The 288358-nt window shown below is 38.4% G+C and overlaps 6 protein-coding genes across 16 annotated transcripts; 3 read left to right on the forward strand and 3 right to left on the reverse strand.

Annotated features, from left to right (window-relative positions):
* The first annotated feature begins 11876 nt into the window (after positions 1 to 11876).
* On the forward strand, positions 11877 to 42312 carry STX17 (syntaxin 17). Of its 2 annotated transcripts, none has more exons than XM_050306097.1 (8): positions 11877 to 11969; positions 19369 to 19550; positions 26094 to 26159; positions 31034 to 31253; positions 36403 to 36521; positions 36604 to 36654; positions 38641 to 38727; positions 39446 to 42312. In XM_050306097.1, the coding sequence occupies exons 2-8, from the start codon at positions 19428 to 19430 to the stop codon at positions 39683 to 39685; spliced, it is 906 nt and encodes a 301-aa protein (XP_050162054.1). In that variant the 5' UTR covers positions 11877 to 11969; positions 19369 to 19427; the 3' UTR covers positions 39686 to 42312. The 2 variants fall into 2 exon arrangements, with proteins under 2 accessions (XP_050162054.1, XP_050162046.1); XM_050306089.1 differs by lacking the exon at positions 11877 to 11969 and adding an exon at positions 11997 to 12138.
* Positions 42313 to 44473: 2161 nt separating this feature from the next.
* Positions 44474 to 95276, reverse strand: ERP44 (endoplasmic reticulum protein 44). Its single transcript, XM_050306080.1, has 12 exons — positions 95049 to 95276; positions 75658 to 75730; positions 73851 to 73890; positions 71527 to 71642; positions 61065 to 61249; positions 60495 to 60610; positions 56181 to 56238; positions 54723 to 54839; positions 50873 to 50984; positions 50278 to 50419; positions 47228 to 47330; positions 44474 to 45067 (listed from the first exon to the last, which is right to left on the reverse strand). The coding sequence occupies exons 1-12, from the start codon at positions 95103 to 95105 to the stop codon at positions 44966 to 44968; spliced, it is 1221 nt and encodes a 406-aa protein (XP_050162037.1). The 5' UTR covers positions 95106 to 95276; the 3' UTR covers positions 44474 to 44965.
* A 120-nt stretch (positions 95277 to 95396) lies between these two features.
* INVS (inversin) lies at positions 95397 to 188133 on the forward strand. Of its 3 annotated transcripts, none has more exons than XM_050331056.1 (17): positions 95397 to 95447; positions 99740 to 99909; positions 106047 to 106213; positions 135853 to 136026; positions 138470 to 138637; positions 147055 to 147235; positions 150268 to 150377; positions 154876 to 155047; positions 159558 to 159713; positions 161118 to 161347; positions 162298 to 162404; positions 165668 to 165880; positions 172320 to 172621; positions 176070 to 176871; positions 183240 to 183472; positions 184171 to 184251; positions 187054 to 188133. In XM_050331056.1, exons 2-17 carry the CDS (start codon positions 99804 to 99806, stop codon positions 187167 to 187169), a joined length of 3318 nt encoding a protein of 1105 aa, XP_050187013.1. In that variant the 5' UTR covers positions 95397 to 95447; positions 99740 to 99803; the 3' UTR covers positions 187170 to 188133. The 3 variants fall into 3 exon arrangements, with proteins under 3 accessions (XP_050187013.1, XP_050187020.1, XP_050187028.1); XM_050331063.1 differs by having other exon boundaries at positions 147055 to 147172; XM_050331071.1 differs by lacking the exons at positions 95397 to 95447; positions 99740 to 99909; positions 106047 to 106213; positions 135853 to 136026 and adding an exon at positions 143435 to 143576 and having other exon boundaries at positions 138510 to 138637.
* Positions 188134 to 188190: 57 nt separating this feature from the next.
* On the reverse strand, positions 188191 to 241049 carry TEX10 (testis expressed 10). The gene is made up of 15 exons (XM_050331082.1): positions 240905 to 241049; positions 237679 to 237867; positions 236181 to 236887; positions 230694 to 230937; positions 228953 to 229065; positions 227910 to 228148; positions 224924 to 225059; positions 221950 to 222125; positions 220982 to 221159; positions 206639 to 206727; positions 205325 to 205458; positions 192943 to 193023; positions 190290 to 190471; positions 189096 to 189306; positions 188191 to 188426 (listed from the first exon to the last, which is right to left on the reverse strand). The coding sequence occupies exons 2-15, from the start codon at positions 237856 to 237858 to the stop codon at positions 188313 to 188315; spliced, it is 2784 nt and encodes a 927-aa protein (XP_050187039.1). The 5' UTR covers positions 237859 to 237867; positions 240905 to 241049; the 3' UTR covers positions 188191 to 188312.
* Positions 241050 to 243744: 2695 nt separating this feature from the next.
* Positions 243745 to 265441, reverse strand: LOC126648301 (uncharacterized). 6 transcript variants are annotated; one of them, XM_050331114.1, is made up of 17 exons: positions 263978 to 264673; positions 263031 to 263099; positions 262544 to 262574; positions 261393 to 261452; positions 260985 to 261065; positions 260581 to 260717; positions 258631 to 258753; positions 257065 to 257107; positions 255833 to 255952; positions 254891 to 255005; positions 252830 to 252875; positions 252450 to 252512; positions 250266 to 250373; positions 249124 to 249220; positions 247925 to 248125; positions 245276 to 245359; positions 243745 to 244207 (listed from the first exon to the last, which is right to left on the reverse strand). In XM_050331114.1, the coding sequence occupies exons 1-16, from the start codon at positions 264026 to 264028 to the stop codon at positions 245280 to 245282; spliced, it is 1425 nt and encodes a 474-aa protein (XP_050187071.1). In that variant the 5' UTR covers positions 264029 to 264673; the 3' UTR covers positions 243745 to 244207; positions 245276 to 245279. The 6 variants fall into 6 exon arrangements, with proteins under 6 accessions (XP_050187071.1, XP_050187056.1, XP_050187062.1 ...); XM_050331099.1 differs by having other exon boundaries at positions 245239 to 245359; positions 263978 to 264672; XM_050331105.1 differs by lacking the exon at positions 243745 to 244207 and adding an exon at positions 244221 to 244951 and having other exon boundaries at positions 245239 to 245359; positions 263978 to 264672.
* MSANTD3 (Myb/SANT DNA binding domain containing 3) lies at positions 264951 to 275144 on the forward strand. 3 transcript variants are annotated; one of them, XM_050331153.1, is made up of 3 exons: positions 264951 to 265000; positions 271494 to 271939; positions 273243 to 275144. In XM_050331153.1, exons 2-3 carry the CDS (start codon positions 271525 to 271527, stop codon positions 273650 to 273652), a joined length of 825 nt encoding a protein of 274 aa, XP_050187110.1. In that variant the 5' UTR covers positions 264951 to 265000; positions 271494 to 271524; the 3' UTR covers positions 273653 to 275144. The 3 variants fall into 3 exon arrangements, with proteins under 3 accessions (XP_050187110.1, XP_050187117.1, XP_050187103.1); XM_050331160.1 differs by lacking the exon at positions 264951 to 265000 and adding an exon at positions 265318 to 265457; XM_050331146.1 differs by lacking the exon at positions 264951 to 265000 and adding an exon at positions 265532 to 265829.
* The last annotated feature ends 13214 nt before the right edge of the window (positions 275145 to 288358 follow it).

A 288358-nucleotide genomic window follows, 5' to 3' on the forward strand; every position in this document is an offset into this window, starting at 1 on the left:
GTAATTATGTGAAAATATGCTTCTTTTTACCACCAGAGTACATCTTTTTTAATCCAAAAAACACCTTTTTCTCCTCAAATTGTTCTACCTCAGCCACCTGTGCCACTGACATCTATAATATAGATCTAGCCCTCTGGCCTAGTTTTTTAGGCAAACAAATCTTATGTTAAGCTATTACTTGTCCCGTAGACCCCATTGGGAAGTTCTGAACCCTCTGAGTGGTTTCAACCAAATACAATGGAAAAGAAGAGGTTTTAAAGAAGAAAATCTCATCGATGTTTCAGGACAATGAGGGAAAAAGGAAAGCCTTATCAATGCTCCCATCAAAACAGAGGGTGCTCTGCTGCCAGCATTCAGCTGCTCGGACCAAAGATTCTGCACTTCAGGAAATCTTCACCTGTCCTGCTGCACCAGGGCCAGTCACATACCCGGTGCAGGCCTCACTTGACCTTTCTTTTCTGAGCATATGCTTTGTTTTGAAAATCATTCTGACCCTAAAAATGCTCCGAGCGTGTTACCTTATAGCCTGGGATGATGGAGATTACACTCTAAGAGCTACATTCAGAAATCTAGTTTTGCTCTTTTCCTCATGGTACTCCCACTGCCCTCAGTCTCTTGCTATTGTCTGGCTGATCTTGTCTGAACTCTGTAGTTCTCCCACACCTTGCACACTCAATTTGTCATTCAAACTCCCCCTCTCGAGCTGAACGTTTGGGCTGTGCTATTTAGGCTTGCAGCCCGGAAATCTGTGGTAAAAATTCTACACACAAGGCATGTCAGGGCAATTTCAGTACTAGGTGATTAATTTCCCCTTCTTTCTGTGCACACAAGTCACCCCTCAGTCAATGTTTCCAACTGCCCAGTCTCTGATATCTTTCAGTGTAGCTAAGATGGAGCTGGGTCACAGATCAAAGCAATAATACCTATGTCAGGTAAAAAAAAACCACAAAAAAAAAGATATTAAAAAATCAGCACACTACCTGAAGGTTCATCAGCCATCTCTGCCAAACATGGATCTTGGACAACATATTTAATTTTGTTAAAGCTGTCGATACAGATTTTTGCACATTGGCAGGAAATTGATTAAATCCCAGTGTTCTTTTTATTCACTCTGCTTCCATTTTCTCTCATAAGACAGAAGTGTAACAGTACACGGTGGATAACCTCTGGTGTATTCATAGTTGCCATGCAATACATATATGCACATTATCACATTGATTTCCCTGTATGTGCCTTTACTGTCACTCCTCATTGCTGCAAATGATTAAATGAAGTAGCAGGCAACGAAAAACTATGAAACCTTCTAGTTTGGCTCTATTTGTAACACCCTGCAGATAACCTGCTTGTGTCCATGAATATCTAACCCACCTACTAAGAATTACAATGTCCCCATTTTGTAAAGGTTCCAGTGTTAATCGTCTCATACAGAGCAATCATCTTTATTCTCTCTCTCTCTCTTGCTTTTTCAAGTCCTTATTTGATGACTCATTTTGTATCCACATGCACTCGGTGACAGCACTCAGCCTTAGCAGAAAATGACTACTGAAGGACTGCTGCGAGACTGGACATCAATCTAGGGAATAAACTTTATAGAAACTGCAGTACCAACCTGACATGTACAGCAAAAAGACTCACCAACTTAAACTCTGAAGTACAACTCTCTGCCTCATAATCGTGCTAAGATATTTTGCTTGAGTTCCAGTACGCCAACATTGAAATAGGACATTTTTTTACCTTAAACGAGTCAAATACTGGTGACACTGATATCAGTGGCAAAATTCTTGCTTAGTCTGATAAAACATGAGCATTACCTAAGAAATTTTCATTAGAAAGTATGAGTTTTAAAACAGTTAAACCATTTAAATCATAACATCTGCATTCTTTATGCCTTATGCCGATGAAACAATATAATAAATTGTTAAAATGCAAACAGCTTTATGTAGTTTGCCATTCTATGACTTCAGATTTCTTTTATAACATCAAATAATAAATAAATAAACATTTTCTATAATTACATAAATCTAAGGAAAATCTTACACTTGACAAAATTTTAACTTTTCATACAATTTTTTTCTGAAATATTATTATTTGTTGCAGCACAGAGTCTATTGCCTGGTCTTTGGAAGTTGCTTCAACAGCAACCAGGTGGATAGAACAAAACTGCTGAAGACTGAACCCTGCTAAGAGTGGTTGTGAAAGTGTATCTTTGACATTTCTTGCTCTCCCTACAGCACTGGTACCACTGCTACGTATTGTTATGACCCAGGGCATTGGGACAGTGGAGAAGATAAAGAGCTTTAGGGATGAGTCATATGTAGGGGAACAGAACTGGGGAAGGAACGACAAGGACAGAGAGAAAAGACTAGTGGCAGAGTATTCTGAGGGTGGCAATGCAAAGAACAAGGCTATTAATAACAAGAAACACATGTAGGGTGTGGGCTGGAAGACGGCAGATCCCAGCATCCCAATCAGCAAGCTCATCCTACTGCTCCCTCAAAGCCTCCTTCCTTATCCAAAGGATGCAGAGCCAAACTGCCATCCCACTTATGTTCTTCCTTTGCAGAACTACCTGTAAAGACAGACTTTCACAGGAAACACAAGTCACTTTTATTGCTTCTCCCCTTGTATATGCATGGAGCCTTTTCTCTAGGACCCAGTATTGGTAGAGGGCTTCTGCAGCCCAAAATGGGTGTGGCAGGAAGAGCATCAGTTGGTGGGACAGCTCTTCGTGCTCAGTGCTTGCATTCATATCACCTGAAAGGGAAGTCATAGAGGACAGAGGGCTGCAGTGAGGAAGTTCAGGAAGGACTAACTTGTTCTCCTGAAATATAGTTTGAAGGTGCTCCTGAAATGACAGAAATGTATGTGTTAACAGAAGTTTTCCAGAGTAATTGGAGCCTGAAGTAGATGACAGGAATTTTGTTTATTGCATTTCAACATCAAGTTCTACTGTGAGTCCATTAACCTGAAGAGTTAGACTGAGGTTCAACTAGTCTCAGGAAATTTCTTCAGTCATCATCTCTGAAACAGTCCTGAGAAACATGGGGCACTTTTAAATTCCATGCAAACTTTCATCTGATTCACTGAAGTGCTAAGAATCATCATTAGGAGGGCCAAACTCTAATTTGACAAACCCCTGAGTCACGTCCCCAAAACCAGAAGTTTAACCCACACAGCATTAGATTAAAAACACACCAGTGTAAAATTTTAATGCTCACTCTGTCTTGGTTTTTGAAGTTCTTTCCTCCCACGTGTCTGCTAGACTTCCCAGACAAACAAACTGAATCTGGACTCACTCCTACCTTCACTGTGTCCTTTCTCCACACTGTCCAGGTGTATTCTGCTCTCATCCACACAGTGCATCACTTCTGCCCTGCTTCTTGTCAGCCACCACATCTAGACACCCTCTACATCAAGTTTGTCCTGGCCTTACCTCTAAATTTTCCAATACTTGAAGTGAAAGTATTGGCAGATTCCCCATTTGCTTACAAGGCCTGATGTTGAGGAGTGAAAAGGAGTAGTGAAACGATCCTGATTATTTTTCACAAAAGAAATTGAGAAGAATATCAGTGGTGATCTCTTGAGGTGTTGGATTCTCTCTGCCTCCAAATTTTTGGTGTATTCCTTGGGAAGATGATGACAACTATTCCTGTTGAGCCATAGCTCTGTTCCAGACACAGAAAGAGACTGGACAAGTCAGTAATAAGTACAGTGGTTGAGCAGTAAAACTCATAATGAAACCCTAAGATAATCACAGCCACATTAAAAATTACAATTGAGAAGAACAACTAAGAAATCTAGGAAGCTACTTGCAAAAGAAAGATAAGTAGCAGATTTGTGCTTGGCTCCACAGAAATGTTGTCTTGGTTTATTTTGAGTCCTGTGGCTCATAAAAGCTATTTTCTGTTCATCACCTCTGTCCTCTTTAGGACTACTGTCCAGCTCAGAGATGACCCTTAGCAAAAAGCAGTCAAACTGAAAATAAGACACAATCATGTTACTCAAACTAAGCAGTCAGTGTGTAATATTGGCAACACAGTCACACAACAATTAAATTATTTTTGTTTTCCCAGTGTTTTACCTGTCTGCAGCTGAGGTAGAAGAGAACCACTCATAAATGTTTGAAATCCATCCTGCAGACAGTATTTGCCACCACATATAAAACTGCTAAAATAACTCACTCTTTGTACCACCCAAGAATTAAGCTAATGCCCCTCTTAATCATCTCTGAAACTCAGAGCTCTTGCACACAAAGAAAATTATCTATATTCCCAGTGCCCACAGAACATTAATCCAATCTACTATTTCTGAGAAATTAAGCCCTTCTAGTCACAATTTGGGGTGTAATTCAAACTGTAATAATCCTATATTTTAAATAGCATTAAATACCTTTAACTAAGAGTGATCTTTATCACATGTTTATGCTTATCTTTTTTGCATTACAGATGGCTGTAACAGTGAGAATTCAGCAGTATTGAGGCTCATCTAAATACTAAACAAAGATGTAAATATTCAGTGTGATGTGCATGGAATTAGTAATAGCATTAGCAGTAATAGGACTTGCACAGCTATTTCTCCACATAGCCAGCTGAACATGTATTCCTAAGTACTTATCAAGAAAGCCAAACTTTCAACTACATTTTAAACTAAAATAGGTTTTAGAGGCTTTCTTTCTCTGAAACAAAATGCTAAAGTAGGTTTATTTCTACAAGACTAAACTTCAGGAGTTCATAGTGTTACTGCCATACTAAAAGTAAATAAAATAAGATTCAACCATTATTTATTTATAAAAACAATTCTTACTATGGAATAAAGTCTCTTTGGATCATGTATATCTGTTCATGCAGCATCTCCACTCAATGGTTACTGAACTTGAGCACTTCACAATTTTAGTGCATACATGACATTAATGATGCAATGAAAAAGTCTACTTGACTTGACAACTGAGTTGACAAACCCTTCAGCTTTGCATCTTTGGTGCTAGAGCTTCAAATTTCTTTTTCAGGAAGTGCAGATGAAAGTCTCTGTAGTAAAACTGTACAGCAGGGAAGAAAAAAATAAGTTTGAAATGTGAACTTAAGCCATTTGTCTTATACCAGAATCCTCCCTCATGGCTTACATATATTTATGACCTACAAGGAAGAAAGAGACAGCAAAGGAGTCAATTCCAAGTGACTATCTTCTCATTTCGCATCTCTCGGAGAAAAAGGTCTGACTTCTGCCAGGCACGACTTACACTTTTCAAGATAATGCCAGCAAGCATCACTGTAAAGATCCAGGTCATGAGGGGCTCCCTAGCTACAAAGAAATTGATGGATGCTGGAAAATGTGTAAGACAGAAAGAATCAAAGCAGCACAGCACAATAGAAGGTTCTGATTTGAGAAAGTACATTTTATGACTTTTTAAGATAATTTTTCAGTTCCATTTAAAATTGCATACCACTTGCCACATATTAGAAATGACAGATACTTTCTAGGAACAGATGTTGAACTGTATTTCAGCTGTTCCTCCTCTTCCTTTCTAAGCCACCCTGACTTTCTTGTGAGTTACAGTATTTCTCTGTACAACTGCCTTATTTATTATGTTGCCTTCAATCCTTTTCAATGCAACCGTATGGCCCATTCCTAAAGCTAAGGAGCCAACCATTTTGTTGGCCATACCACACAAAGAAAGATTTTGAGGTTAGAGGGAAAAAAACACCAAACCAAAAAACCAAAGTAAAAAAACCCCTAACCAACCAACCAACCGAAAAAAAAACCCAAAAAAATCAGAAATGGAAAAGGCAACAAGGCAAGGAAGAGGCAACAAGGATGATCAAAGTTATCAAGTAAATTGACCACAAGGAGTGGCTGAGACTTAGAAAAGGCAATGCAGAGAAGAAATGAGGTCAACAGAGCAATGAGTAGCAAGGGGAAGTTGGAAAGCAGTGAGCTGTCAGAAGAGCCAGGCTCTTTATGCAGACAGCAGCAGACCTGTGAAAATCATTGCCTAGGGACTTTCTGCTCGAAAGAGCCTTACTTTATATGGGAGACTGGGTGAGCATTTGAAAGAGTGATCCGCTGAGGTCACTGAGAAAACAAACCAAATCTGGTTCAGGAAACCCCCAGTATAAAACAAGGTAAAGGCTGGGAGAACATGAAGGAGGAACTAGCACATATGGTTGCCCAATTCTTACTCTGACTTTCCTGTCTCTTGTGGCCACTGCTGGAGACAATCCAAAGCTACATGGCATGCAAGGCCTTTGAACCAGCAGTGTGATTAACAGGTTGTTATACAGACAACTGAAGGTTCCCTGCCCATGGCAGTAGGGTCTGGAACTATGTGACCTACATGATCTTTAAGGTCCCTCCCAGCCCAAACCATTCTGTGATTCTATGATTCAATGATTATTCTATAATTCCATGTATGCCTTAGAGTATGACATGGATTTTAAATCAGAAAGAGTCTTATAAACTTTTCATATCCAAAAAACCAATATCAAATAAATATTCCATTATCCAAACTAGGCAGGCTACAGATGTTGTCTATTCACCTCTCAGTACCAGGAGGTGCTTCTTTGGCAGAGCTGAACAATGTCTTTCTGGTTATCCCATAATGGGGTAGACAGAAAGCAGAGACAGATCAGAAATCTTAAAGGCAGAGATGTAACATCAAGTCAGTGGAAAAGGACCCCAAATGAATGTGAGTATTCTAAATTTCAATTTGTTTCTAAAATTCCCTGAAGGTTTTATTGAACAGACAGTTGCTCATGATCTGCATGTGTTATAGAAACAGCAGAATCAGACTAACCTTCCTAACTAAACAAGAAAAATAAAAAATGGTTTTAAAAACATCTTAATATAAACTGATTATGAATACAAGCTGATGATATTACACCTCTGGTCTGCAGTTCAAAGACATTCTCAATCCTTATTTCAAGGCTGAATGATTTTACAAAAGGAATGTTTACTGGTAAGTATGGTGGCTGAACTGGATGAATGAATGTTTGTTCAGTTGATTTGCCATAGTCTATTTTTTTCCCCCCAGAAAAAAAGACCCCCCTGGTCTTTTCTTGTCTCAGGAAGCATTGGAACCAGGACAAAAACCTGAAAACCTCACCCTGCTAATTTTAATGGAAATTTTATCATTGATTTGAATGGCACTAAGATTTGATACAGAATTTCTAAGGCCTTGTTTATATTAAAAAAAAAAAAGAAAAAGTAAAAAAATGGACCAACTTCTTTGGATGGTAAAACTACCTGCATGGAAACTCTTTTTTAGTTGGAGCAACTTGTTGGGACTTAGCTTAAGGTGATGCCACTGAAGTCAGTCTTAAAACACAAGACAAATGTGCACAAAAGGCAGTACCCCTAAGAGGGTTTTTTTTAACTGAAGTAGCTCAACTTTCTTCTGAAGCAAAACTGCTCAGGTGACCTTACTCACAAAACTGAGAATATTGGATACACCGTTGCTACAGCACATACTGATCAGTAGTTCTGAGTGAGAGAAATCCTCTTCAACTCCTGTGGGAACAAAAATACGTTGGGGAAAAAAAACCTATGGATCTTGATGAAATTCTAGTCATGGGTAAGTTTCCAGGTAGGACACTTGTTTTTATGCTTTACCTCCTTCAGTTATGCCAGCAGTAGACAGCTAAGGCTCCCCTGGCAAAGTGCCACAGGTACACATTTCCTGAGTGCTGGTAACATGAGCTCCCATCAGCTAGTGATGCTTGTTTCGCCCTGCTCTAGTCATTAGGGAAATCCTACCATGCTCCAGGTGCTCTAGAGAGTTTCTGTACCTCCCATCCTCTCTGTACAGCCTTTCCTCCGTGACTGCCGCAGGTGGAGGTCAATGGCAGGTACTGTAAACAATTGCTGCATCAAGGTCACAGAGTGAGACTTGTAAATGTGCTGGAAAAGACCCAAATAACCAGTGCAACCAGTGAGGAAGTGTTTCTCTTAAAATAGAACCTGCTTTGCCCTAATTGCTTTCTCTTCTACTTTTACACCCTATTCAGTATTACTGCTACTGTGAATATGTTAATGTATAATAAGCCTCTTCTGTTTCATTCCCACTTGAGAGCCCTGCTTTCTGTAATACTATACGAATGATCCTCATCCAAATCTGAGCTGGTTTTGCCTCAAATTACACTAAAAGGACTTTGTATCACAATTCTAGAAACCATCAAAAACTACAGCACAACTTTTGCCAACATTTAGCAAACAGTTTCCCCCAAAATCAACACCCAGTATTTTCCTTACACCAAGAATACAGTTTCAGAAAATGCTGCCACATATTCCAGAGAACACCCCTCAGTCAAGAATTACTGAAAGAGTTTGATTTTTTTTTTTCAGGGATGTTAGAAGGGGATCTCATTTCAAACAACCTTGTGCTCCCAAAAGATTGTGAGAGAGAGAGCACTGCTCACTGCAACAGTAATGGCTGTTTTCCATGACACAGTGGAAACTTTATTACTTGTTCTTGCCAGCACAAGCCTTTTGACAGTGGAATCAGTGTATCTGTAATAATAATGCATTAAAAAAGGCAACAGAATTTTGAAATGCTCTACTGGAAAAAGATCTGGATCTCAGATCCCTTGGAACATAAAGTAAGCATCTTGGAAGTTCTGTGTCTGTTGAGCAACACTCACTGAAATATCCCCAGCATGAGTTATCTGAGAGTCTGTGTGTAAGGAAAGACTGATGAGAATAGAGCTGAGCATGTTAAATTAATTGCACATCTGGATTATGGTTCTGAATCCATGTATCTAAAAACTATGAATGATCTCTTGTAAAAAAAAAGAAACTTCTGCAAGCTCTTCCTTAGTCAGATATGTAACAGTTCTGTGCCTTTCTAGGACTCTCCATGATTTTCTCCTATACTATTTATTGGTAATACAGAACAGTTTCTATGATAACTATATAAGAATGCACATGGTCATCAGATCTGTAAGAGAACATTCAAAGCTGATTGCAGATTTGCAGTACAAGTCTGATTCTGTCTGTAATTCAGGAAGTCCAACTTCATCTACACTTTTTTTTTTTCCTGAGATATCTTTTGCCATCAGAGGTAGTATTTTCCCAGACCTGAAGGTGGAACTCTTGTTCCTTTGATGATCTTTACATGAGTGACATAGCATTTTGCATTGTCATTTTTTCCTTCAAGAGATTTGGACTTCTCTGCAGTCACTGCTGGGTTGTCTGGACGATCACATTAGCACTGGTGGCAGAACTGGACAGTCAGGCATGAGCATCGTGTTCACAAGGAAATGTGCCAGAAGCTCTTCAGATGTTGCCTGTTGGAACTCATTAAAAAAAAAATCTTTCCTTTTGGAAATATCATCGTGATCCTATTCCTTCTTTTGCTGCTACATAAGTAGACTTCTTGGTCTTTTTCCAAAGTCACCAAGTTTAAGGAAAGGAAAGAATAAGTATAATCTTGTGGTCACACAAACTCCATACTGGGACTGCACAGAATCTCTGCCAATGTATTCTGCTTGTATGCTTGAGCTACAGTGCATCTTTGAAAAAAACTCTATATTTTTACTGAAAACATTGTACTGTTTCAAAACAGATTCACAGGCAATATAATCCCATAGCCAATGAAGATGTGCCATATTTCTAGTCTCATTTTCATTTTAGTTCTGCTTTCAGAATTTTGTAATTTTCTGAAAATGAACACTTCTACTCTTCAAACATCTCTAACCCAGACAAGTACTACTACGCTTATGATAAAGGTATCTCTTTACCTGCATTGGATTAAGATTTTAGAGTATCTTTAATAACTTTCTTCTGGATTCTTTCCAATGTTAAAGATCCCTTTGAACTGTCAATGCTCAAACCAAATGCATATTTTGATAATGGTTTCATGAGGTCTATAAAAAAAGAGGATACTGATTCCAATTGTAATTGATGTTCCTCTGGTTTTGCTTCAGAGTATTAGTCACCAAAAGCTTTGCTCTGAGAACTCATGTTCAGTGGTTTATATCCAGGTCCTCTTTAGCGCTGTCTCATGACAGTCATTTTCCCTCAGATTCCAGGTGTGCCTTTGAGGCTTTATTTGAATGTACAACGTCCAATTTGGCTGGCTTCAGAGGAGTATTTCTGCAAGTGAGAAGAGTTTACAAAGTAATTCAAAGGAGTTTATCTAAGTGAACGGCCCTTACCTTTATTTACAACATCAAAGTAGTCATTTGGTATTTTTGTCTGGGTGATTTCTCACAGCACTAGGCCAAGAATAGCACCAAACCAACCTTATGACAAATCTTCACTTACAATCACTCCTCTTGAGAACTGTCACCTGAATCACTTATTGTGAACTACACAGAATTTGCATTCCACATTGTATTTGTGAGAATATCCTACTGCTCTACCTCATACGGAAGCTATTACATCAACATTACCTCCTTTATCAGCCAAACTTAAATGCCAGTGCGTTTAATCAAACCTTTTCCATAAAAATGTGTTAACTGGCATTTAGTTATTGGCACTTAACTGACCGTATCCCAGCACTTCCATGTTTCTGTTCCATATCTATGTCAAACTGTCAATGCTAGGCTAGCCTATGTCACCCTCTTTAGTCTTTTTAAATATATGTTCAGTGTAACATATTTTTATAGTACTCTGGCATTCCTTAGTACTCCATTGCCATTCCAGAAGCTGTACTGTAAATAACAGAACTAATGAAGGCATGGGATAGATACTGTGGACTTGGATCCTTTAGCCCCTTAATAACCTTAATTACAATAAATAAAATTTATTATCCATTAGCCCTATAAAAATTCCATCTAGTATTTTGGAACCATGTATACGTATAGTGGATGGCTAATATATACACCCTGACTATCTGGCTGTCTGCTGCTAACAGGCATGTGTAAAAGCTGAGCTCTTTGCTTGCTATTCTTAGGCTGAGGAAACAAATTTAGATTTGTTTCCTCAGTAACATATCAATTTCCACAAAATTTAAAGGACTGTAATGACTTTCTCCAAATTAGATTGGAACTGGCCAAAAGGGCATGGAATGACAGATGAACAGATTACTCAAGTCTTGTTCAGGACATCAGAATCAACGTACGTTGGAGATCTTCAGTTTGTTCTATTAATGCTGCTGAGTTTAGTCAAAAAATGGTGTAGTGACGTAACATAGTTGCTCTACAGATATTGCCAGGTAGCCAGACAGTTTTACACTTCTATTCAGAGGTGATAAAACGATCAGAAGTGATATCAGGCTGCCCTTGGAGGTTCTGTTCTACCTGTCGCAAAGGTGCAGGCATTCCCACTGGGAGCAGGTGCTCTGCCAGCCAGGAGCTGCGTGTTGGGGGAGGATCCAATGGTGTCAGACACAAACAGGGTACACTTATTTTCAAATTTATTTCCAAAACATGCCGAGGGAATGGCCTGAAGCTGTATCGGGGGAGGTTTAGGTTGGATATCAGGAAAAGGTTCTTCACCCGGAGGGTGGTTGGGCACTGGAACAGGCTCCCCAGGGAAGTGGTCACAGCACCAGGCCTGAGAGAGTTCAAAAAGCATTTGGACAACGCTCTCAGGCACATGGTGCGACTCTTGGGGATGTCCTGTGCAGGGCCAGGAGTTGGACTTCATGATCCTTGTGTGTCCCTTCGACCTCAGAATATTTTACGACTCTCTGAAAAGTTCTTAAAATTACGGCGGGAAACTTCGGCTCTCCTTTAGAAGAAAAAAAAATTAAAGTTTTCTGTGCCTGTAAGCCCTCACCCTAGTCTCCCGGTACTCCCTTCCTGGCCACGGCAGTTTCTCTGCCTCCTCCTCCTCCTCCTCCTCCTCCTCTCCGGCCCCTTTCCGCCCGCGTCCTGCCGTTCCCGAAGGGAAGCAAACATGAGGGCGGCGGCGGGGGTGTGTGTGGCGGGCGGGGCAGGGCCGTTCTCCGCCGGGGAGGGGGAGCCCTGCGCGCCGGCTCCCGCCCAGTGTCCCGGGGCCGCGGTCACCGCCTGGCACACGGCCGGCCCATGGTGAGGCACCGCGGGGGGAGCGGGGACCGGCGGGCAGCGGGGCCGGGGCGGCTCCGCTCTCGGCTTTCGCTTTCGCTGCCCGCGCCGCGGAGGCGAGGGGAAGGGAAGGGCCGGGCCGGGCCTGGTGGGAGCCAGGCGGGCCCTGGGCTGGGCTGTGAGGACGAGGCCGGTAGGAGCCGCGGAGCGGAGCGGAGCGTCGGGTCCCGGCCCCCACCCTGCTCCCGGTCCCGGCCCCTCGGCGAGGCCGCGGCCGCCGCTCACGCCGGCCTTGCCCGGGCCAGGGCTGGGACTGGGGCTGGGGAGGGCTGGCACAGCGGCGGGGGGCTCGTCCCGCTGCCTGGCCCTGCCCGGGGGAGGGCGGGTTGGCCCCGGGTTCCCCCTCGCCGGGGGTCCAGCCCGGCGGAAGGGCCGGGGGTGCCCAGCCGGGGGTGCCCCCGGCGGCGGCTGGGCCCGAGGTCGGGTCATGGGGAGCTGATCCAGGACAGAAATGGTCACACCAGCTCGGATTGTCTTTTATTTATTTATTTGGTTTTTTTTTTTTTAGGAGTGGAAGTGCAGTGTGGTGAATTGTTTAGCCCGGCATTCCCTAAGCTTTTAGAAGCTTAAGTCAGAGAAAAGAAACAACTTGGGGAATGCCCAAGTCCACTCTCGAAGTCTTGAGACAAGGCTTAAATCCTTTCTTTATTCTTGTGCTTCTGCTCTCCGCATGCACCCCTGGCCTTTCAGGGGCGTGATGCAGGCACAGGATAGGCCTCTGGAACCTGTTGGTCTTAAGCTGCACCAGAGGAGGTTCAGGTTGGACATCAGGGGCAATTTCTTCCCAGAAAGGGTGATTGGACATTGGAATGGGCTGCCCAGGGAGGTGGATCATCCCCGGAGGTGTTAAAGGAAAGACTGGACATGGCACTTAGTGTCATGGTCTACTTGGCATGGTGGTGTTCTGTCATAGGTTGGACTCGATGGTCTCAGAGGTCTTTTCCAATCAGTTTGTTTCTGTGATTCTGGGGTGGGACTAGAGGCACAGTTCAGTAATGCAGAAAATTATTAGGGCTCTGGTTGCAGGTTGAGCTGCATTGTGGCCTCTTGTGGCAGGTGACAGCCCACTACAGACTTGCCCCACTGGTTCAGCTGTGTGCAGAGAGTTGCTCACGTGTTAGTCATTAGGTGTTTTCTGCCCTTCTGCAGCTGGCTTACACATGTAAATCCAACACAAAATGCCTGTTGTCTCTTCTGATTTCTCAGAATGCAGTCATGTGCCCTTGCCTTGCCTTGATCAAGTTTGTGTTCCCAGGGGATCCCCGAGTGCACAGATCTGTTAAGAATCATAGCCTGATATGTACAGCTGCTGATTCTGGGTGTTCTCTGGGGGATTCCACATGTGTGGCTCTTTCTCCCACTAAGTAGTTTCATGTCACTCTGTGAACACACTGGGGCTGGTGTCTGTGCCTTATTTCGGCCTAACAAAACTATTTTCCTTTGGTTCCTTTTAAGACAGATGTAATTTAGCCCCAAAATACAGTTTGTCTGTAGTCTGCCACAGGAGCGTGTTCCTCACTAACTACAGGCCTCAGCCAAGTGAGCAATAGTCACTGCTGTCACTGCAATTTTGGGGCCAGTACCACTCTGAGAAGTATTTCAGGTCACCTTAGTGAGAAAGCTGTTGCAAGTCCTTATATTCTAGCATCTGTATTCTAATTAATTTTATTTACAGTGAGAAAAGGGAAAAGCTTTTTGGCCTTACAGCCCTTAACTGCAAGACTGGAAGTACTCTTTCTAGTGGCAGTGGTTGTCTAAACTGTCGTGCGTGAATTAAAATCAAATCAGCATGTTACCTTGTGTTTCCCTGGGCAGGCAGAACTCCTGAGGTTTAATTGTGTGTTGTTCTACTGTATGCGAATGAAGAACACTGGGCAGTTTAACAGAACTTCATGAGTCTTAGATTTGATGTGTATTAAGAGCATTTACTGAAATTTATAATAACAAACCATGAGTGTGTTACCATACATAGCAAATATTTTAACTCTGACTGCAACTATATGACTCTGTGCTTTTTGTGTACCACCCCACTGTAAGTGGAGATTTCTGTGTTAGTGTCAGAATTAAATTCACGGTTTCAAACAATTGGAATTAGATGCCTTAAGAGTATTTTGCCCCTTAGAAGTGTTTGATTCAAACAATGAACTAAGATAACAAGTGCTGGTTGGATCTTCAAAAGCTAAAAAAGGAAGTGATCTGTTTTCTAAAAATTTTGTTTGCTTCGCATACCCATTTATTTGGTAAAGCAAAGATCAAACCATTGCAACTCTTCAGGTTCTTTTGCTCTGTTTCTTAGTAACAAGAGCATGTGGAATAATCCATTATGGAAGATGCACTTAAATAATTTCCAGGATGTAGGGTGAACAAAATGAGTAAGGAATGTTCCCCTGTCTTGGGTAGTAAGATTCATGGATGATTTTCATATTAAGTGCAGATGTCAAGTTAATAGTTGTTCTTTTATGTTAATTTTACTTCACAACTAGTTTTAGTTTGAGGCTGGTCTCCAGAAAACATAAACATTAAGAATGGAGATAAATATAATTTTTGTAACCACCTAATACTTTGATAGTGCTGCTGCAGTATGCTTTTGATGTATCTTCTTTTATTGACACAGTTGACTGAAGTTTATTCTGCATTTGGGTCTTGATCACTTCTGAAATAAGTTTTATTTCTGTCACTGAATTATAATTGAATTTTAGTGCATGACATTTTGAATATTAAATAGGAAATATTTTACTTAGAAGATAACCTCTAGCAGGCCTGTAATATCAGCATTTGAAAAGACAAAATTCTGTAATTTCTTTGTTTATCAAAGTATCTTCCACAGTAAATAGAATAAAGGACAGTTAGTTACAAATGATTTTATCTAGCTCTTTTAATTACTGGTTTAATGATATGGTATCCTCTTGGGCTTCTTTGCTCAAACTAGAATTTATTTTAAAGAGGCAGAGCCATGTGTTCCTGCCTTGGAGAACTCGAGATTTTGTTGTGCTTGGAATTCGGTAAGTGCCTGTAGGAAGGACTGTCCAAGCCCCTGTTCAAGTGACAGTCCTGTACAAAGAGGTCAGAAAGGGAAGGTGATCTGTCACACGGTTGTGTGGGGTCTGAATGGCACCCTCTGAGGGTGGCTCAGAACTGCTGCATGTTCACGTACGTGCTGAATGCAGTTCAGATCCAAGGACAGCGGCAAAATTACCAGCTGAAGAAGCTGAAGTTGAGAGCAGTGTTTTTACTTGCCTAAGGAGAGTGGTTTGTAGGCTGGAGAGGGCTGCTGCTCAGAGGCATCTTGACAGGATGGAGAAATGGCCAGACAGAAACCTCAAGAGTTCCAGCAAAGGCAAGAAGAAAGCCCTACACCTAGAACAGGCTGCAGGGAGACTTGGAGAGCAGCCTTGCAGGAAAGGACCCATGTGTTGTGGTGGACCCCATGCTGAATACGTGTCTGAGTGTGCTGTTGCTGTGAAGGACAACTGCACTGGGGGATGTGCTAGTAAATGCTGCTGAGGGACAGCAGGTCCAGGGAGTGACTTCCCCTCTGTTCAGCACCTGTGAGTCTAGCAGGGTGCTTAGTGGTCTGGAGCACATGATATTCCAGGAGAAACGGAGGTGGATTTGCTCAGCCTTAAGAGAAGGTGAGGAAAGGGTAGATCTTACTGTTGTTAATGAAAGCTGTAGAGCCAGGTTGCTCTTGGAGGTGCATAACAGTGGGATAAGACGACAACAGACATAAGCTACAGGGAAGGTCTTTTTTGTCCTGATTTTGTTTGTTTATTGTTAACCTGAAGAATAGTCAGACACTGAAGGAGGGGTCTGAGTGAGTGTGTGGAGCATCCATCCGTGGAGATGTTAGAACTTGACTGGACAAGGGCCCGTGCTATCACATCTAATTCAGCTTGTACTGGATGGCTTGTGAAAGTCCCTCCCAGTCTAAACTGTCCAGCTGTGATTGCTCAAAGAACAGGCATTATTACTTTAGAAAAGCATTGTTAAAGTTATGCTTGGGAAATCACAAGCCAAATAAAGTACGCAAGGTTTCCTTGAAATTGCATCAGCAATAAAGAAAAGTTGTAATATTAATTTTATTTACCATATTATATGAACTAAATAAAAAGTAAGACATTGCATATTTTCTTACTGGTAATTTATAGCTTAGAATTTTTACTAGAAAGCTACTATACTGTTTGAGACAACATTAAGCAGGAGACCTGATGAGAATGTAAGGAGTTGTTATATTTCTTTCTTAGTTTCTCAAACCTGCTGTGCAGTAGATTTTAGACAGCAGTGCCTTTAAGAGATTTGTAGACACTGTCATGAAAGGTAGTTCACTGTCTGGGAATTTCTAAGGAGAAGAAAATGACTATCCTGCATGCAGCCAAATCTTTGAATTTACAACTGTTGCACATTCAGATCATCCACTCAAGGCTCATAGCCATTGGTTACATTAACTCTACTTTCATAGTGGTCCAGTTTGTAAGTCATCTAAACTGTCAGTTTTGACCCTGAACAATCTCTAGATGTCATTAAAGGTTAAGGACAAAATTATGATGGATTTAGCTTAGTCTCTGCTATATTTTTTTCTAAGGCAGGATGGGATGTGGGTTTCTCTGAGTTCACAGTGTGCCATGAGTTTGAAGAATCTGTGCCATTGCTTCTTCAAGATGATTCAATATTGAAGAAAAGCATTACATGGCTCCTAAATATCTTTGAGGAACCAAATTTTAATTAATTCTAGCTCATAAACTCATGGATTAGTATATAAGCTGTCAAGAAATTAAACGTGTGTTCAAAATGGAAGTACTGCAGTTTGGAGTATGATGCTTTTTATCTTTTGCTCATTAAAAAAAATCAGTTCTAGGCTCAAAATTGAGTTAAATTGTGATTTATGAGTGTGTGTGAGTATGTGTTTGAGTACACACATATTGTGTGTATGAATGGCTCTTTCACAGGTTAGGGACTGTAGTGACCCTAGGTAGGGCACTAGTAGAAGAACTAAATTATTTGTTAGGATCTTGCATTTAAACCACTGTTTTTAGAATGGTGAAAAGAGTTAATCAACACAAAAGGATTAAAGTTCTTTTTGTGACCTGAAAAAGTGTGAGATCACCCACCCACTGCATGTTTATTTGAAGGTTTGTACAAAGGACTATGTAATATTAAATGCCTTGGGTTAGGAGGGGATTTGTAAAACTGATAGGGGGTCTATAATTTGAAGTGGGGATGATTTAGCAGTGACTGCAAAGTCAGTTGATGAAATAATTTCCTTCTGACGTTCTGAAAAAGGAAAAGGTGTGTCAGTGAAACCTTAAAGATTGACTTCCCCTAACTTCTACTCTTAGTAAACACTGAGTTTTCCACAGTTTTCAGTTGCTTTGTTGGGTGGGATAGCTAAAGAAGGAGAGCCTTGTGTCAGCATTCTGTTCTTCTGAAAAAACACATTATTTCATTTGCAACTGTGTTTGAATGGTGGGAAAGGTGGGAACTATTTCCCTTTCCTACTGGCCTGAGGGAAGATGCTTATGCTTACCACTTGGCTCCTTTGATGTTGGGGGGGGTTTGTAGGTATCCTTCCTGCAGCCTACAGGTGATGGCTGGGACTGAACACTGAGAGGTTCAGTCAAAGATCCAGTGCCATCAGCTGGTGTTAGGCTTCAAGTTCTTCCTGCTTGCAGGAATCACAGGACTTAGAAAAACCTCAGCACCCTCCCTCTGCATTTTCACACCATAGGTAGATGTAAGAAAAATAATGTTTAATTTCACTGTTAATAATACAGTTGACTGTGTGAAAAATGGGAAGATTTTTTTACCTATTATACTCTGCTGTGCCTCATCTGTACCAGAAGGATTATGCTAGGTTGATTGTTTTAAATTAGTTTACTACTTAAAGAGGAAAATCAGGGAAAGCCCTCTCATGCAGTTGCTGACGTAGCAAAGGTGCTTTCATATAACCAAGGTAGCATGTTTCTTTTTACTTGTGACAAAACTTTTTCATATGTGTTTGCAAATCAATTACTTCTCCATTTGTGCGATTTTTTTCTTTAAACATACAAAAAGAAAATCTCACTTAAATAACTTCTGTTTGCACAGTATTGAAATAAAATAGTTATCTCGCAGTATTTTTTCTTTCCCCTTGTGTACATTCAGCATAATTGAGTTCCTTTATATTACTCATGTGCTCTATAGGTAAGTGCTGTCATATACAGTACTACATACCTTTCTCTCAGAGAAGTGAAACTCAAAAGTTATGTTTTATGCGTATGCAGGGAACAGAATTCAGACTGCTTATGTACCTACTGGTCCTGTGAATATTTCAGTAGCCTGTTTATACTCCTTGCTAGGTGATGCCTTAGTCGTTTTCAGTAGGGGACATTTACAATTTCACAGAATCACAGAATCAAGCAGATTGGAAAAGACCTCTGAGATCATCGAGTTCAACCCATGACCCAACAGCACCCTGTCAACTAGACCATGGCACTCAGTGCCACATCCAGTCTCTTCTTAAATACCTCCAGGGACTGTGAATCCACCACCTCCCTGGGCAGCCCATTCCAATGTCTGATCACTCTCTCTGTAAAGAATTTCTTTCTAAAGTCTAACGTAAACCTCCCCTGGCACAGCTTAAGACTTTGCCTTTTTGTCCTACTGCCGGTTGCCTGGGAGAAGAGACCAACCCCCAGCTCGCTCCAACCTCCTTTCAGGTAGTTGTAGAGAGTGATGAGGTCTCCCCTGAGACCTCCAGGCTAAACAACCCCAGCTCATAGAATCATAGAATTAACTGGGTTGGAAGAGACCTCTGAGATCATCAAGTCCAACCCTGATCCAACCCTACTGTGATTACTAGATCATGGCACTCAGACTCATCTCCCACAGCTGCTCCTCACAGGGCCTGTCTCTTCAGCAGCCTCGTCACCAGCAAATCTTCATTCAGATGCTCTTAATCTTTCCAGGAAAAGGAATTCCAAAATTATGTGGAATTCCAAAACGTGTCTTTTCAGGACATGTTTTACAATTTGTTAGATGACTCTGAATGTGAATTGGCAAAACTTGAACTCTGATCAATCAAAGCATCTAATTGGAAGTTTTTTCAAACCTTTCCATGCATTGTTATGCTGCTGCAAAAGCATGTTTGCCTCTGCCTTAGTTATTTAGCTGTTTTTTCTTTTTAGTGTTATCTTTGAAAAATGATCCCCAAAACCTGCAAATAAGTGGAAATAATACATTTAAATGCAAATACAGAATCCATATTTGAACTATTAATACTGCTCAAATGTGGTTTTGAAACATATGTGAAAGACTGATTTAGCTTTCTTTTAAAAAGTGATTCAATGATTGCAGTTTTGAAAGCTTGTAATTGTTTGTTTTTTAGGGGTTTCTACCTTGGTAAAGGTATATTGCACAAGTGTTCACTCGAGGGCTGCTTTTAGGATGTCTGAAGATGAAGAAAAAGTTAAACTCCGTCGAATTGAACCCGCAATTCAGAAATTCATTAAAGTGGCAATTCCAACAGATTTGGAAAGGTTAAGAAAACACCAAATAAATATTGAGAAGGTAAGTGTTTATTTTTTGGTAATGTAGCTCTCTTTACAGTATAGAATCAGTCACACTGGAAGATTATGCAGAGATTTTAATGAAAAGTTGATTATGAAATGCTTTAATACAAATTTGGGTAAAGATGAAACTTCTGTATTGTCTGATAATTCAGTGTGCACAAAGATCTTTACATTTGTAGTAAACATCAGGCTACAGAGTGAGAAAGTAAGAGTCTTGTGTGCAAGAGGAAATTCTTCATGGCTAGTGTAAATAAAGGATAAAGAATTATGTGAAGTACATCAGATGGGAGGTGAATGTGCAGAAATGGTGTCTGACCGTGGGATGAGAGAAAAACTGGGATAGAGAAAGACCTGGGCTGCTGGGACTAAGGATGGTAGATAATCATTTGACTCTTTCCTGTTAAGGGTGTAATAAGGATATAATAAGGATATGAATGCAATAATCACAAATGGAGAAGTGCATTAGTATAATATTTGCCTGAAGCAATAACTCCTGCGTGAGATGACCTATATTTCAGTCACAGTGTGTTGTTTACTCTTTGTTATTCTGTATTTGTATAGTTTGTTACCAGCTGAATTAGCTTTTTTCTTTTTTGCCTCGGAATCAGCCAGTTTGCAGCAGCTCCGTTTTGTAGTGTCCAGGAGTAGCTCCAGGGGGAGCAAGGAGCCTTGACTGTGTGCACGACCCGTACGTAGCACTGGCCGCAGAGCTAACTGAGGGAACTAGTGAAGAATAATGGGGAACTGGACAGGATTCGGAGGTGCACTAATAGCTTTTCCTTGCAAGCTGGTTCATTCAGATAGAGATACTCCTGATAGCTAGGTTGTTTCCTTCTTTCTCTAACCAGAAATTGCATGACTGCTCAGGAAAGAAACATATTTGCCACAGTGCACAAGAGGATTTCTTGGTTGTAGAGAGGTAGTTTTTGGTCTGCAGTTGGTTTATGTTAAAGTTACATTAAAAATTATATCTTCAGGGCAGCACTTCTGTTAACATCAACAGCATTAATGAGTGTGGAGTAGTGAAGCTTAGTATTCTTTAGAGTCTTGAGGAAGTTATCCAGAAATGAGGGGATGCAGTTCATAAACACCTGTAAAAGGGTGGCATGAAAGCCACCTGAGAGGAGCCTTTTCCTGAGGAGGAGCGAATGGGTGGTCCCTGGAAAAATGTAGTCTGTTGATGGGAGAGGAGACCTGACCTGCCATTACGAGAATGGGAAGTGACTAGCAGGGCACATTAAAGTACACAGATGTTTTTTCTGCACTTTGAAGGTAAAGATAAGCTTTTGATGTGTGTAAGGTCATAACAGGGGAGAGATGATGTAGGGGATAGGCATAACTGTTGCATTGCTTGATTTTCTTTTTTTGGAAGTTTATTACTTTGTAAAGCTGAGGAGATTCTTTGCTAAGTATTGTCATAATGTGTAAAACCTCCCTCATCCAGGATATATAAACACCTTATCAAGAATCTTCAAAAGACATTGGGTGCTGCAGTGAGAAACAGAGACATGATCAATTATTACCTTGTGTGGGAGATGATCTTGGGAATTGCCATGTTTTATAGAACCTGGTCAGTGAGGAGGGGTAGCCAGTTATTGCTTGATCCTGCTGAGAATCTTTTCATATTTAGACAAGGAGCAATTATACTTTACTAGCCAGATAGTGTTACCATGCTGTCAGGGAAGGGATGAAATAGGTTCCACTTAATTCAGCCATGAGTTGGTCATCTGAAGTCTTTATTGGCTTAGTAACTCATTTGCATCAAGCATTCCTGTTTTGCAGGCAGAAGGGGAAATTGTTGCAAGAATAGTTTTCTGTGTGTAGGAGAAAGTACAGAAAACATTTTAGCACTTGGGATAAAATGAGTCTTTAGGTTAGTTCTGATCTAACACTTTGCTCCAAGCATTGTCAGAGAAATTCCTGCTTAGCCAGGATGTTGTTATAGGCAATACTCTGCAGTGTTCCTGTAATGGCATTCAGGGACCCCACTGAGGTACCAAGACGCTTTTTCAGTAGCTGAATTTTCTACTTTGAACATAAAAATCTGGTGTAATCTAAGAGTATCTAGTTTAGACATTTCATGAGATTTTCAGGGTGTTGATGGTATCAGTGTGAATGATCTGTTCAGTCAACATAATAAAACTTGCATATCAGAAAAATCATTTAATTATAAACATAGTTCTTAAAATGTTAATGGCACTTCCTCTAGAACAACACTTCCATGAAGCAAGAAGCGGTAGCAATGTTTAGTACAGATTTGTGTTTCTGATTTCAAAATATTGTTAAAAATTTCTGCGTCCCTGTAAGTATAAACCCTGGCAGATTTTATTTTTGAATGAATAATTCATAGAATTATGAGAAACAAACAATGGATAAAACCTTTAAATAAGAAATTGGTAACTATTCCAGAAGTTAGTTAGCAATACTGAAGATTACAGAACCTGTGTATTAAAAAAAAAAATAAGACACAGGTATAGATGAGAAGTAACACATCTAAGTATAAAAAACAGTCCCTTAATGCTAGATTCTTTAAGAAGTTCAGACTCATTGTAATGTTCTTAAAATCTGGGAGTTTCTCTCTCTCTTTTTTTTTTTTTAATGTGTTTCTGACTGTAAGAATTATAAATATTACGAAGTTTACTCTATTGCTAGATTTATGAGAAAGTGAGAAGAAAAATATGGCAAAACATATCTTGAAAACTGTCACTAGATACTTGCAGGTTAGCAGAATATTAGCAATAGTTTGGTTGAAATATGTGGTGATAATTTGCATTTTGTATTTTTTACATGCATTTTAGCCATAACGAATGTGTTTCAGTACTTTTGTGAGTTGTCAGCATCAGAATCTTAAATAGTTTTCTTTAAAATACTTTTTGTAAAATTAACTTTCAGCCATGTAAACCCACATCCCTAGGGGGAAAAGGATAATTTTATAGAATCTGATCCTGTTTATCTTACAGGCTACTTTTAAGCAAAAATCACTAATTATGTCAAATTGCTTAGAGCAGCAACATTATTTACTTATGATGAAGCCAATATCTCTAACCTCATTTCATGAATATTGATTTAAACCTTAGGTTCCAGAGATAGTCCAAACAATTAATCTACTAAATCACTGTTTGAAGAAACTATAAAATCAATATATAATGAAATTTGACCTTGAGTACACCTTTTCAGAGGAAGTGGCCACCATAAATCCATCATCATTACTTGTCAACTATTTGAGAGTCCAACTTTCCATATGACAGTTTCTGAAGACTTAAAACCCACATCCTTAACAAATCAGTTCTCTGTACTTTTTCTTTTCCTTCCATGTTTTCCCCATGAAAATTCTTGTTTTTAAAGTACATTCCATAGATTGGATGGCCTTTCCCTCCAAGAGGGAATAAAATGCATTTGTATCCAAATGAGTTACAACTTTCTGTTAGATGAAAGCAATTGTCACAGTCGTAGAGGAAGGTGGAGATTTTGTTTGGCACACTACCCTGGATTTTATTGGTGATGTGCAACAATCCTTTAAAAAAAAAAAGAAGGTCCTATAAGACACTGGTTTTCTCTGTTGCTTTAGGTTTTAATTTCATTTCCTGTCACTGTGCCAAAGCTACAGGATATTGTGTGAAACACTTTCTACCTTTGGCTGGGATCGATTGCTGTGGTGGCAAGATACATAAAGGCAACACAAAATGAGAAATTAAGATATCTGAGTCTTTCTACAATCTTCATACGAGTGTATACATTTGTGTAAGACACTTATTGAAGAGCTTTTAGCAGGAAATGTTATGAGAAGCTTTTGAGTTCTCTCTGTGTCCACTGGATACTTGCAAGGAGAACTGGAAGGGATCTAAAGCATAAGCAGGAAGGTTTCTTTATCAAGAGAGCTCTCAAAAGGGAATGGGACAAAGAGGAAAAGATAGCGAGTGTTTAAGAGTAGCCTAATGTTTTATATTTCTGATGTCAAATACAAACTATTTGAGTATAGCACAATTATGATTAAATGTCACAGAACCACAGGGTGATTTGGGTTGGAAGGGAACTTGCCCACTGCTGTGGGCAAGCACACTTTCCCTTACATAGGCTTGCTCAAAGCCCCATCCAACCTGGTCTTGAGCACTTCCAGGGATGGGGCATCCAAAACTTTTCTGGACAGCCTGTTCTAGTGCCTCACCACCCTCATTACAGAGAAATTTTTTACGTCCAATCTAAACCTCTAAACATTTAAAAGGGTTGACCCTTATCCGGTCACTACAGGCCTTCGTAAAAAGTCTCTGTCTTTCTTCTAAGCCCTCTTTATTTATGGAAAGGCTGCAGTAGGATCTCTCTTCTCCAAGCTGAACAATCCCAACTCTCTCAGCCTGTCTTCGCAGGAGAGGTGTTCCAACCCTTGGACCATTTTTGTGGCCCTACTCTGGACCTACTGTAACAGGTTAAGATTCCATGGATGTTTTTACTTCATGGACCTCTCTCAGTTTTACATGTATTTGTTCATGATAGAATCATAGAATGGTAAGGAATTGGAATGAATCTTAAAGATCATCTCATCCCAGATCCCCCAACCATGGACAGAGACATCTCCCACTAGGCTCAAGGCCTTATCCAACCTGGCTTTGAACACTGCCAGGGTTGGGTCATCCACAACTTCCCTGGGAAACCTGTTCCAGTGTCCCTCACAGTAAAGAATGACTTCCTAATATCTAGCCTAGATTTCCCCTCTTTCAGTATGTAGCCATTACTCCTTGTCCTGTCACCACAGTTCCTGATGAAGAGTCCCTCTCTGGCTGCCTGGTAGGCACTGGAAGGCTGCTATGAGGTCTCCATGCAAACATCTCCAGGCTGAACAGTTGCAGCTTTCATGATGAATAACGCCAATACCATCTCTTCTCAAGCTTTACTGTCCATGAGGCCTCCAGAGTGAACATTGTCCAGGAGCATGGCCTGTTTTGGATTGGGTAACAAATGGAGGTCAGCAAGGAGGAATTCACTGACCGCATGAATGTTGTTGTTCTGGCTGTATTAAGTCATTGGATTCTTTGAGCTCATCACTAACCTACCAGGAATTTTGAAACAAAGTAGAAATACCTCTAAATATATAAAGCAGCTAAATGTGCTAAGCATTTCTAGTAGAAATTATAAAGAGCAGTAAAGGTTTCCTGGTAAATTCCTGTTCTTCTTAACTGGAAAGCAGGATTTTTGTTACTAGTTATTTGGGCAATGTATTACAGTCAGTTGAAATTGAATAGGTAATTTTTCTCTAAACCCCTTCTGTTACAGCCTCAGAATTTCCTGTTTCAGTACTCTTTCAGGGATGACTAAATTGTAAGATCTACTGTTGATACAGGGTTTTTTTGTCCATTTTATTTTAAATAACAATGGCAGTAATTTTAGTGGCATAGTAATTTATGCAGAAGTTACTAGTTTCCTAGAAAAATGACATAAATCTGACTTAGTTGAACACTAAACCTTTTGTCTTCCATAGCACCACAAAATCCTAACATGAGAGAGCTTCGTCTCTGAAAATAAGTAGTAACTTTAGATTTTTCATTGCATTTTAGCAAGCTGAGTGACTTGTGATCCGTATTGCCGTGGCCTGTAAAATTGTGAAAATAATTATGGAAACATGTAGACTGTAGATAAAAGGTTTTTTATTGGTAACAAAGCATATTAAGAAATTGAGGAATTAAACTTTACCTAAAAATATCTCTCAAATCATGGTAAATGTTTTGTCTTGTTATTTAAACAATTAAATAAATATTCTAATGTCTAGTATTGTAGTTGCATTCTTTGACAGTTTCAGCACATGTACCGGGAATCACAGCTTCTACTTCTGTTATTTTACTACTCTTTTTCAGGATAAAATCCTTATATTATTAATGTCAACTGCCTATAGCAGGGATTGATTTATTTTAATGATGAAAAGGTCTGTATGTGATAATATGCAGTTCTTTTGCCAAACTTGCTCTCTGCTAATGGAATAATTACTCTGGTCTCTGTCCCGTGGGAAGTGCTGTATGGATAGTTGCACACTGAAGTTAGTGGAGCATCCTGCAGGTGCCAGATGTGCCCTGATGGTTCTTGTAGCTGTGTTTGTAACTATATAGAAGTGGTAAGTGCAAGTGTAGACAGTAGCATTGTGTAATGAATGCCATTTTCCTTGTGAATAGTACCAGATACCTCATTGTCCTGTATGACCAGTACTGCTTATCCACTGTTCCATTCCTTTTTCCTTCTTCTGCCATTTGTTTTACTGCCCACCAACTGATTTATGCCCACAGCAATATCAGGATGCAGTATCTCTGTTGTTAAAAACTGTCACTAAACCCTGGTTATCTGCCATTCAGTAAAATGCATTGCACAAAATTTTTCACAGAGTTTGTGAAAAATTGCTATTTACCTCTCTGATTTTGCAGCAGAATTGTTTATGACTCAGCTTCTTTACTGTCAATTTTGGAAATTTAAAGTGATTATTTACCAAAAGCGCCCTTTTTTTCTGCATAGCCAGTTGGTAAAAATAGCAATTATATGGAGTATTTTTCCTCTGTTTTAGTATCAGAGATGCAGGCTCTGGGACAGGTTGCATGAAGAGCACATCAATGCAGGACGAACGGTTCAGGTAAGGTTATTAAAATGACTGTAGTGTTAATGGAATTAAATTACCTACACAGTTCCAGTTATCTCAGGGATGGATCTTGAGAGAGATGTGTATTTGAAAGGGGGATTTAACAAGTACTCAGTTTTGCTTTACTTCATTTAAAAGGTAGGAATTCCCTAATTGTGTCCTGTGAGGCAAATGCAATCAGAAGTGTTTCTGCATTCTTGAACAAACAAAAGTTTGGAGTCTCTGATCTTCTGCAAACTGTCCTCTTACATTATTAAAATAGAAGACAGGTGTTGCAATAAGGGATACTGATAATTTTAAAGCATGATTTTGGACAAACAGAACATCTGGACTACTGTTTTGATGTGCAAATCTATTATTAGATGCATAATGTCATCAGTGGAGGAAATACCAGACACATTTGTCATCATGGGCATCATCTCGGTGACTTCATGCATAGTCACCCGTAAGTCAGCACGGCTGTTTCTAAAAATATGCATGTCTTGATGAAAATGGTGCAGAAGCTCATGCCAAACATCAGCCTTCACACTGCTGAATAGAACACAGCCAGAGGAGATTATCAATACAGAAAAACACAAAGACCAGCTCTGCAGTGCAAAGTTTGCGGAGACAGATACAGCAGGTAGTGGTTATAACATGCTGTACTGCCAATATTTTGGGGACAGATGTGGGTTAGCCAGCAGGAGAGGCATCTTGTGTTGGTTTCATAGATGTTCAGAGAAGGAACCTGTCTTTGCTACTGGAACAAACTTTCTGTGACCTACACTGCAACTAGACAAGCAGGCTTTGCCAGCACAGGTAGCACAGTCCTAAATGACTCTGTTTCACAATTCTAATACTGTAAATTCCCATGTTTGTTTCAGTGCATTACTGACTCCTGTGGGAAATTAGACCAGACTGAAAATGGAAAAAAAAAAAAACAAAACCAAAACAACTCACCTCAGAAAGAACTTAATCCTGGTTAAACAATCAGATAGCAGGCAGAGCTGGAGTTATATGTGTTTTTTTGAGGAATGGAAGGTGTTAATGAGCTCTTTTTAAATGTACATGATAAGAAGTTACACATGAAATCCATTTGATTTTTCTGTAAATTGGAAGCTTGAATGTTTATTTTGATTTTTCACCAAAAAATGTTGAGATTTGAATATAAGTTGATTCTTAATATTCAAAGAGTCTTCCAAAGGTGGAAGTTCTGTTAAAACAGTGGCATTTTAACAGCTATGGTGTAGTAAGCATGTGTTTGCTTGTGTCTGTTCTCTGATCTGTTTTCACATCTGATATGTGGGAAAGGCTTCTCTTGGAACTTCTAGTTATCAGTATCATTTGTTTAGCAAGACAAAATCTATCAATATTTAGAGAAAAAATAATGGTGTTGAAGATGATATTTTTAGATATGTTAGTAAGAAAACTGCTTGTCTCTAGAAACATTTATATTTGTCTTGAATCCAAATTTTACCATTTTCACTTTCAGCCAAAATAAATTTTCTTATATTTTATTTAATGCTTGTTGCTTTTAGATTTAGATACAAGTTATGCATTAAAGTGGTTCACATTCTGATACCCAGAGAGCTGAATAAGAATCTGGGTCCATGCAAGAAGAGTAGACTGGCTCTTTGTTTTAATTAAATAGTTAGGAGTCTGGAGTACTTGATAATAAATTATATGACATGTAGAATGTGTTTGCTGTAAGCTGTTTAAATGTTTACCAATGGACTTGTGATCTGTTTGTTTGCAAAGAAATCAGATTAATTATTGTGATACCAAATGTTCTCTGCAGCACACACTTTGCTCTCAGAATTAGATGTTGTAAAAATACATTAGGAATCCCTAAGTCAATATTGACCCAAGGCATCCGCCACAGGTTTTAGACAAATATATGCACAGCCATTCTACATTTAATCCATGTGCACATAATTAGCCATTTTTCTGAATTTTCAGTTTACCCAGAATAATTACTTCTGTTGTACTTTTGATGATGGTCAAAATTATAATAGAAGTATAGATGAGCGTAAATCTATACCTCCTCTTTCTGGCGACTGGATGCCACATTAAAAACTTCCATGAAGGAAAGCGAAGAAAACAGAGAAATCTATGCATAGGGCACGATGACACCGTTTCAAAAATACACATTTCCTGTTTCCTCAGCATCATGTATTAGTTTTCACAAATATATATATTCATGTACATATTCATTTTCAGGGACAGTCCGTGGACTTTGTAAAATGTTAGGGCATGAATCAGTGCGTAGTTTTCCTAGGCTTTGCCCACATACATGCTGGCTGTACCATACAATTAGCTAATTACTGCAAGGTTTAGGCTAGTTTCAATGAAATGGCAGTATTTTATTGCAAAGCCTAAGGACTGCCTAGATCATAGTGAGAGGAAGGAAAATGCTGCAGTTACAAGAAAGGATGTAAGATATTGAACAAAACAAAAAGAAAAAATACTGTGGATGAACAGTCTGGTTTTAGTCTATATCCATCCCAGAAAAGGAGATTCTGTTCTGCAGAGCATACCCAAGCAGATATAGTCTTTCCACTGTGTTGCTCTGACCCAGGAAGCAGAATAATAAAAATTGGTTTGTTTCCTGAAACAAAACAGCAGGATCAACCTCAGGCCCCTGCATATAGTTCTCACAAAATACATAATAAACCCAAAAATTGTGGGATCTAGATAGTCCCATTTTGTTTCTTGAATGAAATTCCAAGGTTCAAGTATTTTGGCACATGGTGCACTATGGCAGTGATGATATTCTCTTGTTTTCATACTTAGGGGCAGGCCATGGGGGGAAGATAACAGGAAGAACAAGGTAGATTAAGATGAGGAATATAAGAGGAAGATTACTGGCTACCATGTTTCTAATTTAACTCACTATCTTGCAAAGTTATTTTTTTGTATCTCCCTTTTTTAATTGTCAATCAGTGTTTTTACCTGAGGTTAGTCCTAAATAATGCAGCCTAATTTGGCTAGTAGTACTTTTAATTTAAGCATGCAATATAATACAATATAATTTTAGTAATTTAACACAATTTTCATGAATCAATAGTTCTTTCTTTGGATGTCTAATATCACCTGTGCAATGTTACTTCAACATGCTGTTAGAATTAATTTCCTTATCGAATTTTGTTTTCTACTATTTTTTTCATACATGTTAAAACCAATTAATTCTACTGGTGTGTATAAATAAAATGAATTCCATCTAGTTCCACTTTTTCAGGTAAGCAGTACTGCCTTTCTAAGGCATTACCTGTACCTAGTTTGTATTACAGAAGAAAATCTTTCTGTTTCTAACCACTCACTGGTGTTACTCTATTCTCTTGTTCTGTTTTGAGAAGAATATTCAAAGCAATTGGTAAATAGTGCGATCAAGAATATAGTTTTTTATATCACTTTGTAATGCAATGCAATTAGTATTATTTTTAGTACAGTCTTAATTTTCATAATTAGATAAAAACTCTGTCCTAAAACATTAGGTGGTATAATTTAAACTATAAATTTCTTCTTTTCATTTGTAGAAAGAGAAAATTTGTGTGCATTTTTAGATTTTAAAAGACCAGGCAATAAAAACCCCCTCTACTTTTGCTGTAGACAGAAATTTATCTCATGGTAGATGCCTACACACACTCTCTTCTTCCTAGTTGTAAATAGTTTATATCTTCTCAAAACTCTGGTAACTAAAGAAATATTTATATGTTTTATTATCTTTGAAATTCCAATCAAACAAATATATTTGTCCTTATCTGACAAAAATATAAATATTTTAAAAAAAAGTAATCCTTATCCTTTGTCCCTGAAGTTGTCTTTACAAAACGAAAGTGATAGTTTTGAGGCAGTTGGGGATTGCGAATGACTGTATCCTGAAGTTCTGTGATCACCACAGTCAATTATTATTACTAAAAAAAGCAAATTTTGAGAAGCAATCACTTACTTTATTTGGATATTATTGCAACTTGTTGCAACTTGTATAAATATTTTGGTAAAGGCCTAAATTGATCACAGAAAGAGAAATAACTTCAGCAATTACACAGTGAGTTAATTAGTTAAATACTTTAATTGAAACCCAAAATAAAACAAACTGACTTGGGGAAGTGGATAAAGTACAAAGTCTGACAGCCAGAAAATTGAAATACTGATTCAAAAATATTTCTCCCTCGTTTTGTGGTTGGCTGATAGTATGGATAAATTAGTTCATTAGATAACAGGTACCATCTCTTCCTTGATCTTTGGTTCTTCTTTTCCTGTGGCAGATGGCTTGTTTTCCCTTATGGGAAGCAGGCTGCATCCAAAAAGACTCAGCAGTAGCTCCCAGCGATGCCTCACTGCACTGTTGAGGGATGGCTGTGTTGGGAACTGCAACTCCCTTTTTTTTTTTTTTTAATAGATGGAGAACTGAGTGAACTCACAAGCAGAAGCAAATACTAAAAATACAACAGACTTAGCAAGCTGGTTATGGTGCAGTGGCACCTCCAGATAAGAAGTGCTTGAAAGCACAGATGCCTTCCTTGAAGAGTCACGAATAACAGCCTGGGAGAGGCAGGATGGGTGCAAGGGGAGGATTCACTGTGTTATCTTAGGCAGGGGCTTTTGCAGCAACTGGAGGCATCTTTGACAGGCGAACCAGCTGCAGTCAGGAAACACAATGCAGTCTGGAAAGGAAGATGGGTGTAGAGGAGAGATGACCTGGAACACAGGGATTGCTTGAAATCTGGGAGTTTGGAGGGATTTTTGGTCTTAGTTTGTTAAAACGTAGAAATGGCACTTCTAAAGATTATTTAAATATCCTAACAATGACAGTTACTTCCCAAGCACTGAAGATGCCTGGTACACAAAGTAGTTGGCTACAGAATAACTCTTAATACTGTTTACAGCAACTCCGTGCCAGTATAAGAGAGATGGAGAAACTCTGTTTGCGAGTCCGACAGGAAGACATCCCAGGTCTGCAGAGAATGATAAATCCTGTTAAAGAGGAAGCTTCATTTGCCATTAGAGACTTCCTGCAGCTGCATTCCGAATCTGCAGAAGAACTCAAAAGGCAACTTGAAGGACAGGAGGATGCCTCTTTAACCAGATCTGCAACTGTAGGAGGAGGTAGTAGAATTAAATCTCTGTATTTTTTGTATCTCTATCACTGTATCCAATATGGAATTTTGCTGACCCGATATAAATGAAGTAAACAAATGAGATTTCAGTTGAATAACAGCTGTTAATCAAGAGGTAGATTTCTTTATCTATATCACACTTCTGTCATGACCTGTGACTAAATTTTGGTAAGTGGAAAATGCTTAAGTATCTTAAGAAATTAAATAGTGGTGGCCTTCTATGAGAAAGATACTGTAGCCTTGGATCTTGAAATAGAGGCCTGTTCATAGGAAACAGAATACTTACATTCATATTTCATGGTAGCTTGATTTCTTTTCCCCCCCTGTGCAATTCATTTGATCAGGTGCAAGTTATCATTTAGGCCATTTTCGTTGAATTAGTGCTTGAAGAAATGCCACGAAGAAAACAATTTTTAAATGACTGGCAGTATAATATACCACTGCTGAAATATATGGAAAAGAGGAGCAAGTCTCTAGGTAAGGCGAACATCTCTTCCTGTAGCGTTTTAACTTGGTAACTGACAAGAAAGAAGAAAAGAGTATAAATCCATTCAAATAAAAGATTTTGAAAACACACTATAACATGCTATGAGTCAGACATGTTTGCTGTTCTTCCCACCTTTCTATATGAAATGTCCTTCTTTCCTTGTTCTACCATTCTGTCTTCAGGAGAAGCCTTTATTTTGCCCTGGTACTGGCCAGCGTTCTCTCCTAATGATCTGTGAGAAAGTTGGTTACATCAGGATGAAATCCTTCCACATACCAGTAATTAATTTGATTGCTGCAGTAGCAGTACTGTTCAGCATTGTTTGCCTGAGAATGCTCTTTCGATTTTTAAGACACATGCAATGTTCAGTGGCATTGTAGACGAAACTGCCATCAGATTTGATTTTGTGACCCTTCTTGTTGCTGCAAACAGAACTACAAGAACTCTTTCAAGCGTGATTAACAAGTTAGCCATCTCGTGGTTGAGCAGGGAGAAAAGTAGATCTGAGGACTGGGCTTGATTTCAAGAATGTCATGTGCAGTAGTATCAAAAAAACCTCAAGATATATCAAATAGAGAATCATGGAATGGTTTGGGTTAGAAGGAAACTTTAAAGATCGTCTCATTCTGGGCTCCCTGCCATGGCAGAGACACCTTCCACCAGACCAAGTTGCTCAAATCTCCATTCAGTGTGGCCTTGAACATTTCCAGGGATGGGGCATCCACAACTTCTCTGGGCAGCCTGTGCCAGTGCCTCGCCACCCCCACTGTAAAAATTCTATCTTACAAGGCCTCCAGAAAAGACTGTTAGGCTTCTAACATAAGAATCTTGACCTCTTCAACACCTTCAGCATCTTCTAGTTGGTTGTTCAGTAGTTTGCTCTAATATCTTTGTGGATCTTGAAGTCTGGCTGTCTGCAGCATTCTACTGACTCAGATCACTGAATCGCTTCTCTTGCAGCCCTCTGGGACCATCTTATTCAAGTTCTCAAAAATGTGCTTGAACTTTCAGAGACAGTTTCTTAAATGTTGTGGAGTGAATTTCATCAGACTTTCAGGCCCTAAATAGGCCTAGCTCATCTAAATATTTTTAACCTGTTCTCATTATGTTTCAGCCTATCTCTTTTTTTCTTTCTTGTTTCAATTAATTGCATCAAATACCTGATTACATCTACCTGTTTCTATAAAGATTGACTGAATCTTTCTTTGGCTGTGTTGAGTCATCTGTAATTTTCCTTCTTTGCCTGGCAATGCACCTACCCTTCATTTTTCTTCCTCTAACTTCAAAAGCATTCATAGAAACTTTCTTGGTACCATTTATGTCCTAGTCTTTCTGATATTAACCTTCTGTGCTTGTATTATTCCTCGTACTCATACTGTGTGTCAAATTCTTGACATCCAGGGCATTGGAGAGCTCTTGCTGAAGCCATAAACAATTTCCTCTGCATCAGGACAATTTGGTGTCATCTTCTGTGTAGCCTATTTTGTTAGTGTCCCCCAGCAATTCTGAAGTCCTTTATCCTTAAGGAACTTCTTCCACATAGTTTCTCTTAATAATTTTGCTTAATTTGTTGACATCTCTTTTGGGGGGAGCACTTTGTCTTCAGTATTCAGTGATTCCTTTCATACATATTAGCCATTACTTTCAGTCTATTTGTGAGCTCTTCTCGGTTACGGTCAGAAGTAAATTTAAGATACCTCTTCTTTTGGGATCTTTCTGCAGTTGTTCTCAGTACATTCTGGTATTTAATTGGAAAGGCCTTGTCCTGGCTTACATTGCTTTTCTAACAGTTACACAGGTGGCAAATGGGAACCAGAGTTTTTAATTTCAAAGAACAGGGTGGCTTTTGAAATCTGAAATACCTTTGAAGTATGGAGGACATTGAGCATAACAGCACTTCAGAAAGACAAGACATTGATCAGAAAGATTGGGATGGGAACAGAAATGAATATGGAAATAATTCACCCCATTTAAAGTGAAAGAGACAGACAGGCAGACAACTAAATACAATTAAACAGATATTTTTTTTCAAGTTTGCCTGCCTGTGAAAGCAGCTCTGTTGAATTGCTAACGCAGACACAATATATTGCCTATTCTTTTGTGCTTAGAGCCTGCAGTCCTGAAAGCAAATCTTGGCTGTTGATCTTAATCAAAGGAGCTTCAGTACACCCATTCTTTGTAGCATGTTGCTTCCCATCTGGTAGAGAAGGAAGGAGTTTACAAATTCAAATCTCTCGTTTAGAAGACATGTCAGTGATACGATACAGTCCCTTCCCCCATTCACTACCCTGAGCTGAGGGCCAATGGAAATGGAATTTAATTGCATATTAAACAAATATTAACAAAAGGTGAGACTCCACTCTTAAAATTACTAAAATCTTCTAAGCAACATATTGAATCTTCCAGAGCATTAGATTTTTATCTCAAGTGTAATGAGGTGCAAAGCTGCTCTGTGAAATCTGCAAAGGTGTTTTGTATTATTGCATTTCTGTGGAGATGCTGTAAGTGAACTGGTGGAGCCACTTCCATTCTCAGTTCTATTAAAATTGGTTAGACTCGATAAAAAGTGAACTAGTGAATATAAATTTCTTACTCATACTTTCAGTCCAAATGTGACCACCTCTTACCCTTCTTGTTCTTTACCTTAGTTTTTTAAAGTGAGTAAAGAATTTTCTTGAGGAATTTTTCCCCACAAATTTTTAGTTATTAGAAAATGATAACATGTAAACCTGCTTACAATTTTAATGTCTCTTGAATGAGTGTAATGCAAAACTTTGGTATGATTTATACACTTTCAAGGATGTGCTTTTCTGCAATAGGTCAGCATAGGTTGTTAGGGACAGACCAGAGCAGAGTCTCGTGAGGAGGCAGTTTTGCTTAGTGAGCTTTTTATTTTACTTTTGAATTATGAATATTTTAATTTCAACCAACTTAGCATGCATGTGGCTGATTAGTGAAGAGTACAATTTTCTTGGGAGAAGAAACTTGATTTTGAAGTAGGATTGTATAGGATTGAAATAAAATACTCAAAACCAATGATAAATGTCGGAGTATGTAGCAGAACTGGTTTCTCAAAAAACGCACAAATTTGGATATATGATTAATTACACTGAAAAGGGAAACCAATATTTTAGAACTGAGTATAAACCATTAATTAATCTGAGGTTATAAATCAAAAATATGTTCTGGAAGGTCACGATTGTAGAATGTGAAGTGTCCATGTCTGGATTCTTGAAGGAAAAGGAGTAGACATAATTAAAAAGAAAATCAAGCCCAAATTAAAAACCCAAATTGCTTACTGCATGGTTGTTACTCTGCTTACTTAGCAATTAGCAACTGAATATCAACTTCACTGATGTTAGACTTTATTGATCTGGAAGATTGGGTCCTTAATGTGTTTTGAGATACTGGGATAAAAATGTTGAGAAATGGACAAATGTTATGAAAATGTATAATTTTTATTTTGTCTTAGAATAATTCCATGAATACGCATGCACTGTTACTGACTTTGTAATGAATATATTTTTTGTTTTCCATTGTTCGTATCTGTTGTTGTAACAGTTGTATAATATTATTATCGTACCTTGGCACATTCATTGATTCTAAAGATTTTAATACAGTATTTACATTTTAGTATTGTCAGACACATCTAACCAGCCTTCCCCATAATAAGCTTTCTCTTGAGACCACCTTCCCACTACTGAAGTAGTGATCTCCTTTCAGAAATTGAAGTTGTCTGAATTAACATGATCTTTGCACTGTATTTACATACATTCTCCAGTCTGACTTTTGGATTTTCAAGCTCTCTTCCTTAATCCTTGTTACAAAAAGCCAAACTTGTTTGTTATTATTCTTTATTACCACTTAATTACTTGTCCACAGTTATACACACGTCCATTACATCCTTAATGGCTCTTTGACTGGAGGAGGTACGTGTGTGTCTGTTCATTGCATCTGCTCTCCCCTGTGCCACCCCACTGTCTGTCATTCCCCCTGTTTTCCACTGTCCTAATGTCTTCTGCATTCAGTCAGGTGATTTAGAAAGGAAGATACTTGAGAACATCTCCTGTACAGCTCTGAGCTGCAAATGTTTGTCATCCCCACAGTTCTGTTACCCAACCAGATCCAACACTGAATGCTGGGCACCGTATTACTTGGTTTTCACTGCTTTTACTTTGGAAGTATTTTCCTCCAGATTCTTTTAGTCCCAAATGGCTGAAAATCAAACCAGTGGCATGATAATCTATCGTAAAGTGAAAAACTGTCTGTTCAGTTTTGGAAGCGCAGTGTTTTTTATGTGCCATATGTAAATGAAAAGTTTTTGTCCCAGGCTCGGTTTTCTTAGCCTGGTAGATAACAAAATTATTTAAATGATCTTGAATTCACGAGTATAATTTATTATCATTCTCAGGACTGGTTGTGAAAGTGTGCTAATAGAAATGAATCTATTTCTTTGTCAGTAACATCCTTTTAAGAAACTGTCCAGTGCTGTAAGACTTCTCCCTATATGATCATTTTCAGGGCTGTTCCTTGGCTTGAATTAGGTCAAGTATCAGCTTACTCTTGAGAAACTTTAAGAGTGAGAAGGTTTGCACATCACCTGCATTCTGATTCAGTGCATTTATTTATAAACATCCTGTTTCTGATTCAGAAACCTTATATAACGTGGAAGTGAACGACGGCTCCCAAAGCTTAATCCAGGTCTACTCCCGCCTTCCGGAAATACCTCAAGAAGAAAATGCAGCTGAATCCTGGGAAAGTTTAGAAGGGGTATGTTGGAACTCCCTTACTGCGCATTGGTGCTCTTGTTTTTAGCAGCGATTACAAAATAACATTTGCTTTTCATTTGTAGGACTTGATTGAGCTCAGCCAGTTGGTGACTGATTTTTCTGTCTTAGTCAGTGTAAGTATTAATTCTGTGTTCTATCCTGTGCAGAGCCTTGTGCAAAAAGAGGGTGAATGGTTAACTCCTAGGTGGGGACAAGAAAAGATGAGCAATACTTCTGCCCATAGTCTGCTCAGGCTGAGCTAGTATCCCTTTATCAGTGTGACAGAACAGCAAAATAACATTAACAAAATAACAATAACATTTATTCAGTCCAGTATTCAAGACTACAAAATCCTAGTCACTGTTAGGAACTTCAAGAAGATGCCAGTAGAGGCAGAGCAGTTTCCCCACAGTGAGCTGAGATGCCTGCACAAAGGTGCTGTCTTTGCTGCTTGGGACTGATGGTAAATACAGCTACAGTTTCCAAGATGGGACATTAGACACTTTCCAAAGTCGTTAGTGATGCATATTATATTTACAAGAAAAATGTCCAAAAGCATTAGTTTAACTGCTGCTCTGTCTGGTTAGAAAACTAACACCTCTTCCTTCCCTACATCAGTGACTCATTGCTACAGGTGTCTTTGTGGCTCTCCTGTGGATTCAGGCTCTGCCAAGGTAACTCTCTGAGGAGGCAGCAGTCTGCTGCTTCAGCACTAGCGCTGGTAGTTGCTCCTAAGTTTTGTGACCAGAACAACTACAGTGTTCTAGCCAGTGCACGTGGCCACAAGCTGAACCTCAGTAGAAGCTCTAGCGTTGTCTGCAGACTTCTGCCCGTTCGTTTGTACAATTTCTAACTGTAATGGTGGCAACAGCCTTCGCTGCACAGGGTGGGTGTTTCTCAGGTACCTTTTCTCACTTAATCAGGAGTACTAGAAAAATCCCTCACTTTTATCGTGCTCTTTCTCTGCTCTCACAATGCTGCCAAAATGTCTTCAGCATCCACACTCAGTTCCCAATGTTTAGTTCTTCCTGTGCTACAGGGAATTTAAATGCACAGTTCCCATCTCCTAGGAGAGTTCTTTAATCTCCTTGCTGTTGGGTTACTAGGGATAAATAAGCTAGCTTTTAGCCTTTCTGCTGAGTATGTGCTGCTTCACCTATACAAAAAAAACAACTAAGAACCATTAGACTGGAGAGGGACTGCAAAAATTATCATTCAGTGTTCTAAAGGTTAAAGCAACAGGTCCTGTTCCCAGGAGTTTCTGGATTTTACACATAAATATCATTAGGTATAATACCAAGTATCTAAAGCATGTGGCCTGCATAATAGGTAAAGATACCAGAGCTGGTGGACTAAGCAGTTTCTGAATTAGAAAGAGGCAAAACAGGATGCCTTTTCTTTTAAGCTGAAAATCAGCCGTCTCATTATTTTGTGACATAAAACAGGCTGGGTACTGCTGAGATTAAAATAAGAACAAAGAAACCCACAGACCCCTTTATCTTCTGCTCCGGTGTTCCCTGAGAGACACTGCAGGGGAATCTGACTGCATTTGGAGAAGGGATGGAGTGTTTATGTAAAATCAAACAGTAAAATACAGAACAAGTATATTTTCAGTGCTTTCACTATTTGTAAAGTTAAGTAAGTCACTGTTTTTTAATGTCATAATTAAACACTTCTGCTTAGATTTCTTGATGCAGCTTTATATGTTGGAGTTGGTACTGTTCTTATAAATGCTCTTTATAGAATTTTTTTTAACATGAAACTCAGCAGGAAATGAAAAGGCTAGTTTAGATTATGCTTCCCTTCGGAATGCAAATTTATCTATTTACAGAAAAGATTTAGAAATCATATGTTTTGAGTTGTTTTCTCGAAGTGCAGCAAGACATTGTCTAATACCCCCACCATATTATTACTTAATAGTTTACATTTTTGTAAAGTAAGTGTGTAGTTTCAGCAGAGGTTATCAAATGTTAATCATGAAGCACCATTAAGGCTGCTGGGTGCAGTGTGTAGCAGATGAAAGTGGCTGTGGGGCCCTGATTACAGGCATTAAAATGGTGTGTATTGGCTCACTGCTGCTTCCCAGCAGGTTACCTCACTCATAATTCCTTTGCATCTAGTCTCAGCAGGAGAAGATTGACAGGATTGAAGACCATGTCAACAGTGCTGCTGCGAATGTTGAAGAGGGAACCAAAAACTTGGGGAAGGTAGGGATCTGCTCCTGCTGGTGAATCAATGGTACTCTGCCTCCCAGCAATCCTCTGTATTAACCCGATTGATCTGCCGTCTTTAATGCTGAGGGAACCAGCAATTAAGGAAATAAGGAAGAAATGACCCACAGGTAGCAGGGGGAAAAAAAAAAATCGATCTCTCTTGTAATTTTCTATCACATCCAGGCTACTAGGAAATACAATTATTTAATTTTTGGGGGGCTTTTTTTAGTGTTGTTCTGAGGCTACTTTGGTTTACTTGCAAAGACGAGTGCATTTGGTGACTGGCTCGCTAGAATCACATGAACATAGAAGAAGAGGTTGATGACAACGTGTAATTTCCATACCATTCCCTGCAGATGTCTGTTGCTAACTAAGTCCCAGGCCTTGAGTCAGACACCTTACGAAAAGTCTGAGCATTTTCTCAGTTTCTTGTTTGATTTAATGATGGTGACCAGGTAATACCCAGTGTACAAAATCAGCCAGAACCATGTGAAAGGACCTGGTTCACAATTGCATACATGAGACAGCTCAATTTTGAATTGTTTTTAGTACATTCTGTCATGCACGTGGGATAGGCGAGCATCTTTTTTTAAATACTAATTTGTAAAGTTTATTTATCACTGAGCATTCAAGTAATTGCCAAGAGCAGTGAGGTAAAAATGCACATCGCCACAGGCAAGTATTCTAACTGTATTTTTTTTTTCCTTTACAGGCTGCAAAATACAAGCTGGCAGCTCTGCCTGTGGCAGGTGCAGTCATTGGTGGAGTGGTGGGGGGTCCCATTGGTCTCCTTGCAGGCTTCAAAGTGGCAGGAATTGCAGCTGCACTTGGCGGTGGGATTTTGGGCTTCACAGGTGGAAAATTGATACAAAGAAAAAAACAAAAAATGATTGAGCAGGTCTCTTCCAGCTGTCCAGAGCTTTCTCACCAAAGTGCCAAAAAATCCAGCTGAAGTATCAGTTCATTATGGCCAGGAACAAGTGTAGCAGCCATGCTGATGACAGACTTGGAGCCTTACGTTTTAAATACAAGGCTGAGTTGTGTGAATTTTGATGACATTACTGTTCCTTGGGAGGGCTGAAACAGCCATGTCAGAATTTCTCTTTTCAGACACAGTGACATCAGTCCTTTGAAAATTATATGGATAATTTTTAATTATAAAATCCTTAAGCAAGCTATATGCACAGCTGTAATGATGGGTGACAGGTGCTTCATGCCAAATTTGCACAAACTGTCTTGCAGACAATATAAAGAGAGACAGATACTTGGAAAACCGTAGTGCTTTCCCATAAATGCCATGAGAAGCTGGAGCTTTTATGGTAGTGCTCCAAAAAAACAAAAAAGGAAATAAATGCCATCAGTCTTTCATGGTCATAGTATTTTAAATTTACTTTCACTTATGCAGATGCCCAGGCTCTTCCTGTGTAATCCCCAGGATATGACTGACTATGTGTGTTTAGTAATGCACAGGGAAGTGTCAGCTGTCATAAGAGAAGGTAAAAATCTTGGGTAAGCAATGTGGAAAAAAAGTAATGTATAGATCATGTATCATATATATCACATCTGCCTCCATCAGCCATATCAGATCAGCATCAGAATCAGTTTTTCCTCTTTTTCAGGTACCTTTTTTTTCAAAATTTGTAAACTCCTCACCTTGCTCAAAGTGTAGGTGTGAATTAAAAGTCTAAGCAACAACCCTGCAGGACTGCTACTGGAGGATGATAATTTTCCATAGTTGTTCCACTCCTTGGCTTGTCCTGAGTACACCATACAGGGTGAAGAGCCAAGCTCTGGCATTTTGAACCCGAAGCCTCATCTTGCTTAAGCAGCACTTTCTGCAAGATGCTGCCCTTGCGTCTCATCTCCTGGCACCAACAGCACTCTGGTGGGAGAGCTGAACAGCTTCCCTGGAAGGCAGTGCTGCAGCCAGGCCTACTCCCTCAACAGTCTGTTATCCCCTCAAGGGTGGCATTAGGCACCAGGTCAGCGGCGGGCGAGGCCCCTTGCGTGGTGGCAGTGCCAGCAGCATCCCCAGAGGATGGGACTGTGTCCAAAACATCAACCTGATACCGTTTACAATGGAAACAACCTCTTAACCACCTCTTGCATACGGTGCCAAAACAGCTGCTTCCACCCACACTGTAGAGTAGCTGCTGAGCCTTTTCAAGGGTTTGGGACATGCTGTGGAGCCTCTATGGGGTGAGATGCTGCTCCTGCTTTTGCTGGCTTTTTATAGTGGTTACTTATTATCTTACCACCCTCAAGAAGCCTGTTGCTTCTGAAGCTTCCATTGTTAAACACAGAAGTGTTAACGTGTTTTTATTGTCACATAATTGTACTATTGTCACATAATCTATTGTTTGGCACTTTCAGGACAGTTCCCAGACTATTGCTGCTACTGTTTAGGGGGAATGGAAATTGAGGTTTGGAAGCCACTTTTTAAAGTTCTTAGATTGGTCAATTCATCCTGAGCTCTGCTTGAGTCCAGTTGTATTAGGTGCAGACTGAAGTCAGTGTTTAGATAAGTGTTCCCCTAGCAGGGAACACTGTCCAAGGAAGCGTCCTACAGAAAGAGCTCCTTGTCGATAACCACTACTTTGATATCATCACTGGAAATCACTGTCCGCTAATGCCAGATGATGGGTTTTTGTGCCTAGAGACATTGTTAGCAACCGTTAGTTACAGCACAAATAACTTCTTCTGAGCAGTTCTTCCTTATTGCTTTTAAAATACTGAAATTGCTATCAGCCAGAACATTACGTCTATTTTAAGTAGGTCTGAGGCTCAGGGAAGCAATGTGTGCAAGAACAGTTTTCACCAGTAATTGCAGACATTGTCAAAACTGCATTTGTTAAAGCCACGGTGCCTGCATCGGTAAAATCAGCTGGAGTGCAAAACATGACCTGAGTAATTCAGCTCATTTGCTCCTGACCGGCAAAAAGCACTTTTCTTTAAATGCATCTACTTTGGCTGTAAACAGAGTTAATGAGATTGTAACAACTTCATAGGCTGTTCATTCCTTTGATATTTATTTTCTACATTTAAAGGAAGACACTAAGAAAAAAAAAGTGTTTTTAATCAAAAACTGTGGTTGATTCTTTGTATGATTTTAAACTGCTGTATCTGCTTTCCTACTGTATGCTGTGAAACCTCCTGCATTTAAATGACAGGAGCCCCATCAGCGATCTTGCGGACTCCATCCTCTCCCTCCAAGCTGGATTAATGACAGGACAATCTAAATTCCTAAGACTGAATTCCTACCCCAGCTTATACAAATTCAGTTTGATATGCACTCGGTTTATGAAGTGTCTAGCATGAGAACTGTTCTTCCTCCTTGCGTTTTTAAGGAAGCAATTTCAAAGCATTGTGTACACACTAGATGTGGGAGTCTATTATTTAAGCTACAATCTTTTAAAATAGGTGGGTTATTTACATATGTAAAGAAACATCAACATCTGAGTAACCAAACTAGCATTTAAATTGCTAGGCATGTTAGTCAGAAGAACTGTAAGATATAAATAACTCTTTCAGACCAAATAAAAGATTTTTCCTATGAGACTGGTTGTAACATTTACTGAGAACTTTGGTGCTTATTTCCTTTCAGCATCTAAAAAATTAATCCCTCCCAAATTTCATATTATTAAAATAATTGCACTACCAAGCTTTAAGAACCCTGTATTGAGTTACCAAACACATGCTTCAGCTATTGAAATATTTACATTGAATGAAATCAATACAAGTTCCTAAAATGCCACCTGCATCTAGCAACTCGTACGCACACGCTAGCTTAGAAATGGACTTGGCAAGTTCAATTAAAAAGAGTTTGGAATAGTTTTATTCCATACAGAGATAATACTAATATTTTTGACAACCTCCCCTTATAAGCATTGAGAAATGTTAAAGGGAGTGGTAAGCTGAGCACCAAATGGTTAAAATACAGATGCAGATGATCAGAGTCAAACGGCTCAGTTTGAAGCACAACTCGGATTTTGTCCAGCACTTGCTCTCTCCAGGCAAATTCTCTGTATCACCAGACACATAAAAGCTCAAGTGACACTCAGCAGCATGTTAGGCAAGCACAGCTTGGCTTTAGCTGTCCAACCTTCTGCTTGCCAATAGAAAAGTCACTTGAACGCTGTCAGAGCCAGGTCACTGGTCATCCCTAACCCCGGAGAATCAGGTCCAACTCCAGGGAATACACACTGAAATTACTGCAGTGTGTAACTCTCATGAAACTACACATTACAGCTAATTGTCCACCTAGTGCTTGGGACGCCAAAGCTCCGGGAACAAGTCCTTACTCTGAAAAGCAAACTTGGATTCAGGAATGGCAGAGGGTCTTCATCTCTTTCACTTCCTAGCTGAAAGTACCTGCCCCCGGACTGCTGGGTGGATTATGAGGAAGCATCTTCCTCTAAAAAGAAAGATTTTACATCTCCCACCAAACAGCATTTATAAATAAGAAGCCCAAGGAAAAATAGGAACCTCAGAGGAGTAAGATGAGTACTTGCAGGCACCATGCAGGAATTGACTAAAATTTTGGATGCCAGAATTGTGTAGCACCACCTGTAAAAAACAAGTGGCAGTCTTAAAACCACAACCAACTCACATCTTTTCAGATTCCAACTGGAAGGCAGTATGACTCAGCTGCCAAAAATGCTTGATTTGGCATGAGATGAAGAACAGGAGAAGGCCAAAAATGCAAATTCACAAAACCAACAAAAAATTATACCTGTAAACAAAACCTTGCAGTACTTTTCTCAGCTCTCAAATATGCAGCTGCTCAGTTTGCTGTAGCTTGGTGTAGGTGGGTACTAGTGACTCTGTCCTCAGAATTGCTCCCTAGAATGCTCTTGCTGCTGGTGCTGCAGGGGCTTCATTCAGGAGGCTGTCCTGGGATCAACTTTTGCCTGTTTCACCAGACCATGCAAGTCTTCTGTCAATAACTGAGCAGGCAGCATCCGTAGCTGAGAGGCAGAAGGAATCCTGGACAGTGACTACACAAGTCAGGGCGCTCTCCTAGGTAAACCTGAACCCAGTGTTCCCCCTGTCCGGAGAACAAGCTCACTTCTAAGGACACTAAACCTTAGGGGCCCAAGTCAGGTCTCCGCTTCTTTGTAGTTAAGTGTACTGTACAAATCCAGCACTAACTCATCTCCAGCAATGCCCCACAAATTAACAGATGCTGTTCCATCTTACAGTTTATGAGTTCATCTCACCCAGCGGCTCAAAGATTCATTGAGAAAAGCCCATATTCTGGTGTAGTTTGTAAGAGAAAAGCGGTAATTCCTTCTTCAGAGCAGAATTCAAAGATATTGCAATCAGTAAGGCACAAGCCAGACAAAGAGAGTAACAGAAAATTTGCAAAATTTGCAGTGGTTGGTTGAACTGTAAGTGGTTGTCTGCCAGGAAGGCAGGGATTTGGGAGAAAAAACAAAAACTCCCAGAGACTAATCCTAACATGCATACAGATATTAATTTGGGACTGAGAAAACTCAGATGCCAGTCCAGCCCCAGTCCTCTCTTACTATGAAGGGTTTCCAACATTCAAGTTCTTTTAACATAACGATGTGGGTAACGCAGCAATCTTAATTCCAAGAAATCAGAGTAGGTCAATACAGCCTCTTCATTCAAACTACAGCCATTATCATTGAAACCTTTCCTTTCCTCACTTGGTATTTTAGTAGTCAGTTTTGCTTAATTGCTTGGACATTTACAGCCAGTAAATCACCACACAAGATTCTGTAAAACTTTAATTTATTCCCCTCCCAAGTATCCAGAATAGAAGACCCTCTTAAGTTGGAGAAAAATGTGACAAAGAAATAGATTACCAGGATAGCTGTTCACATGAAGAAGAAGAAAAAGCACATACTACCAAGGTTACACAGAAAACAACCCAGAAGTCCTATTTAATGGGATAGTGCAAGTTAACAGCATGTCTCTGGCAAGGATACCTTCATTTGGATTATAAAAGTTTTACAGAACAGAGTTAGATCAAGAGTCTGGATGGGTCTCTGATATTTTACTATAGCATTAAGAATGTACTGTTTGAAAGATGCTGTACAGAATGACCCACCAAACAAATGTATTTACAAGCCTGGGGAGAAAAAATTATTTTTCAGTTTATTCAAAATAAAAATACACATAGAATTATGAAAATATAGGTTTACTATTTCCACCACACAGAAGTCAACGCTGCTGTCTGAAAGGCTTGCAAGATTATTTCAAGTTTTTAAAGTTCATCTTTTTCCCTCAATAAGGTGTACCTATGTTCACTGGGTGCCAGTTTCTGGAATGAGCTTTCTGGTGGGCTGCTTGCTAAATCCTGAATTGGCTGAAAAACAGAACAAACAGTAAAATTCATTAAATGAACTTCTAGCATTAATTATGGGAGTGCATGAATGTCCAGCATTCCCACAAATTAAATTTCGTGTTTTTTTTCTTGGAAAGCACATTATAAACCCCAAGTAGGAGGAGCACACACGCACACACACATTAAGCACTTTTAGTTAAGGATATTCCTTTTATTGGCACATCTCGAAGGTAATGGCCATCACACAAGTTTCTGTCCAAGTCACTTAGAAGTATTTCAAATGTACCCCACTGTATATTTGCTCAAGTCTGTCTACACTTGCTTTGAGGATATTCTAGTCTGTGTGTGTGTGTTTTATGAGATACACCCGGGTAAAAGGGTGAGCGCTGACAAAATATTTTAGAATTAGGGTTTTTATATGGAAACTAAGAAAAAAACCACAAACCAAACAAAAAAAAATACCCCAACACACATCTCTCCATGCAATTCAAGGGACATAGGTGACCTAAGCCAGCAGCCTCCAGTTTAGTTAAGGCCAGATTTCCATCACACGCGCATCCACAAGATGGCAGGATGCCATATGGAGATGAGAACATAAACATCCCAGGTTTTGAGTGCATTTCTCAAGGCAGAATGGAGACAAAAGCAAGCCTGCAGCTCCAGGCTCTGTGCCTGTGCCCAGATAGGCAGGCAGCAGGATCCAGGAACTCAGCAGATTCCTCTCTTCCTGGCCAAACCTTCTCCTCACGGCAGGTGCCACAGAGCGTCTCTTCCTCATGCACTCCTGTTCCCCTCCAAGCTGACAGACTGCCTGGCCTCTGTCTCAGTCTCCAGCCCTTATTTCTGCATCTCCTCCTGTTGACTTGAATTCTGGTTGCTCAATGAATTCCAGAGAAACACAGGGATCCACTAGTTAAATGAATTACTGCTGAGACAGTTCAGCCCACGTGTTTTCTTGGCCAGTCATGATAACATTCAAAAAGCAGTCATTCTTCTGGCCAAGGCAAGCCCTCCAGGGCTTTCATGCTTTTAAAGCTTTTAGCTTTGAGCAGGGCAACAGGAGGCTGCACTCAGAGGGCTGAGTGCAGTGCCACCCTTCCCACACCCCAGAGATGAGCAGCAAAATGACCCTGTAACTATAAATAGTTTCTCTCACCCGTGGGTTCTCAGGTGGCCTAAGGCACCCCAACACAAGGGTTCCAGGTCTCCTCTGGGACCAAAATGGTTCCTTGAGCCCAGGCAATGCAACATGTAACTTGGAAGAAGCGTTTCAAATGGTTATTTCTTTAGACAGTGCCCAAGGTAATGAAAATGTTCCCTGACAGGCCGTTACACCTGCACTTTTCAGCATGGCACCAAGCACATGAGCTCAGTGGTGTATCAAGAAGATACAAGGCCGATTAAGACACACAGGACTGGGCTAAGCAGAGGGAATCAGGGCTGGTAATGTCCTTTCTCTCCTGACATTGAGGTGCTCCCAAGTTTTGTCTGGAGAAGGATCTAGTAGTTGAGTTCCTGAAGAGATCACAGGAGTGACTTCCTGGCATGTAATTACACAACATGACAACCTGGGAGCAGAACCATGAGGAATCCAAACTGACAAGTGCAGCCTGTGAGCACTACTGATGCCGTTTGTTAACTGCATTATTAAAAGCAATAAGGACTATTACTGCTTTATCCATCTTTTCTTGATGCTCTAAGAATCTGCCTCCTGCTTGGATTGGCAGCTTTCTGTATAAAACATTCAATCAATTGCTCTTTCCCCTTAGAAACACCCTGTAATAGTGTGTTGTGTGGAAATAAGGCAGCTATGATGTAGTATCAGCTTTTGCACTGAAGTCACATGAGAGTCATGTAAGTCACATAACAGCGGCTCTGTGAGGTCAGAAGAGTCATCTAGCCCCAGATCTGTTTCAGTGGTGAAAACACACATCCTTATAATTTTCCCTTATTCAAGGCAAATAGGTACCACGCTGCCCCTTAATGCTCTCCTCGCCTTTACCCGAAGAAAGTTAAGGGAAGTGCCAAGCAGAAGTGGCAACATTAAGCTTCTGTAAACAGATTTCTCTTTCAGGAGACAGAGGTTAAAAGTACAAACATATTAGCAAGTACAGCTTTGACAAGGAGTAAAGAAAAGTCTTTACTAAATGGCCAAATTAAATGTATTTGTTGTATCCTTACCTGACCAGGTGCTACATCAGTTGGATCCGGGCCATGATGAAACTCTCTATGCAGTTTTCCAGAATGCAAGTCTAGTACAAATTGCTTCAGTTTACCTGGAATTCTGGAACAAATTCAACAGAAACACCCATATGTTTATTATAAGTTAAGTCCAAACACAGAAGATTTAAAGTGCACTATTTAGAGTAGCCAACTTTTCTTTATCTAGCACACTATGCCCACTTTTAGGTGATTAATAGAGGACAGGAAGCCAAATGGTTTGCTAAGGTATCCTACCAGTTTCTTTTTCTTTCCACTGTCTCTTGAGAACACAGCAAGTATTCCATCTTTTCAATAACTCCCACAGAGTTGTACCAGCCGATAACTTCATTGTGTACTCCCTTCAGCTCCCCACCAACCGTAATGTAAGAGGGAACAGCAGGTTCCAAATGCACAGCTTACAGATCTAAATGACAGTTGGGCACCAGTATTGACAAAACATCTTTGAAAGGCTCTCTACTGCCTCAGCAACTGCATATACACCGAAGATATGCACTAAGAGGATGTCAATGTAAAACTAAACTGAGATCATCTACTGTCACCCACAGCAAACGTGCTAAACTACAGCATCCAATTTTATTTGTGAAACGTAAGATAGACTAAAAATCTCAAAGTGAAGAGTTGATCTAGTAAATATTAAAGATGAGATAAAAAAGTATAACAATCACTGTGCATGCAATCAAAAGGTAATGTCTGAATGGAGACTGGTTTTGTAGGGAGTCTTTCATCAAACCAACTATTACATTTAGGAAAGAGGAACAAAGTGTGGTCAGACAAGCTATCAGCAGTATTTCAGATAATGAGAAAACTCAGTGCATAAAATTCAGCATAATATAGAGTCAGTATCACTGCAGCAGTGTCTGTAGCTGATCAGTATTACAGTGATACTTTAAGGGGTCTCTTCCCTTCCCAGGTAAGATCAGGAATCAGTACTGATAGAGAGAAGGAGGTTCATTCTAGCCTGGTGATAGGGACAGCAGAATTACTGCTCTCTGCTTTACCTTGGGCTCCTGCCCTCTTCTAGGTCAGGCACATTGCTAGAGACATTCTCCTTTCCTAATGCAACAAGGGCACTTGGTGCCTACAGCCTTGTGTGGTTCAGCCTGCTCTTGCTGAGAAGCTACTGTTGAACACTCCCTGCTGTCATTTCCAACCTGGAACAGCAGGATGAATAGGGACAGGTGCCCAAAGCTGGTGATAAAATATTGAGTGATGGTCTCATTTGCCTGTGAAATGCCCATTCTCCAAAAAAATATGAACTTCCTAAGGAGAGAGGAAGTCTTGTAGTGGGCCGGTTCTGAAAGTGCCATATCCAAACACTATTGGCTGGTGGCAGCACTGAGATTACAAGAGACAGCCTGGGGCCAGTTTGTAAAAGAGTCCAGGAAATACACTAAACTGACAAGACATCCTTACAGGAAGATGAAAGTCTCAGAATTAAGATTCTACTTATTATTAAAAACCAAAAAGCCCCCACAAACCCGACAAAAAACCAGCAAAAAACCAAACATAAAATTCAAACCACATACACAAGAGGATATGACCCCAGGTGCTCCAAGCTCTCCTTGTTTTGTTAGATATTTCTACGTATCAGCTCAACCTCCTAGAGTAAGGTTGAATAATTATTTATCATTAAGCAACTGTCTACAATCCTGACATCTCTTTCAGCTTCATTTGTATGTAACAACTGGTACACATCAAGCAAGTAGATCTTATTATTCTGACAGTTTCACAGAAAGTGTAAGAAACATAAAAGTCTAAACTAAACATCTCTATTGCCCACATAAGAGATATTAATTTATTTTAGGGCTGCTTAAAAAGCGGCAATAAAAAGAGTGCTTTTAAAATGTAAATATCCTGCTGTTTTTTTGTTGGCACGTGCGGTGAACAAAATATTCCAAAGAAATAGGAACACAAGGAGACCAGTAGTCACTATCGGAATTTCAACATACATGGCTTCAGATATTTGAAAGCACTATTTAAGATATATCAAACTGAGACCACATTTAATAAGCCTGTGGAGAATTACAGAAAGAAGCTAAGTTCGAACCCTCCTTCCAAATGTCAACATTTCAGGTAGAAAAATGTCTCCTGGAATGGCAGAATCAGACATGGGATTACGTTCACACTGCACGCTAAATCTGAGCTTTGAATCCTTGGCTTTGACGAAAACAAAATACCCAGCCTAGGCCTCCAACCAGGACTTAAGAGGCAGTGTATGTGCAGGTACCTCCTTTGAGACAGAAACTGGAGTTTTAGCATCCAACCAGAAGACAAAGACAGAGCACTTGTCTAAGGCTGAAAGCCCCTGAAGAGAACGTTTACACATCTTCATTCCTCAACTGAGCCATGAGAGACAGAACATCTGCTTCCAAGGGAGTGCAACACAAAGAGACAGGCTGATGTAATGAGGATTATCACAGTGGCACATCCCACCTGAGCATTCTGATACTTTGCTCTCACATATTTCATCCAGATAAGTATGACAGTGATGGTCCATTTTCCAAGTTGCACTTGGAAGATTTCTAAAATCCACACAATAGGAATTTCTCTGCCAGCTTTCCAGATTTAGACTAATGCAGGAAGGCTAGAATTACACAGCAGGAAAAGCCAAACTGATAGGCTGGGAATTCTTACATGGTGCATTTTACAGTAATCACTGAATAACAGCACTTACAAGTTCCATGTAGTATTTTAAATCTATTAAAGTTAACTGATACATCTAGATCACTACTAAAAATACCATGCCAGGCTCCAAATGCCTAACTACGACAGAAAATAGCAAAACTTCGAAATAAAAGACTGGCATCTGAAAACTTAACATGAGATTTTTTCCTCCATAAAGTGGTACAACTCCATTTAAACAATGGCTTCACACCAACTCATATTGCTTTTAGGCTTTGACACTGAATCACACTGAATCACAGACTACAATAGTACTGATTGCAGTATGAGCATACACCTTTTTCTTTGTCCTTCTCAAATTAAAATGCATAAAGAAAAATACTTACGACAAGTCACTGAAGTCTGGAAAGACATACATGTGCCTAAAGCTATCAATGGCAATGACAGGACAGTCTGCTGGAGTCTTCTGAATGTGCAGGAGTGGGTGCCTGAATTTGTCACAATCGGCATGGAGGAAGTTTATTGTACCTTAAAATCGTAAGCAGACAAAAATCCATGTTAAAACTTGTTTAGTATTATCTCAAATCCCTAATAACTTTCATAACTATTTTAAAGGTGGAGATATTAGATACAACATGCAAAACTTGAAAACGGCTCTAAATTTTTAACTAACTCAACCAAAATAACAGATTTTCTTAAAGTGGTTTTTTTCCTCCATATTACAAACTGAAGCTTTGTTTAATGCCCTCTCAAACTGCATTAAGTCATTTAGGCAAGAAGGATTTCTGAAACAGTTACTTACTAATAAATACTTCAATAATTTCCAAAGGAGTGAGTCCTCACTGTCAGAAGTGCATAAAGCCCTCTGGCTTCAAGAGTTTTAAAGCTAGGATTCTGTTTGGCCTTTGCTTCCACTCTACTGAGTTGCCTGAAAAAAAATTATACCAGTAAACCCAAGAAGTAGTAAGAGTTACTACAAACCTTTTTCACCTATTAATTGTCGTGCAACCTCCTGCTGGAATTTCTCTAAACTCTCCAAGTCATCTTTCATGTGGAAAAGTATGAGAAAAGGAAGGCCTTCTTCTGTCAGTTCCTGCAGAGAAAACAAAGGACAAATCTCATTTCTTCCTTTTCTTCAGGGCACTTATGTGATTACAGGAATTTTCAAATTCAGTGAGATCTCTACTTTAAAAGACAGATGAAAGAACAAGACTAAAGATTAATTGCTGACCCTTCCTCTAAGATACCTGAGTGATACAGTTAACCAACGTTTCCTTCCTCTTATCATATACAGCAGATCAAGGATGACAGTATTTCATTATCAGTGTTTCAAAAAGGGACACACTTGCACTGGAATACTTGCAGGGAAGAAATAACCCAATCCTGAGAAAACACATCACCTTCATAGAAACCACAATAAGGCCTGAGTATGAAATGCTACAAAAGGCTGAGGGTGTGTTCTAGACCCAGTCCTAGCTTGTTCTCATGGTAAGGTGGTGTTTTCAAGCATAACACAATGAATAAGTATCTTTAAATAACCCTATCCCCTCCTCCCAATAAATAAAAAATCAGAAACTAATGACACAGCCATATCAGTCATGATCTTCTACCAGTAAGTGTGTCCTGACCCGTCATCTGTGTAACACTACTGTTAAATTTACAGGTTTATATATTACTAAAATTGATGAAAAAATCTCTGTGCCCAGGGACAGATAAACACAGGAATTCCTTGAATAATTTATTCAGGATTTTTCTTTTACCTAAATCCAAAACACAAACGATATGCACTTGTTTGCTTCAAAAGTGATTTTTAGGCACTTAAGAACATCAGCTAAACTTGCTACAGGTTGACTGAAAAAAAAAAAAATCATCATTTATCATCTAAGAAATGCCTGGAGTTGTCTTTCATTTGCACAACTGGTGTAACAGCCAAATGCTGCTATTGCTTTGATTCTATCCTGTACCAGCATAAAAATTGTGCTTTTTGAGAAAGATAGCACTGGTTCATTCTGCCACCAAATAGAAACATTTCTTCAGATATTTTTGATTTATAGTAAGTTGGAAGAAACACTTTCCCTGTCAGTAGGCAGCCAGTTACATAGTGTACATGAAATGGTTGTCCTTCTCCCTTCAGTCAAATCCATCAGGTATGTTGAAGCCTGGTCTTTTAACAGCGGATCCTCATAACTTCAGTGCTCTTGAAATCCAAGGTTCCCAAACCATCTATAAACCAACAACTAATGCTATATGCTCATTCTCATTTTTACATGCACAAATACAGCTGGGTCTCATCATCCTGTCCTATTACAGGATGGTAAAAATCTGTTTTGTACCACTGCAGTTAAGGCTTTGTTTGCATTAAGAAAATGAAGGAAAAACCTACCAGTTTACAGAGACCAATTTTGATTTTAAAAATTAATTTAAAGTCTGTGGAAGAATTTTTTGTCTTTATCTTATTTACATGGTATTCTAGTACCATAAACACACCTTAACAGTCACAGCACTTCATATTTTTACCCTGTACTGCTGTGCAGTATGCACAATAAGTAAGAGCCCATTTAAGTAACTGTACAATCTAAGCAAGCAGAAATATCTCAATTTTGGCATGCTTAAATTTGTTTGGGTACTGGCAGCACTGAATTTTTTAAACAAATGTTGCTAGGTAAAATGTCGTATTGGAATTGTTTCTATCTCCCTAAGCAAGCAGGAATCAAGGGTTATGAGAACAACTAGAAAAATCACAATACACTGTGGTACAAGCTGACAGCGATGAACCTTTGGCTTCTAAGACTCAAAATCCTCTTTCACCATGGGAAAAGTACTCTGAAAAATCTACCACATACTTCTAAAGATGTTAACATGTGACATTCTTTTACATATTGAGTTGCAAATGAAGAATTAAGGTTTGTTAAGTATCAGAACTTTCCAATAAAAGTTGGCAGGATTGAGTAGAAGAGAGTCAATCAAAATGGCTTGAGTAATAAAACCACACTATTCCTCCCTCTGCCATGAAACCTGAAAAATTCCATGAGCCCAGAGCAGCGGTGTTAGATGCACTGCAGATTCAGAATCAAAAGAATTAAGTGTGCAAAACTGAGAATTAATCTATGACTGATTCTTTGGTTTTTCATCCAGTGTGGACAACATACTGCAATTTGTTAAAAACCTCAGCAGAGTGTCTAGCAGATGCTGTGGCTGTATCAAAATAATCCTTCTGAAATACTACAAACTTGATAATTTTCTAAAGATTTTTTTTCCTGTTGTTTATTTTACAAAAAAAATTATAATATGGAGTTGGAAAAAGATGAAAGAAGACTAAGTTACAAAAGAAAACAAAGAAGTATTGAAAGACAATAATGGTAAGGAGAAGAAATGAGATGTTTAAAAGTAATTGCAAAGTTCCACCTGATGAATTACAGCCAAAAGAAAAGCAAAGGAAACAGCACATGAAGCTAAAAAGATTAGGATTGTACCAGTGCTTAAATGCAGATTGAAAAAAACCCCACAAAATCAGTTTTTATTACCATTCCCAGAAAATTGCAATTTCATTGTCAGTCACAATTCAATGTGCTTGTTTATTAGATAATGCTTTGGAAGTGGTTAATACAGTAATATTTTTCTACCACTAAGATTAACATTAAAGTTTAAAAGACAGTTATAACTAAAAGGATAGTTCACCAGTATTTTATTCTTTCAAACTGTCATTGACATGCTGACATGGGTGTTTTCTACCCCGACTAGAAGCGTTTTTTCCAAGGTCTGGATCTTAAATGTATCATTTGGTCATGACATCCATATAATAATATGTACTTTAGTAAGTAATAACACAACCTACACCCAAGGTGTTACATATTCACACATACTTACAGACACACAGATTCTTAGCCTCCAAGTGTTCACATCTGCAAATCACCAGACACTTCTTATTTGATCTACGTGCACCAAAGCTGGTCCTGTACTTGAGTAACAACAACCTCATGCAATGCCATCAGGCTAGGGGAAGAGTGGCTGGAAAGCTGCCTGGTGGGAGAGGACCTGGCAGATCAGCAGGACCAGGGCAGTGATCATCCCCTTCTACTCAGCACTTAGTGAGGCCACACCTCAAATCCTGTGTTCAGTTTTGGGCCCTTCATGGCCAGAAAGACACTGAGGTGCTGGAATGTGTCCAGAGAAGGGCAATGGAGCTGGAGTGGGGTCTGGAGAACAAGTCTTATGAGGAGCAGCTGAGGGAGCTCAGGGTTTAGCCTGGAGAAGAGGAGGTTCGGGGGGAAACTTACTGCTCTCTACCACTCCCTGAAAGGAGGTTGTAACGAGGAGGTTTCGGTCTCTTCTTCCAGGTAACAAGCAATGGGACACAAGGAAATGGCCTCAAGTTGCACCAGGGAAGGTTTAGACCGGATATTGGGAAAAATGTCTTCCTGAAAGGGTGGTCAGGTATTGGAACAAGCTGACCAAGGAAGTGGTAGAATCACCATCCTTGGAAGCGTTAAAAAAACCCCACAGGGATGTGACACCTAGGGACATGGTTTAGTGGCGAACACAGCAGTGTTGGGTTAACAGTTGGACTCGATCTCAGAGGTCTTTTCCAGCCTTAATGGTTCTATACTAAAGCCTCTTACTTTGGTAGTGTATGAAACTACAACAAATCTGCCTCCAGTGAATTTCAAGTCTAAACAAAAAGCTCCAAAAGAATGAAAAAAACATTATCTGACAGCTATTTTCTGCCTAAAACAAAATAGACAAAGTTCTTTGAAGTGGATGAGAGACCTTGAAAGAGACATTTTGGATTTGAGAAAAACCCCAAAACTAGAATTGTAGAAAAAATTCTTACCTCCCCATTTTCAAATGTAATTTCTCTAACTAGTGGTACACATTTATCTTGTGTCCATGCATAAACCAAATCAAAATTGGTTAGCGAGCCTAAATACACCATATCTGGAGCATTTTCCTGTTGAAAAGAAAAATACAGTAAATGACAAACAATAAAAGTGACACTGTTACCTACAGAGATTAGCTGCTCAATATAAAATAACACTATTCATATAAATATTGAAAACAAATCTTACACCAATTATACCCTTGTGCATGCAAGATTTCGATTAACTGTGATAAAAGTACAAATGGAAAACGAATATTAGATAGGATAATTTATGCAGTCAATGCCACTTTTTAAGACAAGTTATAAAGAGTTGAAAAGATACTTTGTTTCCCAACTGGAGATGCTTCAAATAAAGGCTATTTAGACTTCTGCTATGTTGAGAAAGGGTATCTCCAGATGTAAAGCCCCCATTTAGATATAAACTAAATGCAGATAGTACGCTGCTTCATGTTGATAGTTACAAAGACTCACCAAAACCCCCTCCTAATGCCCTAGGAGGACTTAAAATTGGTATTTTACATTTGCTTTGCCAAAGAGATATGAATAAATAATAGTTTTCCTTTACTTGCTAGTAGTTTTAACTTATAATTCAGTGCTGACATCCTTTAATTTAATTACAATTTTGGTTAACATGAAGTGAAGAATGACTTCACAAGCTGTGGTCATGATTAAACACACCTTAATGCAGAAATGCCATATAAATTAGGTAACCTAATAAATTCTGTTGTTGAAAAAAAAAAAAAAAAAAAAGAGGTTTGAAACTCCCTTCCCCCTGAGGTCTTTTTTCATCTGTTTTCTCTTTTGTAAGGAGCTCTTTTCCTGTAGTAAATTTGCAAAAGGAGCAGATTTTTAGATAGTATGTCCCTAAAAAGCAACTCTTACAGATTTTCTTCTGTACTGAATTTTTCCCCAAGTGAAACCATATTTATGAGAGTTTGTTAACACACAGTTAATTTTTTTTTAATTAGGAGAAGAGCTCTTAATCCTTTTGGACTAAGGTACACACAAGACAGGCAAGTGACAGTCAGAAAAATATGTGGTAATTGTCACTTGCTTTGAACTACAGGAAGTGACCAGCTTCATAGATTTTTAAGAGTTCTACAGAAAACACAATATCTATACACACAATGTGTTGACTGCCTTTTTCAGAAAAAAAAAATTAATTCTGGACATTGACATTTCAAATGACAGATTTTGGTTTTGTGCATTAACTGGCAACACATGAGATGGAGATCTGTTTCACTGACTCAGAAACACTAGTTTCTATGATTCCATTTCTCACACTATTTAGCGATGAAATAAAACCAAGATTTGAGATGCAGTAACATACTGAGCGATACAAACAGTCTCCTCTTGTTCATATTCACATATAATGACAATAATCGGAATAAAATACATAGTTACACTTACCCCTGGTGGCTTGTAGATTATATTGTCTCCACTAAATCTCTCTGCTTTTGAAATAGCCCTACAACAAACCAACCGGTAAGCATGTCTTGGTAGACACAAATAAAATAACTGAGATACCAAAAATCATATTTTAATTTGCTATCCTTTCTTTACTTTTTTTTTCCCCTTCAAAATTTGAGAATTAAAATCCTTCATTTTTAAAGCAAACTGTAAAATGACTCCACAGAAACTTGGCCTGGCTAGATAGGAGGGCATTAATGGAGTCAGCAAGATGTATCCCTAAGATCAGAAGTGTGGACTAAAGGCATTGAAGTGCAAATGATGAATGCCAGTACAATTTTGGATAAGAGACTCTCAGAGAAATTAAAGAAGTGAATTAAAAAAAAAAAATCCTAAGGAAGGAGAGGAGAGAAAGGTGGATTCTTGTTTGCATTTGCTCTTCCTGTTCCACTGTTTACACAAGAAAATTTACATCTTATCTACCCTGATAATGAAGGGCTTTGAGGTGTTCCATCGGCACAAGCAGTGGGAAAATGGATGGCATGTAAGCCCACACTGTCCATGTTACCCTCAAAACAGATCTAGAGAGCAGACACAGCATGCAGTTCCTGGCCACTGATGATATGCTATGTGTGTACCCAGAAGACATGCAGTTCCTCCTTGGTATTCAGCTTACTATGTCACCTTAGTAAAGTTCCTCTCTTGCCTCTGGAATATTTTGTGGCTCCTTAATCCCAGTCACAGCAGAGCACACTAAAAGTTGCTAGCTTGTACCCCAAAATTAGCATCTCTTATTCAAGCAAGTTGGGACACCTATGCCTCCAATGGAGGAGACAGAAAAATAAAAGGAAAGAAAGCTCCCAATGAAAACAAACCCTTAAAAATCTTCAGATATGTAAAGAGGCCTCCTCACTCCTTCTCTCCCATGCCTTGCTGTTCCAGCGTAAATCAGGCTGGCAAGACAGAACTGACTAGATGCTTATGCCATAAAAGAGTAAAAGTACCCACTTCTTTTCCCTTTAGCACAAGCTAAAAAGAAAGCATGTCAGCCTTTGGGAAACATGAGATAAGTGTTCACCCTTCTCCAATTATCTCTCCTCTAGATGCAATATAAACATTGGTTTATAACTGATTAATCTCATTTTATATCACTGCAAGATTAGCTAAATCTTCCAGGGGTCTGAACAATTTAGAGTGCCAAGAAAAAGACAGACATCATAAGCCTTAATTCAAAGTACCTAAACTTTATTTCCTTCATTTGATCTCAGTATCCCTTTCTCATCCCATAGAAGGGATGCCTTGCATAGTATGCTACACCTATCAGTATTTGCATCAATTTACAGATGTGTATTTTAAAATGTATTTTTATATTCCAGACAGGACTCTCCCCATAATGTGAAATTAGGCTTCCTAGTGACCACCATCGCTGACAAAAACCACTCGCATCCCAAATAAGCCTTCATTGAATAAGAAGAAAATAAAGATGTAGAAGCCACCTGCCCAATCACTGCTTGATAAGATGATGATAATCTATTATGAAATATATGCTCTAGGGTAACCCTGTGATAGAACCCAAAATGTCCTCTTCTGTGCACTTCCACTCCAGTAGCTGCAGTTGTGACTGATTTTTTTTTTTTTTCAGATAACTCAAATAAAGTGCAGACATGATGTGAAAATCCCAAATGCCTGAAGATACACCTTTTTAAAATAACTACTAAAATGGAAACACTTCAGTTTGCATTTCATCTCTTCTTGAAGCAGTAATGTGAAAGGGAACCTCTTGGAACCACACAATCCCCCCACCCTCCACTGCAGTATTTACTTGCTAACACAAAATTAAAACAGTTCTTAGATTCATCACTGTCTGCCATTAACTACTTACAGATCATCATAGCCTTTTAGGAAAAGTATATTTTAGATTGTTTTTGTTTTGTTGTGGGTTTTTTTTTTTTTTTTGGTTGGAAATTCTCTTCCACTTTCTTGAACCTTTCAGATTCATTCCTCTCTAGTTCTACTTTGAAAATCTGCCTCTAATAATCTCATCGTCATATTCTTCACCTATCTCCTTCTGCCTACAAGTCTTCTTTCACTAATCTTGTTCTATTGTCACCTCAGATCTACAGCGAAATGTAAGAATCAGTTTGTTAAAGAAATCTTTTAAGCATCAAGATGATTTACAGCTAGGTACCATTCATACAGTTTAAAAAAATAAGCTATTACGACTACCTAAAGCCATAGTAATTTTTGCAAAAGGGGACAGTTCTGCCTTGACAGAAATCAGTAATTATTTTTCTTCCTGTCAAATTGATTGTTTTATTTTAGCTTACTAGAATTTGAACGTGACTGCTCACATTACCTACCAGATACCTCCCAAGCCACGTAGTTGTTGAACTCTGTTCATAGCAAACCCAAAAATACCTCCCAGGGTCTGTCAGGATGCTCAGTCAGAAGAGTCTGACTGATCAGTGCCAGCTCCCCATAAAACATTTTGCTTAATATAATCCAAAAAGGAAACACTGACATGTGGCCAGTATCTCCCTCGGAAGTCTTTCCACATATAATTTTTTTTAGGAAGCTGAAGAGCCACAGTCACTCACAGGTGAAAACATTCAGTTCCCAAGGTTACTGTTGGGAAGGCTGCACTTTAAAACACTAACAGCTCCAGGCTAGAAAGGGAATGGGAGTCTGGAGATAAGAATAATGACAAGCCTGCTGTGCAATCTGTAGTTACACAGGCAGGTTACAAATAATCAAACTCTGATCCATTCCATTATGTCTGACTACTACTTATATCTGAACAAAAAAATATTAAATAAACCCCCCCAGTAATCACTTCAAGAACAATGCCCAACAACCAAATGCTGACACTGAATGGTAGGAAACTATTTCTTATTATATGAAATTGACATATAGCAAACCACAGATGAACAGATTCAGACAACAGGAGAGAGAATCTGCAAAGTATTGCTATCTTACTAATAATTTTTTAAAATGTATTTCTGAAAAGACTAAAAAGCCGTATGGGGCGGTGAAAAATAACTTAAAATTCTAGTAACAACTCCGACTGGCTGTCCTGAGACCAAGCATGGACACACTCATCAGAAAATGCTTGAGAAAATGGCCACTCTTTGGGGATAAGACTGACAGACCTACAGACCACAGATTTATCTGCTTACACAGCCATACCATTACCTAACTGGGAACTGAAGGCCCTGTGTACTCCCACACATTGCAAATGCTCTCCTCCACCCCCAAACTATTTTTGGAGACAAGTTAGAAGAGGCATCAGTGACTGGCAACAGATTTTGTTCAAGCAGATGAAACCTCTTCTACCTCAATACATCCTCTCGGTTTCCTCTCCACTACATCCAATTCACAAAACTTGAGGCAACTTTAACCATTATAAAAGCTAGCTTAACCCACACAAATTTCTTACTGCAACTATGGGTAAACTGGAAAACACTGCATTAACATCAATGCCCAATCACTTCAAATTGGCAACCAGTGGTGGCATATTAAGCATTGCTGAAAGAATCTATAATTCCATTTTTTTATGCTACTTATAAAGGGAATCACTCACTCCCAATTTGTTGTTACTTCTTCCAGTGAATGTCTTAATATTTTAAAATATAACTGTGAATCTGTATAACAAGGAGAATGTTGAATTTCTGTAGGTTTTACTTCTAGGCTTACACTCCGTAGCTCACCAATGCAATTGCCTTTCTAAATTGTTGCATTGACCAGTGACATAGAAGTAAAACCCAAGCACAGAAATTAGGCATTTTGGAACGAGGCCTGCTACTGAAGCATCAAGAGGAAATGAGCAACTACACTGTTTACAGCAACAAAAAACCTATAAAAAAGAAGGAAGAGACCCCTTCAAAAAATGGTCCTATTTTAAAGAAAAAAAAAATCTAAGAGGTTGCAAAAAAGAGTTCCTCAGTCTGCAAAGCTGATGAATTCTTTTTCAAAACATTTTCAAGCTCTTCCTTACTTGTTCTCCTCTCCCTCTAAAAAAGCAGATTTTGGGGACACAACTGTCTTTCACCCCCCCAAAATCTATTACACTTAAACTATACTGACAAAGAGTGGGAGGAAAAAAAAAAAAGGAAGGGAAAAATAAGAGTTGAATTTCACAGCAAACATTAGGTTAGGAAGAGTTTTCTCCTACCCTCTCAGTGTATTTATCTATTAAGGTCTAGTCCCTTCAGTTATGACACACTGCAAGTATTAAAGAAGTCCACTCAAATTTATATAAAACTCAAACAGAATTTCAATAAGGAAGTCATGCAATCAAAAAGTTTTCACACTTACCCAAAGGCAGATAGGAACACACAATCATCATGCAAAATATTCGCTACTCTTTCAAAGGTTCTGTAATTGTCTGAGTCCTTTTGCTCAAAGTATCCAACAATATTTCTTCTGCTGCGCTGTAAAGACAAAGGTTGAATTATAATTTGCACCAAATTATCAAAAGGTATCACTACTCCCTATGGACATTAAATACAGAGATGCCATTCATCTGACAGTCATTAAATGCAAAAACTATGTCTTTTCTGCCTTTTCTTTATTCAGAAGCATCTTTGCAAGTATGTTTTCAGTGAGAAATATTTTAAGGATCTTGTCAAATACAACATATGATTATTTTCAAATTACTAAAAGCAAAATAAATAATTTGGTCGTGGAGTGAAGGTGGCCAAAAGTTAAATATTATTTCAATATAGTAATATTGCAAATGATTCAGTTTTCCACTCAGTTAAAAAAAAATGTACTGAACATTTCTGAATGGAAAAAAAAAAGTAAATAAGTTCTTTAAATACTTTATGTTCCACCAATTAAACATTAAAAAAAAATAAATAGAAGAAGTAAAATTGAAATACTTACATCAACAGAACTAATTTCTTCCAAATCCTGGACCTCTCGAATGGGGTTACTCTTCTGCTGCCTGATGTAATCTGCTATTGCTGTCACAGACCTCTGGCCCCTGTATTCCCTCTTCATCATCATGCCATTCCGGAAGAGTTTCAGAGTTGGGTATTTGCTTATCCTGTACCTCTGAGCTATATCAGCTAAAAAGAAATTAAGAAAATAAAACCAAAGCACTACAAATACACAAATACATTAAACATGGTGTCTTATACATGTATACGTCTCTATCTCTGAACCAGTAGTTCCCCATCTTTAAACAAGAACAGAATGAAACTGAAAAAAACCCCAACAAACTAACAACCCAAAAAAAAAACCTCCAAAAAATAAACACTACCATAGGGCAGAGAACAGATAGGAGCTATATTATTTTTCACATGTACTGATCTTTATAAAGAAAAAATTACCAAAATTTGGATAAGTAAAGACTCCACTTGGGCAGGTATACTCATTTAGTGCACTTCCTATGAACAATAGGAAGGCAAATTTAAGAGCATAACAAGAACATGAGAATCTTAAAAGCTTGCCACATCTCAGTTAATTAACCCACTTGAGAAACTTTTAATAAAATAAATCATCCCCTATTTTTCTTTACACTCATGATGATTTTCATCTCAACTGCAGTGCTGGAAAATAAATTGTCATGTCTAAAATTTTGGAGAATGTGAACCCTGTGCAATTATTTCTTGAAGCCTACAAAGGCCAGAAGACTGCTATTAGAGTTCTGAGCTGTTCAAGTTTTGAACAAACACACAAAATTTCATGTTTCTAAATTAAGGCAAACACCTCTCTGGTCAACCAGTGTCAGCATTCCCTTCAAGGCAGATCTTCATTGACATCTATACGTGGAGCCCTGCTTTCTTCTAGACTTGAACCACACACAGCTTCACACAACAAATAACGTGTATTTGCATTCATCTAGCATAAGAGCACCAGCTCTTTTCCCTTTGTATAACAGGTCAGTTATTTAAGTTATTTACTCACAAGACTTACAAATGTAAAAGAATAAAAAAGAGAAAAAGGTTTTACAGGAAAATTAGAAGAGCAGCAAAGAAGAACAGTGAGCAGAAACAATAAAGCCCAGTTTCTCACACCTGTGCGTCCTGTGCCCCTCATCTTCAACCACCACAGCAACATGGTTCTTCTCTACATCCCACCAGAGCACGAGTGCCACATTTGTCCCTGTTCACTTTGCTAAATCACTGGGACACAGCAAACTGCAACAGGTGCTGCAGCTAGCTCCGAGCTGGGCATTGACAGGGAACCCTACACATAACCAGCAACATCGGTTTCATGGCATATCGAGCAGGATCCATCAGCCCTGAGCTTTTAGAGCAACCTATGGCTACAGTGCAGAAGTTGGTTCTGTGCATCTCCAGTATCCAGCAACTGCCTTAATCAATCTTTGTAAGTACTCAATAACTTTGAATGCTCTTCCCTATTTCAGATGTGGCTGAAGTTCAACAAAAAGAACTGAAGAAACAAGGTAACCAGGTACACTCTGGGTTCTTAGGAAAACAGGACTGAAAACAAACAATCAAGACAAAGTGTGTAATGCCAGGTAGATTTCCATAAGCATTTTCCCGTTGCTTTTGCTTTGTTGTCCCCTGGAAATAAATCTATAAATAAATAAAATCTCACAGCCCCTGTGAAAACCGCATGTCCTCTTATTACAGTCTGGGATACATTTTACATAAACCTCTGTTCCTAAACACAACTAAATTCCCAAATATGAGTAGTCTGTCCACTTTTCTGAGCTGCTTAATCCTTTGAGGTGACTCATTCCAGTCAGCCACAGCGACCACACTTCCCCTTCTCCCTTTCTCTCTCAAGGAAAGAGGGAGATGGTGAACTTCAACAGGCCAATTTATTCTTTGGAAGCAAAGAAATTTCATTCAGTCAACAGAGAGGAAGTCATTGAAACTGTGGGCTGAATGCATGTTCTTTTACTTTTCACAGACTCCTTAAGATGTCACAGGATACACTTCAGGTGACCTGGATTAGCCCACAGCGGGAAGGCAACCAAATGAGGGACCATCAGCATACTGTGTCACAGTACTAAATTATGTGAAAACTAATCCTTTCTGACCAAAAAATGTCCCTCCTTCTCAGTTACGCATTTATCACAAAGTAGATTTGCTTTGTGTCTTACTCTTACTCTTTTTTAAAGAGAATAGAGACAGAAGTCTGAATTCCCTCCTACCCGGAGAACTCAGTGAAACCATCAGTAGCTGCAATTGCTGCTAGAAAAGACTACTTACCCTACTAGCAGCTTTAGTTACTGAAAACAATCTTTGTATCAGTTCCACAACTTAGACAAATCTGAGAACTGAAAACAAATTGTGCATAGCAAAGGACTAAAGCGTTCTTTAACATCCCTCAAACCAGTAAACTTAAAAGCTTCACCAGCTAAAAAAAAAACCACACAACTTTGCATCACTGTAAAATAACACAGAATTCAGCCTATCAATTTTGACTAAGAGAAAGGCCTTGACCTGTTTCCTAAATATCCCAGAAGTGCATTTCTGAATGCACTAATTACAGTTAAAATTAAGGGTAAAATATTTTATGTCCTTAACTTAGAGTACTTTTATTTCAAATTAATACAAATTTCTCATGGGAATATGCCAATATATTCATCATTAATGAGTATTAGATCAAAAATATTTTCTTCTAGATTCTATCACTTCTAGGTATCTAAGAGTTGCCTGCAAGAAGCTGGCAAATACAGCTGGGGCAGAATCACTTCATATTTGCTCGGTAGAAGACAACATCTGCAAACCAGGCATTTGCTGTCCTCCTCTCCTGCTGATAGAAGGACCTTTGGTCTGACAGTACATCAGTAGATCAAAACTTGATCAGGGTCTGATAAGGGACAAGAAGCACTACATGTCAGGGTTTTGCAGGAACACATTGAGATTAAAGACCAGTACTGTTACAGATCTGCACAGCAAGAGAACACCAAAAATGACACTCTTTTGTCTCACAACATGGACTTTTACTTCAGGTTATTTCCACAGTTATAGGAGGATTGCAAGGGTTGCAGAATGGGCATTCAGGGGATCATGAACATTCTCCAAGATGGAGATTGCAGTCCCTAGGGATGTGGATCTTCATCAAGGGCTGAAGTTGCATAAAAAAATATTGGTAATAAAATGCCCACTGTCAAAACTGAATTCAAACATTATTTCGTAAGTCAGAACTTGCACGATCTTTACAAATTACATTGAGATTCTATGAATGCTGGTATTTGAACTAATACAGAGAAATGACACTCCTACACAAGTAAGTATTTGAAAACCATCTTTTTACAAAATATAAAATGCAAGTACATGGAAAATTGTTTGAATTAATTCAAAAGTCAAATAGAGTAAACCTTAAATGCTTCATTAAGCTCTGGCATTTGATACAGGTAGAGTTAGCATAAGCAGAGCAACTACAAAATTATATTCCTTTTAAAATTGGAAATACACAATGCAAATACATGGAATATTATTTGAACTCCTTCATAGATTGCATTAGTTATAGTAAATCCTAAATTAAATTTAAAAATATTTCCAGACATTTCCACTACCCATTTTCTGATGAGGAGAGGTATTGGAAACAGTTAAGGGCAACCTACCTAAAACAACAACAAAAAAAGAACCTTTCCCAACTACGACTTTATGACTTTTTATTTTCTTCAGGTACTATGGTACCTAAAAGGAGCAAATCTTGTGTTTGTACTTTGCTGAACTAATCATTAAATCACAAGTCTAGTGCTTGTGCTACCAGAATGGTTTCACATCAGTTATGATGGGAAGGTACTGACATACTTGATCATCTTTTCTTCTACAAATCAGAAATTTCAAGCACAGCAATGACTGTTGAATTCAGATGATTCTGTCCTCCCCATTTTGCATGTATAACTGCTGACATGCAATCACTTCTACACTGCCCAGGCTTTTTTCCACTGTTCATTCTAGCAAACTCCAACAGCAATGTCTTACAGTTGCTCATTTCTCTTCACAGATGCACTGTTTTGATACTTCTCCTTAGCAAAGCTGATTCTTACAACAGGCAAGAGACATCAGCTTTTATTGTTGTTTTGAAAGAAACTTTTACATGAAACCTGACATTTACACCCATGTTTTCTAAGACAGTCTCCCACATACCTGAGCAAGACCCTCTAAGAAAACATGCTTTCTGAGCTATCATTTGTGACCTATATCTTTATCGTGTCTCTTGTACTGTTCGGACATTTCTCCATTGTCTGAGCATTGTGTGTTCCTCTACTCAAAGGAACGCCAAACCCCATTTTTTGGGGACTATCAGGCTTTGCATGTGGTGTGTACACACACTACCCAACCTACAGCTTTAAGCAAGCACACAGCCAGTGACTTGTTTCCCAGAATGCTTCAGACTCCATTGCTCTAAGTTAATACCATGCTGTCCAAAGTTCAGCTAGTGTATCAGACCACATCTGTATCTCAATTCCATTGCCACCAAACAGTGAAGAATATGTTGAAGAACTACACCAAGACACACTATATTGAAGAAGGCTCCCACCCACAACACACCTAAGAAGGTCCTTCCCACTGAAGGACTGGCAATATTTACAAAGCGTCAGGGTATCACCCCCCCATTAACTCAGTACACTGTTTTAATCTTTCGGGGTCATAACTCATACCACTACCAAACAAATATTTAGATTTAAAGTCTACAGGGCTGGCTCCCAAAAAACATGTCCATTAAGATTTGAACAATACTGATAACTATCCTAAACACCGACCTCATAATGTAAGGCAACACCTGAAGAATTCACATGTTGAACAGAGGACTACAACATCCTCAAAAGTTTTCTGGAAGAAAATCAAAGTTTCAAAACTCAAACCCTGTACAAATAACTTTTGACAAATATTCAGTGCCTCTTTTTCTAAGGGGACAGGGGAGGCATGGGGAGGTGTCTTCATGTTGTCTGAGGAAGAGCTGGCAAAAACCCAAGCTACTGCATTTCCTGACTTTGGTTATATGTGATGGTTATAGGAGTTGCATAGCTACATATATGGAGAGCTTGAATTTACTGGATCTAACACTATTCTTTTTGTCTGTGTCAAATCATCTTAAGTCTTCCTCACCCTTCTGTAATACCTTCCATCTCAAAACTAACAAATTCCTTCAGCTGTATATTTGAAGTTGGGACTATCAAATCAGTATTCTGCTTGCTCCCTTGAGACCAATCAACATCTTTTGAAGTCCCTCAGGGTACCTGCCAGGACATATTACAGATGAGAAATGAAATCTTATTATTCCACAACCATTTTTCTCTCAAGTTCACTTAAAAGTGAACACTACATTCAAGTTATTTTTAAGCATTCCATAATACACCCTTAATTCTCTCCAGTCAAACTACTCCTCTCACGACACTCGCACGGAAGTCATAAGACCTGGGAAAAAGCATAGGAAGCAAAATTAGAAAGTAACTTGGGAAACCATCTAAACTAGGCATCCTACTCCAATGACTGTGATACTGGTGACCTGTATCACTTGTTGTGATGGACCAAAACAGGTACAAGAAGAGCAATCAATGTTGTGTATCAAACTCAGGTAACAGCAAATCTAGACCACCTTCTGCTGCAAAGGAGCATTCACAACAGCCATGCCTGCTCTTAGCAGGGCCTTATCAGTAGGCATCCCATAACCTTTTCTGACAGGCTAATAAAATGGTCCTCCTGAGGAGTGCCATCAACAACCACTCCAAACCACTTCCGCTTTTTATTTTATCCAAAGATAACTCTTTCAGACTGATTTTTTTTTTCCAAGCAAAGTGACAAGAATGCAATGAAATCCTCAGCTCGTTTAGAGTTTCATTTATAGTTCATTTATGAACTTCCAAATTTTTTATCCTACTGAGTTATTTTGCTTACCACAAGCACAGTACAATACAATCTAATCTCTGAAGACTAACACCAGCACACATTGCAGGGACAGTCAGACCAGACCCAGAGAGATCAGCATTTCACAGCAGTGGATGAAAATACCACTCATGGACACATTTTGAAGGGAAGAACAATAGTTCCCTAAACAGTCTGTCCAGCAAAGCACCTCTTTACATCCCATCAGTGAGACCTTGTTTTCTGTTTGGGGGCACAAACATTTATTCAAACTAGCTATTATTTTTTATTTAACTCAGAAACCAAAGGAAATAATGCTGCAGCAGAATCAACCCCCCTATATATATATATATATATACACACACTTTAATTTACAAGAATTCTGTACCACAGCTCCTAACGTTGAATTCAGAGAAACTGCCCAATATAAAAACTCTCCTCCAGAAACATGAGCTCTATATTGCAACATTCATTCACAAAGGACAGAAACAAGTGAGTTTCCAACATCGCTGCTTAATACAAAGGATAAAAAAACCCACAAGTGAGAAAAAAATATAAAACCCACCAAACACTAAAAAACAAACAAACAAACAAAAAAACACAAAACCAAACCAAAAACACCAAACAAAACCCTTCTAATAATACATATGCAGGAAGATCTTCCGTAATTTTATATGGAAGATCACTTTTATTAGGTATTACAGCTAGAAGAGAGGTGCATAATTTTTAAGGTAAGTGAATTACTAAATTTAACAAACCTAAACCAACAGAGATTTTAAGAACACACAATTTAGTGGAACTTAGACAGTTTTAAATTATAAAAGGATAAAGTCTTGGAAACTGAAAGATTACCTGCTTGATCTACCTGTTTCATCAGATTACCTCTAGTGTATGTTCCATACCAGGTTAAAAAAACAGCCTGATGTCTTAATTTACATGTTTCAGTTATAATTATCTTCCACCATATTATAAACTGGTATAAAATATAACACATACAGACACTTAATATAGTGTTAGCATTTACAATTTGTATTTAATCTCATGGGGCCTAGCACCTTCCAGAAAAACATCTTTATATTGCTCTAAGAGCAGACAGAATGATGGTTTTGTCATTAAGCATCAAACATTTGGCAGTGCATCAATAATTCTCTTTAATTTGCTTTACCCTCAGAAGCTGGTGTGAGCTGCTGGGCCCTGCAGTGTGCTTCAATAATAGTACATTAAATGGAAAGTATCTATGCCTGGCTGACCATTCTGAAAGCTGTTTCTGAGTGGGCTGAAATCAGCTATTTGGATTCCCTACAGTGTCTTGGCCTCAAAGAGAAACAGATCATTTGTAATGCAAATAATCCATCATCTCTAGAACATCATTCTAATAGTGAACTACCAGTGGTATGAAATTTGCAGGCATAACAAAACCCCAAAATATTGACATAAACCTTCTAGTATTGCTAATACATATAAACACATACAAAAATATAAAGCTTGGGGAAAAAAACCCCAAACCACTAACGATCTTGACTCCAACATTTAGTAAAATACTACAGCAGGCCCAAGCTGAATAATACAGAAACATTCACTCTCTTACTAGAAAGCTGCTATTGTGCCATGAAACCTACCATTGTTTTTGTTACTGGTTACATTGTTACTGGTTTTACAACCCAGCAAATAAATACCAGAAACTAGAAATGACATGTACAGCGTTGCTATTTTAATTCAAAAAGGCAATGTAAATTGCCTGTCATTAAAGGATTTTATTTTTAATTCTCACATTTTACAGCTTCTGCAGCAGAAATCATGCTCATCCACTTCTTGAAGTAAAAACAGAAAGGGTAAACACGGAGAATTTATGGTATTCCAGTAATAAAAAGAAAGACCAAAACTCCTGACTGCCTCCTACGACACCTATTCCCAGGGGAAGGAAGACAATCTCTGCTGTAGCATCTCCTCCTCCATCTAGACCTTAGCTCTCTGTAACGAGCTCTGATGAGTTTAATTCAGTGAGCATACGAGAAGATTAAGCAACAAGCTCCTTAAGTGTTTCAAACACTTGGAGGGGGAAAAAAGTTTTCTTAGCTACATAACTGCTGAGACGAAACTCCATGATCCTTGTAGGTCCCTTCCAACTCAGTATATTCTGCAATTCTGTGATCTCATGGCTAAACACTGGGCATCCAGCAGCCCAAAGACTCTCTGAGTTACTCAAGCAACTAAAGCTACAGCAAACAAAAATAAGGGCTTCAGCAGTTATTATAAACCTTAACAAAAACACAGGCTGATTTTACTACAGTCTTTTGTGAGAAATTTATAGGAAGTTTCATGGTCAATATCTGGACTCAATGAAAAGATGAGCCAACCAGACTATTATACACCAAGATAAGGACAATCATAAAAACTAAGTAAACTGAAAGCATGAATGTCTTTCATTGCCCCCGTTCCCAAATGATTCAAGTTAATTTAAGAAACTACCACTCTAAAAGTGATAGAATATATACAAAAGTACATGCAGAAGTAATTTCAGGTAGGTAGAGTGATTGAAAACCAAATAAAATGCTTGCCATAACTGCATTATGCTTTACAATTGCAAAGATCGGGGCAGATTATTTGTGCAGATCCCGCAGTAGATCTCAGAGCAAAGACAGACAAAAAGCTCAGTAAGAAAACTTCAAAGACCACATATCAGACTTTGCCTTCAGCGTATTTCTCCAGAGGATTTTACTGCCTTACTCGAAGACTGACTTTTAAGGATGGCAAATTTGAACACTTAATGCTACGCTTTTGGTTAAGATCTCCCAAGCACACACCACATAAACAGGTGGCTGGAAGCAGAAGTGAACACCAAGTGTGAAAAATAAAGAAGCCAAGAGTGTAGTTAAGTATTTGAGATCTGGGAGTTCTCAATTTTCAGATCAGGTCAAAAGAAAGGAAAAAAATTCCTCACAAACAGCCAAACAAAAAACCCCAAACAACCCCACGCCCCTACAAAACAACTACAACACAAACAAAAAAGCCCCCATTAACCCTCAAAAAAATCCGTGATTCTAGAAAAGGCTGTTTGGAAAGTAGATAGAAAAACATTCATTTAACAGAGACAACACTAAAATGATAAATAAGAAAAAATACTATTAGACTTGTAAGTCAAGGAGACTAAAGGTATCTTGTGAAGCACATCAAGTACAGCCATATCACTCCATTCTGCTGCTGCTCTGGAAATGCTCCAGGCAGTTCCAGAAGTGCACTGATCCACAATGCATTCAAGGCACTAGCTCTGCTCAGAGGAGGAGATTCTGCAACCCTCTGTTTAATAAGCTGCTCTTCAATAACACCTGTGCTAAAAATTTTGTATCAGTTCCTGAACACATCCCAACCACTCCAATGTAGGAAGGCAGGTGAAAGCTTCAAGGCTCCTCCCATACCTTGGTGAATATTGTTGTGCCTCTTTTCCAGCTGGGGCTATCAGGAGGGTCCTACATCTGAGTGAGCCACAGATTTATAAACACCAGAGGCATTGAAGTTTCTGCTGGTTATGAATTGCTCTTTGGGAAGTGACAGAACAGAATCTTTTTTGGTCCCTCCTGACAGTTTGAAGAATCAGTTTGTTTTACATGTTAGACACTGAGTTGATATTGTTTGTTCCCTCAGAAGTTTGTTCTGATTTTTTTAAACTTGAAATCTCTTTCAAGATCACAAATCAGGTGCTCTTATTGTTGGGCAACTATGTGCATGTATACAAAATAGAGCACAATACAGTGACAGCGGAAGATGCTCAAGTGGACTGAGTGACTTTTAAATATGCAAGTAAGAACCAAGACACAAGTCAAGAATTCTCATTGTAGAGAAAAATCCTTTCCAACATCAAAAAGTTAGATTGTCTAAATGGGAAAGACAAACGTAAATCAAAGCAGCTATTTTGCATAGCTATGCAACTGACATTTTTATGCTGTCCCATAAGGTTCTCTCTTCAGATTTTTTTGTAACAGAGCACTAAAACAACTATTAGGCCAACGGTAAGTCTCAGGGATATGCATTTCTGGCCATGGGAAAGGCCCAAATAGGCAACCATTTGCTGGCACATGTACAAACAGCAAAGCAAAGCCCTGATCCCTGCTTGGCTCTGCGAAAGGCAACTCACAGCTCACCAAGACTCCTGGGCAGAAGGAAGACCCGAGCGGAGTATATTCTTGGTGTTGACAATGGAAGGTTTCCCCTTCCGCTTCTTGATTGAGAAGACCTGCATCATTTGTTGCACTAGTGCTTCTCTGACACCACAATGTGCCAATTCAATTTATAATCTCAGCCATTTTTGCTTTATTAAATGAGACAGGCTGAACTGACTAAAAAAAGCATGTTTATGGATGCAATGAGACAGCAACACTGGAAATTGCCCTGACAAATTTGGAAGACGAGGTTCACTGATGTAACAAAAGCAGCCAAATGATGGGACAGGTACAGCTACACTTCAGATTGCTATTTAGTATATTCTTCAGTACAATTAGTAACTTAGTAGCAGGTTAGCACAGGAAAAACCTAAATCATGATTTACTTACAATGCTGATCACAGTCTACTCTAGCAAACACCACTTGATTCTTATCTGGATACTCTTCCTTAATTACATTAGAAGCTTCCTCAAAAATAGGATGTAGCATTTGGCTGAAGCGGCACCTGTAAATAGAACACAAAAATCATAACTCTGAAATATTAATTTGAAATATTTTGATGACTAATGGAATATTACAATCTCTGAAGGAAAAAAGAAAAAAAAGAAAGAAGAGTTATTGAAAAAAATCACATCTACTTCTTACCATCACAGTAAATGCCTGGATAAAAATAGATTCAAAAGTAACTTGAATAATTCAGGTGCCGAAAAAAGTAATTCTAAATGAATAACAGAGTTCAAGATATGCTTCCCTGCTTTATCTGCCTATGAAACGCCATTAATCAATTATAATCCTTTATGAAATATATTCTATTCAGAAAGTATATTGTTCATTTTTTTCCTGCCTGAATTAGCCCTGGGAAAGCAATTATAAAAATACAGTAAAGGAAGATAGTTAAGACTATTGAGATTCAAATATTCACCATTATTTCAAGAAATATCAGAAAGGCAACTTTCTACAAGTCAACAATAAAAGTTCTAAGTGTTGTGTATAATATTATTGCTCAACTTTGGTAGAATTTGAGCAGACTGCTTTTACAGCACTAAGAACAAAGAGAACCCTATGGGTCCCTTCTTTAAGTCATGTCAGATTTTGAAACAAATTTTCTTTTTTGCCCAGGCTGCAGGATTGTAAACATGCTTCAGTGGCTTTAGGGAGTTTAGGGTAACACTAACACACAAGCCCATTTTTAATACATCAATGAAATTATTTTATACTCTGTCCTTCTAAACATATGAAAGAATTTCAAATTGAAGGCACATAATGGCACTGTAGAAGTTGTCAGAATGAGACCTCATGGAGCAGACTTGCAATAAAACAACCTGCACCAAAGCCCACCTCGAACTCAACAGCATCAGCTTGGGGATGCCATTGAGCCTGGCACAGCAAACTTCCAAGTGAAGTGGTAAGTTTTGCCCTCAAAATACAAACAGAGTTTCAGGTCATTCTCTGGAAAAACCTGACTCTGGGCAGCACAGCTATATGCTACACATTAATGTAGGATGTATTTGTTACACATGGCTTCCTTGTCCCTCATTCTTCTCCACCCTTACAGCAGAGTATATGACAAACTGGTAGTCTGCTATGTTAAGGGGTTATTACTGAATGCCTACATGTAATGATCATAACTAGGGCTGTAATGTTTTAAAATTATAGCCTACTGTAACATGAATCAACTTGCAAGCATATACAAATCTTCAAATATTCTACAGAGGATCTGATAACAGTGGGGATTTGGAAAAGGAGCTGTGCTAATAAGGTCCTAAAATAGGATACTTATCAGGCTATATAAAATTTTAAAATATTTGTATCTTCCCTTTATGACAGAAGTATCAGAACATGGATATTTAGCTACCTTTCTGCAGTTTGTCATTTGCAAAATCCCAAAATAATTTTTGAATGGCAACACAGACCTCTAATTTCAGTGTATTAAATTTACTCTCCATAGGTTTGCTTTCCTTGCTTATCTCTAATACAAAGATAGTACTTTTGAAGTAGTCCATGATTCACTGTATCTGTAGATCACAAACTAAAAATTAGAAGTTTCATTTATTTATGTATTTTAATACATAGCCGTCTATAGGATAATTCTATACAAAACCGGTAAGAGATTAGATCTAGTTTCCTACTTAACTAGTTATTTCTTTGTACTATCATTAGAAAAGAGACATTTCACAGGGGTATATTGCTTAAATTAATTCTAACAATGATTCAGGATGCAAGTTGGGTTTTTTAAAAAATATAATTTCAAGTAAACAGTTCCTTGTAAGTATGTAATTCACAAGGTCTAACCAATTCAGCCCCAAATTCCTCCCTTTTCCAGTTGCTCAGATTTCATCTCTCAATTATAATTTCTCTAGTTTTCCACTTGCGAGGTCTTTTGCAAGGTCTTACAAATTAGAACATTACAAAATAGAAAAACAATTGATTTTTGTGTCATTTCAAGTCTTTTTGTTCTAGTCCAAACGTATGGGACCAACACAGAAGAAAACTGAGAGTTTAAAATATTCCCATTTTTTCCTCTGATAGGAGCCCTGAATGAAACACAGGATGGCAGAACTGCAGAAGGGGAAGCAATCAGGAAATAAACCCAGGAAAGAACTGGTTTGAAAGCAACATACTACTGTATTTTCAATTAGAAAACTACAGCCAAACATGACAGTTTTCAGTAGACAGAGTTTTAAACACAGAAAAAAAAACATGAGCAACTTACCAATCAGCATAAAAATTAACTAAAGCAACATCTGCATTGTCTGAAAGAAAAAGAAAAAACCCAGTGTCACACTGAGAGGTAACTTCTTAGTTCTTTTATCTGAGATTATAAAAATATGTACAAAAAACTATAAAAGCAAGTATTTCTACATTACTCAGTATATAGCTTAGTCTGATTGCTAGAAAACTGCTAGGATAAATCTTATCTGAAATACAATCTATATCAAATGGGAGACTGGTGAAAGAGGCCTTCAGTCAAATGTTCTATTGACTTTATTGATATATAAAAAATGTAAATTCTCAAGGTATTAAGACACAAAAGAAGTAATGAAGTGACACATGAAATAAAAAGCAATTCTGGATTTAAAATTAAGGTACTCACATCCAGAAGCAGGAAGCAGTACTTCAGTGTATCTCTTAAGCATTAGTTCTATTATTCATAAGCGTTAAAAAACAGATTGCCTGCACAACTTACTCTGGTCAGTCCTTACCTGCCTTATTTGCTAAGAAGGATACTAAGGCAAAAGGTGGCAAAGAAATCTGTAGTCCTCCCAAAAAAAGAAAAATAAACACTCAAAAAAAAAAAGGCAATACTGCAGGGATACATGTGATGAGGTAGTGAAATTATGTTCTTACGTTCTTACACATTACTTCTCACATACCAAAAAAAAGAAAATATGGCAAAAAAGGGTAAATCTCCTGCCCAGAAACAAACTATGATCTTTACACAATATAACAGTTATGCTTTAAATTGATTTTTAGTAGCAGTAGTGGCCTAGACATTGAAAAAAAAATTAAATACATACTGAAACTATAGAGTACCACCCACAGTTTTATAAAGCAGAAATGTTGGTAAAGTAGAACACTGACAGAGTTGCAGAGCAGTTACGTGTGAAGATTAAGATGTTGAAAGCCTGGAGATGATACTATGCCAGTAAAGACACTTCTGAGAAGGTTGGAGAGCATGACAGTTTTGATTACAACTACAGCATTAAGATTTTCATTATCAACAAGGAATGCAAGCAGTGAACAGGTAATTAAGAGGCACTGAGAAGTTTAGGGTTACCTCCAAGGCATAAAGTATTTATTGAAAGCAATCGGATACATTTTAAAAGTAGTTACACTTGCATATATTCCCTTTTATGAATAACATTTTATAAAGCAATTTTATATTTTCCACTGTATAAAAGGTATTTACAAACAGATCACATGTTACAAAGTATTCCTGTAACATTAAGCAGACTATAGTAGAGACTTTAATAAAAGAGAATAATAAAGAGGGTTTTTTCCCCTTGATAGTTTTGAAACAACATCAAAACTTTTTTCCTGGAAAGACATGTAAAGGCAAATTGTATATTTTTCAGAGGAAAAGGTTTCAGACAAGGAATACACATCTGTTTAATTTATGGACCTCCTTTCTATGAGCCACCAGAATCAGGACAATGCTTAACCTGAGGAAAAGCACAGCTGAATAAGCAAGATACTTAAAGCCCATCGCCATGGGTTTCAGTTGCTGCTATTTTTGGGGGGGAACTTTGAAAATGCCCTCTGGACAGGTTTTGGTTATGGAATCAAGCATTCCCATCTGCAAACAGGATACCAGTTATTTTTCTTAGACAAGTCAAATTGTCCTTGCAATACATTAGTTCAGACAGCTAATTTTGACCACGGGCATTTAATATTTCTAAGCCAATTGCAACTCATATACTCAAAGCTGGGGTATGCATATTCATTTAATAACACTGCCATATTTGCACATATTCACACAACTGCAGACATACAAAGAAAACATTATTCAAAGTACTCACTCAAAATGTCATCTATATTTCCACTATCTAGACTTGTTATTTCACTTCTTGCTGGACTGAAGAGCCAAGACACCTAAAAAGAGAAAGTAAATCAGTAAGGTATGTAAAGTTTCAGCAATAATATAGTAACTTATATATGATTTTTAACAGTTCCAGTTCAAATCCTGGAGAACAGTAACAGAACTGTAATTCAGTCCATGCATTTCAGATGACAGTAGTACCACAAACATACAAATAAGCTATTTACAGATATAACATACTTTCACAGAAATGTTACAGGTAGATTTTGCACCTTTAAGAACAACACATTCATAAGTTCACTCTGAAGAAAGAAAACGCCATTTTAGCCACCTAACAACCTCACACAGCCCAGAAGTGCGTGGGCTCGGAGTTGCACACCCAGTAATTGCCCCTCCAACTTACAGGGCTTGTCTGGCTAAAAAGTTTCTCATTAAGTAAAGCCTCAGTTGCCTACATTTTTACTGATGTTTTAGGAAACAGTTTCAGTACATATAACTCTAATCTCCTTCTGTATTTTTGCTTGACACGGCTTCAGTCCCAGCATGCAGTAGTCATATCAGACTATAAAAACCGAGGTACCACATCAGCCAAATAATTCAATTACAAAGCAGCATATGTATTACTCTTAATGCAGCTTCCACAGCAATACACATTTTTATTGAAGACCACTCTTGTAATCACTGCAACAGGGCCAGTTATTTTTGTCTCAAAATACGGTGAGAGCAAAAGGAAAAAGAGTTGCTATTCTATCACAGATGAGAGAGGTATCAGTGAATTACAACTTATTTTGGCTTTGAGAGAGATAAGTATGCAAATTTTTGAGTGGGACAATACAGATTCTAGTCTGGGACATGAATGTTTCCATCCTGAGCAACCTGGTCAGAAAGCCATCACTTCTCTAAGCAGGGCCAAGGCTTGAACCAGATGCCTTCCAGCTTCTGTTTCCAACTGACGTATGGTTCCTCAGGTGACAGAGATAACAAGAAAGAAAAAGGAAGGTTTTTGGTAGGGAACTGACAGGAAGGCACAGGTCAAGGAGTCAGGCAGAGACCAGAGATCCCCAGTGACACCTGTGAGGAATTAACCCTCACACTGAGATGTGGCAGCACACAACACACACACTATCCATGTTCCTGGAGACTGTTTACTCCTTGCAGCCGCAAAGAAAAACTGCTTAAGGCTGACAAGGCAGAGCTGACAAAAGGCACCAAGGAAAAACATAGCTAGAAGTATAAAGACCATCCAAATAAAAACACATGAAACAGCTGGATATAAGGAAAGAATGAAACAAGGATCTCTGTATTTATGGAAGAGTCTGAGACCTACCCTGAACCTGTGCTAGAACCATGACTACAGAGAGCAAGACTCCAGGGTACACCTGCCTTTGACACTGTTTACAATTTATCAGAATACTCATGCAATGTCACACAACAAGTTTCCTAACAGTTGTTGCAAGTGTATATCAAATATTAGATATACAAAAAAAGAAAAGCCAAACTGGATCCCTGATTTTCTTAAGATCAGCATCAAAAATGGTGGAACACTTCTGCAGTGAGACACTGTCAATAGCTTTCACACTATCACTGCAAATGGCACACAGGTGAGATCTGCAGCCATCATTTTCCATTCCTTCTCATTTGCAGATCACTAACCACTTCCCAGTGAAGACACTGATTCTTTTGTGTTTCCCATATAGTGGCCCTGGGTAGCATATATACACTCCATCTTGCACTACAGGCTGAAAACACACCAGCTGGTTGCAATACAAAATATGTACCAGTGCTTCTGCCTTGGTAACTGAACAAGATACTAATCTTAAATGCAAGTCTCAGCTTTGTGATGGAGTTTGCACAGTCTTCCTGTGGCACTTTAACAGCCTGCAACAAGTATCTGAACTGTGGGCTTAAGATGACTGGAGAGAAATAAAACTTATGGTTGAGCTGTGAGGTCCATAGATGAAACAGGCAGCGTAACAACACAAACTACAAAAAAAAGTAATTAAAAAAAAATCTGATTAAGGAAGCTATGCAATGCACAAGTTGCAGCAGGCCAGTTTTAGGGAAATTCCTTTGAAGATGCTGGTATTGCTGACTACTGAGCAGCAAAGAGTTAGGACTCTGCCTCGAGTCTTTGCAGAGAGAAGGTACATGTGTGGACCCAGATCCACACTGGCCAAATTATCCCTAGAGAGGTAATAGCTGATGGCAATCATCAGTGCAGACACTTCCACATCATCCCTCAGGTGGTTCATGGGATGACAACTTCCATGGTGTTATGGGGAGATGCTGGTAGTAGTAGTAATGTTTGTATGAGCAATGGGTCAAGTCAGCATGTGCATGAGGTGGCACAGTTTTTGTTTGTACCCACATGCTGGTTTATTGCACATGTTAGGATAGACCTAACTGGTGTACAATTGAAACAGTAGCTACGATTAACAACAGCAGTTGGAATATTGCTCAAGGTAATAAAGAATAGGGTAACTCAACATTAAGTTTGTTGGTCATCATCTGATCTTCCACAGGTGACTGCAAACTCAGTGTTCCAAGGCCTCATCTGCCCTGCAAGGCCCCAAGAACCTCTGATCACCTTGAAGAGTTACTTCTCCTGCTTATAACCTTGGACAATGCTTTTTTACATAGAAAATCCACACGAGCCTCTAGAAAGCTGGAATTTCTTAGCTGCTGCACACAGCTCTGCATCACCATTCACACTCAGAAAGAATTTCCACAGTAGGTCTTGGTGAAACTATTTTCGCAGGAGCTCAGCGTTTTGTGTTGTCTAAACACACCAAACAGGTAAGATACCAATTTCTTAAATCCACATGGCTTTTTCTAGAATAGCTTTCCAACAGCAACACAAACCTTATCTAATAGGATAAATTACACATAAATTAAACACAACATAGATAAGCACATTATTTGCAGTCGGGAAATAGGCTACGTTACTTAGCAGATACACTTAAACGGATCAGGAACTGTAGTCGCATTTGTAGATTGCTACAATACACTTAACTTGCAATGCAAATATTTAACTTCACCATGAAAGCACACTACGTTCTAACCAATAAGATCCTCTGCTAGGCTGTGCTATGTGCACAAAAAATGAATCAAAACTACTACTTCTTCATAGCATAAAAAAGTTTGTGATTCCTTTCTTAACTCTTACTTTGGAAAAATGTGGTGCAAGCTGCATGTGTTAAGACAATAATACCAAAACAAATACCCTGAACATATATGGAAAGTGACAAAGGAATTAAGCCATATATATCTTATTGCCCTTTTATATTACAGTAGCACTGAGACTAAGAACATTCTTTCTCCAAAAGTTGCACAAAATCTGAGATAAGTGAAATACTTTTTCCACTAGAAGTATGAAAACTTCCGTTTTGTCAAACATATTCATGATCATGTTCTCAAACGTTTTATACTGACTAAATCATAGTGGGTGCCAAACCCTTCATAATAAGTTGATAGACTCAGGGAAAAAAGCATTCCTTGGAGAAATGTCAATAAATATGCAAGATGCACTTCAGCAGAAGCTTTCATTAAGGTGTAATGCCTGTAAGGAAGAAAACACATCCTTTTGACCCAGTAATCTTGCTGTTCCATGAGATGCAAGAGGGTTTATGATAGTAGCAGTATTAATATTTAACATGAAGAAATACAAATTCTATTTAAATTGCTAAGAAGCTACACTGTTTTGAGAATATTTTCTGACCTTTTTCAGGCCTGTGCTTCATATCCGTGGGCAGAAAACAAGACATTTTGAGGAAATCATTTCTGAATATCAGGAACACACTTTATAAAACAGGTATTAAACACATGTTCTGAAAAATATACTGGCTAAAAAAGTCTTCATAATTTTCTACTTTTAAATGTAAACTTTGCATTCCACTGGCCTATAGTGGAAGGACACATGGACGGCTGTTCATATTTGAAAATTATTTTTTTTCTTCAGTTACAAACTAACTTCCCGAGATAGCTACAAACTCACTGAACAGAGCAGCTTGAAAAAATAATTTGATAGGAAAATTGGTTATGTAAGTACACCTGAAAACAACTCAGGTTGCCGCCTTTACCTTGGATAAAATTAGATACGTATGTGTACATATATATATACATATATAAAAATATAAGGTATATATATATATTATTTTTAAATGTTTATATTATGAAAATCTGAAGGTAAAACTAAGTAGTTATAAAATAAAAAGATTTAAAAAACTAAAGACAGAGTAGGATATTAAAATATTACATACTTGAATGAAACTACAGAAGTTACATTAGCATGTTTATAATCTACTCACAATCAATTAACAGTACAAAAAATGACAAGATAAACTACAGACTAAAACAAATGAATGCCGAAAGCTGCGCTTACAGAATGCATTGCTGGAGGGAAAAAGTCAGGAACTGAATAAAGTGTTCACAAAGACAAAATTTAGCTCATATGGGGGGAGGGAAGAAGAGGAGATGACACATATATTTTTACTCTTCTGGTCCTCAGAAACACTGTCAAATAAAGCATGAACATCACAGCTCAGGTTCCTGGAAGTTTCTGAAGGTAACACTGCTCATGTTTTTATTAGGGTATTTAATTAATACAGAAACATTAGTTTTCTGATTAAATTTTGATCCTCACAAAGTTAGCCAATCACTCTGTCACTTCTGCCTGGAGTCAGTACCAGTCACTTCCGAGGAGTAACTACAAATTATCTGAGACTTATTCTGATTGTTTCCAGTGAAAGACCTGAAAGCCATTATGATCCTCCTCTGACTCGTGCAATGCCACACAGTCGGCCTTACACAAAATAAAATGCTTGGACAAAACCGACCCAACTCAACCCAACAAGGAACCTCTGCCAGGTTTCACATCCCTTTCCCAAAGAGGAAATAAAAGCACACCCAGTTTCAACTCACCTTTTACTGACAGTGTTGCTGTTTAATCACCACTCCACACATCCAAGTAATAAAGCCCACTGGTAATCCAGGAGATTTAGATCAACCTTTTATTAATATTTTACTCTTACCAATTAGTGCTGTTCTTTAATTGCTAACTGGACAGAAGAGACAGGCCTTTAGGTTTAGCAGTATTTCTTTTTCAAGTTTATCGTACTTTCTGGCAGAAAAGTTTAACAGTTTAAATGAGCACAATCTTAAAACTACAAGAAAAGGAAAATAAAAACAGGTCTGTTGAATTTTAGTTCTTCATGTCTTTACTTTTTAATGCACATAATGAAACAGAAGTCCTCATTTCCAAAGCAAACTATCTGAAGAATACAGAAGATGTATTTTTGGAGCATTATGATTTCTAATTAGTACTACACCTGCAAGGCAGTCAACAAGAACAGCCTTCATTTTCAGTTGCTAAACTTTCCACTTACCTTTTCTTCCTGCTGGGAAATCCTCAAGGCACACAACTAAACTGTCTTTCTCCTCTAACACAAAATCATTTTACATTCTCCAGCCAGCTCTAGCCCACATCTAATCCAGACTGACATGTTGAAGTTACTATCTGAAGTCCAAGCCCCACAGGACTCTGCAGCTGACTTTCAGTTCCTGAGTACCTCTTTCTTTATGCATGCCACTAATCTCCTGCTACTCTGAGGTCTGCATTAAACTCCTGGACAACAGGAAGCAGACGGGTTTACAGCCTGCTGTAGGATGATACAAATTGAAAGCAATCCCAGGAGGCAGCAATGCCAAAGCTGGCAGACATTGTAAGAGCCCCTGAATTTTGGCTTCAGAACCATCAATCAGGAGCATCTCGCTGGCAGCGTTCCCAGAAGCCCTATAATGAAGCACAAAGTTCAGAGCGGAGAGAGATAACAGTAAATAGAGAATAGTAGGGAAAAATAAAAAAAGAACATTATTCACCCCCTCAGTGAGAGCAGTTCAACTCTTAATTGTCACCACTTGATTCCAGGCTGTGCCCAAACATTTTCATAACTGACTGCTGCCATCCCCATTGATTATGCAGGATTTTCATTAGTAATGTAAGTTGCTTTCATTACGGGACTATGAGACAAAGCTATATTAGTTCAAAACACTAACTAACAATCACTTCTGAGTTACAGTTAAGTTTTCAGAGCAATGTTTAAATGGGTAACAAAAAATCATTTTCTTATTATTCTTCACTCAAGTCATATGTTAAATTTAATCAGGGAAATGTAAAATGCTCAAGGGAAGCTACTTAAAACAGATTTAAAGAGTGCAGTTACTAACTTCCATGAGAACAGAGAAAAAAGATCTAACTAAACTGAAATACAGATAATATATATATTAGAAAAGTAAACTCACTTAGCCTTGATAGACAATTCACTTTTAAGTTGACTTAGCCAAACAGTGCTATAACTGCACAGAACTAGGTAGAGACCACCATACTAAAAAGAGGTAATGGGATTTTTCCCTTCATATATCTTGTCATCTACTCCCATTTTAAGTATATGGAAGGAATATTTGGTGTAACTACATGTCTTTATTATTAATAAAGAACTTTTTCCCCAATGAAAATATTGGGGGGAAAAAAAATCACAATTTATAACAGTATCTTTGAAAATACACGTTACATTGATTTGACACTCCAAATCAGGAAAAGGAACTCAGAGCCAATGGTTCCTACAGCTGAACTAAACACAAGCAAAGGAGTTGCAGGACTCTCACGTACAACTCGGAATGATTCATAGCCACAGAGATATCTCAGCAGCCTGAAGCACTGAGGGGTCCCAGAAAAATGGCTAAATTCACCTCTCAGCAGTTTGTGAACTATTATTAGAAGACACAAGATGTTAATTCAAAAAGTCCATTGAAGAGATGAAAATTAAACCTTAGTATCACAAAGTACTGTCCAATGCACAGTATTTTTTCCCTAAAACTATTAGTAGCTGAATTATGCACCCAAACATAATTCTAAAGCTTAACTCTCCAGGCACAAACCTATGGATCACTGTCTTTTACAGAAATGTTTAAGTCAGGGCTCAAAAAAATGACATGAGGTGTGTCTAAAAAAATGTTACAGAGGTAAGACCTCCAATTTATTTTCAGTTGAACTATTTGTAATTTTCAGTTATTTCTCTTGGCCTGGAGGGAAAAGGGTAATCTCCAGTCAGGGTCATAACACACTGGTTCTCTTGTCTTAAACATCCACTTTGAGGTAACACAGTCCATACACCTAAAGAAGATGTAAACAGATGTCTGAACAACTTCGTGAAGGATGTTCAGAATGCTCCAAATCCTCAGAAATAGGAATCTACCTTAAAGCCTGTTTTACAGCTTTAAAGCCATGAATTCCGCTCCACTGGGAACTAAACTCTGAATCTTTAGATATTTTATGTACCAAGCTTCATGTTTTACACAAGCAGCTAGAATTCCCCTGAAAGAAAAGGTCTGATTCCTGCTGCTTTTTAGGAAAAAACACAACCTCATGTTCTGACAACTCTTTATTTCCCATATCTACCAACTGCTCTGATTATTTGGCAACAAAGATACACTTTCAAGAAGGAATAAAGCATATAAAATACAAATGCAATCTCCAAAATGATTAGCACAAATTAAGCAGCTGTTGCTGTATATGAAAGCCAGCACCCTCAGGGTTCTCAACTACTTAAAGCATGATCCAGCAACATGAAATAAAGGGCAGCTCAGTCTTGTCAAGACTCTAGCAAGGCCAGCAGAGCAGAATAGTATGCTGTCCCTTTTCAGCAACTCAAGGAAAAAGACCCTGATCTCTATTTTGGCCACTGCTACTACATGTAAAACCCATTACCAAAAACATTTGTTGTCGACAGTTTAAACCTCGGAGACCGTGTACTCGTGAATCCATTCCTCACATCACAGATCACATATGTAACCTTGTACACAAATCATTTCTCAATATCCTCTCTGCATTTTAAGATAAGTCAAAGCCATTTTTGCACTTGAAATATTTTGGAAATTATTTTGATATGTAACAGTACAGAAGAAATTGTGAGTCCTGTCATATAAACAGTCTAAATAGAGTCTAAATAGAAGGCTTATTAGAAACTGTGCTTTGAGAGCCACATGTAGCATTACAGAAAGCAACAAACTACCCTGTTATTCATTATGATCTTCTACAATCTTTCTTGTGCCCTTTGTTGTAGTCTTTACACACAGGGCCATTGTAGAACAAGGAATTAGATGATTTTTTTTTTTAAATAACATAAATAAACATATGTTTTCTTCACTCTTGAACTGCTGATGAAAATGCATATTAAAATAAAACAAAATCTTCTATGGTATTGTGTGGAAGGAGTGGCCATGGAATTCAGAATCTCTCCCTCGAAGCATAATCTTAGAGGAATAAACCAAAAGTAGATGTAGCATTTCCACAACAACCCATATTTCCTTTGTCACGTGAATATTTGCTACCTTGGAATAATCTGAAGGATTGAACATATTAGTGGATAACTGAATTTTCCACACTTGCTACCTACACACATTCTGCTGCTTCAAAAATAACACAATTTCTACTTTGGTAGATTTTAATACATGCCGAGTTTATTCTTCAACAAGACAAAACCAACTCATTTCAAGTGAAGTGATCAACACCTACTCATTTCTAGTTGCTTGGCTGTTTATTAATTATACAATCTAGCTGCAATGCTGAATAAATTTTTACTCCACTGCTCCAAAAGTTCTCCAGATTTTTGCAGTATCAAGAAAAGCAGGAACTTTAAGCAAAGACAACCCTGTTCAGCTCTACCTTTCAGGTTGGAACTTATTTTAAAAGGAGACATAAATTACCAAAACCAACAGCGCAAATGCCAAAATAAGGGTTACAATAAACCCACATCAACTAGCCCTCCATGATAAAAACACCTAAAAATCAATTTAGATAAAATAGCAGTCAGGTGGCATATTAAAAATACAGTATTGGAGAAATCTGTATTTCACATGTATTATTAGCATTTATCACTGGATGCTGGACTCACACTGCTTTAACCGTGCAGCTGAGGTACCGTGTTAGTTAAGGAGGAAAAAGGAAAAGGACAGTAAAAGTGACAAGTAGACAAACAAAATACTTAAATAAAAAAATACAGCTGGGGTCATTCTTCTCACCCAGCCCAACCAAAAGAATGCAAAACATAATGGTTTAACTTGTACTCTAAAGACAACATAAGGGAAGGGAAGTGGACAAACCAGTCTCTGATAACACTGTTTTAATTGTACCATTCACATTAGTGCTGCTGCCTATTTGTACTTCCAAACAACAAAATCCTTTTGAAAGTAGAGAATCACAGCCACTATGATTCGGATCACCCTTATTTGACGATGACAATTAGAACTAAACAATGGAGCAACAACCCTAAGGCAGAACAGTAAATGTAGGAATGATTCTAGGACAATCAGCAGTTCAAGCTAAACTCTTGCCCTCTTCCAGTTTTAGCATGGCACGGTTAAGTTACACCCTGCAATCACCTCCAGAACTACCTCACACACGCATACAGACATAAACACTCTTGTTCAGTAACCTCACATCTAGAGCTTTTAGAAATAATACTTCCAATATCACTAAGACCCTCCTTGTGCTACAGATTTTGTTTTTCCTTCAGCACAATTGAGGTGCTGCTTTTCCTCAGATTACCTCCTAATAATATTTCAACAGGAGCTTAAGGTTTTGTCTGTTCAACTATCAGAAGAGAGCTATAGTACTTTGTGATGCAGCCATTCATAGCATATGAAGTGTTTGCCCATATAGTAAGACCATCGAGATTCAGGCCTGTGTTGCTGTTCCTCTTCCTTCTTTTTCTGAGGAATCAAAATGTGGAAAAACTCCTTAGAATTTCAAAATTACAAACTTTCTAAAATACAGAGGGTTTTTGTAGCCTCAGTGTATCATTCCCTTAACATCAGAACTCTGAATTTTAGAATAAATAAATTTAAAACATCACCTAAACTTACGTTACTTTGATAATTTCTTTTTCTTCACTCCAGGCATAATTATGATGCACATTCCACAAACTTCCATTCTACACATGCAAACTACCAATCACAGGATATTAAAGCTCTCTGATAATCCATTAGCTTGTCTCTAACAAATGTTTTACCTCAATTTTATGTTAGCATTTATGATTTGCTACCTTAAAATAACATGATAAGGGATATGATCTTTCCAAATAAGCAGTAATAGAAATACTACTCCACAGCTGCACCCTAATTGACAAGTTAGCATTGGAGAAATCTTCCAATTTAAATGAGGAGGGGAAAAAAAAAAAGATACCTTTTACAATTCATTCACTGGCTATCTTCTATGGAAAAGCATTGATTAAAGCAATGCTATCTGAACCTGAAGAGAAAAATTCACCTTTGGGATCACAGCCACACGTACCTTGAAGAACGAATGGCTGATTTCAGACTGCATAAGTGCTATTTTCTTCCTACCCTAAACAGCTGTGAAGGGCCTGCACAGATGCAGTCAATTTATCCCAGATAGTTCTGGAGAGCAGAAGAGTAAATAATGCAGAGGACAGAACACATGCCACAGATATTTTGAAATGCACAAAAGAAAGTCATACAGAGATACCTCATTGCTGGTTTACCTCCCCAAGGAATATTAAACCTGCCAGCTTCAAGCTGACTCCCACAAAAATATTCAAGCAAGTATTCCAGACTGGTCCTAAAAATAGTATGAACACATTAACATGGTGCAGTGCTTGAACTGGGAGCAAGTATCAGACACCCTGGCTCTGCAATTAACCAGCTTCACAAAACAAACACGGAGGACTGCTGCAACCAGAACTGTTACCAAAATCCTCAGCAAGGTATCACAGCTATGGATTGGCTTATTTTAAAATAATGTTTCATAGCTATATAATACTAACTATACGCGCACATTTGCCCCAGTTTAGCAAATTCTGCTGGCCTAGGTTGATGGAAAAAAATACTAAAAAGACCTCTCCCCCCTGCAATTTTACCTTTTAACCAAAGCAGTTTGAAATGTCATTTAAAGGTAATTCCTGAGAGGCCTGCACACTCGCTGAGATCCCTTCACTAATTAACAGATCATTAGTAGGAAAGAACCCCTAACTGTTCACCCCCTGCACCACATACTCTCTTAATTACCTTTGTGAAGTAACCAATTCGTCTTTCAATCATCCTGTCCCAAGTCCCAAATGAATTGACTCAACCGGGAGAAGGAAGGGGAAAAAAAGGAAAAAAGTTTTCTTATATACACGTTTATGAAAATTCATAATTTTTATGACTGGCAAAGAATATAGGAGCTAAGTGCTTTCAGCAAGAGTTAAGAAAAGGGATTTCAATAAAATATAAGAGCCAGAAGTGATAGACTGACTAAAGGAACAAAAAACTCTTCTTGGGATTACAAATACGAATACATCACTGAAAAGCTTTCCCTTTGTGAAGCTTTTGAGAAAGTTAATTATATCATCACTTCATAATCAAGACAGCTATGGGAAACAGCAAAACACTATCACAGCTGTTGTTTTCTTTTTCAAGACCATTGGAACAGGCACCTATTCCTTGCCTTTCAAAATACTTCCTTGCAGAGTTCCTAATGGACAAGCTCTCTCCATGTTTATGTCCAATTGCCACATGAATCCGCTTGGAGACAAAATATAAGCTTCACTGCCAGTTATCTTACAACAACGATTCAACTGCTTTTCTTCTCTCCCCTTCACAAATCTATGAAAATAAACCCCCAAAAACCTGACACCCTTACAGACTTTTTTTTTTTGGATGCACCTCAATGAAACACACAAGAAACATGCAAGAATCACTGATGCCAGACAAGACAGAAGACATGCTGAAAGCAAAAAGCATGCCCAGGAAACAGGTCATTTACTAAACTCCTGTTTCTAGAGCCTTAACATCTGCTCAGGTTCCTTTTCATGAAAACCGTTTAAAATGCAGAGTTTCAGTCATTAAAGAAATCTAAGCCACAGAAAAGTATCTTTCTTTGAAACTGAATGCAGCAAAACATACAACTGAAATCTCTATGTTGGTTAGCATATCCTTCATTTTGGTCCCAAAGTGAAGCAGCTGAGAGATTCCAACAGATAAAATGTGGTAATTTATGTTTTCCAGGAAGCAAGTTATTGGACTTCCAATGTTTCACTTCATGGCTGCTGCTAATGAAACTTTCACATATAGGCCAGCAATGACTAGGGCTCACACTAAATCCTATCTAAAATCTACTATGATACTTATTTTTAATTAAAAAAAAAAAGTACCTTACAGAATCACTGAATACACTCAGTTCTTAATAACTATTCAGGCTGCTCATAGAACATGGCTCTGAAAGCCAAAAGGGCCCACAAGAGCTTGTTGATCTTCAAGGACCACCTTGTTGGAGCACGTAACAATCCACTTCACTGCACAGAAAGCCGTATGTCAGAATTTCTGGATGAGTTTAAAAACAGAAAAAAAGGAAGTACACAGAAGGTAGAGGTAAGCAAATAAATACCTGGTAGGAGTAGAGGAACACTGCTTGAGCAGGCAACAGTCCAAGCTCAGCTGGAGCTGAGCAAGGGATGTTAAGGGTAACGCAGAAGGTTTCTACGGGTATGCTGGCAACAAAAGGAAGACTAAGAAAATTGTAGGTCAGCTCCTCAACTAGTAGGGAAAGTAGATGGAAAAGGCTTAGACACTCAATGATGTCTTTGATTTTCTACTGATGAGGCATGAGCCTGTGAGCAGAGAACCTGGGAAAAGAAGCATTACCCACATGAGCAGAAGACCAAGTTCGAAAGTCCTTAAGCAAATTGGAAGTACACAGAGCCACAGAACCAGACCAAACGTATTTTCCTGCATCACCAGGAGAATTACAGAGACTAATTTTCTTTCCAGAAGCCATCCAGCATATATTTGGAACGAGTAAATCAATCTGACTGTTCTCTGTAGCAAGCCATTTAGCTCTGTAAACGAGAGAGGAGTACTGGACATTGTTCACCTTGACCTTAGCAAGCTTCTAACACAGCGTCTCAAAGTATTGTTAGACCAAAACTGGCCATACATGAACTAAATAAGTGAACCATAAAGTGAGTGACGCAGCAGCTGAACTGCCGAGCTCAAAGGGCTGTAACTAAAGACACCATATCCGAGTGGCCTCTAATGCAGTTTCTCCAGATCAATTTTGGCTGTAAGGTTTGTCTTTACTTCTAATCAGAACGATTAAACAGACCACATCCTCAGCAGCTTCCTAAGAATATGCAACTGGGTGAAGTAGTTTATAAGCTAGAGGGAAGATCTGCTTTTCAGAGAAACCTCACAACTGGCTGGAGAAATGGCCTGGCAGAAACCTTGTGAAGTCCAACAAAGGCCAAGTCCTGCATCTCAGGTGGAACAACCCCATACAGGCTGGGAGCCAAACGGACAGAAAAACAGCTTTGCAGAAGAGGTCTTTAGGAGCAAGTTAAAGAGGAGTCAGCAGCATGACCCTTGCAGCAAAGAAAACTGCATACTGGGCTGTGTTACCAAAAGTGTAGCCAGCAGACCAAGGGAAGTGATTCCTTGCTTTTATTTGGCACTTGTGTGACCACATCTGAAGGATTCTGTCCAGATTTGGACTGTCTGACAAGACATTAATATATGGAAGTGAAGTTCAGCAGATGGCTAGGAAGGTAAGTAGTGACGGGAGAACAGGTTATACAAGGAGAGGCTGAGACAGCTGCATTTGTTCAGCCTCAAGAAGAGGAAGTTATTACTGCTGCTACCAGTAACCTAATCGGAGGTTATAGAGAAGGTTTTTAACAAGGTTTTGATCCAACACTAAAAAAAGGTGCCCAGGGAAGTTACAGAACCTCCATCCTTGGATATACAAGATGACTGGAAAAAACCCTGAGCAATCCCATCTAAGTTAGTTTTCTATTGAGCAGGGGGTAAGACCAGATGATTTTTGAGGTCCCTTCCCATTTAAATAATCAAACCTCTAGCGGCAATCAAAAACCAGAACTCTACAACTTGATCCTATCAGATAAATATGGTTGGACTCAATACTCCTCTCCATCAAAGCTTCCTTGCTAAAGTCAAACTAACAGGTCAAGAAAAAAAGGAAGGAAGAAAACCAGAACACTTACCATACTAAAAATAGATGAACAGGAGATTTACTGTGTTCAGCAGAAACCTTGTGCTGCATATACAGCTTCCTGGGAACCAGTTACTTGCTGAAGGTATGCACTGAGCACCTGCCTTTAGATAACCATGTAGGATGCTCTGTACTCACTGCTTTCACTATTTCAACCACTATATGGTTTGAGACACAGATCACTGCACTTTGCATCATGCTTAGTGCCATGGCAGACAACAAGATAATGTTTTTGTTCTATCAGCTACCCAAAGAGCAGATCTCGTGGATCACTACCAGATTAAAGGGGTTTGTGCATGCATGCGAAAGAGCTTACAGCTGTGGTTAATTTCTAGAAGAGGCTGCAAGTCACAGGTACTTTTCTGGAGGACATGTGAATGGCTCTGAGTTTTAAAGGGTGTATTATCAGGGTAGTCGGTTTCTCAGTAGTAGCATATATGAAAAAAGGAAAAATTATGGATTTTTTTTGCAATATACCTTGTTGCTTTTTGGAAGGCACTTTTTGTAATCACCAGAGCATAATTTAATATGGACACAGTCCTGCAGCTGGTTTGGAGAAACACAGCATCCTCAACCAGCAGTGAAAAAAAAACATTCTGAGTTACTGTTTAGTATACCAATAACTTGACAGAATAACTCTTAACAATGTAAAATTAAATACCTGAGAGACAGTAAATTTAAAAATAAAGTTTATCAAACTTCTAAAATCTCATTTATTAACTCTTTTTTCAATTATACTACATCAGCAGTTGACATTACTAACAGTTTTGAATTGAATGTGTTTCTACGAGTGCTTAGGATGCTTCTAATGAAGGAAGACATGTCAGGGAGAAAGAAAGGGTAAAGGCAGAACTCTCAAAGGAAATCTGATCTCACTTCCTTTCCTAATTCTCCACAATGCACCTGTCCTCCTCTATTTCTCTGGGAAGTTTTCTCCAGTTTGGAGTTTTGAAGAAGATACTCCTTAGGCACTGATATCTACACCCTATATTGCTTCTTCTTACATTCCCAGATGTTACTGTTTCCTCCTCTAGACCACTAGAGAACTCAATCCCAAATGCGGTAGAGGGAACAATGACCAAGTTATTGCTAATGCATCCAAAACCACTGAACATTATTGAACAACCTATTCTTGAATCTACCTCCAGACTCTGCTGAAGAACTTTTGAAGAAGGGCTGGTATAAAATTTACAGAATATCTATACACTTGCCTTTTGCATGAGACAATGCCCTCCCTTTAAGCAAACAAAATATCTGGAAGTTGTAAAGGGAGGCTTACAAAAGAGCCTGCAAAGTAAACAATTGCTCCTCCTGAATAGCAGTTTATAATCCTTACGTATTTAAAAAAAAACCACGTTTGATTAAAACACATAGGACGTGGTAATTCTGCTTTCTTGATAAAGCAATAAGAGGACCAGTCTTCTGCTTAAGAAAGCTGTCCTGCCAAAAAGCCCACAAAAAACCCAACCAAACAAGAAACAAAGCACATTATGAAGAACAGTAAGGATATCAAAAGATATCAAATGGAGTGTGTCACCACAGTGTTCTTCAGCCATCAGCAACAGTCTCTGACATCTTACTGTTAATAACTCATTTATACATTTTCCAGCATTGTCCAAGTCTTCTCTCTGAACAGTTCAGTTTCTTCTCTCTTCCCTCTTGAGCACTCCAAAAAGGAAACTTGCCCATCATATGGCATAGCAAGAAGAATGAAAGCCATCTTCACAAGAATGCAAGACTTCTCTGCTTCCTCTCTTCAGCCTAGGGAAAGTTCCTCAGTTAACTACTATACCACTGTTTAGAGACCACGACAGATGATGGACAATTCAGAAATCCCATGCTACTCTTGGAGGGAACCCCTTCCATTGTACAAGGCTCAGTGGCCTAAATTTTGCCTGTAACCACAATCTTTAACTAATGCTGAAATTCAGAATATAGTATTTTGAGCAGGATTCCCAATTATAAAATTCAGGTTTTAACATAAATGTGGAGAGAGGCAAATGCACAGCAATATGCCCCACACACAAATTGTGCAGAGTGTTCAACCTCTCTTTGGGCAACTTACTACACATTTAACATTATGCTAAAAGACATAATTTTATTTCATTTTACTTTCACTGCTTGGGTACTTGGTGTCATATTAACAAGACGTGAAAGGCAGTGGCAGTAAAACAAGAAACAGAAATATTCCCCTACAGGTTTTTTCCAGTTAGAGAACTTCCCCTCTCATTCCCCTCATGATCAGTTGGTGGTTTCCTCTAGACACAGCTATTGCTCAGGGACACTGCATGAGCCTCCCAGCGAAGCACTGAGCCATATGACAAAAATCTCTCAAACATAAGCAGAAGCAGCATGTGCAACAGTGTCTCGTTCTAGAACTTTCTTTATAGGCAAAATATACCCGACTGCAAGTATGGGCAAATACACAGAATGATTGGTTAGAGCAAAGCCAAAGAGCCACACCTTGCCTTAGGGGAGAATGTGATGAGCCACTCTCCCATCAGCATTTATTCCACTGTCTTGGTTTCATCTTAAAGGTCTGTCATACCCAGTATTAAGCAACATACCAACGTGGCAGAAACATCTTAATCTACAAGGGCTCACAAGACATTACTATGCATCTCTTATTCCAGTCTTGGAAACAGCTGTACAAGACCCTCTACAGCTTGTGCTGTGTGCTGCTTGCCCCTCCACTCAGCTTGTGAGGCAAGGGTCATGCCAATCTGTACCTCCCCTGTCCTCTCTCCAGTCTCTTTTCGACTTCCAGCAGCCCAGTCCAACGTTAGCAACTTGAGGTTGAAAAGTTGGAAGGGCAAAGGATTGTGCTGGGACTGGCAGGTATCAGTGAGACCAGGGAAGAAGAATATTAGTGAAACTCAAGGCCATCTAAAACTTTAATGATCTCCCACTGCCAAAATTCTTTAGACAAGCAAACTTCCTTTGATACTGACATTGTATCTTTTCTTCTTTTTGCAGCATTTTAAATCCCCATCTAGAAAAGAAATATGCTTATCCAAGAGTCTGGAAATGTAAAGAATTTCTGTTGACTTCACTGCTATTACTAAGCAAGACCAGCTTTGTAAGCTGTTTTCAGAGCTACATATCATTGTGTGTTTTGTTCTAGGAACCACTGATGAAACACTAACAAGCTCACATCCACAAAATGTGCCATGCACAAAGAGGCTTTGCCGGATGGTATATCCTTTGGATGTGGAGTAGAAGTCCCAAGATCACAGTTGCATTGCTGGACTTAAGTATCCATAGCAGTTGATAAAAAGAAAAACAAAGTTACCAGAACTTTAAAGCCAATCTGATACACCTTATCAGAGTCTCTGAATGCCACAAGAAAACAAACAGCAACTTTTATACAAAGTTTTTCAGCCATTTTAAAGAAAATGGTCCCCTGCCACTCCCAGTCTGCTCACAACTTCTACAAAGCTCTTAACAAATCTACTAAAAGGAACGATTTATTGCCTTGACTCATGTAGCTAGGCATCTTACAACACAGGGCCATGGCTGATATGATGCAGAATAGGGACACAGATAACATTATACCGAATTGTATTTTTTAAAAAACAACTCTGACGTGTGTTCTTAAGGTTTTATGCATACAGTTCTTTTAAATCACATTAGAAATGGGTTTAAATGACCCATACTCAAAGAAATAGCAAATAAAATACAGACAAGTTTCAGATCACAGCCATTTCCTATTTTTTTTCTGTTGGCAAACATGACTCTAAATGATGCATATTAAATCAGCATTGATTAACTGTGCCACTAAGAAAGAAAAATGCTTTCATTAACTCATGTATGCTTTTTCAAACTTGTACTTGCTCATTTAAATGGCCCTTCTAAACAGTACACACTCTTTGATTTTGCTCATTAGTCTCCGTATTTAAAATAATGTTGAAAACCAATCTAGCACCTAAGTAACAATGTTTTAACACACAGATGTCACTGAAACATATTAGATTCTTCCTTTAGTCTCTCATATAGTCATATAGTGAGCTTGCACACTATAAATAGTCATCTATATATATAAACATTTCAAATGTGCTTTTTTCAAACCCTACCAATCATGTATATTTACCAAACTTGAAATGACAGCATTTTTGTAATAATCTAACCAGATCTTATCCAAGTAGAACTGCACATAATGAGTACTTGTACTGCTCAGTAAGTATTTGTCCTCATATTCCTAAGCAATTCATTCATTAGCAGCTATATTACTATGTGCTCCTCTTTGGACCCCCAAAGCTCGACCTACCTTTGCCTCCACTTATTTCTTAATTTTTTGGCCAGTTTTTTTCTCCCAAATGCTTAAAATAGATTGATTAAACACATTGGTATCTTAAGAGAAAAATCCTATTCCAATTTATTCACACAAGTCACCTTTAGTTCTACAAGTCACTTATGCTATGAAAGGTCCAGAATCTGGCCCAATGCAAGTCTGGAGAAGCAAGAATCACTACATACGTCTGTTTAAAAAAAAAAAAAAAAATAAAAAAAAAGACCGAGTATAACACAGCCAACTTATCTCCACAGAACACACACATCAGTGATTGCGTTTGTGTATGTGCAAAGCCAGAAGGTGGCTTAGGTCATGCATGTAATGCCAGCCTAAAAGAAAGAAATAAATCAAAAAAATGCTGTAGGTCTGGCAATTAGAGATCAAAGAGTCAATTCGGTTGGAAAGGACTTCTGAGATCACCGAGTCCAACCTGTGACCAAACACCAACCACGTGAACTAGACTACGGCACTGAGTGCCACATCCAGTCTTTCCTTGAACACCTCCAGGGACAGTGACTCCACCACCTTCCCGGGCAGCCCATTCCAACGTCTAATCACCCCCCCTGCGAAGAAATTCCTCCTGATGTCCAACCTAAACCTCCTAAGACGCAGCTTAAGACCTCGTCCTCTCGTCCTGCCGCCAGCTGCCTGCGAGGAGAGGCCGACCCCCACCTGAACACACAGCCTCCTTCCAGGCGGCTGCAGAGCAGCCCCGTTACGGCCATTCCCCGCGGGCTCCCGCACCCGAGGGGGCCGGGGCGAGGTCGCACCGCCCGACCGGCCCCTGCCCCGGCCCCGGCCCCTGCCCCGGGCGCGGCCCCACCCCGGGCGCGCAGCCTATCGGCCTCGGCCACACCGCCGGGGCCGCCGCTCCTCCCTCCCCTCCCCCGCCCAGCAGGTGCCGCCGGCCGGCAAGGAGCGAGCGAGGGACGGGAGAGCCCCGAGCGGGGCCCGCCGGCCACCCGGAGCCGGCGCGGGGAAGGGCAGGGCAGGGCAGCGGGGAGCCGGCGGCTTTTACCAGGAGGAGCAGGAGGCAGCCAGGGTCAGGCAGGGGCGGGAAGATGGCGGGTCTCATGGTAGATCGGGCGCCCGGCGGGGAGCGGGGAGAAGCGCGGCTCCCACTCTCCGCGGCGGCGGCGGCGGCGGCGGCTCCTCCACTTCCCCCCGTCGCCAGGAAACACCCGGGCAAATTCCACCGCGGGGCCCCGCTCTCCGCCGCGCGCTCCCGGGGCACGCCGGGATCCGTAGTTCCGGAAAGGGGAGGGCACGGAGGAGGAGGAGGAGGAGGAGGAGGAGAGGGAAGGAGGAGAGGGAAGGGAGAGCGGGAGGAGGCGCAGGTCCCAGAACGCACCGGGGCTGCCCGAGGGGCGGTGCCCGGGGGCGGTGGCGGCGCGATGAGGAGGCGGGTGGGGTGGAGGTGAGTTACGGGGCGCAGCTGCGGCGCGGGAAGGAGGGAGGGAGGGAAGCAAGGCAGGGTTAATGGTTCCCGCCTTGATGTGTGTGTGTGTGGGGGGGATGGGTGTCCCCTGGCAGTGCACCCTTTTCCGCCCTGGTTCGGGCGCTGGGGCTCCTTATGGGTTCCCGGTGCCCCGTCCCTGCGAGCCCCCGGCGTTTCCTTGGGATCCCGCCTTGTTCCTTCAGCCGCCGGGACTGGGGACACGGGTTTAGCTGTAGCGAATACGAGGAGGGGTATTTGGGCGCTGTGTGCGCGCTGTGATCCTCGTGCTCTCGAAGTTCGGGAAGCAACTTTTCTTCCGTTCGGAAGTCTGTGTGAGAGGGGACAGAGCGGCTGGTGGGAGGGTTGGGAAACTTCAGCTGAAGTGGAGCGTCATTGCTGATGTTTATCCTTTGACGCTTCAACAGATTTGTGACTTGCACTTCCTCAGTTGTAAATTCTGAAAGTGAAGAACGCCCGAAATTCGGGGCTTTGCCCTCTTCCAGTAAAACTTTGGACCTGACAGAATACATAAATGCTTTGAGATCTCGCAGAGCTGTCTCAAAAAGATCTTGGAAAGCTACTCTTTTCATTTGTCACATTTTCAGTATGTACACGAGTGTAAGGAGGGAAACAGGGCGTAACGCCATTTAAAAGAAAGTCCTGTACATCAGCTTTTTCCAAGTCAAGCCTGGCTCTGTTTCAAAGAGAGCCTGACAGGCTCTGGCTTTATGCGCCAGCATGCAAAAGTCTTGTGGCCTGTCAGCTTCATAAGCTGAAGACACCCACAAATCATGTAGTTTTTTATAGTCTGAAAGTGAAACTTGGCTTTTATCAGTTCTGCTGTGACTACCTTAAGAACTTGTGCTCTTCGATCTGTAGAATGCATGTTTTATCTTCTGAATTAACTCACATTTGAAAGATCTTTGATATTTTTTTCGTAGCTCGTTCTTCACTTGGAAACTGTATCAGTAAAATTTGAGAGAGCAATCATGTTTAAATTTTAACAACCTCGTCATTTGCTGAGTAGAAAAATTATGTAATTCTGGTTATCTCTGTAATGCAAAGTAGACTTCCTGTAGTTTGGTATGAAATTTCCTATACCTGAAGAGGTCTTGCTGTCCATATGAATATCCTTTCATTTCAGGTGATTTGACAAGGCTAATATTTTTCTACTTGTTAACTTAAAGAAGAAAAGTGAATTATCTACCTCGTTCCGGTGATATGATGTATATTTCAGATATTGTAAATTATTTAAATTTTTATAAGCAGATCTTGTACTTATTTCTTTATTTTTATTGAATAAATGCCTCAAATTTTGTTAATGAAGTTCTTTATCAAACAAGTCTTCAACATAGCAATTCATCTGTTTGTCATATACATGAGAGAAATATCTGAGGAATGTTACATATTTTCCTTTTATAGTTCCTCTTAATATTTCAAAACTTCTTTGATGCAGAATTAGCTCTTTGAATGGAGTTATGATGCTGTACTGGGAACTGCTGTAGAGATAATGAGTTGCTTCTCTCACCTGTATGATTACTGACTCTTTATGCAGATGCAGCTGCTCCTTTCATCTGGAAACTATGACCAACTTTCATTATCAATTCTCTTCTGGATGCAGTCAGTTTTATGTAAAAATAACTGTTGATATAATTAGGATGCTTCTGCTGCTTTACTAAGTTCCTCAGTATTTTTGCTGACTTTTTCACTGCTGCCTCTGAATGTTTCATCATTTTATTTTATTTGTTTGTAAATGTAAAAGGTAAAATGTAAAGAAAATGGAGGAATTAGTTAGTAAAGTCACCTGGGAAAATGGTTTTGAAGGTAGTGGAGTCCATCAGTTCTGCTCACTTTTTAAACACCACCTCCTAAGGGCACAGGAGCAGGCAATTCCAGGATGGTGGAAGTCAAGCAGACTGTCAAGCTGGCTTGGCTGAGCAGGGATCTTCTTTTGGAGCTAAGGCAAAACAAGAAGGTGTATGCCCAGTGGAAGCTAGGTCAGGTGACATGAGAGAAATTCAGAGATGCTCCTTGCCACTGTAGGGAGAAAATTTCTGTGCCCAGAGCTCAGTTGGAGTTGAAGCTGGCCAGAAATTTAGGCTGACAATAAAGCAAGTTTTTTCTAAATACATGGATAGCAAGAGGAAGCACAAAAATAAGATCAACCATTTACAAGATGAGGATGATTACCTTACAAACAGGGACATAGACAAGATGGAGATGTTTAATGCTTCCTTTACTTCAGTGTTCACCACTGATGACAGGCTAAAGGGATCCCAGTACCCTGAGCTGGAGGACCATGACAATGAGAATTATGCACTCCCAGTTGATCCTGAACTTGTGCAGGATCTGCTGCTCCAGGTGGATCCCTATAAGTTTATGAGGTCTGATGGGATTCATTTGAGAATCCTCAAAGAGTTGGCTGATGTTATCATTGAACCTCTCTCAATGATTTTTGAGCAGTCCTGGGAATCTGGAGATATCCCAGTTCACTGTGTGCTGACTAACATTGTCCCATTTTCGAGAAGTGCAAGAGGGATGACCCTGGAAACTACAGGTCTGTCAGTCTCACTACAGTGACTGGTAAAATTATGAAGAAGATTATTCTGGTAGTTATTGAAAAAAACCTGAAGGACAATGCAGTTGTCAGTCACAGCCAGCACAGATCCACAAGATGAAAGTCCTGCTTGTCAAACTTCAGTTCCTTTTACGACAAGGTAACCCACCTAGTTGACCAAGGGGAGCCAGCTCATGTAATCTTAATTTGGATTTCAGTAAAGCTTTCAGTACTGGAAATCATTCTGGTACATCCTTCTGGACAAAATGTCCAGCACACAGCTCGATAAACACATCATGAGGTTGGTGAGCAATTGGCTCGCAGGTCAGGTGCAAAAGGTTATAATGAGTGGGGTAAGGTCAGGCTGGTGACCTGTCACTAGTGGGATTCTACAGGGCTCCATCCTCAGCCCAGTGGTCTTCAACATCTTCATTAAGGACTTGGATGCAAGACTCAAAGAAATACTAAACAAGGTTTGCTGACAATACCACTCTGGGAGGAGCTGTTGACTGTCTTGAAGGCAGGGAGGCCCTGCAGAGAGACCTTGACAAATTAGAGGACTGGACAGTCACCAACCATGTGAAGTTCAACAAGGGCAAGTGTAGGATTCTGCACCTGGGATGAGGCAACCCTGGATGTACGTACAGACTGGAGAATGAGATGCTGGAAAGCAGTGCCATGGAAAGGGAGCTGGGGGTCCTGGTTGACAACAAGTTGAATGTGAGTCAGCAGTGCCCTGGCAGCCAGGAGGGCCAACCATACCCTGGGGGGCATCAGGCAAAGCATTGCCAGCGGGTTGAGGGAGGGGATTGTCCTGCTCTGCTCTGCACTGGGGCCGCCTCACCTTGAATATTGTGTGCAGTTTTGTGTGCTGCAATATAAGAAAGACATAAAACTATTAGCGTCCAAAGGAGGGCAACAAAGATGGTGAAGAGACTTGAGGGGAAGCCATATGAGGAGTGGTTGAGGTCACTTGGTTTGTTCAACCTGGAGAAGAGAAGACTATTTGCAGTCTACAACTTTCTTGTGAGGGGAAGAGTGAGGGCAGGCACTGATCTCTCTGGTGACCAGTGACAGGACCCAAGGGAATGCCTGAAGTTATGTCAGGGGAGGTTTAGGTTGGATATTAGAAAGGTTTTTCATCCAAAGAGTGGTTGGGCACTGGAACAGGCTCCCCAGGGAAGTGGTCACAGTACCAAGCTTGACAGAGTTTAAGAAGCATTTGGACAACACTCTTGGGCACATGGTGCGATTCTTGGGGCTGTCCCTGTGCAGGGCCAGGAGCTGCACTTTGATGATCCCAACTTCCAAGTCAGGATATTCTGTGATTCTATACTGGAGGAGTATAACAAGTTGATACTTGATAATAGACTTCAATGTGTACTGAATTGAAGCATGCATGTCAATACTCTGAAGAACAGTATGTCGGGTTTGTAGATAAGCACTACCCTATCTGCAGTCTTTTGCAAAGCTTATTGACTGAAATTTATGTTTAAGACAAGGAAACTACAATATATGTGTCTTCTTAATGTAGGCTTTTTTTTTCTGGTGAATTTTGGCTGGAGGTAGATTTAATCCACGGATAAGAAACATGTTTGGGTTTTTTTCTGTTTTTAACTGAACAGTTTATTCTTTTTAGCATTGTTTGACCTATTTTAATGACTCCTTGTAAAATTAATTCTGTTTTATTTTTGTGGTTTTGGGTTTTTTCTAGAGCTGAATTCCTACAAAAAATGTTGGTGGTGCAGATCTGACCTATGGTAATACCTTGAAAGAGTATGAATATTTCAGCAAACTGCCTCTTCAGTGGTTCCTCCTTAGCATCTGAAGTGCATGCTGCTGCTGTTAACGGAGATAAGAGTACCCTTCAAAAGCTAATAGCAGGTAATTGTTTTCATTGTAGATGCATTTGGATTACTTTAGAACCGAAGCTTTTTGGGTTTGACTTACGACTCTGATCTTTAAGATATGTTTTAATTTCATGACTATGTATATTTCTAGAATAAATGTAGTCCTGAATATATGACTGATTTTTCTTATTTTTATTACCTCTTGCCTTTGACTGGTACTTCTGTGTGAAGTAAAATAGAAAGTAGGTAAGTGATACAACTAGAAGAGTTATTCAGGACTCCTCTTTCAGGGAATTTGAAATTCTGGAGAAGTGCTTTGTGCCAAAATATTTTGGCTGCAAATCCTTATTTTTGGAATTGCTTTTGTGGGAGATTTGATAAACTTGTATTTATAGATAATTTCTTATAGTTAAAGAAGTCTTGTCAATGCACAGTATTTCTGAAAAAAATGAGCCAGCTGTTTTCATTACTTTGATTCTGATAGACTGACAGTATTTCTCAAGACAAAGTAAAGGTAAAGAGAGAGTCTAGTCCTACTGAATCTGAAGTAAAAAAAAATTCCTCTCCATTAAAAAGCCCAGGATTTTGCCTTTCCTTCTAGGAATGGTATGACATTCCAGGTTAGGAATTTTCAAAATCAGTATATATTTGGTGTTCCAAAAACAGTTGCATATATTTGGAAGGCTACCATGTGATAGGTGAAGACTTTGGTTTTTCAGAGTTTCTGATTAAATTGCAATTCCAGTTGATACTGTAGAAATTATATTTGCTTAGACTTTTTTGGAAAATGCTATTCCTTAAGCTCAGTAAGGGCAAAGGACTGTGAAATAATAAGAAACTTAGTCTGTGTTTATGCAATTAGCTGTCAGTTTTAATGGTTGTAAAGGACTTAATGGTAATTGCATTAAACCAGGAGTCAAGTTTCTTTATGTATCTTCAACCTGTGTTGAAGACATGACAGTAAGCTGTGTGGGTCTTCATCTAAGCTGTATAGAAAGCACTAAGTGGTTCTCCTTTACAAGGTCTATCTAATTTTCTGAAAAGATAACTAGAAGTGATTTGCTTCAAACATGGACAAATTTGAGGGAACTGACTGTATAGAAGCTCCACTGGTGGAGTTGGGCCTTCACCTTTATTTTGTCATATCATGGCTCAAACATACACTGTTTGCATTTAATGCTATCTCTTCATTCTTTTATAGAACATTTTATGAACAGCAGATGAGCAGTTGATGTGGAGATGCTTCTAGAAATCTGTGGGATGCAACTATGAAGTAGCTTTAAATACTTGGTTAAAAAACCTTCTGCCTGCATGTGGAAGTGGAAAAAAATCTGAGCTTTCAAATTTTGGCTAACAATCAGAAGCAACAAAGAGTTTTTGCTAACTTTGGTGTGTTTTTATTAATCTCACAGCCAAAAGATGTATTTTTTGAAAACACAAAGGAAAAAAAAAGTACTTTTATTGCGTTGCTGGTACATTTTGTCAAATATACCACAAAACAGCCATTAGAACCAGATAAGGAAATCACTGTTCTTTTAATGATGATCATGCAGCAACAAAATAAAAGTGCTTTGTTTTAGTTTTACATGGAGAGAAAACTGCAGAATCTTTACAGCCTTTGCTAAAATAGAAAAATTTGGCTTTTCTTCTTTGCTGTGTTTTGACAGGATATGACACAGACCTTACTTTTGCCAGAACAGGACCAAAAAAAAGTAAAAAGTATTGCCTAGCAGAAGAAGAATGCATCAAAGTAATATTTTTAGCTGTTTACCAGTCACTGTTGGAAGTATAACTTGATGCCAGAAGCAAATTGAGCAATTGGTGCTATTCACTGAATTTCATGACTGCACTTAGCAGCAGCAACTAATTCAGGACAGTACTTCAGTGTTTGGTGTACTGTATATGCTGGATTCCTTAACAACATTTTCCTAACAGAGACAAGCTTTGCATCTTGGTTACGTAGCTAGTGGTATATGCAGCAACTTAAAGTCTGGCTTTCTTTTTCTTTTAGGGAGGGCTTTTTAACCCCTAGATTCACTACTGCTTTCTTCTTTGTGCTTTCCCTATTGAGTTGTTAACATAGGAGAGTCATAGAGCTGGCTAAGCAATCTCTTAGAGCAGCCCCTCTAACCTGTTTCACGATTTTTCCTTCTCCCATCTGTAGCTTGATGGAGCGCTGTGTGACTGTATACAAACATGTGCATTGTGTTTGCATAGAATTATGAGTATGGATGGATATTAAAGGAACAGGTGCTTGAAATAATACAGGGTGTTCTGGACACTGTGTTCCTTTTGACATCCTGTGCCAGAAAGAGGCACAGACAGAATCAAAGATAAGTTGAAAATTTAGTTAGAGAAAGGGAGCTTTGGATAAAAGTTAACCACTGCTGGTGTGAAATTGCAGGACTTTCCAAACAGCCTGTGGGTTAAATGCTGTAAAGTACAGTACATGTCAAGTGTTAATTGTATAACCAATATTCTAACAAAAGTGTGCTAATTGCATGAGTTATCTCATACTGTATCACATTGTTTTAGAATTGTATGTTTCTTAGGCTTTGGGGAATGCTCACAGTATTTTCTTTCATATGTTTTATACAACACCAAACATGTCTTTAATTAACAGTTCTTCAGTATTAAAACCCATCTGTGTGATTTTAATCCTAGGCAAAAAGAGAACAAAAGTTAATTTTGTGTTTGGAGGATCATTTCGCATTTAACACTTCTATGTAGAGTTTTGGGAAGATGCCTCTAATTGTTTTAATTGTTTATAGGAACACAATTATGTTTATAATAGTCATTATAGTGAAGTGTCTGTTCAGTCCAACTCCTCATTCTAAAACCCCTTATCATGCATTGCTTTCATACAAATGCTTCTAAACCTCTGATGTGGCGTTTCATTGTAAATGTTAACTAAATTATGGGTTACAAATAGGCAGCTGCATGTTATTGTTTGATTCTCCTCTCTGCTTCTCCCTTCCCTGTTCTGCAATGTGGGAGGTTGAGTAAAACTCGAATCAGATATTGCAGAAAGCAAGATTCTTGCAAGTGACAAGAGATGGTCTGTCTTTTAATAATTAGGCAGAATTCACCTCGTCCTGCTGCCCTTTCTCTGATACGATTGCTCACATAGAGTGCGAGAAGGTGATAAGGTACGAATATGAGTTAAATTTTGGAATTGGGCCACTTGATTCTGTGGTGTTCATGACCTCAGTTGGCAACAAGTTTATGGAATGCATATTCCGGTGGGGTGAGGACATTGATTCTGAAAGGGAGGGATCAAACGAAATTCCTTTCTTAGGCAGGTATGTGAAGAGAATTTATTTTTGCTGAAGCACATTTTATGTACGCTAATTAGGTACATTTTATGTACCTAAAGTTTTGAAGGCTATCTGGGCTTTCTTGATTGCAGAAAATGATAATTTACTGGCTCCTAGTCCTTGTCTTGTCCCTTAGCCTGAGTGCAGAGATACCCTTTTAGGGAAATGCCCATAGGACTTTCACGGTTCTAAGGGCCTTACAGAGTCTTGAAAGCAAAAGGAATAATAAAACAAGAAAAAACCTACTGCTAGCTGAAAATAGTTTCTTTACCTTAAAAACCAATGCAGGAGCTTTAGGCAGATTACTGGCAGCAAGTTTTGAAGGGCTTGCTCATTTTTCACTCAGACTGTGTACAGTCATGGAAGCTCCTTGTCATCAGCTACTTCACTTTCTGGGAGCTGTAAATGAAAATAGATGTTTGTTGCTCTGCTTAGTTAGGCTGCAGTTGAGCTTTAGGCCATTTTTTGCTTGGCTTGACCTTACCCATTTCTTTCTTTTAGTCTCTACATTTTTGTATATATTCTCTGACATTACATAATAGAGAGGGAACTGGAATTTGAGAGAGATGTATACTGTTTTTGCACATTGCGGATTTGAGAACCGATATTATCTAGGCAGAAATCAGGTGCATGTGTCTTATTGGGAAAAAGGAATGTTAATGTATTTCTCTCAAAAATATATTTGAGTGTGCAAGTCCCATCAGGTTCAACAAATTTGAGACAATATTGAGTCTATGTTAACACTGAGCAGTGAAATGTGGTTTAGTGATGTCTAAATTACCGCATCAAACTAATACTGGAAGAGGACCTGACTTTTCTTTACTAATTAGAGAAACTAGCTTGTTGGCTGGGAGCAGTGACATTTTAAATTATGCTTTGGACCTCAGTATCTGCAGCGTTGGTCATAAGCAGTTTTCATGTTTCTGTACTGTGCTCTGTTGAACGGAAAAAGCACTTATTATTAGCTGAAATACTGAGGTGTAAGACAGCTTCACAAAAGGTACATATAACTTTTTAAAATACTTTTTTCTAATAGTAGAAGAAAGAATGATCTTGAACCTGCATCCCGTTTGCAATGAAATTTTAATACTGTGAAATGAAAGTCCAGCAAATGTTTTACAAATTAGGGAAAATAAAGAATTTTGGATTCCCCTGTTTAACTCAATGTTGTATTTTGAATTATTTCCTAACGATCATGGAATTAACAAAAATGAAAGCACTTCCTATGACGAATCTGAAAATGAGAGTGAAGAGCAAACTCCGTGTTTGTGGTGTGAAGTGAATACACAAGCACTTAACAAAAGAAAAAGTCTAGGAGGGCCAAAGGGAAGTGAGCAGGCTAAAAAGCAGTGTGAAGGTGGATATTAAAAAGCAAGAAGGTGTTCGAAAAACAGCCTATGTCTGAGGAAGGTAGATTCAGGTCAGTAAAAGTCTTTGTTCTCCTTTTTTTTTTAGTTAAGTAATTTGCTAGAGGCATGAAAATTAGTTATAAAACTAGTGAAACTAGTGGATTGTCAAGGTGAAGTGACAGTCACAGAAGACAAGGCAATGGGTAAAGAACAAAAAAGATTTTTCTATATCTACGTCACAGAGGAGTTCAGAAATGTTCTTAAACCGCTTTGTGCAGAGTAAAAAGAATTTTCTCAATGCAAATCACAATTTCAATGCAAGAGAAAGTGTTGTAGAATGAATCGTGAGATTGATATGGTACTCACTCCAGATTTTAGGAACGGAGAAATGGAGTGAGTGAGTAGATGATCGTTGTAACTGGCAGTATCCTACTTAACAGTGGTTTTCTGTTAGAGGCTTGATTGGTAGGGGATGAATTTTAATTCTTGATAGTCCCCTTGATTCATACTTAATCTGCTCGATTCTTCTGCTGGGTGAATCAATAGAAATGATAATTAAGAATACAATTACTAGATGTGTAGATAAGTATAAAATGCTGGGGGAGAGCAAAGACTGTGTCTGTAAAGAAGTATGCACTTCTGGAGTGCTTTGGAAGCATCAGCGGTCATGCGGACAAAGGAATAATTAAAAAGAAAAACTAACCTGTAAAATTCATTGTTACTTGAGTAATAGTAGACAACATTGCTACATGGCAGATCTGGAAGGTCAGGATGCATAGGGTAGTTGTTACACATGAAGTTAAAGGTGCTGGTCTTTATGTAGTGACTCGATAGAAATATGAAACTTTATAATGAAAGTGGCTCTTTTGGAATCTTTTTGACTGTGAATCAAAAGAGTGGTCTGATTTTTTTTTTTTTTTTTTAATAGGATGTCAGACTTCTTATTCAGCTTAATTACTGCCTACTAACCTTATCATTTCAAGAAAGCTTGTGAAGTATTTTAGTAATTTCCATATTGTAAGGCACTCTAAAGTAAATAATGGTATTGATGTAATATTGACGTTTATGCTTTTAAAATAAACATTGCTGTGAGTAGGCTTCAAAGCTTCTTTTAGTGACAATGTTTACAGTTTTCAGAAGGTTTGGTTTATGTGCTGTCGGTATTTTTTAAACTAATCTTTGCAGCCAAGATCTGTGTAATTATTCAAAAATTTTTTATAATTATGCCACTGCAGAATGTTACTGGTAGTAGGTGTGCTTACGGCACTAATGTTTTCTGAATGTACTTTCTTCTGTAAATACATTTTGAAGTGCTCTGTAAATGTCAGTAACTCTGAGTTTGTCATACACTCCATTGTTTTGTTCACCCTGGTTGTATTATAATGAGATATCTCCTAATCATGTTATAATAGGCTACCTTTTTAAATAAAAAAGCGTTACTTTTAGTTAGATACTAATAGCCTTAACTGTTTGAAGCGAGCTTTTGGTTTGGTTTTGTCTTTTAGGAAACTCTGAGCTGAAAGATAAAGAGGACCAGTTTGGAAGAACTCCGCTTATGTACTGTGTATTGGCTGACAGGCTGGACTGTGCAGAGGCACTGCTGAAGGCTGGAGCTGATGTTAATAGAGCTGATCGTAGCCGGAGAACTGCTCTCCATCTTGCTGCACAAAAGGTAATTTCCTTACAAGTGCTCAGCCAGTGTTTAAAGTTACAGCTTTCACAGTCAGTATGAGGTGGGTTGACCCTGGCTGGACACCAGGTACCCACCAAAGCCACTCTGTCACTCCCCTCCTTAGCTGAACAGGGGAGAGAAAATATAACAAAAAACTGAGGTAAGGGCAGGGAGAAATCCCTCCCCAGTTACTGCCATGGGCAAATCAAACTTGGGTAAAATGAATTTAATTTCTTACCCATCAAATCAGAGCAGCATAATGAGATATAAACCCAAATCTTAAAAGCATCTTCCCCACTCTCCTTCCTTCTTCCAGGGCTTAACTTCACTTCTGAATTCTCTACGTCATCCCCCAACCAGCAATGCAGAGGGACCGGGAATAGGGGTTGCAGTCAGTTCTTCACATGTTGTAAATCTCTGGAGGGTTATTTTTTATTTTTTAGTGATTTTACTCAGTGTATTTATAGCTGTCTGCAGAGACAGTATAAGGCATTGCTGTTATAAGAATTTGTACTTTCTAGGAAAAATAGTTGTTGTCTGTTTTGGGATAGCCAGTTCTGAGTAAAGACTAAATATTGTACACTGTGATAGTCCTTAGTATGTGACCATTAATTCAGTGGACATAAGGCCAAAGACTGTTAATTATTAGTGTTATATTTGAGAATTTGTATATGCTCAGGATATGGATATGTCATATCTCAGGATATAGAACACCAAATCATTTTCAGGTCCAGGAGGGAAATACATTACTGTCTACTTTTCCTTCTACAGTCTCAGTCTATAACACTCTTCAGTTACATTTTTCCACTGAAGAAGTATTCAACAATAAAATAAAATGTAATTTAAAGCACAGCTTCAGAGCTGCAAGAAATTTTGAGTTTGTTTAGGGCTAGGGGAAGTGTCCACAGTCATAGGAGAAGATAAAAAAAAAAGAGGGAGCGTGAGTTGTCTAGCTAACCAAGACATTTGAGTTCATAAACTGTAAAAAAGACTACACAGAGAAGGTTAAAAATTCAAACTGAAAAGAACAGGCTTTTATTTACTATTTTACTTTTTTAAGTATGTTTGTAACTGCTCAAAAATTAAAGTTGTTTTTGCTATGTAAGCTGTGTTGTTTGGTACCAGTTAGAGTGCCTACCATGATTTTCATAGCAAACCATTTTGATTTATAATATCTTGTCACCTGTTCATAATCATAAAGGAGCAATTAACTAGAGAAACACTTGGGAAGATAATAGTAAGGTGATATTCTCCAGGTACACTTGCATGGGAGTCCATAGGGACTGTGTGGTCTGTGTTACTGCATCCGTTATTGAGAAATGAAGAGTTCATCTAATATTTTAAGTTTACAAATTCCTTAGGGAAAAATGTTAACTATTAAAAACTGACTTGAATGCATTCTTGAAATGTGTATAGTAATGCGCAACATTACTTGACTGACATCATTATTAGCTACAGTAGGTTGTAGTTGGCTTGAAATAGGCAAATCTACTTGGTTACATACCACTACACCCTGATGAAATATTTCAGTCATCATCATAACCTTGTTTCCAGTGTACCACGGTTAACTTTGTGTTTCTAAGTGACCAGCTCACCGGTGTTGTTTCAAAGATAGGTGTTTTGTAAACATGACAATATCAGAGACTTAAGGAATTGCTGTAACCTACTATACTTGCCTGGTGTTCATATGGGCTTTTTGATTTTATGATGTGATAGACACATGAACATTTTAATCATAAAAACTTAATCTTAAAAATTACGATTTTTCCCCACATTTTTAAGATGCATTTTAGCATGTAAAAACAATGTGCTCTCCATTTCCTTTATGCCTTGCTGCAATCCTGAAGGTGCCGTTTGTACCATGGGATACTTGGACCCTTCTTAGATGTGTTTTCAGTTGACAGTGCAGATGAAAAAGTAGGTACATGCTGTTTTAGTAGTAGATTTTATGTAGCCACACACTTCCTGTGTAATGTAGTGGGTAGATGTGATTCACCCCATAGTCAGGTAAGCGCTTGTAGCATCGTAGTGCTGGGGGCCATAAAATGGTCAGGAAACAGCCCTTGCAGCTGCTTTTCATTTGCCTCACTTAGCTGTCCTTTAAAATTGCATTCTGTGTCTTCTGAGCAGTTACTTGCTATTGATGTCAGCTTACAAAATTAACATCTAATGTATGTAAAATTTTGTCTTTAGTCTTTCCATATTAACATTTTAAGATCCACATTTCTGTCATGAATGCGTTCTTAAAGATACATAAAGTTAAAATTCAAAACAACTTCATGTTTCATGAAGTTTTGGCTGTTTAAATAACATTTTATATTCTTATTTCTCACTGATAGTATTAGTTTATATTCTATTTTTTTCCCCCAAGTAAAAGAAAAGTTCCTCAGTAACCAATATTGAAAGTTGACTTTCAGATAGAAAAAGAAACATGCTGAGAACGCTCATTTCCAAGTTGTTTTGTCAGTGTTGGTTAATCATGAATCTGTGCGTTTACAGGAGCCACTGTATAGATTTTGTTGTGTTCAAGCTTGTTGGTCAGTCACTGTCACTTCATCAAAAACAGATTCACATGACTTTATAAAAGAAGTTCATTAATTTGTAGTCACAAGCGTGAGTTGTTTAGAAGGACAGTTCTTGGAGATTCAGATTCCTAAATTACACTTACCTTGCATCCTATTTTTCCTTTTCTTTGGAGACAGAAGTTAAGATTTACAGGCCTTTACATGCAACTGGCGAAGAGGACAGGAAAGAGATGATACTCCTTTCCCCACAGATGTTGTTAAATAAAGCAGATAGAGGTAAAATGAAGTAAAGTTTCCTGAGTCAGAACTTTCCTCTCTAGATACTATGGTTACTTTTGTCATTTTTTGCTGTCTCTTGGGAGGGCCTTTGGAATAGCTTACTCATCAGACCGCAGCAGACACACATCCTGAGGGCTAGAGTTTATTGCTGGAATATTTGAAACTGTTTAGATCATCATTCTACAGGCTCCCTTTGCATGTCCCTTTGCACTTGTTCCTCTGAAACAGTCTTGCAGTTGATTTGACAAAAAATGGTCTCTGCTGTCTTTGGGAGCCACAGAACTGTCTTGGAGACAAAGACTTTGTGAGAAGATGCTCTTCTAATGCCAAACAGAAACAGTGATTTAGGCATCTTGAACTGAAGGAAGCTGAATATCTTCATTTGTGTATTTGGATTCAAGATGGTGTCTCTCCCATTAGTAATCCTGTTTATCATAGGAAAAATTGGTTTCATTCTCTGCAGGGTGAGATGAAACAATTGCCATTTTTCTGTCAGGAGAATTCACTGTAAAAGAACTGTCAGTTCATGTCTTTAAGTCCTAGTAAAATAGCTTGTGGGTATTTTTGATCCCTCTAATAGAACAAACATTCAGAAATGTGACATTGGCCTAAATTCAGTCATAAATCATCACTATTAAGTAAAATGAATTAGATAGAACTCCAATTGCCTTTCTTCTCTAGGATGGATTTCTGGTTGGATAGGACTTAACTGTAACATCATTCCATTAACACTTGCATAACTGGCTTCTGACCACACCTGTGGGAGTTACAAAACTTTGTGAGTGTGTGTAAACACGTGTGTACGTACCATCTCTCCGTTATATTTTAATTTCCACCTCAGTGCAAGTGTTATACTTCTAACTATTTTCTGAAGAACAGCAGACAGTTTTGCTTCCGTTATGTTTGTTATTACTGTTTGCATAAGGAGTTTATGTTGTAAAAGCATTTCTTCCAGTCCTTCAAAATGCTAACAATCACATCCAGTGTTTAAAAAGCAAATTCTTATTTTCTGATAATACGAGGTTCTTCCTAAATTATAGGTAAAGATTTCAGCACTACCCATATGGTCATACAAACCACTATCTGACATAACAGTCTCACTGTAGTTCTTTAATCCCTAATCTTTTCCTTATAGCACCTCTCTAGCTGTTTTTTAAGTAGTTATGTTCTTACTTTAGGTTGTTAAGGTGTTGTTACTTAAATTGTTACTTTGTGTGGTAACTCCTCCTGAATATTCCTGTATTCTCTACCAAAAATATTTCTGATAGCACGGCTAGGCAGACTGACCTGTGCTATTAATGTTCTTTCAGTTCCAGGGCTTTCAACACAGGTAAAAAGTGAAGGCAATCTGATGGTTTCAGTACCCCTCTCTAGTGCAGTTTTAATAACCAGGTCATATTTACCGGTTAATGAGGAAACTTAAGTCAAGGAAACACAAACTTGCTGTGTCATCCTTGTCTTGCCATGCTTCACTCAAATGACTTTTGTCACTGGAGCATGTCTACAAAGCAGTAGTTACTTGAAAAGTTGTCAAGTTCTCATCTGTTCTCATCTCAACAAAAAGTTCTTATAATCTCTCTGTCTCAGACTTCGTTAGTGACATTCTGGGCTATTTACAAGAAGTAAAGCTTAGGATATTCCCTCACTTATGGGTCCATTTCAACCTTTTTAAGCCTAAATGTTCTCGCACCTTTCTTTGAAAGTAATGAACTGTGGTCAGAAATTCTGTCTGTCAATAGAAATTTTGGCTTGAAATAGCAATGGTTTTTGAAAAACAATCTGTGGTTATGCATTAATATGATAACCTTTGAGTTGTTGCTTAATGCTAATAATTATGTTCTTAATGATGAGTTTTCTGTTTAGTGATAAGCATCTTTTGTATTACAGCTTTTAAGCTTTACACATCTGTTGGTGTAAAAAAAAGATTTCAAATATGCATACAGAGCTAGAAAGCTGAAGTGTTTTCTTAAATGTAACAAATTTCCTCTTGATGGAAAATACTCAAAATATAGCACAATGCAATATGAGATGATGGGCTGAAAATACACTCAGGTAACTGAAAATTTACATTGCAGACATGTACATCTAAGCTGGTCATGTAGATAACTTAAAATTAATGCACTTGATGGTGCAGTCCATTCACCCTAAAGTAGAGCTGAGTACCTTAGGGCACACTGACTTACTTATCCTTCCTTTTAGGCATCTTACTGATGTAGGTTTTCACTTTTTCATTGTCTAAATTTTGACAAATTAATCTCACCCAAGGCATACATTTTTTAGCAACTCATCATTTTCCAGTTGTCCTTGACATGATTTTCTGTCATCAGCCTTTTGATGGAGATGCTTCTGTCTTTGTAGGCAGAAGGCCGTGTATGTAAATGAAGCTACTTGCCTTTTCTTTTTGGATTTTCTTCTGTTCCAATGTTTTAGTCTCTCTTTTCAAGTGGACAGGTCTCCCGAGCAATTTGGACACCCTTAAAAAAAAAAAAAAAAAAAAAAAGAAAACACAAGAAGGAGAGGTCAAGCAATTAACTTCAGAAAATTTAAATTAAAAAGCAATCAAACTAAAACCACCCCAAAAATCCAAACCCACCAGAAAATTATACAAATTATTGCAGGAGTGCCCTGTGAAGGTTGCCATGGGAGTTTCAGAGGATGGTTGTGACTGCCTGAATACAGATGTAATTTACTGGGAGCTGAAATAGTGACTGATTGCAACAGAAGTAGAATCATTAACATAATTTGCCAGTGATTTCACCCTGAGGAGTTGCAGTACTATATGGGTACAGGTTGTTTAAACAATTATTGTGAAATAAACATGCTGTGGACAGATATAAGTACTGGGATTACAGTGTAACAATAGGCGTTCATTTCCACTTGTAAGCATTCTGGTAACAATTTGCTTGTAATGTTGAATTGCAACTTGTTTGAACACCCACATGTGATACTTGTGAATGGAAATGTTTCTACATACCCAAATGACCTGTGTATGCTTTGTCATTTATCCTTCATTAAGTAACTCCAGTTTAATTTAAGGGGGAAAAGAAGCAGGCCTGCTTCCTTCAGAATTTCTCACAGAGGTTAGTCACTTGCCATCTGTTTACTTTGGGGTGTAATTCACCTGAATCTCTCTGAATACCTGAAGTGTTAATAAGGACAGAAGGAAAAATTATGGATTTTTTTTTGTTGGATTCTAATAATATGCACTTTAAATAATCTATCAGGATGCCTAACTGTCAGGAAGATATTAATGTTGGCTTCAGGAAGATTACTACAACCCCAATGGGAAAATGTGACATTAGGTGCATTAAATATTGTGTCACTTATATTTTTTATTTGCTGACATGGTTGTTGATGAATAACAGTTGCACAGTTCCTAACCATGATGCAGTTAGAAATTCTGTGTAAAGTAGGAGAGTATATTTTAAATTATCTTCAGTTTTTCTTAAACTAGAAAAAATGATAGTTCCTGTATACTCACCGGTAACCATGAAGGTAAAGGGGAAAATAAGAAAAGACAGGCTGTGGCAGGTGTAAGACATGGTAGAAAATTAGAAACAGAAGGTAGTCTTTAGTTCATTTATTTCATGAAAGTTTATTCCCAAGTCTTATCTAATGAGTACAATCAGGATAGTCCAAGAGCCCCAAAACCAGAATGTTATTTCCCCTTTCTTGAGCAAGGAAAAGATGTTTGTATTAAAACTTCTTGAATTATCTTGCCTGGGAGCAAGCTTATGCATTTTTCCCTCGCTACCTTTTTCAAGATGTATTTCCCAGACCTGTGGTTTCTCAAATATTTCATAAGGTTTATTCAGTCTGCATACAAGAGCACACGTGCTTCTAACTTTCTTTCCCAATCTATATAATGAAAATAAATAATCAGGGTACCTTTCAGACACAATGGTGGTCAGTTCATGTTCTTTTGTCCCTCAGGCCAATGACCTTTTGTGACGTTCCCCCTTAAGTGAGAGCTCATAATGAGTAATATTAATTCTATGCATGTGGTTTCATGAAATGTGAATGAGCTTTATATTCGTTCTGTGACTTTCTTGTGAACATACAATTTGATTAAATATGAAAAATCTGAACAAACCAAGGTGTGAAATAGGAATGTTTTCCAACCAGCCAGAAGAAGTGATTTTTTTTTTTACATTATTTTTTTACATTAATGTTCAATTACAGTACTGACAGTAGCCATGATAAAAATGTTTTCTTTACTTTCCTGAACAAAGAGTTTTCTCTAGTGAATGCAGCCTGAGGTTGCTCAAGGGCAGAAGGCACAGCTCCTTGCATGTGATTTGTATGTTGCGTTACAGATAACCTGATCTAGCTACCAAAGGGTTAGTCCCATCCATGGCCTTCCTCTGACCCCTTTTCACAACTGTGGAACTGCTAACTGGTCAGTGAGTTGACAGAGAATGAACTCTACAAAATAACAATTAATTTTCTGCCTGTTTAGCACAAGTCCTCATGCTCCTAAATGCTTTTTGATATTGCTTGTCTTGATACTACCATAGGTCTGTGCTGTAAGTCCTATTGAAATGGTTGAAAAATAGCTACAGGAAAAGTTTAAGAAAGAATTCACGTCACTATAGAGATCTGATTCACAGTATAGTCCCTGAGAAAGTTGTGCTGTCACTGCTGAGAAAGAATAATAAAGCAGAGAATTTGCGAGGCTGGAATTTCCTAAATGAACGCTGAGAAAATGAAAAATATTCTCAAAACCTTAGGTAAGAATGTAGCAGCATCCTGTCTGAGTTCAGGAAGGAAGGGAAGCCTTGGAAGTTGTTTTTTAGTGTGTGTGATAAGTAGCAGGTGTGACTCTTTTTCAGGGTCTCATATGTCTCTCCTAATTCTGCTTCTGTATGTTCTTTAGATTTCATTAATACTTCCATTTGTGATCTTAAAATCAAAGTATTAGTCTCCTCTTATGAAACTCAGCACTGCAATGTAGCTCCAAAACATCTTAAATTTCCCCAATGAAATGTTCAGGGTGGCTTGGAACATGATTGTACATAAGAAATGCTACATGATGGAAGCATCTTGTGGAGGTCAGTGTTAGATAAATTCTCTTGCATGTAGCTAAAGAGAGAAATTATTGGCCCGAAAAGTTTCTGGGAAATCAAGCAACACCAGATATTATGAGAAGAGTCAGAACACTGTCTTGTATATTCTTCAACTGCAGAAATTCTGCATCTTGATTCATTAGTGCATCCCAGATGTGAAGGAGAGGGAAGACTTTCCAAGTCAGTTACATTATGGAGCAGCATCATTGAAAAAGAAAGCTTGACAACTGTTTGGCACAGAGAGCTTAATTTGGGCACTACTTTGCAGGACCAATATGTGATTCTCATATATTCAGGCAATATATTTTCATCTTACACACTTTATTATGCCTTGTAACAAGGCGAGAACATTCATATTGTTGGTTCCTCACTAAGTATTAAGTCTCTGGAATCGTAAGGGATTCAGCAATTGTCTATCTACTGTCAAACTGTGGGTTAAAATTCTGCAGAAGATAGAACTGTGGAAATACTGTTCTACATGTCGGGTTCAGCAGATACTAAGACATCTGAATCTGATTTCTAACTGGTTTTATGTTAGCACGAAATCACATATTAAGACAAGGTTATGCAAAAATTTACATGCCAAAGCAGTTCTTTTGACTTCAAGATCAGAATTTCAGAGTAGCTAAAGATCAAACTTTGCCTCTATACAGAGTTCACTGATAAACATAGTATGAATGTCTATAGCCTATAGCACTTGTAGAATTGACTTTTAAATTATTTTAGTAACTGTTGGTTACTAAATTAACTTACTCTAATAAAACATGTCTGAAAATGTTGCTTGCAATTTGTGGCTGCCTCCCTAACTATAGCTGCTTTCCAGCAGACATTTTACGCATCAAAGGAATTAAAGCATGGCTAACCAAAAAATATAGCATTTGTTATTGTCTTTGACTAGGATTGGATTGTGAAAGAAAACAAATAAAGCTGGCTGAGCCACTAAAATGCATTATTCTATAAATATCTGTCAGGTTTGCTATATAGTCTGCTGTAGACAGAATGCTTCTACCTACTTCCATTCGTAATAGCAAAATAGTATTTTTGCCCATTTAGAATAGTAGAAGCAAAAGCTGAGGGAGGATGGGGTTGTTTAAAGAGAGGGTTTGCAACAGAAGTGTTTGTAGCCTCCTTAGATACTACACAGTAGAGTATATTTGCATGGAAAGGAATGGAATAAGTGTAATGCCTGCTCTTTGACATGAAGAAGTGTTGATCTCCAGTTGCCTGGGGCAGTTGATGACTGGCAGCCGTCATTGTGGCATCTGTATTTTACAGGATTTTGTTTTAGTTGTGAGGTTTGCAAACCTGATTTAAAAGTAGAACAAAGAATAAATAGATTTAAGGTTTTTGTGAAGATGAATGGATTAGCTCTGTGTAAGGGAAGTTCAGATATGATTCTCAGAGAGGCACATCTGAAACACAACTTGAAAAATATAGTGGTATATAATTTCTGATTCTGACCTGTAATAGTGGAAAAGATTCTCACTTACCAAGAATAGTGATCATAACCCTAATGCTATAAATAAGTCTTGCAGAAGAAAACTCAGGAATAATAACAGGGTAGACAACTTACTGGGTTGGTAAGTCTAAATCTTAAAGACTTTTACAGATTTTGCTGATATGATTAGACATTCAGAACAGTAATATTTCTTCACTCTTTGGCACCAGCTAGAGCTCTATCATAACACTGTTGGTTGGTTTTTTTTGTTTTGTTTTGTTTTAAATAAAAGCTCTTCAAACAAAAAAAAGGAGAAAAAAACCCCAAATGAGAATAATGAGCTTGGTAATACCAAATTGGGAAAATGATTATATCACAGAATTATGTATCACAGAATATTCTGAGTTGGAAGGGACCCACAAGGATCACCAAGTCTGCCATCTCTTAAGTGAATGGTCCATGCAGGGATCAAACCCACAACCCTGGTGTTTATTAGCACCGTACTGTGACCAACTGAGCTCATCTCAGGGTTATAGGTATTTCATTTCTCTTTAATCAAGGTATGTGTTAAAAAGAATGAGAATCTGCTAAATAAGAACAGACCATAGCAGTGAGTATAACCTAGGACAAGCAGGGAGTTTGTAATATAAACAGTAAGGGAGTTTTTAATCCTGGAAAACCTAAACAGCTCTCAAGAACACTGGACTCACCGTCAGCAGTCAGCAGTGCAGGCATAAATGCCTTTACATGACTAAGAGTTCAGAATGAGTTTGCTCTGTCTTCCCTGGTATGAAGGGTTGGGCCAGGCCAAGTGCACCTGTTTATATATAATGGCCAGTCTTCGCGAGCGAAGATCCGGGGAAGGTCTTTACACCTTCCAGCCTGCGCATTGGATGCACCTGTTTAGATCTTCAGCATAGGTGCTTCTGTGAGGCTTAACATTAGGAATTCTGAACTGGTCTCCTTTTGGAAAAGACAGAAGGCTATTAAAAGCGTGTTTTTATCACTGTAAATATGAATATCTACTGAATTATGTTATTTGAAAATTACAATATTTGTCTCCTCTTTGTAGTGAATTATTGTATTTGGAGTACATTTTAGAGCAGAATAGTAATAGAAATGTTATGTACTTTTTCAGCTTCTATTTACCAGTTTGCTTGAGTTTTGAGAGACCAAACTTAAACAAGTATCCTGTAGATTCAGTTTTTCTTCAGGCAGTAGTAGTTTGCCAAACTGCTCATTTAAATATCTGTATTTGTGATAATACTGTACTGGAATGCTCATCTTTAAAGTCTTTAATCATCTGTGTCTGATTGGAACGATTAAGAAATATATGTTCAACCCCAAATGTATCTTGTAAGCCTAAGAACTTAAAACAATCTAAGGGCAAATGCTACACGATTCGAGTTTTTGGTTTTGTTTTTTTTTTTTTACTAAATAAATCTTTTTACAGTGTAAATGTTTTTAAAGATAATATTATGTTGCACTTGCATGTAGTTTCCTTTATCTGTGCAACCTATATTTTGCATAAGAACATTTTCCTCAGTTAAAGGGTAGATTTTTCCTAAGTAGAATAGGAGATACTCATGTTTTATGTCTTTAACTAAAACTGCTTAATTTAAGTTTTCGTGTAATTTGATTTGGTATTATTTTTTTGTTAGTAAGTAATTTCAGAAGTGTAGGAATTCCTTGCTGGAAAATATATTCCTTTTGCCATAGTTGAGAAATCAGCTCATTAATTATGGCAGGGCAGTGCTAATTGCTTTATAACTATTTAAATAACTTGTGTATTCTTAGTCGCATTATTCTTTTGATTACCTGATCTTAACAAAGTTCCTATGGTTGTGATGTTTTATTTTGGTGGGTTTTTTTAGTGTTCTCTTCTGTCATTTCTGTAATAAACAGCCTCAGTTTAGGAACTGTACCTCTTATCTTGTTTCTGGTTTTGGATAGTACCGCTCTAAGAATAATAAATGTTGTTGCTGCTTTTCAGTTTGCCTCAGAGTGATGTGACTTGCAAGGTCCTCTGTCACTAGATACTGGATATTGTCCTAGGAACAGGATTTTTTTTCTCGAGAAACAACTGAAGCAAATTTGTAGTGATAAATTCAAATTACACAGTCCTGGATTATATCAATCTGCAAAAAGAAAGAAGCAATTGTGCTTATTAAATGGAATAACAACATTAACATCTCTGTCATAGCTCAGTACTGGGAGTCCTTTTTCAGTGATGCAAATCCTTACCTCATGTTTCCCAGCTCAGGCTTGGTTTTCTGGGGTTAATTTTCCCAGAGTTTCTGCCTGGGCTTGAGAAGAGCTCTGTACAAAGGGAGTCAGTACAGCCTAGTGGAGAGCAGAGTCATGAGCATTTGCATCTCTGGAATGTTTTTATTGACAAACGGTAGTCTGCTATTGACATTTGTGTCCCTTGATGATACTTCTATCCTAGCTTATCTTTGCTGGTCAAATGCCTTAATTGTTCTGGCCTTTAATTCAGTCAAAGTTGGTGCACGAGTGGAAGAGAAAAGAGAAGGAACAGGTCTAACAGAGCATCAAGCTTGAGCTGTGAAGCTGCTGGCAACGATCAACCTGTCATAATGTTATGATTTGTTCATTTTTATACCATTTATTAGCCTTTACTTGTTGTGCCATTTGGCCTCCAGGGCAGATAAAGTGCTGTCTAATTTGGTAGGTTTGCTTCTGTCAGAGTGGCCTCGACAGAGAAGGTGTTAGCTGTAGTGACAAATAATCAATAGCTGTCGTTGTCATGAGGAACGTGAGTAGTTGGGCCTTTCATCTGGAGGATTAGAGGTCTAATTGGATTGAGAATAGGGAGGGTGAGCTGTTGGGTAACCCTGTCAGCTATGTTAAGCTGTCAAATGTCAGCCTTCCTGAAAGGAAGAAGGAATGGTTAGCTTTCAGAAACAAGGAAGAAGACATATGAAAGCTTTTTAAAAAGTAATAGAAAAGTGGAATAGGCCAACATACGCTTTAACCCTTTCTTGTTTAATTATATATCTTACTAATTAATGAGGATGTGTGATGTGCACTGTCTCGCTTTCTCTCTGAGACAGGCAGAATTTGTGTGAAACAGATTTGGCAGTGTTATACCAAATCAGAGTGGTTTTATGTCTTGAGAAAAAGCCAGTTAACTACTCAGGTGGGGAATATAAATGCAAAAGGTTATGACATGAGAGAGGAAAATATCCACCAATGGAAGGACTCAATTAGTAGAAGCTGTAAGGAAACCAAATATTTTATTTTACTATTTTGTTGTAAAGATTTGTCAGTCTGATAGTACCAATATATTTTTTTAAGATATTAGCAGTACTAAAAAATTGGTTTTTCTATTTGTCATTTTATTTTGTCAGTCTTTTCAAAGTCTTAACTGTAACCCTACCAGTGTTCCCTTTCTCTAAATAACACATTTTCCCTCAGATCTATAGTACTTGGCCATAGTTATCCATGTACTGGCCACTCTTACCAGGACCTAGCATCCTTAATTGTTGATGACCTTGAAACAGCAAGGTTTTTAGAGTGGGGAAAAAGCTTTTTGTTTTATATCAGCTATATAAAGAAAAGACAATTTTGTATTTTTCTTCTTCTTTTTTTTTTTTCCCCTGGATTGTAGATACTTTAAATCTCATAGTTTTTTTGGTTTTTTTCTGTGTTTGATCATTTATTCTGAACTAGTGCTTTTACTCTCGGTGTTTCAGTTTGGATTGATTTCCCTGCTTCTGCTCTCTCTTCTACAGCACTTATTGATGATTCTTTGGACTCACAACGTTGTTCTTGCTGGTGGTCTGCTGTAAATAGTGGCAACCCTATCCTTAATCTTGGGTTTATCTTTGCAGGTTAGAACAGTGATGTAAGCAGAACTCTTGAACAGATTGTCCATTATCACGTTTCAGTGGCTTATGTGACAGAAACCATGTTTTTCTCTGCTTTGAGATTGACTACCTACTCATCTTTGTGTGAGAGTCTGGATTCATTATGTTGAATAATTTTGGGTTTGCAATTAGTTATCTGACAGCTATTGTACCTCTGTCATTTATTTTCTCATAATCCAGTCCTCCTGACTCATTTTTCTCTGTTTTATTTCATTACTTCCCCAACTTTGACTTTATGATCTTGATATTTACTCTTGAGTCTGTGTAATCTTATTTAAGCACATTTAACCTTCTGGTGTGAGCTACAGGAAGGGCAGATGAAGAACTGACATTATAGCCTGCTCTTGCAGCTTTAAGAGTGTTGAAGAGGGCTGAGATTGCTGAGCTACAGGAGAGGGATTATGCTGCTGTGGCCTGGTTGGCTTCAGTATCCATGAAGCTGACCTAGTATTTCTACACTGTGTTGTAGTCTGCTCTGTAGACACATTGTGATGAAATAAGCCCAGGCCTGTTTATTAGTAGAGGTTTTTAAAATTATTTTTCTAGCTTATTGAAAATCTATCCATTCTTCTGCAAAAATCCTTTTTACAAAGTTCTGTCTTATGTTTTTTTCATTGTGATAAAAAGCGTGATTAATTCGGTATCTTCATTTCCAGAGCTTTACCTGCACTTGCTACTAAAATTCTCACCACTAAAATCCTTGCTCTGTATTGTTTCCCAGGGAACTTTCTTGCCATGGCAGTGATCTGTGGTTTCCCCATTTTCTCCCCTAATTTGTCTATCTCAAACATCACTATTAGTGGTGTTTTCTTTCTCTTTTCCTCCAGCAATGTCACAGCTATTTTCATTAACTGAATTGATTTATTTTCATTGTGCAAACTAAACCCTCTCATTTTCAAGCATGACGTAATTTCACTTCTCTGCATCTCTGTTCCACTTCTTGTTCTGCTAACTCTCCTGTTTTCCTCCATTTGGCTTTGTGTCTCTTTCTACTGTGTGTTCTGTGCTGAAAATAATCCAATGAGGCTATTGTCAGGCCCAAAATATATACTATATTATCATCCTAGTGCTTCCGTTGAGCAGTCTGGATCTCAAGTGCTTGAAATCTGAATTTGAAATTTCATTGAAAATAATAAGAAAAGAAATATCTTCAGCCTCTGTGATTTTCTAAAAGGTTTTGCAAATATGAATCAAGTGCAAACCATGGTGGCAGAACATTGAGAAGCTCTGCTTGTGTTTTGTTTCTCAGTGGAAAGGAACTAATTCTGCATGGCATATGGAATGATATCTTAAATATCTGTACAGCCAGCTGGTAGAATTACTTTTAGAATTACTTTGTTTTCATCTATTGAATTCACCATATACGTTTGTGAGTAAAGTTTGGAAGAATTTCTGGGCTGATGACTTACCCATTTTCACTTTTTCCAATCTTTCCTAAGTCTTCTTCCATAGCAATAATTTTTCAGGCTGCTATCAATCAATAAAATAATTTGTATCAGTTTATGATGATTATAAATGTATCCAGAATGAGTAGGTAAAGTGATCCTGTACAAAAAAAAAACAAAACCAAAAACAACACCAAAAAAACCCCAAAAACCTTAACTGAGTACTTTAGGCTAAAAAAAATACTGATGCATAACTTCAACTCAGAGATTTTGGTGCGTCAACAAACTAGAACTGAACAGGATGTAAATGTGCCCAGGAAAGGCAAGTGCTTTGTGCAGGCATGAGCAGTGCTTTTGATACAGAACATTATTCCATGTTGCTTGATGTTTGGCTGTTTTAAGTTGACTTACTTATCCTGTTTTTCAACTGCTAACTGTCTTGTACATGCTGTTACCAAACAGCTGTCACCTCTCTTTCATTTTGCTTTATTCAAAGGATAGGTGACAATTTCTCTAGCATTTGATCTTAAAGGTAATGGTTGCATCTTAAAAATGGTATTCTTTTTAAACACAGTGCTTACTGTACTTGGAGTGTTATGGTAGATTTCCTTTTGTTTTCACTTACTGATGTCCCTTGATGCACAAGAGAATTGCCTGGCTCTTCTCCCAGGACAATGATGTCTGCTGCCAGGTCTGTACCTTAAAAAGTACCTTTGCAGACAAAGACATCTCCCTGTTTGAGTGTCCTTTCTGAAACATCGTTCTTGCATTAATTGCCCCTCTGCAGCTGACCTCATGGCTGATCTTTAATGGTTACAAGAAGAAATATTGTTGTTGGGACTGAGAAACTACTTCCTTGTTTGTGTCCAGATTTGGCACTGACAAATTAAAACAGAACTATCACTAGTATTAGCTCATCAGTTTGGTTTAGTTCAGTTTTGTGAACTGTAGAGTGATTTCTGTTTGAATAAGGTGACTTTTCCCAGCTATTCTGTGGTAAAAAGTGAAGGTATTTGTTTTCACTGATTATAAATGTTATTTTAATTTTAAGAGAATTAGTTTTGTGCTAAATGTTTCCACATAGGCTTCAATAAATGTAGTGCCAGCAATAGATCATTTTGAAACAGCACACCTTCCTGCTGAAATCTCCAGGAATCTTCTATCAGGTGCCTGACACCTCCTTAATCTGATGCTCAGGCTTGTCATTTGAATCAATAGTATACTAGATAGGATGTCTTCAGCATGCAAGGCTTCTGCTATAGAAGGTATTTGAAAAATAAATTCAGATCTTATGGCCAGCCACAAACTCCAGGAGCACTAATCTTTCATTTGTCTCTCTCTTTGTCTGTAAACAGTTGGTTAAATTGTTGATTAAAGAGAATTAAGTGAATCACACTCAAGTCAAAATGGATACGTATGAACTACATAAGCAAATTATGTTGTTGCCTTGAAAAGCAGCAGCTAATGTCAGCATTTCATAAAATACAAAACTGATTTAACTTACCTGTTAAGATTATACATTTTTTTGTCTCTTTGTAGAGCAGTTTGGAACCCTCTTTTGTTACATTTTTTTTTAATTAATGAAGAAATAATGAAGGATGCTACCAATTTTTATTAATGAGGAATGATTTCTGCTGAAATATTAACTGATTTATGTTACAAATATGATCTATATGTGTTCAGCCTTCTGAGGGAAACATTTAAACATAGATAGAGATATACAGAAAGGACATGTTTTTTCAACGTTGTTAGTATGGTATAGATTTGGGAAGGCTTTGCAACACCAACCTTGAATTGTTATTTTATCTGCCTGTAGTCTGAACAAAGAGAAATAAATCTTATACTTCTATTACTACTAGTTTGAGTAGCTTATGAAGTCTTTGATTTATTTACCAATACTCTAAGTAGATTATGGCTTCATTTTAAATCTCAAACATCGCTGTAGCGTCTATAGGAACTATAAAATATTACCATATGTAAAAGTAGCCTAAAGCATCTTAATAATTATTTAAATTAAAACCTACCTACTTTTATAGCTGGTTGTTTTCAATATGGATTGTGTGTCTACTTCTGTAATAGTTCTGAAGACTTCACCGTGGCTGGAGAAATGTTCTCAACAAATAGAATTTGATAGGTAGTTTTGCAATTATTTCACACAGTGGTTTGTTATAGGACTTAAGATATTTGAAATATATTTAAATTGCATAAAAGACATGCATTTATTTTCAGATAAAACAGCAACTAAAATAGTAACCAAAAAAATCTGGGAAGATGTGCTCAAAAATGAGCATATGTGTGAAGTTTTCATTTTGTAAGCATCGTTGCTTCCAGCAGTCTGTCAGGACAGGACATACACTTAGAGGGTTCAGTTAAGAAGTACAAGGCAGTGACACAGTACTGGTCAGAGTGATGCTTTGTAATAATGGCAATTAGTTTGCTTTCAGAATGAAATAGTACTGCACAAATTTAGGATAAAAGGTGTGGACTTGTACTGGACTGATGGCTGTCATTCAGACTTGTTTCTCAGGTAGAATTCTGTCGTGGATAATGCTGTTACTTAGAACACTTTTATTCGATTTTAAAAAATCATACATATATTTCAGGGTTATATTTCCTAGTTTTGTAACTCTGCTCTTAGTTCAAGATGATTCAACTCAAAACCATTAAGATCAAGAAAATTAATGAAGTAAATATTTTCTAGTACTTGTATTTTTGGAGAGGAGGGAGTCAGTACTTTCTGACAAATCTTTCAAATCACTATTTTTTGAAGTACAATATTTTTTGAAAGCTTAGTCTGATTCTTTATGAAGAGGTGGGCAGTGATCCTGTAAATATGGATGATGTGTCTCAGGCTTTGTCGTAAATCTCCAGAGATTGTGTGTTGTGGGTACTTCTGCCTGAATGACTTGAAAAGAACACTACAGGAAAACAAGTTCTGTAACAGTGGAAGAGATCAACTGGAAATGAGATTGCTAATTGCATTTTCATCCTTGAAGTGTTTTTTTATATGAAAGCCACTAATTTCTATAGGTAGACCATAACATATAGAGCTGAAGAGCTGAGAACACTACACAGAAACAACATGTACAGGCCATGGATAAATGAGGTCAAAGGCTGTAAGATACAAACACCTATTTTCTTTCAGTTTATGCTGGGAAACAGTTTTACCTTCGCTTTTATAGCATTGGTCAGTTGTCTATTGTATTGTTCAACTGCATGCCAGTTGATAGTTCTGTCTATTCCTATGGAAACAACGATATTGAAGCCAATCTTGCAAGAGGCTTTAGGGAGAAGTGCTCTTAGTTGAGACACTGCCTTGCTTTCACTCAAAATGTCTAATAGTCAGAACTGGCCTGAAGTCGTGCTGATGTATTGCCTCAGATGCTTTGCCAGACAGATGAACACGTTCAGCTTGGAAACTGGTAAATAAGGTTTCTGTTCAGCTGGCCGAGAGGTTTTTCTCCATTTGAGTGTTTTACTTTCGAGTCTAGAATGCTGCCAATGAAGGTTGCTAAAAGCGTACTTTGTGAGATTAAACCCAATGTCAAAAATCAGTGATGTTTTTGTCATGGTTGACTTGAAATGATTAGCAAAACATCACATATTTAAATCCACCAGTGGTTTGTTAGATAGGAGGGATGGTATCATCTTTGTCCACGCAGAGGTAATAAAGAGCTTCCGTTTTGTTTGTTGTTTTTTTTTTTTTTTTCCTCAAAACTGTAGGTCAATGGATGACTGCTAAGGGTTATGTCTAAAGCAGTCCTAAAGATTTTCTTTTGCTTCATTTTTCAGTTACATTGCTAATCAAGGAGTTAACTCTTAGTTTTTGTAGAGTCATAAAATGGTTTGAGATGGAAGGGACATTAAAAATTCTATAGTGATAACCTTTAATTTTTACTCAAAACTACCTAAATGCTTGATTTCAAGTTTTCTTGAATTAAACCAGTTGAGCTGTGACTAAAGTTGTTTCAGAGCTAGAATAAATACTGGTTTAACTCCCTATAATTAATAAAATTTACATTATTATATTTTATCTGTCTGTTCAGGGAGTGGCTGTTTACATTCACTCCGCAAAACCTTTACTGTGGTTGCGTGTGGAAATCCAGTCTTCTGACTATCATCTGCCACCTGATTAAGGAATGCAGAGAATGGGAGGGAGTAGTTTCTCTGCTACCTCTGTAGACTTTGTTCATAATGTATTTAGTATACACTGCCACGGTGAGTAGACAGTGTGCAGAAAAAATGAGCTAAGAATTATTACCTTCAGCATCTAATTCTTACTCAAGTGTACCAAGTGTATGTCCCAAACATTGAGGGGAGTATTTGAAGGGATTAAGAAAGTTCTTATAACTGTTATGTTTAATAGGAACACTTCAATGTGTTTATTCTATCGGACTTCTCTATCAGATTGATGAATATGATCACCTTTATGAAATAATTTCATTTATTCACCCTCTCTCTTGGTGCGGTTTCATTGAACAGTGACAATATTTTTGCACCTCCTGTGTTTTAAGCAGGAATGATTAATCAAACTCGTAAGATTTATGGATAAAATAGAATTTGCTTTCCTATTAATGGTTTGCATATCAAAATAATATTTATTATGGCAGAGATGGGGAAAAAGTTACCGGGAGCTTTTCTGTGATTCTCATTTTTTGTATTTTTGATATGGCATTTGAAATTAAAGTATATTAAAATGTATTAACTTTTAAAGATATTCAAAATTTTATATAAATCTTCTTTTGAGCTTATTTGCTCAAATTAGAATATTCTGTGTGTTGAAGTTATATGACAAAATAGCACGTGATAATCAGAGAAACAGCCTGATATTTTGATGGAGAGTTTCCTAATTTTAACTAGAAATTTGAGGTTTTAAGTGGCTATGTTGACTTTGTTTATTTTCAGAAGTTGTTAAGTATAATTTACTGATATTCAAGGAGAGTAAGAATGGTGTGGTCATATATGTATATTAAAAGGTTTATAGCTGTTGTAACCAGGCAATATTAATTCAGTTTCAGTGTATTAGAAATCAAGAAGTTTCACTATTTCATGCATAGATAATATTTCAAATCACAAGTGTTAATTTATAAATGGAAATCATTCTTATTTGCAGTTAAAGTCATATATTTGCTTGCTAGCCTCTCCTTTAGCAACTTCTCTTTTGAAGAATCCTTGTGAGATTTCTGGCAATTAGCTGATAATAAAAGCATATCAAAATGCTCCTTTTGATGTATAGATTTCAGTTGCTTTTGGAACAGTATTCTCTTCCTACATATATCAAATTAAAAGCATGCTGGAACAGCTTCTGTTTTTGTAAGTGCTTAGTTTGTTCCCTAAAAAGCTACTAAAATTGGTAGGTGTTGGTTACAGAAAGTCCTTCATTTGCTCCACGTCGTTGTAAGTTGTTTCTGATGTTCTTAGAACCTGCTTCTTCTCAAAGGGATAGTAAAGGATGAAACAACCTCTAAAGAAACCACATGCACAACCCCTTTTCTTTCCAAACCTATTAAAATGTTTGGGTTTTGAAAATTTCTGACCAAGTTTATTTGTGGGCCGAAACATCCTCTCTTCAGCAGCTCCCTACTGGCAAGAGAGAGTGAGTGTGTATGTTTGTGTACAAATAAGATTATCTTCTGTAAGATCAAGTAGGTCAAAGACAGCAGTTTCTACTCTCTGAAGATAATCAAGTTAAATTCAGTTGCCGTGTTTTGTTTTAAAGAAAAAGCTCATGGATTTGTTTATCTTTTAAAGGCTCAGCTAGCAATTAGGGAGTTCAAGTTTTTTGACTTTCACTGCTCCTTGAAAGCCTCTGACAGCAAAGAGCTGTTCTCAACTTCGGCTGTAGCATCTCTGCTAATCTGTTGGCAAGGTGTTCTCATTCAGTGCAAAGTGGCTGCTATGTTCTGCTTGGGCTTTAAGCTAAAATCTAATTTCCTTTCACGTTGTACATATTTTACCTCAGTGAGTGTCTGAGTGCGTGGTATGATTTAGTATTTGTCAGTGTATAGATTTCTACTGACTTCAGAAACTCACGTGTCACTATTAAAAATGTAGACAGTTTTGTGTTGCAGACATGAGTAGGAAATCTTGATTCCAACTTTTAAGGAGTCCTGGGTTTAAAAGGTTTTGCATCTAATCTGACTGCTAAAAGATCATACCAATCTGTTTCTTTTTTTGTTGTTGTTATCTTAGAATAAGAACTAGTATATTTGGGGCAGAGTGTGCTTCTCTGGAAAAGGAGATAAGTGGCCTGGTATGCCAAATTTCAGTGTACCTTTCTAGTTCTTATTCTGGGTCTAAACCAAAGCAACAGCGTACATGAGTGTATATGTATGTAATAACTAATACAATTAGTTTTTCTGTTCTAAAGATGATATAATGTCTCCAGCTTAAATACTTTCTTAAATACTATTTAGGAATTTAAAAACTACAGTCAAAACATTAATAATATTTAAAGACAATAAAAGTATGATCACTGTCCATGCTATGATTGATGTAGTATTAAAAGAGCAGATGTTTTATCTTTGCAATTAATTCAACTGTAATAATTTTATGGTATTCTGTTTGTGAAAGAGTAAAACTAACTGAATTATATATTATATTCCTCTGAAGGGGATTTATTGTTAAATAGTCTCTCTTTTCACAAAAGAATACTGAGAAAATTGTGCTAAAATGTCTTACATAAGTGCTGCTTAATTAATAATGAATATATTTCAAAAATCAAAATTTAATAAGCTAATAAATTATTAAACTATGGTGGGATGTATAATTATCTGATCTCTTAAATTCTTTCTGTCATGGATGGTGGACTTGCTGCACTGTTACTTCTTCTCTGCTGTCTTCAAATGCACCTGTTTAAACAGGCTGACCTTCACAGTTCTGATTTTGTGGGGACTTCCCTTTACTACTTGTCTGCACTCTTCTGTACAGTTGCTGACCAGGCTTAGTTACTGCAGTGCTCTCTGTTAGGGGCTGTAGTCAGTGGTTAGTGCCTGATTTTGATAAATCTCATCTTAGCAGTGCAGAAACAGCAAGGGACAAGGTGCAAAAGAGTTTTGATCAATGAATCGTTCTTTGGGAATTGTAACATTGAAGGATTTAGGGTATTCAATAACATTTTTGAATACTGATAAGTGATGTTTTAACTAGGAAGAAAAGTAACTGAGAGAAATAGCCTATTTTGACATCAGAAGCATATAAGAATTTAAAATTATATGGGGATAAATATGTAAACATAAATAGCAAATTGGGTACCATGTGCACCAGCCTGTCAACAGTAAATTCATCAAGACTAAATACGGATATTTATCTAGCTGATTTTGTAGAAATAAATTCAATAGGTTACCTTTTTAGGTATAAAAATATTAACTGTAGTGCAAGGTGGAAAATAGCGAGCCTAATAGGAAATAAGGACACAAAATGTAAGGGTGTGGTAAATGCTCATTTGATAATGAACTGAAAACAAATACAGTTGAAATATGAACTGTAGGATCAGAAGGCATATATTACAATTCCTTAACAGTTGCACTTGAATCAAGTATTAGCCAATGTTTTTCATGAACAAACTTAGAATCACAAATAGTATTTTTAAGGACACTGAAGAGTTACATAGTGTTAGGCATTATTGTCAAAGATAGAGTGGCGGTAGCTGGGATACCAGAAGAATAAAAATACTGAAAGGAATTGAAATGGATAGAAATATTATAGTCCAAAATGTGAGTCAGGGGAGCAAGGGAGAGGCAGAAAAAAATTCTATGTGTTATAAATTTATTATTTGAAGGTTACTGAGAAGGATGTCAGTGTGCTAGTTGATGTGAGAAATGCCTTTTTTTTGTATATTCTCACAGTATATATACACTAGCAGTGGGCAAATTACCATTGTGATTCAGTAGGGTACTTCGTGGGACCTCTTCTGTTACGCCATGTAATCTCTGCTTGCTTGTGTTTCAACTAGTTACAACTCGAATGAGTGCAGAGAGCTGATGATATTTTGAGAGTGATGTAGGGTTTATCCTTTGTTATGGAGATAAAAAGACCAATGTTTATTTAGATTTTAAAAGCTGCACTGTATTTTCACAGAAGAATGAAGTGCGTGCTTGTGTGTGTGTTGTCTTAAAAAAACCCCAACTAACAAAACCTAAAAGCCCCAGCCTGAAACTGAGAGAAATGTGAGGGGAGAAAAAAATCCCAAACTCTAACTCCACTTAAAACAAATCTCTGGGAATTTTTTGAAAAGGATTAGATGTTCTTACTCCCCATTGTGCTGGAGAATGGATTTACTAATCCAGAGGGTCAGTTTTAACCTTCAGTTCTAATTTGTGGTTTATCTGTAAATATTTCTAAGGCTTTCTATTCTGTTGCAAGTATATGCCCTGACTGCATCTTCAGTGCTTATGACTGTCAGCAATGAAGAGTCCTTAGAAACCACCTCCTTTGTAAGGGTTTATATTCTTTTGGTCAGTGTGATCCCAGTACTGGGAAAGCAGGTGTGTAATTTTGAATTGGAGCCAAAGTAGCATCTTCACGGTTTAACAGCTTGGCATTGTTTTTAGTGACCCCTGCCGTGTTTACCAGGAGGTTATGCAGAAATACTGGGCTGCCTTCTCCCTAGTTCTCTAGCAACCCTTACAGTCCACTAAATCTTCACAGGCCTATTGTAGTTATTCCGAAGATCAAGCATAGCTGTGCTGTAACAGTAGTCAGCTCATGTTCACTACACTATAAATTATTACAAATCACTCTTTTAAGTCATGTTAAATATTTCACGTGGATTAGAATTGTTATGGTATTTGAAAATGTGATCTCAGCAGTGAAAAGGGAAATAAGCAATTTGTCTACAGGCATCAGCCTCTTTTAACCCACTGATGACAAGGTGATAGTAGCCTATGAATGGGCTTTTGATTCTTGGAGAGATGCACATATTCCTCTGACTCTTAGCCTTATCTTGTACAGCTCAGTTTCTCCCTTTATAAGACGTGTTATATTTATCTACATAGTAGGCTTTTAAAATCCAAAGATTAAAAGTGTGACATCAGAGGTATATCCACACTACAGAGTAGGAGAAATGGTTAGCCAGAGTTCAGAAGCACACAGTTATATAATGACCAAGTTAACTCACCAAGAAATGGTGGGATTGGAAGGGAAATACATTTTCACAGACTTCTGTTGCACATCACCAGATTGTTTCTAGAACCCAGGTGAACTCTTTAAAGCAAGCTTATATGTTTCTGAAATACTTAAAATACTTAAGTGTCTTTCATCGTTATGAATACTCAGGAGAATTTTATTTGGGATTCTGCAAAATACTCCTGATTGGCAATCTAGACTACAGAGAAACTGGTAATGCTGTCATTCACTCAGGAATTAGATGAAATAGTTCTATTTTCCCCTTTAATCCTTCCCCATTTCTTCTAGAACTACATTAGGTACAGGGATGGGATATTGATTTACTGAGGCTTTAGCCATCCAAAATGAAAGTAATATAAGGAGACAGAATATTAAAAGTTTAGGAGTGTTGGTTCTAGCAATATGTATACTTGTCTGCTGTCTTCTAGAGTTAGCTGTAGTGTGGAAAAATAACTGGACCCTTATCTACTTAATGATTGTTCAGGAGACAACTGTGGTGAAACTTAGTTTCAATATGTGCACACTTGACATCAATGTGATAATGACCCTTCCACTTCAGATGGTGTTTTATTATATAACAGCACTCTGCAATCCAGGCTTATAGATTTGTAGTTTTTGTATGATATTACTTTAAGTGCCCCTATTACTGTTACGGACTTTGACTTTAAGTCCACAGAAAGAAATTCTTACTCATTTCACGGGAACTGTGCTCGATTTCCTTTCAATTCTGAGTCAGAAAAGCATCAGTTTTTAGTCAGTTAAGAGGAGAGGAAGTCAGATGTTCCTAATAAGTATTAATTGTAGTTGTTCTTCTTTCATTTCCTGATAGCTGAGCAGTGATTCCAACTGCCACTGCTGGCATTGCCAGGCTCCTGCCAGATGCAACAGGGCACTGTACGTGACGTCTGTGCTGGCAAGTTAAGGTGTCTTGGTGTCAGAGGGAACATGCATGATATGTCTCAGCTGAAGAGAGAATAACCTGTCACTTGTTAGGGAGGTTAACACTTGTTTATACTAAGAAATTTCTGGAGGAATTTTGCTTATGTGAAGAATAAAACTGTCCACATGAAACAGGATTTGTTGTTAGCTCTATGTTAACATAAGTTTCAGGCTTAAACACTGTGCCTTGGAATGTATTAAATGATCTACTTGTATCGAAAAGGGAAATTAAAAAAATCCGTTAACAACTCTGAATCTTTCTTACACTGCTAGATATCACGTGGGGAACAAAAACTGCCAAATCCTCTTTTTCGTTATGGGTGCTGCACTATTTCCATGGCTGTGTTTTTGTGATAGCTTTTTTCTGTATTGAGTTGGTTGGTCTGTTGTGCTACCTGTTAATAGAGAGAGCCACCTAGCCAACAGCAGTACAAGAATATGATTGCTTTAAATGTTGCAGTACTATTGAACTGTTCTGGAAACTGGACCGGTAAGAACCTGTGTCTGTTTGTTCGGGGAAGGGCTGAAACCTGACCCAGAAGGGCTCTAGATATTTGAGTGGATTTGCAGTGATGCTGGAATCACTCTCTTTCCTGATACGCATATGCCCACATTAGGTTCAGTCACATAACAGATCTCCTGTTCATTAGTTTGCTAGGGAAGAAGAGGACTGCCACTGATCCAAGGAAAGGAAAAAGAATGTTCTTTCTCTAATTTTCCCACTGCTGAGGGAAGGTAGCATGGGCCCAGTTCTGAGGAAGTGTTTGAAACAGAGGGACATGGCAGCTGGGTGATTTAGAGCAGGACTCTGCAGACTTAACAGAGTAGCATGATGTGAAGAGTGAGGTTGATGTTTTTAGTGCATTGGTATTACAACCAGTAATTTCGGTATCAGCCTCATCATAACACTACTGTTATCAGAACAGAGATAGTTTTTTTCTATAGTCTTTCGCTTAGGTGACCATATGGAACGGACTGACTGTGGCTGGTTGACAGATGCCCAGCCAGCTGCTCTCTCACTACTCTTACTCAGTAAGCCAGGGAGATAAAATAGGTTGAAAAAGATACTTTATATGAACGAAGAAATAATCACATTAGGCCCAGAAAAGTAGGTAGAAAAGTTTACTTGCAATTTTCCGCTAGAAGCTGTTCCTTGCAATAGAATCATATGGAAAGGACTAGGCAGCTTTTTTGTGGTTTTTGTTTTGTTTGTTTGTTTGTTTTTTGAGTAAATTTGCAATTTTGGGGGTAAATTTTTCAATTTCAGGGATAATCTGAATTCTGGCAAATTCATTGAATCTGACTAAGATGTTTCTTTCATCACTTTCCTCTATTGAAACATTCAGGAAAGGAGTTTTTTTGACTGCTTAGTAGTTAAGCTTGGGGTCCAGAACTTTCTTCAAAGTCATTGCTTGATGGCAGAGCAATGGTTGCTTATTGAATGAACTCTCTATCTACTGAAAATGGTATTATACTCCATTGCAGTTAGTATATGTGGCTGAAATTTTGAAATAGCAGAAGTATTTCTTCTGGTTGTGCTGAAGCCAGTTATCAGCTGTGCTGTACTTTGCATACAGAGTTGTCTTTTGACTAAAAATAATTTTAACTGAATATAAAGGAATTTTAAGAATTGGCATTGGAATGGTAAATTTTGGCTACCGGGAACTGAGTTCTCTGTACTAGTATTTAATCTTGTTTGCTCAGAATGTTTTCACTGTATGACAGAATCATTTTTGAGTCATTAATAATGGTAAAAGACGGTGAACTGACTCAAAGCACTTTATGCTGCCCAGGATGTTTAGGGCAATTAAGTACAAGCTTGAAGACTTTTTATACACAAGGATTTTATAAAATGAAGGAATTGGTTTTTCAAATTAGGCGTGCATATTCAGTCCCACCACCTAGAAAGACCTAAATTAAATCTACCTTAAAGTCATGTTGATACATTGCATATTTACAAACTTAATCAATGATCAATTGAACGTGGGGAAATTTTACTTTGCCATTAGAAAGGATGATATAGTTTTCTAATAAGTGAAAGGAGCACAGCACCATTCATGGTATTACTAAAGAAAATAACAGCAGTCAGAAGCAAGAACATGAGTAAGATAATTCAAATAAGTAATGTAAGTTCAGGTGTTTTTCTGTTGTGGTGTTTTAAAAAAATCTTAATTAATTTGGAAGAAACAGAATCTGTTGTGTTTCAGAATGAAGGGATTTATTACAGATTCTTTTGTTAAGGAGAGGGATTGTTGGTGGCTAAGCATGCAAGAGAATAATGTAGTAGTAACTGGTGGAAAAATGTGTAACAGCAAAAATAAAATACAGTATAAGCAAAGAAATTCTAATAATAAAAAGGCATGTTTCCGTAGTCTTATGAATTATTTTAAATTTTTAAACTCTTCTTTACAGTGGAATTCATTCAAAAAGCAGAATATACTTGTAAATCTTCCAAGAAGTATCCCTCAACAAGAGAAAATATATTTTTTTCTTTCATGGGTATGCATGCACTTTGAGCAGAAAATACTGAAAACAAACCAAATACATTATCCTCTGTGATGGAGAAATGTAACTATGTATTTCTTCCAAAACTAATATTCTCTCAGTTTATTTAATGTTGTCTCCTCCAGTCTAATTGCCGACCTCGTCATGATACATTTGAGATTTTTTGCTAGTTTTTGTTTTTCTTTTTTAATGAGTTTTGTAAGTTCTTCTTTTATTTGCCTGTAAAATACAGTAGTAATAATGAGGAGTTTTCTCTTGCTTAGCTCATTCCCCAACTTATCATGAATTCATTTGGAGCATGTTCTCTGTGGATTAGTAGCTCTGCAGACATTTTGCTGTTCTGCCCTTGTACTTCAGTGTATGCCTTGATGTGTGCCTGCATATTAAAGGGACAAAATCCTAAGGTTATGCTTTCCCTGACACCCAGCAGAAGAAAGAGATTCATTTGGTCACTTCTCACTGTGAATGCTGTAGTGGCCATGCTGTCTCTGGCAAGAGAAGTTTGCATTTTCAGGCAGGTTTGTGGTAAGTTTTTTTGGCAGGCTTTTCTTGTAGGCTTTTGTTGAAGAGCAAGGACCGATGACAATAAATGGTCAGAAGCAGGAAGAGGTTATTTTGCCTGAGCTCATTCATGATTTTCTTTCCCTGTTTTGCATTTTAAAATAAAATAGGGTAGCAGGGGGAAAAGATCACATTTATTTATTTTGGCGTTACTTGATGAAATCCATTCTGCATACATAAAGCTCAAGTCTACCATTTCTATTAGACAAAAACCAGAAAAGCAATATTTGTAAAATATGCCCTTCCAGTGTTTAGGGCTGCTTTGAAAAAGGAAACTTGAATATTTTCATGCCCAGGCACTGGATGCTGTGGGGGCCTCTGGGATACTTTGGCCCATCTTCACTCTGTCATTCTGCTGACAAAGCAATTTGCAGTTCTGAGTCTTATGAGATACGGAAGTGCCCCTGTTCATTAGCACTGCTTGCCTTTGTCTACTTGGTTACCCTTTTGTCATTGTTCTTCCAAAGACAGCCTAAAGGGACTAAGTTAACATACAAGATTTATGAAAGAATTGTAGCAGACTGAAGCACGTTAATTTGCAGATAGTTCCATAAGCAGAAAAATCTGAAGACATGACTTCTATTGATTTCAGTGTCATCTTTCCTGTGTACATTGTCTAATAAAGGTTCTTCAAATGTTCTAGGTTTTCCCTGAGTGGGGAGGAATTAGTACAATTTATCTTCCCTTCTGAGCTTTCTGTTTTCATTATATTTATAGGTAATTGTCTGCATGTGAAATTGGCAAAAGCTAATATTTTGGGAAACACTTGAAGGCAGTGAGCAACATTAGGAGACAACACACTCCTTTCACTTTTGGAAAGGTTAAAAGTTAGAGTGGGGTAAGAACAGAGATATTTAAAACATGATCACACAAGATAGGTCCAGATGTTTTGCTTTAATGAATTATTGCTCCAGCTGTTGCTGATCCTCCACTGAAACTTAACCACTGAAGGTGATTTTATAAACCCAACAGCCTGTGAAGTGGAAACATCAAAATGTTGTGTGTAGCATCTCTGTTATATGGAAAATAACCTCCAAGTAAGGGGCAGTAGCAAGCCCAGGCTGGCTGTCCCTTAAATCGCTACAGATTCTTCATGACTGCATGATCATATCTTTAATTTTTGTCTGGCTTCTTCAGTGATTTGCGAAGTAAGCCCAGATTGTTTTCTTTGGGGTTGACCTTCAGTTATTGATCACAGGAACATTTCTACATTATTTCTTTTGAAAACACAGTGAAAACCTAGTGGAAGTACAAAATGTGATGTATTTTCAGTGTGTCATTGAAACTGTCCCATACATGTGTCATCCATGCTGTAGGATCAAAACTCCTACAGTTCCCAATTTAAAAATGTAAGAATGTAAAAGTGTAAGAAACAATCGCTTTTGCGTATATTTTTTACTTATTCAGATGAGTAGATTTTATCTTTCTGAATCACTCATTCCTTATCATTTTTCTTAATTTCATTTTTAAAATTGTGTTCTTTTGTCATGTTTTATTCCTCGTTTGATAACTGTTTAGCATGCTGAAAACAGCATGTAATGGTTTTATTTCATTTTTACATGTTTATTGATGTTAAACAGTTAAGAAACTCTGATAATATTACAGAATTTTCGTTGTTACTTAACCCTGTCTTGCACACTCTGCTAATGGAATATACCTATCTAATACCAGCACAACAGACTTAAAAATGAATAATTCATGTTTTTTAAAAACAACAACAAAAAAGTCTTCATTACATGTTTCCAAAGCTTAGAGCTGCTTTGATGCAGATTTTTTAGTCACTGTCGTGGCTAGGCTTCGCGAACGAAGATTTGAGAAGGGCCTTGCTACAAGCGTCACTGTAATACAACAGTAAATATATCTAAACAGTGTCATCATTTGGTTTGATAAATTGAAATAAATTTCTGATATTTTTCTTTACCCAGGGAAATTACCGCTTCATGAAACTTTTACTGGCTCGCAGAGGGAACTGGATGCAGAAGGACTTGGAGGATATGACACCGTTACATTTAACTACACGTCACAAAAGCCCAAAATGTTTAGCTTTGTTGTTAAAACATATGGCACCTGGAGAAGTGGATACCCAGGACAGAAATAAGGTAAAAGTACTGCTTATTTTAAGACAACACTTTTAGCAACTGTAGAAATTGGTTTTCCGTCAAACAGATGTGTTGAAAATTATCTCAGTCATAAACTTTTTCTAGGTCTTCAAAATAGAAATATTAATATTTTCCTGATATTAGTAATGTCAAAGTTCATTGCACTGAGTTCACTGACATTCGTCTTGAGAATAATTACAACAATAGAGGATTCAAAAATCCTCTTCCTTTTCTTCCTTGGAAAAACCTTACATTTGGAATCATTTAATGATAAGAGTCATTAGAAAACTTTGTGCAGAAGGCCTTCAAAGCATTTGTCAATACTAAAGGTGAGTTTAAATACAAAAGAAAAAAAAAAAAAGGAAATTCCTTGATGCTGAGCTGAATGCAAGTTTCCTGTTGTCAGACATCCTTCCTAACACTGGGTGATGATTGATTTTACTCTGCACTGGGGCCATTACAATGGTGGTGATATTGATACAGTTCTCCATAGGTGCTACCTTTCAGAAGTATGTCATGGTTTAGCCTTGGCAAGTAGCCAAATGCCCACTCAGCTACTCTCTCACTCCTCCTTCTCAAGGGGACAGATAGAAAAAATATTGTAAAATCTCAGGAGTTGAGATAAAGACAGAAATATTGATCACCAGTTACTCTGATGGGCCAAATAGACTCAACATAAAGAAAATTAGTTTCACTTTTTGACAATGAAAATAATTTTATATAGTGAGAAACTGAGAAATTAGAACAACACCTTCAAACCACCACTCCCAGCACCTTTTCTCCTGGCTCAGATTTACTTCCTCACTTCCACTCCTTCTCTTGGCCCAGGGGTAAAAATATCCATACACTAAATCTGTCTGGTTGACCATCCTTTTTTCTGTATCTCTGCAAGTACAAATGGACAATTTTGAGTCTCCCAGTCATACATTACTTTTTTGTGTGGGATAAATGTGATGCCGTTTGTCCAGATTTCTGAACAGGCTCAATAAAAGGTATCAAGTTGTTGTTGTTATTATTTATCATCAGTAAAAAGGAACAATTTGGCATCAGAAGGTCTGCTTTCAAAGCGCATGTACTGTTGCTTCCATGAATGCGTCATTTAAGAGAGGGATGTGATGATGAAGTTGATTGACATTCTGGCATGAGACTTACAGTTGAAGCAGAGCACCAGTTAGACACTTTGACATTTATTTTGTGAAACTGCAGACTTCCTTGGGAGAAAATGTAATCTTAAGATCTCAGAGTTTTATATTACTAAACCTTCTTAGAATAAAGCCCTTCAGGCTAATTTTCTGCATCTGTAGTGATAACAGTTGCTTGAAAGGCCAAGAAGTCTCCAGATGACCTTCCAGGTATATCATATAGTGCCTGTAGTGTCTTGAGTTGTGTCATGTCCCTTCACAAAGTCAAGTCATGCTCTACCACGTCAATAAAATTACCAGCCTGCTTTGGAATCATGCTGACTTCTAAGAGCCTCAGGAAATAATCTACTGATGTTTGTTAAAAAGGACTGTCCTTAGAATGGCCACCCATAAGAGATGACGGGCCGTAGAAGAAAAGTGGTACTGTTCTTAAAAAAACTGATTTACTATTGCTCTTCATACAGAGAGGTACTGCTAGTCCACGTGTAAGATGGTGTAGCTTAGACCTGATTCAGACCTTGCTAGCAAAGATGTGTGATTATCTACTTAGGTAGATGGGCCTCTTGTTTAAAGCCTGTTTTCACTGATTTTGAGTTGCCAGCCACCCTAGGTACATGTGCTCTGTTTTCTGTCAGTCCTCTTTATTGAAGTGTAACAAAAGATGGCTCATTTAGGTGCTGGTTTGACCTGTGGTCCTGCCCCTCTGCTCAGCACTGGTGACATGTCATTTGGAATGCTCTGCCTCCTTCAGGGTTCTCTGGTATAATAAGGGCATAGACATACTGGAGCGAGTCCGGTGGAGAGACAAAAAGACGATTAAGAGGTTGGAGCATCAAAGAGAGGCTGAGACATCTGCAAGGGTTTAGCCTGAGGAAGGGACAATTCAGGGTGATTTTATCAATGTGTATAAACACCTGATGGGAGGCAGTAAAGAAGATGGAGCCAGATGCTTCTGAGTGGCCTCCACTGAACAGACGAGGCCATGGGAACAAGTTGAATTGTAATAAATTCTGTTTAAACCTGAGAAGATACTTTTTTACTGCGGGGAGGGTCAAACACTGGAACAGGTGGTCCAGAGAGGTTGATGGGTCTCTGTCGGTGGAAATAAGTAAAAATATGACTGAACAGTGTCCTCATTAACCTGTTCTAGTTGACCTTGCTTTGAGCAGAGAAGTTGGGCTAGGTGACTCTTTCATTTGGTGAAAACGTAATGAAATCATATTTCAGGTTCTAATCAACTTTAATTTTCATATTAATAATTTTTCAGTGGGTTTGTAAAACTTGTGAAAATTGTGTTCCAGCAAACTGCATTGCATTGGAGTGCCTACTACAATAACCCAGAGCATGTGAAACTTCTCATAAAACATGATTCAAATATTGGAATCCCTGATATTGAAGGAAAAATCCCACTTCACTGGGCAGCTAACAACAAGGACCCTAGTGCAATTCACACAGTGAAATGTATTCTGGTAAGAAAGAATGTATATAACATTTAAATGTATATAACATTTTAGCTATTTACTGTTTTACTCTGGTAGAAATATTTTTATTCTCTTGATTTTTTTATTTTAGTCCACTGACTCTTTGAGGATGAAATCATTTGCTTTTCCTAATATCCAGAATTTTGTAAAAAAATAATCTTAACTATTTTTTCTCTCTTGAAAGGGTTTTTTTCTGAGTTCTGTAGATAAATGTCTTTGCTCTAACTCATGGACTATATGTGTGCTCTTAATTAGTTTGATATATGTAACTGTTCATTTGGAGAGTAAGGGAGGGAGGACAGGCATGCAAATTTTCGGTTAAAATGGCCAGTCATATTGCTCATTTCAGTTGCATCTTGCATACTGATTTCTTTGTTATGTCTTTTCTTCATTATTTGAAAGGGTTTTTTTCTCAGTTAACTGTGCTGAAAAGTCTAGTTTAATTTGGCCTTTCAGATCAGAATTCTGGGAAATACTTGATCAAATATCATTCAGCCCACGATCAGTTTGTTAAAAGACCTTCCACTATTTTTGTGGATGGATTTTGCCTTGATGGCGTATTTTCTCTTTCTACGGTGTCTCAGTTTCACTTTCTACAATGACAGATATAATGGGTACAATGAAATCATATGCTCAGCTTGATTTTTACCTTGGCTTTTATTTTGTAGAAATCTCTGAACTTCATTAACATGGAAAGATAAAGAAGTCTCAATTGAAATTTTCTCTCCCATTACAGCAATCTGCCTGTATCTTTGTCTTTCAAAGGTCTTTCAGAACTAGACACATAGTGATTGTATGCCAACTAGTAGGACTTACATGTCGGTCTGCCTGATTAGCTTAGAAGTTGAGAATTTAAGTGTGGCATGTGAAAACTTGCTTTGTTTTTCTCCAGATCACATCGGCAATCTTACAATTACTGATACGTTTTTTACAATGAAAATAGTTTTTGAGAAGTTTCAAGTGTTAAAGCAATTTTATTTCTGTATTACTTCTGCTTATTCAAGATATTTGTAATTTGTACTTAGTTATGAAATAATTTGTTACAAACAAAATTTTGTCCACAGTAGAGAAATAAATTTGCTGAAAAGTATGTAAGGATCTCTGTATTCGAAACAGACATTTTCAAATGTTAGTTAGTCAAGGCAAATATTTTTAATAGTTGTGCTGTGTTGGCCTCAGTCAACAGCCTAACGCTTGCACAGCTACTGATTTACCTTCCCTCTTGCAAGACAGAGAAAATAGAAGGAAGACAGGACGACTTGTGGATGACAATAACGACAGTTCAGTACAGAAAGCAAAAGCTGCATGCAAAAAGGAAATTTACTCACTACTTCCCATCAGCAGGCAGGTGTTAGCCACTCCCAGGGAAGTGGAAAAAGAGTTTTATGAGGCATGCTTAATTGTGCTTGGGAAAGCAAATGGTGTAGCCATTTGTAGGATGGTGGGCATCCTACCTGCCCTCCCCCGTCCCTGAGCTTTTTTGCTGAGCATATTGTATAGTATGGAATATTGTTTGGGTTAGTTTGTGTCAGCTGTCCCAGCTGTGTCCTGTCGTGGTCTCTTGCCCACCCCCAGCCCACTCACTGGGGAAAGCAGGGTAGCAGGATAGGGCAGGGCTTAATAAAGAGAAATCCCTAATGCTGTGCAAGCGCTAATCAGTAACAGCCAAAACATGGGTATGTTATCAACAGTTTTAATCAGAAATATAAAGCTGAGCACCATACCTGCTGCTGCAAGGAAAATTAACTCCATCTAATTGAGATGCACTACCAAAAGTCAAAAATACCTGTCTCCATACTGGAGGTGTTCTCAAAGGTTTTCTTTAGGTAATACGGAATCATGGTCATGCCTAGTTTTTTTAAAAAAACCTCTGACAGTTAAAAGAATCATAGAATAGTTTGAGTTGGAAGGAAACTTTTACAGGTCATCTAGTCCAACCACCCTGCCATGGGCAGGGACATCTTCAGCTAAATCAGGGTCCCATGCAACCCTTTGAACACTCCCAGCTTCACTGGGCAACCTGGTACAGTGCCTCACCACACTCACAGTAATGAATTTCTTCCTAATATCCAGTCTAAACCTACCCTATTTCAGTTTAAAATCATTCCCCCTTGTGCTGTCGCTATATGCCCTTGAAAAAGGACCTCTCCATCTTTCTTGTATGCCCCCTTCAGGTACTGGAAGGCTGTTGTAAGGTCTACCCAGAGCCTACTCTTCTCCAGGCTGAACAACCCCAACTGTCTTGAGTCTTTCCTCACAGGAGAGGTGCTCCAGCCTTCTGATCATCTTCATGGCCTTCCTCTGGATTCACTCCAACAGGTTGATATTCTTCCCCTGTTGGGAACCCCAGAGCTGGATGAAGTACTACAAGTGGAGGCTCAGGACACAAGTGGCGTTCTGGGCTGTGAATGCCCGTTGCTGGCTCATGTCCAGCCTTTTATCCGCCAGCACACCCAGGTCCTTCTTGGCAGGGCTGCTCTCACTCTTGTCATCCCCCAGCCTGTATTGCTGCAGGAGGTTGCCCCAACCCAGCACCTTGCACTTGGTTTTGTTGAACTTTATGATTTTCCCATGAGCCCACTTCTTGAGCTTGTCCAAGTCCCTCTGGATGGTATTCTATCCCTTAGGCTTGTCAGCTGTACAACTCAGCTTGGTGTTGTCTGCAAACTTGCTGAGGGTGCACTTGATCCCTTCATCTGTGTCATTGTGAATACGTTAAATATCTCTGGTCCTATTATAGCCCCTTGAGGGACACCACTATCATCAGTATCCATTGGGACATTGAGATGGTGACTGCTACTCTGGATGCAACTGCACAACCAGTTCCTTATCCACCTAAGAGTCCACCATCAAATCCATCTCTCTCCAATTTAGAGAAATGGGGGACCATGTCAAAGGCCTTACAGCAGTCCACATAAATGACATCTGTAGCCCTTCCCTTGTCCACTGAAGGCATCGCAGAAGGCTGCTAGGTCAGGCAGGACTTGGTGTCCATCAGTTCCAGTATCATGTTCCCTCTGGTAGGGCTGTCTGTTACCTGTCTCAAGAAGTTATCCTCCACTCATTCCAAGAGTCTCCTGGATTGCCTACAACTTGCCATGCGGCCTCTCTGGTAGATGTCAAGGTGGTTGAAGACCCCCAGCAGGACAAGAATCTGTGAACATGCTGTCTTCTGTAGCTGGAGCAAGAAGGCTTTGTGAATAGTCTCCCTTTGGTCAGGCGGTCTCTTAGTAGACACCAGCCATGAGGTTCCCTTTGTTGCCTCGGTCTCAGATTCTTAATCACAGGCTTTTGACCTGCTCATGGCAGATATTCAGAGACAGCACTTTGCACTCTATCCATGTATTGAAGCTCTTTCCTGTCCTGTCCTGTCCTTTCCGAACTACCTGTAGCTACACTCCAGTCATGGATTAATTGCACCAAGTTTTCAGTAGTGGCAACTGGGTAATAGCTTTCTTGTGGAGGCTTCCAGCTCCTCCTGTTTGTTGCCCATGCAGTGTGCATGTCAGATGGAGTGAAAAGAGTGTATTCTTGATTCCATGTAGGCTTTTTCATGCATCAACTTCATTGTTTATATAACAATTAGTAATATCTATATGTGCCTATTGATGGAATAAGTTAATAACAAGTTTAAATGAAAAAGTAATTTAGCTGTGTTGTAAAAGTTGATGATACAGAAACACTGTTACTAGATAATCAATCTGTTGATTGAATCTGTTGTTGAGTGTAAATACCTTTTTGTGGTGCTGCCTCTGAGTTTAATTGCTCAATAAGATCTTCACTCTAAACTGAAGTGTCTTTCTTATTTGTCTTGACAGATATCTGCCTAGCAGAGCTCAGTATTTTCCCTTTTTTTTTCTAGATACTTTTTGCCATATTACTCAGTTCCAGGTCTATTGTCCAAGCATCATGTTTGATTCTCCTTCCTCTCCAGGTCTTTGTAGCTGGGCTAACTTTATAGTTTTTCACGTTCTTTCTGCATTGTATTTCTAATGTACGTACCCATGGGGTTAAAATTTCTGTCATCTTGTGTCTTAACTTATAGAATTGCATTTCTAAATTCATGAACACATTGTCTTGTAGTGATAGCAGTACAAAAGGTATATGTCTGTGTCACTGTTGCCTCTCCATTTTTTTAGTGACATCCAACACAATCCCTTTGTCTTTGCTTTCAGGACAGAGTGCTGTAAGCAGTGTGCCATTGCACAGGTAACAGTCAGATATTGATGTCTACTGCTGGTCAACCTGCATTGGCAGCCCCTGTTGCCTGCTGAGTTATGAAAAACAACACTGCTGTTGTTTCTTTCATGCCATCTTTAACACTGTGGAGGAATTCCCCAGTAAATTATTTTTCTCCACTGTCCTACTTGAAATTCTCCAGTGCTGCTTTACAAAAACTTGACCAAAGTTTAGCTGCTTTAGTTTTATTGGGACAACAGTCTATGGTACTGACAAATATTGTCTTGTTTTTCTATACTCTGCCTTTGGAACTGACCATTTATTGTCTCCTGCCAATAAGGTCACCTTTCTGTTTGATATTTGTATAGTACAAAGTCCATTGATATTGTCAAAATAAATAATAATGAAAAGAGCTCAACTGAATGCTGAAGAAATAGGTTGGGTTTGCAGGGGTCACAGTTATGCACAAATCGGTTATATCTAATATTGAATTCCATGAAATACAGTGAAAATGGAACTCAACATACATAGAAAGTAAACGTGAAGTAGAGAGAAACTCTAATCTGGAGATCCTCTCATGGTCAACTTCCTTTTCCACCTTTCCAGATTCAGCAGTGCTTGATTACATGAAAAACGTTGGGAAGATTTAAGGAGAAAAGAACAGAATAAGGTTCCATTAATATGATGGAAGCAACTGCTTAGTACTCTCTGTCTATTTTGTATCTCTTCTCTTTATTTATTCTTCATGGTAAGAGACATGACATTTATTTATACCACACTTTCCATTATTGCCTACAAGTCCATTGTTCTAATTGCCACAGAAAAATGCTTAGCTTCTGGGTCTTCTGTGTATTTTTCTTAAAATATTAATACAGTATGACAGTTTAATTATAGTTAGTTTTAGACCAAACCCACTGAAATTCCAAAGAAATTATACTTTTGAATGTAGGCAGAAAGAAGCCTAGAAAATTTTAATGTAAGTGGCCAAAAATTTGAAAGCACTTAAGAACTTTTAGACTCGAGTATAAATAGTGGCCTTGTCATTAGAAGATTCTTTACCATTTTGCAAAAGTAACTCTTTACTATGGGGGATATGTTTTTGGCAACATCAGTGACTTCAAGTGAGGTGTTTTAGGAGTCATTTATTATGTTGTTGTGTTTCTGGAAGGCTTGAAAATTAGGTGTCAGGATTACATCAATAAATTATAGGTAAAGTAAAGAAGCATTTGTTTTCTTTTTTGTTCATTTTGTTCAAACATGTTTTCCTCTCAGTAGTAACTTCTGTGCATATCGTCATTTGTATTTAGCCATTCTTAAATGCGATTCTCACAAACGGAGTTTTTGCAGTGGGCTCTATACTCCCCCTGCTGATCTCTATGAATAGACAAAAAGTAAGCATATTATCAGTTATCTTCTCTTGAAAGTTCTTAAGGCTGGGGAAGAAGATACAATTTTTCACAGAACTGTGCTGTTTCAGGTAGATGCTTTTGAATGCTTATTAGAAGAAGTGTTATACATGCTTTGATTGCTGTGGTTTCTGCATGTAACAATGTTAATTCCAATTGTATTTAGTTGAGAATCACATTTATCATTTTTTATGCTTTTAATAGATTATCTGTTATTGTACTAGTGACTAGATGTATTAATGAATGTATGTTCCAAATATGTTAGTTTTTTTCTCTAGGAAAATGTGCCTAACACTACAGATATCTAATCTAAAACTGATATATAAAAGTTTTTTATATGTGAGACAGGCAACCTAATTAGCATTTAGTTAGCACTTGGCAGATGTTGTTCCTAAGCCACGTCTCCATCATCTTTGAAAAGTCACGGAGAATAGGAGAGGTGCCTAAGTACTGGAGGAAAGCCAGCGTCACTCCAGTGTCTTCAGAAAGGGCAAGAAGGAAGACCCAGGAAACTACAGCCCATTCAGCATCACCTCAATCCCTGGAAAGGATACACTGCTAGCAGGTTACAGGGATTCATTTTGCCCTCTACTCAGACCTGACAAGGCAGCATCTGCAGTCCTGTCTGCAGTTCTGGGCTCTGCAGTTCAAGAAAGACCAAGAGCTATTGTAGAGGTGATCAGGGGACTGTAGCATCTCTTTTAGGAGGAAAGGCCGAGAGAGCTGGGACTGTTCAGCCTGAAGAAGAGATGACTGAGAGGGGATCTTATTAATACATACAAATATCTCAAGTGTGAGTGTCAAGAGGATGGAGCCAGACTTTTCAGTAGTGACCAGTGGCAGGTCACTGGTCCAGATAAGAGGCAAGGCACAAACTGAAACATGAGAGGTTCCATCTGAATATGAAGAAAACCTTCCGTACTGTGAGGGTGGCTGAGCATTGGAACAGGCTGCCCAGAGAGGTGATGGAGTCTTCTCTGGGCATTCTCAAAACCTACCTGGACATGATTCTGTGCAAACCTGCTCCAGGTGAACCTGCTTTAGCAGAGGGTTGGACTGGATGATCTCCAGAGATTCCTTCCAACACCATTATATGATTCTCTGTTTTACATGCAGTATGCAAAGTATGTAATTGTTTGGCTCTAGAACACATATTAATCAAATATTAGGAGGTTTAAGTTGACACTCTAAGAAAGTAAAACAGCAAGGAGCAAAGAATCAGGGCATTGCAGAGTTGAAGTTACTACTGCAGTATTAACTTAGCTGGATTGCACTTAGAAAAATATGGTGAAATCTACTCTAAATGTATTCTTTTTTTTTTTTTTATCCATTACATAGAAAATATAGAATGTACAACTAAGGTCAATTAGTATTTGGATAGAAACCATAACTCTGGAATTTCTTGACTTTCTTCTTCTTGATTTATCATTCTGAATGTTAGATGTTTGTTTTCTGTGTACTAGTTTCTACACATCAAATAATGCAAATACAAGTGATTTTATGGCCTGTTTGTGTACCTAGTGAAGTCAATAGGAAAAATTACAATTAGTTTAGTGAGAAAGGGATCAGGAACTTGCTTTAACTGTTAACAAGCTGCACTGATCACATTCTCTCACTCCTCTTTCTGAATTATATTGTAATATATAGCATGGCTCTGTATTTTCAGTAGGATTGCTTTTTTAAGTTATCATGGATTAAAATGCACTCTAGCATTGGAAGTTAAAATCTCAGGACTACATTCCTTTTTTCTTTTGCACAGGGTTCCCATGACTTTAGTGTTTTATTTTGAATTGTTGGAGATAGAACAGCAGACTGACTCCCTATAGTTTAAATAAACTCTTATTTTGGCATTCTGCTTCTGCTGCTGATGGTTTAGCATCCTGCATCCTGAGTTTCTATTGTATTAGCATTAATCACTTTGTTTAGTGATACTTCTTTTTTTTTTGAAAGTTAAGTTTAAAGCATTTTAAAGCATGTATTTTATGGGCCTTTGTGATACTCGACATTTGGAGATCTCTGCAATGCTAAAATGATATTCATTTGTACCTGTTGCGTTCCTTGGCTTGGGAAAGTAGTGAAGAGAAATCTCTGTGGAAAAATGTCATGAGAGAGGAAATTATCATAACACAAAACTATATTTCTAGGAGCCTTATGTGAAAGTAATTTAACATATTTTTTAAGAAAAGATAAAACTCAAGTTATATCTATTAATGCCTATGTTATGTGATCAAGTGACTAATCATGATACTTTAAAAGACTTTTTTAAATTCAAAAATAAGCCCATTACAAGTAGATGCATTCATGAGAAGTACTCTCTATCTTACTTTTATCCTGTCTGCTAGAGACCTTGACAGCTCCTTTAGAAATACTTTGGGGGTGTAAAATACTAGAAAAGTATTACAATGAAAGTCTTAAGATTAACTTGTGCAGAAAGGGGAGTGTCTTAGGTGAAAACATGAAGATATATATGTAATTTTCATCTTAGAAAATCAAGTAAGAAGATCTAATTATTTTCACAAGAGTCATAGTTAGTCTTTTAAAAATCTGTATAAGGAGGCACTTGCACAACAAACTGGTAAAACTACAGGGTTTATACCAGACATCTGGTCTTGTACAATAATACAGTTTAAAAAAATCCTGTAAGAAACACTTGAAAGTAGCCTATATGGTAACAAAAGTATTTGGTTGTAGAGCTATAGTCTACTGAACAAGGACAGTTTGTCTCCTTAATATAAGACTAAAAAAAAATCTGTAAAGAGTATGTAGTTCTTCTCTTCAGTTTAAATATCTTTTAATTTTGTGTTGATTTTTTTTTTAAAGGAAGCTGCACCTACAGAATCTCTTCTTAACTGGCAAGACTATGAGGGACGAACTCCCCTTCATTTTGCTGTTGCGGATGGGAACGTAGCAGTTGTTGATGTCCTGACCTCCTACGAAGGTTGCAATGTAACATCTTATGACAACTTGTTTCGAACTCCCCTTCACTGGGCAGCCTTACTTGGTAAACTGGACAATGCTGAAGTCGTTTAATCATAAATTGACTGTAGTGTTTAATCTTTGTCTCTGATTTTTATTTCCTTCCAGCCTGGCATTATGCAAACTAATCTTCCAGAGCAATAGTAGTTTCTGCTAGACCAGGAGTAGGAGAAGTTTGTGTGTCAATTGCTTGTTTTAGCTTCAGATTCTCTACGAAGCATTGTAAAATGCATTATTTCAAGAGGCTGTGTATGCTGATGGTTTGAGAACAGTTGGAGCACACTGAGTTGTTCTTGCATATGTAGCTTTGATCATAAGTTAAAAAAAACAGTGGTACTCTGGAACAGTGGTGTCTGAAATGGTGTGTGCACACACCAGCATGAACGCAAGACAATCTATTGGAGTGCATGAAGAAAATATCAGAACTTGTTTATTTTTTATCTGAAAAAAAATTAGAGAACTTTACTGATATTTCATATACGGATTGATGCTGGTACCCTCACTTGGGCCATGTGTAAGATGACCACATAAGGTTTGTGAGGTGCCTGAGAGAGGTGAGTTGCTCCACAACGCAGAGTGGTTGACAGTGGCATCATCAGTTGTGTTCACTTTCAGCCTGCTGTGATGTATCACAGTTTATGTGTGCTCAGTTAAGTGCATTTATGATTATATTATCTAGTTTTTATTAAACTACCCCTCACAAAATAAACAAGTGACTTAAAAAGATTCCCACAAAGAAACTGCAGATAATCAGATAATACCAGCACAAGTGAACAACAAAAAAATGGCAGAACTGTCACTTCTCCTGCTCTTAGAAAAAGCTCTTCATCAGTCACATTATGACAATCTAATCAGATCTGACAATAAGTTTTATTCAGATGAAGGGGTTTTTTCTGTTCAGATTGTTACCCTGAGACTCAGATGCTCTGTAAATTGTAACCTTGCGTATGTTTGCATACTATTCTGCACAGTTTGATTTTACAGGTTACAATGCTGGATCTTTGCAAAACAAGTTAAAACTTGATTAAATATAAAGAATCTTAATGGAGGGAAAGACATCCCATAAAATTATAGCCACAAAAATAATATGATTTAGAAAACTGACCTCCTATTTTCCATTCTCCTATGTACAGGAGGAAAAAATAACCACCATATTAGAAAAAAGAATCTTCAAACAATCTCTCTCCCCTTTAACAGGCTTCATCCCTTTGGGACCCTTTGGGACACTGCAGGCAAAAAATGCCAATAAAAGAATCAGATTGCTCACTAGAGCAAGTTAGTGCAACTCCAGTGGCAATATACATGCAGTTTAATTATGTTTATTAAAAACAAAAAAAAAAAGAAAAAAGAAGGGTGTTCTCAAATTTGCATTTGCACTGAAGTAGGGATATTGAAAATTTACAGAGAAATCGTAAAGCATTTTAAGTGTCATAGGATCAGTCTCCCAAAGAAATACTCATTACACTTGGTTCTGTCCAAGAAGCAAAATTTATTGTGTTTTGAAATTGATTGTATTTAAGAGAGAAGTTTTGTCTGTTGGAAAAATGGATTGTCTAATCAATGTAGAATAAAGGGCGAAGATGTGCCAAGACCTCCAGAGTACTTGGTGAACTTGATGAGGTCTCTAGGTGGCATGGGCCCTTGGGGAACTTCTGGTTGGTAAATCATTATTAATTTTTAGGCTTCTGGTTTGAAGCTGAATACTAAATGTTATATGTAGATCTGAAAGAAACTAAGATGTTGCTATATAGGTTAACAGTAGGAAGTTTAAAGTAGTGCAGGGTTGCAGCCACAGATTTTCTGTAGAAGTGATGTATTGCATGTGACTGCATCTTAGGACATTGTTGCTCCTGTTATCTTTCTTTTTGTGTAAATAAAATCTCAGCCAAGTTACATCTCTTCTAAAAAGAAGTTCTACCAAAACAACAGTTCTTGACTTCAAGAAATGAGTTTTAATGCTTACGTTAATTCCCAAGTGAGTTCCAGCTTTGCACCAGTTTATTTACTGTTGCAACCAGTACAAATGTTTTTTTTCAACTCCCTCAAACCTTCTTTCCCATAGATGATTTAGCTAGGCCTCCTGTTCTGATTACAGAGTTAAGTTCCCTTTTTCTGCTTGTCTGTCCTGAAAGTTCAGGCAACTTTTTTTCAGGCTCAGTGTTCCTATGGTTTTCCTGCTAGAATTACACTCCATATCAACTTCTCCCAGTGCACCTCAGTTTACTTCTTATAGTCTTCAGGTGGAAAGACCTTAGCAACATTACATCTCTTCTTTTTATGCTTTCAAGTAAGCATATGAATGGATCAGTTGACTTTAGTAGCAATATACTATACTCTGGTTTTCTGTCTGTGAAGTGAATATAAAATTTTACCCATCCCTCAAAAATGTTGTGATTTTAATCTGAAAATATTCTAATCTGTTTTGATGGAAGGAGTTGTGTGTTTGTTGTTTATGGTACCTGGTAGTAGACTCACCTCCAGATTCTGGTAAACATTTTCAGTTGAAATTTTGGTTAAGCAAAACCTAGGTAAAGAATTTACACTTGATTTCTGTAAAACAATGTGACCTATGATGAAATCGTCAGTGTTAGTTTAGCCTGTCTTTTAATGTACAAATAATGGACAAGCACTAGTCATCATCAGTCTATGCTCACTTTACGGCTTCTGATTGGCCAGTCACTCAAATGCAGTGTCTCAACTGAATTATCATAAGCATTTGCTGGAAAAATTCAACTAATTCATTGGAAAGTCAATATCGTAGTTGTCTGGCCAGCTGCTGCTGGTTTCTGATTTACAGATGCCCTCTAAAAATGAGAATACAGAGTATGGCACTGCAACACTCTTGGGAAGAAAGTCCATACCAGTCTCATGTTTCTCTCTTATGTTTAGACTATAATGGCTGCAACACAAATGTACTATTATTTATTGAAGTCTGTTCATTTTCTTGTTTTGTTTGGGTTTGTTTTGTTGTGGGTTTTGGTTTTTTTTTTTTAAATACTGAGGTGTTTAACTTTAGGAGTTTATATTTCTCTGGTTTTATTATGTTATTTTTCTCAGGTCATGCACAGATTGTCCATCTCTTATTAGAAAGAAATAAGTTTGGAACAATCCCATCTGATAGTCAAGGTGCAACACCTCTACATTATGCAGCACAGAGCAACTTTGCTGTAAGTAGCACATACCATATATGTGAAGTAAATGTATTTTGCTGAAATATTTATAGTGTAACAAAGTTTGTGAGTTGGTTTTGAAATCTCATAAACACAGTGTTGTTGGCATGAGTTCAGTTCATACTTTCCCTATGTTATGTGATATAAATGTGGTTAATTTCAAACTATTAAAAATAGATTTAAAAAAAAAACTAACTTGCTTACAAAGAAAGGCCCTTTGAGCTATACATTTGCATCAAAACAGACAATAGTAATTCAGGTGCTTCAATAGAAAGCAGAATGGCACCTACTTTTTTACAGTCCTTTCACTTTTTAAGGCTCATCATTGCAAAATCTAAGCGGTTATAAGCAGTATTTAGAGTAAGATGACCTGTATGAGTATTTGCACAGCTGCTGCAGTACCAGTCAAACCAGTCTTTGCATTCAAGAAAGTGATTAACTTATGAATATTTGGTATTATGAGTGAGCTGTTGTCTCATAAAGCATGACTGAAGAGTTGATTAACTTTTATCATAATTCTTCAGGAACACTATATTTTTAAAAATTTTAAAAAATTTTTTTAATTCGGACAACAAAGAAAATTGGTTTCTCAGACAACCTAATTCTTACTTTAGTGTAATAGGTATTTTTTCCCAGAGCAAGGTCAGATACAGTACAACCAAGTAGTACAACTCAGCAGTTTAATGATTGCTGGTCATAGATGTTACAGAAATAGTTCTCAAGTGCTGGAATTTAAGAAAGCTTTTCTCAAGCTCCTCTGCCTCTCAGAGTTTTCATAACCTTCCTTTATAAAAAGGGTTATTTAGTACCTAATTAATGTAGTCATTTGGTCCATAATGCAACATTTTCTTAACAGGGATACTAATTTAAGTCATTCTTGCATACCTTATTTTAATTTTCATAAAACAAGGAAAATTTTAATGCCTTTGAGAAAACTGAGGTTAGCACATCCAGAAGTACAACTGAAAGAGGGAACTGACCAATGTCTGTTAATACTACAGATGACACTTTCCTTGTGAAAGTGAGTTTTGGGGGTTTGGTGGGGTATTTTTGGAGGTGGTCTTTAGTAAGACCATCCAGATATTTTTTAAATTCAGACTTTTGTTCAAGTATACTTTTGTGTATAATTTTTACTTTTTTAGAGAATTGATTGTTGATTCTGGTTATTGTCTATTGTGTATAATTTGGGTCCAACTCACACAGCAAAAGTGTTTGTGTTGTAAAAACCTCTCTTTCAAGTTTGAGTTAAACATAGAAAGATAGAATGTTTTTATTTACCATCTGGTGATTATCTCTGCATTCTTTTATCTTTTTTCTTTTCTTTTCTATATTGATACATTCCTAAAAGATTATTTTTCATACTGGCTTTCTTTTTATGGGCTTGATTCAGTTGACTGAAACATATTCATTATGTTGCTGCCTTTTGATCCCATCAACCAGCCAAACTATAATATCATTTAGATTTTTTATGAAAAAGTAAAGTACATGGTGGAATCAGACATTCTTAAGTAATCTTGTCTACTTACAAAGAACATACTGTTTCCCATCTTACATGAAGAATCAAACAGGAGAGTTTCATTTGGATCTGCAAGCCTCTTTTATCTGGAGACATATTCAAGAGCCCCTGCCTAAATTATGTCTGTTTTTTCTAGTCTAGTTGTTTCAGAGTGCCACTATTTGCTTTTTTTTCCTCCATTATATGCATATCATTGAGTAATTCCCACCACTGTGTTCCATATACATAGTTGTGTAACCGAGTGGAGACACATCCGTGTTCTGGCATATAGAGTAACAACTCTGCATTTACAGTTCGAGATTCACATTGTTGTTCTATTCAGTCTACCCAAGTTTGGGTAGGTGTGGTGTATAAGTTAAAATGTTACGGTCCTTAGTCCCTAACAACAAGAAAGTTTGTTCTTTTGTGTTTATTGTAAATATTTGCATGGCTTTCAGTTTTATTTTCTTCGATGTTTTGTTCTTCTGTTTTTCTGCTGGTTACTTACTGTAATATGACATTTTTAGGTTTTTTTAAGAGTGAAGATATTTAACCAACTCTTAATTTATGTGAAGAATTTGTTCCCTAAGACTAACTTATCCCCACTTACTACAGACAGGAAAAGTCCTAGAAGAAAAGTTACCTAATATAACCACCCAAATAGGTTGCCTGAAATTTAGATGGTGTAGGTATCCCACAGAACACACAAATAAACATCTCTTTTTAAAATCATGTGTGAAGGAAGATGCTCTATTTGTATTGACTTCAATATGCAGAATGCAGGGCTAAATATATTTTTTTCCTGAGTTTTTCCAAAAGTGTCCAAAGCAATGTATTTTCCTTTCACATACTCATATAGATAGATCTAGTAAATGAAATGTGGATACCTCATCGTATTTTTAAATATTCAAAAATAATGTTTACTATTTTTCAGAGTTTCTTGATAGCACAAAATGAAGTGATACAGGTTTACCTCTCTCCTTTACTGTTATTTTTCAACTTCGTTGTTTTTTTATGGTTTTTTCTCCAATTTTTTTGATAGTGCTAAAATACATGTGATCTTTCATAACAAAATACATATAGAATTAAGCTGATTGATACTTCTGTTTTCTGAGTTCTTAATCATCCTTTTGTAATTTAATTTCATTTTACTTTCAAATTGTGATAACTTTATTTTGGAAAATAACTGTAATAGCACTGTGGGATTTTCTTCAACTTTTTCCAGTTATAAACAGTAGAAAGGAAAGAGTAGTGGAAAGAAACACTGCTTGGCTAAAACTTAATGGAAAAAAATAAAATTACTCATTTGTATTTTTTCGAATGCGTGCCTTGGTATTGAAGAAGTGCAGCCTCCACAGTGCTTTTTGCTTTGCAGGATTTCAAGCAGTGCAGAGTATTGGTAGGGGGCTGAGTTGCTGCCCTAATGAGAAACCATTTGTGTCTGTGGTGTAGTGGTGGCCACAGAGCTATAAACACATGCTGGTTTGTGTGGAAGGCTTAATGCTTCCATTTCTCATTGTTTCTGGCTGGACCTTTGTACAATAAACTGATAGTTCAGACTCAGATTCACAAAGCTGTAAGGATGTCAGATCATATTAACATCAGATAAATGAGAAATTTTCTATTTCTTTAAAGGGATTAAATTATAAGTAGTAGTAAAAAAAAATCCAAGCTAATGAATAGTACTTAGGCATTTAAGCACCTTTGTGATTACTAGCATTTAATTCCTAATAGACAAGAAATTCTCATCTTATCCAGAGCAGCGATAGAACTATTTTGGGATCACACAGAGAAAAGGCTAAAATAGTGTTAATACTAAAATATCAATATAAAATAAAATAATGAAACCTGGGTTTTTTTCAGTTTTTATTGGCTAACCTATCAGTGACTCTTAAGAGATGTTTTCCAGCTGTTAAACACACAGCCTTTTAAGGCATTAGATAGAAAAGGGAAAATCTTCCCCTTATTCTTCTTCTAGCATTTGTAGTTTTCTCTCCCTTCCTTTTCGATGGGGCTTATTAAGAATTTAGCAGCAGGTTAAACAAGTGGACTTGTTTACTGAGAACTTAACAGAAACACAACATTTGAAGAAATAAATCAATCTTTTTGCTTTGATTTAAATAGAGATTTTAGTGTAACAGTTTCAGAGGAAAGACTGGACTCTGGTGTAAAGATTTTCTTAATCTTTTCTGATTTATAATATTTCAGTAATTAGGAACCTGTTGATATTATTAAATATCAGGAAATATATCTATGTTGCCCCAAAAGTACTTTTTTTTTTTTTAATAGTCAAATTATTAGGGTTTGACAAAATAAAATGTTTGCATGTGCAGTTATATTTATAATGGGAGAAAAAATTATGTTGGGAGAATATTTCAAAGGGACATTATTTTCAGGGGAGGTTCCGTTTGGACATTAGGAGGAATTTCTTCACAGAAAGGATGAGTGGACATTGGAATGTGAGTGGACATTGGAATGTGCTGCCCAGGGACGTGGTGGAATCACCGTCCCTGGAGGTGTTTAAGGAAAGACTGGATGTGGCGCTCAGTGCCATGGTCTGGTTGACAGGGTGGTGCTTGGTGAAAGGTTGGACTTGATGATCTCAGTGGTCTTTTCCAACCTAAATGATTCTGTGATTTTTATCATCATTGTATTTCAGTAACATTTTGATAAACCAGTAATATTTTTCCCATTTCTTTCTTCTCAGTGACTACAGTGTCTTTTTCTTCATTAAGATGAACACATGACGTTTGACACTAAAAAGAAAAAATTATGAAATAAATGACAGTGTTAAACTGCTAGTTAAGGATGCACTATGATTATTGGTGCGGAAAAAGGCATAGCAGAAAATACAGTGCTCCTGTTGAGTTATTACGCTTTATAAACATGAAAAGGAAAAACAAAGCTTTGATTTGCTTCATAAACAGCTGAATGAGACACAGTAGTTTCTTGTTGTTACAGATTCCTTTTAATGTTAATTTCAACAGCATTTCTTTTCAGGAAACAGTTGAAGTATTTTTGAAACATCCTTCTGTAAAAGATGACTCAGATCTTGAGGGAAGAACATCCTTCATGTGGGCAGCCGGCAAAGGCAGTGATGATGTCATTAGGACTATGCTGACTTTAAAATTGGATATTGATATCAATATGACAGACAAATACGCTGGTACAGGTAAGATGCTTTACAGTAAAGAACCACTGGACATTTCCGGTCAGTGTGATTTCCACCAAACAAAAACACTGTTAGAAGCTATATTAGTCTTTTCCTGGATGTGTGCTTTAATCCTGAAAATATTTCTGCATTAGTTTAATTATGTGTGTGAGTCAATTCTTTGCCTTATTGTGGGAAAGAAACAAAGTTTTTCTTCGTGGATTGGATCAGTTAATTTGAAATATAGCAAGAAGAAGTACTACTATGCTACTACCAGATCTGGATCCTGGAAAAGGGAGAGCTGTTCTGTATTCTGAAGAATAAAATGAAATATAATTGCATAAAAAGCCTTCCCTGAAAATGCCTCTTAAAATGTATTTGTCAGTAAATGCATACTTTGAAACTATAGAGCAAACTAACCAGTGAAGTGGCTAAATTATCATCATGAAAATCTGAAGTACTATAGTTATTTGCAAAGATAGTGTAATAAAGATTAGAGCTATTGCACTTCTGTTGTCCAAAAAGTGAGTCAAACTTGATATTCCCCAAGTTTATCATCCCGTTATCTTCCCGGAGCAAAAGATAGGTATGCAACACAGTGATTCAGGATTCAGGCGTGAAAATCATGAAATTCAAACTTTCCTATATAATCTATGAATTTATCTCATTTCATGAAAAAAATATAAGAATTTGGGGTAGAAATATTGTACTTACATAGTGTTTTCAAAAAAATGGGATAACAGTTCTGACAGATGTTGAAGTGTTTATGTATTATTTATAAAAAACCAGGAGATTGTGGATATATTGAGCATAAATTGGAGGGATTGATAGCAAGGGGGTTCAAACAGTAAGCTGTGTAGGAGGAGGTCAGGAACTACCCAGTGCCACACACAGCCAGGTCACAATGTTAGATGTTAAGTGCAAAACTGTATCCCTATGTATAAGAAGTAGTAAAATGACAGCCAAGCCGATAGTCGAGACCACACGTCCCTGAATAATACAATAAAGGGCATTTCTCCTGAAAATTATGCTATTTTAAACAGACAAGAATGTATATTGCAGTGTTTGTTTATATGAATTTTCATGTATTTGTTTTAAAGTATACTTAAGCATGGTCTTTTGGCTGCACACATATGTAAACTAGCCTAAGCTCCATGGTTAAATTTAGGAAACTTGCAGTGTAGATTTATCCCAACCAAGAAATAAAGATATGAATTTAACAGCTTTCCTCTTTTCAGAGTACACTTAGAATAACATACAAATGGTAAATAAATGCAGTGTTAGGGTTATGTGGTTCAGGATTTGAAACATAGTATGCATGAATATTATTTTCATATTAAAAATTAGTTTCATGATTTCGGTAATATGCTGGGCCTCAACAAAAAGCAAAATATACTTAACATAAAATTCTATTTAAATTCTTGCTAAATTCTTGTTTTTCTCACAATTTAGTACACAGAAAAATAATCAATCTTTCCAAGTTGTGGTAGTTTGTAATTTTTGGGTTTAAGAAATACTGCAACAAATAAAATATAAGTCTTCATGTTCGATGACTTTAAAAGCTATATACTCTAAGATTGTACTCATTTCATCTTTTATCAGTCACATTTGCTACTTCCTGACAGTTGCCTTTTAAATAGCTTACAGTACTTGTTTCAGACCTTAAGGTGGAGTAATGTTGTAGTTACTGTGCAAACCTCCTTACAAAAGGTTTTCTTCTTTGCAGACAGTAATCACATACTGTGTTTCTGAAATTACTCAGGTGTGGATTTCATGCTTGAATAATTCAGGTGGTTGGGCTTATTGTCTTTCAGTCTTAAACCTTCCGTAGCAGTGATATGCAATCACTTTTTAATCTTGATTTTGTTGTAGGGCTTTTAATCCAAGGAAATGAATGGATTTTCCATTTACTTTAAAGTGCCGTTGTGGAGAACACCTGAATAGTCTTTAAGTGGGGAACTGTGCTGTTCGCCGCTTGCTGTCGAGCAGCCTGAACTGAACCACTGTGCAAGCAAGTGCAGTAGCATGGACTTTATTATAGCGAGCTGTAAACATTAAAGGAAGCCCACCAGTAAATCACTCTCTGATTTTTTTTTTTTTTTTTTTTTTTTTTACAAAGGTTCTTAATCATTCCCAAGTTTTGGTAAGGGAAAAGAGGTGCTGTATTTGGACGGGAAACTATGCACTAGCAGAAAATAGCGTACATGCCACCGTGCCTGGGATACAGTTGCTGAGGAGAGTTCAAGGTTATGTTTTTCTGACTTTTGTGTGAGATTCAGTTAAGCTCAGTTATAATGTTGCGTTAACGCAGCCTTTTTGCATTTACTTAAAAAAGAGCAAGCCCTCCATTCAGCTTTGCTAGAACATCGAGACTCTCAGTATTGTGTAGGAGAATGACACCAAGGGAAAGGAATTTCCCTCTTCTCGGAGATCAGCGCTGCAGGAGCATTACAGGGGCAGCTTTATAGCTCTGCCGTCACTGCGCACAATGGAGAGGGCTCTGTCTGTCGGCTGAACAAAGGACCTATTGTAACCAGCTGGCTGAAGAATCTCTTCAGTCACCGTGACTCCATCACAGAAAATTTGGCTTACAAGAAAATATTGAGCACAAAGTGCGAAACAAGATGCCTGCGTCAGAATGAGTGATAGGAGGGAAGAACCAGCCAAGCTGACACAGCAGCTCTTTTTCTATTGTATTGTTACACACACCCCATGTGTCATCTGATGGAGTGGTTTACTGCCTTTGGTTTCATAAGAAATTCAGGACAAAAACCAGAACCTAGAGTTTACTGTGAGGTCAAACTATGAAAACCAGGCCCTTCCCAAAGTACGAAGCGGCAGGAATCTCATTCTTGTCGAATTTCTACTGATAGCCACCCACTCGCATGGCTGCTGCAGATGCAGTTATTTTTCACGAGCTCGGTGAGCAGCGCTGTGCTTTTTAGCTGCAACAGTTAAACATCAGTGTCACCTCAAAAGCATGATTTCAATTACTAAGGCAGCACTTCTCGTGGTGTCTCTGGCTGTGACCCCAGTGCCTCATTCATCTGTATCACAGTTCCAGTTACTCTCACTGATTTTGGGACTCTGTTTTATGGCAACGCACTTCAGCTGGATTAGGTTCATGGACAGTGTGAACAACCTGAGCATTTTATTAGTGCCTGTGTAACAGGTTATGCTGGGTTACTGTTTCATAAGGTGTGCAGAGCTGATACCACTGCTACACAGTAGCTGGCAGATACAAAAAGCTGGACTGTTTTGATATTCTGGCTATGGTTCAAGAAGCAGTTCCTTCTCACGTTGGCCTTTGTGGTGTGCTTTTCTGTATAATGCCTCTGCTGGATCCTGACCCTGTCTGTTTTAACATTAAACAAATACATGTAGGTACATAAGACATGTAGGTACTGTTTATAGCCCCACATTTTTCTGGCTTGAGCACACTCAATTCTCACTAAGGATGAATATCTCTAAAATTTCATGAGGATATAGGAACTCACTTTATTAAATGCACAGTTATGAACTGCACTGTTTGTGTTTTTATTCTAAATTATTTTGAGTTTTGTCATCTGTAAGATATTCCATATGTAAGGCAGTATGAGAATGTAGGTTGTCTGATTTGATTGCTGACTATAGAAAATAATCCAAACCATTCTGATACTAAGTTGTAAGTGAAATCACCAATATATGTGCCCTCCATTGGTTTGAAATCTCACTGCTGTGTGTGGTTCTCCTTTCCTTCAATGAGAATCGTGAACTGGTCAGACTGGTATTCCAGCATCTTCCTCAACTCCAGCTGACAGTGCCTGCAGGATAGCAACAGCAACAGCAACTTCTGGACACCACATCTGGGACTCTGAGATCTGAAGTTATCTGAAGTAGTGTAGTTTTCATTCAACTGAACATTGTAAATTGTAGGGATGAGACAAAGTGCGGTACCTGGTTTGTACTCTTTTTATGTTTTCTGAAGAAACCAGGGAGCTGGAGATACTGATGGCCTTAGTACAAAATATTGTGTAAAATGTTTTCCAAAAAGGCTGAGGGAGGAGCAGGAGCAGCTGGGTGGTTACCTGTAGTTACTTTTGGTTGAGACAACTTTGTTTATTTGAAAGAAAAAAAAGGTATTTTTTTCTGAAAAACACTGAAAAAATAATTAAAGCTTTCTTTCACTGGTGATGGGCAGTCTCAGAAATGCCAGAAAACAGAGGCAGAAGTAAATAATGTAATATTCTCTTAATCAGAAGCTGCTAATCTTCCCCAAATCCTCACTATAAGCCAACCTTGGTAGTGTTAAGCTTAAAATTTCCATTTCTGCAAGTTAGAAACATGTTTCAGAGCTATGAGTTATTCTGCTTTTATGGCTAGAAAGTGTTGTTATATAATCAGTTGCTAGGATTCTTCAGTTTCTTGTGGTTGAAAAGTACCTTTTCCACCAAAATGGTTGAAATGAACTTTTTATTTTGACTGTTCTAATTGTGAACCTCCATAGCTCATGGTATTGTGGTTTCTTTTCCCTACACCTTAACTCTTCTAGCATTACACGCTGCCGCCCTTTCTGGCCATGTCAGCACAGTGAAACTGCTGTTGGAGCACAACGCGCAGGTGGATGCTCTGGATGTCATGAAACATACCCCGCTTTTCCGAGCCTGTGAGATGGGACACAAGGAAGTGATACAAACACTCATTAAAGGTCAGCTCTTAACGACTTTACAAACTTCCCCGGAGTTCTGGTGCTGCTTTCTGTGGGACTGGGAAATAAACAGATAGCTGAGCAAGAGGTGGGGGTAGGAAATTGCTTCCCTAAAAAGCAGGTTTTGTCTGTAAGTATCCTTTGTGGGATAGCACTAGTAAATGTGAAAGATTATCAGATCGTTGTGCAAAATAAGTGTTAAATATAAAACTTCCAAAATTGGGAGAGTTCTTTTCACAGCTCATTTCTGCTCAGGCCTTTGCAAGTACATTCTAGTCTCTCAAACCAACACTTGCCCCCAGCAGATCATTGTTTTGTTGTTTGTTTTTTTTTTTCTTCACCAAAAAGACCAAATTAAGCTTTCTTCACTTTTGTGAGAAAGCATTTTTAGGCTTCTTTGAAGATTTTTGGACTGTTTAAATAAATCTTTTTTTTTTTTTTAATGCAGATAGCTATCAAAATCCTACATCATTAATCTTTTCCTCTGATTGGTTTTTACAAGCAGTATTTTATTTGTAGACAGAAATAGGATTTAACAATGTACACAGTGTTAGATAATTGTAAAATATCTGCTGAAGTGTAAGAAGTAGAGTGAAACAACAGTGGTATCCCAGATGCAAAACTCTGTCATTTTAGCTTCCCGGAAACATCTCCCTCCTACTTCAGACATGATCCCATTTATGGACAAATGAAGTACGCAGGCTAAAATTTGGCAAGTTTTCCATTGACCGTCTTTTCTTACTGGAAAGTCTGCTTCCCTTCATGATCTGTTGGGCATATTTTAACCTCCTGTTCAGCTCTTCCTCCTACTCCCTGTGCCATTTAACTTTTGTGTGTGCAAGAACCTTGTAAACATAACCGAGTTATGCTTAATTATATATTTTATGATATAGACAGTCATTCTTGCGGGTTGGTTCAAGCTTTTATATTTGTGGAGTTTTATTTTTGTACAGAATTTTTACATCTTGCAAGAAGACAGAGAAATTTGTTATCCGCATTAAAGAGCTTTGGCATGCTTGAATTAAGAAAAAAATTAAGCCTTTTCCAAAAGTTATTCTTACACTGTAAATATGTAATCTTGCCTGCATTAGAGATTTAAAAGCAGATTTAATCTGAAGTCCAGTTTTTAAAAGTATTTTTCTTGTTGACAAATAAAGGTTTTACTGACAATTAATAAGCCTGAAACAAGTAAAGGCTAGGTTTCTCAAGGGCATGTGATAAATCTGGAGATTCTAAAGCATCAGAAAGGATTTGCATAACAAAATTCAAATTATTTTTAGAAATACCTGTCTGAATTGTCATTTTACCAAATAAATTCTAGTTGAACATAAACTTATTCTTTTCTTTTCTTAGCATTCAAAAGCGTTTTCTTTTTATGCTCAAAAAATGTATTTGTTGTTTCAGGAGGGGCAAGAGTGGATTTGGTTGACCAAGATGGCCATTCACCTCTTCACTGGGCAGCCCTGGGAGGAAATGCTGATGTGTGCCAAATCTTGATAGAAAATAAAATCAACCCTAATGTGCAGGATTATGCAGGTAGAACACCTCTGCAGTGTGCTGCTTACGGAGGTTACATTAACTGCATGGTAGTGTTACTGGAAAACAATGCAGATCCAAATATCCAGGATAAAGAGGTATGTAGTTCTTCACTAACTTTAGAATAACCATAAATCAAAACATATTTCTTTTCTTCAAGGTCATTCTCTTTTCTGGGACATAGAAGCATCTTTGCTGCCTCCACTTCAAAAATCTTGAATGAAAAGTAGTATTTTAATATGCAGCATGAGTTGAAGATTTGTATTTTTTCATATGACTTTTGATTTTTCCTTATCGAAGTGTGATTATATAAGGAGTCATATTAATAATCTGATTTCTTAACTTCTATAATTCCTTATTAGCAGCTGGCATAGGAATGTGATTTTATAGTCTGTAACGACTTTCTTCAGCACAGAGACAGAGCAAGCAAGAAAGTAAGATATTGCAAGTGAGATGGCACAAGAACTGTTTCAATTACTTATCCACATAAGTATCCATATATGTATACTGTGTCCAGGTTAAAAAAAAAAAGGAACACTGACTAGGTTGTATGTTCTTTTGTGCCATTATTCAAGCAGTAAGTGAAATTAGGAGCCAGAGTAATTGTGCAACCTATAACAGATCTCTTTCTTATATGACATAATTTCTCGGAAGCCGGTAGAACGTCATCAGTCAAAAGAGCTTCATCCAATTTGTTAAACTTTTCTCTAGTTATTCTTTGTAGGGCATAGATAATTCCAAGTAATGGAAAAGTGGTTTTCATCATGAGTTCTTTCTTTTGCAAAGAAAGCAACTCTAGAGCTAGTCTCCTAATGCTGCTTTTCAGCTGCTTTAGGTGAAAAAGTACCAGTGTTGTAATCTTGTTTTAAAAAAAATAAAATTTAAGTGCTGTATTCTTCTTATTTTAGTAAAGAAGTTTATTTAGAAGAACTAGTTTGTGCTTCATGTCCAGAAACTCATTGAATTACACCATGATTTATGACTTTTATTGTGGCGTGATAAAGTTTGGGGATAATGATTATTATTGTTCTGTTTCTATTGTTTACAGGGAAGAACTGCCTTGCACTGGCTCTGTAACAATGGCTACCTTGATGCTATAAAGTTGCTGCTCAGTTTCGATGCCTTTCCTAACCTAATGGAGAACAGCGAGGAGAGGTACTGCTTGTCTGAATGCGTTATTTTGTAATTTAGCAGAAGTGCTACCTACGATTTAAATGTTAAGTGTTCAGATACTGCAAGAGAATCCTAATCTTGCATCTGAAAAGGAGTCCTGTAATGTTGGGCTTCAGTTTCAGCAGCTTTTCTAATGTAAAATTTCTCTCCTTTGACTAAGACATTGCAACTTCAGCTGTTTATACTTTTGAACCTTGAACTTAGAGATTTCTGCGAGTATTTACTCACTCTAGTCTTGTTTGAAATATTGAAGATCTTTCTCATTTATATGAAGTTCATAGTAGGTATGTACGGACAGAGGATGAAAAGGCATTGCTGCTGCTGTTGGAATAGACAGGAATTTTTATTTTCTATTTGGTAGGAATTCAGTGAGAAGAAAGAAAATGGGAGAAATATAATGTTATGTTTTAAAATAGGGATTACAAAGTACCTGGTGGTTAACTGTGTTCTAAAGGCCTAGTTAAAAAAAAAAGTGTCCTATAATCATAAAGAGACAGCACATTTGCATCTCTTTTCTTTGTCTTTCATTGACATATAAATAATAGTTTTTTTAGAAGTGGTTTGGGTTGCGGAGTTCAAATTAGTCACCTGACTGTGAAGATAATTACTATTAGCAGAAATTTATAATGCCTTTTTTTAGAGCAGATGACCTCTTCATAATTATAAATAAAACTATGAACAGTATGCCATATAAATTTGAATATTTCAACATTTTAAATAACTTAAGGAGTTTGAAACCCCATATTTCAGTGCTAAATTTGATACTTCCATACTTATCCCAGTTTTTAATTGCTTTCTTCTCCCATCATTTCTCTTTTGTTCTCTACTCTAAACCACTCAGATTTCTCTTCCCTTTCTGTTCTTATTTTTTATTGAGAAACAGAAATGAAAGTATAACTAGTTCCTAATTAAGTAGTGCCAGTGCTCTCTTTAGTAATTTTTTTATAGAAAATTAAATAAACAGTTGTAATTAAATTACTCCTAATAAGTAAGATTAAAAGCCACTATTTTGCCATAAAGGAGGCTGCTGTTATCCTTACTTTGTAGAAATATACTAATGATGCTCAAATGTCAAGAAAAGACTTTAGCTGTGGTTTACCACAGTCATTCAGATAGTTATTTTTGTTTCCCTTCTAGCATTAATATACGTTCGTATGTATAAACCTAGATTACTCAAAATATAACTAGCAGTGTTCCAAATCACTGCCATTAAACATTAGTTCATGTGCAGAACAAAAGAGATCTCCAGTATTTCTAAATGAATCAGCCTTTAAATATAATTCTGCTAAAGTATATGTAGTATATCAAAATTGCACAATTGTATCTTGATAAATATCTACAAATCTTGTTTTACTATTAATAGATAGGAAGTTTGGAAAGTAGAAAAATCAAGTTGAGCATTATAGGAGAGAGTAAAAATTTCATCTGTAGTTGGATGAAATTGTTTTTAATTGTTTTTAATCAGTGATAATTTCACTGAATAGTATTTTTTTGCCCAATATATCTATAATCAGAAACTTCTCATCTTTACTTTCGTAGAGTGCAATATGAAATACCAGTTAAAAATTCAAATGTAATGGTTAAAGCTAATTAGTAAAAGATTAGTAAAAGATGAAGCTGAGATTACCTCTAGGATTTTAAGCTGCCCACTTGCTTGCCAGCTAGGTGATCAAGTGCTAGTCTGGAGGGTGCTGGGTTTGTTGTTCTTTGCAAATTTGTTTTGTAACCCAACCTAACATCCTGGGTGCATCATGTGATGGAAGGCTAGCTGCTGCTTGACCACCTTCGTGCTAAATTACATATAACAGCTGATGGCTGATGTCTTCTTCATGTGTTTCCCTGTGAAGCCAGCTGGATTTGAAAGCTATCTGTTTTAGAGAGAACCAGTGGAAAAGAAAATTTATAACAGGCTTTGAACTGACACAGCAGAGGAGTGTATGTAAGCAACCATGAATGGGTAGTGTCCTGTCATACAAATCCCTATTCAGATTTGATTTGGGTGATTGTTTTACTTTTAAAGGTAGCTTTAATGGAGTTATAGAATCTATGTTTAAAAATATGGGTCTTCATGACTGGGACCAGTAATAGAATACATTGTCTTGGTAGATACATGGTAGTAGCATAGTTTGCTTTAGTATCTTTTGTATCTTTAAAATATTCAAAATTTAAGGTATACCTTAAAAATGTGTTTTACTGAAATTATGTTCTTTCTGAAGTTCCCATTTCTGGGTTATCAGAAGTCTGTATCTCTTTAAATGCTATCACCAACACACCTTGACATACAAATTTTCATGTTATGTCATTGTCTTTATTCCTGCAGACACTTCAGTTCAGATACTGTTAATCCTTCCATCAAATCATTGCTGTGTGGCAAGTCCAATTGTGCTTTCTGTCTGTTTTTCTTTGCTTACCAGCACTGCGTCCTAGCAAGTTACCATCAAGAAGAGCCCTAATTTTCACAATCACATGCATTGACACTTGTTATTTGATAGTCTTATGTTATATGGTCTTGATTATGGTCTGTGACTGATAATTTTCAGTCGCTAAATGTCTCTGCCTAATGTTTTGATGTTGGTGAGGGAGATATGTAAATTTTGATCCTGTGTTGACAATGGGAAATTTGGGAATTATTTTTAAAAGGGCTTAGGCGTCTTTGACACCATTAAAACCCAAAGAATTTAATATTTTTAACACCTGTGTCCATTTGAAAACAGACTTAAGTGTTCCTAGTACTTTAAATAGGGACATTTTCCCTTGATACTGATCTAATCCTGCTGCTTAGTCAGTCATACTGTCCTCAGTTTTTGTTGTAGAAGCTGAAACAGATTTGATAGTAAATCTCTAGAACTTAAATTCATATGGATATAACACAAAAATGTTTTAACTTACTTTTTTATTTAGATTTCTGTATGAAAACCTCAATAACACCTTTTAAAGATTGCTTGACCAAAGCAGGTAATTCTGTGGATGGGGCTTTGGCAGATTTTGACCAAACACTTCATATAGTCTGGTCCCCCCCACATTTCCATATGAGGAGAGTAAAATAAGTCTTAAACATAATCACAGTGTGTAGAATCAATAGGATAGGAAAACAATACTTAATAATTAGTAAAACAGCCTACTGAAAGCAGTGTTTATTCTCTCTTCATACTAGAACTTGCCTTAATATGAAATGAGGGTGAAGTAAATGCACATTATAGTTAGAATCAATAATAATTGTTGTGGGTTTGTTTGGGTTTCTTTAGGTATACTCCACTTGATTATGCCTTGCTTGGGGAACACCATGAAGTGATTCAGTTCATGTTAGAGCATGGGGCTCTGTCTATAGCTGCCATTCAGGATATTGCTGCTTTCAAAATCCAGGCTGTCTACAAAGGATACAAAGTTAGAAAGGCTTTTCAAGAGAGGAAGAATCTTCTAATGAAACATGAACAGCTGAGAAAAGATGCTGCAGCCAAGTAAGTCTGAGACTTGAAATCTGCTCCAGCAAATAGGCATTTGTCATAAGTTTGTATTTATCAGTGTATGATGTTATCTGTTATCCATCATCATTTATTGTTCTTCTTAGTAAAATTCACGAAACCAAAGTAAGCTTATAACTCCCATATACCTATAGATAGATGGAAATTATTTTCCATATAATCCCAATTTAAGTAACAAACTTTATATAGTGTACAAGAAAAGGGCAAAATACCAAAATCTGAGAAACTAGCATGTTTCCGTGAATCTTTGCCTGATATTCTGTATGATGATAAAAATACTTGGAAAACATTTATCACTTTAATGTAATGGAAGTAATTATTGAATTCTCAAGTCTTGTTATCATTATGAAAAGAAATTAATATGTGGTTGAAGGAAATGAAAAAACAAGACAGGGAAAGCCTGGTTTGGTAAGGCTTAACTTAATGTTTTACACGGGAGATTGTGCTTTTCTAGCAAACCAAAATCTTGGATTTATTTGCAATTTCAGTTTTGGCAGTATCATTCTCTGCATTTGTGTTTTCTGGTCTTGAATTAGAATTCCTATGAATTGGTTATATTGGGTTATGGATAACTAACATATGCAATTCAAATAGTTATCAGCAAGATGTGTAGGTTCTGACTGAGTTTCTACCATGCTTAAAGGAAGTAATGGTAGCAAAGTGGTGAAATTAAAAAATCCGAAGGTACATAAATGATTATCAAAATGCTTTGCTTCCTTGGCCTTTATCCTTAAGATTCATAGTACGAAATAAAAGAAATTAGCACCTGGTTTCTCTTGAAGAAATCTGACTCTGGAATGAAAAAAAGTAACAGTCTGAAAGGATTTCTGCATGATTTTGTAGTATTATTTCTGTAAAGAGAGGTCATATGAAAAAGCCACATAATTATTGCACTTAGAGGTATTTTTGCTGCATCTGTGTATCATAGACAAATTCAGCTGCACTCCACTCTGTATCAGATTTGGTAGTTTGATGTTCTGCATAACTGGCCAATCTGACCTCCGCTGGGTTTGATTGTTACTGCCATACTGGATAACAATTGTTATTCCCCAGGAGGAACCAAAGCTCGAAGTATCAGATAACTAATCTCTTGCTCACTTCTTTAGATCCTGAAGTTGTAACATGTAGCCCTCCTACTATTTGCCTTTTCTGCTGAAGTCAGTAGAAGTCAAAACCATGCATGGAGAAGTTGTCTTTGAAAAGATACCAAGTATTTTATGTATTTCTTTTTAATATGGAGAACTCTGTGTATTGCTGTATGGTCACAACTGAGTTTAGCAAATGAGATAGTTTTGTCCTTTGTGATGACAGTCAATTTTAGAGGAATCTATGATACCCCATCTAAAAGATTAAATGGAAAAGAATTGCCTCATGGAAATTTGGGGGTATTTTTGTGATAGTTTTCCTTTGTGAGTTTCTGATGTACTTTCTGAGAGTTACTTAGCTCTTGTTATTTGTTTGAAAACAATAGAATCAAATTCTGTGTACCAAATACCATAAAAACAGAATTACAATACAATTGGAGCATACAAGCAAATCAGGTTGTCACATCACAAATTTTATTTAATTGCAATTTTATGATCTGTAATAAACTGAAGGGGACATTATGTTGTCATCATTCTGTGTACCCATCTGTGCATTCCACAGCTAAAATTGGCCGGGGTGTTGCTGCATACAAAAAAACTAATATCCCTACTGATGTTTAAAAATCTGCTCTCCAGATAAAAGTGGTCATTTTATGGGAATCCAGAATGATGGTGAACTCCTAGATTGAACACACCCCCCCTCCATTTCAGTGTATGTATTTAAAGCTTGCTTTTAATATGTTATCTTAGAGGGTTTCACGAAGATAAATCACTCTTAAATCAGCATGTTTTTAATTAGCCTGTTCTTTTTTTTCCTTTTTTACCCTAACTGAAAGTCAGACAGCATCTTGTACCTGTATAATTTTCTGCTGAAGTTACATTCACTGTATTCAAAGCCTGTGAATTATTTCTATACAAACATTTTCTCCCATGTTCTCTCCTATATCAAAGAAATGGTAATTTATAAAATGAAGATTGTTGCAGACAAAAACAACGTGCACACTACTATGTCATTGAGCAAAGATATGTATCAGGAGACCAGCTTGGGTTGGCAGGAAAGCCATGAGCAGAGTTCAAATGTAAAAAGGCAGTATACAGGAGGTAGAAGCAGGGACAGACTGCGAAAGGACAGAGTGTAAAAACGTTGGTTGGCCATGTAGAGGTGGTATCATAAACACCAGAACTCAAATGGAGTTGAGGTTTTAAAGGGATGTTGCAGGTAACAAGGTGGATTTCTGCTTCTACAATAATAAAAGTAGTAATACATTACTAAAAGGTTGAGCAAGGAATATGTGGGGCTGTTGCCAAATGGTGCATTTAGTGACAACAGGCCTAGGTGTGTCAGAAGCGCTCAATGTATTCTTCTTTTCGGTCTTCCAGAAGAAGCTCTCCCAGGTCTATTTTCTTAGAGAAGTGTTTCAAGGAGGAGGAGAACTACTAGCTGTGAATGAGGATTAAGTCAAGGGTGGCTTGAGAGAACTCAGCCCAGACAAGTCCATGGGACTAGATTGGCTGCATCCAAGGGTAGAGAAAGAACTAACTGATGCCCTTAAAAGGCCACTTTCCAACCTCCTTGAAAGATCACAGATACTACGGGAGGTCCCCTATGATTGGAGGAAAGCAAATGTTGTACCCAGCTTCAAAAGGGGACAGAAGAACAATCTGGGAAACTGTATTCTGGTTGTTATCACTTTGGTCCCTGAGAAAGACAGGCACTCACTTGTTCACCTTCCCATTCAGTTTCTCAGAATGAGTTCCTGATACCGTGTTTCTGGTTTTCATTCTGACCAGTTGGAGGAAACAGATTGAGTGTGGATGTGGATGTGAAAGGGGGTGAAGAAAGTGGGTAAGAGTAAGTAACTTGTGATGTTTAAGAAAAGAGGAACAGTAAGAAAATAAACAGGTCAATTAAACAGCCTTCAGAAAGATTTAGAAAAATGTTCAAGCACCAAGACAAGTAGATTATGAAGTTTTTCAAAAAACTGGTTATAAGGCCTGAATGCTGAGGAAAAAAAGGGGAGTGTAGCAACAGAGAAACTAATGAGTTCTTCAGCAACCTGAAAATGGAACGCACACAGTGGAAATTCGGTGTAATTACTAAAACTGAGGGTAATAAGAACATAAACAAATTGAGGTGCAAAATAAGAAGAATTGACAAGGAATGTGACGTATCACAATAAACCATTGTAATCACACTCATGGTAAAAGGAAGAGTAAAGAAAGAGTTGGCCTGCAAGTGATGCTAAGAAGGCTGAAGTGTTTCATGTCTTTTTTTTTTTCCTTCAAAAGAATTTATATCAAACCAACTCAATTTTTGTTTGTGTCAGAATAACAAGTTTTGTGGCCATGAAGAAACCGTAGCCGTCGTTCAGACTTGCCTGAAGTTTTCATACTTTCTCATGGAAAATTTCTCATTTCTCACCCTTAAACTGCAAGTGTATATTGATGAGAATTTCAAGTAAATCCATTATGAATCTGTATTTTCAGTTAAAAAATAAAATGTCAAATTTGAGAATAGCACCGAGTTGCTGAAGACTGTAAGCACATTGAAGACTAAATTTGAAATCAGAATGGTGTTAAAAGACATGTGAGGAATGTCTGAAGAAAAAATAAATAGTCAGGTAAGGACAAATGGACTGCTCTACACATTTGGAAAGATCAGTCAACATAAGAATGCTGGACAGAAATTAACAGTTGTCTTATCATTTTTATTAAGGATTTTATTAAGGACTATCTCTTTAAAAGACTACAGTAGATCAGAAGCTGAACATGTGATGAGTCAGCAGTGTCATGCTTTTAAAAAACATCAACATGCTGTAGCAGGGGTGGCTGTTTACACAACATGAAATACAACTCCTCTTACTCCAGATAAAGCTTCACCAGCAGTAGGATCATACCTGGAGATCTATTTTCAGTTTAAATTTTTTTAGTAACTTCCCCCCCCTGCCCCAAGCATAAATTTGAAAATGCTGTCCGGGTACGTGAACATGTTCTAAATTTAAAACATTACCCAGTGAGTAGATAAAAAAGTAAAGTGTTCTTGACAAAATAGTAAAGGTTGAATTCACATGAGCAGGATCAAAAATTCAGAGCATCTCTGTGTCTTCACAAATGTGTAAGGCTGAAACTGTTCCTTACCATCTGCTAAAGGCTCCGTTTTCATTCATTTGCTTTTGCAACAAAATACAAATTTATGGCCATTCAGGACAAAATTCTGTTGCATTTACAGTGGAAAATATTGGCTTGCCAGCTCTACTATCACTGTTGAGCTGTAGATGTCTAACTTTAGAGCCCAAATTGGATCCTGCTGAGTCGCCAGAACGTCCTGAGGATGACTGAGAGCCCTTAAGTTAGGAACTTGTCTACTTCCTTTACTTGTTAGCAAAACATAGTCTGTCAACTTAGACAACAGTAAAACTTGAAAAAATTAATCTCAAATATATCCCTCATTGTAATACAAACTGAATTTCTGATTAAATAAAGCAAAACACAAGGAGAGGCCCTTACTTATTTGTGAGTCTGTTAATCAACCAACATCTACTGTGACAATTAGGATGATGGTCTATGAAGTGGAAGCTTTGAAATCCCTTCCCTGTATTATTTCTTCAGTTTAATCTGAAAAATTTTAGCACACAAACAAAAACTTTTTAAAAAAATCCCCTTTTACTTCTCGTTTTCTGGTCCCGTGTCATTTCCATAACACTTGGTATATTGCTGAAGTTATTGTTTTGAGTTGATCGGCTCATCAGAGGAGTGCAGGCCACTCTGGCTTGGTTGTGTATCACGCTTGTGATTGTGTATCTCATGCTTCCTTTTCTAATACCCTGAACGGAGGACATTGGTAATAGGCTGCTTGATTCTTGTGAAGAAAAGAAAATTACTATTCTGTGAATAGTAAGATCTGATTTATCAGCTGAAATGGCTCAGTAATGGCAGTGGGATCTATACTGTACACAAACCCAACATCCCCATATAGTCCGGTTGTGGAATGCCAATATTGTCTGAAACTAGCCACTTTTTTTCCATGCCAGAGGGAATACTGAACCTCAGGCTGCTAGGAGTGTGTTCTTTTAGATCAATTAGCAGCTTTTCAGGTGCAAAGTTCAATCAGCTCCTTCTGCAGAGCATACTGGATAAGATAGTACTGACAGATAAAGTTAAGCCTTCTCCCTGGCAGCTCACGCTGCGGTGACACGCGCTGGCATTGATGCGGCTCGCGGGAACTGGGGCTGGCACGCTGCATAACTAACCTGTCATACGCCGTGCCGAGAGATAATGTGGCAACAGTCTGCAAACTATGTTGTAGCACTGGAAGCAAGTTAAAATATCGGGCAGCTACATGATACGACATTTACCGCCTGTCCGTTCCGACAGGAAAAGTGTCACTTCATCTAGCAACCAGTGCTTAATTTATAAAAACAAATTCAGTGGTAGGTAGGTGTGTAACATTTGCTATGTGCTATTGGGTTTATCCTGCTTGGTAGAAAAAAAGAATTTAAAAGATAAAGTTCAATGATAACCCACTTTTCAAAACAGGCTGCAAAATTTTATTCAACAGATGCGTCTTTCGTTACTTTGTCCAAAATTCTGTGTTATGTCTACGCTATTTAAGAGAGACATGATTCCTTTCATTTTTGAAATCCAAATGTCATAAACGTAATGGCATACTATATGCACATAAGTTTTTAATTCAGATCTCATATTTTCAGTGTTTATAATTTGTATGGCATATGTTTATGTAAAATAAATTAATTACCTAGCAGTGATAAATATATAGAAGCAAGTTACTAGCAGTAGCTAGTTGGAAGTTGGTTTATAATTGTCTGTATCAATTATGACACAGTTAAGTATGAAAAAATAATTGTCAAAGAGATTAGTCTTTTGCTAAACTTTTTTGATTTTCAGATACAGTGCATTACTTTACTACTTATATGAAAACTTTGCTCATTGCTAATTGAAAACATAGTTGTTAGTATCATAATTATTTTCAAAATCCTACTTTTAATTTTTGTATATTTATAAACCCCCCTAAATATAATTGTTTTTAAAACAAGTGAGTATTTTAAAATCAGTTAAAACCACTGGAAACTGAATGGGCAGATGACTGACAAGAACTTAACCTTCATTAGGCTGTAGCTGCAAGTCTGTAATTGTTTTGGACCAACCTAAGACATTTCAGTGCAATAGGTGTCCTTTTCTCATGAAAAAGATGTTACAGTCAAGGTTTTATTGTGGCATTGTCAGATTTTTAGAGAGGAATGTGTTTAACTTAGATACTTGCTCAGAAAATTTTGTCTTTGAAATTCTTATGGTATTGACTATAATTGCAGGAAACGTGAAGAGGAGAGTAAGAGAAAAGAAGCCAAACTACAGAAAGGGATGCAGAACATGGAACAAAGCAAGTTTCGAGTACAACAGAGCCCTGCAAATCGAGAGAAGACCACCAGTGTCCCACAGTTACCCAACAAACCAGCTGATACACAGAGTAAGAGACTTCTGTCCCTCGACACTTCACAAATTCAACCAGGGAGAAGCAGCAGAGGTTCACCTAAAGCTTCTCACAACAAAGGGACCCCAAAGGAGAGTTGCCCGCCAGCAGAGCCTCAGAGTGAAGGTCATAAAGTCAGCCAAGGTTTGTGAACTTTTTTTTTAGTTGTCCTGGTTATCTGTTTTGTCCAGGTCTGGGGGTGTTTTATATATAGGACCTGTATTGTCTGTCTATAATTTCTTATTCTTAAGTAATTCATCCAGGATAGAATTAGATACAGATTCTTTTACTCTGTGTGAAGTAGTCAAAAACACCGGCATGTACAGTGTCTGTAAAAATACCTAAAATGTGAGAGAACAGGTTGTTGGCAGTTCTATTGGTTACACTCTTTGGAGAAAATAAGATTGAAGGTATTTGACATATCTGTGGTATACTTGAAGAATGTTAATGGAGAAATGGTAACTCTTGGTTTTAAATAAGATTAAAATAAGTATAAAATTGTTGAAAGTGACATTTCTAGTTTCCATGGGGAACTGTTCAGTCACCTTCATTTTCCACGACTGGGTTCTCCTGTGCTTTGTCTCTGAAGTCCTCTTGTTGAGAACATTCAAAGATATTTTCTGAGAAGTGAGAATTTAGAAACTGTACTATGAAATGTGTCAGAACTTCTGTTACTTTTCTTGCCCTGCCGTACTCTTTTTTTCTATCTGTAAATGTATCATCAGTTTATCATAATTCTTGACCACTTCTTTGTAGTTTTATGAGAAACACATTTTAATAACATTTCAGTCAGTTCTGACTTCAGCCAGTTATAGTAGCCCATAGCTGAAATATTTCAAAACTGGTAATGTTAAAGCATCTTTATTATCACTGAAAGCAAAAATTGGAAAAGTAGTTTATTTAAGGTAAGTTACTAGAATTCCTCAAGTGTAAAATTGCTGCTATTCCCTGTGGCAGTTCTGCTAATCAGTATAGTATAATAATCCAAAAGAAAAGAAAGGGAAAGAGCCTTTTCTACTGGATCATTTTGCCTAGATTTCTTTAGCTTTTACATGGAAATACATTGGTAAACAGAATACTTAACTATATTGTTAAAATAAAAGCAGACATATCTTATCCTAACATACACTGTGATAGCTAAATAATGATAAATAGGTGTTAAAAATCCCAGCAAGCTTTACCAGCATGTGCATTAACTTTATATTAGTGAAAATATTCAGCTGGCAAAGTAAAACCCATGAGAATAATCAGAAACAGTGGTTTCCAAACAAAAAATGAATAATTGTATTGAACATAATGAGGAGAAAATGAGTAAGTATGGAAAAAAGGGAAAGGAGAAATAAAGATGTGGGGAGGATTACAACAGTGAAGGAGTAAGAAGAGAAGGAGAAGGCCAAAGAAACAATAAAACAGGAACTATCAGCCTTTTCTTTTACTGACTCCACAATCCATTTTTAGCCAAAATCTACCATTAGTTATCACAATGAAAACTGCATTGCATTAGTCAGACATTCACTGTTTCTTGGAACAAATATAATGATTTTGCACTGAGACAGTAACCTAAGGAAGTAGGTAGTAGGCGGTTTATGGGAAACATGGGATATAGAGTTAAACTGACTGCAGAGATCAGGACTGAATTTGTGAAATTTACTGCAGAGGACTCTGGTATTGATACTTATATTTGAAAAAGTACGTTAATGATCAGTTGTCCCCACTACCCTTCACAGTAAGCTAGGGAATTCAAACTAGCAGCAAATGCCATCAGCACGCAGGTTGGACTACTGAGTGAAGGCTTCCCTGAAGTTGGATATTTCCTGATGTAACTATGCCAGAATAATTTTTCTGTGTTGATGGTTCTACAAGTAACATTTTAAAACCATGTAGCCTATTGCCTAAATATTTTTTTTTGCTCTTCAATGTATCTTTAAAAGCAGAATATAATTTCTGCAAAATATAGAATTATAAATAGAAAATTTGCTGCTATTGTTGATCAACTTTCTTTACCATGAATGTTGAACATGAAGAGAATAAGTCTTTACTCAAGGTTCTTCTGAGAATCTGTAACATGTACTTCTTGCTATGGTAAGACTGGTTTTACCTTCAGAGATTGTAAAGAAAGCCCCCTCTTGCCCAGTCCAAACAGTGTTTGAAATAATGCCATGTCATTTTTAGGTACGTGTTCTCCTTTTGTTATTGAAATAGCAATTCAGGAAAGTTGATGCAACAAGGATCAAATCATGGAGTTCTATAATTGGTTCTCATTAGGTGTTTTAATCAATCCTCTTGCGACCAAAACTTTAATGGACTTCATTGGTCATTTTATTGGAATTAAATATGGATTTAGACCCTTTGGGCTGTGAAAAATGTGATTTAGTTGGTGGATCTTTTCCAATCTGCTTTCCACGGATAAACCCTCCATCCTGTGTATGTTATTTCTCTTGCCTTAATTGTGGAATAAACAGATAGGTTTGCATTTTGTGCTCTGTACTTGTTATTGCTTGGTCTTCCTAAGAAAGTTTATTTCCATGTCAAAAGACGATGCTGGAATAGTTAAATCATGGAGTTTTTTCCATTATCCAGATACCCAGTTGTTCAGATGGGGAAGTTTTGCCCATACGAATGTCTCACGGTTGAAGTCTCAAAGTCTCACAGTGCTGCATGTGCAAACCAAGTAGTGGCTTTTGGAGAGTTCAGAATGAATCTGTTCAGAGTGCCATACTCGGTTATCCAGTCAAGAGTATCCTGTAAAGGCATTACAGTGAGCGTAAATATAGCATGGTTTCACCAGGTTTTGGATGATCCAGAATATTTTCTGTGGTTGCAGGGTATCAAAGATCTCTTTCTTTACTTTTTCCCCTCCTACCTACACTGTGACATCCTGTCTATTTGTTACATTTCATCCCGTCTGCTTTATTTTCTCCATGTCCTTTTAAGTTTCCAAACAGAATGGAAGGTGGGTGGATGATGGGAGAATTTTAGTTTTGCTCTCCACTCTGGCTTCTGAGTCATCCTCACAAGAGTGTTTAGAAGCAGTTATCACACAGCAGCAAGGGAGGAATGGGAAGGACTCACACTTTTGTTCAGGATGTCAAGGGAGTACTGAGAAGCCAAGGGCTTTGGGTTCCCTGGGTCAGTGGGTAATCCTGTGTGTCAGAATACAGAGTGGCTGCAGCTGGAATTTGGCAAAAAATCTTGAAACAGTGACGGTCACTTACGGTGTTCCAGTTACCTGGAATGAGCAGGTGAGTTTATGGGGCTGCATTCCTGTGTCACACGGTAAGCTGGTTTCTTGGGAGAACACCTGTACAATCAGGTTGGTGAAGAAATAGTTTCTCCCTGGGAACTTTTTTTTAACTCCAGTGTAATGCGAGTAAGACAATTGTTTGTAAAACAGTAAGCAAATAAAGAAGTTTGGGACTCTACTGTTACATGCAGTCATTTCCTCTTTTGATCCTTCCTGCTTACTTTTTTTTTCTTCATTTAAGTAAATCCTAGTGTGTCTCAAAGGTAACTGAGCAAAAAAATCTAGAGAACTAAACTATGTTGTACTGGGTCAGAGACTAAAAGTTGGCTTCTGTTTCTCTGTCCAAAGATTCATCGAGGAAACCTGTCAAAAGCAAGTCAAGTTGTGTCCATTTCCATGTTGACAAAGCGAAAGAGGGAACAAAAGTTGAAGTGAAACATCAGGTTGCAGCTGCTACAGAACTGAACGGAGAAAAGCACAGGGAGCACACTGTTGACACCACAGTGTCCCGGAGGAGCAGAAGGCTTACTACTTCTACTTGTAGGTCTGCTAGTGTTGGGGAAAAATTAAGGGATCCAAGTCAGCCCTCATCTGGCAAGAGGGACCATTGTGAGGGAACGGCTGCATTCTTCTGCGACGTCACTTGTGCTGGTGGGGCTGTGAGAAACTCAAAACAGTGTGAAGCTTCTTCCAAAGGCAAAAGACATCGGCAGAAATCCAGAAGTAAAGAGGTAAATGATAAGCGATGTTCACCAGCTGGTTCCAGTAGACCAGGAAGTGCCAGAACAGTATTTGTAAACACCAGAAACGACAGCGTGCATGCTGTGGAACGAACTGACAAAGCGGGAAATAACGAATTAGCAAAGAAGGCTTCCCCATTATTGTCTGCCGGGGCAGAACCTACTGGAACTGTGCCAAGAAACCCAGTAGCCTGTCCTGCTCCTGGTGACAGTTTGAACTTGGAAAAAACAGGCGTAATTGGATCCAGGAACACAGATGATCAATTATGTTCTGTCGCGTGGCAAAGTACAAATATTGAACTAATCCCTGTAGAGATTCGAATGCAGATCATAGAAAAAGAAAGAAAAAGAAAAGAGCTGTTTCGGAAGAAGAACTATGCTGCTACAGTCATACAGAGGTCGTGGAGAAGGTAAGACTACTGCTTCAGTAGCTAGAGAACAGTGAGATACACGCAGATGTAAATTAAATTAGGCTCGTTGGCGATGTGCTTTATTCGGTCCTTTTGCTTACGACGTTGCTAGTGCTAAATGAGGCATTTAATAACCTTCCACCAAACAAAGGGAAGTGGGTTCCAGTCACCTAGAATTACATTAGAATTGCATAGAAAATGCAAGGTAAGTTATGACTTTTAATAATTGGAAAAGTTATTAAACTTGTTTCAAGCACTGATATTATAATTTCTTCCTGGAGTTCGCTGCCGTTGTGTTCATTAGCAAAGTTACACATGTAGGGAAACAGGGGTCTTCCTGAAAAGATTTTTGTAACCAGACCCTTTACCACCAGTTACTGACACACAGGCACTCTGATCTGACTTTTAACTGGATAACCAAACCACAGGATGTTTGGAAGCTTTGAACATTAATTGCCAAAACTTGAAGCTAGTTTGAATACCTTGATTAAGCAGGAGCGACTGCTGTACAGAAGAGGGAGGCAGGAGAGAGTGAGATATCCCAGTGAGTGTGTGCTTTCCACAGCATTATCCTGCTTTCATGAATGCATGAGTTTCAACCTCAGAAATACAGTCATTGTTAAAGTACATGCTCCTTAATATTTAAAATCTTATCAAAATAGTCAGGAAACTATAAATTGCTGATGTTAAGTAATATTCTTTACAGATCACTGACTAGTTTAACAGTTTCTTATATGCTGTAATATTTCTTAGTATTCGACTAAACTAAAAATAACAGGCAATTTCCTTTCAGAGCTTAATTGTCACACCCTATGGTGTAGTTCAGTAGTGATGCAAAAATTGTTCCCCCAGCCAAACTGTATCAAAGGGAGCAGCTGTTGGATGTCTGGGAGCATATAGTGGTAGTAACATCTTTTATCCTAGTCCCTGGGAAACCTGCAAGTTTCCTACACCAGCAGAATCAGGACTTAATGCCCAACTGCCTGCAGAATGAATGCTGATTACTGGTAGATCTCCCTTCTTCTGGGTCATGCTGTAAGCTTTGCTTCCCTTCTGGCGGAGTTCAGAGGGGCGGTTTCTTCCCCCCTGCTGTGCCAGGAGCAGAGTACTAGCTGTCTTCCCAATGCAGGACAGCCTCTGCATCCAACCCGCTCTGCCGTAGCGCAGAACAGGAGGGAAGCACTCAGCTTCCCTGAAGGATCAGGGTCTCCTCTCCTTGTCACCGCAGCCAGCCTGGGCTGTTCAGCCACTCAGTGGCGTGTCCTCAGGGCCTCAGCAAGCAGGGCCAGCACAAAAGATCTCTTTTTTTGCCAAGTACTACGTAGCTCTGAAAAGCTATAAAAGTGTCGTGAGATGGTGCTGCCTGCTCTCAGTACTGCTTCCAGGCTTAAAAAAAAATCCCATTTCTTATTTTGCAAGGTGAAGCGTTACCTGTGTTTTCCTATCTTAAAAAACACGAGGGTGTGAAGACACTAACATTGCCAGTCGCTTTTTTGTGGAGTTTTGAGAACTGGTATGTCTCCCATTACTTTTTCCAGGTAACTTGCAAAGCCTGAAGAAGTCTCGTCTATTCTCAGAAAGAGCTGACACTGACTTTACTAGGGAAGGGACGCCAGACCAGACACCCTGTAGTCCAGGCTGGCAGTCCATTTGTTCCTAAACTAAATTGTGGCCATTTAGACATTTGTGTTGGCTCAGCGAATACTTCTGTTTACTCCAGCTCTTTTATTGATCAGTCCAAGTATTTCCAAGCATAAGACTGGATTTAACATCCAGTAATATTCCAGGTTATCTCTTCACTGTTGTTGGAATATAAAAGTTACACTGGCTTTTATGAGTACATGCCCATTCCACTGAAAAGTTAAAATTTTGGAACACAGTATTCATTTTGAATGTTTTTTTGGTGAATTAATTTTTTTGGTGAAAATTTCGACTTGTACAGTATCACCTATTTCTGCACTTCTGTCATCTTTGCTCTCTGTCTGCTGTTTATACATCCAGTTTTGGGATCCCTAGTACAAGACAGACATGGAGGTGTTGGGAGCAAGTCCTAAGGAGGACCACAAAAATGGTCAGAGGGATGAAACACCTCTCCGATGAAGACAGGCTGAGAGAATTGAGGTTCTTCAGCCTGGAGAAGAGAAGGCTACAGAGACACCTGATTGCAGCTTTTGAATACATAAAGGGAGATTGTAAGAAAGATGGAGAAAGACTTTTTAACTAAGACTGGTAGTGACAGGATGAGGGGCAACATTTCTAAATGAACAGAAGGAAGGATTAGATTGGATATAAGGAGGAGGTTTTTTAAGAGGGGGGTGGTGAGGCACTGGAACAGGTTGCCCACAGAGGTGGTGAATGCCCCATCCCTGGAAATGTTCAAGTCATGTTGGACGGGGCTGACAGTTGAAGGTGTCCCTGCCCATGGCAGGGAGGGTGGATGAGATGGTCTTTAGAAGTCCCTTCCAACCCAAACCATTCTGTGGTTCTGTGATTCCATGCTACATTCCTCATGCCCACTCCAAACTCCAAAGCAAAACAGCAGCTTGTTCTCCAGGGTTTCACAGCTTCTGCTTGTCATCTCTGTCTGCTGCTTCCAAATGCTTTTTAAGCAGCTCAGTGTTGGCAATGCCCATCGTGGCCTTCTTTTTTCATGTAGATCCCGACTTCTTGTCTTATGTGTTGAAATATTTTGAATACCAAAAGCTAAAGTGAGGAGCAGGTTAGGAGAGTGTATCTGCAAGTGATACTACTGCTACTGGAGGCTCTGCTGTTTTCACTTAACATTGATTTAAAATCCTTAGAGAGGGGTAGGCACATGCCATGGCTTTAAGTCAAAGCAAAACAGTGCGCAGTGAGTGCTTGTGCAAATGTCCTCACAAGAACTGGGATCTAAACCCTTGCATTAAGCTAACTTACCTGCATAGAAATCTGTATTCCATTTACACTTTTGACTATTTAAAGATTTTGGATGGATCTTTCTAAAGAATCCACCTTCCCAAACAGCAACGTTGTGCTATCTCTCCAAGAAGTGCATGCACTTCACTAACACTTTGCATTTTGGAAATTGTGGGAATTAAAGATTGTTTAAATTACATTTGTTATTTAAAGGATTAATAATGAAAAATAAATACATTTGCTCTGTTTGCGAAACTCACATAACATGAATGAAGATCGTAAGTTCTGCAGGACAGCAGGAGAGATTAGTTTGGCTGTTTTTGCACTGTCATTTCATTATGTCTGTGGACAGTTTACTGTTGCTAGAGCTTTGATGGAATTCATAAAGTTTGCAGCAATATCACAAGGCATTTATTGCAGTGAGTGTTTTGAGGCAGAACACAGAACAGCTCTTTGGGCAGTGATGCTGAGGTGAGAGCACTACACTGATAGGAAGAACTTCCCTCCTGCCTTCTCTCTCCCAAGCTCACTGCCCACGAGCTGTGCTGTCTTTTCTGCTTACACTTTCAAGCTCAACTTCAACTTATAGTCTTGAGTGTTGTGAAACTCACATGGATGAAGAAAGTTGTGAAACTGGACCAGATTTCCTCCTCCTGATTTCCATTATCACAGTATTAATGTTTGTTTTAAAAAGAAGAGAGCTCTGCCTCTTCCTTTCAAGCAGAGTTCATATAGGTCTCAAAAAAAAGAGGCAGTGTGGGTACTTTAGGGTATGGATCCCAAGTCAGATGGTGGCACATGCCTGCCAAGAAGTCGTGGTTTGTGTTTCCTGCAGCTGTATGTGCTGACTTCTAATACGTCTGTTATTCTGAAATACCCAACTTCCCATCCCCTGTCCACCAAATTACAGTTCTTAAGCAGGTGTTTACTGTGTGGTGTGGGTCCCACTCGGTCCCGTGTTTGTCTTTTGGTCCAAACTTGCACTGTAGCATGTTCTTGTAGACAGCAATAGAATTACACATTGTCAATGTCTAATTCTATGTTAGAAACACAAGAAGTACGTGCTTGAGTTCTGGAATTTCTCTAAATTAAAATTAAATGCATTTGTGTCACTCTGCAAATTTTATGGTCTTGTTTTGCTTATTGAAAGTAAACATAACAACATAGTGGTACTGGTCTACTTAACCTTGCCATTCTCAGGAGAATGTTTCAATTCCCATATCTAAAAACTTCATAAATGTAGTCCTCAAAAGTGTACTCTAAGGTGTGTGGCTTGCCAAAGGTTAATTGCTTATCCTGCTTGTCGAGGCTTACGGATCCTGTGTCTGTCTTGCTCTCTCATGGGGGGCACTGAGGGCCTGTACCATTCTCCAGGGTCCACAGTGAGTCAACAGAAGCTGGAAATAAGTTGGTTGTTGTCACTGTCGTTCTCCCACTGAAGTCAAGCTGAAGTTGTACTTTTTTGTATATACTCTTGCTGTATGCATAACTCTGAGCAGCAATAATTTTTTAGAGCTTCTGCAGCAGTGAATGTGAATACCATTTGCCACTTTGTCACTCTGCATGTATATTCCACATCTCTTCTTTGTGCAGAAGTTTTGTTGACTGAGTTGACTGGGTATTTTTGTAAGGCACCATGTCAGATTCATGTTGGATCAAACTTGGTTCCATTCTTCTTTTTTTCTCAGCAGGATCAGAAATGATCTGTTATGGGAGAGCTGAATTAAAAAACTGTGCCCTTGCTCCAAAGATAACTGCCTACACCTTCTCAGTGTCAGAGCTGCAGTTGTTTTCTTGTTGCTAAAAACTACCAGAAGTTCTCTACAAACATGAAATCACAGCGGGGTGCAAAGGTGGACTGCCTGTGAATGGGTCATTTCCCCTATCAGCAAAGGCTTCTGGCAGTAATTACTGAATTCCAAGACAGTAGCTTAGTATTCTTTTCTGCTCGAGTATAAAACAGTTCCCCAATTGTTTTTCCTGCAGCACTATTCACTTAACCCATCCTTAGCTCAAGTTCTGTTAGGAAGTCACTGTGATTGTTAAAAGTGACATGATTTTTAACAAAACTGGATCATCTTTTTCTTCTCTCAGTAATGCTCCCGTTCTGAATTCATACAGTGCTTCTCAACTTGCAGGCATTGGTAAGATAAAGTTGCTGCCTGCATTTGTTATGTTCTTTAATGAGCTGCATAACAGTACATGCCTGAATTCCGAAGCTCCACTAAATTAAGATTAAATATGTTTGCCTCACCCAGCAAATTTCACAGAGGTAATTTACTAAGCTTATTGAAAGTTTAAAATTATTTGGGCTGTAACTGAGCATATCATCCCCCTTTGGCATTCTATTGTGCTTTTATGTACTTTTTTTTGGTATATGGGTGCTGTTTTGTTTGAATTATACAGTTCATTGTCTTATAACATATATTTAAATAATTTGTGTTTAGTTGTGTTGTCTTTTAATTTAGAACTTATTGCAGATGGAGCAACAGAAGAAAATCAGCTCTTTATCTCTCCTTTCTTATTCTCTTTACTGGGGCATTTTGAATGCCAGAGGGGATGACGATCAATGTGGTTTGGCCCCTTACCAAACACTGATAATTAATATTTTACAAGCGTTACTCAGTGTTCATTTGTGACAGGTTTGTACTGGGAAGATTCAGAGTTAACTGCTAGGCCAACTAATTGATTTGTGAGTGTGAAATGCCAATATCCGATTGAATACTTATGTCCGATCCAGGGAAGGAAAACCAAAACAAACAACTCCTCATTGCTGGTGCCATTTGCCACCAGAGTGTGAGGGGAGTGTGAAGAAGGACAGATAATCTGCCGCTGCCACTTGGCAGAGGGCTGTGACTGTGTGTCACAGATCGAGTCCGGGTCAGAAGACAGGGAGGGAGCCTTTGAAGGGAAGGGCTAAAACACAGATTGCTGAAAACAAGGTGAGGGGAGCATCTTCGGGGAGGGATGGAAAGCAGCTCAGTTTTCTGTAGAGGAAATGTGCAATTGAACCCATTGGAAGTAGACTTGGGTTTATCTTTTGCACTGATTGACTGAGAACACTCGAGTGGTGAGGCACTCGAGAAAGTTTGGTGTTACTAAGCTGTGAATATAGCGAAAATGAGGAAGCAGTATTGATTGTACTGTTATCATAAATATTTATAGTTTTTTTTCTTCTGCTGATTTTCTATTTATAAAGCAGCTGATAAGCTGATGTTGAAGCACTGTAACTTTTGATACCTGTAATGCCAGATCTTTACGAACTGTGTGAAATAATGGATGCATCCAAAATTGAACCCAACTCCTACTTTTTCTTCTGAGCAAACATTTCTCATCCAAACGACTTGGCACATCAGTGGGAGTTCTGTTTTCCCAGTTACTCATGTAATCCACCATGTGAACTGATGCGTGGAAAGCACGGAAGTTAAAACAGGTCACCTAAAACAAGTGCTCTTCTCTTTTCTGCTCTCTAGTTACCAGCTAAGACAGGAGTTGTTTCAGCTTCTTAGTGCTAAGCGGCAGTGCAAGGAAGATGAAGACAAATGGAGACAAGAGACAGCTGCCTTCTTCATTCAGGTTGCTTGGAAGAAACAGCTGAACCATGGCCTGCTGAAATCAGTTCCTTCATGTAAAAATCTCAAATCTGTAAACAAAACCAGCTCAGCCATAAAACCCAGCAAGCAGTCCATCCTAAAGCAGATATATGGTAATTTTCTCTTCACTACACTTTATTTTAAATAACTAAGCTTTTATTTTTATAACAGAGTGTATTCGTCTACTCGCTTCTTACCTAATTGTTAGGGATTTCAACTATTTATAAAAATTAGTCTTAATCTCAGGAGTTCTGGGTAATTTTGTTTCTTTTTCAGGTTAAAAAAACCAAACAACAACTCTGTGATTTAAAATGGCTGCTGCTAAAGCATTCTTTCAGCACAGGTCTTGAGCAACCAAATAATTCCGTTGCCAGAGCTGCGCACATATATCAATGTGGAAACAGAACAAAGCAGTTAAACTGGGAATAGCAGGCTGTATCCATGCATGGATCCTGGTTTCAAGTTTTTTAAGCATTATTTTTAACTTTTTTTGTTGTTTTGTGTTGTTTTTAAAATATTTCCATTTGAAAAGTATGTTCATGTTAACAGCTTTCTTGTTTGAAGATAAGTGGTCTTTATGGAAAGATTGTCTTTTATAGTGACTCTGCACTGCTTTGCATTGTGCCTGAATGTGCATGGTACAATTGTTGTCACAATTTTCTATTATATAGAATGTCTCATGAGTTTCCTCATCATAAATGGGAATAATTTTTAGGATAAAATAATGCTGTAGCTTATTGAAATCGTTTGTAGCTTTACATAACCACGTTTACGTGAATAAATGCAGAGCTGTTCATATTGTTTGTTAAAGGGCGTTCTCAGGAAGGCAAAGCGTGTCAGTCAACGAGATCTCCTTCTAAGCTGAAATTTTCTGATGTGCAGCTGGTCTCAGGTAGGACGCATCCATTTTAAGAATACTTTAATGCTTATATATACAAGACCGGTTTCTTCTTAGAAAAGAAAAAAAATCTGTTTAAGGACTGGGCTCTCCTTTCAAAATACAACCAAACTGTCGTGATTGCGCGCTCTTTCTTTCACTGCTTTTGGACTTACTTACTTAAGCATTGCACTTTTATTCTTATGTTGAAACATTTAGATGAAAACCTGTTTTCACTGGGCTATTACTAGGAAAGACCTTCACATAATGGACTTGTACAATGCTAAGGCAGATAACATTCACCTGTGGTTAAAACTGCTGACAGATGTTCATACTTGGGTTCAGCAGCACAAATATTTACTAGTCCTGTAGAACTAAAGAATGCTAGATGTGCCAAGAATTTACACACCTGTTTTTTACAAATACATGCTTTAATGCAGAGGTGACAACTTGAAAATCCAAAGCTACTCATCTGATCTCTGCCCTTTCTTTTAAAATGTCATAATGGGGTTCCTGTGCTGGGCATGGAGCTTTGGTTATTTCATAGAATTTTGCTTGCAGTAAGTTTTAAGGCTCTAACAAAAATCATGCACTTATTTTTCTCCTTAATTCAGAAGCCACATTGTCATTACCAGGTCTGTTTGCAACTGCAGTGTTATGTCTGGTATTAGGGCAGTAGGGTTGGCACAATCAGGACTGTCAAGCCATGCTGGCAGACAGGGGCCACACCATGTGAGACAGAATAGCATCAAAGAACTGAGATTGTAGAAGTATTACTGGGGTCATTAAAGACTGGAACTTTCATGCATGTGGTATTAATTGACAGCTGGCTTTAAAAATTAAGCTACACGGTCATCTCTCCTACTTCTTTAGGATGCCATTTTAAAGACTTTTTCAAGTCTATTATGTGCTTACTTGTTGGGGTTGGGAGGTGTAGTAATGTTAGTGCTTCACCATGTCAAGATTTAGTGCCTTGTTGGGCATTTGGTCTTCATGGCTGTACTACACTGATGGCTCAGAGGCAGGACACAAGTAGACAGGAACTAAGCAAGCACTTCAGGGAGACAGCAGTTCAGGTAATTTGCAAAAGGAAGTAAAATACATTTTCCAACTAGTTTAACAAAACTATGAAGTCAGAAGGAAATCCGACAGTGGACCTATCCTTGAGTTTGCTAGAACTGTAGGTGAGTTTCTGACTCACTAAGAGACAGAGGCTTTCTTCTTTCACTGAGAACTGTTTTAATTAAGAGGCACGACCAGACAGGTGTTTGATTGCCACCTCTTCATGCAGATATGAATCTAAATTTTAAAAGAGCTTTAGCAAATAATGCTTCTTTAACTTTTCAGGACAACAGATCTCCCTGTCTTCTGAAATAAAAAGGCTTTCTTTTGAGGTTTGAGTGTCCTTTGCTTTCATAACTTGGTGACGAATAGGATAGTGATAGGAACTCTGCCCAGTTCCTTTAGAACACTACCTACTTTTATTCACCTAATAGGAGCTCAGGGAACTTTAGCCCTTACTTAAAAGACAATAACATGTTTTTCATCTGACTGCCTTTGTGCATGACAACATTACGTTTGTTGGAAAAGTTCAGAGCTGTCAGTGGCTAATGCCAGATACTCCGTTTCTGACGTAGGTGCCTGGAGTAGGTCAGAATGGACTGTTCAGTTTGATTCTTCTCTTGCAGAAGGTACATCTGGGAAGGTGAAGACTGACTGTCAGCCCTAGCTTTAGTGTTCATACAGGTAGTGGAAGAAGTGTGCGGTGACAAATCTCTACCAAACTCAGTTAAACACTTTTAAAGGGGGAATATGCAGAAGGTATTCAAAGGAAATGTACAAATAAGTAAGGCAGGCAGCAAGTAAGGCATGCAATGGGATATGCAGATATTGGATAGGTGCTTCAGAATATTCTGGCAACTAGGGCCTTTTAGATTGTTACCATTAAAACATTTCAGAACCTGGAATTTGTTCCCTTTTTAAGTTGTTGTTTTTGGTTTTGTTTTGTTTTTTTTTTATTTATTAAATAGATGCCTTGTATCAATTTAGCAAATGGTAAAGAGTCTGTCTGCAGCAGGCCAGACAGCCTGGTTTTTTTTTGTTTCACTGTAGACATTAAAGTGTCTTCAGAGTTGTAAAGAAGGACATTTTGCAACTCTTGGCGTTAGAAAGAAGTCCTTTAAGATGTGCTAGGTTCACACCCTCAATGAAACATTCAGATTTGGAAGTACCGTGACTGGAAGGGGATAAAGCACTGAAATGTTTGTGGCTAATCTTTACAAAACTGGGAAAGGAAAACATGCATATTATTAGAAGCAGATTACAGGAAATAAAAACATTGCATGAGCCCAGACATTCAGCCAGACTCAAACGTGAGAAAGATGGTCAGATGACATTGATTCTTGCTTTCTAATAATTCAAAGATTACTTACTTTAACCCTGGTCTAGTTTCCCCTACTTTCTAGAAACAGCCCACCTAATGTTGCTAAATATTGCTCAACAAATCTTCTTGCTGCTCTTCAGCAAACAGCCAAGAGCAGTGTGTTAGTCTGGAAGCCTTCATACATTTATGAGGGTAAATGTGGAGTTAAGCTCCACCACTACAGGTTGCTGAAGTCCAACACACGCAGCAGCAATGTTCTGTGCAAGCTGTACCGGGTGCCACAGAAATCAAACTATTTACAGGCAATCAACAGTGAGATGCCAGGAAAAAAGGCATGTTCAGTAGATTCATTGTTTATGAAATCCAGAATGCAGTGTAGATGAAACTTTTCATCCTCTAGAGTCACTCATCAAAACCATTTTGTTCTTTTACAGTAAACAACCTACAGTGTGTTAATTTGCTGGAGAACGTGGGAAAATCAAAACAATTTTCATACAACATGAGACCAACCACTGCTGCAAAATCAAAAAATACAAGACTCAAGCACTAAGCAGAACCAAATGTTTGGAATTTAAAATCCATTCCAGTACAATTGTTATCTTTCATAATGTATAAGCCATCCACAACATATTAAACTTGAACACGTTTTCAGTTTTGTATTATCTCCGTATTACATGCCAAGAAGACTTCTAAGGAGTTGGAGTCATTTTGTGTACAAATTAGTTTTTAAATGCAACTGTTAATTTCTTTACCAACACAGGATGGAATCTGAATTGCATTTGGAAACAAAAAATGAAGCACTAAGCCCAGCATTACAATAGCCTTGCAGGGGCTACCAAAGCTTTCCCTTGTAAAAAAAGTAGGAATGTTAAATGTGTTCAAACACAGTTTCAAAGGAGAAGGAAAACTTACTAAAACTCTAATAGTTCTGAAAGACTGCTGTATTATTTCACCTCAAATTTATTAAACTAATTTCAAAATCCAAACAGGAATGGAAGAACAGCCTTCGTGCTCCACTTCTGTACAAAAGAAACAATTGTTTTTAGCTAACTATGGATTTGGAGGGAAAAGTAGAGATGCTGACAAGAAGCACTCAGCAAGTAAACTGCTTTCACAACCTATGGAAACTCTTAGGGGGTGCATCTTCTACTCTTCAAGATAACTATTTTTCTACATGCACGAAAAGAGTTTCTACAGAAAGAAAAAAAAATAAAAGGTTCCTGTTCTAGGAAAAAAAAATATTTCTTTTAATAGTTTTGCAGCTGCCACAGTGTACAGTATTTACCTTGCACAAAGTATTTAAAAAATATGAACTCAGCAAAAATAAAAAATATTACTCTAGTTTCAAATATATTGTTTTCTATTTTTTTCTTCTAGTTAGTATTACATAACTTTGAGGTTTTTTAATATGATGCTTCAAAGTAGTGGATGACCAGATTCAATATAAGTCTGTTTCTCTGCAAGCTTCAAGGAGACTGGATTTTCTTTAACACCCCTCACTGTGGTCACCACATCTATTAGAACACCTTCCAGTAACATCTACTTGCTTGAAAGGACAGACAATAGAGGTATGCAGTTCTCTGTAAAATTTTTATTGTTTCACTTACAAAAAAATTGACAAGCTTTGTTCCAACATCTTCCATTCAAAACTAAATAGAAGTAAATGCTTTACAATAAATGCAGTTCGACCTCTTTAATATACCGCATTTATAGGGCCAGGTGTCTGGGGATGAGAGGCAAGGTAGATGTTGAAACAGTAATGGAGGTCTGTTAGCCACTGCTCTTGAACTTCACCGCTCTTCAGTGTCTACGAAGAAGGAGAAAAAAGGTAAAACTCAAGTTTCCCCAGCAGCACTTGCAAAACTTTGCTTTGTTTTTACAGTTAATCAGGTTATCGCTGTTAAAGGTCCAAGACAGCCTTGTTCCCCTGCACACAGCAACACTGTTCTCCTCACTTAAACATTTCAACATGGTACGTCTTTGATGGGGTACACTAAGTCAGTGTTACATTATCAAGTGTGTGGATTACACCAGATGTGCTTTCTTTACTCTTGATTAGAGTGATTGACTTACTTCCCCATTCTGCAATTTATAGGCAATTAAAATGCAAATTATCAGGGTTCTACTAACGCAGGAGAGCTCACAGAGCAAACTAATCCAGTCTGCAGGAGAACTGCTACCTACAGACCAACATAGCCCATGACCCTGTAACTGACTCTTCTCAGCATTTGTAGGTGGTTAAAAATACCCAACAGCAAACCCAGCCCACACATCACAAGAACTGGCTGTGGCATTTTCAACTCTAAAGGCAACCAAACACCTCCTAACTTGCAAGTCAAAGAACTTGCACCATAATCTCTTACATCTGCTCCCACCACCACTCTTTTGTTTAACGTGTCTTCTTCAACATTTGCAGTAAGTTTCAAAAATAAAACATGATGTACATGCGGCCTCTGGCAAACCAGAAGTTTCATACCATGATGTCCTTGATGATCTGTTGCACCAGAAACTCGTTTGTGATCATATGGCTCCTGAGCTGACCGTGTTGCATTAGTAAGCGAAGCAACTGAGCAACAACGGGCAGTTCTTCCCGACAGATCCTGCTCACTTGCAGGCTTTGCAGCATCAGCCTCAGTAATCGTGGCAGGAGTGCTAATGCAGATATACATGATCCCCACAGCATGTCCCTGAGAGGAAAGCAGAAGCAAAAATTGAAATGATTGAGGATATATATTTCAGGGATGCTGCCGTGAATTGGCTGCATGGCTGTCCAAGGAAATGTGCCACTGTAAATTCCATCGTGCCAGTTGCCTTCACCAAGATTAGTAGCAAAGCAGAAAACTTGTACCAGAAAATGCTGAATTTTAAAATATTTCAAAATTACATACAGCACAGGAAAAAAAACCACAACAAGGTCTGGCCCTGGAGCTACAAATGTTGCTGAAGTTCTTGCACAGTGTAATTTCTGCTTGATGCAGCTGGGAAGATGTTTTTGGTTTAGTCATTGTTCAGGTACACTTGAATCTTTGTTTAAGATTCATAAGAAATTAAACGAAGTACTCAGATTTTTGTGATATGCAAGTCATTAAATGCAGAAAGTGAAGGAGGATTCTGGCTTTAAGTGCACATCTTTTCAGGAAACTTCAAACAACTTTCCTGTACATGGAAAAAACTGAAGTTTAACTTGTTTAAAGACATTTTTGCTTTTCAGGTAAACTTACTTAAATCTGTTATCTGTAGCTTTTGGGTTTTTTAAAGTCAAATGGATTTGAAGTTTACATAATGATGTCTGAGAAGTTTTGTTAAAGCTGAAACATCAGATCAGTTAAGAGTACAAGCTTACAAACCCAAATCCTTTGCACAGTGCTTTTAAATGTATCTAATGAAACTAAGGCTAAAGATTCAGGTATAGATGTCCACCTTTCTAAAGTCAGGATGGTTCTGACATCTAAGTAGAACAATTTAAGATGAAACCTTCTTCAGTTATTAAGTAATTCCAGCTAACTTTGCCGCTGTTTTTCTTATATCCAAGTATGCAAAAGACAGACAGGAAAATAAACTCAGGGCGGGGAGGGGGGGAGCAGGGCGCTGTGGCCTTTCATTTTACATGTTTAAATACTTGTGGCTGCAAAGACAGAGACAATTAACATGGTAAGAAGAGCAGCTTTACCTTTTCTGTAGATGTTCTGCATCCTCTTTGTCTAAAGTTAGCAGGAAGTACAGAAGACTGTAACAACAAGAGGCCAAGAACTTGTGCAGGTTTTCACTTATAATGCAGGCTTGATCCAAGAGCTTATTTATGGCACATAGAACAGATCCAGCTGTGCTATCAGGTATTACAACCAATCCAACCTGTATTAAAACAAAACAAAACAAAAACAACCCCAAGTTCATCACTTTATACACAAGTTTTTTTGCAGGGATACAAACATGCCTGGAGCCGAATGAACCTCTTTCCTATCATGACATATAGTACTTGGTTTCTGTTCAAGTTCTACATACCACTGTGTTTTTTTCAAATCCCTGTTTTCCCAAGAAATTGCCACCCATACCAACAGAAGGTTAAATTGACATCTTCATTCCATTCCCTTTAAAAAAACACTCATCTCAAACATACTTAAAAAACACAGCACTGCTTTGAGCCTTGCTCTGAATGACAGTGCAGGCACAAACGATCTTCTGGGCAGAACAGGTCTTTCCTTTTAAGCATATATCATGGGACAGGGCATCCCTTCCATGTCTTGAAATGGCAGTGAGCAGCCACTGAGGTAGAAGGAAACTCTGATTTACACTACAGAAAGAAAAGCTTCTACGTGATTGTCTTCAGGGTGACTCTCCTTTAGAATCTGACAGGAGCATTATGAACTGAGGTAAATTAAAGCTAATGAAATATATGGTGAGCCCACAGCTGGGGTGATGCTCTTCTGTTGTTAAAAAGAGAACATCACCTTGAGTAAGGATTTTATAGGCATGATAAAGAATTTAGAAAAAAAATCTTTTTTGGGTAGAAGAAAAATCTTTTGTGGGTAGAGGCAGTGAATTAGAAGGCAGTTTAAATTTTGAAGTGCTATGGAATAAGTACTTTTGGGTTTTGTCCTGTAAAGCCATAAAAAAACTAAAAAATCATGCACTGCTAGTGTGGCACCATTTTCCATTAAAAAACTATTTAAGGAGTTTTAGAGTAGTCTGACTTACCTGCAAAAACACTGTTTTAAGCTGACAGAGGCAGTTGGTTCACTTAACAAGGTCAGTTGTTTCTTTCAGAAATGTTTATAAAAAAGATCAAAGTACAAGCTAGAGAAATGTGACATGTATTTCATTCATATGATTACTTGTGAGAGGTAAGAGATAAAAGAACAACTACGAGTTCAAACTTTTAAATCCGTCTAACATAAAAGACTGGGCCATGAGTTCAAGGCCATGGGAGTGCAGGTCATTGTCCCAAGCTGACCCTTCCCCAGCCAGGTGCAGAGGCAGGAGAAGGATGGTGTTCCTGCATGGACCACAGCTGTCACCAAGACCCTGCTGAACACTGCAGGACATCGAGGCATTAAATAATGAAAACTAATAATGATGTTCCTGGCCAACCACAAATAGGAAATAATGACAGCAAGCTAGACCAATGTCTACGTGTAAAGAAAGCATTCTGAAGATCAAATGAGCCAACACTGCTGATGAAATGTGTTGGGCAGCCAGTCTAGAAGATGATGTGAACACAGATGTTTTAATTTATACAAATCCAGTACATGAGGCTGCTCAAGTAAGTTCCCATGGAGGATGTTGCCTACATGGTGCCTTTCCTGCCTGCTGGGTGTCAGCAGCCAGTTAAGAGATCTTGGGCAGCAGTCTTGTCAACTATAAAAACCCACTTAACTGTTTGCTCTCAAAGGGTCAGAGCAGTAGAACATTAAGCCCATTTAAAAGTTAATTTAAGTCAACACCACCTCCAAAAATCCAGACTATGTTTATAGGTAAGCCACTCCCTATGGAAGCTTTAGTCTAGTAACTTCTCAGCAGGGCTCCATACACAGAACTGCAGACACTTCTTAGGTTGTAGAACCACCGTGACAGGAGGGCAGAGGCAAGATCCTGTGGTCCTCCCTCTCATCAGGCAGCATCACAGATAACTGCAAATCTTGTCACCCAGCTCTGGCTTTGCCATCCCCATCCTCAGCTCAGGGAGTGTTCAGGATTAGAAAGAGAAGACAGACTGTAAAACTCACAAAATCACAGAGCGGATCAGGTTGGGAGAGACCACAGTGGGTCATCTGGTCCAACCTCCCTGCTCAAGCAGGGTCATCCTAAAGCACATGGCACAGGATTGAGTCCAGATGGTTCTTGAGTATCTCCAGTGAGGGAAACTCCACAATCTCTCTGGGCAACCTGTTCCACTGCACGGTCACTCGCACAGAAAAGAAGTTGTGGCACTCCCTGTACATCAGTTTCTGCCCGTTGCCTCTTGTCTTGTTGCTTGGCACCACCAAGAAGAGCCTGGATACCTTGATACCCTCCCTTTAGATACTTACATACCCTGACGAGCTAAAAAATTCATCTAAAGCTGCTAGTCACTCTTTTGAAAAGCAAAACAAATGAAGAAGCATTTCATTTTGAAAACAAGCTGAAGTATTCAGAAATCTGAGCAAAAGCATCCATGTAAGTTTGGACACCAACAGTTATTAGGTATTTTTTCAAGTCTCCCTAATCTTGTTGAAAACTTTTGAAGAGGCTGAATTATACATGAAATATATGGAATAAGCGAATTAGAGGGTTAATGAGAATTTATTGCAAGGAAGTTTTAACCTAGAAGACAAAATGGTACTTACCAGATATTTACAGATGCCAGTCTGGAGAATGTCAAAACACTGACTTTGTGAGGGTATAGTGGACAAGCTGTGGCAGATCATCTGTTTTAATAAAACAAAATTATATATAAGGACTCAAAATGCAACCAGCAATCATTCACTGTGCAGTCATACTTTGCTGACAGTCCTAAATCCAAAGTACCTACGGGGACACACAGCAGCTTTGTCTCAAAGTAACTGATTCTTTACAGTGTGTAAGAGTAACACTGGCAACATAAATTGTTCATTATTTAAAGAGAGGATGACCTACACTATTATTTTTGGGAGAGGCTTTCTGCATTTTACCTGTGTGACGGAAGGCAAAAAATATTCTATCCAGCTACACAAAGCCTCCAAGTGCCTTTCTTTGAAGCTGAAGAATTTCAGAAAACAACTTTCCAAATAACTTCATTAAGCACAAAACAGGAGAATCACAGTGAAACAGGACAGAAAAATAATATAACAAAGAAGAACATATTAAAGATCCACTTTCCAGTGCACTCCCAAAAATGTCATGTTCAGAAAAGGATACAAAATATAATACTACAAAGGGAAATCTTGTTTTATAAACTGCCAAAGACTTTCTGGTGCTTACATAATCAGGCAAACTACCATAAAAACTACCATAAAGTGCTATATTGTCTTCTAGATTGGGTAAAGAAACCAGAGCTCTAGTAGAACTGCTGTTAAGCTGTACTGCAATCCTTGCCAGATGGCTTTCGCTGTTCCTCTTTTCCTTCCCATCTATTCCAATAATTTGCAAACTAGTCGGAGAGCTTGGGTGTCCTCTCTCTGTTCACATTCACTGCTTATCCCACCAATGTCACCTGCAGCCCCTCGAGAGCCAAGGTGCACAGCACGAGTGCATTGTTAGGCCATTAGCAATGGTGCTATCTTGCTAAAGACAAGGAAGATGGAAGAGCCCATACATGAGGAATGGAATCTTCTGTTCGTGCTCATAGAAAATAGCAACGCCAGACGTTTGAGGGATGGAGGAATTTAAATCCAAGAGTTTTACAAATATTTCAACTAAGCAAAATGCATTCCTCTAAGATACCTCACTGACTGACGGAAGATCCAAAGAACTTGCACAGAATGGTCTGACCCAAAGGAGTGTAAATTCTGTGATAATGTCCTGGTTTTCAGGCTTAAGTTGAATCAGGGCAGGTCAAGACACTGAAGCAAGAGATAACGACGAAACAAAAAACATCACCCATGCCACGTCAAAAATGGTAGTCCACAACATTTCCAGCTGAAGAAAAGTTAGGCAAAGAATCGCCATCTCAAGTCCTGTGGTATGCAAACGCAACCCTAACTAATGGGGATGCCAGCGGTGGTTTAATCAGAAATGGCCAAGCAGCAGCATGTGTGGTGATACAAAAGTACACTCAGCTGTTTTCAAAATTACATGCCAAACCTGCTTTTAGCCTTGCTTAAGCTGGCCAAATTCAGGAGACCCTTAACACATCTACCTGGTGGAACGTAATACTGTAGCACTCTCAGAACATTGCTTGTGTTAATGAGTATTAAAGGTGTAGTGGAAGTGCTTTTATTTGAGTAATAGGACTATTTAAAAGACAATTTTATAGATACTCTTGCACTGAATACCCGTACTATACATTTATTTTATAATGACAGAATATTAACACTGAGTACTCCATCCTAAATATAGTAGGGCTTCTGTACACTGCAATTTGAAAGTGATAAAATATCAAGTACCTTGGAATATTCCCAAGAAATGCGCTCAAAACATCTGTGTATTAGCGGTGTCAAGGAATAAAGTCAAGCTGTGACAGAGGTTACTACTGGGGATTGTCACGTCAAGGACAAATTCTGATGCCAATCTGACCTAGCATTTTAATGAGCAACACTTACACAAAAGGTAAAGCTGCACTGATGGAATCTGTCGGCTGACAGCTCAAAGCTGAGAAACCCTGCCAAGGCAAGAAGGACTGGACTAACCTATAGAAAAGATCACAGGGGTTTGATGAATAACAGCTACAGAAAAAAATTCAGGGGAAGGAAAGTGGTGGGTCAGGTGCTTGGAGACTAATACAAACTTCTGCATGCAGCTATGAGTTTTAACACTTGGAAACAAGGAGAAAATTCTATGAGTAACAACTGGCCACAAGGTGGTTGTGACACAACCATGAAACAGGCAAATGTCACTTCAAGGATGTAAAGATAAAGATAATCCCAACAGAAGTGATCAGACAGAATAAGGATCATCTGTTCAATAACACTCTGTAACATCCTACTTAGAATTAGACTATTTCTGACATTCTATGCAAAACAGGAGTCACTCACTTTCAAGAAAGGCAAATTCAAACCAAACAGACATAGAAAAATTGCACAAAGAGAGATCCTGTCTTACAGGTATCAATGAGAAGAATTTAACCTACCTAGGCTGGCAAAATTATATCCAAGAAGGGATACTGTCACTTAAAAATACAACACAGTGGTGAAAACCACTTCAGGAAGACAAATATAAGCAATCATTAACAAAATACAACAATGATCAGAGCTGGCTGGGAATGCAGATGAGATGGGAATTGGGATGGACGGTTAGAAAGGGGAAAATGCAGGAGACATTTGTTTCTCATAAGACAGAGCTTAGGCAGTTTACAAACGGGGTTTGCCATACGCCTGTGAGCATGTCACATTAGACACAGCATGCCAGAGAGATCCCTTTTAATTCAATACATACCCACAAGAGGTCAACAAACTAAAGACCTTGAAGACAAATCCACCAGGCCTACCCAGCAAACTACACTTTCATTATTAATAAAACCATTATTAATAATTCACCCTTAGGACTATGTCCCTAGAACAATCCTACCAGTCCACTGAGGTTCTCCTTGAGATGACAAATTGTAGGAGCCTTTCACTACAGGTACGATTCAATGACACTCAATATTGTTTCAGAACTGGCAAAGAAAATGGGCATCATACCACTGAAGAGCAGCATTCTTGCTTAGAAGGATTGTGGTAAAGTCCAAGTTAGTTCTTCAACCTTTTAGGTCTTTCTGACTCTCAAAATAGCACCACCATTCCCTACATCCAGTTCTGTTTTCCCGTGATTAAGTGGGAGTGGTAATTCTTTTAAATTCCATAAATTAAATCCTGCTTGAAATGGCTTTCATACCAAATGCCTCTTATAAAAAGTGAAACTGAAACGTTTTGAGACATGGAAATGAAAAGAATAGAAAACGTAATTATCACATGAAAATTAGTATTTTCCCTGACAATTTATTTTCCTTAGGCAAGGTTTTGCATGATATTTGATTTCCATAATAAAATGTCACAGCTGATTCATTATATAGCATTTGATTAGCATTTATCACATTTTTGGCGTATTCATAGATTAGTTTTGGATTAAAGCCAGAGTAGTTTTGTTTCAGAGCATTGCTGAAGCGAATGGACTGAGAACGAGCATTTCTGATCAGGGAGGGGTGGGTGTGGCTTGGTTTTGTTTTTTTTTTTTCCTTTTTAATTCTGTTTGAATGTCCTCTTGAATAGATTAACCCAAAGTAAAGCATTCTCTTAAATACAGGGATTATCTGTTAGCATTATGCAGCAAATGCTACAGGCTCTGTAATCCACTGGCAGGTTTTCAAACCAAACCTTACTGATCAGACAAGCCCAACTACCCAGCACACTCACGAGCCACACAACTACAACTGCAGGTTCCTTTCTAGTGCTCTGGGAAATCATTATACATGGGCCTCCTTGCCTGACACGCCAAAGATATACTTCAACAGCAGTCAACTAAAACAGGGAATTCAAAAAAAGGGAAGGAAGGAAGGGAGGAAGGGAAGGAAGGAAGGAAGGAAGGAAGGAAGGAAGGAAGGAAGGAAGGGAAGGAAGGAAGGAAGGGAAGGAAGGAAGGAAGGGAAGGAAGGAAGGAAGGAAGGGAAGGAAGGAAGGAAGGAAGGAAGGAAGGAAGGGAAGGAAGGAAGGAAGGAAGGAAGGAAGGAAGGAAGGAAGGAAGGAAGGAAGGGAAGGAAGGAAGGGAAGGAAGGAAGGAAGGGAAGGAAGGAAGGGAAGGAAGGAAGGAAGGAAGGAAGGAAGGAAGGAAGGAAGGAAGGAAGGAAGGAGGAAGGAAGGGAAGGAAGGAAGGAAGGAAGGAAGGAGGAGGAAGGAAGGGAGGAGGAAGGAAGGGGAGGAAGGAAGGGGAGGAAGGAAGGGGGAGGAAGGAAGGGGAGGAAGGAAGGGGAGGAAGGAAGGGGAGGAAGGAAGGGGAGGAAGGAAGGGGAGGAAGGAAGGGGAGGAAGGAAGGGGAGGAAGGAAGGGGAGGAAGGAAGGGGAGGAAGGAAGGAGGAAGGAAGGAGGAAGGAAGGGGAGGAAGGAAGGGAAGGAAGGAAGGGAGGAAGGAAGGAGGAAGGAAGGAAGGGGAGGAAGGAAGGGGAGGAAGGAAGGGGAGGAAGGAAGGGGAGGAAGGAAGGGGAGGAAGGAAGGGAGGAAGGAAGGGGAGGAAGGAAGGAGGAAGGAAGGAAGGAAGGGGAGGAAGGAAGGGGAGGAAGGAAGGGGAGGAAGGAAGGGGAGGAAGGAAGGGGAGGAAGGAAGGGGAGGAAGGAAGGAGGAAGGAAGAGAAGGAGAGGAAGGAAGGAGGAAGGAAGGAGGAAGGAAGGAGGAAGGAAGGAAGGAAGGGAAGGAAGGGGAGGAAGGAAGGGAGGAAGGAAGGAGGAAGGAAGGAGGAGGAAGGAAGGAAGGGGAGGAAGGAAGGGGAGGAAGGAAGGAAGGGGAGGAAGGAAGGGGAGGAAGAAAGGAGAGGAAGGAAGGAGAGGAAGAAAGGAGAGGAAGAAAGGAGAGGAAGAAAGGAGAGGAAGAAAGGAGAGGAAAAAAGGAGAGGAAGAAAGGAGAGGAAAAAAGGAGAGGAAGAAAGGGGAGGAAGAAAGGGGAGGAAGAAAGGGGAGGAAGAAAGGGGAGGAAGAAAGATGTAGAATCAGAAGAATTCATTACTAAGATGCTCTTAACTCCAAAAGACAGAGTTGGGGTGACCCAAGGAATCCCAGTCTCAGTCTGAGTCCTCACGCAACAGGGCTGATGAACCAAGACTGTTTTTTTCATTGTTGAACTGTTCCCATTCCCTCAATGTTTCCCATAACATGACAGAATCCTGATTCATAAAGACTCAAGGGAACTATTTACCAGTAACTCTCCAGGGAAAATCTGCATATTATTTCAAGCTTAATCATGCTGCAAAGTTCTCTTTTTTCTAAGAAAAATTCTCACCTTCCTCTGAAGACACACACAAGCGTGAGCACAGAGAGGAACCCAAGCAAGGAGGAAAGATAATGGATCAAGTATTCTAGCCAGCCAGTGTGTGGAGTCAGACCAAAGACAGTTCAGACTCCCAAAGAAGTGATTTTATTTAAAAAAAAAAAAAAAAAAAAAAGTTGGCACCTACTAAACACTATATCCTAATGTGAACTTTAAAATATATTTTTCAATTCACATTGACATGCACCTCCAACACGGGTAAGTAAAAAGTAACAGGCTGTTCTGCAGTCAATTCCCAAGCCCTTGTGAAATGACTGTTTGTAGTGGGACTCTATCCAGTGTAACATGTTACTGCGGAGCGCAGAAAACGAGAACTTTTCAGGTGATGGGGCAGGCAATGAAGCTTGTTGTCTGAAGCTTGGCCAGCTTCCCCTGAAGCACCCTACCTTATCAGACAGTGTACTCCCTTGACAGGTGCTGCTTCTCTTTCTGAAATAAACTGATTTGACAGGGCAATATTAACAGTGCCCTGAGTTGTTGAGAAAGCTGCATACAACAAGAGATCTTTGTTCATCTGCCTTGGGTAAGCTCACAGGGGCGGATGTGAAAGGTATTCCTGATTCACTGACTCCAGAAAAAAGAAGGATTAAAAAAACTATAAAAAAACCACATGAAAACCCCCCACATTTGTTAAAAAAAACCAAACAAACCTAAGTTAATAAAAGAAAAAGCCAAAAAGAAGGAAGAGAGACTGCAGGAGAATATTACATAGGCAAGCAACACGAAAGAAAAAGAACACTATGGTGCTAATTTTACATTCAGGGCAGCAAAACGGAATTACAAAAATTTACTTAAGAATTACAAATGCTTAAGAACATGTATGGCATCCCACCTGTTGATAGAGTACATATATCCAAGGACTTAGGATTATGAGACACACTTCATGTCCTACTGCTGGCTCAGAAACACCGCTGAAACACTCACAAATACATGAGTTGCAATCACCCCTGCTCACCTCCTGTGCAACAATGTGATCACGTATTTAAATCTGGGTATCAGCAAGATTTGGTGTCAGGAGACAGAGAACTGTGGGCTAGAGGCAATCCCACTGGCTTACTAACCGAGGGGCATTTCTGAAAATACTATTATCAGCAAAACCAGCTTTTATGCTCAACAGCTAATGTGCTATCCAGGAGCAGACAAAGCCATACCTGAAAAACAGCACAGGTCTGGTTCTCTTCTCAGAGCCACCTTACTAACAAAATTCAAAGAAAGGACACCACAAAACAGCTTTGCTACCCAAGAAGCTTTTGTTTCATCCTCCTGCAGCCATAATAAAGCCCTTCTTTCACAGCTCTGCAGCTTCCTCACAGTTATAAAATGTCACCGTGGCCAACTGTTCCTGCTCTGGATCTCTCCTTGTCACACCACGTGCAGCACACTCAAAGGAACATCTGATGTACAGCTCTCCAAACTAATCTGCCTGCCCCTTCTCCAAATAAAAGGGCTTGAAAACCTGGAAAACCCTACATGTAGCTAGCCCCACAACCCCTGTCTTTTTGAGCCAGGGTGTGAATACAAAGCACATTGCACAGTAACTGTGCAGATGTTAATTGACATTAGTTACATGCAGTAACGTCTGAGCTCCCAGCTCCACGATATCCCAGGATATGCTGGAAGTACATGATGCAGGTGTGGTGGAGCTCTGGCCTGAAGATCAAGTTAGACTTTCTGGGAGTTCGTGTTTTACTGTTTGGGTTTTATTGGCGGGGGCTAGTTTTGGTGGATTTTTGTTTGTTTTGGGTTTAAGTTTTATGTCTTAAGAAAAGTAAGAAAGAGATCTTTGAAAAAGAGCTTTATCAAATTATTAAAGGCCCTACTCGAATAATTTCTGCTTCTTTGGACTTTGCGTTATTTTTCAAGAAAAAATTATTTTCGTTTCTAAACATTAAACTATGGATAGGATGCAGTTTTTACAAAACATTAGTGGGCTTATATGGAATTTTTTAATTCTCCTTAAAGAGGTTTAAAATTATAGCATACTCCTAGTTTAGAAGGAATATAATTTAAAAGGAAGTTTATTTACCCTCAGCTGCTTTTTCCACCCAACATAACTCTAACTTGGAGATCTCAATAAAGACAACAAGGAACTTCAACTCAAAATCTCTGCATGTTAAGAATTTAGTGGGTTTTTTTAAGTGTTAATCTCTGCATGAAGTCAAGCTACAGCACTGCAACACCACCATTTACTTCAAGACAAATCTCCTGGCAGGGCTTTTAATTTACATGCATTGACTTGCTACCTTTATTGATTTACTGTAATTTTTCATAGCATATCACTGCAGATACAGCTTTCCCAATTGTATTTCACAAGGCTTATCCATTTTTGACATGGATTAGTATATTTCATTACAGGCATCCCAAGGTTTTTGAATTCAAGATTGCTTTTAAAAGCAGCTGACCTTCCCTAGTGTTTACTCTTAAACATTTTGAACATTTGGTTGAATATTTTATTTCTTCAAGTCAGCTATGTGCTCGATACAGCTCTAGAATCTTGGCTTCAAGCAAACCTTCAAATTATCGTTTGCCTTCCCCATCAGAAATGTTCAGCCATCACAAACATCAAATACTACAACAGAAATTATCATGTATACACGGTTACCCTGTTAAACTCTTCATTTCTGTGGGCACTGTTTCATTTGATACTGGCAAGAGCAATTCAATTACAGGGGAGTGAACAATATTACCGACAAACACTATAGGCACAGTTAAAATGAGCCAAGACCGAAAGTCTCTTCCCTCAGGCTGCAACCATTTATTCTGGAGTCCCATTTATTTCAGCTACGGTGGTATGCTTTTAAAGAATTGGCTTTAACAAGACAGAAGTAATTTTAAGAAGAAGTTGCTCCAGAAAAGGAACCAAGGTCCCCACATTTAACAAATCTTTTCGACAAATCATGAAGACTAACCTTTATAGCCATGCAAAATAGCATTTAAAGGGACAATTCTCTTAAGCATTGTTCCTTAAGTGAAAATTACCACTACTTCAAAGCTTCCACAAAAAGTAATGTGGCTTCAGATTTCCTCTATACCAATTACCACTCTCGAGACAAAAAAAAAAGTTCTAAACAGTATCCATCTCAAAACAGATTTTGTTATAAACCACTTAAAAGCATTAGTTCCTATCAGAAGTGCATTTGTTTGGTTTTTTTACCAATTACTGTTATCCGCATGCTATGAAGTGGACTGACTATAATAACACTCCAGAAGTCCAAAGTGCTGTTAGAAAATGCCTCAAGTTAATTCTTTTTCTTTGCAGAACTTGCTCTTTCTCCAGAGACACACTTTTTCTTCTCCCACATCTCTGGCCTGCTCATGTTATACATTAAATCCCTCTTACAGTTCTTTACCATTAGAAACACAGACCACTCCCTGCGCAGCTGGAGACAGAAAGCTGGGACTGCCTTCCTCTGGGTTTGAAAACAGAGTTGAGCAGTGAGCAATAAAGCCAACAAGCCGTGGCCTCCTACAGGCTCACCACACCTGGGACCCTTCTCCAGTCTTTTTAGCAGAGAGCCAAAAACTAGCCAGTGCTTTCGGCAAAATGAGGTGGAAGAAAGAGGAAGATGGAAGGGCTAATAGGAATCTGATCACTAATCATATTTATTCATAGGAAACCAGGCCAACAAATTCTAATTCCATCAGAGTTCCTTATTTATTTTCATCCATAATGAAACTTTTCCATTATGAGGAAATTCTGAACTACAACTACACAATGAGAACTCCTAAATGAACAACTCCCAGCACAGAGTAGCGGCCTGGATGCTCCCTGCTCTGCAGCCAACGAGCAGAGTTCTCACTTACTAAGCATTTTAAATTACTACAAACATTTTGCTTAACATTACAGCATCACCATAAACTTCCTTACCTAGCAAGGGAACATAGGAAAGATTCAGCATTCAGAAGCTGTGCACTCTACCCACTTCTATCAAAAGCATGATTAATTCAAGCTGGGGTTTGTTATTTTCTGTAGCACTTCTTTATCTAAATAAAGTAATTTTTTGTCACAGCTAAAACTATTTTGATTCCAAAATTGCCTCACACCTTGAACTATGACAACTTGGAAGAAAGCAGTCTCCAAACCTATCTCCCTCAAATCTGATGAACAGAGAACCATCACATCACACTGTCTTGCAAGACACCCTAGAAGAGCCTTGTGATTTTCTGGCAGTTTTCTTCTACCCAGAGGCTGCAGCTCTGGGGTTTGTCTTTGGCTGTATTTTTTTTCATTGTTGTAGCTGTTTAGTTTATTTTCTTTTGAGAGCAGTACTTTGTTCAGTACCTAGTGGAGACTACTTGCTCTACAGAAAGTATTCCTGTGCACCTTGTGGCAGATCTTGAACTGAAAGGTTTTTTCCAAGCCTGGTTTTTTCTCTCTTTTTTTTTTTTCCCCTCTTTATCTTCCCCTCCTTGGTTTTAAAAATTGTCCAGCCTCCAAATCTCAAAGTTTTTATGGACTGCAGTCCCCAGAGTATTGTCTTCACAAATTGAGCATTAAATACAATATTGGTCAACATGCTGGAGATTGGTTGAAACAAGGAAAATATGAAAACCCTTAAAACTTAATCAATACAGTGCTGTATTAGATATTTGAACACAGAGAAACAAGTAATCCAAAAACTGAAATAGTAACTTCAGCATAGCTTTGTTTATGTATCATTTACCATATCTACAACTGCATCTGAAATCAAAAGCAGACAAAAAAAAAAGTGAATGGAATTCTGTGATTCATAAAAGGAAATGGTTGTCTTAATACTGATGATCACTTTTCACTGTAACACAAACAGATATGCTAGAGACCATTATTACCAGGTAGGAGGTAAGAGGAAAGAATATCTTAATTTTTCTCCAGTAAGAAAGCAAGCTACTGAAGAGGTGCCGCTACTTTTTTGTTCACAAATTCTGTGGGGAAAAAATAGCAAATCTGGGGGGAACACCCCAAACAGCACTGCAATACCTGGCAAGCATTTAACAGGAACAGTTTGACTTTCAGATCAAATATAACTGTAACAAAACCCCTCTCCATACAGTGAATCTAATTATGCAAAATAAAAAATAATCTCAAAAGCAAAAATAACTAAGAGACTTGTTGATGGGGAAACAAAAGTTCTGGGTTTTTTCCAAGGGGAGGGATTTTCAAACAATCACAGAATCACTGAAGTTGGAAAGAAAACCCTCGTGTTCCTCTAATCCAATGGTCCTGCTAAGCAGAGTCAGCTAGAGCAGGTCACCACACAACATGTCCAGCCTGCTTTTGAGTATGTCTCTAGATGGGAACCACAATGTCTCTAAGATACTTATTCCAGTGTTGGACCACTCCCACTGGGAAAAAGCAACAGTTCAGGACTCCGTTTGGTCAAGAGCCTACAAAATCATGTGGGTCTAGAAGGTTTCAACCCTTCTTCACACAGATTTTTGATGCATGGGATTTTTGTTCCTATTCTCTCTTTCATAAATTAAGTCTCCAGAAAAGAGTTCAGGCTGGTTCACAACTGCAAAAGTAGTGCAATGCTCCATAGGATGTCCAAATCATCTTTCATTACTAACCAAGAATATCCAGCTCTTTGCTTAATGATTGCCATCCACTTCTGAGAACCTGAGAGAGCACCTTGGATCTTTCCTAAGGAAAGGTACTTTAACAAAAGCAAGTCTCAAGTTCCTGAAAATACCAACCCTCCTTGTTGGCACCAAAACACTGAAAAGAAAGCAATAGAAGAAATAACCTAAACTTGCAACCAGGAACCCAAAGGCACAAAAAAGAAATCAAACTACTTCACTCTTCCCTATGTGAAAATACTCAATTGCCTAGTTTCACAACCAACTTTGACAGATTTGTGGGACAAGCAAAAAGAGGAAGGAGAAGACACAAGAGGTGACATTTTCAGAAGCAGGTATGGTATATATATATAAATCCTTCAGATGCTGTATGGGATTAGGCTACCTCTTCGAGAAACAAGTAATCGCTCTGGTGCATTATTCACAGAGGAACAAGACAGGTAGAGAGAGCATTCCGGTCTTTCAATACTGATGAAAGGTATTTTTAGTGAGAAAATGCTTCATTAATGTCCAGAAGAGACAAAGCAAATCAAATTACAAAGTTTAGCTGCTCCACAGGCCAAATGACTAAAGTCAGGACATCAAAAAATGTGTGTCAGTCATGGTACCAAACAACAACCTCGCTTAAAATACTTTTCAATACGTAGCAGCACACATTGAGTGTGTCTCAGACTATCATAAGTTTCAGTACATTATCACTTAAACGTTATGAATTAGAAAACATCTACTGTTCCACTTTTTTGAACCAAAAAGACTGCCACGAAAAGCCGTACAACTAAAACCTTCTGTTTCGCTCTTCCTTCTGAATTCACGACTATGATTTCAAAAGTACTGTCAAACTGGCATGTCATTAAAACATGATTTCACACCTTAAAGTGGTTTCTGTTGAGCTAAACAATAAAAAGACTTGAGCCAGAAAGATGACTACTGCACCTGTTTTGAATAAAATCTGGTGGCTCAAATCCCTTTAGAACTAACAATAAAATTAAGCTTTCAGCCCGTACAATCTTAGACATGGATGCAGAAGTCACAGTGAAGTTTCTAATTCCAGTACATATTTATTAACTAAGCATCCAAAGTTATTCTAAATAATCACCAATGTCAAATTAATATTACTCCAAGTTGAAACCTTATTTAATGCAAGTGCTTTTTAATTAACAGTGGCATTTATTCTCCAAGAAAACTCTTTGTATTACTATTTTTACAATTAATTTGCTTTTGAAAGCTGAAACATATTGCTGGTCCTAATCTTATTAGTGTTTAAGAGTTTCCATCAAGGTTTCTACCAATTTTTTCCATGAGTACTGCTTTGCATACTACATGTCTGAATATTCAACTTCTGAAGCAGCTTCCTTCAAAATATTATCTGATGATTGTAGAAAAATGTTGGCTGTTTGACAGCTGTTATGTTTTTCATTCTTTTTTTTCAACTGAAATCTCAACAAGATTTAGGCATCTGTGGAAAAGGGATGGAGAGCACTCAGAGTTTGTATGCTGTCATTTAGAATTAGTGTTGATGTATTACCTCTGTCACAGCCCAGTGGTGTAAAAACTGGTCCAGATCAGTTAGGTAAAGACGGATAGGTGAAAGCTGTGTCTGGCTAATGTGTGGTTTTCCTCTAATGCCCTGGAGACTAGTCAACTCCTCTCTTGAAAACCCTAGGGAAAAAGAAGCAGTACAACAGTATCACAAAACAAGCCAAGCAGTGTTCTACTTCAACAGCATCATTGACAAACACTGTCTTTTAAATTATCTCAGCATAACGATTTTTTATTGAAAGCTCTTGCTTCGTATTTTAAATTAAGTATATCAAAGTACAGTTGTTGACTTCTGAAAGAAAACAAAAATATTTGAAAAATCAATGGCATACCCATTTAAACTATAATTTGGTATAAAAAAATAACTTCAAGAGGCCAAAAGTTATGCTATTTTCAATATATGTATCTTTAGAAAATTATAAAACCAGGTATAATGCAAAATACTTGACATCTGTTCACAATAACTTAGTAACCTAACACAACTTCAGGGTTACAAAAAAAAAAATAAATCATTTGGCTTATTATTTCTAGCCATGTATTAGATATTTTAGTAAAACAGGATGTCACTCGGGTTTTGCTTCCATTTTCTCTGTTATCAGGACAGCACACTTTTCACCGTTTTAGGAACAAAATGTTAACTTTTGAAAACAAAGTAGTTGAACATTATAAATAACAGAGGTGATGAAGAAAAGCCACTTTATTTTTTACCACAGCACAAGTTACTGGAAATTATTTCTTAGTAATATTGCGCCACTTTAACCACTGTAATTTCCCAAAGTTGCATCACCACATAATGCAACTATTTTTATAGCTGAGTAAGAACAGAGTAGCAGAAGTAATTCTGCTCACATGCTGACCTTGGGCAGCTCACTTCAACGTACTTTGATTACTTTATTCTGATGGAATGTTTTTAATAGCGTAAGCATGTTCACAGGAAATCCCAAAGGCACTCATTTATATTGTTAAGAGCCAATAAAAGGCATCTACTTCAAACTAGGAAAAAAAAAAATCTGTTCATGTCATATGCTGAATTTAGGTTTTTCTCTTACTTTCCAAAGAAAGTTGCTAGAATGAAGAAAAAGTATTCAAATATTCAGCACAAATGGAAAAGTATGAATATAGGGTATCAGAAGTCAGATCAAGAGAAAAAAAGGTATCTCGTATCAAAAATATATAACAAGATCAGAATTACTTTCAGGAAGTACTTACTACACCATTAATTCTGAATTAAATTCAGTAATTTACTATCAAAACAATTTCTATTTTGTTAATTCTGAATTATTACATTCATATGGATTACCTATAAGGGTTGAAAACAAGAAGCTGAAATAGTCCACATCATTCATTGAATTTTCCTGCACTTGGCACTTCCAGCCTGCAAAGGATGATCTACACAAAACCAATAGCAGACAGTTTATTAAAAACCATATAATTAAGAATTCACAACCTACCTGCATAATACAATCAATTAGCATGCCTAAAATTTTTAATTTTAGCATTCCTGTTTCTAACTGCTGTTGTGAGAATAGCATTTTAAATAGCTTCAAAACAGAACTTGCTCTTTTAAAGACAAGCAACACTGAACGTTGTACCCCTGCACGGGCTTGGGTTGTTAAGATGATTAAATTACTGAGATAGCAACTTTTCAGAAATACCAGTATAACATTTAATATAGTGACAACAGCCAATACGCTGTAAATTAAACTAGTTTTATTTCCCTTACTTGGTAAAAGTCATTATATTACAAAAACTGGACTGTATTTTTCATTATATCCACTACTTTTAACACAGCTCTTTACATGAACAACAGATCCCATCTAAAAGCAGTCTCAGAATCTATTTTAGAATTGCTGAAGATATTAAACACAGAACTAAGTTAAAACCTTGGCTGGAGATTTAGAACACAAAAAGGAGCAATATGCAAAGACAGGAGCAAACCCGTTACCAAAGCTGCCTGACACTTCCCTTCTCGGGGAAGTAATCTGTAACAAAGTGGAGCACCAGCCCACTTCTGTGTCTCAAATTAGAAGCCGTACACACCTGTGGAAGCTGGGAGCAGACACCACTGACCACTACCACCACTTGCCATGTATCAGTGCTGAACCAGGAAAAAGCCAGGAATCGGGAACAAGTACATCTCACACATGCTTCCCTTAAAAGGCTGCACACCTCAGACCTACATCACATTATGCAAAAAATGCATATTATTCAAATTGACTTGTATGCTGCTTTTGGCACTGGGGACTATGGATCTTTGCTGTAAGAGATTGCTGCTTTCTGTTCTTACAGTCTTGTGAAATTTCAGAGCTTCTGAATGCAATTTTCCAAGCCAACTATCTGCCTCAGATCATTTTTTCCCCCCAACTTCTCTCTGCTAACAGCCAAAATGGCTTAGCTCATGGGTAACAAAATTCTGGAAAGCTTGTTTTGCAGAAATTTTTTACAGCTCCATGCTTTGGGAGCAAAAATATCAAATTTGGAATACCGTTGTGCCAGGCACATACATTTTGCCACCCATGAAAATCCATCCACAATATTTCAGCATCCACAAAAATGACAGCTAGAATATGCACGTCTGGAGTTACAAGGGGGAAAAAAAAAAGAATTTCAGAATTTCTTTAAATTAAACAAAAACTTCAGGATTCCATCATCTAGGATAGTTGATTCTAGGGAAAAAAAAATTCACAGCTGGGTGAGAGAACACAAAATAAGGCTTTATTAAATAAAGCTCTCACTGTATTCTTAATGCCTGTATGTAAGGATTTATAGAATTCAAGCGACATAGTGAGCGAGGCCTCAGAGAAGGACCAAAGGCCTCCTAGGAACTAGAACGGACTGTGCACAGAGATGCCTGCACTGCAAAGTCACTACTTCCTTTTCTTAACTTGCAGTCTCTCAATCTAAGGTAAGGCTGACACTTGGCTGCCAACACTGAGATCTCCCTAGTCAAAGCCCTTGGCCATGGCAAATAGTCTTCTCCCAGGAGATGGGAGAATTGTTTCTGTCCTTCCAAGGAGGCCCCAGTCCCATTCATTTACAGCACCAAAGAGATTTCACACATGCTCAACTAAACCAGCAAGAGCTCTTGCCATCTATTTCCCTACATAAAGTGAATATTCACACAAGAATTAGATCCATATACTAGAGACAAAGAAGCCCATGTCCTGTTCAACATAGCAGAAGAAACTGCCTGCACCTGATGCAGAGGGATCAGGAGTCAGACTTGAGGTCACTCATTACACCAAAATAAGCATTGGGGAGCACAGAGAGAGATTCAGGAGAATTAAGGACTTAATGGACATACAAATTCAAAGTGTGATGCAACCACTGAACAAAACGGTAGGAATGCAAGAGGTTGGAAGATATACATCACATGACAAGCTGCAAAGGGAATTGGGGAAATGTGAAAATAAAAAAAAATATTGGGTAGGAAGAGAAAACATAGAAATAACTTGTGATAAGCCTTAATTCAGAGAATAGGGACTTACGTGGCAAATCTAGTCAGAATCTGGTTTAAAATAATAAAATAAAAAAATATTTTTTTCATGCAACAATTAGCAGATGCATTGAATTCCTCCTTAAGGACCAGTGCATGCAAGAATTTTACATGAACTCTAGAAGAGAATGAACAAAAACTCAAGATTCACTGCAGAATAGCAAACACAAACTGCAATAGGCTCAGGAGATTCCTGGGCAGGAGAAATGATTCTGAAGCTTATTGCTAAACATCTGAAAATCAAACACTTCATTAGTTTTGTTTTCCTACCCACATTTGACTATCTGCACACTCGAAAACAGGACAAGCACATTAAGCATCCTAACAGCATGTCAGGCTAAGTGCCACTGGTATAAATGCAAGAGAAAGCAGAGAGAATCCCTGCAGTTCTGCCCCGGGAATGTGGAGGCAGCGTTAAGGCACAAGCCCTTGACAGAGCTGTTAAATGGTTTTAAGACTCATCTACAAGTGAATTACACTGAGTCACACACACAAAACCAAGATCCCCAAAATTCAACTGCAGTTTACTTTTTTAGAAAGTGAAACTTACTACATGCATAGAAGAAACCTCAAAGTTAAAAGAGCGTTAAGGTTAAAAATAATCTAGCATTAAATTTAGAAAGTGACAGAGAAGGTTGCCTATAATCTTCAGCTTGGCCTCTCTATGAATACACCTTGGAGTATGATAATACTCTGTGTCATATTTTATCTAAAAAAAAAAAAAATAAACCTATGCCTCATTCAAATCAAGGATGAATGGATCAATCAGAATTACACAAGGAAGGATAGCACAGTCTGACCTGTTCCTGCCCTATTTATTGCATCATGTATAATGTGCACAGAGTATGAGGCATGAGACAGTTAAAAAAACAGTAGAAGAAAGAATTAGCTCACAAATTCAGGTAAACAAACAGGTTTCAGGCATTACACTGGATCACCCTCCCATCTGTATTGCAGAGATTCTATGAGGTGCTAGATAAATACTTTTTAAAATTGGAGGACAGGAAGTCAGTGGTAAAACTTTTTTCCAAATATCATCAGTTTTTGTTTTTGTTTTTTTTTTTACTTTTAGAATAGAATAAACCCACATTATTCATAGCGGAGGCTTCTCTCACCCCTTATTGTTATCCCCAGTTACAGCCCTGCAACAGTTCAACAGTAAGTACAAGACTAAAACAGGCACTAACAGCTGAGGAGTGATACAGCTTCAAGTATCTTTGGGAATGTCACACAGACCCATCCGAACTCTACTGCTCCACTTGCATTTACAGTGAATTTGAAGTCAATCCTTTGTTTTCAAGATAGAAAATGCTAAATATCCTGAAAAATCAGAACCCAAATATTTCATGCTGAATTCCTAAAGTCATCAGGTACTTCTATGTACTCCTGTCTATACCTTTCCCTTGCTCATCTTTAAACTGGGAAAAATATCACCTCACTATCTCCCGGAGCTGTGAAAATTACTTCAGCACAACCAAAAAATTCCACGGCTAGGGGCAGGGGAAGAATCCCTTTGTTTTCTGAGTGGGACCTAATACAATAGAGAAAACATGGAACCTTCTACTGGAGGAGAGACAAAGTGTAATATTAAGTAAACACTCCTTCAAGTGCTCATGGTGTATTCCAAACAGAATGTAGAATGGAAAAATTACATGATACCATGTGATTAAAGACTGCATGAGAATCTCACAGATACAATAAAGACCAAGACCTATGTCTTTCTAATAATACAAACACAAGCAGAGCAGCATTACAGCACAGAAGTTTAAATAAAAATCTAACCAGTTGTCATCACCTTAACTGCCTTAAAACCCAAGTGTCTATAATGCAGTTAAAGCGTCTCAATTTTGAGGTTCGAATTAAAGGAAACAAAAAATAAGATAAAGAACACTGAACAAGAGAGATTTTGCTTCTAGAACAGATGTTGATGTACTACAAATACATTACAAATTATTTTAAAAATCTTAGTTCAATACATTAAGATTACCACAAATAATTAGAAACTGCGTGCACTTTTAAAATGCATTTTCAAGATCCTTGTAAATTACATGTTAGACATTTGACTAAAAAAATTATCTGCTTTATAGGTGGATGAGAGCTAATAAGCATATTATAACTTCCCTTTTTTGAATAAATTATTACTGACAATGGGAACCTGTTATCAAATTGCATACGAGTGAGACCTCGCCAGTCAACTAGTCCAAACCCACATTAACTATGATGAATTACATGTTGTAATTTCCATAAGGTCATCTGCTCTCCATGAGAACCCCTCTACAGAGATTTAGAATTGCACCTTTAGGTAACCTGCTTGGTACACCAAATGGTATTAAAAGAAAAGCTGAATCTGATTAACTTAAAAATAACTGTTTCTCTTGCCATTAGCATAGCAAGTATTTATCAGTCACAGCAAGTGTGCAGTGCATTCCTTTTATAACTTACTGTGAACTTTTCTTTAAACTCCAGATGGGCCTCACTACTTTTGTTCACACTGTTATTTTCAAGTTGACTATATCACAGCTGCAAAATAAAAACAACTGCAGTTTATGCACAAGTGGTTATTTCTCAACTACAGACTATTATTTCTGTGCTTCCTGACCTAAACTAGCTACCAATTGACTTATGGTTCAGGTTTAAGGTTTGGCTTGTGTAGTAACAAGGAGTCTCTGGGTAATTCAGAGGTCTCTAGTAGAAGAACTCTGATGAAATTTGCTGCAGTCATTTTAGAAATTATCCTTCCACTTGCCCTCCTGTAAAACACCCCTGCTCAAACTACAGCTCAGACAGCAATGCAACTGTCAAGTACTTGCTACACAAGTTCTGATTAGAATTTAGGTTTGGGTTGGATTTTGAGGGTTTGTTTTGTGGTTTTGTTGTTGTTTTGTTTGGTTGGGTTTTTGTGGTTTTTGTTTGTTTGTTTTTTTTGGTTTGTTTTTTTTTAGCAATAAAATTGAGTTTAAGGGCGATTAATCTCAAGCCCCTGAGTTCAGTCTCTAAGTATTTTTAAAGTAAAACATGAAAAAGCAAATGCAAGATTCATAGTTCTTCTGAAGCACTGATACTGTCATCCTTTTGTTTGAAAATACAAGGGTTATAAAATTCAAGAAGTGCAAGGTCAAGGGTCTGAGTTTTCTGTTCAAGGGCACTAAAATCCAATTCTTTTACCTTCCAGGAAAGTGTTCCCACCACAATAATTGAGAACATGTAGTGCAGGGTGTTGCTGAATATTTAAAGAATTATTTAAACATTGGCAAGACAACAGCCTGAGAAACCTAACTTATACTGCGGTAAGTGATCCCATTTTAAGTTTAGCTTATCAACCACTGATTACAGATTTAAACCAAGGCCTCCCACTATTGTTTCTTTAATTCTAGAGTATAAAATCATTCTAAAAGGAGTTTCTCCTCTATTTCTGCCATTGATACTTCTGTTCCATACAGAACATTTAAATAGTCATAAGCACAGCTGATTCACTAATTTCCCAAAAAAAATATAACTGCATTCTAGGCCTCAACTCTGAGAATTTAATAAAATTATTAAGTACACCTACTCAAAATAGTTCAATGACTAAATCACTTCGTTAGGAAATAGGAAATCAATCTCCCCTTAAGATGAAGATAGTGAATACAGATTTTCTGCCACCTCAGCAGGTGCTTTAACCACTGAGACACTACTACTAATTTATTATTAAATTGTCTTTCAAACACATCAGGAGCAGAAAACATCTGCTTCTGTACACACAGCAGACAATCACTGCACAAGAGTCATTTGGTCTGTTCAGCCTGGAGGAGACTCAGGGGAGACCTCATTGCTGTCTGCAACTTCCTCACAAGGGGAAGAGAGGGGGCAGACACTGATCTGATCTCTGTGGTGACCAGTGACGGGGCCCAAGGGAATGGCCTAAAGTTGTGTAAGTTATGTCAGGGGAAGTTCAGGTTGGATAGTAGAAAAATACCGCCCAGAGGGTGTTTGGGCACTGGAACCCAGGGAAGTTCAAGAAGCGTTTGGACAATGCTCTCAGGCACATGGTGTGACTCATGGGGATGGTCCTGTGCAGGGCGAGGAGTTGGACTCAATGATCCTTGTGGGTCCCTTCCAACTCAGCACATTCTGTGATAATCACACTGTAACCAAGGATCAGAAAGTTGTTTCCACTGCGTGAAACAGGGCCGAGTTTTCCTCCAGAACCCAGGACCACAGATGTGGAAGACACCACAACTTTATCACTTGTGAATCTTCCACTGTGATCAACCAGACACTGTAGTGACAAAAAGTCTTTACTGATTCACAGAAAGGTGTAGAGGAAAGGCTTCCTTCTTTCTTTTGGCTTCCTATTTTTATGACCTGTGCCATCTATGACCTCTCAACACAGCAAGTCTAATATCAGCTCAGAGAGTTTACCTATCAGCACAGAACTGTTCAGTTGCTGAACAGTACTCGTCAGGAGAAGGAGACTTCCAAAGAGATACTGCAGCATCCTTCTCTAGAGTTAATTCAAATTCTTCAGCACGCTGCTCAGGGGTCACTGTCTGAGCCCAGAAACACTACTCTGATGAAAAAAAGCACACTGTACAGGACAACACTGTACAGGTGTGTCTCCTAGCCAGCCTTCTCGCAGGACTGGTATGAATGCTTCACGTTTTACAGATGCCCATCTGCATAATTAGTAGCAGCACTGTCTGGCAGCCATTTAAAATAGTGCTTACATGTAAAAATACCTGTTAAATATGAGGCAATGGATCACTTATGGAATTAACTATGAGCATGGAAAGTATCTTACAACATATCCCAAACACTCCCATGTTGTCATTCTTAGGAACTGCATTTGTATAAAAAACCAATATACACTGATAGGAGCAAACCCACTTGCAAGTACCACAGTAGGACTGTTGTACCTTTCTGGAAGAAAAACATACCACATTTTCCCTCAGTGTAGGGACATACTCAAACTACTGTAAAACAGGTTCTTTTAAAACATTAAAAAGCCCTGTGCCAATATTTATCTCAGCTCTGGCATAGTTTATTCCTGTTCAGCTTTAATGAAAAATAATTTCTGTCAAATTGAAATGCAACTGCAATAAAGTATAAACTCACGTCCCTGCATCAACTCAATCAAATCAGTTTTGTTACACTGCTAATGAGGATGATCATTCTCAGTTTTCATATCAGTTCTTGAAAAGACAGGAAACTATGACTGTCACAAACTGATGCTGAAATTGCTGCTAAAAAAAAAAAAAAGAAAAAAAAAAGAGAAAAAAATTTTAATCTTTGGATACTTCTCCAACTGTGTACCATCTCATCATCTGGACCAACTTAGCTCCAGGTAGCACAGGTCTTGAACAAACTCTGAGAGCAAGTGAAGAGTTTTTTATCTTCCTTTTCCTCTAACAGGTTACCATATGTAGGCATTAGTTTGTTAGCATGAATGTTTTGTTTTAACTTTCATTATCTCTTTTGAAGGATCAAATGTTTCCATTTGAAAATGTGGCAAAATACAACAAACATCTGCAAGGAATTACCAGGGATTTGAGGAAAAATATGAAGCCTATTTTAAGAAAACAACAATTTGAGCTATGCATTGTTAAAAGTAAGCCTGTCAGCTACTCATTTGCTCCACGGTTGCAGAGGTTGTCTGAATTGCTTACACATTATAAATGAGAGCACAAATAGGAAGAAACATTCACTAATGAGCAAACGGCACTTACTGACTGGTGCAATTGTAGTGCAGCGACAATAATTCTTTTCCCTCTGATGAGAAATATCACACTACAGCTGCCTAAAACATAGAGGGCTGTGTCCCTAAACAGAACCTTAGACTTCTCCTCTCTCAAGTCCTAGACCTTTATATTATAAACAGTGAGCAAGGAAAAGGAAATTTGCTGATCAGATGTGGATAAAGGAATACAGTAACCCATAACCCACCCCAGGGTACAATTCTTGAGAAGTATAGATCCTTTCGCATCTTGCAGCAAAGAAAACAGATAATTTTTTTACCATTCATCCTCAGTGGTATACCCAGACGGGGAAATTCCAGCATTTTGGAAGCACACTCTTATTTTTAGTTTATATTCAACAGTGCCTTAAGCATTTTTGTTAACTTTTTAATACTCCAATTTTGTTTCTAAATTGAGGGGTGTGAAAATATAGACAAAAAAGGCAATCCAGTGAGCAGAGACCTTATTATTCTTAGAATTTTCCTACCAACCCAATTCATGATTACTACTCTTTTCTATAAATGTATGATTTTCAACTTACTGTAGAAGATGTACTGAGCTGACTTTCTATCATATACCATTTGTAATGATTTAAAAGTTTTTTACTTTTTTCTTTTTTTTTTTTTAATGAGAACTTAGTTTATTTTGGTAAAACTAATTTTATGTATGTATTTTTAAAATAAAAACACTGTTCTGAAATATTTTCTACACTTCATTTGCTTCAAGTATGACTGTATTCAGTTGCTCTATCAGTGTTGCTAACCACAATAATAGGTTACAGTAGCTTCCCCAAGTCCTCTCCAAGTTGCAAATACTTTTGGGGAATATGCTGTTTTTATTGTCTACACTAATGAACTCAATAATTCTTAAATCAAGTAGTATGTAGGGTCTTCGCTAGCTACATTTTGCATTCTCACTGTCCCTTCTCATACTATACTGGCAAAGGTTGCAGATAAAATAATTAGGATGGCTAAATAAAGTAAAAGTAGTATTTACTTACAAAGAAAATATCTATAGAAAACTTTAAACTCTATTATGACCCTAAAACATCTCTGGGTAATACATTTGAAGACACAGAATTTTACACCTTATACCAAACAAATGTTAAAAGTCCATCCCAGTTCTTTCTAAGCACCAGATTCCTGAGGATAGCAGGAGCCAACAGGCATGCCTGGCTGCTTGATGAGACACCAGCTGAGCTCCCTCATTATTGTCTGGAAAGCAAGAGAATGTTTTAAAGGCACTACTTTTGCAGTAAAAGAGCCCATTTACAGTTACGTCAAGCGGAATGCAAGTTACCCCCCGAGTTATCTCAAACCCGCAAAGACTAGAAACTCCCACACAATTTATGTGAGTGAGCACTCAGCTTTTATTTATATGGTCCTCACCCGTCTCCTTTTCTACAGCAACAGAAACAACTCTTGGCGAGACCCCAGCAGGGAAAGAGTCTCACAAGAATAAGAAATGGCTGTTTGAAGCCATTGGAGATCTCATTTATGGACACTGCTTCAAGAGAGAAATGCCATAAATTAACTCCCATTGTTTTTTATCTAGACAGTGAAATATTATCTGTCCAATTCTTTATTACAGCGAAATAATTTCCAGACACACTGTTCCGATGGAAAAAGAAGAAAAAGTTGTAAAGCCACCGTAACTATTATGCATTAATAAGGCACATAAACATATTGCATTTCAGTAATTATACCGAATAGGTTTTCCTTATTTGTACTTCAAGACAAGTTAAGAGAAGACAGTGAACTCTTCCTCAAAGTTCAGAAATCTAACTCCTTAGTACATATATCTGATCACAATCTCAAAATCTGCATTTCTTAATCCATGTTTAATAGAATAGAATGCATAACATATGTAAGGACTCACATTATGTAATAATCAGCTTAAATATACTACCTTAAACAAATGGGAAGGAAAAGAGAAATGCATTTGCAAGAGTATCTGATACTCAATCACCACAAAGTCATTAAGTAGCAACCAAAAACATTGAGCCGACAAAATGGTTACTCTGCAACTGTTACACTACAGAGTTTGGTATGTAAACAGCAGACCTCCGCTTTCTCAGGCAAACAAGGTAATCTACCATATGCAAGAAGATGCATTTACAACATTTAACACATTTCCATATTCGGCAGAAAATATCTGCCTTCTAAAGAGCGCTCAAAAAATAAGCATATGCCTCACTAGCCCTTTTAAACCATTCTGAAGCAGCTCATCTGCTCTATTAATGTCGAAAGTAGGTGCAGAGAGATTGTTTGCTTGTGTCGCTCCACACCTTTCCGCACCTGTTTTGTATGACTTATACCCCAAAACCCTGGCAAGCTTCCATCTCTCAGAATTCTACCTGCCTGGATTTACTGACATTATATACATCCCAGGTCCCACACAGCAGGCACAATGCAGGCATTGGAGGAGAACAGCAGAAAAATTAAGCCATGACAACACCTTCTGTCCCTTGGTTTCACCTGAAACTCAGCAGCTGCAGCCACCGCAGTGACCCCAGAAAGCAACAATGTCTGTTCATTGGCACAGGGATCAAGATCAATTAGTGTAAATCTGGTCACATTCGTTCCAGCATCCAAAATGAGGTGGCTGCATATCACCTTTCTTTTCAGAACAGTCTATGGTCTCTGCCAACTGGTAAAACTTCAGCACACATAGACCAAAAGCATGACAAAAACCATTCTAATGATTTAACAGTATAGGTAACCAACGTCCCTGCCTCAGAAATCTTCCCATTATATATGAAAATGCTGTCAACATTATCTTTATTCTCAGCACATGGAGCCAACCATGGCTCACCTAATGAGCCATGATACAGACTGGCTATTCATTTCCCCATTGCAAAAATAAGAAGTAGAAACTATTAAATATCTTCAATATTCATTTTCTGATCAACAAAAAACTCTAAAAGTTAACATGCAATAATTATAACCTAATGTTACCACCTGATATCATCACAGGGCTGTGGTTGGTTCATCCGGATACATTTACTATTAGTTTCACAGTTCACACACACACACACACACAAAAGCTATGAGTTCCTTGAGTTTAATAAGAATTGTTCCTGGAATAACTGCAAGTCTTATTATCATCTATATGTACTCTCAGTGAATTTACCTTAATGTAGCTTCTCCCTGACAAATATACACGGGTACATACGCACACTCTCGGATGTGTGTGAAAACAGACATACCCTGCCAGTCAAAACGACGTGGGAATGAAGGCTGTTAAAAGAAATTAAGAACAAGTACCAAACTCTCTGACACTCCCAAATACAATCTATTTAAAGCCTGACGGATAAGCAGGTGCCATAGGAGAAGACAAATTTACAGAGAGCACCCCCCCCACCCGCCACCCGAGAACTGGGAACGTTCCGGAAGAGAAACAGCGCCATCTACTGACATCACCGGGGTACTAATAAATGACGTCTCCCGAAGGACTGATTTGGGACAGTTTCTCTATGCCACACGGTCTTAATCTCAAAGTACAGAAAATGTTCCACGAACGCTTCTGTGTTCTGTGGCACAGAAACGTGGAGTTAAATACATTTTAGTTATAGTACCATTCATTTCCCAATTTGAAATTTTAGGTCTGAGCATCTCGAAAAGCTGTAAAAGATGACCAGTAGTTACCTACTTCCTTCAAGGCTTTACCCTCTGACATCCACGTCTGACCTGATTACTTATTTTAAATATAACCAGTGAAGTATATTTATAACCCTTTCCTACTGTTGCCTAAATGGCTGTGGGGAAAAAAAGACTCCAAGCCAAATTAGGTAGGAGATAAGATAAGGATACAAAAGCTTTAATGAGCCCCCAGGCTTTCTGGAACACCCTCTGCGTGTGCTACCGAAATACAGATGTCCACAGTTTTTATAATGATTTTCACCCGATCCCCATCCTGTTACCACCCAGGTTCTGCCCCCACCACGCCTCTTGGAAATTGTGTCTGGGGGCGTTTTGGGACCCCCTCTTCTTCATCTTCCTCAGAGCGCGTAATGTCCTTGGAGGCCTTCCAGAATTCTAGGCCTGAAGGTTGTTGGGTCTACGGCTATATCTTGTTCCATAGGGTTAGGGTGTTCTTCTACCATACTACCTTGAAAAAGAGACTAAACAGGCTATGGAATTTAGGGAATTGATATGGGAATGGGTAACAGGGGTTTGAGCTGGTGTGTTAAGGGTAAAGGGATAATATGCTGCTACTCTAAAATCTACATTTACTACATAACTACTTCTAAGGTCTACAAAAATTAAAAAAATCAAAACTCCAAGGTATCACTACACAGCCTATTTCAGTACGTATTTCTGCTTTTATAAAATTTTGCTAGCACTCAAAACAAACATTCTCCCAAAATTTAACATCTGTTTTATAATCCTGCTAAAACTGCATTCTCTCATTCCTTTTCAACTGCCTATTACACATGTGACTCCCACTCCTTCCCAGTCTTACTTGCCTAACAATACCAATTTTTTAGCCATTTTCCACTATTACAATTTACAGACTATCATTCTTTGCTCTTCTTTAAACTCAGTCCAGTTTGTTCATGTCATTATCTAAGCACAAAACTGGACACAACAGTTCAGTTTGGTCTTTCTAATAAGAGATAGAACATTAGTTCATTTACAATGTGTGCAATAACAGGTTATGAAGCCCATAAAGCCCAGCTAAGGCTCACATCCAGAAAACCTACTACTGTTTCCTTGACTGTACAACTTATTTTCCAACAAAAAACAAATACCAGACTCTTCTGTTCTTGAGAAGTTAATATTTACTGTTACTTATCTCCCCATCAGTACATTTTTCTTTCATCTGGTTATTTCAGCTGGACTTCTTGGGTTCATTATCTACAATCTTTGAATCCAACTTAAGTTTAAAACATGTTCCAAATACCATAAATTAAAATCGAAATACTTTCTTTGCATCTCTGAAAAATAAGAATTTACTTCTCCTTCTCTATTGTCAGAATGTAACCTACTTTTGTTAAGAACACCACGCTCTGTCTGCCACTTGCATCTTCTGCTAAAAGGGTCAAATGCCCACAGCCCACCCGCAGCTTTCTGATAATCCTTAGAAAACAGTTACATTATTACCACAAAAATCTCCCACACTGAAGATCTACTAAGATCTAAGAGCAAGATTAGCACCTGAGTACTTTTTACTGACTTTTTTTCCTTACAATTACTGTCTCTGAATTAGTTACAGTTTGCCACTGAGTTTCCAGTATACGGCAGAGAAATTTTCCTTTTTAAAAATAAAATTTGATGTTCACCTCAGCAAAATGAGACAGAATCTCACTTCTACAGTGGTAATGCATTATATATAGGATACAGATTTCATCACCATTGCTTCACTTTAGTCACCTTATTCACCTGCTACACAGCTAATATGAGCAGGTCTGCACTTGACAGTACATTCTCTTGCATCATAATTTAATTAAAAGTGTTTAAGTTCCAAAAAGCATTAAAAATCACTTTGAGCATAATCCATTTAAGTTTAATTCCTGCCTATTTATCCAAGGTTCGACAATATTGACCAACAGAGAAAAAGAAGGATATTTTTGCCAGAAGCAGCAAAGCAAAATGCCCTTGCGAAATTTCAGCAAGCCCTCCGCTCACTTCAGTGGAACAGCAGCCTTTCTCCCTGACTTCACAGGTAAACTTACTCTCTTTCAACCCAAAATGAAAAAAATCAAGAGCGTGCATAATCTTAAACAAGACACTTGCCAAGCAACTATGATTTGGTTATTTACATGTGGTAATTGGAGAAAAAGCAAGTTTTAAGAATTTGAAAGGAAGCAGAACACGAGAAAACACAGTGATTGGGTGGTTTTCACTATCAACTGTGTCAGGTTAAAGTATTTAAAATGAAAAGCTGCAGAATAAAGACCTCTGATGATGATGTTCTGGGTAGAAGGTGCTCAATACTGCATAGTCTTACAGGTCTTACCAGAGATAAGCTGCTGCTGTTTTGCATCCTTACTAAAAGAGCTCAATATTACAGACACTAATGCTTGTATTTAGAGACAAAAATTCTTGGTAGACTTCATTAATATACAAAGACGATAAAATAATATGGATAGATGAATATGCCACTTAATTACACAGTTTAGAGATGGACTTGTCAGTGCTGGATTAATGGTTGGACTCAGTCTTAAAGGTCTTTTCCAACCTAAATAATTCTATGGAATTTTCTTATCAAATATTGGAGACTGAGCAAATCAGTGTAAAGACAGAGTCAAAGTAAAAGGCCAAGAGCAAAGCCTGACTGAAACATTAACTTTCCTCATGACGTCAATTCTTGCACATGACATTGTTGTTTGTTTTTTTTTTATGCGAACCCCTAACAAAGTTCACACTTTATGAATAGATATTCGCACTCAGGATTTTTTTAGGTTAGAGCCACGCGCGGGAAGTCGTACCTCATGTGCAGGATGCCGATGAGGGTGGCGGCGAGGTCGGAGGACATCCTGCCCATGATGCAGCAGCGGCTGAGGCAGGCGAGCAGGCTGGCAGGCAGGCAGGGCAGGAAGTACACCAGCTGCACCAGCCGCCGCTGCGCCTCTGCCGGCAGCAGCACCAGCGTGCCCTCGAGCGGATCTGCCAGCACACAACACAAACACAGAGTCAGCACCCTGCCAGGACACACCAACACTGCCCTGCCCAACTACTCTGAGTTACTGTTACTTGCCAAAGGGAAGACAATATGACCAACACCGAAGAGGAAAAAAAGAAGGAAAAATAATAAAGCAATGTTAGCCTAGAAAATAGGAGGCTCGGGCGAGGAGAGGCTTATTGCTACCTGCAACTACCTGAAAGAAGGCTGTGGCTAGGTGAGGGTCACATCACCTTCTTCTCCCAGGTAACAAGTGACAGGATGAGAAGAAATGGACTTAGGTTGTGCCAGGGGTGGTTTGGATTGGATATTAGGAAAAATTTCTTTACTGAAAGGGTGATCAGGCATTGGAACAAGCTGTCTAGGAAAGTGGAGTCACCAGCCCTGGAAGTGTTCAAAAAAAGGTGTGGCACTCAGGGACATGGTTTAGTGTAGACTTGGCAGTGCTGGATTGCTGCTTGACCTTTACGAACTTAGAGGTCTTTTTCAGCCTAAATGATTCTATGATTCTCTGACAGACTGGAAACTTTAGTTTTTGTGTATCAGATTAAAATCCCGCTAACTTGAAAACTAAAGATCTGAATATTTTTAATATTCTTTAGTAAATGACATGCATAGTTCATTTTAACCTTTATTAGAGGGGACTAAATCCATCTCCAACCCCCACTCACAGTCTTGACATTCACTTAGGAAACTGCAGGATTTTCCACATATTGCAACCTCTCCACCAAGTGAGGGGAAAAAATTCATTATGCCATAGTGTAAAAGTCTTACCGTATATTCGAGCAGCCGTGGCTTGTAAACTTTGCAATAATTCCTTGTTTGAACGAGAAGCAGCGGAATGAATGATATCAATAAGTTGATTGGAAAGCTCAGGGTTTCTCAAGCCAAGCAGAGCCAGTTGCTGAGGTAAGCCAGCCAACCATCGAGATAAAACTTTACTTCGACTTCTAAAGAAAGAGGAAAAAATAATAAGACAAAACAACAAACTTGCTTTCAGTCTTGAGTAAGTTGCTTTTATTTATCCTTGCCGGCTCAAAGTGAAACAATCATATAGACCAATCCTATCTTTCATGGGCTACAATTTCTCTGCCACCCTGGCCTATCAAATCAAGCATCATTTATAAACCAAAAGCATTTCACTGGCTTATTACTAAAGAGATGATTACAGGAAAAAAAGCTGCAAAGCATAAATCAGGAACTTTAAAGGAGGTATCTGAGGATGTCAACAAGAGTAACATGATGACGATGATATATATTATTTCCCTTTCAAAAGACCGGACAAGATCCTCACCAGAACTTTTCAAGGAAATTAAGTAGCCATGACATAAAAGGGAAGGGCCTTGCATAAAGATATGAGCTGTTCGACAGTAGGAAAAGCCTGGAGAACAAACAACTGAAGTGGGTGAGTTGGAGGTGGGCTCAGGTGTCTCAAGTCACTTGACATGCAAATAGTGTATGGGAATAAAACATTTGCTTCTCTTCCCACAGAAGAAAGCAGGTGCTGGTATCAAATGAAGTTAGAAGGAGCCAGGATCAAAAACAAAAGGAAGTTGGTCTTCAGACAGCTGAGCTTTGTCATACCTTGACAGAGGATGCTGCAGTTGCTCTTGATTTAGACCAGTCTAAGGAATAGACATCCAGTGAGTGAGACTAAACACAAAGAAGTTCTGAAGCGTGGAAGTACAGGCTTCAAATGGTTGGAAGCTTAGAGTACTACAGACAAGTAACTCGTGTCTTCTTCCTATAGCAAGATACTACCAGTATATATATGCATATGCGCACACACCCACACAATATACACACAGTGACTACACATGTGTGCAGTGATTAGGGGTGAAGATAACTAAAACAACAAGACAAAAACTTAATTCTGAAACTTAATTTATTACAAGTTTTTTTTCACAAGGCAACAACAGGCCAAAAGCTCCTATCTTGCCTTTGAATCAGACACACCTAAAAAAAAAAAAAAGAGATACACACAAAAGTTCTTTGAAAATGCTCCAACATGAATTCTGTTCCTCTTAGACTGCTCTCGACAAGCTTCTGAGGAAAAAAAAAAAGAATGAGGAGAACAGTCACAGAAGGGCTGAAGGAGCTGTGACATCAAATTGAATGGAACATGAACATCATCCAGGATCTACAGAACAGACCACACTTTGAAGAAACTAAAAAAAAACCCCACTTGTTTCTAAAGGAAAGAAGCGGATCAGTGGTGTACACAAATATTGTCTTAAAATGTTTTGTGAGACATAAGCGTAACTACGCTTTTTTGCAAAAAATTTTTGAGATTTCACTCTTCTGTTACTAAAAATGTCACAGTTCCATGTAGAAGGCTAAGAGGAACAGCAGAAAAACTACTGCTATTTGTGATGTCTAAAGATAGAACGTTAGAGCTATCTAGATGAACACATGAAACCGAATGAGATGCTCAAGACTTCCAGGTAAGTACAGAAAACAGTGGTTATGTAACCTCGGGGAAATTAGTCATCTTTTTCACTCTGGATGAAAAGAGGAGGAAAACAGGATATTGTCTTTTGAATTCCCCGTGTTTTTTATCATGTTCAGAGCACAACATTAGATATCTCTGGCTGTAGATCCAATCACACGTATGCAGGCGTTACCACAACATAAGATATAACAAAGCAAAGAAGTTGCAGAAGTGAACAATTTTCCCAAAATCGATGCCAGGACTTTTGGAGTCCTGAGGTTTGATTTTTTTACCTAGTAGAAGAAACACGTATCATGGGTATGATCTTACCACAACCCTCAGAAAGTCAACTGTGTCCTGGGCTGCATAAAAGGCAGCATGGACAGCAGGTTGAGGGAGGTGATTCTGCTTCTCTACTCCACTGTGGTGAGACCCCCACCTGGAATACTGCATCCAGCTCTGGGGTTCCCAGCAAAAGAAGGACATGGACCTGCTGGAGCAAGTCCAAGGAGGCTATGAAGACCAACAGAAGGCTGGAACACCTCTCCTATGAAAACAGGCTGAGAGCTGGGGTTACTCAGCCTGGAGAAGAGAAGGCTCTGGGAAGACCTTAGAGCTGCCTTCCAGTGCTTAAAGGGGACCTGCAAGAAGGCTGGAGGGAAATTTTTTCAAGAGCCTGTAATGATGGCTTCAAACTGAAAGCAGGAAGGTTTAGAAGAAAGAAATTCTTTACTGTGAGTGAAGAATTTACTGTGGTGAAGCACTGGATCAAGTTGCCCAGAGAGGCTGTGGATGCACCATCCCTGGAAGTGTTCAAAGCCAGGTTGGATGGGCTTTGAACACCCTGGTCTAATGGAAGGTGTCCCTGCCCATGGCAGGGGGGGAGGTCTAGATGAACTTTGAAGGTCCCTTCCAACCCAAACCCAAACCCAAAGATTCTAGAATCTTACATCCCTTTGCAATTCTCAAACAAGCTAGGATTGATGCCGCCTGATTTGTGTTTAAGGTTTTTATGTAGCTGGAACTAGATGACTTGGCTGAAAAATGCCTTCTGGAAAAGTTAAGATTTGGAGACAATCTGGACACATCTGATCATGAAAAACTGTTATAACAGCAATATAGAGGATGATCTTCTCTTACTTGAAGCAAGACAGATATCTAATAAAGTCAAATTTCAAATTTCAGTGACAAAATTTGACAGTGTCAAAACAGATTCAGAATGAAGTTTTATAACATCTATGTACAAATTCAGGATTCTCACTTCCAAAATAAATATGCTATTTTGAAATGAAAAAGAGTATGCAATTTTTTTTTTACCTGATTCTTTGACTCCTCAAATCTTCTTTTTGGTAAACTCTGCTAAAAAATTTCAAAAGCAATGTACGAACTGGAAAGAGGAGATTCCTTTGCTGGTATAGTGTATATACTGCTTTTATCAAGGGTTCTGTTGCCACTAGAAAAAAAAAAAAGTATAAAAATCTGAAGTAGTAGTTCTTAATCTTCTGACTTTATACATACACAGAACAGCTATCATCTTTATCTACAGCTGTCTACATTGAACTCCAGAGGGAAGTACCAAAATGTTTTAAAGTAACCACTTGACTGACTTCTGAACCATCGAAACAACACTTTCTTGTGCAGCTTGTGAAAGAGTCAGACAAAAGAATAGAGACGACATGTGAGTGAAAACTTCAGAACTTCTTGAAGACAAAACAGCGTGCAGGTTGCAAGGTAGCTGAGAACCAACAAATTCCTGCTTTCTACAGCTATCTCCACATCCTTTTCCCCTAGTGCAGTAACCTCCCACCAATCTTCACGTTACTTCTCACCAATGCTCCCCAAAACCTCACTGTCACAGTGCCTTCAGTTCTCCCTGCCATACACACTAACCTTACTAGCCCTCCCTGTCTCTGAACCAGCTGGCTCCAAGTTACATTGGCTAATTAACCAGACAATACAAGAGGCCACTGGCAAGACCCTAAACATTTCTTTTATTGAAATGGCTTGTTTTTAATTTTGCATTATCTTCTAAAAAAAACATACCCTTCCGGGCCCTTAATATCGCCAATGTCAGATAGGTTCTAAACAAATTAGAGTTAATTGTTTTGCAGTACCATCTGACAATACAAAGTACAACATTTCTAGAGCACCATTAAAAAAAAAAAAAAAAAAAAAAAAAAAAAAGTGAGGAGAAGTGGGAATGAGTCTTGAGGTCATCTGGTCCAACACCCCTAACACCCCTGCTGAAGCAGGATCAGCTAGATCTGGCTCCCCACAACCATATCCAGATGGCTCCTGAATATCTCCAAGGATGGCATTTGGTCACCCTAACAGTGAAAAGAGTGTTCCCGATGTTCAGGCAGCATCTCTGATGTTTCAGTTTGTGCCCAGTGCCATTTGTCCTGTCACTGGCACCACTCGAAAGAGCCTGGCTCCCTCTTCTTTGCACCTTTACTTCAGATATCTACATATGTTGATGAGAACCTGAACCTTCTTATCTCCAGACTGAACAGTCCCAGCTTTCTCAGCCTTTCCTCATAGGAGAGACGCTCCAGTGTCCTCATCATCTTCACAGACCTTTGCTGGAATATTTCCATATGTCCATGCCTCTCTTGTACCGGGGAGCCCAAAACTGGACATTTCAGGAAGGGCCTCAAAAGTGCAGAACAGAGGGGCAGGATCACCTCCCTAAACCTGCTAGCAACACTCCTAATCCAGCCCAAGACACCACTGGCCTTCTTTGCTGCAAAGGCCCATTGCTGGCTCCACCTGGTCCTTTACTGCCAAGCTACTTCCAGGTGGTCAGCCCCCAGCAGGTACAGGTACATGCTGGTTCCCCTCAGGTCTATGACTCCACACTTCTCCTTGTTGAACCATGTGGCCATTTTTCCAGCTGTCAAAGCTGTATTTTCTCTACAGCTAGTAGATTAACTGTAATCTGACATCCAGTCAGGTTTTTAGTACTGCGCAAGGATTACCTCGAAGGGATCAGATAAACCACTCAGACAGATATTTGTGAGATAACCAATTTCTCACTGAACCTTTACAGGATCAGAAGATAAGATCCATACATATTAATCTTTCGAAATTTAATTTAAACTCTTCTTAGAGCTTATTTATTTTATGGATTCCTGAGGAAAATTATTGCACAAAATGGCCAGTCGGGGTAGAAAAACACAAGCCATTATCAACTACCTGGTTAAAGTCTGGCAGATAAAGTTAAAAAAAATAAATCAGCGTTTCTTTACAAGGAAAAGCCTGAAGTATCTGATTTAACAGTCTAACAACAGTTTGGAAACTGCTTTCCTGAGTAGCAACTCCTCTGCTTTAGCTCAGCTAGTGAGGAGGGCTCTGACTCTCGATTATTTGCTTTCAACACAAAGCTAAATTTGAAGTGCAGATAGGAATGATTAGTTATTATCTTTGTCACCAGGGACACAGTAATAGACAGATTCCCAATTAAAATGGATTTGGAAGGACTAACTGCCAAAATATATTGGAGGGACATTTGACATTTTTTCATCTCGCAACTTTAACAATGAAATCTGTTGCTAAGGGCAAAGCATTTTCTAGAAACTATTTGGCTGTGTGGCTGTGGAATTCACTCCTATCAGACTGGTAAGACAAAAGACTACTGCCACTTTTAGATTTACTGAAAAATTCCTTTCTTAAAGAATTTCTATTTCAACCACTTAATAGACATATCACCCAAGGTCTCATTCAGAATACAGCCTTAAGTACTTAAAAAGAAAGAATGAGGCAAGTCAAAATACTGTACTGATCCTGCGAGTCACAGCTGGAAATACTTTTTCTTGGAAAAGGATTCAAATCAGACACTTTGGAAAAGATTCAACAGCAGCTTCCATCAGCACTACCCTGATATTTTGTACCATCAAAGAACTAGAATGGTCATCTGACAGTACTCAGTCTACCAGCTATGTTAGTGATTTTAAAAAAGGTTTGGACTATTGAAGTATCATGCATCTCTACATCCTAGTAATTACTTCTTCAATATAAAGCTCATCTTCCCATTTATAAGAGTATCCTAAGAAGTAAAAACAGGAAATAGGTAAAAAAATATATTCATACTTTGCATATCAACAGTATGAAACTAAAAGCATTCCTAAAAATAAAATTTTCAATGCTATACACAGGGATCTTACCATGAAATTCAACTTATCTCTATGACAAAAGACATTATGATGTAACAACTGAGGATAAGCTGCAGTGAGCTGAAAAGGCTACAATAATTCAAGCTCTTTGTCAGTGCCTAATTTTGTTTTTCAGAAACTATTCATCTTACCTTTGTTTTGCTGTATTTGCATTAGCCTCCAAGTCACACCAAGCAATCTGTTCACCTGTTTGCTATTCAGCTTGCTGCCATCCTGAAGAGTATCTGTCACAAATTTCCTTATCATGTCCAGCCAACCAGCGTCTGTCTGAAGTGTTGAAGTGCTTGCTAGTGAAACCATTATGTCACACAAGGTTAAGTTCAGTAAGAGATGGTCTACATTGTTTGAGGATGTCATACAGTTCTTGTGGCTAAAGAGAGGAGAGGGGGAAACAGAAACATTTCAAAAAATTGTTTTTGAAATAAAAATGGACAGCAGCTGATATCCCTTGTGCACACACCAGTGTTCTACATAGATTGCAAAGGTGCAGAATTATTTCAGAACACACTGTGCATGAATATAGTCTCACATCTGAGAGTTGAGAGGGAAGACAACCTGCTACTGGCCTGTACAAAAACAAAATTGGTCCATCTACTCTGATAGCTCAACAGTGAAAAAATGTGTATAAGTTTGGCTTCTCCTGTTCCAGTACTGCTTTGCCATATAAGGAAAGCAACAGTGTGTCCCATCTCCCCTCCTAGCTGTGCTTACCCAGCCCTGTAATACAACTCTAGAAGACTGCAGGTGAAAAAAACATTTGAACTATGTTTTGATGTAATTCAGCAGTCAACTGAAGAAAACATGCAGAAATATGAAAACTAGTCAGACTAACACAACCACCATTCAGTAACATGTAAATTCCAGATCAAGTAAAAAAAAATATTCAAGAAAAAAAATTAAAAAAAAAAAAAAAGACTTCAATAATTTCCCCAAGGCGGTATTTCAGCTGCTACTGGAGATGACTTCCTACACAATACTTTTATGAAGAACTACCAAAACTTTCCAATTGAACGCAATGCTACCTTCCTATAAAAATGGATCTTTAACCAATACGCAATAAAAGGTTTTCTTTTCCAACATTAAAAACTTAATACTCGATAAAGCATATGACTCACATTGCCTCAGTTCTCTTATGGAATTAAAAGCTGTTACATGACGTTGATTTTATTCTTACCCTTTGAATGAATCTTTCTTTTTGTGTTTTACTGTTTCTTGTACAGAATATGGAAAATGACGCATGAAGTGGTGCTTGAAATCAACAAGGTAATTCATTCGAAGCCATAGTTCCTGTTAAGGAAAGCAGATGATAGACATGGTAGTAAGTGAAAGACATCAACACAATCATTTTCCAAAATCCATTACTGGAATGAATGAAAAACAGGAACTTCGGCTTCTCCTTCCAAGTTATATATATATATATATTTACTTTCAGATGTAAATGTGAAGTCCTGTGCATGAACCTCCAGGTCCACAAAACAAGGGAGTAAAATGATGATGTAAGTTAAGGCTGAGCAACATTTAATCCCAACTGGACCACTATATTTTCTTAGCACATATTAATGTAGGTCTATGCAATATTAAACTCAGCTATTGATATGATTTGAAAGTGCTTTTGTATCAATCTATCAGCACTTAAAATCAGAGTGAAATCTGATTACCTTGCAGTGACTGACCTGAGTTTTCCATTAAGATATATACCAATACTGCTTTCAACTTTCTCTATCATTTATGTACTTGTATTTGAAAGCCCATTTACAAGACATTTTTCAGTAGAAAGGCCATCCTTACAGAAAAAGGATTCAATATTTTAAAACAATTTTACTTTGTGGGTTAGCAGACACTCATAGTCACCATTCTATAAAGTGACCAGCAGAACTCATCACTTAAAAAGCCTGCATTGTTATCAAATTGATCATGCAAAATAATCTTTTAGATACTCAACCATTAAGAACAGAGGACGGTCATTAAACGATTTCAAAGATCAATAGCTTTCCACTAAGCATATTCAAAGTAGTTTTCCACAGTGTCTGTAATAACCACTTTGGCCTGTAAGCCCAAGAGCTATTAAATAAGCAAAGCTTTCATTTCCAAACTGAGCCACTTGAATGCATTTTGTATATAAAGTTCACTACATAGAAAAAGACAAAATAAACCATTTATCTTATCTGAAATTAAATACGCTCCACACAAACCAAGTTGTATGAACCTCAGCATTTTTTTGCTCCCTCAAACATCCTAAGGTTATAACTCAACTGCGTGTGTACCCAAAACAGTTCGTGTCTTGACACAGGAGCATGCCTTTCATGGGACCAAAACGCAGGCACCCTATGCCTAAGGGCAGCAGATCTGCAGTATCCTCAAGAAACAGGCTAGAGGCAGTAGGCTGCCACAGACAATTACCTGGCCAAGTCCCTGCCTTTTGCCTGCTTCCAAGAGGCCCTCTAGAAAAGAGGAAAATCATGACAGAGCAACATAGATTGCACCAAGCAATCACAGGATCTCACACCATCTTTACCTCCCAGCTTTTCAACCATTTAGGGTTTGTTCATTTCTACCCACACATAGAAACAAGGAACAAACAACTCCGTTCTATGCTTTGTTCAAAATTATATTCTAGAGGTTATCTGGGGGACAAAATGCTCCACTTCTCCAATACCACTTTCAGTTTCAAAAGCTTTTGTGCTGCTGTCTGTCAAAGAGGATTCCTGGAGACTGTAAGTGAACTCATTGCTCAGTTCAACAGATTCTTTTCTAGAGTAAGAGACTTAACAAAATCCAAATTCAAATTCTACTCAACACCTAGGCTTTTTCTCTCCTAATAAAGTATTTCCACTACTTCCAATCACCAAATCATTAGTCCCTACTCAAAACAAAAAGAACTGTCATCATTATGCCACGGATCATTTCTCCCTTACCATTTTGTATGTTTCATCATGTCGCTTTGTGAGTTTCCACAACAAATGTATTATACTAAGCACTTGCTGCATAAGCTGCTGAGATTCTGATTCCAAAAGGTTTCCAAGAATGGGAGCTGATTGTGCAGGAGATGCTTCAATCCAGCACTCAAGTAGTAATGGAATTATTATCTCAATAAAACCTTTTAAGTTTTCAGCCGAGGACAGGCCTTTTTCTGCACTGTCCATTACACTTGTCAGAGACCTAAACAACAGAAGCAGAAAAAGATAAAAGATAAAGATCACACCTCTAAAAACAAGATTACAGTAATACCACTTCCCTGATTTCTCAGTAACAGGAAAAATGACTTTTTTAACACATAAAATTTTTTGCTGTCTTTCTTCCTAGATATTTCAGGGCGGAAGAAAGGGAGTTCAAACCATTTACAACAAACCTCTCCCAAGTCTCTGCAAGTTTGTGAACCTCTGTAATAGCTTCTTAGATTTCAGTATTTCTTTCCCTATTGTTATATGTAAAGTCTATTAAGTGGAGAAATATGATTTGCATTATCATATCACCTTCAACCAACAGGTAGGAATTCACTGTACTCAGTACATCAAAATACAAAAAAATCTTTAAGCTCCTTAAAGCAAAATAATGAAACTGACTACAAGGTATTGTTAAATGCATAAGGTTTATTACAGTTAATAACTATCTCCAGCTATAATAAACAAAATGGTTTTCATATTAATAAGGGAAAAAATATTTCTGCAAAAATACAACTTTGGTTCCCACCTAATGTTTAACCATAATGCTCTGGAAAGCAACTAGATGGAAAATTATTAAAATTATCTGATAAGATCATTTAAAGACATTACAAAATTAAGATACAGTCTGCAATAGTTTTAATTGATTTTTTTTTTCTAATTCATAGCAGGGAATTCCTATCATAACATATATAAAATTGGTACACTGAACCTCCTGTTAAATTCCTTTCTATTTCAGTGTTCTCCAAGTGATTTTACATACATATACACTCAAAATAGAATCTGAAAACTGTTTGCTTTCTTTACACATACACGCTGAGAAATTCTGTTTACAAGTATTTTAATTTCACATTGGATTGAAGAGGTAAAGCAATTTTCCAAAGTCATCCTGTCATTTCTAAATTATCCAATTAGTTATATCCTTCTATGAAGCTACATTTCTCATGTTGTTGCAATCATCTACAAAATGCATATAAGAGAAAATTTTACTCTCTGGTTAAAATTGGTATCTCAAGAAAATGACTAAAACAAAACAAAACAAAAAAAAACCCAGGTATTAACAAACTGTAAAAGGTGAAGAAAGAAGGAATAAAAAGAAAGTGTGAGACAAATACAAGCTCCTTTTCAATGCAGGCAAGATGGGAGAGAGAATTTAAATCTCCACAAAATAAATGGACAAGTGAAAACATAACTGGTCATAAAAAAAAAATATGGTTAGCACTTACTACAACTATCAGCTATCTTAACATTTTATAAAGTTTAGTATTAACTGCAGCAACCAACATCTCTAGTAAATTTAATTTGGTTTATTTGCCCCTTTTTTGTTGCTTTATGTCCTTTCTATGCTGCATACATTGCAACACACACCAGTTTCTTATAGTAAAGACTTTGGGATGAATGCTTCTATCTTACTTTTTAACTCTCAGTCATCTCAGGACACAGTAGACCAACCCCACCTTCCAGTTACAACCACAATGAATTCTAAAGCATCACTGGACAAGCCAGTTGATGCCAAGACTATGATCTCATTGAAAAGGTGTGGTTGTCCTGTAAATGCTATGCTGTGACAAGACTACATACCCAGCTGAGAGACTGAAATGTCAGTAATTGGCTGAAATAGCTCTGGAGTAGTAGTCTTCAAAAATTTCTCCAAAAAGAATACCTGATATTATAGTAGAACTCTGGAATTCAAGCAATCTATTTCTGGAACACAAAAATCTCCCCATTTAACGGTGAACAATGCCCGAAACCTAAGAAGTTGGCAACACATCTGAAGATTCCTACAGAAGAGTAACACACACACCCCAACTGTTTCAGTACTTTTCTGAAACAAGGAATGGAAAATGGAAGAATTCATGCCAAAAGAGATAGTCCCTCCCAGATGTTGAAAGCATTTGGGTAAGACTACTTAGCTCAGTTTTCAGGTACCCTTGAAAAAGAAGCCCCTATCTCTCAAGATAAGACTATGCCACACATTCAAGGTTAACAATAAAAGTGTAAATAAAATCTAAGTGCCAGTAACAGATGATGACAAAGTATATAGTAATCTGTCCAGTATTTATTTGATCAGTACAATGGCCTTAGCAATAAAGGTTCACTGGAACTGGGAAGGTTTGATGTCAATTAATCTTTTTGTCACATATCTGCTACTACTATTCTTTAACAGTAAGGGGGCTCCTGGAAACACTACAAAGCATATTAGTTTCATATTGGTATGAAATACTATTGAGAGGAGCTGCAAAGTATTTACGTACCCCTTTAAGATGTAATTTTTCTTTAAAATGCCACTATTTTTATAAAGCAGGACCAAACAAATGAAAAATGTGTAAAATATCTGCCATTTGACTAAGAAGACAACAGAAATTCAGCAAAGGGAAGTCAAGAAAGTGTAAAAGAAACAGAAAATAAACAACAAGCTGTTCCTTAAAATAGGAAAAGTAATTGGAAGTTCATAAGTTAAACCAGGTTACTGTTCTTCTTTTCTGTGTGTACTGCCAATTTCAGGAAACACTCAGTACACCAAGTGAACTGCATTTTCCATTTCTATCTGATGTACACGTCACACCATATACATATTGATTATGCTTCATCTTCCATTTCAGTCTCTTAAGTCTTCTTTGCTTTTCTCTCCAGCCCCATTTCGCCTTTTCTCAGCAGAATCTGAAGGTCTACTGTTTCTCTTCAGCACCACATCCAATCCAAAAAGTTGTGAAGGCTTTCCATTTTTCCACACCTGAACTGAGTTTGATGCAAAAAACAGCACAGTCAGCACATAATGCAGAGGATACATTCTAACAGTCTCCTAATTCACTGTGATTTTAATTTACCCACAGTAAATTAAAAAGATCTAGCACACAATAGAAGATAATTAAGTCTTAAAATCTGCATCATTGAATCATCCAGCAAAGCTCGGAATCTATCCTTTTCTTGAAACATTAACACCCCAAACCAATTCTGAAAATCTCTTTTCATAACCACTGGATTATCAATGAGGTGTCATTCCTACCCAATGAACTTTCAAGATTAGAAAGACACAGGAAGTTAAAAAATTTAGCATACTATTACGGTATTTGGAAGCCTACTTTTTAAAGAACAAAGATGAAACTTGCAATATGAGTGATGAGGCCATCAATACAAACACAAAACTGCAAATAGCTACTTATGGTTTGGTCCACTCATTATCTATAGTTAGGACTCGATTATTTGTGATTTATTTAAACACACACACACACACACATACACGCTGTCTGAGTACTGCACTTCTCATCAGAACTAATTTCTGTCCTTGCAGTAGTGGCCACAGCAGAAGCCTAGGAATGCCCATAAAAGGCCACAGTTGGGATTGGAAGTGACAGAGTTAAACATCTTTAGATTATTCGAAAAGATTTCAGTGGCAAATACAAAAACCACCACAGCAACTTTTCACTCTTGGAATTTCACACATAACCACTAAAACAAGCTGTACTGGCCCTCTGTGAAAAACAAATATACAAAAACTACACACAATTGTGATAAAATGAGAACATTTTAGTACCTGCTGCAGATGATCCTTCCCTTTTCTATTCTTCTCTTCTGCTGCCATCCACTTGCTTTGCCAATCTCGCCTTGGATTCTAGCCATGTTTCCTTATATTCTTCTGGCTCCTTCTCATGCTTGCAAGCATCTTTTTGAAAGTATTTATAACCAGAAGTGCATCACGATGTTTCACCAAAATCTAGTTCCTCAGAAAAGTGGAATCCAGTTCAGGTGACACCAGATGTAAAGTTTATTTTCCTAGACCTTGGATACAATGCATCTTCAGCTATTACAGGGCATAGTATATCACACACTGCATATCACTCAGGGCACAATACAAGAATCCTCTGATATACAGTGGTCCACAACTGTGTGTTTCTAATAGTAAAGATGAAGTCAATAAGACTGTTTTGTGCTCAGTACTGAACCCTTCCCCTGCCTTAAGTGGGTCTAATTTCCAGATAAAATTTTACCTGTAGCAGATACTGTTGGTCATGTCTAAACACCTGTGCTAACAACCACTTTTATGAGAATAAACTGCACATTTTACAAAGCTTAATATGTTGCCTCTACCTCCAACAAGTAATGCTACCTTCAGAAAGGAAACCTAGAACAGTAATGGGTAATCATGTCTGTCTCTCCATGACACTTGCTAATTCAGGCTAACACCTGTGGTATTCAAAGAGAACACCTTTTCTCTTGCACTTCATTTACGCAAAAATATAAGACAGACATAGCAATGGATGATGCAGTGGGGTTTATACCCTTTTTTGCTATTGATCTCCTAGATGAATTTGGTATAACCCTTTATTCAGTCTTCTCCAGCAGTCAAATAAGGATTGTGGTTTCTCTTCAAACCACCTTCATATCTACAGGTAACAGCTAAACTGCTTTCATTTTCCAAGTCAGCGTTCCAGGTCTCCTACCAGCAGGTACGTTAACATCTATAGTCATGCATATAAATGAGGATGCCAATGTTTAAAAAGTACCATGAAGTGGGGAGGGAGGTTCCTCTCTAATAGGTGAATCAGAAAGGAGCAAAAGAAATAAAAACAATTGTTTATTTCTCCCTTCACTTCAGCTCACATCTGTTTAGAGTACTACTAAAACCCACACAAACCCTTCTGTCACTAAGCACACTACGCTTTCTTCCATATTCATCAGCACATCTCAGATGAGACATCTTTTATCCACAGTGAAGGTATAAACCCTCATGATTAAAAATATCTAGAATTGGAAATTCAGCAGAACTTCATACCACCAGACACTTCTTACCATGCTGTCCTTTTTCAAAGGAGCTATACTCAAAGAAAATGGACTTCTAAGCTTATGATAGACTCTTGAAGGCAAAAGCACAAAAGTTCAGTAAACTTCATTGTCACAAACAAGCTTACATTTAATGTAAAGAAATTTGTCTGCTTGTCCCTAGACCTGTTGGATATCCTGCAACAACCTGCAAGTAATCAGTTTGCATTCCAAAAACACCCTAATAGAGTTGCTCATCCAAAATTGTTATGAATAGCATAAAATAAAGTTTTTATAATGGGAAAGTTCACGATATACACATAGCACAGTTACCTGCTAAGCATTTTCAAGCCTGTGCAGTAAGACTGCACATTACATTAAATGTCCTAAAATACAGCTAACGGACAATCCCACAACAAAAAAATTAAATTGTGATTATGCAGGTGACATTAATTCCCAAATTAGTTAACATTTTCTCACCTCAGTCTAAATGATGAGTTGATCTTTGGTCGTAAGCCACCATTTTCAAACAGCTGTATATGTTGCTGATTATTTGCATGGAGCTTCCAACTTATACATATTGGGTTCCTCACAGAACGAGGGCTGTCCTTTTGCTCTTGAAGCCCTTCATCCTCTGTTTCACTGGATCCATCTACCACTGCTTGCAGAAACTTTTTGAGCCTGATAAGTACATTCAACCTCCACTGCTGAGAAGTTACCCTGCGATTTGGGTTAACAGAGAGCATCCAGGAAAGTTTGTCCCTGCTTTTCAGTTTTTTTGAAAGTTGCTGGTGAGAAATAAGCTCTACAAAATTCTTCAACAATATAACGCTCCGGTCTGTGAGAAGAGCTGGGTATGCTTCCAATAAAACGTCCAAGACTTTCAATGAATCCTCCTGAATTCCCTCACTGATGTGAGTCATGGCACTAGAGAGATGGGCACTTACCAAAGGGAAAAATGGAGCAATCTGTTCCGCTCTTATTTTTGAAGCCAAGAACTGCAGCAGGTGAACAGCTGCTCTTCTGACACCAGAATCTTTGTCTGTAAACACAGCTGCCACCTCACTTATTATACTGGAAAGGTGTGCATCAATTACAAATGGATACTGAGACAGGAGGTCTTTGAGTCCAAGAAGTGCATTATGCTTAACCCCAGGACTATAGTGATGCATCTGTGAAAGTAGATCCTAAAAGGAAACAAACATCCATACTTGCTATCATTATTATTTGAAGCTCTTTAAACTTCCCCCACCTATGTCCAGCTCATTTTTCTTAAACAGATAAAGAATCTATTCTTATGATGTACTGCTGTTCATAACAGCAAATATGTTCACAACAAACACAGTATTAGTTTAAAGAACAGCAATGAACAAATCATCAGAATTCAATGACAGGAAAAACAAGATACTATGACTTGTCCTTCAGGTCATTAGATACTCCTCATTCTTCACTTTATGTACAGCCCTACTGACTCAAAAGAGGGATGACCAAAAGTTAGTCCTCTTACTCTTGTTCTCAAAAGCAGAACTACGAAATCTCAGCCTCAACAAGTTTCTTCAGTTTAAGGAGAGAGCTATAAGAGACAGAAGACACCACAAAGGAAGAAAAACAAAACCACCCCCCCAAAGAAATACAAATTTCTTTAGAAACATAATTTCAGGAAGTCTGTTTCTTAAAACCCTGCCTTTAAGTTATGATACAAGGCTTTCAAAAATCGAATGTTAATCCTAGACACTTATATCAATTTCATCATACTGATGAAAACCTTTCCCTTGAGTCACATGCTGGTCCAGCAAACTGAATTGTTAAAGTCATGGGTCAGATTATTGTCAAGGACAACAAGGCTGCTCAGATACCCTGCTGGAGTTCTTTTAATTTTTTAAAAGTAAATATTTTTCCTAAACTCTGGTAAACATAGTAAACCCAGATAAATGGCAAGTAATTTTCTGTAATTTCAGAATACAATGTCACACTATACCTTGATGTTAAGTTTTCTATTTTGGGTAGGAAGCACTCCATCTTCTTTAAGCTGCTCTGGAATTTGTATGGCCTTTGTTTTGAAGGTAGTATCAGTTGCATTCTCTAGTTTAGGCTTTTTTTTCCCAACTTTAAATTTCACTTTCTGGAAATCTTCCTGATGTTTCCTTTTTTTAGTCATTCTGATTCTCTGCAAAAAGATATTTAGAATTTTAATCTGATAAAATACACAATAAAAACAATTTTTCCACCAAAGAGCAGTAACTTCCTAACAAAGGCTATTGTTTTTATTCTTTTTTCTATGCACAAACTAGTGTCCACTTCTGAGACAAGATGCCAGACTAAACAGTCATGTAGACTGATTCCGTGCAGCTGTTCTTCTAGTGTCCTGAAAATATTCTGCTGCTTTGGCTGTCTTTGCTTTGAGAACTACTTTATTGAAAAACATCACCAAAATATCTGCCACATCACCTGCCACTGCTTTATCAGATTTAAGTGGCTGATTTTGTTTGGTTTTTTTTAAGTTCCTGCCAACAAAGCAATTTTTTACATAATTGATTCTTGCCAAGGCAAGGATCCCAGCAAACTCTTTCATTTCATTTGTACACTGCTTACCAAGTCCATCACTAACAACACAGACTGCACAGTACAACTATGGGTTTAATCAGGCCTTCACCAAAAACAGCAGGACACAAACGTACAAAAACTTCCACTACACACTGAAAAATCCAGTCTGTGCATTTAAAAAATGATAACTAGAAGCAAGGGGAGTGAGGAAAGAGGTTAAATGGGCACATATAGAGTAAAAAGAGACTCGGAAACAAAGTCATATTTAATAAGGCAAAAGAAATAAGGTAGTCTGAGTCATTACACTTTTAAGTTGTACAGACATACTAGAATGGAGGTTCAATAACCAAAGCAAATTAAAACCCACATAAGTTTCTAAATGGCTTTTTGGCTTTGATTCATCTGCTTTGATACTGAAGTACTCTTATTTCTACCAGGTTAAAAAAAAAAAAAAATCAACACACCAAAAAAACCAATAAGCACTACACCACAGGTTCCCCTATTTAATCTAAAATAAAAATAAAAAAACCTAGCAAAGAAATTCCCCACTCCAAACCACAACCCCTAACAATCCAGCTGACCAAATCCAGAAATTTCTAAATTACATATCCAAGCAATGATTCTTTTCTGGTGGATGTAGATTCTACAATTATTCATTGTAGAATTCTAATTCTACAGCTGTTTTTCCCAATGGACTTCAAGCTCAAATTTGTGCTGTACTAGAGTATTTCATATATACATCAACAGGATAATAATTCAAGAATGTTTTAAACTGCCATTTTCTATTCTTTTAAAACAATTTAAACAACAGATTACACAAACATTTTACTACAACTTCATTTCTGCTTTTCGTATGCTATCTTAAAAAGTTATATGTAAGACCACTTTACCTAAAGTACAAATTTAGCATAAGTAACCTATCAACTCAAAAGGCTTTTAAAAAACTTAGGGCTTGGTGCCAAAATAAAAGGGTCCCTTAGTGTCCCAACTACAACAATCATGGGTTTATAAGTTTTTGATTTTTACCACATGCAACTTTTAGGAAAGAATTACAGGATTTTTCACTACTTGATACATACAAACAGGTACAAGCTTTTGACATAAATGTTATTTTCACTTACAAGGCCTGCTTTAATGGAGATATCTAGGAAGCATCACTCTACAAGACGAAATGTTTGGCTTCCAGGTAACATTAATAACTTCACAATACAGGTGTGCACGCACATGAACAAAGTCAATTAAGTTCTTTTAAAGGATGAGGTTTATAAAATATACTTTCTTCTACTAAAACAAAGCAGCACAGTTTACCTTGCAATACATATTCTGGAAATAAATTGGTAATCTAAGTCTATTCATTTACAATTCATATGTAACACACTAAATAAAGAGATAAAACAATCATAAAACTAAAGCCATGCAACCACTGTGTGCAAAGACATCTGGAAAAATTGTACACAGCTGATGAAACTATCTAAATATTTTACTGGAACAACTGTTGCTTTTTACTTCAACCCTATCTCATGAGAATTGATCATGGGAGCTGGGCCTGTTTAGTCTAGAGAAGACTGAGAGGAGATCTCAGCAGTGCATATAAATACCTCAAAGGCAGATGCCTAGAGGACAGTGCCAGGCTCTTTTCAGTGATGCTCAGTGCCATAAACTAAACCACAAGAAGTTTCACTTCAACATGAGAGAACTGCTCTACATTTAGGGTGGCAGAGCACTGGAACAGGCTCCCCAGGGAGGCGGTGGAGTCTCCCCCTCTGGAGATATTCCAAACCCACCTGAGCATGTTCCTGTGCAACCTGCTCTAGGTGACCCTACCTTGGCAGGGGGTTTAGACTAGATGATCTCCAGAGGTCCCTTCCAACCCTAACTAATCTGTGATTCTGTGTATTTTCACTTGGCCCACCTCCAACATGACTGAGCTGAATGCTCCTAATAATTTATGCACTAACATGTTTTTTACAACCCAGAACATTAAAACAACTTCAAATCGATGCACGCTTCCTTTAACATAAAGCTGCACACAGTGCTTTTTAGAAGCCACTTGAGGTGTCACTCAGTCACCCAAAGAAACAGAGGGGAACCAAAAGGCGCATCTGTTTCACCTGTTATTTCACTGTAGTGAAGGGTCTGAAGAGGAGGCTCAGGGGTAATCTTTTCACTCTCTACAATAACCTGAAAGGAGGTTGTAGCCAGGTGGGGGTCAACCTTCTCTCACCTATCACCTCAAGGTAACCAGTGATAGGACAACAGGACGCAGTAAAAAGCTGTGCCTGGGCGAGTTTAGGGTGGACATCAGGAATTTCTTCATAGACAGGATGACAAGACATTGGAATGCGCTGCCCAGGGAGGTGGTGGAGTCACTGTCCCTGGAGGGGTTTTAAGGAAAGACTGAATGTGACGTGCTGTGGTGGTGTTCAGTCACAGGTTGGACTCGATGGTCTCAGAGGTCTTTTTCAACGTAATTGATTCTGTAATTACTTTCTCGCAGCTCCGAGGCCGTATCCTTAGGGAACCTTACTGCCTTGCTCAAGCAATCAGGAAAATCCTGAGAAACCCGAAGGCAAGGCACACGCCCTAACTGAAACTCCTCTGACCCGATACGGATTTCCCTCCGGGCGAGCTGTCTCCTCGCACAGAGCAGCGGTACTTACGGGCGGTCACCTCCCCGCGGCTCCCGCGCCGGCAGCGCATCCCCCGCCGCCGCCGCCTGCACCGCACCGCACCGGCCCGCGCCGCGCACGCCGCACCGAGCGCCGGCTCCTGCCGCGGGTCTAGGCGGGCACGCAGCCCTCCTCGCCGTCCCGGGACATCCTCCGGCTTCCTCCCCGAGCGCCGCTTCCCTTCGCCCCGCTCCAGTCACTCTGCGAGGCGTTCAAATAAAGGCGCGTCAGTGCCCGCCCGGCGCCGGGGAGGCCGCGGGTTGGGCTCCCGGGAGGAGCCGCCGCCGCCGCCGCGCCGGGGAACAGCCGGGGCTCCGCAGCGGCAGGAGAGGCGGGAGCGGCGGCGGAGGAGGGGGAGGAGGAGGGAAGCCGCCGTGGGAGGAGGGGCGGGGGCGGCGGCGGCGCCAATGCCGCCGGTTTCCCCTGGAGCGGCTCCCAGCCCGCGGCGGCCGCGCTCGCGCTCTTCCCGCCGCCCCGGCGCAAGAGCGTGCGGGGAGGGGAGCGGAGGGTGGGTGGCACAAAAGGCGGGCGGCCCTCGGCGCAGGGGCAGGGCGAGCGCGGCGGCGGCGGCGGCCCCCGCGGGCAGGGACGGACCGGGACGGACCGCGCCGGGACCGGGAGCAGGACCAGGACCGGGACTGGGACCGGGCACCACCTCCCCGCTCCCCTCCCCCACCCTCCCGCCCGCCCCCCGCCCCGGCGGGCCCCGCGCGCCCCCGCCCGCTCGCTCACCAACCACGCGCGCGGCACCGCGAGCCCGCTTCCGCCCCCGCCGCGCGCCCCGGCCGGAAGCGGCCGCCCACGTGAGCAGCGCTGACTCCAGCGCGCGCCCCCCGCGCCCCCGCCCCCCCCCCTCCCCCGGCGCGGGAAGGAGCCGCGCGCTTCCGCCGCGGCCGCGCGCGCTGGCGCCACCTGCAGGCGGGGCGGTCCCGGGAGGTCCCGGCCGGGGAGCCCCGCGCTGAGGGAACGCTTGTGTTTTCAGTATACATCTCTCTTTGTATCCAAAAAGAGGCGAAGAGGAGGGGCAGGCACCACTGACAGGACCCAGGGGAACGGCCTGAAGCTGTGTGTGAGGGGAGGTTTACGTCGGATATCGGGAATACGTTCTTCCTCCAGAGGGTGGTTGCGCGCTGGAACAGGCGCGCCAGGGAAGTGGTCACAGTACCCCAACACAGACAGAGTTCAGGAAGCATTTGGATGATACTCTCAGGCACACGGTGTGATTCTTGGGGATGGTCCTGTGCAGGGCCAGGAGCTGGACTGGATGATCCTTGTGGGTCCCTTCCACCATAGCATACTCCGTGATTCTGTGAAGATGCGTTTCCTTCCCATGAAGCAAGGTACGCTACAGGAGGCAATCAGATAATAACCAGTACCGGGATAAGCACAGGTCCTGTGAGGAGCAGCTGAGGGAGTTGGAGTTGTTTAGCCTGGAGAAAGGAGGCTTAGGGGGGACCTTATCACTCTCTACAACTACCTGAAAGGAGGTTGTAGCCAGGTTGGGTTGGTCTCTTCTCCCAGGCATCAAGCAACTGGAGAACAGGACATCGTCTTAAGCTGTGCCAGGGGAAGTTTAGGTTTTAGACATCAGGAGGAATTTATTCACATAAAAGGGTGACATTGGAATAAAATGCCACTGTCCAGGGAGGTGGTGTAGTCACAGTCCCTGGAGGTGTTTAAGGAAAGGCTGGATGTGGCACTTAGTGCCATGGTCTAGTTGACATGGCAGTGTTTGATCATAGGTTGGACTTGATGATCTCGGAGGTCTTTTCCACCTAAATGATTCTGTGATTCGTTCAGTGAAGGCATTCCAGAGACAGCATTAGGACTTGAGGCTTCGCACTTAAACCACCAGGCACGCAATTTGTACACTCATACCTAGAGGAAATCTGCTGCTCCGATGGGGTATTGAATTCCCGACTTAGAAGGAGACCCAGGAAGCAACACAAGAGGAGGATGTTTCCATACCTGCCTAGAACAGGTATCATCACAATTCACACCGGACAGTAACTCTGCAGTTGCATGCTTTAAACTTTTCATTTCCTGTCACTTGACCTGTGAACACCCTTCTCCTTTCCCCTTTATACCTTATGTGAGGAATAAGAGTTCTGCGCTTTTTTTGTTAAAAATCACTTCCTCAAAGCTCTCTGGTCTCTTGAGTAAAATGTGTAAAATCAAGGTAAAGCTTACAGAAAAATTAATTTTCTCTTGGTTTAATTTTTCTTGCTATTGCTTAACTTTCAACTCTATTAATTCTCCCATTACTCCAGATGTCTGCCTTGCTTTTACTGTGAGAAACCAAAATATTAAATACAGTCAACAGCAAAAGCATCATCAGTAAAGATAATGCCTTTTTTCCTTTGCAATACTGGCACAAGGAAAACATTAAAATCTGTTTTAGAATGAACATACAGTTTTCCATTAGTATAAGAATATACTAAGCCATCACAAAAAGAGGCAAACACAAGAACAAAATAATACTATGCTTTTTCAGCCTCTATTAGCACCACAAAAAAAAAAAAGCCAAGGAAAATAATTATATAACTGAATAGATTGTGCTCTCTGAAAACATTTCCAGAACCATACCCTTCATGACTCTTACGCAGTTCAGGTTTCTCAGCTGTCTTTGAGAAGTACAGCAGCACTCCGCAACACACCATTCAAACCATTTTATATCACTGTGCTACAGATTCAGGGGTCTTTTCTTTTTCAGCCTGCACCCAAGAAAAAATCCACCTCAAATCAACTTAATTTTAACATCATTTCCACTCGGAATGATTCCACAGTAAGAGGAAAAAGAAGCTGTCCCAGAGATGGCCATTTACATCAGCTGAACTTTCTCATTTTATTATTTTAATTCACATAATGTTCTACACTTTGAAAACAAACAGAAAAAAGATGTTTCTATTTCTACTTTCAGAATTCAGAATTTGAAGATCAAGGTGATCAAGTTCACCTTCATTAAGAAGGCATTAATACTGTCCCTAGACATAGAGAGTAAATGAACTGTAAGAACTCCGATTCCACCTTTGCTTCTGACACGAGCAGATTTAGTTGCATTCCAGAACTACTTGAGAGTTTCTTTAAAACAGTGGTTTGTGTTTTAATTTCTTTGTCAGTGAATTGTTTTCCTTCCTGTGTCTGTTTATAGAATAAAACTAATAAATTTTGTTGCTGCTTTTTTTGTTACCTTTCTTTGTTACCTTCGTTACCTTAGTTTTATTGCATTCCATGACATGAAGACGTGAAACCATCAGGAGGAGGATTCTCAGTTCCATCCAGATCTCCAAAAAACTGTAAGTTAACATTAAAAGGTTCATTTACCATCTGGCCCCAGCATGTCTATATTATACCAGCATTTGGCTGCAAAGCTGAAGAGCTTTAATTAGAACCACTGAACACTACCCAACATCATAAGCAGGAAGCAAATTTTAATTACAAAATTTAACTTTTAAAAAAAAATTTTTTTTCTCAAGCACACTAATTTATAACCATCCAAAACTTTTTTCACCATCCTACATAAGAAGCCATTACTATACAGACCTTTACGTTCAGTCAAAACCACTAGTACTTTAGTTGGAAAAAAGCTAACGTTAAGAGCCTGAAGGACAGAATAACCCAGCTTTCATTTCCTTCTCCTACTGGTGGGATAAAAAAGACAAAAGACACTTTTGCTACCATATCAGTACCTCTTAAGCAGAGTCTAGTTAGATTTCTTGGGACATATTCAATAATTTTCAAGCATAGCCAACTTCGTTTGACTTTGTTAAAGCTTCCAGGCTTTATCTAGGCTCCCTAAATTTGCTATAATCCAGGCACTTCTCAACTCAGAACTAGACTGACAGCACTGATTTTTGATTATTATTTATAGTCTTTATTTTAGAAAAATGTGGAGACCTATTCATAACCCTTACAGGGAAGAGAGGCTTTGATTACAAAAGATTTTGAGGCCCAGCAGCCACAGGGAATAACTTCCGAGTATTTCTTGTAGTATTAATTTGTACTGCTGACTGCAGTAGTTCATTCTGCTGATAACTCCTTGTAAAAGGACAAACAATAAGAAAAGATTAGACTTTCAATGTACTTGATATATTTAATGATACTGAAGAACACAAGCTACCTGTTTTAAAAATATGTTTTACATGAAAAGAAAGAACATGAGCTTTACAACCTTTCCATAATATAGAAATTTCAGCTACATGGAGAAATAAATAACAAGAATCTCAAAACCAAGTTATTAACTTAATTAAAATAACACTGTAAAAAACCTACACATAATAAAATCAACTCTGTTAAGCTCGCATTAGGTAAAACAACAAACTTACAGAAAGTAAACATTGCTATATTAACCCTGTTAATCACCATGTCACTGTGTGCTGCCGTTGCTTGGTCTCCTCAAGGTTCCACTTTCAGCCAGGATCCTTATAACATTCGGAATATCAATCCCTTAGTTAAAGGCAAAAAAACAAACAAAACCAGAAAATAAGCCATTTTATTATAAAATTCATTTAAAACCAAAATTTCTATGGAAACATTTGGATGCTGAGGTGAGTTTGGGTCTTAAATGAAAAATGAAAAATACTGTAACTGTTAACAACCAGAATGTGCCTGGAAACTGTTAACTGTATATTGCTATGAACAGCTCTACTGATTCTCTTAAAGAGTCTGTCTTGCCCCTCTACCCCAGCTTTCAAAGATCTGCAGCTGTTAATCAGGAAACCACGACCAGAAATGTTTGATTTTATGACTGTAACAAAAAGCTAAAGTGTCCTCCTCTAAACCCAAGCAAAAAGGCCATGTTGCTTTGATGAAATCAATGCCCACGACTTCAGGAGCCTGAGAGGAGAAGTAGACAAAACATGGGGACTATTCAAGTGGCAATAGTAAACATTCAGCACCCATAACTAAATGCTAAGGGAAGAGTAAAAGCAGGACATTTGTGCCTGACACTTGGCGGGGTGTGGGAATACCATGTTCTCCTCACCTCATATTGTCTTCAGCTCAGGAAACTTTCTGGTGAAAGTCTGATAGGGTAAACTTTTCAACAGTTCTCTCCTCCAAACACTTGCCCAGTCTGGGCCAGACAGCGAAATCAAGGAAACATGTAACATTTTTGTATCCACAGTATCCTTTTGCTAGGAGTTCCATAGATCATCCACTTACTAGTGCAATAAGAACCATCTCTTCTTGTCCATGCTGGACTCCCACACTACTCCAAGTTTATATAGGAGAGAACAGAATCCTGTCTGTTGTCTCCATCCACTCATGATTTTACAAATCTCTGTTACAGTATGTTAGGCATCTCTTTACCAGGCCAAAAAGAGTCATAGCTTTCTATTGCATCTACTTATATGGAAGATATTCCCATATTTTATTGCTGTCTCTAAACCTTTTGCAGCATTGAAGTCCTTTATCTGAAATAAGGGAAACCCTTTGCCCTATGTCAGATACAGGTAAAGTATGAGTTTATGCAATAGTAATATGACTTCCCCCATCTTTATTTCCATTCTTTCCTTAATTCCCTGTATTCAACATATTCTTCTGACTGACAAGTTGCTACTTCCACTGATCTTATAAGGAGCTTTTGAAATTCTTCAGGTCAACCAACACTTTTAACTGGTTCAAATTAAACAAAATTTTGTCATCCAGACACTTATCCCTTTTTCCAGGTCATTTGTAAAAATACAAAACAGCACAGGTCCACGATTCCCTTCTGGAACCTCTTTTTATTGTAAAAGATAATTGCCCACTTGCTATCTCTTTATTATTTAAACAATACAAGGATTTTTCTCTTTCCCCACAGCCACTTAGTTCCCTTAAAAGCCTCTGATAAGAGTCAAAAGCTTCTTGGAATTCTAGACAGGCTAAGTGAACTGGATCACTTTTATTTGACTCCTTTGCTGACCCCTTTCAAACAACTCCAGAAAGACTGTAAGTAAGCTTTTCTTATCACAAAAACCATATTTACTCTGCAGCAACCACTCTAAGCAGATCACGTTTGTCCAGGTGTCCACTAATCCCTACCTTGTTTTTCTAAACAGTTTCTGTTCACCTGTCCAACAGAAGCTGACACTTTCAAAGATCACCTGGAACCCTGTACTGGCTTTGTCTGGAATGGAGTTAACTCTACTTCATAGCATGTCGTGCTGTGCTTTGGATTTGTGGCCAAAACAGTGTTGATAACATACCCCTACTTTGGCTATTGCAAAGGGTGCTTGTACAACATCAAGGTTTTCTTTCTTTCTCACTCTGAGTTGTGTGCGTACGTGCACACACGCCCCATGAGTGGTTATGGCACGGACTGCAGTCTCTCCAGTTCCTTCCACCCAGTGAGCACACCAGCTAAAGAATATCTTAGGTTTCCCTACAATGTACTCACCTTTAGTGTTCTTTTTTTAAACCTTTATGACTCTAAACGCACTCTGAGAAACTCAAAAATGTACATTGGAAACTTCTGAAGAAAGGGTATTAGTTGACTGAAGATATGGGAAGGTTTAATAGCAGAAACTTTTTAGAAACTTGTAAGCAAAAGAAAGACTACTTGTCTCTGATTCACTGTTACTTCGTTACTGTGCAAATACAATTCCTTCAAGAAGTGTAAAGTTTTTACCGTGAGTAAAAATTTCTTCGCTGTCGGTATTCACAAAACCAGGGTTTTCCCACTTATAGCACAGGCAAATGATTCTGTTTTTTTCTAATAACAATATGCTTGGTTTTAGTTTACTGTCTCTCACCATGCAAATATTACTATGTAAAAATGAGAAAAGAATTTTCAAAAAATTCAGCAATTATTGATGCCTTTACAGGAAGGCAATCATTTTGAATTATCATTCCTAAACTGGAACCTGCAAAAATTAAAGGGGGGGAAAAAAAAAGAAGTCTCTTCAGCCCTCCTTAATACCTCAAAGTTCTTTGACCCTTACTATTGCACAGAGCTAACAAAATATGTACATTTTTAAAAGTTATGTACATTTTTATATAAATTTTTCTGTGTGTTTGCATGTAAATTACCTCTGAAAGCTGGATTTGCTGCTGCTATTTTGTGTAGAGTAGCAGTAACTTCCTCAACATTCATATTTCTTACACTGTTCAAAAATTCAGTCATGACGTTGTTCTCATATGCTGCGTCTGAGGAGCCAGTTGAAAAGTTTTGGCGTTCATCTCCTCCATTTACTGATAAGGACTGCTTAGCTGATCTGCTGCTTGAATAGTCTTAAAGAAGAGAAATACTGTTTTTCAGTAAGAGAAGATTCTTTAGAGACTTCATTTTGTGTCTCTCTAAATAGGGCTTTTCAAAAGAAGCGTTTCCAGTCTGGCACAGCAGCATTGCTGGTAAGGTTCACATCTGACTGCTACATTTTCAAACAACCAAGAGTCAGGAATGCTTTCCATTTATGGAAAACCCTGGAGAAGCAAGGGTGGGGAGGTAGGTGAAAGCTATTTGTATTATGCTTACAAAAAGGGAATAAAAGTTTCAAATCTCATCTGTTGTAAGTCACTGTGATTTTTGTTATTACCATTGCATTAATTGAGGTTTTCAAAAGCCAAACTTCCTAGAAAAAAGAGAAAATTGACATCACACAGAAAAAAATCATACAAAGAACTTCACTAGTATCATGGGTATCTTGCCTTCCCAAGCATATGATTGTAATTCCTATGTTTGAGAAAAATAGCCATTTGTTTATATTAGAGGGAATTGACCTCAGAGGAATCCAGGATTCTTTGAAAAAATTAATCAGATTACCGAGGCCAAGTAGCTGCAGTATTCAGGTATTAAAGAGCATTATCCATCCTATACAACATAACTTTCTTTCCACTAGCCTATCAATTTGACTAGACCTGCAGTAAGCATCTTCTCCAACAAGAAGGGAAAGAAATATTGGGAGGGAAGGAAAAAAAAGCCAGAGAAACTTTGAAAATCTCCTTAGGAACAGTTGCTTCTGAACAGAAGAAAGTCAGAGTTGACACTAACTCAATTTCTCCCCAAATCCTACAGTTAAGTAGGATCAATGTTTTTTAATAGTCTTTCCTTTCTAATATTTGTAAAGATGGGAAAAAGCCCACCCCAAAACTATTAATTTATGTTACTTGACTCTGGCTTTATTCTGCCTTTAGGCTCTGCTTCTAGAGAAGCAGGAAAAAAAGGTTCATGTTATGCAAGGTTCAGTGTTAAGATCAAAGCACATTAAAGATTGCAAAGCTGACATTACCAGTGTCAGAGTCACTAACATCTGCTGAAGTCAGATCAGACTGTTCTGTGGAACATTCCAATGCTGCTTCTCCATTATATTCATCTTCTAAGTGGTCCTATGAGTTTGAAAAAAAAAAAAAAGTTTTCAGAATGTCATCTGGACAACCTCTTAAAATTATGAACTACTGAATTTTTTAATGATCACAAACCAAGGAAAAGACCAGTATTTCTGCTATCAAATCTGAAAAATCAAGTATTTCTCTGAAAATCATAGAGCTGATAATGGACTTCTGTGTATACACTGCCCATGGTATCTCTCTACATCAGAGAAAGCTCTGTATCAGGCAATGAAGTGATACTTACTGAGCCTAGTTCTCACTCTGTCAGGTCTAAAAAGATAGCATTTTATACTCAAAAGATTTAGTTAAAAAATTAACAGTTGAAAGATCACAGTTTAGAATACTAACAAGGCCTAATGTGGGAAAACATTTTGGTTTTCTACGACTAATGAGTTAAAAGTTACTTCAGCCAGAACTTGATTGTTTTGTAACATGTCAGCAGCCTCAAAGAAGTACTGGAAACACCTCCATACGTACCACCTATGTAAAGACAACTCAGTCAAAGATAATAGCAGAGAGGGGGAAAACTGGGTTTCTAATAGTGGAAGAAGAACTCCAAGAGAACGGTCCAAAGAGTAGGACCAAAAGTTGCATAAGAAGGAAAATTGATGTCAGTGATGCCTAAATATGTGGTGAATAAAGCGAAGGCTGGGAACAGAAACAGGATACAGAGCAAGACTGTCTTTCTCAGAGATGAGAAAAGCTTAAGTTAAAAGGGGAAAAAATAGCAGAAAAACCTAAATGTAAGGAAAAGCATGGGGAAACGAGACAAGATGATTTTTAGTTTCTATTAAAAACAAGAAAAGTGCAAGCACCTTTGAACAGAAATTAAGACTCCTCAACAGAAAAGCTAAAATTTTATACTATCATCACTACAAAAATTTGCATATTTAATAGACAAAACTTATAACACTGTCTCCACAGCAATTTTGTTTCACTGAACTATCTATAATAATAAAAATCATAATCACAGGAATAAAAAGTATAATCACAGGAATCTACAGATTTGTAGAAAAAAATTTTAAAAAAAAATCCACATTACTTTGTTTGATGCACTCTGCTGACGATATTCCACCAGGGCATCTGTAAGAGTCTGTGTAACTTTTAGGATAAATGAAGCGTCATCTTCATTCAGTATCTCAAAACTTTGCTAGGGGGAAAAAAAAAAGTAATAAACCAACATAAAATAGAACATTTCCCCTCTGAAAGACTGAAGGATCACAATTTACAAACAAACCTGCAGGAACCTCATTTTCATTATGTCTCTATCCTTCTGTCAGACATGGCTGAAATTGTAAAGCAAATACTGTTTTGATTTTCCATCCTATAAATTTGGGGCAGGGAAGTGGAATGAAAGAGAATCCTAACAGAAGGAAGCTGCAGCTACCCAATACAATCCTTTGAAGAGGAACAACCCAAGAATGCACCTGGAAATATATAGAAGATAATGCCTTTCTCTAAGTATTTTGATCTCTTCCCAAGATACCTACATACAAATGAATGTGTACACACTCCCTGAGGCAATATAGTCATAACCCATTTCTCTAGGAAGTAGCAAAAAGCCAGAACGCTATTGAATTTAAAATGCATGCTGCCTTGCCTTACACCAACCTTCTCCTTCCCCAAAAGCCTAAGGAAAAAGCAGTCTTGAAGCCATGAAGCTCTAGTAGGGGAGCACGTTCTAACACCAACAGCCCATGTGTCATCCTCTTTTCAGTTCTGCTGAAAACACTTGCACTGGGCATAATGTAACAGAACTCCAGGTCTGTCCTAACAATCCAGTCTTCTGCACACTCCAAACAATGGAAAAAAGTAATAAAAAACTAGCATTAAGTGTGTTATGTGACAGCATAATAGGTATTATGTTTTTAACACTAACAGTATTTATCTCTCCTGGTTTGCACGAGTCATATTTAATTAAAATCTTGTCAAAAGCTAGGTGGAAAAAGAAGATTAAATTTGAGCAATGATATCTTTGCTGAGGTAATACAAGAAATATGATTATTTTAATGTCAAATCTCAGCATACTATTTTAATAGTATGCTCAGCATACTGATTTTCACAATCAAAAAAGTATACAATAAGGATAATTCATAAATAACTTTTCACAGTTTGAAGAGCAAGTCCAAAAAAGTGTCTAAAAAGACTGCTTGCATCTTAGTGTATCCATCACGTAATAAACCTTTTGTATCCAATAGCAATAGAAACATACAATGCAGTGTATGACTGTAGGTGTTAATATTAAACAATTCCCAAAAAAACTTTCCAAAACAGAACATTGTTCCAATCACATTCCCAACAGTCCTTCTATTCTTGGAGGACAATCATACTAAGCAAGAAAATACCTCAAAACAAATGCAAGTTTTATTAACAAGGCTCACCCTTTACAACTAATAATTCCCCATAAAAAAGAGGAAGAAAGATTCTATGATAGTCAGTAGTGCCTAAATTACCATGCAGTAGCTCAGTCACAGCAACTACCAGTAAAGATTTTCGTAGTTTGTCACTGATGCTTTTACTAAAATCACCATTTCTGTATGCAAGACCTGAATGTTGTTGATACATCTAACAACTGGCAGCTGCTAGTTTTCCACTCTTATTGATTCTGTCACTGCTGTGACTGTGTACATAATACATACTTTCAACAACTGAACGGAATTCTGGGGTTCTGCCACTTACTTTACAGAGAGAGAGAATAGGCAGGTTTTTGTAGTTTTATGGCGTTTTGGGGTGGGGAGGGTTTGGCTTAAACATACAACTTGCACTTTATTTCTTAAAAATTGTTTTTTTCCTTTCTACATATTTCATATATTTATCTTCTTTCTGCTTCCTTCCATTATTGAATTACATCTTTCCAAATTCCTCAGTTGAAAATCATAGACCAGTTATGAAAAAAAAAAGGAGAAAAAAATTAAAAAAGCCATTCTACTTAAGCATGTAGTTAAGGAGTGAAATTAAGCTACAGTTGAGAAAAAATATATTAATTTTCATTAAAGCAAGTCATTCCTCTGACAGCAAACCAGTACTTTGGTAAAAACTATGTCTAGAAACTTGAGAATTAATAGATATATTAAAAATTCAGTCATTTTATTCTGAATCCTGCCTTCTGACAAAATATGTTGTTGGATTACCAGACTGCCTAAATTTTAGATTTAGTAGATAAGTGATATTTTTTTTATTTTTTTTTTCCCAAAAATTACATTGCAAGGTAAGATTTAGCACTCACCAAATAACTCAAAAGTTCTTCTTGGCTAGTGAATTCTTCAGGATTTGCTGTAAGTTCTTGCTGTTTAACATAAAAAAAAAGAAGCCCAGAGATCTATTATGTGCAGTAAATATAATTAAGCAGCGACAATTATGGTTACTCTAAAATTCTTGCTCTAATTGTTTGTGCTTATATGAAATGTATACATAGGTTTTCATAACAAAGTCAGAAAAGGCCTTGTTGTTAATAGTTTTGCCTCAACAACTTGTTAGATATTATTTATTGTCATAATTATTATTATTAATTTGAATAAGGAAGCACCACTGTCAATCATATATTAAAGTAATTATTTTCCCAACTATTTGAAAATTGAAGCAATCCATTAATAGAAAAATATTCACCTCAACTCCCTTGTTTTCTTCCTGCAATTGTTCATCGGTCTCACACCTTAAAATAGAATAAATAAAACAGTCAGTTGATTGATCCAGTAAAAATGTGTAGCCAGCCAATAACTGATAATCAGTTTAAATTCCTGATACACTACTACTACAGTAGTTCTAACACACTCTTAAAAGAAAGGTCACATATTATTTCCTTTGAGAAATCCCAGTGGTCCCAGATATCTTCATAAAAATTACTTATTAATTTTTGCTTTGGTTTTTTTTTTAGTGTGATTATCTAGCACATAAGTTTAAAAACCCAGAGTTAATAAAAAAGTTTGACATTGGTAGTAATAGCTGTAAGATTTTTGTACACATTGCAGAAAGACAAGGCTTCTAATTACAGTATGTTTTTTATCAGCACTTCACAAACTTGCCTTTTCAAATATTTGTCCATAAAAAGAAGTGTTTTACAATGTAGACCCAGAAATATTGAATAAATGTTACTAACCCATATTTATGCTGTTCTGCAATTACAACTACTATAGATACATTCCACCTATTTGTGAGCCCAGGAATCAGGTCTAAGGGTGGCTGGGTGTTTCTTAAATGAACCAAAAACTTATGACTGCCATGCCTAAGCTCTCCTCTTTCTTGAAACTTTACTTAGGAATAAAAGTGTAGTAAAAAAACAGATGAAAAAAAAATAATTTCCACCTTCAGATGACTGTTCAGAACTTCAAAGAAATAAGGAGTCATAGAAATTCTCAGACAGATATTGCAGAATCTCTAAGTGGAAGCATCATTTGACAGCTTGCTGTTGATGAGAATCTGATCTTATTCCTTTTAAGAAACTATATATTCAGTTCACATCTCTCAGTAGTCTCACAAAAATAAACAGTAAAGGAACAAGCTGAAATCCTAATTTAGTAACTAACTTCCAAATCAATCTTTCACCGAAACACCTGGCTGCTCATAGTTACCCAGGATCCATTTGAAACAGATTAAAAGAATAACATTGAGTGATTTTCCAAAGGATGCTGTTCTTAAAATTTAAAATACAGGACTGCACAATGAGCACCAGTATTGGGTAGAAATAGACAGCAGCATTTCCAGATGTGGATAGCTGAGCTTTTATGAGTTCCCTATGTTTAAAGTTTTCACAAACCAGTGTACTTTCCAGATTCAGAACTGTTAAACTTACTTGAAAGACAAATAAACAAAAGTACTCATAAACCTGGACCTGAACCTCATTTCAATTGATACTTTTCTGTAATGGTTACACCAGAAAGAGGCAAAAGTTCTTCAAAAATATATTTCAGGAACAACTTTTTACCGGGGAACAGTCAGCAAGACAAAGGCATTAGCCCTCCATGTCTGGGAGGGATATTACTGGTTTAAAGTTTAAAAAAAATCCAAGAGAACGTCTTTAAGAGCAAAACCAAAGACCTAATTGTCAGAACAGAAATCTTGTGTTTGGGTTGATGCACGTATATCCCTTATTGGACACTTTCCTGTGGTTCCTGCTGTTACACAGAGATGACTGATGTTGGACATGCCCTCCTCACACAAAGGCTGATAGTTCAAACTGAACTCACAATACTGTTATTAATAAGATGCTTACAAGCAGCAAGCACAGTTTCACCACTTTAGAACACAGTACTTCTAATTGTCCCTCCGTGAAACCCTTTGTAAAGATGAATCCCAGTTGTTACATCTACTGATACCCTTCCAAAATCCATTCATATACCACCCTAATTTTTCGACATAAACCCGTAACAGAGATGGTTTTAAACCGTGAGGAAACATTCTTTTTGAATGTTTTTGAGCAGCACATGATGATTATACCTTAAGGATAACACAATTAAATACAAAACCCAGTTGCATCCAGAGCAAAATGTGAGGTCACCTTACGTACACCAGGTTTTCTGTTGATGAGAGAAGTTTACAGCTGAGCACAATTTCAGAAGACAAGGATTTTACTTTTATGCAAATCCAGTGTACACAGTTATAATCTACAATATTTTACTTTACGTAAATTTAAAGGGGTTTGGAGGTGGTGGATTTTTTTGTTTCTTTTACCTTTCTGAGTTGTTGCCTTTGCTGCTTTCAATAGCCTTATTAGGTTTGACCTTCTCATCTGGTTTTGCTCGTTCTTTCTGACTTTTTTCCTTCTCCTCTTGAACATTATTTCCATTTAAAACAATAAAAACAGTATATTAAGTAATGTTTTCCTAATAATTTAATTTAAAAGTACTATTTGTTTAGAATATTTTTTTACAGATAGCATCAGTAAAACCTGAAGGTGGAAGTAAGGTATCTTGTGAAGAAATAAAATAAAAAACTGAACCTAAAATCAAAGATTTGGTTCAATCATGAAGAACAAATTTTTATTTCTGATCAGAAATGTTCTGAATGAGAGCAATTATAATGCAGTTAGACAAAATCCCAATCTCACTTTTGACATTAGGTCTACAACCAAGTAGCAACTTCTGATGTTTTTCAGTTATGTGGTGGTCACTGATTTTTATATTTAATTCTGGCTTTGATTTCAATACAATAAGGATTAGTCAAATATTTTAGATGTCATTCAAAAAAAAAAAAAAAAAGAAAAAAGAGAAAATCTATCCAATCTATTTCCTTTCTATTCTTCTTGTGCTCTAAACAGTGTGGCATGCAGCTGTTCCTATTTTTTTTCTTGACATCGAAAAACAGCTTATATGCCCAAAAAGAGTCTGTGCCCACCCTCCAAAAACATGCATAGTAAAATTTGGTAATTGCGAATCTTGTCTTGTTTCTGTTCCAAAGTATCCAGCAATGTTAAGAAAAACAGGACTCTCTTCTTTGCAACCACTGGGATTATTCTTTCCTCTGCCACAGACCCCAAGCCCATCCGCACACTGTGCAAATTCACCTTCTATAACTCAACAGTGGAAGTTATAAATAGGCACATACACAGTAAATAATTAATGCACTGGTGAAAGTTAGAAAAAAACATAATAAAAAAATAATTTTTCCTCTTACCTTGAATAGATTCTGGCAGTTTCCCATCTGTATTTTTACTATCTGCTTTATCTGCATTACTAAGCGACGCATCCACATGCTGAACTTTAGCTTTTGAAGGGCTGTTATCTGCATTAGAATCTAAACAAACATGCTTGAAATGTAACATAATGGACATTATCTTGATAGAGGAGGGTTCTAAAACTGCACCTCAATTTCAACTAGCTCCGTTTCTGTGCAATGGTAGTTACAAACACAAAGAATAATTTTATAAGCATTATTATGTGACAGCATATTAAATACGAACTACAAACTAGTAACAAAGTTTTAAATATTTTATACATGCACTCATTTCTTAAACTGTGTAAAGTTTATAAATGCACAGTCACATGCAAAATTAGACATATCACCCAACAGGTTACAGTCAAGAAATGTAGTTTGAACAGGACTCAACCTATTTCAAACCACTTTCCTAGATTCGAAATTGCTATTTTTCCTCTTCAGAGTATGACACTGCTAATCTAAATCATCTCAGTACTTCTACTGAGCTATTTTAAGATACTATCTACATACTAATATATCTTAAAATTAAGTACATTAGTTTAATTCAAATCTTTATTTTTCAGCCAGGTCTAAGAATGAGGGTCTTGTAGCAAGTTTTAGCCATTTCCTAAAGTGGCATGCAACCGTACTGTCTGTCCATCCTTGTACTACAATGAGTTTTAAAAGATTAAAATTAGTGGGGAACTCTCGCAGGCACCAAATTCCTACAGTTTTGTGAGTATCAATGGCTGGTATAAAAACTGAAAGTTTTCTTCCACAGCTTTAAATGACATCTATAGCTATGCCTTAAGAATTCTGTGTGGCTTTTTGTATTGCAAATTAAATACACATATAGAGCTCCAACCTGTTCCTTTTGCCCAATTCACCAAAATGCTGCTGAGTAGCTGGCAGTAGAGACTACATTAGTTACCAGACAAAAAGAAATCATAGGTAAAGGACCCTGGGAAATGAGGGAGACTGGAATGGAAAAATGGAGAGAGAACAAAACCACGTAAAACAGGTCTCTCCAGTTATGGGGACAATGAAAGAACTTCTTCATCCATCAGATTTTCAATGTAAACTGTCCAAAATGCAGCTCAGAACAATTCCTGACCAAATATTTCAAATTTTCCTTAAATCAAGCCGATTTAGATCAAAGGAGTTTACCCAAACTAGAAATGGACAATTTACATCCCACTCAGCACACTTACATTCTTGCCATCTCTTCCTCATTGTTGGAGCATCTGTAACAACCTAAAAATAAAACCCATTTATGTTAGTTATTCTGTGGATTCTTATTCCATCAGTATTCCATCAGACTTAATTTTTTTTAAAGAATATATAACCAGTACTGTAAAACACATATGTGTAAATTCCTTAATGGATATTCTAAAAAGCAGAAAGTTAGTTACCCTAACACTTGTTTACCACAATTAAATTTCTGTTGGATCTCAAAAAAAAAATAAATTAAAAAAAATCAATCAGCTGGTTTCAGAAGATACAGCAGTAAAATTAAACCAAGTTATATGTGCTCTGTTTAAAAGTTCCTTAAATCAAGAATGAAACTACCAAGAGAAGCAGAAAGGTCTACAAAATATAGATGGAACTGATTGTTTCTATATCCATGGGCAAAAATCTCAAGTAAAAGAAACAGTCTTCAGTCAAAAAGAAATTTAAATAGGTCAAATGAAAAAGTTGCTGCCAATAGTCAGTTTTGGGTTTCTTTGTATGCAGAAGTTAAAAATGAAAGATATGCAGACAGAACAGATTTGATAATCTGAAATCTTTCCCTTCCACAGCATTCGTTCTTGGCTTGATCTTCCAATACTGCTGTACTTGCTTTTCTTCAAAAATGAGTAGGATGAGTGCAAGCTCTCATCTTTGAGCCTAGGCCTGATAGTATCACCCTGAAAGAAACACGTGCCTCTTTTCAGATGGGCAGGACACAGCCAGCTTTAACACAGGAACCTTGTGAACTCCACTTTGAAAAGAGACACCTATGCACATTAAGTAGCATTAGCAACTGATCTAGTCAAGAAATGCTGCTTATCAAGCAGGATGCTGACAGACGTTGAAGGTGATGGAGAAAACAAATTTAATGCATACCATAAAGAACACTGAGCACCTCAATAAGCTTGTCACGAATCAGTGGTAAGGAACACCTCAAGAGCAACTTTGCCTATTACAAATACTACTGTGGTGTAAATATAAACAGAGAGCAATACGAAAATATCTTCACATAAACATGCTTCCAAGGTCGCAGCTCCCCAAGAACTGAAGTTTACGGTGCTCCTGATATCCCATGGCACTGCTTATAATCTCCTATCAACCTGCAAGTTCCCATACTTGCCTCTCTACTATCAGAAATTTTACCTGGCTCCCCAGAAAATTGCCCCGAGGTGCTAACAAAGCAGAAACTGATCGAGAAGAATCATAAAGGTAGTTTCCAAGCAACAGTAAGGAAGGTTATTTTACACACACACAGAGCTGAGAATTGATTAAATATTAGTATAGGTATTTTTCGTTATTTGTGCACTCTAGAGTCCTACTTCTATAAACTCAGGTAGCATAAGTATTATTTCAAACGAGAAATACTTATGATGGTAGTGTTCAATGGGAAATTGTATCCAGAATAATCCTGGAGGAATTACTAAAATTACTAAAAGCAACTGTAATAAAGGTTAAAATGGCAAGATTTTCCTACCATCCAAAGCAAATCTGCCCACTGTAACAGATATTACCTTGTTTATTAAATATGAAGCTTCAGAGAAATGTACCTTTATTTGTTTTCTTCCTTCTTTCTTCTCAATTGTTAATGCAACTTGCCTAACTTTCCTGTTCAGTTCAGAGCCTTTACCCTTAACTTCATCAGATTCTGCTATCTCAGGATAATGTTGTTTCTAGAAAATAAGGAAACACAAATCCTTAAATCACATAACTCCTTCCAAACCTAGCACAGTTAATACTCATGGGAGATAAATCAGCTTATACATATACATAGCAAAACTTATTAAAATGATTATGCATAGAATCACAGAATAATTTAGGGGCCTGAAGCCAAATCTTCAGCTCAGAACAGGGTTGGCACTAATGGCTGAACTGCTTGCACGGGACTTTGTCCACTTGGGTGTTAAAAACCTTTGCAGAGATTCCCCCATCCCTCTGTACAACCCGCTCCAGGGCTTGACTGCCCTCACAGTGAAAAACCTCCATATGTCCAGTAGGAAAATCCCATTAGAATTTATTTTCCTGCCAAGCAGCTCCATAAAAAGTCTGGTTCTTCCTTCTTAAAAACCTCCCCTGAGGTACTGGAGGGCCCTGACACTTTTTCTTCTCCAGCCTGAATGAAGCCAATTACCTTAACTTCTCATAGCACAAGTGTGCTTCAGCCCCCTGACCATCTTGGCAGCTCTCCAATGGACTTGTTCAATTTCATCAACAGCTTTCTGTCTGCAGTAGCACAAAACTGGACACAATATTCTGGATATGGCCTAGCAAGTATCAAGGAGAGGGAAATAACCCTTCTTTTGATCTACTGGCTATACCCTTGCTTAGCTTAGCTTAGCTTGCTGTTACCCTTCATTTATGCCAAGGTACACTACTTATTTTCAGCTTGTTATCCACCAGGACCCCCAGCTCCTTTTCAGCAGAGCAAATTCCAGTCATTTAGTCTCCTGCCTTTTCCACTGCCTAGGGTTAATCGATCTCAGGTGCACAACTTAAAAGTTATCCTTGTTGAATTATTATACTTTTATAGTATTAACGAATATAGCAGAGATGCAGTTAACAAGCATAAGATTCAGAGTTGCAGGAAACAGTTCATAGTAAACAAGAAATACAATAGCTGAGAACATCAAAATTCAGCATGTACCTCTGAATTAATGACCAGAAACAACATGATACTTATGAAAGACATCACTGCAGATTCATCACGGCACACCTAATAACTTTAGCTCTAAAACTGCCTCAAAATGCTATACAAACTCAGCTCTCTATGACTTTAAGATATGTGGGATGTAATACCAACTTCGAGCAACTTTTATTGGAAAGTATCAAGATGCCTTTCAGAATATTGCTTTCTCAGTTTTGGTTGAAGCCCATCCTAAACAAATATATTCCAGTAAACATTTAAAGACTGGACAACCTCATTTCTGTAAACATGCTGAAAAGAATAGTGTGTTTAAACACTTATAGGCTGATGTGAACCTTGAGAGCTTTGCAAATTGTCATAAAACAGGCAACAGCACTCACATGGCTTGTCCAGCCTCAAAACTGAGAAGACAAGTTGGGTTTTTCCCCTTGATTTCAAGTCACAGCCTGTACCTAATATGTATCATATTTATAATTATGTTCCTTTTAAAGCATCTGAAAGTTGGATCAGTTTCTTCATTGATCCCTTTCTTTTAGATGATACAAAAACAGGTCAAAAACCTACTTCTAGTCAATTTTAACTATAGATTTCATTATTGGCATTACTGGTAAACCAAAACAGAATAAACTAAAAACTCACTGTCAAGCAATGGACAGGCATGCACATTATTGGTGAGAAGAATTTTAAGTCTATTTATTATAATTGGGACAGTTGCAGTACAAACACAAACATTTTCACAAAACATAACATCTTGTGGGGGTTTTTTTGGTGTGTTTTTTTTTTTTTTTTTTATCAAAACATGACCAGCAAATTCTCCCCTTAAATCATTTCATTAAAGCAAACAAAAAGAACTTACCAGGTATGCCAGTCTATGCTTGGAACCACAAACATGCATGAACATGTTATTCAGTCCGGTCTTACAGCAGCACAGTTGACATTCATAGAGGAAAGGAAAATTGTCTTTTGATCGGTACTCAATTATATAATTAAGCCCTGGATTAATTAAAAAAAAAAAAAAAAAAAAAAAAAAAAAAAAAAAAAAAAAAAAAAAAAAAAAAAAAAAACAAAAAAACAAAAAACAACTTAGGAAATAAATCATTGGTGCTAGTTCCAAAATAGACATTAAAGGAAAGGATTACTCAGTGTAACCATAATGAGCTTTTATTACACATTACCTGATTTTACATTTTAAAAACTAATCCATACTCCTTAAAGGTAAACATCATACAAGCAAACAACTACAGTATTAAAAGCCCTCACCAAGTGCAGGTTCTGAATCTTTACATGTATTAAGCTGTTCTTCCAATGTCTGTCCATGAAACCTCTCTGGTTCAGTTTGCACTGTAAGAAATTCACATTCAAGTGAATCCCTGCTCAGACATGGTCCCACATCACAAATTAAGTTTAGTTAGTTATTATAAAACATTATCCCCCCCAATCCTATTTTCACTCGTTTTAGACCATTAAGTTTGCAAATATTGTTTTAAGTATTATTACAAAATATTACTGAAAATGGAAAGTACAATGAACAGAAACTAATAATTCCCAATGACCTGCTAAGGTCTAGACACCATTTGTAATATTGTACCTCAATATTTTTTATTTCTTCCTTTTTTTCTTTCTTTTTTTTTTGGTGGGGGGAGGGGAGTGAGCATTAAATGTTCTTACCATAATCAGGAAGTTTTACAGGTGTTTTCACTTGCTCCCCAGAGCCACTGGCTGTTTTAACTAAAAAAAAAAAAAAAAAACAAACAAAAAAACAACAAAAACCCTCAAAACCAAACCAAACCAACAAACAATAACAAAAAAAAAAACACCCCAGAAATGGAAATAAAATTGTTAGTACAAAATCCAATTTGGTATGATAGCAGATTTTTTTTAGAGAAAACTGTCTGAGCTTTTGTTGACATGAGAAAACTAAGCTATGTTTAGTTTTGAATGTGCTATGAGATATTTTTTTGGCAAAAGATGGACAAAAAACATTCACAACAAACAATAACAAAGTTATTTAGTTTTAGGCAATTCAACAAAGCAGGCAAAGAGGAAGACCAATCAAATTCAGTGTCTCTAAACATTTCAGGGCATCTAATAATTTCAGGGCATTAATTTCAGCAGCATCCAGCTGCCAAATATTTAATCACTTAAATTTCCTTTATGTCCAAACAAAAATTCCCAGATTGGGTAGGTGCAATGACTACGTATAACTTGGCAGTGACTTTCAAGCCAAATTCTAGGAGCAGTTCACTGCAGAAACCTGTAAATACATTTTGGTCCATCAGGAAACTGAAGCAGAAAAACAATTGTGAACATAGTTAGACCTCCATTCCTTCTGAAATTAGACCAGTTCATAACGACCCAGGGAAGGTTTAATGATATCTTAAACCTATTAAAAGGACTATGCTTTAACTAATTAAGATATTTTAAGTAATCTAAGATATTTTTGATAATCTCTTTTAAAAATAAATATGAAGTATATACATTTCTACATGCGCTAAGAAATATAATTTTAAAAAATATATTTTAAATATTGAAGGTGTCTAAGGTCTTGAATTCCTTAAGGTTTCTCAAAACTTTAATGTGGGTGATTTTTAGTATTGTAGCTAGTGCTTATTAATCAATTTTGCATACCTCTTGCTCATATTATTGATTGATTTACGTAGTATTAGACAGTTACGTCTTTAAAGAACACAAGACTTTTCTGTCTTAAAGCACAATCTTGAGAAAGTCTTTTTCTCATTTGTTTCATAAACAATTACATTGGGACAGGGAGAAAGACGCCGATACAGAACACAGCAGGAAGTAAAAAATCTTGCACTTACCAATGCCATGAGCTTTCAATGCTTCTTCTACCTAAGTTACCAAGTTATCAACCAACAATGAAGAAAGATACTTAAGATTTAAAAAACAACAATGCAAGGCTTTTATTATTTATAAAATAACTTAGATTAACACCAGCACCCTAGACTATCTAAGGTGAACAGAAATTTGAAAAAGATAAATGCCCTTTTTTTCTGAGATTGTTTATTATTTAAGTAATTCTGTTCTGTATTTATTAACAGCCACATATTCTCATGTATTGTCTTCACTAGACACAAAGTTGTAACATTTTCTGACAGAACTAATGTACTGTCAGTAGAACCAAGTTCTACTTTATTGCAGTAAACAAGATAGTAAAGCAGCAAAACTAGTTAAATATCTGAAACTACATGTTTTACGACTACATTAAAAACTAGAATTCAAACCCATATTCTTTGCTAAATAAATCTGTAAAATCTGACAAAAGGTTCATTCAAAAACTGATCTTACCGTCTTGTGTTTGAATCCAAGGAAGTGAGTCTGCAAGTTTAGTGCAGAAGCACACCAGATTTTGCAAATCTAGATCAAAGAGAAGTATTTCTAGCATTGCACAAAAACAAAAAGAAATAGAATACCACTGATACCAAAACAGATCTACTGTCAGTACATGTAAGTTCCACAAAAGTACTATTCCTCCAAAAACAAACTAAAACAGCCTCTCAGAACTTTTCTTTATGAGCCTCCAAGACAGCAGAATGAAGAGGAATCTCCACATCACATAAAAATTTCAGATGTCTTCAGAACTCTGCAGCTATCTCATAACATTTTCTCTGTGTGGATAAGACATATCTAAGATCTTCCTCATGCACTCTTAAACAAGTCTGAGCCAGAGGCACAGCATAATTGTCACAAGCCAGTACACCTGTCTAAGATGAGCCAGTTCGCAGTGTTGCATCCAAATTAACACAGTTAGTCTGATCTTTTTGGGGTCTGCTTCACTCAGGTAGCTTTCCACATAGCTGGTTTATGCCTGGGCCAGTTCAAAACAGGAGCAGACTATGTTTAAATTCATGTGAATGAACAACGGCAGTCCAAATTACTTTCTTCTCCTCTGAAAAACCCAAGATGCTTAAAACCAATAGCAATAAATCTGCCAACCAGAGAAATTAGGATTTTTTTTTTTCTGAACAGGAGCTTCAGTTTAATCTTCCACTTTAAAAAGAATGCCTTTATTTAGAAATATAATATTATTAAAATTATTCATTTTAATAAGTTGGTTCTTAACACACATCCAAGTCAAAGACAGTAAAATAACTTCAATTCTAGAGCTATTTATCAATTTTCCTCAAGAGAAAAAAACAAAAGCAAAACCAAAAACGTTCATACTTGGTTTAGTACAACTTTGTTCCACCAAAATTATTTTGTATTAGTTACAATTTTCAATAAGAAATACTTACATTGCAGTAGTAAGGGTTTACTTGCTTCTTTATCTCAGTTTCAGGGTCCATATTCAGTCTTTAGATAATAAAAAAAGTCTGGGAAAATTGCAGAAAGATTGCAAACTATTGTTTTAGCTTCACAAAATCATTTTTATTTTTTGTTCCGCCTATCTAAGGAATTCGTGCCTCGCCTTCAGTTACGCTCAGCCCTTAAATCTCCAGGCTAACGATCCTATTTTTAACTTGGGAGCAAAAGTACAGCGCGGAAAGAAACAATTGTTCTCCAAGAGTTTCCCTCGGGAAACATAAAAGTCGCCAGAAGATTACGCACACAGCCCTGAAACAGAACTAATCTGGACCATTTAGAGCTTCCCCTTTCTTTCCTGGGATAGAACTGCGCGCATGGGCTGGGACAGATGACACACACAGAGGGAAGAGCCAGCACGGAGCGCCCGGAGCGTGTCCCTGGCACAGGGGGGGACACGGCGGGCTTTGGGAAGAGACGCACGGTCCCACCCGGGCCGCGGGGGGGAGGGAGGAAAGGAGAAAGGGAAGGAGAAAGAGAGGAGAGAGGGACGGCCGAAGCTCCAAACCCCACGCGAAGAGAGGCTCCAGGCAGGAGCGTGTCCTTCCCGGCACTTCCAGCCCCGCCGGGGAGGACGTGGGCACCTGCTCCCGCATGGAGCCGGGGACACCCGGCTCACGGCGGCGGCCCGGGAGCGGGGGGTACCCGGAGGAGCCGAGGCAGCCGGCGCTCCCCTCCGCCGCACCGGCGCCTGCCCGCCGGCCGCCCGGCCGGGGGATGACTCCTCGCCGCTGCCCCGGCTCTCCGCGGGCAGGAGCCGCGTCACGGCGGGCGCGGGAGCCCCGCGGTGGCGGGGCAGGGACCGCCGCGGTGCCGGGCGCCGGGATCTCCGCGCCGGCGGGCGGGGACGGGGCGCGGCGGAGGAGCGGCCGCGGTTGCCCCGGCGCGCTGCCCGCGGCCGCCGCTGGGGGCGCTCCCGCGCAGGCCCAGCGTCGCAGCGCCGGGCGCTGTCGGAGGTAAAGCCCGAGCTGGGTCCGCGGCCGCCGCACCGGGGCGGGGAACCCATCCTGCCCCCCCGCCGGAGCGGAGCGGGATGGGCGTGCGGGATGGAGACGGGGATGCGGGATGGGGACGCCGCGCTAGGGACGTGCGTCCCGGCAGCTCCGCCCGCGCCCGGTGCAGGCGGGGCTGCCCTCCCGCTTCCCGGCGGCCGCTTCCCGGGTGTTCGCGCGCCGCTCCCCACAACGCGCACACGGACACGCGGACTTGCACACCCCGCGCCCGCCTCCCCGCAGCGCCGCCGCACCTGCAGGCTCGGGGATCCCCCGGGATGTGTCTCCCCGTGCGGGAGAGGCGGCGTGTCCCGCCGGGAGAGGCCGGTGCCGCGCCGCCCGCGCTGCGGCGGGGCGGGAATCCAGCGCGGGGTTTGCGGGGAGCTGGAGGGAGCGGTGGCGGCGACCTGCGGGCGGGGAGGTGAGGGAGGCGGGGAAGGAGGGACGGATGGGAGGGAGGGAGCCGGGAGAGGCGCTTTGTTAGGCGGAGGGAGCGAGCGGGGCCGCAGGGTGGGGTGTTCCCCGCCGCCGGCGCCGGTCCCCGCGGGCGCGGGGTGACAGCAGCGCCCGCCGCGGATGCGCTCGGATCCCGCCGCAGCCTCCGCGCCCGCCCTGGGTGGAGCGGCCGCCTTTGTGGAGCCAGGACCTGCTCTCCTTTCTCCTTCCAGCAGAAGAGGAGCTAGCGTGGAGATTAAAAAAAAAAAACAAACCAAACCAAAAAAACAAACCAAAACCACCAAAAATCCACAAGGCTCGAATTAATGTTTGAGAAGTTCGGGTTCGGGAGAGTCTGGTAGGATTCCTATATTATGCGTATTTTTGATGGATTTCAGGCAGTCGTTTGGAATAACAACCTGCGTCCATTACCTTGCGTGCACAAAGTGCTTTGGATGTCCTCCATAGGTAGCGGGATGACCCGCATGAAATCTGTCTCTGTGTATATATAGTCTAATATCCTATTTTTTTAAAAAATACATTTCCGTGTATTGGTATATAAAATTCGACAAGATAAATTTAGGCAAAGTACTGTGATTTTATACTAATAGATAGTTTTGCTCGTTTGCCGGATGATCCATGATAACTCTTCGTTTGTATTAAAACAGGGGTGGGGGGGTGGGGGGAGGGTTAGCACCCAAAGAGGTGGGATTTTAAAAATCTGATTAAAACACAATTTCCATATAGATCTTATTCATATTTGGAATGTACACCTAATTAACTCTCAAGGTAGACAGGGTCAGGCCTGAAACGTTAGTGGAAGCTCAGTGAGAAAAACCTAACATTTGAAGAAGAAGAACACTGTTTACTTCTGGTTCTGTTATTCAAATGAAATATAAACCTGTTGTTGTGACTAGTTGGGGTTGTTCCCATGCCTTCCTTTCACCCTCAAACAGTGGATGAAAAGACAGAATTATGATTGATTTCTGAATATGCTTGAAGCTTCGCCTGCAATTTAAGTTGGATACATAAATATTCTTTTTTTTCAGTCCTTGACTATTTCTGGTAGTAATTCTGTTGGTGTTGGTACATGTAAATAATTCTCACACTGTGACCACAGTTTGCTGTTTTCTTTGGGTTTGATTAGTGTAACCTTAACATTTGGGTTAAGTTTTCCACCATAACATTCTCTCTGCATTTTCTTATGCCTAAAAATTATATTTGATGGACTGAAGATGCTGCTCATACATGCCAATCTGAAGGGCTTCTTTGCAACTGATTGGAGTTTGGGTGTCTGTTTAGGTGTGTGCAAGCAAAATAATACATATCTGTAACATGGTTATGAACATGTGTGCACTTCTTAACTTGTGTCATTTTTTTTCAAGATATTATTCCAGCAGATCACAGCACACACCCTATAGTTTTTAAAAGAAAGCAGCAAAAAGTGCTTTAAAAATAAAGATGAGGAACTGAGAGATATTTGTGTTACCTTAAAGCTGTAAAGGTTTTTGTGAGAGGACAAGTACTTAGAACACTGTTTTCTTTTAAGGCAAGTTGTGAATTGAGTCATGCCAGGGGAAGATATATAGGATAAAGTGCTTCCTTACTGCAAGTGTCTTGGAGGCTTGGCACCTGTAAGAGTGGGAGAAGCTTTCCATTCTTTGTTTCTTAGAATTTACTCTGCAGCTGTCCTCATGCACCCACACAAATCAATCCTGTTTACTGTATGAGTTATACACAGTAAAATACTTTCAACACAGATTCCTACCTACTAAATTATATCCTGGGCATATGTCCTGGAAGGATCTCTTGGCCCTGAAATGGAAATTCTGTGGGCTTGTGAGAGTCCTTTCTCGTATTCTGCAGAGGAGTCAGTGGGCTGCCAGAAGGTGATTAATATGCATAAAGAAAAAGAGGTGAATATAAATATATAGTGGTGTTTTGCTGCAACTTCTCAGCATACTAAATTCTCTGACATCTCAGAGTGCTTTCTGTTCACCTAATTGCAAGTGGGCTTTAATACTGAAGCAAGCAAGCTAAGCATGTAAGAGCTTGAGAAGAATCTTCAAGAATTCTTTTCTTCTGTGCAGTAAGCACATAAAACCGCTCACACCAGTTCTTGGGTTCTTTTATGCATCCTAGATCATAATCCTGGCTTCTTCACAGAAAGGACACAGGTACAGTGTGTATGTGTAGGAAAAAAATATTAGGAATGTGAAAAGTGAAAAGAAGACTAATATATTCTTCTCACTGTAGGACCTATGTTTCCTTACTTAAAAGTACAGTATTTTTCAATTTCTGACTGGGGATCTCAGGTGCTACCACAGTAAAAATAATAGAAATAAATGATAGTGTGATATGAAAGTGGTACTTAAGTTTGCTGTGGCTCCATCCATTAAAAAATTCTAGCATATAATTTGTTAATACATATGAAGTCATATTTGGAAATGTTTTAGATATTTACTGACAGCAGTTTTGTCTGCCAACCTATGTAGCTAGATACTTAGCACCTGGAATCCAAAAGTCCTAGTAACATTATTTAACTTTTTGAAGGTACTTTCCAAAGTACCTAATGTCTCTAATTAAAAGGATTTTCTACACACAAACGTAATGATTTTTTTGTCCGGGATTCTCACACCTTTTCAAAGCTAGAAATAAGATTTACATGCATCAGCAGAAGGTAGAATCATTTCTGGTCACACGGAGTTTCTGACTCTGGTTTTTCAAGGGTTGTAAGCTATTGGATCTTAAGAGTTGCTGGTGGGACTGCACTTCATCCTATTGTTTGATGGAATTGAGGCTAAGAGAGAGCACCAATATTTAGTCCCGAGAATTTCATTTCAGCAGCTATCCAAAGCAGCTTAATGGTTTGGAATGGTACAATAGCTATGTAAGTAAAATAGATTATGGATAGAGTCTATCCCATTATAGTCTCTCTTATTTTATATGTTTTCAGAGTTGTTTCATGGAGCAAAGTTGCCAGTTTTCAGTATCTTTGTTAGGATGTCAATTTCCTGACTTTTTTTCTTTTCCTCTTTTCTTAATTTATGTTTTATTTAAGGAACTTCTGAAGCAACTGTTCTCCTCTAGTAGACCTAGACATTATAATGTCTATGTGATGTATGTATGCAATGAAAGAAGTTTCTTTGCTTATGCTTAGTTTGTTCTGTGAGATTTTAGCTGTTTAAGAATTCCTGTCACCAACGTGTGGGGTGACTTAAGTTTTCACAGACCATAAAAAAATAACTTGATATAGTATGATGGAGGAAATACTGAATCGGGAAACTGTCTTCCTTAAGTTCAGCCCCCCAGCTCTCATCCTTCTTCCACTTTTTTCTTTCATGTAAAATAAACAAGCTGTTCTGTGAGCAGTAGCGCTATTAAAGTCTGGTTTCCTTTGGAGCTTTCGCTTAGTCCTCTAAATCCAATCTGCTGTAAAAACTGCAGTTCTCCCATGTCCTCATGACACCAGCATTTGGTAAGAGAGAGCAGAACTGGGGCTACCCAGGAGCCACATAGGTTCTACCTGCCCAGCAATTACCCAGTCGAGCAGTGGCAGGAAGTACAAACCGAGTGTTTCTTGCCTTTTTCAGTAGGGCTACAGCTTAGATACTGACTTAACTTAGACTTAGGCTGTTACTTATTATTCCTTTTGTTTTTCTTCTTTCATTTCAGTTTTGCTATTCCAGGCTTTGTTCTACTGCCTCCTCTATTCTTTGACTCCTCTTTGTTTTGCTGGTGTCACAGTTTAACCCCAACCAGCAACTAAGTACTGCCTAGATGCTTGCTCACTCCTTGCTCCCAAGTGGGATGAGGAGGAGAATTAGAATAAAACTTAAAACTTGTGTGTAGAGATAAGAACAATTTAATAATTGAAACTACGTAAACTATAATAATACTTGTAATGAAAAAGAGAGAGAAAGAGGAACAAAACTCAGGAGAAACAGGTAAGGTGCAATGGAACTGCCCACCACATGGTGACTGATGCCCAGTATTTCCCTGAGCAGCAGTGGGTGGATCCCAGCCTACTGCCTCCTCATTTATACGCTGAACATGACACTTTATGGTGTGGAGTATCCCTTTAGCCAGTTCAGGTCAGCTGTTCTAGCTGTGCTTCTTCACAGCCTCTTGTGCTCCTGCTTGCTGGCAGAGCATGGGGATGCTGAAAAGTCCTTGAATTAGAGTAAGCACCACTGAGCATCAACTGAAGCATCAATGTGTTATCAACATTATTCATATACTAAATCCAAAACACAGCACTGTACCAGTGACTAAGATGAAAATGAACACCGTCTCAGCTGAAACCAGGACAGCTGCGTTTTGTCATATTTTATGGGCTGCTTGAGAAAACTGCTGTTTTTATGTCAGACTCATGTTCTCATTTTGACATTAGCTTGTCTGTTAGCTTTCTTTATAAATAGAAGTAGTTACCTTTACTGAAAAAGTTGAGAATACCTGTAAGTATTAAGATGTTTGGAGGAAAGGGATTACAAGAATGGCACAAAGTAAGTCCTGGTGCAGTGGAGTTAAGGAAAAATACATTGAAAAGAGGAAACCTGATGGTGATATCTAGTGCATCGCCAAGTAATGTTATGAGAGAAGTATCACAGAATCACAGGAACATTCTGAGTTGGAAGGGACCCACAAGGATCACTGAGTCTAACTCTTGAGTGAATGGCATGTGCAGGGATCAAACCCATGAGCTTGATATTATTAACACGATTCTCTAATCAACTGAGCTCATCTCAGGGTCAAGTAGTGGAAACAGTGGGCAAAATACCAGAAAATTAATTTTAGGAGGGTCCTAGACTGTTAGGAATATGAACCAATTATCTTATATGTGTTCTATCTCTGAATTTTATGATTAAAACCAGAAGAAATGTAAGCTAAGGCAGCATTGGTGTGCTTTTCCTACTTAATTATCCAGAAGTTTCTGCCCAAAAGATAAAAGTAATTTGGGCTACACAGTTATAGTGAAAATGAATAGGGGGAAGAGTGTGAAAAGATAAAAGAAAAAACACATTTTGCAGCAAAGTCATGTGTTAATTCAAGGCAACACCGTTTTCTTCCTTTTTTTTTAATGGCAGAATTCCCTGGTATCAGCTACCCTTTTCCTATTGACTGTGTAGGTCCTAGGCTTGAGAAGAGAGGCAGTTGTTGATGTGGTGTAAGTGTACAGCAGTGTCTGTACTGAGCGAGGCCGAAACTCTTTTTAGCCTGGCTGTTCGCTCCCCAGAGCGGCGAGCAGGGCAAGCAAAAAGAAGTACCACACAGGCAGGCTCAGCAGTAAAGGGTGAGGGACCTGTACCTTCCAAGCATTTAGACACTTTGTGTCTTCTCGCTACCCTTGCCTCTCCTCATTATTGTAATACAGGTCAGGATCCTGCTGCCTTGCTGGGTGTCAGGCAGGGAGGGCAGAGCTCAGGGGAGAACCAAGCTGACAGGTCTTTAAAAAGAAAACTTATTATCATTTCTCATACAATTTTTAAATACTGTAGAGAGAGGGGGAGAATTAGTTGTACGCAGTCAGCAAGGGCAGAAGAGGCTTTTTTGTGTACCAAAGCAAAACCAAACCTCATGGAGGTGTCTTTAGACTTAAACCCAAAGTTATCAAGGGCTGTATTTCAGAACTTGTTACACAGTTCAGGGCTTTGAAAACTCTTTGGGTGTAAAAAAGTGCAATGAACAGGAAAACAAGATATTGAAAACGAGTCACTATGTAAATTGAATAGCAAGTATTTTGTATCAAGACAAATTGTAACAAAGACCTCCTGTGGTCTCCTTCTGGAACTGCATACCCACTGAAGTGGCAACACAAACCAGCATGGAATTATGCTATTTATTACCTGATTGTTCCATTATGTACTCTAGAACTACTCACAAACTATTCTAGAAAATAAAATTAACCAAAGGCTATGCTGAAGAGTTATTTGCTGAAACATAGTTTCCTGATACTGTAACTAGTTCTAATGCATTTGTTTCTTGCTTCTGTTTTCTTTTTCTTTCAACATTGTTTTCACAGGAATTTTGGCTTCTTGGAGAAACAGTAGAAAATGCAAAACGAAATAATAAAGCCTGCTAAATACTTCTCGGAAGTGGAGAAGAGTGTGCTGCTTGCATTAGTTGAAAAATACAAATATGTGCTTGAATGTAAAAAAAGTGATGCAAGAACTATTGCTCTGAAACAACGTACCTGGCAAGCACTAGCTCATGAATATAATTCACAGCCCAGTGTATCACTGCGAGACTTCAAACAGTTAAAGAAATGCTGGGAAAATATCAAGGCACGGACAAAAAAGATAATGGCACATGAAAGGCGGGAGAAGGTAAAAAGAAGTATTAGTCCACTTATAAATACTCACATCGTGGGGAAAGAGAAGATTGCCAGCATAATGCCTGAGCAAATGTACTTTTTGCAGAGCCCACCAGAAGAAGATTCTGAATATCAGCCTGATGCTTCTAGTCAAGGTATAAATGTTACTGTAATGATGCAAGTAGTATTGTTTTTTATGTGACTTTGCCAGTGATTCTCTTTCAGCAGTCTAAATCTCTCTACCTAGCTGGGATTGCTGGTTATAGAAAAGTAATTTCACAGCTATGATATTACAAGATTTTGTGTGTTTCCTTAGGCCTCCAGGAGTTAAACTGAGGTTTTTGCAAAATTTTTTTCATCAGTTTCTGACATATCTGCTGCTTTGTGGCAAGCATCACAGTAGCTATCATGCTGGCTTTCCAGAGAACAGTCCCAAGGATATTCTTATCCTTTATAAAGTATCATTTTGCTGGTTAAAACAAACAAACAAACAAATCCACCAGCAGAAAACTGATACAGAATTGTCTGCTGCAAGAGTTCCCTGTAGGTCTTTCCTCCTTTGTTTTCAAGGACTAAAGAGAGTATGTAGACCCATATTTCACATTACAGTCCACTCTGGAGAATGGCCTATCTGGGAGAGTTCAGCACTACATTCTTTGTTTGGCAAGCATACATATAAGGAATAATTCAAAACCATAAGGGAGGGTGGCTACAACAGTTTCTTGGAAATTTTATTTTGTCAGGATCTCACATAGGAGACTGTCCTTGCTCAAAAGACAACAGTAGCTACGCTGTTAGATAACATTCTTAGAATGTCTCTTTCATAATTGTACTTACCATAATTAGTCATCAGGATTTGTAAAGGAATGTATTTTGAGACCCTCATTTGCAGTGGTAACTATTCTGTTCCATGAGTAACCTCTTTTATTTCAGAAGAATTGGTAGAGCCTTCTCAAAGTTAGAATAATGTATTTTTTTCCTAAAAATGTACGCTACTGTGTTTATGACATCTACAGTAGTGATAAGGAAGGAATAGGAGGTATTCTTCCTAGTATTCCCACACTCTCTTGGTATTCATGTTGATACAAGTCTTCACCTGAAACTGAGATCTTTCATAAAAGTATTGCAAGTCACATGTGGATTTAGCTTAAACAGCTGCATTAAGGTTTAACTCCAGGCTCAGCCACCTAAATTTAGGTATCCACTTATAAACGTCTACATTCACTTTAGTATTCTGAGCTCCCATTATAGCCACGGAGGTGAATCAACAGAGCCCAGAGTGGTTTGGTTCAGACCATTATACTCTTAGTATTCTGTAACAGAACTCTGGCATTAGGTAGTGGCTCCTGTACTTTGGTACACGAGCAAGGTTTAGGTGCGTGTATCAATAACGTATCACATTTGTGTTTCTTGAGGGAAGGGAATACTATAATACTTTTTTCCTCTTTTGTTTTGCAGAGTCATTTGTTGTCTCAAACAGAGAACTTTGTGATGAAGACAAAGAGCTGGTGCATTTTCCAGTATGTGAAGGTACCTCCCAACCTGAGCCTTCGTGTTCTGATGTCAGAATAGCAGCAGATAAGAACTACAGAAGTAAAGCATCTCAGGAAAGTGCTCTGAAAAAGATGCATGAGGAAGAACATCATCAGCAAATGTCAATTTTGCAACTGCAGTTAATCCAAATGAATGAAGTTCATGTGGCAAAAATACAGCAAATAGAAAGAGAGTGTGAGATGGCTGAAGAAGAACACAGGATTAAAATGGAAGTTCTAAATAAAAAGAAAATGTATTGGGAGAGAAAACTGCAGACCATCACAAAAGAATGGCCTGTATCATCCTATAACAGACCCTTTCCTAATTCACCTTAGATCATAAAGAGCCGGAGAGTCAGTCTGATTCACACGTTTATGAGTAACGCGCACTGGAAAGAAGGTTTTTTAATGTGAATGTACAGTGACAGGGTAGATGCCTGGCTGATAGTGAACACACTATGGCTCTTAATGTTTAGAGAAACAGTGGTATAGTCCACCAAGGGGAAAACTGTATTGTTCATTTATAGGTAGTTCTGATCTGTTTAACTCAGACATGCACAGTGTTCTAAAATGTGAACATATTTCCCCCCCCTCAGAACGCCCTTGTGAAATATAAGGTACTCCAGGTATTGTTACATTGGGTGTTCTTAAGAAAACTTAAGCTTTAAACATCAGGCTGTAGTGTTTATGTTGATTTCTAATAATCTCTAATAAACTCTCTCAATAAAAGAGAGTTGCTCTCTCTTATTGAGGCAGAACATGACTGACAGGTATCAGTTGGATCGTTATGTTGGGGCTTAGGAAAAAATAAACTTGTCTCTAGTTAATATAGTCCGTAACTTATTCTTCATAGAAGATGTGAAAATTGAGGAAGTAGCAAAAAGACCACTGTAGTAACTGAGCCTTTTCCTTCTGAAGAACAGTAGTGTTTCCCATCTGGCTGGCTGATTGAGAGAGTGGTTGTGGACTGGTCTTCTGGTTTTTTTAAGCCTTGACCCTTAAGAAGTTAAAAAGAAGGTGAATACTTTCTCAAAAGCCATTATGCTTGTTCCTTCTTTCCCAGGCCCATCTTGTATTGAAGTAGAATACAAAAATAGGAGGGTTAAATGGTGCTGCCAGTACTGTGTGCTGTTCACCTGGAGTCATTCTTAGAGGAAGAGCTTTTTAACAATTCGTAAAGCTCTTAAAATGCAGTGAGCTAGCCAGCCCATAGGCAGTCTCCCTCTATCTTCCTATGAAATACTTGATGGTGTAGCAGCTAGCTTGAGTATCTCAATCTCTCCTTAGCTAGAAGACTTAAAATTCACCCTCTTTTCCTTCACATAGGGTGGGAAGCAGTTCAAGGGAATCATTCCTGTCCTGAAGCACTGTTCTGTTTTGTTCTGTCCTGTGCATTATAGTGGTGTGTTTCTTGCATTGACTGTCAGTGCGGGGTGATGGACATGATTTGTATGAAGCATTCACATGAAGGTACCCACAGAGTTTGGGTGTCCAGAACAGTAAATAGTAGGAAAGCACAAATAAAGATAATCCTTACCCAGGCAATCATTTATTCTAGTGGGGCAAGGGTTAAGAGAATGTGAAATGCAGAACCCCGCAAAGCTTCATAAGACCTTCTGATGTGTGAAAACCTGTTTTACAGGAAGGTGTACAACCATCATTTGAAGCAGTGAGAAAAATTAACAAAACCATAAATTTTCATTGAAAAAATCTGAGTATCATGTTATTCAATAAAGTATTTTCAGATCATGATTCATAAGGGCAAGTCCATACTGTGAGCAATGTATTTAAATTAAAGTATGTTACAAAGCATACATTCCCAGTTACACTCCTCTCTCTTTCCCTCGATGTTCTTCCTGGTGGAGTGAGTTCCTTTTGGGTTTGTTTTGGGTTGGGTTGGGATTTCTGTGTGTATATGTTTGTGTGTGTGTGCGTGTGTGTTTCTTTTTCCCGTACTGCTTTCACTGCTAGTGATTCATCTTTCCAAGCACTGCCATTATCAACCACAGTACTCACTGTGGTTAACACTGTGGTACATGCGCTACTCCCTTCAACGTGCAAACACTAGCAATCACAGTGGGAGCTATTTATTACAACTTACTTTATATGACAGACTGAAAAAAAATATGCAGAGCTGCTGCAAGATAAAAAAGAATAGGCCATGTATGAAATCTGAAGACAGATCTTTTTGACTGTGAACTCAATTTTCTTACAAATTTGCCATATGAAGGAAGCACAGGAATTCCAAAGAAGGATATTGTTATGGACAGTTGTTTTCTTCCTGCAGAATAGAAACACTATGGGAAAGTATAACAGTAGAGGCAAAAGAAGTAAACAGAAGTGAAGGTCTTTTTGTTCTGAGATTGCATTCTGTGGTCTGAAAGATGAGTCAGTTATTTCAGTGATTATGACAATTGTTCAGGCACCATGCAGAAAAAAAGAATAGTGAAGACATTTGTCTTAACCAGTGATGGGATTCCTTCCACACTGGTTCTAAGTGAAGGCAATTTGAAACAATGAAATGGAAACCAGGTGTTAAAAGGTGACGAATGGAGACAATTTCAACACTGCGAACAGGGCAAGAATAGACAGACAATCCAGGTCCAGAAAAAATACTAAATAGTCCAGGGAGAATCTCATGAAATGTGAGATAATGGTAACTTGGACTCCTGGAAGTTATACCATGGCTCATGAAAGATTGTTTTATTTTTATATTTAAATATCCTTTAAAATGTGCATGTTTTCAAACAGTACTAAGTAGGCAATGCCTTGCTTTTTGGCATATTTTCTCATCTTAAGACCAAAAGTTACATTTCTTAAACCAAACAACAGATCATTTGAATTCAGTTTGTATTTGAAAGAAAGAAGATCACAAGAAAAAGATTAGAAAGAGCCAAGATAAAGATATGAAAGAAAGAATGATCAGTACATGCATAGCAGGAAAATGAGAATGTTACACCTAACACAAATTATACAAGATGGTTTTGTAGTACACATAACAGATGGTTCACAGGTGACACTGGTTCTTGTTTTCCCATTTGTAGACTGTTGGTTGCAGTAAGATTGGGTGCTAGACACAGAGAAATGTAAAAGATCAACAAGGTTAAGTAGTGTATCTCCTTGCCAGGCTTTGGCTTCTCCACTTCAAGGCTTTGTAAAGTGGTGGCTTTGTAATGTGGTGGAGTTTAAATTACTTGAGAAACGTGACTTTTACCTTTTTTGGTTTTGTTGTTGTCATTGCAATTACTTCCTCTGGTATTAGGGTTTACATTCTCTTTTGTTTGACTCTCCTATATGTAATATAGCCATCCTAGACAATATGTCCATTTGTTCCTCTCCCATTTTTCTAGATTACGTCATTCAAACATTCACATAATTGTGTTTTCCTGTTAAACACTTGGCCAAACTATTTACGAATTTTCTCAAGGTTTTTCCACAGATAAAATACATCAATATTTTAAGAAGAACATGCCTTTTCTTCTTTGGGTTTGCTATACAAGTTTTTGTCAAGAATGAACTTAAAAGATACACTGAGCAAAATAATCTCTGCTCAACTCCATGTGCAAAAATGTGTACCACACATGTAGTGGCCATTGTTCTTAGCCTCTGCGTACTTATGAAGAGAAACAATGACCTTCTAGACAAGATGTGGTGAATTCCTTTATGCTTCCCAAATTGACATGAGCCTAGCTCCAGGTGTCTCTCCTTGGAGGTCATCTAGTTTGTTGCCTGGTATAAAGTTTTTCATTTGTTGTTTTGTTTGGTTTTTTTTTTCTCCTGCATTTATTCCTTATGTCTCTGTTCTCACTTAGCTTTTTAACCAGCAATATGAACTGGGGATTTCATTCAGAGCTATGTGTCTTGCTCTTTCCTTTCTCTTGCTCAGACTGCCTATATCACCTATATCACAACATTTGAACATGAAACAGATGTTCCTCTGTTGTCACCTTCCCCTTCCACAGAAAGCACGGTTAGTTGGTCTTTTATACACAGCTACCCATACATTCTGGGTTCTGCACACAGGCTAGGAAACAAAGGATTTTGAAAAGAGCTTAGCACTGAGAAAGGTCTGTAGAGAGAAGATCACTTTCTCCATGTAATTCTGGAAGAACACTGTGACTAAAATCATTCATCAGGACCAGAGCTAACACAGGGTGTTGAAGCTGTGTAAGTGGTGCTGATTCTTCATAAATGCTTGGGGCTCTGAAGAAGTTAGGCTTGAGGTTTTCTGATAATGAAGTTCCTCATTTCTAGGTAGCTGAAGGATCTCATTGAAAGACTTTCACAGATACTTCCTCAAATCAAAGCTCTTACCTTGACAAAGAATCAACGCATCCTGCCGTCTGTTGTACTACTTCTTTCAATGCCCAGGCTGCTCTATGACAGGAGCAAGGGATCTCGCTGCTTGACTGAAATCCTCTGTCTGATGCTCCTTCCTATACTGCAGAGATGTGTTTAGCCAGGGCTGAAAACACAGCCCTCCCCAGCCACTGCTCGGAGAAGCAATCCTTACAGAGCAGGTGTACCTGGTGTGGCTGAGCTCAGCATTCAGATCTTCCCATTGCAGTCCAGTGACCACAGAAAGAAAGGATGGTTCAGGGCTACCCTTTTCTGAGCATGTAGGGCAGCTAAGGATGTTGTGCTGAATTTTTCAATGATCATTCGTCTTTGTGTGTTTCTAATACCAAATTTTATCAGTCTCCCAGGGATTTGTATGATGATGTAGGTATTTTTCAATGATCTTTTGCAGATAATTTTTGCATATAAGTCTTAAAATAATATTTAATTGAATTTTTTTCCAGACAAATCCCTCACAAGTAGTCCCATGATTTCATATTTTGAGCTAGCATGCTCAAAGATATTTTTATAGGACTGATGCATCTTAGTTTCTTTCATAAGAAAAAACATGTATTTTCACACTATTTTTCTGTTTCCTCTCAAAGCAGCTGAGTGCAAATTCACACATCATCACTCTTCCTGAACTTCGTCTCTAGTTAGATATTCAAAAACATTTCTGTGCAAATTAAGTACTAATGCATACAAAAATTAATACATTTAGGCTAACAAAATAAACGAAGTACCAAGATGATATAACAATATGCAGCAACTGTTAATATAATTAAAAAGTGTTAGAGAGGACAACCCTGTAAATGTCATAAAAAGAAAGAAGATAATTTGTTGCTATCTATAAGAATAGGATAATATATTTTTACAGTGAAAGCAAGCACTGGTGTCTGTTTCTGGTATCACAGGTTGACTTCTGTGTTGCTAATCAACTTGATTCTCTTATATCTAAGGAAGGTGCACATGGAATTGTGGACAGATTTCTGGGCCTAAAATAAGAGCTATTAAATAGAAATGTACTAGCTGTGGCTCTGAACATTTTACTGGTCTGATATTGAAGGGATTAGGCATCCCACAAAATTATCAGTCATGTTATCAAGAAATTAAAAACTTAAAAAGGACAAAAAAAAAAATAAAAGGACTGGTATGGGGTTCAGAACAAGTCAGAAGTGAAGACAGCTCTATCTGCCCCAAGATGTGTCACACATGTCAAAGAGTTTCCCTGCATGGTCTTCACTTCTATTTCCTTTGAGACTCTGGACATCTTTATCATAGAATTCACAGCTCCAAGTGCCTGACAATAAGAAAAGTAGCCACTTTCAAATAGGAATACTGCCGGAGTTATTAGACCTCACTTTTTACTAAACTGAAGTTGAAAAATTTTCCAAGACTACATTATCCAGACACGCATGCTATGCACTGTGGAAAGGCACATGAAATCTGTCCAGCACATAGTCTGCCAAATGGCATAGGTTATACAGCAAGAAAAAGGAAAAGGTTGTCCACCACATAGCAGTTGGTCATAAAACTGTTATACTGAGGAGGGTGTGTGGATGGATCTCACCAGACGGTTAACCTCTCTAAGAATAAGAAATATTTTTGCCAAGTCTTCTAATCTGTCAAAACAGCCACAGGACAAAAACAAGGGAAACAAAAATGAATTAAACAGTCAAAATAGCTAGAAACAATCTGTTGCCTTCTTGATGAAGAGCTGGCTAGATACAAAGCCTACACACACATATTTAGGGAAATAACTCTCTAATTTAACAGAAATAAAGCTAAATAGATTTCTAGATTGTCCTTATTTAATTTAGGTGATTTTTTAAAAATGTTGTTTGAGGTTTTTTGTTTTCCTTTTGTTGTTCAGTCCAGCTTCAGAATACTTGTGTGCTTCAGTCTCTAACCAATTGTTAGAGCACCTCATTAATCAAATTGGTTTGGCAAGAGAGTAGAATTAGATTTGTATTCAGCGCAACTTGAGATTGATTGTATTCTACAAATCTTCAGATATTTCTTCTCAGCTATTTTTGGACAGCCCTGAATCTTAAACTGGAATGATACACCAATTTAGTAGTAATTTATTATTTATTGGCACTAACAAGTTGACATACAAGCTGCTCAAGCTCTGCTCATTGTTTGGTCATGTACAAATCCCTCTTCTTTTCTTAGAATTATGTTCTGAAATCATGTACTACGCCTCAAATGGACCAGCTGAATCGCCCATATAAGTTCCTGCCGCACATTGTGTGTCACACTATAATGTGGGTGGGAAAAAATCCTGCTTCTGTTTAATTGTGGACTTTTGAACTTTTGACCCATTACTCTCACCAAAGGTTTTGCTAAAAATTACTTTGTTCTATTGGACACCTCTGTGTTCCCACTGACCGGTCCTTCAACCCAATGAACTGCATGGCTTGATAACTTTTGAATTCCAATCCCATGGACTGTACGAAATCTGAGTTGACACACCAAGATAATTTCCATTTATCTGAAAAAGATCTTGTAAATACTGAGACTCTGAGAAGTACAAATTATGGAGGTGATTTGATGGATTTAGTATTTAAACCAGGGCAGAAATTTTGGCAGGCTACGAGTTATCAGTGCTGACCTATTAGAGAGGTTCAACCTCTGCTTAGGGAGCAATAATGTCCAATGCAAATACTGCCTTACCTCCAACTTTCCATCTAAAATAAGGCGTAATGAGGAGTCCTTGCCAAATAAAGCAACATTGGTTTCCAAAATGCACTTAATTTGCTTTCAATTGCTGGCTTGCATGAGGGCTCTGAGGCTAGACTGGGCTTTTTGTTGCACTTCATTGGTGGCTCATAGCATATGAAGGCTTCCCATACTGATTTTATTCTCTTATCCTTGAATGCAATACTCCTACTGAGATATACTTAGCCATGCAGTGGTGCCAGTTGAACTATGGCAAGGTGCTTACAATCTCAAATTGTCTGGCATCTTTTCCAGTTACCAAATCAGTGACGGTGGATGTATTTGAGTAAAAAATAAGAGGCTTTAGCCAGCAGGGGCAAACATCATTGCTAAATGTGTCACTGATGTGCCTTGTAACACTGCTGAGGTGGCAAATTTAGAGGTATAATAAATAAATTATCATAACAGTGCTTTATTTCAGTCAATTCAAACACAGTCTGTCTGGGGTAAGACTTTCTCTTACTCCTCTTGTAGTCTGATAAATAAATTACATGCTTCTAATTTATACTTCCACAATCCCACTGAAGCCAACACATTTCTGTACATGGTGTCATGGGCTTGGTAGATAAGTGCTGATGTCTGCTCTCGTTCTGGTCCAAATGCCATAGCTACCAACTCTGCTTCTACAAATCCAGCACAAGTGCACTGTCAAGGAGCTGGGAAAATTAGACATGGGAAAAGACTGGCTTAAACCTAAGCCCTTCTCTTGCACACAACATGGACATGAGTGGCTCAAGCCCCACAGCACAGCAAACTTGAGCCCACATCCTCTCACAACTCAAAACGCGAGGAAGGACATAGTAACAGCAGGGGGTTACTTTAGTGATCTGTGACAACGGCTTTGGGTGGTAAGCAATTGATTTTTTAAATTGTTGTACATTAAAATCTTCCAAATCACGTGACAGCTTAAAATAAGCCCTGTCAGTATTCAACTACCAAGAGCAATAAATTAACACAGTGTGTTAAACTGACCGAGGCAGTTTTCTGTAAGGCTTTTGCTAACTCGTATGGTGGGTGTATCACACAGGTATGCTCTCACATTTCTTCCTTGTAAAATCTTTCCTACTTCCATCAATTTAGGTCTCATTCTTAAATTTTTTTAAAAAAAGTAAAGCCAACTGTGCTAATCCATCCCCACTTAGATATGTACATAAATTCAACCAAATGAAAAATATACTTTTGTAATATTTTGTATTTTCAGCTATACGTAGACTTTTGTGTTTGTTTATACATTGCACCTTTTTTTTTTTTTTTTTAAGAGTCAAGGATTAAATAATGAGAGACCTGATCTTCATCTTCTCAAGATGCAGATGTTATGACATTTTAAGCAACATTTAAAAAAAAAAAAAGGTTCTGGTAATCCATTAATGCAAATAAAGAGAAATTCCAGTCTGCCCTGCTTCCCATAGAACTAGAAGCCATAGCCCTAATCATGCCTTTCTTTTTGTGGTTGCATTTTTGAACTTCCAGCCACAAGATATACAAGCTGCTTTACTGCCAACTACCATCCAGCAGCACTCATCTATTTACAAGGTTTGTTGTAAACCTGCTGGATTTTTGAGTGACATATTGCTGAGTAAGAACCTCTCTTTTCCAAAAAAATCATGCAGTTTAACATCATTATTTTTACAATACCTAAGAAGTGGAAATGCTTTAGGAGATAATATGTTTCCAAATGTGTTATTGCCATCTCTGCTAGTACTACCATCTTGTGGTGGTACATCTTGTTAGCCATGTTTTGAGAAGTCTTATCTTTCCAAGGGAAAAAGAAACTTTAATTTGGTACTGACCCAGGGTATTAACTGAGGTTGTTCTGTGAGGTTCTTTCTCCACCATCACTTTTAATTATCCTGCAGAATCTTTTCCTATTTTGCATGTCTATTCCATCAGTGCTGAAATTGCACCTGAATTCCTTTGGTTGAGGAGACTGTGAGGATCCTCTGAAAATCTCTGAAAGAGGCAATCTTTCCTTGTGTGTTCAGGAGGTTCAAGATCACTGCAGAGGCACTGAATACTGGACCTCTAAAATGATGCCAGCACAGGAGCTTGAGAATCTAAAGGAGAAACTTGAATCTAGGCACTCCTCATTGTCATTTTTGTATAAGTGGTCAAATAATTAGGAAACCACTGTTTCTTTACACAGTGTTGTATTTATTATGTGACATTAGATTCTGTTGTATTTTAGCAATATGTAAAATTACACTGTGCTGTGTTTGTGCTTATAGTCGGTGAGGATCTAAAACAGAATGAGCATTTAAGTACTGGGCTATTTGTCATAAGATACTTGAAAATGTATACACTCCTTCTGATACTAAATATGTTAATGGAGTATTAGATGGTATTTCTTGTGATCTCTGCCTTTTATTAGTAACAATTTCTGGAGTTTGCTTTTTAAATTGCACTGAAAACCACTCATTATTTAAGATCCCCTTTTTAGCCAAGCAGCAGCCTAATCTGATTTTCCTAGCATGGTGTCAGCCCAGTCATCTCACCTGTTGTAAAGTGTTGGTTTAGTATTTTAGTTCCTCAAACTCCACCAAATCTGGTTGTGCCCTGTAGCTACTTTTCAGAAGTAGCTTCTGAAATCACGCCTTTAAATAAATCTTTTTTGTACTGCTGTTTTTATTTAATAAAGGATACCCATATTATAGTTTGAATCCCTAAAAACCTCATAGTATGTCTGAGTCCTTAGAAATGTGAGGAATGGAGTTTTCATTATCTTTATTGTGTAGCTAATTTTCATAGCAAATTCTTTGTTATTCCTACAGAAACACTGAGTAGAAAGAGACAAAAGTAGGGCCCTAAAATGTATACTTTCTAATGGCTGGAGATGTAGGAAATGCAACAAGAAGTACCGCTGGGGGAAGAGATTCAATAATTGTCTAAATGAGGGGAATTACTATATGTCTGAAACTCATAGTGTATGTAATAAGGATGACTAACTGTACATTTTAGTGCCTTGTTTCTTGTAAAATGTTTAACCATAAATTATTAAACATAAATAATTACGCATTTCTGAGAAAACATATCTAAATATTGCTAATAGAAACTGTATATTCACAGAAAAGGCAATAAATCATCAACTATTGTTACACACTAATTAGACAAGATGTCTAGTCTTCATTCTTTCAGAGTTGTTTTCAAATATTGTCATTTAATTTACACACAACTGTGCTATTTTTGTATCTTAAACTAAACTCCACTCAACTGCATGGAACAGAGAAACCTTCCTAGCTGCACTATCAAATGTTGTGGGAGAAAGTGCTATTTCTGAGGCCTGTTGTACATATTCACCACAGACCTTTATATATGGGTTGATTAAATGCTGATGCAGTCATAGGTTCCTCTCAAATGTTCAGGCTGTAGGCTTATTGGCAGATCAGGTTTGAATCTGAGTTAAGCATTAGCAGTTTTCTTCTGGGCAGCCTGTGCTGGGCACTGATGGGCAATAAAAATAATTGGATTCCTATTAAGAGCACCTTAATGATATCAGTTCAAAGCCTACACTGAAATTCTGGAAACTAAAACCAGGCTGTGATGCATCCAAGAAAGTGAAACTCTGTCTCACTCATGAGCAGCAACATGAATAGTGAGGTTTGAAAACCCACAAGGTTGAGTCCTAAGGAGCAAGGAGAGGAGAGGGAGAGCAGGGAGAGGAAGGGGAGTGCAACAGGTGCTTCCTTAGGTTTTTCTGTTCAGACCAAATGAGCTGAAAGCCACATTGGTATGGAAAAATTTCCCAATGGTGTCTCATCTGTTTCACATGTAGAACTTGGTAGCGAGTATTACCAAGATGTCCAGAGGAACTGGGACACAGCCTTAGAGACAGTCGGATTCATGCATATAAGGCAATGCAAAAGCTGTTCTGGATCAGGTCACAGCTCCATCTAATCCAGTATCCTCCCTACGAAAAAGACTAGTAGCATCTGTCCAGCAGAAAGTAAAAATAAATGTAAGTTTGTACAATGTTTTCATAGCATGCATTGTTCCATGAGGCAGATACTCTGAGATTGTAGTGGAATCTTTGCATATAATGAGCTTTAATGGACTTTTCTTGAAATCTGTCCAAGATGTTTCTGAACCTATGTAAACTATCAGTAACCATGTGTTCCAAGGCTGAAATATAAGTAGAGTGAATAAATACCTTCCTTTATTAGCTCTGAAGCCAATTTCTGCTATTTTAGCTTGCTACCCTGTCTCTCCACGTAGAACCTCCAGTTAGGAACTCATAGGTCTTAAGACTGGTGTCAAACAAGATAAGGGTTAGAATTGCTCATTCAGTCAGTTTCTCTCACATCAATACAAAGTTGGTTTTTAATTGATACAGCAAAATATCAGCAACTCTCTTCCAGTACATTTGATAAGAAGACAGAAAATACTTTCATGAGATCTGAAAGAAAAGAGAAAGGGTAGCACAATTATATAAAAAAGTAAAGACATAACTTCCCTTTTATACTTTTCAAGGGGACACTCTTCACTTAAAAATAAGGTTGCTTCTTATCTTTGCTAACTCATTTTCAATAGGAAAGAAAAGTTCCACTGAGTTAAAAAAACCTTTGTGCTAGATGATTGCTTTTGGCCAGCAGGGTGCTCCACAAATCATTTCTTCTTACTGAAGATTTCCAGAATGTGAATACAGGACAGCAAAAGACAGGTCTGAAGGCTTCTGTCTACAGCCTTTATCTTACCCCTTTTGATTCCTGAACAGGAGTAGATAGGTCTGTGGCTGATTACACCATCAAACTCAACAGTTTTTTCCTGTAATCAAATCTACAGGATTCAGTACCTTATGCCATGATCAGGATTTTTTTTTTTCAGCTAATTTGAGTATACTGTGAAAAAGTTAAAGCCATGAATTGAAGGATCTCATATGACAAATGATTATAAACCTAGCTGGTTCCCTGAAGTGGCAATCACAACCATGCTGCTACCATACTCCTTTAGTTTCTAAATCAGAGGAATTGGGAAGTGTTCACACTTCATGTGCTTGGAGGCAAAGTAATGAAAACCACACAAGCACGGTCTACTTCAAAGGGAAAATAGATGTACCTGTTGACAGTAGGGGTATTATTTATCAAAGAGAAGGAAATGAAAATAGATAGTAGCAAATATAGACAAGAAGCTAATGAGGTTCAACAGTAATAAATAAAGCTAAACACAGTGGGAAAAGAAGTCTTGACCAGCAGACCTAAACACAGACCTAAAAGAGTTTCTGAGGTGTATAAGACAGAGAACAAAACCACTTAAAAATTTAAACCATAACTCTGTTACTATATGTGAATGGTACACTGGTTTTGATACAGAAAAGGCAAATATTAAAATTAATAGTACTTCATGTATTTAGAAAACAGCAAGATAATAATTCATAGGTGATGGTTGATTTGTCATTCTAGGATGACAATTAACCTCACCGAAAGATAATGTCAGATTTTTGCTAGAGGGAAAGACCAAGTTTGGAAGGTTGTTTTCTTTTTTTTTTTTTTTCATTAAAACGTGCAGAAGTCCCAGCAGGGTGCTCCTCAAAAGGTTCTCTGTCAGAGTAATCCTGAGAGTGAGAAGTGACGGGGAGCCAAACAGCAGCGAGAAAAGCCTGGCAGGTTTTCTGGGGGCTGCTCCTCGTTCCGATGCCGTCCCGCTGAGACCAGGCGGATGCGATAACTCAGCTACGGACCCGGTCCTGAAGCAGCGGCTGGCAGAGGGCGAAACGCCCTCAGAGGCTCCTTCCAGCGGGCGGCACCCGCGGGCCGCGGGCCGGGGCCGCCGCCGCTCTCCCGGCGGGAACGCTCTTCCCGCCCCGAGCCGCAGGAGGGTCCTTGGGACGGCCAGTGCCCCCGGGAACAGCCGGGAGGCTGCAACTGCTGAGCGGGAAACCTGCTCCTTTCGAGCGGCTCCCGGGAGATGAGGGAATCCTCCTCCCGGGCCATCCCTGGCACCGGCGGAGCCCACCGAGCTGCTCCCGGAGAAAGCGGGAGCGGGATGGTGCGGTGGGGCCGGCGGTGCCGGTGTCACGGAGGGGGCTGTTTTAAAATTAATTTCCTTGCCGGCGCTGGAAGCCAAGCCAGCGTCTTTCTTTCGTTTCGGCCTAAGCCGGCAAAGGACTGGTTTATACTGAAAGAAAATCAATCACTTCCCTAGAGAAATCAGCATTACATACACACGGCCTATATATAGCTCGCTGTACTTTGCTTGCAAGCCGAGTAAGAGTGAACAAGGCTTTCAAAATCCTTTGGCTGCTCCCACTCCACTAAATTCTAGGCTTTTATGGGTTTAACACAAAACCAGAACAAGGGAAACACACTGCAGGTGAAGTCCTCCAACTTTTCAGCCTGTGGAAGTGTTCCCACTGATACTGGGCTCCACGAAATCCTCCACAAGGGTCAGGGCAGAATCCTAACCCGCAGAAGATTTTGGTAGCAGTCCTCTTTGCTTGCTACCCAGAAAGAGAAATTCCCTGAACCTCCATCTGTCTAGCATGTTCATTGCATGGACTGGTCAGGGAAATTCTTGAAAATCTTCAAGGTATTTTTTTGCCAGGTTACGCCTACACTAAGAAAAAGGGTCATATTCCAGTGATAGCTGTTGCTGTCTTATAAAAAGTTAGTTAGATAGGTCAAGCTGTGAATATCTGCTATACATAAGTGGGACTTCTTAAAAAACCCTGATTGTCTCATATAGGTTTTTCCTCATCAAGCCATCATATATGAGAAATGCCAGGTACTAACTATCATGTTTTAAAATCACACCATTTTGCCAATCCAGGCAAAGCCTCAGGGAAATTCTCCCAGATTTTGTTTATGCACACAGTGCATAAATCTTTTAACCACTCCATTTGCCTGAGGCCACATGGGGGTTATATGCTGCACATAAGCACAGGGAACATGCCTTAGCCTTAGGCAATCCGAATTGTTGAAAAAATTGTATGTAAACAGTTATAAACAAGTTTTCAAGATCTCTATTAAATAAGCAATAAACTAATCCTTGTCATAGACAGATAGGCACCCATGTCTCAGCTGTTTAAGAGCAAATTGCGTAACACAGTGCCTGAAATACCTCAGTCTAAAAGCACCATCATTGTGTTCATGTGAAAATGAAAACAAAGACAACCAAATGCTGGGGACAATGATCAGCACAGATAACACTGAAGTACACACAAAATAATCGAGGTTTCTGGTTCTTGATAGCATTCATCTTTGGTTTTCGTATTCACAGAAAGTATACCTGTACCTGCCAATTCAGCTTCTAGGTGCTCTTGCTACAAATGTCCTGAATATCACCAGTTAAAATCACTGTTCATATATCAGAGAAATTAAATTATATGCAGAGAGCTCAACCATAAGTAACTTTTTCCTGCTTCCAAGCTAAGAGCTAAACAAAAGGGCTCTAGACTACACATTTTTTTAACACAAGTAGAGAGGCCAGGGAAGAGTGAAAATTGCAACAGCATATAAACTTGGAAAACCTGATTAACTATTTGGAGAAACAGCTCTACAGGCAATCATCATGACCCAATCTAACTTTCAACACTGAATGGTTGGTAGGACAGCCACTAGCAGCTGCCCCAGCTAGTAGCTGCACCCTGGTCCCAGCTTATCTTTTCGGACTGGTTGTGTCCCGGTGAGCTGTGAGTTAGTATTTAGGCTCCATCAGTGTCCCTTCTCCAGGCAGTGGCCTCAACACTGACTGGCAGAGCAGTCACTGCCACTGTTGCCTACTGCCAGCTGCTGGTGGGTCACTGCTCTGCTGCCCACCCCAGCCACTGCAGTCCTGGCAGCCTACTCCCCCTTCTGCCTCCCCAGCCTCTTGAACTAACTTTTTGGAAACATTACAGATCCAAGGGTGACACAAGTCTATTGTCTTACGAGGTAAATGAATGCTGAACAGTATCCACATCTAGTCCCTATTAGCAAAAGAAAGACATACCATTTTATTTTTTTGTTTTTTTTTTTTTTTCTCCCTCCCACTCCCATCTCACCTATCTAGGGC

The sequence above is a fragment of the Myiozetetes cayanensis genome, unplaced genomic scaffold (genome assembly GCF_022539395.1).
Source record: "Myiozetetes cayanensis isolate MyiCay16 unplaced genomic scaffold, myiCay2020 scf1, whole genome shotgun sequence".
Taxonomy (NCBI): Eukaryota; Metazoa; Chordata; class Aves; order Passeriformes; family Tyrannidae; genus Myiozetetes; species Myiozetetes cayanensis.

Coding starts and splice junctions, on each gene's coding strand:
- ERP44 (XM_050306080.1), bottom strand. CDS start 95,105: ATGAGACCCGCCATCTTCCCGCCCCTGCCTGACCCTGGCTGCCTCCTG. Junction 71,643..73,850: donor GTTAATTTTTATGCTGATTG/GTAAGTTGCTCA, acceptor TTCTATTTACAG/GTGCCGCTTCAGCCAAATGC. Junction 47,331..50,277: donor CCAGACTTCAGTGACTTGTC/GTAAGTATTTTT, acceptor AATTTGTTCCAG/AATTCCAGGTAAACTGAAGC.
- STX17 (XM_050306097.1), top strand. CDS start 19,428: ATGTCTGAAGATGAAGAAAAAGTTAAACTCCGTCGAATTGAACCCGCA. Junction 31,254..36,402: donor ATCTGCAACTGTAGGAGGAG/GTAGTAGAATTA, acceptor TTTCTGATTCAG/AAACCTTATATAACGTGGAA. Junction 36,522..36,603: donor CCTGGGAAAGTTTAGAAGGG/GTATGTTGGAAC, acceptor TTTCATTTGTAG/GACTTGATTGAGCTCAGCCA.
- INVS (XM_050331056.1), top strand. CDS start 99,804: ATGAATATTTCAGCAAACTGCCTCTTCAGTGGTTCCTCCTTAGCATCT. Junction 99,910..106,046: donor CCTTCAAAAGCTAATAGCAG/GTAATTGTTTTC, acceptor TTTGTCTTTTAG/GAAACTCTGAGCTGAAAGAT. Junction 136,027..138,469: donor ATACCCAGGACAGAAATAAG/GTAAAAGTACTG, acceptor ATTGTGTTCCAG/CAAACTGCATTGCATTGGAG.
- LOC126648301 (XM_050331114.1), bottom strand. CDS start 264,028: ATGGACCCTGAAACTGAGATAAAGAAGCAAGTAAACCCTTACTACTGC. Junction 257,108..258,630: donor AAGGAAGAAAACAAATAAAG/GTACATTTCTCT, acceptor TTTTATTTTTAG/GTTGTTACAGATGCTCCAAC. Junction 245,360..247,924: donor AGCAAATCCAGCTTTCAGAG/GTAATTTACATG, acceptor CCTTTAACTAAG/GGATTGATATTCCGAATGTT.
- MSANTD3 (XM_050331153.1), top strand. CDS start 271,525: ATGCAAAACGAAATAATAAAGCCTGCTAAATACTTCTCGGAAGTGGAG. Junction 271,940..273,242: donor GCCTGATGCTTCTAGTCAAG/GTATAAATGTTA, acceptor TTTGTTTTGCAG/AGTCATTTGTTGTCTCAAAC.
- TEX10 (XM_050331082.1), bottom strand. CDS start 237,858: ATGACTAAAAAAAGGAAACATCAGGAAGATTTCCAGAAAGTGAAATTT. Junction 190,472..192,942: donor CTGGCATCTGTAAATATCTG/GTAAGTACCATT, acceptor GTTTTAATACAG/GTTGGATTGGTTGTAATACC. Junction 188,427..189,095: donor AGATCATCAAGGACATCATG/GTATGAAACTTC, acceptor CCTTCTTCGTAG/ACACTGAAGAGCGGTGAAGT.